This window comes from Nematostella vectensis, chromosome 6 (genome assembly GCF_932526225.1).
Source record: "Nematostella vectensis chromosome 6, jaNemVect1.1, whole genome shotgun sequence".
NCBI classification, from domain to species: Eukaryota; Metazoa; Cnidaria; class Anthozoa; order Actiniaria; family Edwardsiidae; genus Nematostella; species Nematostella vectensis.
In genome coordinates, this window is record NC_064039.1 from 7,231,943 (window position 1) to 7,514,888 (window position 282,946).

General features: G+C 41.0%; 19 protein-coding genes and 3 long non-coding RNA genes across 68 annotated transcripts in view; 11 read left to right on the forward strand and 11 right to left on the reverse strand.

Annotated features, from left to right (window-relative positions):
• Positions 1 to 462: 462 nt before the first annotated feature.
• On the reverse strand, positions 463 to 7,632 carry LOC116619644. Its single transcript, XM_032384615.2, has 9 exons — positions 7,515 to 7,632; positions 5,810 to 6,118; positions 5,371 to 5,419; positions 4,621 to 4,806; positions 4,487 to 4,538; positions 3,711 to 3,992; positions 3,374 to 3,456; positions 2,974 to 3,162; positions 463 to 2,852 (listed from the first exon to the last, which is right to left on the reverse strand). The coding sequence occupies exons 1-9, from the start codon at positions 7,530 to 7,532 to the stop codon at positions 2,656 to 2,658; spliced, it is 1,365 nt and encodes a 454-aa protein (XP_032240506.2). The 5' UTR covers positions 7,533 to 7,632; the 3' UTR covers positions 463 to 2,655.
• A 1,431-nt stretch (positions 7,633 to 9,063) lies between these two features.
• LOC5515068 lies at positions 9,064 to 12,275 on the forward strand. 2 transcript variants are annotated; one of them, XM_032384607.2, is made up of 3 exons: positions 9,064 to 9,158; positions 10,159 to 10,342; positions 11,077 to 12,275. In XM_032384607.2, the coding sequence occupies exons 1-3, from the start codon at positions 9,123 to 9,125 to the stop codon at positions 12,222 to 12,224; spliced, it is 1,368 nt and encodes a 455-aa protein (XP_032240498.2). In that variant the 5' UTR covers positions 9,064 to 9,122; the 3' UTR covers positions 12,225 to 12,275. The 2 variants fall into 2 exon arrangements, with proteins under 2 accessions (XP_032240498.2, XP_032240499.2); XM_032384608.2 differs by having other exon boundaries at positions 9,090 to 9,199.
• A 679-nt stretch (positions 12,276 to 12,954) lies between these two features.
• Positions 12,955 to 18,666, reverse strand: LOC5515012 (nucleobindin-2). Its single transcript, XM_032384609.2, has 7 exons — positions 18,075 to 18,666; positions 16,784 to 16,972; positions 16,124 to 16,214; positions 15,931 to 15,989; positions 15,235 to 15,327; positions 14,866 to 15,042; positions 12,955 to 13,340 (listed from the first exon to the last, which is right to left on the reverse strand). The coding sequence occupies exons 1-7, from the start codon at positions 18,513 to 18,515 to the stop codon at positions 13,140 to 13,142; spliced, it is 1,251 nt and encodes a 416-aa protein (XP_032240500.2). The 5' UTR covers positions 18,516 to 18,666; the 3' UTR covers positions 12,955 to 13,139.
• Positions 18,667 to 19,205: 539 nt separating this feature from the next.
• Positions 19,206 to 45,363, reverse strand: LOC5515067 (mucin-3A). 4 transcript variants are annotated; one of them, XM_048729007.1, is made up of 18 exons: positions 45,182 to 45,363; positions 29,760 to 29,851; positions 28,686 to 28,787; positions 28,153 to 28,365; positions 27,787 to 27,825; positions 27,291 to 27,329; positions 27,012 to 27,110; positions 26,430 to 26,534; positions 24,724 to 25,479; positions 24,315 to 24,356; positions 23,279 to 24,067; positions 22,750 to 22,800; positions 22,589 to 22,678; positions 22,022 to 22,177; positions 20,953 to 21,483; positions 20,299 to 20,694; positions 20,058 to 20,175; positions 19,206 to 19,847 (listed from the first exon to the last, which is right to left on the reverse strand). In XM_048729007.1, exons 2-18 carry the CDS (start codon positions 29,821 to 29,823, stop codon positions 19,553 to 19,555), a joined length of 3,885 nt encoding a protein of 1,294 aa, XP_048584964.1. In that variant the 5' UTR covers positions 29,824 to 29,851; positions 45,182 to 45,363; the 3' UTR covers positions 19,206 to 19,552. The 4 variants fall into 4 exon arrangements, with proteins under 4 accessions (XP_048584964.1, XP_048584963.1, XP_032240497.2 ...); XM_048729006.1 differs by lacking the exon at positions 45,182 to 45,363 and adding an exon at positions 30,853 to 31,215; XM_032384606.2 differs by lacking the exons at positions 27,012 to 27,110; positions 45,182 to 45,363 and adding an exon at positions 30,853 to 31,215.
• On the forward strand, positions 42,700 to 48,606 carry LOC5515011. The gene is made up of 6 exons (XM_032384610.2): positions 42,700 to 42,922; positions 45,756 to 45,923; positions 46,311 to 46,397; positions 46,769 to 46,876; positions 47,322 to 47,438; positions 48,215 to 48,606. Exons 1-6 carry the CDS (start codon positions 42,874 to 42,876, stop codon positions 48,358 to 48,360), a joined length of 675 nt encoding a protein of 224 aa, XP_032240501.2. The 5' UTR covers positions 42,700 to 42,873; the 3' UTR covers positions 48,361 to 48,606.
• A 5,403-nt stretch (positions 48,607 to 54,009) lies between these two features.
• Positions 54,010 to 67,472, reverse strand: LOC5515065 (soluble guanylate cyclase 88E). The gene is made up of 8 exons (XM_048729143.1): positions 66,190 to 67,472; positions 61,224 to 61,471; positions 57,139 to 57,268; positions 56,282 to 56,428; positions 56,059 to 56,205; positions 55,463 to 55,732; positions 54,960 to 55,049; positions 54,010 to 54,729 (listed from the first exon to the last, which is right to left on the reverse strand). Exons 1-8 carry the CDS (start codon positions 66,994 to 66,996, stop codon positions 54,280 to 54,282), a joined length of 2,289 nt encoding a protein of 762 aa, XP_048585100.1. The 5' UTR covers positions 66,997 to 67,472; the 3' UTR covers positions 54,010 to 54,279.
• Positions 67,473 to 69,673: 2,201 nt separating this feature from the next.
• On the reverse strand, positions 69,674 to 74,292 carry LOC5515010 (myotrophin). Its single transcript, XM_001635107.3, has 5 exons — positions 74,135 to 74,292; positions 72,465 to 72,581; positions 71,625 to 71,708; positions 70,748 to 70,846; positions 69,674 to 70,072 (listed from the first exon to the last, which is right to left on the reverse strand). The coding sequence occupies exons 1-5, from the start codon at positions 74,201 to 74,203 to the stop codon at positions 70,070 to 70,072; spliced, it is 372 nt and encodes a 123-aa protein (XP_001635157.1). The 5' UTR covers positions 74,204 to 74,292; the 3' UTR covers positions 69,674 to 70,069.
• Positions 74,293 to 77,948: 3,656 nt separating this feature from the next.
• LOC5515009 (gamma-aminobutyric acid receptor alpha-like) lies at positions 77,949 to 104,697 on the reverse strand. 6 transcript variants are annotated; one of them, XM_001635106.3, is made up of 8 exons: positions 104,533 to 104,697; positions 84,168 to 84,257; positions 82,329 to 82,512; positions 81,902 to 82,119; positions 81,419 to 81,501; positions 80,265 to 80,393; positions 79,551 to 79,927; positions 77,949 to 78,997 (listed from the first exon to the last, which is right to left on the reverse strand). In XM_001635106.3, exons 2-8 carry the CDS (start codon positions 84,239 to 84,241, stop codon positions 78,749 to 78,751), a joined length of 1,314 nt encoding a protein of 437 aa, XP_001635156.2. In that variant the 5' UTR covers positions 84,242 to 84,257; positions 104,533 to 104,697; the 3' UTR covers positions 77,949 to 78,748. The 6 variants fall into 6 exon arrangements, with proteins under 6 accessions (XP_001635156.2, XP_048585064.1, XP_048585062.1 ...); XM_048729107.1 differs by having other exon boundaries at positions 104,527 to 104,697; XM_048729105.1 differs by lacking the exon at positions 104,533 to 104,697 and adding an exon at positions 88,421 to 88,772.
• LOC5515006 (gamma-aminobutyric acid receptor subunit beta-2) lies at positions 95,735 to 110,999 on the forward strand. Of its 5 annotated transcripts, none has more exons than XM_032384653.2 (10): positions 95,735 to 96,260; positions 103,098 to 103,223; positions 103,739 to 103,845; positions 105,120 to 105,187; positions 105,651 to 105,868; positions 106,427 to 106,509; positions 106,780 to 106,917; positions 107,207 to 107,360; positions 109,496 to 109,733; positions 110,162 to 110,999. In XM_032384653.2, the coding sequence occupies exons 2-10, from the start codon at positions 103,126 to 103,128 to the stop codon at positions 110,414 to 110,416; spliced, it is 1,359 nt and encodes a 452-aa protein (XP_032240544.1). In that variant the 5' UTR covers positions 95,735 to 96,260; positions 103,098 to 103,125; the 3' UTR covers positions 110,417 to 110,999. The 5 variants fall into 5 exon arrangements, with proteins under 5 accessions (XP_032240544.1, XP_032240542.1, XP_001635212.2 ...); XM_032384651.2 differs by lacking the exon at positions 95,735 to 96,260 and adding an exon at positions 99,300 to 99,420; XM_001635162.3 differs by lacking the exon at positions 95,735 to 96,260 and adding an exon at positions 99,566 to 99,758.
• Positions 111,000 to 113,508: 2,509 nt separating this feature from the next.
• LOC5515005 (gamma-aminobutyric acid receptor subunit beta-like) lies at positions 113,509 to 123,397 on the forward strand. The gene is made up of 10 exons (XM_048729379.1): positions 113,509 to 113,837; positions 115,476 to 115,565; positions 116,280 to 116,386; positions 117,763 to 117,830; positions 118,003 to 118,303; positions 118,716 to 118,856; positions 119,670 to 119,884; positions 120,367 to 120,522; positions 121,546 to 121,611; positions 121,819 to 123,397. Exons 2-10 carry the CDS (start codon positions 115,480 to 115,482, stop codon positions 122,170 to 122,172), a joined length of 1,494 nt encoding a protein of 497 aa, XP_048585336.1. The 5' UTR covers positions 113,509 to 113,837; positions 115,476 to 115,479; the 3' UTR covers positions 122,173 to 123,397.
• Positions 123,398 to 123,775: 378 nt separating this feature from the next.
• Positions 123,776 to 133,498, forward strand: LOC5515063 (gamma-aminobutyric acid receptor subunit beta). 3 transcript variants are annotated; one of them, XM_032384648.2, is made up of 9 exons: positions 123,776 to 123,870; positions 125,617 to 125,913; positions 126,716 to 126,825; positions 127,369 to 127,436; positions 129,250 to 129,467; positions 129,760 to 129,842; positions 130,751 to 130,888; positions 131,542 to 131,912; positions 132,456 to 133,498. In XM_032384648.2, the coding sequence occupies exons 2-9, from the start codon at positions 125,816 to 125,818 to the stop codon at positions 132,750 to 132,752; spliced, it is 1,383 nt and encodes a 460-aa protein (XP_032240539.1). In that variant the 5' UTR covers positions 123,776 to 123,870; positions 125,617 to 125,815; the 3' UTR covers positions 132,753 to 133,498. The 3 variants fall into 3 exon arrangements, with proteins under 3 accessions (XP_032240539.1, XP_032240540.1, XP_001635210.2); XM_032384649.2 differs by having other exon boundaries at positions 123,792 to 123,870; positions 125,620 to 125,913; XM_001635160.3 differs by lacking the exon at positions 123,776 to 123,870 and having other exon boundaries at positions 125,316 to 125,913.
• Positions 133,499 to 143,971: 10,473 nt separating this feature from the next.
• LOC5515003 (gamma-aminobutyric acid receptor subunit gamma-3) lies at positions 143,972 to 165,246 on the reverse strand. 9 transcript variants are annotated; one of them, XM_048729328.1, is made up of 13 exons: positions 165,017 to 165,246; positions 163,554 to 163,724; positions 153,669 to 153,705; positions 152,225 to 152,316; positions 151,710 to 151,816; positions 151,021 to 151,088; positions 150,091 to 150,308; positions 148,921 to 149,003; positions 148,473 to 148,610; positions 148,050 to 148,264; positions 147,107 to 147,133; positions 146,074 to 146,232; positions 143,972 to 145,225 (listed from the first exon to the last, which is right to left on the reverse strand). In XM_048729328.1, exons 4-13 carry the CDS (start codon positions 152,299 to 152,301, stop codon positions 145,073 to 145,075), a joined length of 1,245 nt encoding a protein of 414 aa, XP_048585285.1. In that variant the 5' UTR covers positions 152,302 to 152,316; positions 153,669 to 153,705; positions 163,554 to 163,724; positions 165,017 to 165,246; the 3' UTR covers positions 143,972 to 145,072. The 9 variants fall into 9 exon arrangements, with proteins under 9 accessions (XP_048585285.1, XP_048585284.1, XP_048585287.1 ...); XM_048729327.1 differs by lacking the exon at positions 163,554 to 163,724; XM_048729330.1 differs by lacking the exons at positions 163,554 to 163,724; positions 165,017 to 165,246 and adding an exon at positions 159,498 to 159,546.
• A 6,144-nt stretch (positions 165,247 to 171,390) lies between these two features.
• LOC125568077 lies at positions 171,391 to 172,213 on the forward strand. The gene is made up of 2 exons (XR_007312061.1): positions 171,391 to 172,094; positions 172,173 to 172,213. It is a non-coding gene; the product is annotated as an uncharacterized LOC125568077 (long non-coding RNA).
• A 923-nt stretch (positions 172,214 to 173,136) lies between these two features.
• LOC5515002 (glycine receptor subunit beta-type 4-like) lies at positions 173,137 to 174,943 on the reverse strand. Of its 2 annotated transcripts, XM_048729271.1 has the most exons (4): positions 174,733 to 174,943; positions 174,359 to 174,440; positions 173,649 to 173,789; positions 173,137 to 173,342 (listed from the first exon to the last, which is right to left on the reverse strand). In XM_048729271.1, the coding sequence occupies exons 2-4, from the start codon at positions 174,414 to 174,416 to the stop codon at positions 173,224 to 173,226; spliced, it is 318 nt and encodes a 105-aa protein (XP_048585228.1). In that variant the 5' UTR covers positions 174,417 to 174,440; positions 174,733 to 174,943; the 3' UTR covers positions 173,137 to 173,223. The 2 variants fall into 2 exon arrangements, with proteins under 2 accessions (XP_048585228.1, XP_048585226.1); XM_048729269.1 differs by lacking the exons at positions 173,137 to 173,342; positions 173,649 to 173,789 and having other exon boundaries at positions 174,296 to 174,440.
• A 7,014-nt stretch (positions 174,944 to 181,957) lies between these two features.
• On the reverse strand, positions 181,958 to 210,380 carry LOC116619695 (NFX1-type zinc finger-containing protein 1-like). 17 transcript variants are annotated; one of them, XM_048729610.1, is made up of 27 exons: positions 207,610 to 207,753; positions 205,612 to 205,972; positions 204,750 to 205,452; positions 204,165 to 204,394; positions 203,344 to 203,562; positions 202,593 to 202,739; positions 202,061 to 202,233; positions 201,953 to 201,996; positions 201,716 to 201,882; positions 200,815 to 201,082; positions 199,198 to 199,443; positions 198,259 to 198,592; positions 197,421 to 197,725; positions 195,122 to 195,329; positions 194,275 to 194,571; positions 193,975 to 194,084; positions 190,968 to 191,185; positions 190,358 to 190,534; positions 189,888 to 190,095; positions 188,503 to 188,705; positions 188,022 to 188,140; positions 187,637 to 187,802; positions 186,876 to 187,146; positions 185,198 to 185,717; positions 184,231 to 184,772; positions 183,387 to 183,542; positions 181,958 to 183,068 (listed from the first exon to the last, which is right to left on the reverse strand). In XM_048729610.1, exons 2-27 carry the CDS (start codon positions 205,966 to 205,968, stop codon positions 182,872 to 182,874), a joined length of 6,585 nt encoding a protein of 2,194 aa, XP_048585567.1. In that variant the 5' UTR covers positions 205,969 to 205,972; positions 207,610 to 207,753; the 3' UTR covers positions 181,958 to 182,871. The 17 variants fall into 17 exon arrangements, with proteins under 17 accessions (XP_048585567.1, XP_048585559.1, XP_048585556.1 ...); XM_048729602.1 differs by lacking the exon at positions 207,610 to 207,753 and adding an exon at positions 210,242 to 210,380 and having other exon boundaries at positions 204,750 to 205,988; XM_048729599.1 differs by lacking the exon at positions 207,610 to 207,753 and adding an exon at positions 210,236 to 210,370 and having other exon boundaries at positions 204,750 to 205,988.
• LOC125568108 lies at positions 208,550 to 210,916 on the forward strand. The gene is made up of 2 exons (XR_007312102.1): positions 208,550 to 208,670; positions 210,445 to 210,916. It is a non-coding gene; the product is annotated as an uncharacterized LOC125568108 (long non-coding RNA).
• Positions 210,501 to 222,453, reverse strand: LOC5515001 (DNA cross-link repair 1A protein). The gene is made up of 10 exons (XM_001635102.3): positions 221,724 to 222,453; positions 220,516 to 221,307; positions 219,593 to 219,726; positions 217,194 to 217,312; positions 216,435 to 216,496; positions 215,879 to 215,960; positions 215,469 to 215,614; positions 213,871 to 214,025; positions 212,613 to 212,748; positions 210,501 to 210,913 (listed from the first exon to the last, which is right to left on the reverse strand). Exons 1-10 carry the CDS (start codon positions 222,118 to 222,120, stop codon positions 210,759 to 210,761), a joined length of 2,178 nt encoding a protein of 725 aa, XP_001635152.3. The 5' UTR covers positions 222,121 to 222,453; the 3' UTR covers positions 210,501 to 210,758.
• LOC5515000 (F-box/LRR-repeat protein 2) lies at positions 222,449 to 226,698 on the forward strand. The gene is made up of 3 exons (XM_032384745.2): positions 222,449 to 222,668; positions 223,601 to 223,764; positions 224,692 to 226,698. The coding sequence occupies exons 1-3, from the start codon at positions 222,548 to 222,550 to the stop codon at positions 225,859 to 225,861; spliced, it is 1,455 nt and encodes a 484-aa protein (XP_032240636.2). The 5' UTR covers positions 222,449 to 222,547; the 3' UTR covers positions 225,862 to 226,698.
• A 4,155-nt stretch (positions 226,699 to 230,853) lies between these two features.
• On the reverse strand, positions 230,854 to 263,392 carry LOC5515059 (myoferlin). 2 transcript variants are annotated; one of them, XM_048728771.1, is made up of 60 exons: positions 263,157 to 263,392; positions 261,203 to 261,258; positions 260,908 to 260,999; positions 259,563 to 259,668; positions 258,407 to 258,609; positions 257,712 to 257,772; positions 257,433 to 257,564; positions 257,127 to 257,189; positions 256,943 to 256,993; positions 256,583 to 256,613; positions 256,137 to 256,204; positions 255,900 to 255,941; positions 255,723 to 255,773; positions 255,590 to 255,639; positions 255,400 to 255,482; positions 254,749 to 254,810; positions 254,557 to 254,625; positions 254,406 to 254,474; positions 254,285 to 254,328; positions 253,990 to 254,066; positions 253,527 to 253,627; positions 253,070 to 253,186; positions 252,246 to 252,345; positions 251,687 to 251,883; positions 251,444 to 251,556; positions 250,706 to 250,802; positions 250,228 to 250,356; positions 249,768 to 249,920; positions 249,443 to 249,592; positions 248,852 to 249,012; positions 248,283 to 248,400; positions 247,956 to 248,189; positions 247,438 to 247,635; positions 246,942 to 246,993; positions 246,773 to 246,850; positions 246,038 to 246,216; positions 243,763 to 243,801; positions 241,979 to 242,128; positions 241,524 to 241,634; positions 240,391 to 240,555; positions 239,701 to 239,860; positions 239,095 to 239,285; positions 238,800 to 238,892; positions 238,448 to 238,528; positions 237,865 to 237,948; positions 237,640 to 237,780; positions 237,282 to 237,407; positions 237,108 to 237,143; positions 236,513 to 236,604; positions 236,034 to 236,204; positions 235,529 to 235,689; positions 235,196 to 235,344; positions 234,345 to 234,433; positions 234,017 to 234,112; positions 233,706 to 233,847; positions 233,525 to 233,624; positions 232,876 to 233,042; positions 232,132 to 232,241; positions 231,742 to 231,889; positions 230,854 to 231,256 (listed from the first exon to the last, which is right to left on the reverse strand). In XM_048728771.1, exons 1-60 carry the CDS (start codon positions 263,245 to 263,247, stop codon positions 231,224 to 231,226), a joined length of 6,513 nt encoding a protein of 2,170 aa, XP_048584728.1. In that variant the 5' UTR covers positions 263,248 to 263,392; the 3' UTR covers positions 230,854 to 231,223. The 2 variants fall into 2 exon arrangements, with proteins under 2 accessions (XP_048584728.1, XP_048584729.1); XM_048728772.1 differs by lacking the exon at positions 243,763 to 243,801.
• Positions 243,007 to 244,602, forward strand: LOC125567886. The gene is made up of 3 exons (XR_007311878.1): positions 243,007 to 243,318; positions 243,619 to 243,692; positions 244,557 to 244,602. It is a non-coding gene; the product is annotated as an uncharacterized LOC125567886 (long non-coding RNA).
• Positions 263,393 to 265,514: 2,122 nt separating the features above from the next.
• LOC5514999 lies at positions 265,515 to 267,911 on the forward strand. 4 transcript variants are annotated; one of them, XM_032384598.2, is made up of 4 exons: positions 265,515 to 265,825; positions 266,127 to 266,181; positions 266,287 to 266,355; positions 267,171 to 267,911. In XM_032384598.2, exons 2-4 carry the CDS (start codon positions 266,142 to 266,144, stop codon positions 267,905 to 267,907), a joined length of 846 nt encoding a protein of 281 aa, XP_032240489.2. In that variant the 5' UTR covers positions 265,515 to 265,825; positions 266,127 to 266,141; the 3' UTR covers positions 267,908 to 267,911. The 4 variants fall into 4 exon arrangements, with proteins under 4 accessions (XP_032240489.2, XP_032240492.2, XP_032240488.2 ...); XM_032384601.2 differs by having other exon boundaries at positions 265,516 to 265,825; positions 266,127 to 266,174; XM_032384597.2 differs by having other exon boundaries at positions 265,516 to 265,820.
• Positions 267,912 to 269,272: 1,361 nt separating this feature from the next.
• Positions 269,273 to 282,946, forward strand: part of LOC5514998 (ankyrin repeat and sterile alpha motif domain-containing protein 1B) — a 22,248-nt gene continuing 8,574 nt past the window's right edge. The window contains exons 1-21 of one of the 3 annotated variants that reach the window (XM_048729084.1): positions 269,273 to 269,498; positions 269,585 to 269,668; positions 270,553 to 270,611; positions 271,090 to 271,187; positions 271,545 to 271,619; positions 272,177 to 272,257; positions 272,991 to 273,131; positions 273,421 to 273,496; positions 273,697 to 273,798; positions 273,868 to 273,938; positions 275,015 to 275,108; positions 277,014 to 277,069; positions 277,395 to 277,443; positions 277,723 to 277,871; positions 278,026 to 278,074; positions 278,520 to 278,789; positions 279,245 to 281,043; positions 281,250 to 281,322; positions 281,896 to 281,993; positions 282,356 to 282,420; positions 282,491 to 282,680. In XM_048729084.1, coding sequence (XP_048585041.1) covers positions 269,398 to 269,498; positions 269,585 to 269,668; positions 270,553 to 270,611; positions 271,090 to 271,187; positions 271,545 to 271,619; positions 272,177 to 272,257; positions 272,991 to 273,131; positions 273,421 to 273,496; positions 273,697 to 273,798; positions 273,868 to 273,938; positions 275,015 to 275,108; positions 277,014 to 277,069; positions 277,395 to 277,443; positions 277,723 to 277,871; positions 278,026 to 278,074; positions 278,520 to 278,789; positions 279,245 to 281,043; positions 281,250 to 281,322; positions 281,896 to 281,993; positions 282,356 to 282,420; positions 282,491 to 282,680 — 3,780 coding nt within the window. In that variant the 5' untranslated portion in view covers positions 269,273 to 269,397. The remainder of the gene's footprint in view (positions 269,499 to 269,584; positions 269,669 to 270,552; positions 270,612 to 271,089; positions 271,188 to 271,544; positions 271,620 to 272,176; positions 272,258 to 272,990; positions 273,132 to 273,420; positions 273,497 to 273,696; positions 273,799 to 273,867; positions 273,939 to 275,014; positions 275,109 to 277,013; positions 277,070 to 277,394; positions 277,444 to 277,722; positions 277,872 to 278,025; positions 278,075 to 278,519; positions 278,790 to 279,244; positions 281,044 to 281,249; positions 281,323 to 281,895; positions 281,994 to 282,355; positions 282,421 to 282,490; positions 282,681 to 282,946) is intronic. The other 2 variants (XM_048729083.1, XM_048729085.1) reach the window with 2 other exon arrangements.

Here is a 282,946-nt window from a genome sequence, read left to right on the forward strand (position 1 = left end):
TCAGCTGAGAGGATATAAATGGAAATACACGGAGATGCCGGAGGTATTCAGGGGCTTTGTAAAAGGCACGAAATGCCCGGGAGCACATAAATAAGAATACTATTTTCATTGACAAAAACTTTTTATAACTAGATTTACTGAGCTAGTTTTACTAGCTCAGTAAATCTAGTTCAGATTACTGAACTAGATTTGCTACGTCGGTAAGCTTGTGCTGTTGATGCCTATAACAAGAACAACCTTCTATTTACCCCTAAGCTTACATACATTCTTTATTTAAGATACAGAATAAATATTTAAGGGGTACTGGCATCTGAAATAACTGAAGGGTTAACGAGGACAGATGCCAGAAAAATAGGTACAATGTGCGGTAGGTCAGGACCCCCCCCCCCCACACACACACACACACATAGAAACAAAAACATAAACATAAGAGTTGGGGGCTAGCCGATATCTTTAAGACTAAGGCGAAGACGAGTGCTTTAATTGTTCACAGTCGTAACCACACAACATACAGCACTAAGGCTCTCCATATTTATACGCTTGGACCAGACAGCAATCCATGTGGTAGTCCCACATGAAAGGAAATAAATGTAAAACAATTCAAGAGGGAACGAGGAGAATTGGATTTATTCGGCAAAACGAACCAATCAGCCAAAAAGGTGAGAGCGTGGAAAATCACAGATTTGGTCTCTTGTCCCTGCGTATTTACAAAAAAATCAATGAAGTCAAGGTAACTCTAAGATAACATAATGATTGAGCAACTTTCAGAACTTAACTGCGCATGCTCAAAGAGCGCGTGACTACAACAGTTTTCCTTTAATAAAATAACGATACAAATAAATGATTCTAAACCAAGGGGTTGAAGGCGGCGTACTATGACATTTGCAGTCTTAAAGTCACTGGAGACGACACCAGATCCGAAAGAAGCATTAAAAATAATCTCTAAAGGCTTTTATATCACTACGAATAAGTTTTAGAATGTTGACTGGTATACTCGATGGTCCAACAGCCTTACCATTTTTAAAACCGCAAATAATATTTTCAATTTCACTACTAGAGGATGGCAAGGCATAGAAGCTTTTGCATACTGACTTGCCAAGGAATTCCATTGGCTTTGAAATAGCATTGGGAATCTCACTGGAAATATTTTTCCCAACGTTAGAGAAATAATGGTTGAACTCATTTGCAATTTCTTTTGGATTAGTGATTCCATTTTCACTATTGACAATTTTTACAGTTCTTTGATTAACTGATGACTCATTTACTATTTGCTTAATACCTTTCCAAATTATCTTTCCATCACCATTACACTAAAAAATAAACCTTCTTTTTTTACTTATTTTAAAAAGATGATTTAATTTGTTTCTATATGGCTTAAATTTTGCATGGTAATATAAAGATTTACTTTTAATAAATTTATAAGATATAGCATCTCTCTCGCATCCTTAGCGTGCGTCGTACTGCTTGCAATACAGTTCAGCTGTTTTCTTCCAAACACTACGTCGTGAATACGCGTTAAGAAGATCTAGGCTTATCTTTGAGAAGCAAGTTTAGAGTTAAAAAACAGCATGAAAACTTCTTTTGGTCACGTGCTCTCTGGCAAAAAGATGCTTCAGGATTCCTGTGGATGTCCGCGCAACAGCAAAACAAGGCACAGGATGCGCATAGGAAAGCTAAGTTGGAAGTCCCTCCCAAAAAAAACCGTTGCGCGTCCCGTGCGTGAATTCATCAAGCAGAAATTTATCACAATGTATATATAATTAAGTCAATCAAATATTACAAGGTTATGAAAACTAATAATTAGATAAAAATAATAATAATGATGAGTAATTATTATTATTATTACTATAGTAATTATATTTCTGATAATGAAAACAATAAGTATCAATCATAATAGTTATAATAAAAATGAAAACAATAAGTAGTGATAATAATAGTAATAATAGTAATAATAATTAATGGAAAGTAATAATTAGATAATAATAAAAATAATAATGTTAATAATGAGTAATCATTATTATCTGATTATTATAGGGATTATATTAATAATAATGAAAACAATAAGTAACAATCATAATAGTTATAATAAAAATGAAAACAACAAGTAATAATAATAATAATAATAGTAATAATAAGTAATGCTGAAATAGGCGAGTACCAACGGTTAGCTGAGGTGGGGGGGGGGGGGGCTGCGCAGTCATCGGTATCTTATTAAAAAAAGTATAGTTTATGACGATCCTTCAATAAGAAATGACCCACTTTTTTGCGGCAGAGGGAGGAGGAAGGGGGGGGGGGGGCTACGCACCCTTCCTAGGTACGCGCGTACGCGCCTGGATAAAGATCGCTTACTTTTACATGCCCATTTATACGAAAAAGTTTGCGGGTCTGATAACACCGAAAAAAATAAACATGGTAAAAACTAGCAAGCTATGGCTAACAAAACGATAAGATAGTTTGATATTATAATGAAAAAACACAGAAACCTACCTCAACTACCAGAATGCAGCGCGCGCTTTTTCAAGCTTGCATCAAACGAAGAGCGCGCTGCAAGTCGAGGTAGGTTCCCATAGTGAGTGCGCGCGCATGCTTATAGCTGGAATGGCCTAATGAAATAACTAAGAGAGCATAACATATCTTATGCTCTCTTGAAATAACTCAGTTCTTTCGACAAATGTATCGCATTTCCAGATCACATGGTTTCATGTGCCAAAAGTATGGTAAGTGCGGCAACATGCTTGCGCAGTCCGCTTCAGGAGAATTGGTTGCGGTCTCGAGCTTGCTGTACGTCAGCGGTTTTCCATCAGCCCAGGTCACCGTGCCTTCAGTTGTTTCATCATTGAGGCCAATCCAAACTGTATCCAAAGAAAAATTGGCACACAAAAATTATCACGTATAGTTTCTTTATTGATCAGACTTATATTACGCTTGGTTTCGTTTTCCAAGAAACCCTATGCAAAATGATATATATCTTACCGCCATTGTTGTATAGTCTTTGAATCTCGTGATTCTTCAGATCGCGGCGAGTGACAACAAGATCTCTTACATATCCATTAATGAAGCCTTGGTTACTGTCTCTCTTGTAACCAATGTCATACACGGTGTGATCATTTTGTGCGAAATCCACATTATTCTCAGTAATGACCTTCGAACCGCCAAATACCCCTGGATTAAAAACATCATGGTTTTTAGTCTTACAGATAACGTCTTACAGATAATCTTACAGATAACAGTCTTACAGATAACACCATATTGTATACATTTGTAAGATAGCCTTTTTTAGATAATGATACGATGTGTACTTAATATGATGTATTGTATATTGATGTACGTTGTATTGTATACTGTAAATGATGTGTATATGTTTCTCCCTTACCGTTGACGTGGTATCTGATTGTCTTGAGAGGCCGGTCCCAGATCACCACTACATGATTCCAGGTGTTGGCCGAAACAAGACTCCTAAAGAAAGAGCACATTCTGTTAACGCACTAATAAATACCAGGCATGTTATCTTAATTCTAAGACGGGCAAGACGTGTTCCCTTTGCGAATCTCACTTTTTCATGTCTCGTGTTGTCTAGTTTTCTGTACACTCGTGTGTATTTGATAGGGTATTGATTTCACCTCTTTCGGCCCAGTTGATAAAACTGTCAAGGCGGCCATGTAAGCACACGTCACACTGTAAATATTCTACGGTAAGAAACTTATACTTACGTTGTACTTGTATAGTCTATCATGTATGCTCCATGTGAGTTTATTACATAGGTGCAGATTTTTCCGCCAGGCTCAATGAAGAAACGAAACTGCATCGGAATTGACCAATCACCAAAAAGGGTTGTAAATGCGGCGATAGGAGCAATAGGACGGACCCACATGGAGAAGGTAAAACTGGTCGTACGGAAGTGGAAAGCTGGAACCGTAGCATAGGCAGTTGCGCCGTTGAGCAACAGGGCCTTTGCTCCGTCGACGAGTTGGTACTCAGCACCACCATACAATCTGCCAACACAACAAAACAGTGGCAATTTTCCACTAACAATTAAAAAAAGTTTAATATTACAAGAAAAACAAAGGGAATCAGTACACTAAAAATACGATGACATAGATAATGACGATGACAGTTGATATTCAAAAGAAAATGATCATTATTATGATGATGATTATTATGAAGACGCTCTCGACGATGACAATGGCTAGGAGGATTGCGAGTTTGAAGTAGCCTCGTCCCCAGGCTACTCCCTTGCTTTCAGCTCCATGATGATTTGCGCGCAGACCCACACTTTCCAATATGGCGGACGTTTCATGCTGACTTCTCGGGGGCGAGAACAGAAAGGGCCTGTGACGTCATAGCCACGCATAGCGTGATAGGCCCGCCGAGAAGCCTAAGTTTGAAGATGACGATACAGACTGAATACAGACTAAAATGATATGACGATGATGATGACAGGCGAAAATGATACTGATGATGATTGCAACTACGGTGACTAACCTACCTCACGTTATCATCTGACCCATCCAATTTATAATAAGCAGCAATCAGGTCATCTTAAAGTAAAAAAAAAAAAAAACAATTAAAAATTAATGCAATTAATTGAGGTAAAATAATGCCAAATGATAGATCGATTACCTTTCGGTGGGGGAGGTGGTGGAGCCACCAAAGTGTCGTAGACAAACTTGTTTTCTAGTTCACTTGTGATGGACGCTATCTCAGCACCGAGGGATTCGCAGTGCACTTTAGCTGCGTTCCATGATTTTGGCGGGAAAATCTTAAACATAGGTCCATCATTCAACTGGTACCAGTCATCGGGTAGAGCTGAGGAGAAATCGAGAGAAAAAGAAGATTGTCAAAGTATTTGGTTTTACTAAGATGTGGATTTCTTTAACGTTTTTATAATGATAAGCGCTCAAGTTTCGCGTAAAATCAATCAATAAAATAAGCTCTTATAATCAGAATAACACCCGAGACAACGTCCCCTGGGCAAGGATCGCTAGAGATATTTGGTAGATATACGGGGAAGCGTTTATTAGATTCTGCTAACTTTACACTCCTTTGCTTCAAGGGTATACAACAAGCCCCCCCCCCCCCCCCCCCCCTCTTCCCGAAACATGTTAAAATGGCATATTTCGCCATTTGAATATGTTTTGATACCGAAAATATTCATTTTAAACGTTGTTGGGAAAACATTATCTGTTCCTTTTCCCAAGTAGAACCACTCCTTTTTTCCCAGCCAGCAGTGATTAGGCATTTTAGTACATCAGTAATTTGCCCCAGCAACCGAGGGGTCTAACATCTTCCCAGCCAGCAAAAAATCGGGCTGCGGGACAGTTCCGTTTTGTGTCCTTGTTGCTTTACACTCCATGCTACGGCGACAATTACCTTTTCTTGCAATACAGGAACCGTCACTACACTTGAGACACTTCATATCCTAAAAGAAGAATGTTTAGAGAATAATATATGAATGGAAACGCTCTCGCGCACTATTCCTTTTGAGGTAACTGTTGAAGGGTGTTATAATATGATAGTATTTTTGTTTTGCTGAAGTTGCAACTGTAGACCTTCCGTTTATATCTAAGAGGTTTGTCGTTCGCCCTCCCCGTGATCCCCCAAACTTCGATGAGTTTTCTCTAGATCGTTTACCTAACTGAACCATATTTTTAGTTACTGTTTTCACAAAACGCACGATAGCTTTTAAAATATGTTTTAATTCCGTATCCCCCAACCAACCCTGTTGTTGTCTGTTTCGCTAGGGTTTGTAAGGTTGTAACCAAGAAATGCTACAAATATCGTACATGTAGAAAATATTTTGGTTACTTACCGTGAATTCAAAATACTCGTACCCAGGCTTACTCCTTAGTGCGTTCGGCCTCTGAGTGTATGTGTTATTGTTCAACTCGCACGTGATCACGTGGTCAGAAGGATAGTGCATGTTGATTGAAAAACAACTCAACGTTGCTTGGCAATGCAATATGCAGTTCAGTTGACTTGTAGCGTTGGTTCTTTCAGTCTCGTATCCCAGTAGGGCGCGTTCATGCATTCGAATCCCATTAAAGAAAAGTCCGCTGACCAGCTGACATCCCGCGATGAATATAGGTAAAAACAAGATGCCTTGCATTGGCTTTCTATGCTGTGTGAAATAAAACGGAGAGAAAATCATTATGAGGGCAGCAACGCTAAGAACTTCATTAGCTAAAAAGGTTGGGGACATAATTTTAGAGTAACATGCTTGCTCTTCCAAATCTGTTGTCTCGTCAATTTATCTGACAGTTTATTTACTTAATTTTTTTTGGAAGCATCTATGTGAATTAAATTATTTGTCAAAACGCAAGGCTAATTCCTAGACTACTGCTTATAGAACATCGCTGTTATTGTGTCTAGAATTGTCTATATCTTGGCCTGTTTTGCGGTCTGAAAACCCTGCCTTGCCAATTGCAAGTCCAGGTCACGCCCCTGCAATCTCTTGAAGGTAGGCTGATAACACGACTTTAAATACTTCTTTAAGCGAGAACCCCTTTTATTGTGCATGTTTATCCAGGGGTTTCCTAAGTTACTAGCATACTCTAAGCGTCTCGATAAGCAACATTTGTTTCTCAATGCTCCGAAGGTTGCGGCAATAATGTTCAAGGTTGATTATGATAAAAGCAACATCGACATTGCAGTTTCCTGTTATGGACAGAGTCGGGTTATAAGGCTCAAATATCTTCCATACCCCATTTAATATTTCTTTTTGTCAGTGAGCGCTTATTGAAAACATATAGTCCGACATTGCTGGAAAATTAAAGGAACGGTCTTGGCGAAAAATAATTCGCTACATTATCTAGAAATAGTGCCTTTAAATAAAACATGCTATACACAGTATGGCATTAAAATTAAGAAGTTTAACAGATATAAACACATATATTTAACCGTTGGCAAATGCTTTTAGGGGAGTTTTTATTCCGTGCGTACATCTTCTTTTAGCACACGCCATTTCGATCATCTCTGCGCACCTTTGGAGCGAAGAACACGATTGTCGATCTTTTTATAAATTGAAAAAAAATCATAAGAAGACAGAAACGCCGTTTTAAATAATAATGTTAACTAAACTGAATTTTTTGACCATCTAAAAAGCCATTATTTTGCTCTTGTTTTCAAAAAATGTCCACCAAGTGTGATTTAGAATATTGACAAAGTTACGTGCAAAAATAGCTGCACAAGTTTTTTTTGGAGGCTCAGAAGAGCTGATAGGGAGTTTACTTTGATCGCAATATTATTAAAAAAAAACAAGACTATGAAAAATCGAATAAGTCGCAGCCATTACAGAAGGATAGGTTGTTATGTGTTCCAAGTAGTATCTCAAACGTGCGCATTGCGCGAGTTACAGCAAAAAAGGCAGCTTGGCCTAGACGCGTTCGGGCTAGCTTAGACAGGTTTAAAAAGACGTTATTGTGGAACCTTTTCATGAGAATGAAGGGAATGCGTTTCAACTCAATGAGAGTCCCCATGACTGGATGAGGTTGTACGAGTAACAAGCTCAATTTCACCTTTAAATAATCCTTCATGTGTGACCTCAGGAATTCTCTCTTGGGAAGCTCTTCCTCGGCACTCTACTGAGATAAAATGACACGATGAGTCCTTTAAGTAACGGCAATTAGTGCCTCTAGCTCATAATTAATTAACAGAAAAAAGACCTGAAAAGGGGCGTACGGTTTGGCAATATTTACCATATTCATATACCAAGCAGGTTAGTAGAAGTAGGGGAATTCTTCGAAATAAAATCTATTCTATATACCAGCGAGATTATTTTGGTGGTGAAGGTGTTCCTTCTAATATTTATACTTGGAAAGTAGTTTTACAATGTTGTTTCGCATAAAAAAGACGACACTTTGATCACATATGTTGAATACAATATTCTTTCAAAGCGTGATGGCTCGAACCCAAGTTTATAGGAATCCCCAGGGTGCCGAGAGATCGGCGTAACAAGGGGTGAGAGAGAGAGAGAGAGAGAGAGAGAGAGAGAGAGAGAGAGAGAGAGAGAGAGAGAGAGAGAGAGAGAGAGAGAGAGGGGGGGGGATGTTACCATATAGGAATAGAAGTGGTTCGTTTACCCGGTTCAGCTGCACTCCGTCAGTTAAATAAGCATTACTGGTCAGCGTTTCTAATGGCAGGCGCGTACCCAGGATTGGCTGAGGGGTATAGTATTTGAAAATTCCTTAATAAGAAATGACCCACATTTTGGCCGCCAAGGGGGGGGAGGGGAGGGGGTGCGCAGTCATAGGTATCACATGGAAAAAGCATAGTATTTTAAAATTCCTTAATAAGAAATGACCCACATTTTGGCCGCCAAAGGGGGGGGGGGGGGGGTTGCGCCCGAATTGCGTAGAGCGCATGTCTATTGAGTCATCGAGGAAGGCGAGTTGGGTTTATTTGGCTTATTCAATCTCTCAAGTCTAGCTAACGTAAGACACTCTGGAAATAAGTGAACAATTGCAAACTCTCTTTTTATTATGCCGGTACAGGCCGGTAGCCAGGATTTTGAGCGGGGTGGTTCGTTTTTCCATTTCAGCGGACCAAATTTCCGGTATACCCTTCTCCTCACCTTATTATATTAGGTAATCAATCTTGTATTTAAATTGTTATTAATAGGGTCATGCTTTTTAACATATAGCGATAATGATAAAGATAATTATTATAAAAAGGTTTTAAAGACATATTGATCTCCAGCCAAACGTTATATAGTTTTGTTTGTTCTGAGCGGACGTTCAAGGCAGTTGGGGGGGTCGTCCGAACCCCCCTGGCTACGGGCCTGAGTTAGTACCTTATTTATGAAAGGGTATGTTTTCCATCAAATACTGCATCGCAAAGTGTATGAGTTATTTTGTAAGAGCCACGTGTATCTACGCCACACGCACACACAAAACAAAAAAAGAGAGAAAGAAAAGAAAAAAAAGATGACTGGGGGTATGAGAAAATGAAGTTTTTTCTGCTTACTCGCTCATTGATTGAATGCCCAATCAGCCCGATGGCTCGAACCCAGTCTTCCCAAGTTTATACAATATACGAAGCTGCCAGGGGAGGTCGAGTATGGGAAGAAGCCCGCGAAAATATTAAACCCTTTTTGGGTTTCCTGTGGTGTATTCGACAAGTTCAATATGGCGGACGTGTTGGAGGATGATTTTAGTAGAAAGGTAAACTTGCTCACGACTGGTCCATTCGAGGAATTAACTAGGTACTGTTTCTTTGAATTTGAGTTCAGGGGTTAGCTAAAGCACTTAACAGACTCCGCTCTTAGCCGCCAGGGATGACCACCAATGTTTTTCGTGATTTCGTATTAACTTAAAAAGTTCAAGATTTAAGAATAAGTTACAATGATTACACAACTCCGCGTATTGAAGCATAGAAGCTCCCTTTGTTTGCTTATCTATGCCCATTACACTGCTTATCTATGCCCATTTACTACAGCGACCGGTTCTGACCCCGTTGGAAGAAGCCTGACTTTTATGTCATCTAATTTAGTATCTGAACTAGTATGCTCTGATTGATGGCCCTTATTGATCAGCTAAACATAGCCAGGGTAACTAGTATTTCTAAGATGGCTTTAAATAAAAGGCAAATGCTCTTCTGGCCACATGGCTTTAAATAGCTTCCAACATATCCTTTGTTTGGGATTGTGTTTGATTTTAAACACTGTAAGGCCTAGTTTAAACGCCATATTTTCCATGTGCCATATTCAATGCAATTAATGCAAATGAGCCAGATGCATTGTTTTGTCTTCATTTGCATGCATTTGCATTGAATACAGCTCATGGAAAGTACGACGTTTGTTCAAAGCCTAATGATATTCTACCTCACAAAATGAGGATATCCTATTCTCTTGATAATGGTTTTACCAGGAATCTGAATTTCCAAGCCAAATTGGGATGTTCAGAAGGGCTTGACACTCTAATGAAGGTTTATCTTCTAGTCATTATTTTGTTTAGCAAATGACAATAATGTTTTGTGCTAAGTTCTATATGCCTGTTATTTATGTAATCAGTTCTAAGGGCCAGTTATTTATGTAATCAGTTCTATGGGCCTGTTTTTTAGTGTGTAATCAGCCTGTCTGGAAAATAGAGAATACTGATCCCATTCCATTTTTGGCAATAAAGCATCACTAATCTGACTGTTTTTGTGTGTGATATTTTGAAGGTTGCAGTTGAAGAACAGCAGCTAGTAGCAGGTGAATTTGGGTCCACGACAAGGGCATTAGAACAATGTGAAACGCTGTCGTGTGACCAGAAAATTAAAGTGGAACCAGAACTTTTAAATCTACAAAATGTTGTAGAAGAGACTTCAATGGCTACCAAGACAGGAAATCGATATAAAGAATATGGCAAGTGGTTCCCTTTCCTCAAGAGCCTAGAGACCTCAAACGACACATACATTTAGGCAATTTGCTTTAAGAAATCATGTGATGTTTTGGGAAGCAAACTTATGCACACTCCAGCTTTTAGCAGCAAAATATGAACAACGAAAAGTAATTCAACGGTTACAAATCAGCCAGAAAGTTACTTTTCAGAAAGGGCTTATTTTTATTTAAAGGTTTAATTTTTTTCGTTGCTGGCGTGACGGGTGCAGGTATTTATGTTTATTCTAGTTTGCCACTGGAAAAGTTACATGACTTCTTAGTGCAAATGGCTGTTGTCACAATAAGATAAAACTGGATATATTTTTCTCAGCTGGATAGTAGACTAGGTAGTAGCGGCTGTTATATGAAAGCAATTGCTGTAAAATAAATCTGCTTTCATCACTTTGAATGAGATTATTTATCATTAGGCAAGGCCTTGACTCTACATAACCAGAGCATCAAGCCTATTAGGAGAGAAAACGTTGGGTGCATGTAAAAGGCTGGCGGTTACTCAGGAGAAAATGGAAGAAAATTAACGCTTTCCTTTTCTCATTTTCATCGTTTTCTCTTTCTGACCCCACCTCTAAGAAAGCCTTTATACGCTTGTTAACACTGAAAGCTTCTTTTTTTTTGGGGGGGGGATGGGGGGGATTGGCATGCACGATTGAGGTAGTGATCAAGAGATATTTTGCATTCATGCTGGTGTATGTTTTTGTTAGATGCCTCCCAAGAATGCAATTCCATTCGAGCTGAGATGAATTCTACTGAGGTGGCTTTTTCCGAGGGGAAATTGGAAAGCCACGTGAATGCACAAAGGCGGGCGTTCCCCACAATTGCGAAGCCACAGAGAAGGAAAAGACCAAAAGCCATCGACGACAAAAGCAAGGCAGAAACAAATTTCATTAATCCAAACAAGCGACTCAAGCCTGGTGCTTCTAGTACAGAAAATCCAGTAGACACGCTTTCTAAAGCTAATCAAACCGATATTGATCCCATAAACACACACCGATATATATCCACCATCGAAGATGCGTCTAATTTTAATAATATCGCTGATAAGGATTTACTTTCGACAGGTATAACCCATGTTTTCAATCTGTCCTCTAACTCTACAACAATGACCAACAGCTCCTTCAATATTTCTACTTCCCCAACTATTTATCCATTCAATCGATTGGATAGTTCTTCACACACTATCGGTGTAATGACTCGTGGTGGCGCTTTCTCCAGTTCCTCATCGACCCCTCTAACGTTCACACATGGGCCCGTTAAGTCACTGACTACCCAAATTCAAGAACTACAAGCCTCTATCGATTCCCACAATGTAGCCTTGTACGAAATTAGGCAAGAGTTATTCAAGACTAATCAGAACCTTCGGTTTATTCTTAATAACCAACAAAACATATTAAAGGAATTACGGCTGAGTAGTCCTAACCCTGTACAACCCAACACATCAGCTGTGCATCAGAGTAACGGAGATAGATCGCTAGAAGGAGGGACATTCTTAGGTGTTCAGGGAGTGGGCATAAGGGAACCTGAAAGAGGCGAGTGGCAAGGACGTCGGCCGCATATCAGTGACGCAGAGCTGCAAAGTCTGCGCGGTGAGAAGAGAAAAAAGCCTGAAAACCTCGCGGTGGTTCTCTTGAGAAGACTGACGACACGCCAAGAAAGAGAGGGTAGAACTGTGTGTGGGTTTGGGGGATCAGGCCTGGATAATGACGTCGTGCAAGATATAAGACGTTATTTCTACAGGGCTCTGCCTGACTTTCCCCAAGATAAGTGGGGACAGTGTATTTCCGCCATGAACTCTTATCTAAGAGGCACTCGTAGAAAGAGGCAACGAGTTCCCATCGGAAATAATTCTTAGATTATTTTATTGTATAGATTATTTAGTTTATAATATATCATTTTCTCTGGCTATCTTATTTTCTTTTTATCTTTTAGAGAAGGAGAAAAAATTATAGGCCCGTAGGTAGGAATGGAGTTCAGGAATAATGGGCACCCCCCCCCCCCCCTGGCTGTACTCCCTTATCGGCAATTCCTGGCTTATACTTGCATTACCATTGGCCGCCCAATGGAGTAGAGGCTAATCTCTATACGACAGACTTTTACGTACATCCTTTGTTATTGAACTCTCCTCCCCTTCATCATTATACAGCCTTACTGCGCGGCCAGTGTGTGGCCGGGGACGAAAAGCACCGTAACAAATTGACACGAACAAAGGACAAAGCTAGAACTGTGAAAGAAAAGAAAAGCTTTTTGAGTCCATAGGGGTGAAAGGTTGAATGAATGTTAAAAACAAACACGCATTTTTTACAAATGAACTTTTAATTCTCAATGCTTTTTACAGTAAATAATTCAACATTGTACAATTGTTTGATAACCTGTTGGGTTTAGAGAAGGTAAAAGAAGTATCTTTGTAACCAATGACACCTCACTTCCTTACAGAGTCAATAAAACAAATTCAAATTAGAAAGGGGGGAGTTTAAAATAAACTGGGTGCTACGTACAGCTTCCATTCTATTTTTTACACAGGCATAATTCATAATGGCATAATGCTGGTAAACAGAAATCTTGGACCAATGCCAAGTTTTTCATTTTACAATGTGCGATCGATGTCCTGTTTTTCATGTTGCTTGAATTCAGTCCAAAATAAAAAAAAATACTGTATATCGGATACTGTAACTACTGTATGGATAATAGTGAAGAAATGGGGGAAATAGACTTGTAAAAGAACTCAGCTAAGAGTATGTAGGAAACCTTGGCAAATGGAAAACAGTTCTTATTGCGGCTTTTGCTGCTCATGGTGTTGTTGTTGTTGATCATGGTGCTGTTGTTGTTGTTGTTGTTGTTGATCATGGTGTTGTTGCTGTTGTTGATCATGTTGTTGTTGATCATGTTGTTGTTGTTTATCATGCTGTTGTTGCTGCCCCGTGTTCTGCTGTTGCTGATCATGTTGTGCAGGTTGTTCATGGTCAGTTTCCTTTAGAAAACAAAAACAAAAAAGAGCTCTATTAGAACTACTCAACAGTACCTACTGTATTCTTCACATACTTAGGATTATAAGAAATTCTATACATAGTCATAGTTTAATTCTGTATAATTATAATCTGTGATTTACTGTATTTTTGATTTGAATCCGCATTCGAAAAGCTGGAAATACAATCTCTTTAAGACCTTTTTTATAAGAAAAAAGGGGTACAGAGCGTAAGTTCCCTGAAATAAAAAACACTAAGGGAGCGGTCATTAATTACTGGGGGGGGGGGGGGGGGGGGGGGGCAAATATGTAGGGGGGGGGGGCTACGTTTTTTGGGCGCGGATCTAAGGGGTTCATTTTTTGGGCTGTCATTAAAGGGGGGTCACATTCTTTTCGGCATCCAATTTAAGTCTAGTTTTAATATAATACTGAGCAAGAGAGTCATTGTTGAAATAATTTTTTTTAATTTTATTCAGTTCGCAATGTTTCCTACTATTGTATATCTAGTTCCATATTGTTAAGGTACCAATCATGTCTTTATATAAATAAATTTTGAGAAACCCTCTCATGGTTGACAGACAAAGCTGACTCAAATTTCTATGTTAAAATTGTCGACAATGTAGTCGTTTTCTAGCGACACCACTATTTGTTTATCTCTGTGCCACTCTTAAACTAGCAAATGTGAAGGTTCATACTTAGATTGAATAGGAAAAAATTGCCATGCTAGCTGATCTATATTTTAGAAAAGGTTATATTCAGCTACACTAAGTATGTATATCAAGTCTCTGTGGTTTTATTACAGGTCTGGATGGGAGGGTCTGCATATCGGTAGTCAGTTAAAATTTCCATAACTTGTCGGTAGTCGGTAAAAATTATCGTTCTTTGTCGGTAGTTGGTGAATCTAAGCTAGTATTTGCTTTTGTACCAGCATGTATAAACAACATTTTTTTAGGATTGATTAGTAATGAATAACTTATTGATAATAAATTAATTATGGATTAATAATTGACTGAAAAGTTGATGCAACAGGAAATAAATAGTGCCCATTCTGGAATGGCCGAATTTAAGTAGATTGACGATGAAAGTAAAGAATAAAAATGCAGAAAATAATAAAATGTCGGTAGTCTGCAAATACTTTTTTGTCGCTAGTCACTAGTTTTTTTCATGTTTTGTCGGTTGTCAGTTACTTTTTAAACTGTTTGTCGCTAGTCGGTTAACCCCATCCAGACCCTGTTTTTGGATATAAAAATGTGGAGGTGGAGATAGTGGTGGTGGTGGTGGTGGTGGGGGTTGCAAATTTTTGGCCGTCCGGTCTAGGGGGGGGGGGGGGTCACGATTTTTTGGCCTTGGATTTGAGGGGGAGGCAAACTTTTTGAGCCTAGGGTTTTGCAAAATTTCCACCCCCCCAGTAATTAATGACCGCTCCCTAAAAAGCAATCTTTGGCAAGCAAATTTCCTATAATGACAGTAAAGCTGACATTACAGTAAAACCTGAAGAAACTTTTTGTGCGTGAATTCTGCGTGAGCTCACCTGTTCTGAAGGGTGTTGGTCCTGCTCTAGACTCTTCTCAAACTCAGCTAGTTCCTCGTCTGTGTACGGCCGCTCGTCTTCCACACTCTTCCAGCCATCATCTTTATCAAACTCTTCTCCTTTGCTTGATTGGAGGAACTCATCTTGTGACACAAAGCCATCTTTATCCTTGTCAATCTGTTGCAACATTTCGAAATTATTTATTACAATAAATGTTATAATGTTCATGAGAATTTTGACACACTGATAGCCTCTTTGCCCTATGAGAAGTCTGATGTATTCTTGAGGACAAATCCTTGACAACTTTAAAAAGGCTCCATTGAAAATCAAGATTAGTAAGAGCATTTCAAAGGGTTATGGGTACTGTACCTCATTCATGACATGTTCTCTCATCCGGGAGATTTCTTCATCTCTTTCCTTGGGGTCATAGTCTTCATCTTTGGGGTTGTACAGCTTGGTCACCTGTTTATTATAAGAAAGACATCAGTGAAATAAACACTACAACAGGGCCGTAGCAGGGGATGGGGCACTGGGGCCATGTGCCCCCCCCCCAAATATTTTCAAATATTATAAGGAAATAACCAGTAGGGGCGTGGCTGTGCCCCCCATTGTTTTCTTAATGTTTCTGTATCCTGCCCCCCCCCCCCCCCCCCCCCATTATTTCGAAGTCTGCTACGGCTATGTACATAGAGCAATACATTAAAAGGACTGATAGTAAAAGCCAGATCTTTCATCTTTCATGTGGTGGTTTAGTTTAGTTTAAGGAATGTAGTGCTGCAAAACACAAAAGATAACAAGAGCAAATAGAAGAACCAACCCATATAAAATTCTAAATGAATGACAGCAAGATTATTTAAATGGGGGAGGTTTAGTTTAGTTTGAGGAATGTACAGTAGTGATGTAAAACACAAAAGATAACAAATGCAGATAGAAAAACCAACCCTTTTATAATATTTAATGAATGACAGCAAGATTATTTGAGGGGGGGGTCAGCATGTCCAACCCCTGTACATCATTGTAACATTTTGTTTACTAAAATATAAACAAATTATATACACAGTGTACCTCTTTAACAAACAATGCCTCTAGCTCTCCTGTATCCAAGAAGCCATCCCCATTAACATCTGCAACACAAGAATGGAAAAAAAATGTAGATACATTAAATAGTTAGGGCTCCTTTGACATCTTTACAAATCACATTCTCGAAGTCAACATTAAAAGTAACATATCAAAAAGATTGTATTAAGAGTCTACTTACCATGAAGCTTAAAGAATGTTTTTGGATCAAAGTCTTTGGCGTCCAAACCATCAGACTCTTCCCAGACTTGTTCCAATTGTGCTTTGCTCCCCTGGACATATCAACAAAATAAACCAATGTGTACTTCAAGTTTTTTACAGCCACCAACAAATTCAAAATCCATTTCTCATCTGAGAATAGCTAAAAATGCTAAACTATGACTGCGAGTTAAGTAGATGCACTCAACTCTGCATGTGTCGGGATAAGAAATTAATGAGTAACCACTGAAACCAAGCTCCTGTTGTAAATGACTTAAGTGCAAGGAACTTGATGCTATTTTCAACTTTCATTGTTTCAAGTTCATTGAACTATTACCACTGAAATTGGGGATCACTGTAATGGTGCAAGTGTGTCGTGGCTCCCTGGCCTGTGTTTCGTTTTTGTTTTCGGTTTTGTGTTGTTGTTTATGGCGAAGTCAAATGAATAAAAAATAAAATAATCCTTGTTTTCTAGGTATTAGTAGACTACGGTTAAGTCCTTTCCCTCTAGTGGGTTGTAACAGGCATAAAAATACTGGGGGGGGGGGGGGTGCACACATGCATGCCCCTTATAATTCTGGAAAAAAAGGGGCGGCACAAGCACTGGCTACTATAGATGATATTGCACAAAGTCTATGCTCACTGGATGGTGTAGCTGCTTGGATTGGTTGTGATGCTTCTCTTGCAGCTCCCTGAAGTGCTCTTCTGCTTCCTTCCTATGTTTCTCGTCCATGTCTTTCATTTTAATTTTCCTTTCGTGTTCTTTTTGCATTTCATGTTTTTTAAATTCCTCTCTTCTCTCACGATCTTGTTTGTCCATCTCTTCATGATGCTGAAAAATTTCAAAAGCAAACATGTAGTTCTTGATTATTGCTTTGATCAATTGCCATCTTAAGAGCAGCACAGTCATTCATTGTGGAATTGATATAAAAAAAACAGCTTTCAAATTTTCATTTTTATAACAACATTGTGATGGAAAAGAACTGGAAACAGTGATATCTGATAAGCAGCGAGCCAGCATTAAGCTGCCATTATACAAAGTCCACAAACTTCTGCTTTAAATTTGTTATTGCATTAAGACACCATGATTAGCCGCCAACCTCTTTTCCGCAGGGTGGCTTGATAGAGGTACAAAGCTTTCTATCTGTTTTTCAATCTTTTTCTAATATCTTTCAAATATAAAATTTCGATTGCAGATAAAGTGGTTAAATATAGTCTCATGAAAGCGGAGAACCCAACCTATGTATAACAACATTTTCCAAGAAAATTGTCTGCCTTTGGAAAAATGATTTGTTTAAACTAACAATTCCCTTAATTTAACAGTATCTTCACAATTTTCATGGTTGTTAAAATATCAAACTTAAGTATGTAATAAAGTGTTTGGAACACAATCTGCATTCGATTCCTAAGCATGCCGAGTTGTTTTCTTTCAAGTGAGTCAATGAAGAACTCAAATAATGAAATATTTGAGGTAAGCACAACACCAGTAAAGGTGGTCAAATTTTAAATAGTTATTTTTTATTTTAGTGAAGTGCTTGAATTTCACAACTTGAATTTTCCAGTATTATCATAACTATTGAATATTTATATTTAAATATAGATACGTGTGCAGTTCTTATAAGTAACACGTTTATATCATAGTTATCACTAGTTGTATTATAGAGCAGTTCTTGAGCGGAAGTGTGTCTTTCTTTCTGGCTGCAAAAACTTGAACATTTTATAACTTAGCATAATAATGGATCAAGCGTTTAATTCGAGGGGAAAATATTTTGCATTCAAAACAAAAGGAATTACAAATCATGGCTTGCATTTTTTACTGCTAAAAACGGCGGCATTGATTTAGGATTGAGTGGCAATTATACGAAAACCTCCCGCTGCTAACCAATAAACAACACATAACCATGGAATTCCCCAAATCGACTTTCATACTGTACCTTCCATAAAAGTTTCTTGAAATCATCCGCGCCAAAGAAATCTGGATTTTCATCGTCGAATAGAGGATTCCAGTATTCTCGTTCTTTGATACCATTAAGATGATCGTTCATTTGCCTTCGAATCATACGTTGTCTTTCTACTTCTTGTCGTTTCAACTCATCGAGTTTAGAACGCACATCATGTTTGACTAAATCAATGTCCTCTGCGATTCGGCCTGATCGAAGATCATCATCAGAAGCGTTCATAAGCTTACGAACATAGTCTTCGTCCTTTTCTAAAATCTCTATTACTTGCCTAAGATATCTAGCATATTCAGGATCGTCCTTGTTTGGTTCAGGTGCTTTTTCAGCGGGTTTTCCACGTTTGACTGGAGGCGCATAACACAATGTGACAAGCACCAATACAACTAGTAAACTAAGCAGTGATAATTTCGAGTCCATTTTGGAGCTATTAAGGGGAATCAAGTCCCTTCACGTATTCCCGAATATGTAGTCCTCTCTCTGTAAAGTTCTGAGTCGGTTTAGAGGAAGTATGACGATTGGAAACACCAAATTCTTGACTCGGCTCCAGGGACTTGGAATGAAACGTGGCACAAGCAGCGCCGGTCGTGACGTCACATGCAGCTGGACAGACCCGTATTATATCCCGCGGGGCCAGCGGGTTATTGCGGGAAATGGCGCCGTGCACGCTGCACATGAGCTGGTCGGTGATGGCGGCGAGGGGTGGTTATAACCTGAAGAAGGCAGGTATTGGCCTGCCTTGGCCGAAATATCGTTAAAAAACAACAAATCTGCGTTGTTTTCGAAAGGTCGACGCAGACCACAAGGTCCGACGTACACCAGCAGATGGAGGCTGTCGGTGGTTTTCTTTCTACATTTTTGTAAGCAGGAAAAAGTAACTAAAGCAGGGAAGGTCATTTCTCCCTTGTTTTGTCTGGACCCTCTAATCCTATTCCCTTTATAGAATCCTGGATCCGATCCTTTGTTGTAACTCGAATCTTCGACAGCTCTTCCCGATTACTTGAAGGGTTTTCTTTTTCAGTAATCTTCTAAATATTTTAAATATCCTGATTTTTCATATCATGAGCTGATATCCCCCTCAGGTGAGGAAAATAGCAATCCACATTCAAATGTTTTTTTTATCGTTTATTTACAAAATCATAAAAAAAGTATACTCTAATACAGTTTTCCCAATAAACACTTACAAAACATCGATATACAATGCACTTGCTATTATCTAAGCCGTTGAAACAGTGTTAAAATTGTAAAAAAAGAGGGATTAATGATCAGTGAGTAATCACAACAGCACAACATTTTACACACGATTTGCCGGCCAACGTTAATCAGATGGGTGAACTAGAATAAAACGGCTTTGTTTACATGACCAGCAGTTGGAAACAATCTAAGCCCCACCTAAAGGGTTACAATCCTTGAACTGAGATCAGAATACCCATGTACAATATAAGCAAGACAAGACTTTACATCTCGAGTATGTACTGCTTCCGGCCACGCGACGTTCTACTTCCGGTTATGGGCAGCCGCCGAAGCCTGGCTCTAGCCAGCACTCGTTTTACATCGTTGTCGTCCACAGTACGTGCATCCATACGGGCAGCGGTAGCTGCACCAAGACGAATCAGATCCTGTAGCGAGAGCTTGTGTCTGACGCGCGGGGATCTCTGGGTAATCCTAGGGTCCACGTCACTCGGCCTCCTTTGTGTGTCATAAGTTGGTGGTATTCTGCTTCGCCTCGCTCCTGTTTGGGTTTGACGCGAACTGAAGAAAAAGAAATAGCGCAATTTACTATTATTTTCATGATTTATATTGTGATTATATGAGAGTAGATTGTGCCATGTTGTCGTCTGTTTTAGTTAGTATAGTTAAAAATATAAAAATTATTTAGTGTTTTGCAGGCTGTGGGTGTAGAGGCGCAAACAAGCTGACGAATAAAATAGTGTTACCCCATTGAGCATTTTAGCGAGTTACCTGAAGTAGTCGAGTAATGAGAATCTCTCACAAGTGTCGCCGACAAACAGGGTGGGGCATTTACACGTGTTGGGCCCGATGCACACTCCTCCATTCTGACATTTGGGACTGCACATCTCTAGCACAACAAGAGGAAAACGATTTAAATTTGATCTGAAGGTACGGTAGGGTAAAATGGCTGCGTAACAGACATTATTTGAGGCTACAGGCATGAAATATTGATTCCATAACGAAAACGCACCTTTGCTAATAGCGGATGCAGTCTCGGGATTTCTGACAATGATATTGACGATAGGCCGAACAAACCGGCTACCCTCGGTGTCATTCTCCTCAGTAGATTCGGCAATACGGTCACTAGTGACGCGTTTTATGACGTCATTGCCACGTGACACTACCACGTTACCAGTCATGGCTTTCGTAGGTCGTGATGTAACGACGTCAGTAGGGTGAGCAATTGTGACGTCATTTGAATGGGTCATTGTGTCGTCACTAGAGTGTGTCGCCGAGGGCAGATCCTCGGCCGGTACGTCGTCCAGTAGATCGACTTGTGACGTCATATCGTCGTCATCTGACGTCACATCCGGCGTGTCTGACATTAAATCGGGCGAGTCCCCTTGGGTCGATACCTGGTCGATGCCTGTCATAAAAAGAGTACAAGATAAAGCTCAAGCAATAATGTATCGGTCGCCCATGGGCATGTGAAGCAGCCCTTTTTATGGTTTTAAAATTAACAGATATGTCCTCCGGACATGAAAAAAAAAGGGAATTCCAAAAACCCCGGATACCCATTATAACCCCGGATACCCATTATAGTATAGGATGCTTTTCTTTGTGATCAGGCAAGCTCTTCTGATAAAATTCCGTTCGAAGGCTTCTTACAAATCTTTGCCCTTACTTTTTTCAGCTTTCTTCTCAGGAGATGTCACCAATTCTGAGCGAGGGTCATTCTCGTCTCCAGGTTCACTCGGCATTCCGTCTGGAACATCAACAGCAGACTCTGCTCCAGTTACTGTGGAAGGGATTTCTGGGCCAATTGGCGGTCTACCCTGTGGTAGAGGTCCTAGTCTACCCTGTGGTAGACTAGGACCCAAGGTTTCATGTGTTAGCTGAACATGAGAAAGAGGGTCGGTCACGTGACTTGTACTTGTTGGTTTGAAGTGGCCTTCCGGTATACTTTCGCTCTGTATCGCGGGCTCGGGGTGGTGTTCTACATTGATTGCTTGATGCATGGTAACGTGATGTTGGTAAACAGGGATTGGATGATGTATGGTCACATGGTGTTGGTTAACAGGGATTGGATGATGAATGGTCACGTGGTTGTTGTTAACTGGGATTGGATGATGCATGGTCACATGCTCGTGCTGCGGCACGGGAAAGTACCCGGGCGAGTTGATGTACACTGCATTCTGGGTAATATTCCGCATCACTGGAAAGGCAAGATTGATCAAGTTTAGTAAAATCTCAAGGATAGAAGGCAGAGTCGATTTCCAGTCGATTTGGCAGAGTCGATTTCCAGTTTTTGGTGTATTGTATTCATTGTTCTGGTACGAGATCGCGACAGTTTGGGCTTTTTGATTCTATTTAAGGACAGAAGGAATATTATAAGGCCATCGTGATTTTATTTGACCTTATGTCAAGCGGGAAAGGGGACGGACTTAAACACTATTGACATTTCTAGCCTTAGGTCCTTTTTTAATTAGAATCAAGCCGACAAATTTTGTTATTATTTTCTACGTTCTGTGTTCGCTGATGTTCCGAGAGTGCTAGCTCTTTTGTAGGAGCTGGCTCTTTTAACAAAGAGATAAATCACATCATTGTAACCCCGTTTTAACTTATTTCCTAGCATAACAACTTATACTAGAGTAATTCCAACCAAAATTCCATCAGCTAGCAATTGAGGCTGTTTTATTTTCGAAAGAGTCTTGGTATTCCTGTGATACTTATATGCACCCTCTCACAAATACCTTCTGAATCGTGCTCAACTCGCTCCAGTCTACTGATTAACCCCGCGATCGCCGTTCGTAGCACAGTAACCTCGCTCTCTAGCTGAACAACCCGGCCTGGCAAGTCATTCGCGTGATGATCGCTGGTTTCAACGTCAATCACTTCCCTTGCTGGACCTGCTGAATAAACGGGTTTAAGGTTAGGGTAAGGACTAGGGCTTGTGGTTAGAGTTCTCTGGCATTATAAACCCTAGCAGAGTCTCCTATTCTCGATATTCAATCCATGATGTGGGTGTAAATACACCGTTTTCACGATGTTGCGCGCGCATCTATAATGCCACAGACTGGCGGGGCACAGCTGATCCAAAATGCGGACGTAGTGGCGTGTGCAGACGAAGATATAGAAGATTTTGATGACAGAGTGCTACGTCCGCATTTTGGATCAGCTGTGCCCCGCTAGTCTGTGGCATTTTGAATGCGCGCGCAACATCGTGAAAACAGTCTATAAAGATTAAAAACTCGAGAACCCCATTCATGTCACATGTGATGGACACGCAATTATTGAATTTTCATAACCGCCGTACCCACCCTGCACTATCTGCTCCATTTGGTTAGGGCTTTCATCGGTTGATGATGTCAGTAGTGAGGTCAGAGGAATCGGTGACGTCAGTAGGTCAGCTGAATTAGCAAATGAATCAATGTAAGTCGACTAAATGTATCTTTAAAAAATGCCAGTTTTGGTTGGTCACCTGTGCCTTCAGTATCATAGTCTTCTTGTTTAATGAAGGCGGAGTTTGTATCTGCAAATGTTGCAAATGAATTGGTCACTTAATTGGTTTTGTAATAATGGACAATAATCTAATTGGCGATTTTCAGTGGTTCAAATACATCATTTCTTCTTCGGAAAATCGCACGGGACGGGAAACTAAGTGAAAAAGGCAAAGAGAAAAGGAAGCGCAACAAGACAACCAAATAAACGACAAAGAAATTCCTGAATAATAATGATAATGATAATGATAATGAATAATGATAATGAATAATGATAATGAATAATGATAATGAATAATGATAATGAATAATGATAATGATAATGATAATGATAATGAATAATGATAATGATAATGATAATGATAATGATAATGATAATGATAATGATAATGATAATGATAATGATAATGATAATGAATAATGATAATGATAATGATAATGATAATGATAATGATAATGATAATAATAATAATATCCGCCGACAAGTGAATAAAAAATCTATCTATTTACCTTCAGCCTCCTGGCCCTTTCCGCCACTCTCAGTCCCCAACCGACCGTCTACTTCCTTGTGGCGTTTATCTGTCTTGACGGCCGTGACTGGGCCCTTCCTCCCAGTCTCATCTAGTCCTTTAATATCTTTATGTACAATAGGCTCCATTGATTTGACGGGTTCAATGAAGTCTTTAGCTGTGTTTTGAATCAGCGGAACCCCTTGTGTTTGATCCAAGGAAGAGTCGCCGCCTGTGTGGGCAACACCATCAGTAGGGTTGACAGTCGAAGCTGCTGAAGAAGGGTTTGGCTTCTTGGAGGTCCCATGTAATGTCTGAAATGAGCCGTTCTTATGCTTATCTGCTTTGCTCGTGCTTAAATCGAGTCTTGTGCCAGTGGCTTTCCGCAGGGCGCTTCCACTAGATGACACTGCAAGGTGTGCTTCAGATTCTTGACCAAGTGAATTTTCCATTTTATCAGCAGGTGAAGCAATCTGAGGAGCTTTGGGGAACCCTTTATCCAAAGCATCCTCACTTGTCTTCGTATAAATCTTTTTGCTTTTTCTCCTTTTGTCTTTGGATGACGTTATTCTAACGGGTCGGTCGTTATGCTTTGCGTCATTACTTTTACTCTTATCAACTCTTTTTATTCTCGAGTTTGTAGCTTTGCTTGAGCCATAGGATTTTCCTTTTCTTTTGCTGACGATATCATTGTGGGTTTTGATAGAGTGCCTTTTGTCTGACCTCTTGCCATGTAAAACCCTTTTCGAATGTGATTTAGTGTCTGGCTCTAACATTACGACCACATATTCTGAAGAAACAAAAAAAATCTATTTAAAGTCCATTATGCAAAGTCCAAAAATTTTCCAAAATTCCAAAGATTTTCATTAGAATCCCGTAGTAAGCGGGCAACCTCAACAACTGTGAAATCACTCTTAAAACACATTTTTCATATCTTGGTAACAAGGAAAACTATATGATGCCCCCATAAACGGTCAGCGTATCTTTTTTCTTTAATTACACAATCGTGCGAATAAATATAGCATGCTGTATATTACCTTTCCTAATTTCCGCATCTTTAAAATGGGACTTGTTATCATCTAGACCCGAAAACAAAATAATAATCATCACATTGTTATCATAGACTATAGCTAGATGAATACGTGTAATGCACCAACAGTGCAGAACACAGCACTTGGCATTGTAGGGGACTACAGAATTTTACATCAGAGGGGAGCAAGGAGAGGTCGATGTTCATAGTGAAAAATCGGACTGCAGGGAATCCTCTGCATTCTAAATGAGACTTATTTTCTCTTTCAAATAATATTTCTTTATTTTCTAGTGGGGTAAACAGTATGTGAATAGGAATGTGGGCATCCTTTTTCCGAGAATAAAAAATATCAACAGTTAAGGTAGGCTGCCTACCAGGCCGTGATTTTAGCCCCCCTCTTGAGCTCCCCTTAATACCTTTGAACTTGTATGCGCGCTTCCTTGTATGTTCTGACTTCATAGTACTTCGTTTTGTGGTTGCTTTTGTTGCAGTTGCTGTCGCGGTGGTAGAAAATGATACAGGTTTTGTCTTTTTTGACGTCTGTAAAGCGGTTGCTTCTGTATTCGTTGAAGTGGTAGCATTTCTCTGGAATGCTTTCCCAGAGTTAGTTCTTTGTGATGTGAAAGTCGAGACTATAGTTGGTCCTGTTGTTGGTGTTTTTTCAGTTGACCTTGCTGGAATAGCTGTTACTACTGGTGAAGATGCCGAAGTCTTTGCCTTTATTTCCTTTATGGTGGTGACATTGTTTGTGGTATCATTAGTAGCTGCAGTAGATAGGGATTTAAATCTCCCTGATATCAACCGAGCCGTTGGCGTTGCCATTTTCCTCATCGTCCTTTCTGGAGACAAGGTCGTAACCACTCGCAAGCCTGAAGCCCCTTCTACCATATTTGATGTCAAAGGTGTTTCATTCCTTGCTTTAAATTTGGCTGATTCCGGCAGCTTTAATTTTTCTGATGCTGATGCTACAACTTTTCCTTTCAAAGACGACATCTTTGCTTTTGAAGATGATGTTTTTGCTTCTGATTTAGAAGACCTTTTTTCATCTCTAGATGTTTTCTTACGCTCTGGTAACGTGTTTTTTCTAGTCCCTGTAGCAACTGCCGTTGAGTATTCATCAGCCCTATGTAGCCGGTTCTCGTTTGTGCGAAGACTTTGCCTTGACAGTTTTCCTAAGAAATATAAAAGGGAAATCAGCGCCAATTTACAAACTTGGGCTAACATGTTTGATTTTTTTTATGTGCGCGATTTATTATATTTTGCAAATAGAGGAGACGCAAGGGGAGAACAAAGTTCATTTTTTCCTTCCCTGCTTTGCGTCTTCCTTCCCTGATTGCATCCTTTACGTCTCCACTCCCTTTGTTGTCGAATAATCTTCTGGGGCCGGTCGCACAAAGCCTGGATAAGTTATCCGCCGGATAGGCGCTATCCGCCGGATAAAATCCCTATCCAGCGAATAGTTATCCGCCGGATAAAATAGCGTTGCACAAAGCGTGGATAGAACGCTGGATAACTATCCGCTGAATAGCCATCATTTGCCACTAAATGGCTTCCCGTTTCCATGGTAAATATGCAAAGCGCGCGCTGTGTATTTCTTTCAAACAAAATGGCGACCGTTGAAAAAGCTACTAAAAGTGCCAGAAAACAAACAATTTATCGAGGCAAAGTGCATGTAAATCATGGAATGATCACAGGGGATAGTGTTTCGCTTCTTCCTGTCTTTAGGAGTCACATTTCTCGACAGAACGGACAATATAGTTTGATTCCAGTCCTGCCAGAGCTGCATGTAAGTTCATAGTTCATTGTAAATTTACCAATAGTATAATTCGTCGTTTGCATGTGTTTCAGCTTTTACTGTGTCTAAAATTATTCTAAATTCTGACAAAAAAAATTGAAAGCAAGACGCCATTTTGTTTTTTCTTCACATTTATTCGGTGGATAAGATTTTATTCGACCTCTATCGTCCGGATAACTTTAACCGCTGGATAACTTTTATTCGGGCTTTGTGCAACCGAATCACGCCACTCGGATTACTTTTATACGCTGGATACGGATTTAACCGGTGGGTAAGACTTATCCAGACTTTGTGCAACCGACCCTGAGGGTTTTTCTCCGATCTTACCAGAGAGACGATTGTCTTTAAAGAACCCTTTCAGCTTAGGAGCAAGTGACGTCCCAGCATGCAATACTAGACGGTTCGCGATAGAGTGCATCACTCGCTTTGCGCCTGGGGATAGATAGTCGGTAAGTTAAGAATGAATTGACTAGTTCTAATGTCATTAGCAAAGCTGCCACGTAACACATACGTCTGCTGTGCTACATTTTGGTACCGACCGTCGTTTAAGATAGGATTAATTAATTAAATAGGATTAATTCCATGGCGTACGTCTCCTAGTTTACTCAAGCCCCCAAACATGAAGCGCGCAACCAATTTAAAAGACGGCGACAAGAAAATGTTTCTTAACTATTAGGGAAATATTTTTGAGGAAACATGTCGAACGCTACATGTCGCGACATGTAAGCACACTAGAATTTAATGTACTATAAGAGGTCGCTAGTCCGTCTGTCGTGTATTGTAACGCGTTTTAATAAGTTAAAAATAGAAGCCTGCATAGTTTTCCGTGCGTCTAGTCAATATCAGTTCGGTCAGGTCATCGATAACAGTTCGGTTGTTGCTCGTCAGTTATTCGGGTCCAGGACATACCTTTTGCCTTCCATACCCGCCATATTCTATGGAGGATCGATATCCAAAGCCTGCTAAGCCTCTCGAAAGTTTTGAACGACACGCCTAAGCTTTCTGGTCCTTGTTGGCGCCAAAACATAGAAAGAAAGACGACTGTTAAAGACTTTTACGCGTAAAAAAGCTATGCAGGCATTCCATTTGACCAAAGTCTCTACTACGTTTTGCGCAACTACACAGATAAAATAGGCGTGCTATCTTTATAGTTATACTACAAGTATATTTGTCGATATTACTGATTACCTGAATTGAGCGTTCTTGCAAGTTCCTCGTCTGATTTTGCTAAAATATCAAAAAATTTCTTTAATAGTATTAAGCGAATAAGCACTAAACACCAAACTACCACTCCTCTACCAGGTCACTCCCCCTATACCTGCTCCTTGAGGTCACCCCCTACCACTCCTCTACCAGGTCACTCCCCCATACCCCTGCTCCAACAGGTCACCCCCTACCACTCCTCTACCAGGTCACTCCCCCATACCCCTGCTCCAACAGGTCACCCCCTACCACTCCTCTACCAGGTCACTTCCCCATACCCCTGCTCCAACAGGTCACCCAGACTCCACTAGGTCACTCCCCTGGTCCTTCTCCAACAGGTCACCCTCTACGCCTCCCCTGCTCCGCAAGGTCACCTCTCTCTCCCTGCTCAGCGAAGTCACTCCCACATACCTTATCCAGGCCATGCCCCTACCTCTCCTCCACTAGGTCACCCAAACAACCCCTCAACCAAGATACTTACTGTTCTTCAACCTTCTCATGACATCAAGAGCCCGCTCAACTGATAATCAAAATATAATAACAACAGTTATTCCTAAATCAATCAAGGTGATCGGAAACAATTCAAGACCATATGTCATGTCGGTAGAAGAAAAGCACCTGACAAATCAAAGGAGATAATGTGCATTAAACAAGTTTAGTTGCTAATATTTCACAAATACTACAATTCAAGACGTGTTTCCTTCAGGAACAGATAAAATACGGTAAAGTAACAAGCATGGGCTTATACTTTTCATATAAGTTTTAGATAGGCTCAAATGCAACTAGAAAAAAAGCTAAAAAGCAAATAAATAAACAATAACTGTAGTATGTATCTGGCATCACTTACAGTGTGCATGTTCCGAGTGAAGCTCCTGATCACCAGAAGAACTTCCAGATCCAGATCCACCCCCAGAATAGCCATCCTTTGACTTGGAGTTCGTTGCTAAGGTAGCCTGTACCTTGGTTGCTAGGGGAGCTGATTCGGAAGAGGACTCTAGTTTTATAAAGGAAGAGTCGATGTCTCCATTCTCATCACTATCAGTCACGTGACCACTCTCACCTGAATAAAGAGGTATTGATGAGAGTTTTCAAGGGGACCTACACTTAGTGATTACCAATGACCTTTTATTGGGACAACCTGCACCTTTCCTCACCGCTGGTCCTTTGACAATTCTGTTCTGCTTTTTAATAAGAGAGAATTGTTTTAAAAGATCAGATAATTTGCGAGAATTCGCAGTACTTGAAAATTGCGAGTACAAAAATGAGTGGGTTAAGGTTTGATATTCGGGTTTGGAATAATAATAGAGCAATAACTTCCAGGTCGTTTTTAGTCTGTTATGTGCTCTATAATAATGGGGGATTTCTAGCCCGTTCTCTCACCGCTGATATCACCGTCTGCTGCATCAATGGCTCTGAGAATGTCTTCTCCACTGATGGACGAGACGTTCACATCATCATCCACACTAAGACCCTCGCTGGGTTCTAACAACAAAATCAGCACAAGGTTAGGTGTGTACGCACGACGATTCAAGTCAAAATGCGACTTATTAAATGTGTGGCCCATAATGTCGGACTTCAGGGCCATAGCGGGAGTATGATAGTATAATATCGACTATCCTTTTTGGCGGCCAAGGGAGGGGGGCGCGCGCACCCTGTGTACGCCGCTGGACTTTTTACGTTGAGCAACACCACATGACACCCCAAGTTGGGTACACCCCAGTTGCAAACAAGATAAGATGCACAGCATGCAGGGGACGGGGAATAGGAATAATAAAACTGTTTACAAAATGTAGTCTCGGTCAGTGGTAAACCTTGGCAACCATTTAAGAGAGTTGGAGTTGCCCTATTGGTCGGGGTAGAAAGCGCACTGTCTTTACAGCCAAATTCGTTGTTGCGCGACCACGACGAATCCAAAATCCTTGTCTCGTTTGGGAACAGCGCGTAGTCAGACAAAAGCTTTCGGGGCGGTTTCTCTGGTTTTGATTGTTTGGTTTCATTGACTATGCGCTATTCCCAGACGAAAAAAGAATCTGGGAGGTCGCGCAACAACGAATTTGACTATAAAACGAAGGAATAACAGCGGGTAAGTATTTTGTTGTCATTGCCTTTGCTTGTTCATTTTATTTCTAAACTTTTTTCCACTATATCTTTAATTTGCGGTTTTGTTTTTATCTGTAACAAATTGCTGGGTAGGTCGCTCATTTGGTCTTCGTTATGCCTTCTCAAGCAGCACGCAGACAAGATACGCACCAGGAAAGCAATCGGCCTACTTGAGTGTAACTGTTAACTGAAACTTCTGAGGGCTTGGCTAATTCCCTCACAAAGTGCTTAAAAAAGAGGTGGTGGTGGTGGTGGGGGTGGGGGGCTACTCTGTTATTTTCCTGTTTCTCTTTCATACGTTGGCAAAAAAATAGGGCTGGGGGATCATGTCCTTGAAATCTCCCGCTGATGTACCTGATTGTCGATAACAGGAGCCAAGAGCAAGAAATAGGACCAGGATGAACACATGAGCGTTCATTACATGTGTTCAGTGAGCTGCACACAACCTGGGACAGAATGAAAATCAATCAATCAAGATCATTGCACTTGGAGATCCTGTTAAGCTGCGAGGCTTTGCCCACAACGTGACCATGGATTTAGAATCAGCAGTCCCCACTCAACAAAATCCTACAGTCTAGTGCGTGGGTATGCGGTCGGGTAGCCGAGTAAACGAAGCGATCCCTTTGAAATGACTTAGCACCTGTGATGCTCATTCAAGAGAGAAAACTGTGGCTTTTCTAAGATGTCTTAAGGCAGCACAAAACATACTCATATTCTGCTCTTAAAAATCACATTTTAAAGGCGACTTTTCATTTTTTTTCTTCTAAGTGTTTTATCACTGGTAAGAACTGATCCAAATTGTCAAGGTGTCAATGGGCGCAATGACTTGTGCGAGTCAAACTATGACCTCTTTGACCCGAAATGAGAAATTTTTATGCGTGCAAAAAGCGCTCATTTGAAGCAAAGAGCTTAAACAACTGATTCTCTCCAGTTTTGACAAGATAGTACAAAAAGCAGTTGTAGTCTTTTTTTTAGAAAAGTTTACATTAAGTAATACACACACTAGCGTGCCACGATTTGAAGGACATCTCCTTGACTAAATCTATGTAAAATTGGACTTGGTTATACTAAGAAAGAGGATATTTTTCAACATTGGTTTTCATAAAAAGGCTCCCTGTCGTGCGCTATGCACCACATTACAAACAGTTCCGCCCGCTATGTAAATATTTGCAATTGTCTTCTTTCAGGTCAAAGTGCTACAAACAATTACTACTTTTCCCATTCGTCTGTCACATAAAGGATTTGTAAAAAACATTACATTTCAAAGCCCATGGGATATCGTAAACTATAATGAGTTTAAATTAAAAGTATGCCAAGAGAGAACCTCGTAATTGGCCAGCCCACTCCTCCAAAGAAAATGACTGATCATCGCGACTGATCGTAGCGATTTGGTAATTGTAGAAATAATAAATAATTAGGTTAAAACCGCAAGTTTGGGAAATCTCACCTTTTTTGGAGCTAAAGGCCCACTTCAGTCTTTTCGTTTTTGTAGGGGTCATTTAATTCCCCGTTATCCAAAGCAACATTTGATCAGTGTCAAGTCATTCCATTAAGCAAGAAGTACTCTCTCACGCCTCAGCAAATTTTCCCTACCATCCTAGAAAAGAACCTTCCCGTCGCGCGTGCGCAATAGGAATCACGACTATCAGTGCAGAGAAATGATCTCAAGGTCCAAAAATTCAATTATAAAATATGCAACACTTCAATGGTTTTCGAGCGCTGATTGGACAAAAACGGAGAACTGAAGTGTCAGTTGCTACCGCCCGTACGAGCGCATTACCCACGCGAAATTTGACCAAGCGTACGTATGGGGCAATTCATGGTGGATTTTAAATCGCCCGAGATTCCTGACTCTAAAAAGTCAAAATAGGAACCAGATCTTTTTTTTTTTGCATATAGAGTTTCGCATATTGAACGCCAAAAGACTTGTCATGGCATTCCCTGTTGGTCACCATGGTGTGCTATTTAAAGGCTTCGGGTTTCTTGTTAGATCATCAATCGCTGTAGTTTGCTTTCATTACCCTGAAACTGAAATAAACGTGTTCTTGTATTAAAAAGGTGGTCTGTTTTTGTGACAAATATTTGCATCTAATGAAATAAATGCAAGGTGCTTCATTCGGTGGAGCCACAAAAGAGCAGACTAGAGAAACTGAGACCTTTTATCCTGATTTCTGTACAGGCGTGTGTGGGGCGCGCGCAGCCTCAACTCAACCTCCCGATACCTCGGCCGCAAGACCTAATTGCGCGCTTGTAGTATCCATTGGTATTAAGAATAGCTTGCAGAGAAGAGTACAATTAATTTTACCACTACAGTACTACAACGCGTTCTCATTGGTTGATTAGCTACGATACTACGCGCTCTGCCGTACATCCCAGTACCCCACGCTTGGTAACAACGAAACACTTTGATAAAAAAATTATTAAACCGCTATGATAAATCTTTTATTCTCCTCGTTTGCTTGGGACGTAGGCAAGCATTAGGGAGCCTCGAATTTTACCATCGTTCGCAAGCTTTGCTCTTGGGCAACAGAACGATAAATAAATTATCGGTTCAATAAGTTCCCGTACGACCCAAACACTCCTTCAAGAAGAGCTCTATACAATATGCGTTTATAAGGTCCCCTACTAGGTTGTCAAAGTTACAGCGACCTTGGATATTTTATCCATTCTTGCGCAAAAAGGGTTTATTGCCTTCAAGTTTCAAACGGCACCCATTCGACCAAGCGAAGCGTCCGTGTAAAAATACTCTTATGAGTATATAATAACTTTACCAGATTCATCCAGAATATTCATAAAAGGAATATCCTCGTTGAAATGTTTAAATTGCCGGATTCAAATACCCCTATTCTTTGCATCGCGCTTTCGTGTCTAGCCACACGAGCCTTTTGTTTTTTTTTCTCTGTGAAGATACGCGGATATAAAGCGATTTCAAGATGTTTTGTCTAGGCGCCAGTTTCGAGAAGCAAAAATTCTTCCAATATATTTACGGGAAAAATTCAAGCTTTTACAAATCAAACTGAATACGACACCACCTACATTAAGGGCCATTGTATGTTAGTTTATAATATACGTCCTCCTAATTTAGCGTATGGTCTTCTATGATTGACATTCATAGGGAGAACATAGCTAAAGCCTTTGCGGCGACATAAACAACTTTCCCCCATTTTGAACAAACCATTTAGATAGTTCTTAATTTAACAACTAAACTAAAATAGAGAATAAAAATATATTTATTTTTCATCAAAATCGCGATATGAAAATGTCAAAAAATATTTTCGGATTCAAAATAGCACAACAATTATATAATCTAGAATAACAAAACTTTCTGAATTCAAAATGTTCCTAGACTTTATATTGAAAGCAGTTTAAACTGAACTTTAAGTATGAGTTTCAGGGTAACCACGAGTTGCATCTAAAAATGGCAATGCCAAACATTCCTTGCTTTTCCTGATAATTTCCAGTTCTGCAATGAGTTTAGCATTCTCTAGATTCAGATCATTGAATTCCGTACTTGAGTCACAGTTTTTCAAAATAGCTGACTTTTCGATTTTTACAGCGTTAAATCGATGGTTTTGCTTCTTTCGACAGACCTTGAAACGGTGAAAAAGCGCGTCATCCGTAGCACTGCTGGCCGAAATTGAATCTTGCGGGCTCGCATCACTCGAATTTCGCTGTAAACCCAGTATTAAACGTTGTTGTGTAGATTTTTCGTTTATATCTTCCACGTAATCTCCCCCGTATTCTTTAGGGATAATGTCTGATAAATCTTGGGTGCTTGATTTGGTCGTAGCTTTGATATGGTTTTCCTCGGTAAATATTTCATGTCCACTATGTATAGTTAACACCGGCGACGTTGTTTCCTTTGATACGCAAAAGCCTTCGTCTAAAGTCTCAACTCTATCCCAGTAAAATGGGGTTTCCGTATTTTCGACTTTGTCGATAGTGCCTGCACTATGCACATCTCTCTGGGAAAATTCCAGCGGTCGCATTGGCACTTCAAAATTATCATTCTCCCGCTTGATTTGCAAAGCCGCCGACACCTCATTTCCAATGTTTACAAATGTTATTTTCGAAAATGTTTCCTGAAAAGACGGCAGAGGCTGTTTAGAATTAAAAGCATAAGATATGAAGGTTATCTTTGTATCGTTTTCTTCATCCAATAATACTGTACTTTCGTCGTCAGAGCTTGAATCGCTCGCTTCCCCGTCATTATCTGGTCCTGTTTGGTTGTCGCTTTCCCGTATTTCAAGATGATCTTCCTCTTTGAGTTTTTTCAATGCTTCCGTAAAACCAAACGCGAAAACCTCCTGCTCCTTCGTAATATTATTCGTAATATTCTCGTCGTCCTTTTGTTCTTGATCAATCGTCGGTACCAAGTTCATCGGCGTCATTGATTTGTTGACATCGCTCCATTCCTTCCAGACCAAGTTTTCTAGATCGGGAGAGGATATCCCTAAGTCTGGAGAACGTAAAAAATCCCCTAAGTCACTAAACGCAAAGTCATCACGCTTGGTGCCGTCCGCGTACAAGTTCAGCCAGAGTGGATGTCCGTCGTATGACTTTACTGATTTACTATGGCTGGAAAGTAACGATGATTCCTCATAAAATGCTGTCTCCATTGGAACTAAAACTCCAAAAAAATATCACAATACTAACTACACATAAACCCTATGCAACTGAATAAAATACAAGAAAAGGCAATAAAGGCTAAAAGAAATAAACCTGTACTTGAAAGAAGCTATGCATTTTCTAATACACGTGTAAAAACATTTTTATCTAAAGGATGCGTGGCAGAAATAATTTCTGTTTGTAGCTGGTGCCGTCTTTGTTGTTGACGCACCAGGTCAAGTTACATGCAGCTATTTGATTGGTTGAGCCAGGCTACAACGGGTGAAATGGGTCGTTAAAAATTTAGTTTTTCGTTTGGTTCAGATTTTTTTCCATTTTATCTTAGATTAACGTCTTATTGACTAACTTAAAAAGGACAAGCGAAGCACAAGCGATAAAAGTCTTCTCTTTTAAGATTAACCAGAAAAATGCGACTGAAAACTTGCACACAGCAGATCTCCAAATGCTAGCTTAAAGGTAACCATGTCATTGCTTTTAAAAATTGAACGCACATAGAGACTGATATTCTCAATACTCTATATGGCTGTAGATACAGTTTTTAGAAACTAAAGGCATATAGCGCTTATCTAAGGTATCGAGACAAAAGAATCTGCAAAGTCGAGTTAACACAGGGGAAGAATTTATCGTTTGTTTTCGATTTATAGAATTTACGACTGGCTACCATCGAACCGTAAGAAATATTTTATGGATATGGTCAAGATATTCAACCAATGTCAAACTGTCTATTAGCCGCCTATTAATTTTAACAGTGAAGGTGAGAGACAGTCAAAATGAAAGCAATAAATTGCATTTTGACTAAATATTTAAAAAAATATTTAGTTCGTTTGCTCACTGTATTGTCTCTTAAGCATTTTTTTTTTGTAGAAAACACACGTTATTGCTTTATTTAGTTTAAACTACTTTGATTATAAGTTGATATACATATAAACTCCTTTTTAATTTTTTGTCTAGGAGCATTTTTAGGCTGGAATGCTCAGACAGTATCATTTGAAGATTTCTTAGATTCTAGTGCACAATGAACGCTTAGAAGAGAATTGCACAAATGATGAATAGAAATAGTATTTATGGGCTGTTATTGTCAGGACAATTTTATTCCGCATTTTAGAACACAGCACACTAAAAACAATATTTTGCTGCTATCTGAGCTTATTTTGCTGTTATTAGCATGTTTTAAGAATGTTCTTAAATCTCAGGCTGGATGTTTTCTTAACACATTGAGCCTTCAACCGGCCTGTACCGGCTTTGAGAAGTACCCAAAAACCAAAACATTCATATGCAAAATAAACGCAACAAGATGAAGATACTCAGACATCAGTCTAAGGGATAAATGGTCTTGAAGATATGCATCCAGCCAAGGTGTTGGCAACTACTCTTAAGCCAAATAATAGCACAGGTTCTTTGACAAATTTCCAATCGAACAAGGAAAGAAAAGCAGAATCACCCCTCTCAATAAAACGCTAAAAATACCACACAAGGGAGAGAGATCAGCAAACACAGCTCAAGGCACAAATAGATACCTTTATTCTGATCCTCCAGGTCCATTTCCATGGCTTCAAAATACAACTCTGAAGGCTTGTGAAACCATCTTGGATGCTATTATTGCAAAGCATTCTGGGAAATCCAGGGAAAAATTCACAAGTGGAGGGCCAGTCAACACTCCTCTCCCCAAAGTCAGACGGTTCACGAAGCCAAACAAATCAATTCCAGGTGATACAGACCCAGAATAGCAGTGTAAACAACTTTGGAATCAATTCGGTTTCAGAAAAGACAGCATTTAGGAGAGCTGTGGTGATTCATTAGAAAATTATTTTCTCATCCAGGCAAAGCCAAACAAGAAAAAATCATCATGAATCCACCTTTGCTTGCAAATATCCATAAGCAAAGCACGTAAGGTCTTGGTAAATTTGGGTAAATTTGACACCACTGTTTGTTTTTGCGGTTTTTGTAAAACCTGTATTAATATTTGTAAACTTTATTTTTGCAAAAAAAATTTTTCAAGTAAAATCGCATTCTAAGACGGCTTAAAATGGGCCTTTGCTGTTTTCCGTGACCTGTTGACCGTGAATTAACGCCAAATCTTCGACTTTTCTAGCATATTATTTTGAGGCGAGAACTCGAGCTTGTCGGGCGTAACCTCGCGACGGGTTTTAAGATATCGCCTTCAAATTTTCGAAGTGTGTGAGGAATTTTCGATTTTCGACTAAAGATCGCTTTTATAGCACTGTTTCTATTCAAATTTCGCCAGAAATGAGAGTTCCAGCTTTGATTCGTGATATTTTGTTGACATTGTCAAATAAAAAAAGTCCTCACACACTTTGGTAGATCATTTATCTGTCATTGAGATGCATTTACGTGCAAGTGCATGCGCAATAACGCGAAGGTACATAACGCTCTACAGTAATCTCCGTACTTTTGAGTTACTTTTGAATTAGCAATCGCAAAAATAAAACTTGCAGGAGATAATTCAATCTTTTATCTTTTATTTGATATATAGTTTGTACATGCAGTAAAAATTGCGCGCAAATATTTTTTGTTTCCGCGGACACGTCGTTTCCGTTACCGAGACCTTAATCTTGCCCCAATAGACTTCATGATGTCCTTTCCCGATATTCTCATTGCTGTATTTTCTTATTTGTGCTCGCATTAGCACAGCGACGAGGGATTAAAAATGGGACCGCAAAGCACTGTTGGAAAGCTAGGATACCACTCACTAGGTGCAGCTGTGCTTGACTAGGGGGGGGGGGGAGGTATCTGTTTTCGGTCTGTTTTTTTTTTGTAAATTCAGCTAAAAAAAAAAAAACAGGAGTCAATGTGTTAAAAAGCTTCCCATATAAACGAAGAGTGTAAATAGAGAAAAAAAATTGTTTTTACATCGTCCACTTAAAGATTTTGCGAAAAGGCGAAAGCATCTAAGAAACCCTGGCATCTGATAACTTACAGAATTACGAATTGGAATTGTTGAATGGGAAACCGTAAGACTTAAGTTATTAACTTTAGAAGGACATGTCGATGAAGTAGCATAGGTTAACAAATATGGACTCGCCTAAATCTGGCGTGGAGAAGTGTTTTTAAGGTAAATACAAATGTTTTATCGGCAGAAAACTTTTGCTCGTTCTGTTTGCTGTAGAGATTGTCAAAACAAACAACTCGTACGACAGAATTTGCCTGTTCTGTTTCCTATACTTCCTATTTTTTTTTTGGATTAAATCAACCTGTATCATGTGAGAAAAATGAATTAATATCACATTATCCCTTTCACTCCTGGGTACTTTTGAGCAAAATTGTAAGAAAAACAGACTGAAAACAGAAACATCCCCCCCATATTTCAAGTCCAAAACCAAACCGCTGGCCCAAGACGGTATGCCTTGAAGTTTCCAACAATGCACTGCGGTGCCTTTTCTATCAACAATGCACTGCTACAGCCTGTTGCTTACAACAGTTTTGCTTGTAATTTGCTTAAAAATTACAGCTTTTTCACATCTATGGAAATTGCCTTAGGACATCATGAAGTCTATTTGGGCATAATTAATGATGTACTTATGGATGTTTGCACGCTGAGAATTCACCTGGGATAATTCCTTTTTTGGGCTTCACGGAGTGAGAAAGGAATTTTTTAGTGGATGGCCTCATACTCTTCAATGTGGAACATCTTTGCTACCCAACCTTATTCAAAAATTGTTTTCAGGCTTATTCTGGGTTCCTTGGACCTGGAAATGTTTTGTTTGGCTTTGGGCCAAAAAGAAAATAGAAATATAAAAAACCTGTTATGATTGTGGGGGAGGAGTTTGCCCGCCTTTCTGTCAAGGTGTTTCCAAGACTCCCATCATGCAGTGCAGGCATGCAATATAGCCTAAAGATGGTGACTCGCTTCTAATGGAGGTTTTAGCATTGATTATTGTGGCTGATGGCTGTAAAATGGGACCTGACGGAGCGCAATAAAGATATCTATTTGTGACTTGATCTGTGTCTGCTTGTCTCTATTTGTAGTTCGGAATTTTTTTGGTAAGAAATGTTTCTGAGTTTAAGCATTTGTTTACGAATTGGTCAGAAATCAAGGTTAATATTTTGACAATAGAGTCAATTCTATTACATTGCTTGGATGCGCTTTTGAAGGTCGTCTATGCCTTGGATGAATCCATGAGTATCCGGGTCTGGTGATTTTTGGTCTGTATTTCTGACGTTTTGGACCTACTTGGGCCTATATATTACGGGCGTCTCAGGGCATAATAGTAATGAAAGGGTTAAATTATTTGACATTGATTTTACGGCAAACGTTTCTTTAGCCAACGCGCTCGATTTTCTAATGTCATTGATTAATTGATGTGTAAATATGTAATTGCAATTTGTTTACAAATTTTTGCATTGAATAACATCTGCACTGCACTGCTCTAAGCCAACCAGAATCGAAGAATTTGTGCATGTATATTATTAACTATTTTGTTGTTGTTAAATTTTACTCGATGTAAATTTTGCAATTTGGCATTTTCCCAAATCACAGTTGTGGTAGTTTCACAATATGTATAAATAACTGCTCTTGCTTATCTGTCAATGGCTGTACTTTATAGATACGAACAATAAGTGATATGTTGGGATCCGCTTTAGGCATTGCCTAAATATATCTAGTAGCGATTTTGTGGTTTTATCACAATAGGGCCTGGTGAACTCTGTTCCTCCAGCCCTTGCATAATCAAAAGACATCTATTGTTTTTTTATCTTAATTTTTCCTGACAGTCATGTAATCTAGTTAAGTAATATGTATTGTATATGTTAGAAGGGAGTCCTATTTTATAAGTTTATGCCTTCTCTGGACTTTTTTGCCTACTCAATTTATAAATGTAATTCTATAAAAAATATTGGCAAAATAAACTGTGTGAAACTGTGAGTCATCGTGGTAAGAGACATTAGAAACTAATGAAAATTCTTCAATTATTCTATAAATCACACTACAATATTTTTATGACACTTGCTTCCTTGATTAAACTTGCTTGACGAATTTTGAAACGAAAACTATCGTATTTTTGCATATGCCTAAGATGAATTTTTCCCCCAGGCTAATTGATCGAAAACGATCACGTGGTATATTTGGGGGACAGAGATTTGTCGATATTGTCCAGTGTCCGGAAAAAAAGATAAACCGCCCGGCGAGGGCTCAAGGACTATGGATTTCTCGTAAAGAAGAGTGTTCACCCCACGCCACCCCCCAAATACACGAACTGGTAATGAATGAGGCTTGCCCGGAAACAAAATTTTCAAATGTTTTGTTTTCCTCTGTCGAACAGACTCTTCAACCATTCCTTACCTCTGCTAGCAGGGAATGTCAGCCATGGTCATGTTAAAAAAAAAACGGCGCAGCGCATCGGGTAGAAGTTCTGGTGAATCGCCTAAAGCTACCGCATACCACACACGGTAATCTTCCTGAGTTCTGAGGTCAATAGCGCTATAACCATCATTGTAAGCGTGCCCCATTGTCTCTCCAGTAAAGACACATTCCCCATAGCCATTGACCTCTGGACTAATTCTATAAGCATATCAGACGGATTAGACAAATTATGAGGTGTGCGAATAATATATGTGATTTACCAAAATCCTACCCATAAACCTTAATGGAACAAGAAAAAAAAATCGTAAAATTCATTGTTATTTCAAAATCTTATTTTAAATCTTATTTTAAATCGTATTTTAAATCTTATCTAAAAATAAGGACAGCCTTCGTTCATTTTCTTACAAAGGAAGTTACACCGCGAGGAACCAATAAACAGAAAGATGCGGTGAAATCTGGAAGTAGGCAGGGAAATAGCTCACGGCCAGCCGACGGCAACTACCTCCCTCCCTTCCTCTCTCTATGATCGACGTCCAAGAAACGGAGGATGGATGATGAGATATGCAATGTTTAGCACTTATAATTGTTAAAATAATTTAAAATATACAGATAATAATCTCATAATCCAATAGGCCATTCCAGCTGTAAGCATGCGCGCGCACTCACCATGGTAACCTACTCAACTACCACGCTTCCTTTGGTGCTTTTATTTTTAAAAAAATGCGCTCGCTGCATTCTGGTAGTTGAGGTAGGTTTCTATGGTAATTCGGGCGCAAACTTATAGCTGGAATGGCCTATTGAAATGACAGTTGACATTTGTAAAGATTGTGAAAAGGAATATGGAAACTGCTTTCAGCTATTTTCGGTGACAGTAAAACCAGCGATAACCTTTTGGCGTGCGAAGTGCCAGTGAAGAATATTTTTCGCGTAACGGTGACGCAAAAAAGCAATCGAAAAATTCACAAAACATTTTTATGACCATACTTTCGTACGCGTCTGAAAAATAGGCGATTAGGAGAATGGGGAGAAGAAAATAATCGTCCCGAAGGCGTGAATACGCAAGAATTCACAATTTACGCTTCCTCCGGCGACTGTGGCGGGAACGGGAGATGGTTAGGATGCCAACCTTTGCTAAGGAAAAGAAAGTTATGAAAAACAGTTTGGTTAGATAACACGCCACAATCGCGCGCAAACCAGAGCAAAAATAGAACAAGAGGATATTGCGGTACGGATCGCTCATGACGTAGAACCACAAATATATTGTCTATACGTCTTATGTGGTTATACCGTTATAAAGGTCATCTCATTAAATTGTTGAGGGTCATATCGCGTGCTAAAAAAGGAGGTAAATAACTCATTCAAAATAGATCATCACAGTGTGGTTTGTAGACCTGGATGTCGATGTTGGGTGTTGGTACATCATAGAAAAGACGTATTCGTGTAAAACTCAATTAAAAGATAAGAAGGCTTGTCCGCATTGATTTTTGGTGAAAGCAGAGAAGATTGAAATTTCATCGGGAATTTAATTAATCAGTAATGATCTCTAACAGATCAACGCACGGTTTAATTACAATGGGACATTTGAATACTCGTCAACCGTTTGTGAGGGAAACACTACGTTTGCTATGGTATGGCTATTCTAGTTTTGATTTTAAAAATGTTTGCACAGATAGAGAGAACGTATCTTTAGTAAAAATAGGCAAGTATTGCCAATGCTTATGTTTCGTGTTTAGCAAAGTTTTTTTAAATAGTTAATGAATGGCCAACAGGCCTATGATCCTAAAAGCCTTCCGGGTATAAAACTTAACTCATGCAATCTACGGCTTTGTGCACTAACACACTTGAAAAAGGTCAAAGCAAGGGCAAATGCAAGCGTTATTATGGCGGTCGTGCGTAAAAGAGAAGAACACCTCTTGAATGCCGAATTGCAACATGGGAGGGTAGTAAAACAACAACAACAACAACAAAAACATCTGGACCGGGCTATTGCTATAAGGAAAATCTGGGTAACACCTTGGGGCTAAAGACTTGTTTTAGAACAATTCCACTCAAAGTAACATATCTACCCACCAATTATGCAATTAAATTAACATCGAATCGTTGGAAGTCATCGCGATCCCGCGCGTCGGTGCACAATTGTTTGGCGTGCCTGCCTGAGGCAAAAAACACTTACAGGCAGTTATAATCCTAATCCTCTTATCGTTTTTCATTCGATTCGGCGTTGAAAAACAAACAAGTACAATACTCTTAAAATTCTATTAATTCTCGGGTCGTTTCTAGGGTTAGATTGGATTGCATGTTTAAGCACTAGTTCCCCCAAGCATCGACATCACGTTTTTGTCACTAAGTTCCCCAGTTCAGTATACAGTACTGCTACCGTAACTGCCGTTGTCATCAAGAAACAAACATGTTTACATTGGTCTCTCAAGGGCCGTCCATGCATAGGTCACCAACGAACAAAAAATAAAAAATCACACCATGCTTTTGTTGCAATAAACGTCTGCTTGCCAATTTCTAAATAAAATGTTTTTCATTTTTTCCCACTAAATTTGATCTGTTATTTTATTGGAATCTGCTTATATCTTACAAATAGAGTAGATACTAAACTTGAAGAGACCCACGCAATGTCAGCAATAGTAAGACCTAGTTTAGACGCCGTTCTTTCCGTGTACCGTTCCAAATACATATGCATGCAATTTGATTGTTCTTTGCTCATTTGCATTTGGGACGGTACCTGAAAAGAGCGGCGCCCTTGGCCTCTTACACTTCGCGCAATACATGCAGTACATGGACACACGGATTTATGAAAAGTTACACAGAACGCGGAAAATTAACCCTAGGGTCAGTCTACAGTAATATAATTCAGCGCAACATGGAAACGGTGTCAAAAAGGCGAATATGCTATCTATAATTGGAGTAGCGGTCAAGATCCTACATACAGTAATAAAAGTCATGCAGAAAAACACTAGCTAGCTCATCTAGTCAGGCGGCACGGAGTAGTCATCATTAATTATAGCATGATCGTACTATATAGGATAGCATTGGAAATTAGTCATTCATAAATCATTAAAAAGTCTTTGAAACGATCAATAGACCGTTACAAGCGTTAGTCGATCCAGAAATGTAAGGAATTTGAAAGGCAAAGTGGTACCACACTAAGGAAAAATTCGTTATAGTTTGAATCACTAAATACCGTTAGTTGAGATGACTAGATATCAAACTTCTACGAGTCATGAACTTTTGACAAGCACGCGATCCTAAAATATCTGCACAATGAGTGCTGTATTTGTGGATTCGTGGGAGGAGCGTCTAGTCTGGGAGTTAGCGTCCTTCCGAGGAGTGAGCTATGAATCCCACGCGGCAATTTTGAATTTAAGAGGCATTGGAACGTATCGCGTTTCGGGGTCGGTTAAGGCGCGGTCTAAGCGGACGGTATAAATACTGTTCACACAGGAGGGGATCGCATCATATCGACTGCAGAATCCCCCGAGTCAAGTCTCAAGACAGAACAAGCCGAAGATGAAGAGTTTACTGTTTCTTCTTGGACTGTGTTTCATCCATGCCCAAGGTAATTACAATTCATTAACCTGATTGAACTTAGCACACCGAACACTTTTTACTCTTACTTATCACAGCGAGGATATGAAAGAACGCCCCTAGCATGAAAACACGTCAATATCCTGTGACCACGGGATTTAGGATGATTTGACTCCGAAATGAAGTCTAATGTCTTGTTTGTGTTGAAAAAGGCACGTATGTGCCTTTGTTTGGATGTATTTGCCTTGGTTTCGCTCCAACAGCGAGCTCTGTCCCTGTGCGCTTGCGACCTTTCAAACGACGCGCTGTATTCACCGCCGCCGCCACCTGGTAAATGAGTAACACGACCCCCACGAAATTAGACTTCACTTCGGAGTCAAATCATCCTATAGCCTGTGATTTGACCACTGACGGAATCGCTACCGGCGATGACATCATCTGGTACTTGTGACTCACGAGTAAGGCGCACTCAGGGGTGGAAATACCGCCATTACTATTCTCGGTGTGGCTTCGTGTCGAGACTGGGGAATGTCTTATTCCGTGCGAAAAATATTTCAATTGAATAATAGCAGCAGATAAAATCAATTAAGAAAACATTTATTTCTTACACGATTGGAATTCTTCATTTGTTTCCTACGCTCCTAAATCATACCGTCGTGCCTTCAGGGCTTTAGATTTTTAGAGGTCTACATGTGATCATATTTTTTGTCAAAAACGTGCTCGATACATTTTGCAGGGCTTTTAAATAGGGAAGTTATAGATCGTACCACTTTACAATCAAAGGTGAATAGATTTAACAATTTTGGTGTTTTTAGTGTGGAAAGAGTTTACTTGAATGTTTCGGGGAATGGTTAACGCAGTTGAGCCACACAGTGTGAGCGTTTGCTTTTAAGATTTGCAAGGGGATTTACAATCGAAGCACATTCTTCATCTTATTCTACTAGACACCCTTGTAACATTAAAATATTGAGAGAAAAGAAAAAAGCATAAGCAGGACATGACATGCATTGCCCCCATTATCAATAGATGAAAGATATTGTGTGCCAAAATTGTAAGGAAGATTGGGATCTTTTGGCATTTGGATAAAAGAGGGTGTGCTTTTATTGATAAGAACTGACAAAGTATCTCATTTATCGCTTTATTTTTTTTAATGTTATAGCCAAATTTGTTGTTTTGATACTGCAAGGAATTCAAAATTAATGTCTCATGGGAATTAGTCATTCATATGATTATTTTTTATTGTTTTCTTCTTCATCCAAGAATAAAAATCAGAAAGGAACATTTTTTTCTGATTTTTTTTCTATTCTTAATGCCATTTCAAGTTTCCAATTTCAAGTAAATGTGCAGCCAGCACTGAAATCTAAAATTACAATTTTCAATCCATTTCCAATTGCAAGCAAATAAATATATTTTATGTTTCTTTCTATATGTAAGATCTGAGGTATAAAAATAAAACTTGATAGCTTTGTTATTCTACATTAAACACCAAATCACTCTTCAAATGATTGTTCGAGTTGTAGTGATGTTTTCTCTTGACATAGTAAAACCTCAATATATAAAATGAGAAGGGACAGAAATATTACATCGTTGCATTAATCTTTAAATTGAGATGGGTTCCATAGTTTAATGGGGCAAGAAATCAAGACTGTTATAAAATTATCATTATTTTCAGTAGCGGATCTAGGGGGAGGGCTTAGGGGGTTTAAACCCCCCTCTTTGGCTGCCCAGGGATATTGTTATATGCCAAAAAAATGCCAAACAAATTTAAATACTGCACTTATTCAAATGTCGTTATCGATGAGAGCCTGTGGGAGCTAGAAAATCTTGTAAGGAAAATATTTTCTTTCCCCATATTGCCATTAGGTCAAACCCCCTTCTTAGCAGAAAGCTAGATCCGCCCGATATTAAACAAGGCCTTCGCAGGGGGTGGGGTAATGAGGGCATGCGCCCACCCCAATTTAAAAAAAAATATAAGAAAATTAACAGCAGGGGCGTGGCTGTGCCCCCCCCCCCCCCCACCACCAAATATTTTCTTAGATGGCCTGCTACGGCTTTGTTAAGCATCTCTAGAACCAGGCTTTGAAGTATTCCAAAATGTGAAAGGGGATTTTTTTTATAAACTTCAAATTTTGTTCAACTTGAAGGGGATAATATAAAAGTATAAAGTATAAAAGGCATCTAAGAAGAAAAACTCTCCTACATATAGCACATTTACGCAAACGGCGCGCGTGAAGCAAGAAAAAAACATGTACTAAAACACGTCATAAAATATATATAAGAACTTACTTACCAAATCCCTGCATACAGCAATGTTAAAATATGATGTTTTCAAGCTAATTTTACTTTAGAACCCATACAAACTGTTAGCTTCTCTCGCTTGTTTAACACTGATCAAGAGAGCATGCTCTCTTGCACTGTTATAAAGATCCGCCATGTTGATCGAGCGACCTGGGGACTAGCATACTTGCCTCAGGCAACCCACAAATTATTACAGTGATGGTGTTAGAAGGAACGGATAGCGAAGATAATTCGATAGTTATGGGGAAGGCAAACGGCAAGGCGTTTGGGTGGATGGTGTAAATTATGAGAGACTTAAGTCTGCTTCACGCGCCGGTTGTGTTAATGACACCCTCATGCCTACGAAACAAGCAAAAACACCGGAAAACCGCGAATGTCACAGACTTTTTTTTTAACGGAAGTACTTTAAAAAGCCAGTCGACGCGAGGGGGAGGGGGGGAGGAGGCTTCATCCCCCAACATTCTTTGAAGTTCCCCCCATTTCATCGTTTTCACATTTAATCCCCCCTCATTAAAAATACGCCGATATCAAACGATTCGTTCCTAAATCAACCTTTGCGCTTTAAGCATTTCCTCAGACCCACAGACCCAGACCCAGAGACTATTGGATAGGAGAACAGCCAGAGAATGACGACAATTTAATGGAAGAACTCATGGATGCTATGAGCCACTCGGAAACTGACGTCACGTACGATGAATCAAAACGAGGCTTACCCCCGGGAGCTATACTGCACAGTAAGTATATAACGGACGGTAACACGCACAGTCATTCTTATCGGGATTCTTTTGGATGAGAGTTGTGACGTCACGTCACACAAAAAAAGCCTCCCCAAACTCCACGATTCCTCACGGTTCATGTACAACGCAAGAGTGCCCCTTTCTAGCAAACATGAACCTTAAAACTCGAACCCTAAAACTTACATCAGCTTTTTAGCGTGCAGGGCCGTAATTTAACAAATGATTTTTTTGAGTGTCTCTTTCGTGCTCCCCCTACCCCCCCCCCCCCCACCACCACCACCACCGATATTTAGAGGCCTGCTACTGCCCTGCCTCGGTCGAATCCTAACACTAGTACTAGGGGAAGAAGGTTTGCATGGCCTTATGCTGCGTTATGATTTTCAGAGTGTAGCGACAGAAAGAGGTACCCGTTTGGCTGTTGTCCCGACATGGAGACGAAGGCGGTTAGGGAAGACAAGTTTGACTGTGGACGTAAGTCTGATTAATTAATAAAATCCCCTCCCTATACCGACTAAAGCACTGATTTTTGGTATATACTCTATTGAAGAGAACCCCATATCTTAAAAGCGTCCCTATTTGATATTTAATTCTAAACCTTAGGGAAACTGAATTCATGAGCATCCCTCTTTCTTTTTAAGATTACAGGAAGGGGGGGGGGGGGGGGGGTGTATTCGAACTTCAGTTTCGAGATCCCAAATCGGCGTCGTCCCAGTTTTATTCGAGCCACTTGTATTCTAGCACTTTTAAATGTGTATCTTACCATATAATATTTTTAACGTTTGCGTTATTTGATGGATCTTTAGTTAAATCACCCAATTTTCACAACGCGGTTTTGTTTGCAGCAAAACTCTGCATTGATATATATGTCAGCTGGTGTTCGGATAATGAGAAGATTCTCGATTGCCAGGATAAACACAAGCTAATGTGCGCCAAGACGTGCAAAAATTGTCGTGAGTATTACAATGTCATATCGTACTCTGTTTACAAAGCGAATAACAGGGACTTGGGGGAGGGGGGGGTCTGAAGACACTAGTCAGTTAAAATGTCCGTAATTTGTTAGCTTTTCCTATATTTTGTCGGTTGTCGGTAGTCGTTCAACCTTATTCAGACCATGAAATAGTGTAGTCTACGTGTAGCTGATAACTCAAGATGCAAACTATAAGAATTGCGCTATCTCGTAGTAGTGTACAAATGGAAAGATATTAAAGCACCTATCATTAAAAATGAATTATCCCTGAACCATTATTGCTTTAGAAATAACACTGCCTCGTTTCGTTCATGAAGGATGATGGATTGATTTCGCTTTGAATTCCATAAAGTCTTCGAGAAAAAAACGACATATTGTCACCAAGATGCCCAATCAAGCTAAAATCTTTAAATGCCTTTGTTATTCAGCGAACAAAGCTCCCGCTGCGCCTCTTGAGAAGTGCAGAGCAATGGCTGATAAGCTGCCGTATGGCTGCTGCTGGAATGGCGTCCCTGCTACTGGACCAAACGGGCGTGGCTGCTTGCGTGAGTAGATTTTGTTAAGGTGGACCAATCTACATTTAATAGTCATGAAAACCAGAACTAAAGTGGCCAATCAAAAAAGCAAAACACTAAAATTAACAAAACTTTTGAGCGTTTTGTCTCATGAAACATCATATATCGATAAAATCTGTAGTAAAAATATTGTTAACAAGCTCTGCTAAGTCCCAGGCGCTTTGACCAGGCTCCTTGTGCCTGGTAAGAGTTTCACGTCATAAATTGTCCCGTATCCCATGCCTCCTCGAGATTTTTATTTATAAACACGAGAAACCAGTGATAAGTACGCATGGGACTAAGAATTCGTTACAACGTTTTGCTTGCCGTCATCTTGGAAAAGAACCAGTCCCTTACGTTTTATGTTATCACAGGCTTACCGCGCTCTCGCACGGGCTCTTTTAGACCATTTAGAACACAGGCGGGCCAGGATTAGAATCAGTCCCTCGTGATCCTTCAGGAAAATAAAATATAATTTGAAAATGTGTCTTGACTGTTTTCTCAATAAAGCTAGTTACATTACTATATTAGCCTCGTGTGTTGTAATTAAGGGGAATTGTGGGGCAGAAACGGAAGCTAATATAGTAATGTAACTAGCTTTATTGAGAAAACAGTCAAGACACAACTTCAAATTATATTTTATTTTCCTGAAGGATCACGAGGGACTGATTCTAATCCTGGTCCGCCTATGTGTTTAGAATAACGACAGCCATTTATGAAAGCGGATTTACTTGTCACTAAAAAAACTTTTTTGTCTGTTTTCCCAGCTTGTGTTGACTTGAACCCTAACTCGTGCCGACAGTTCAAGGACGTGAGCGGTGGCTGTAACTCAGGCTCGTGGGGAATCCGTAGCTTCATGCAGAAGCGCTGCGCAAAAACATGCGGCATTTGCGACTATAGCTATGAGAAGTAATCCATCCTTCGAAAAGAAGTTCTTTGGCTGCAATCAGGCCCCCTCCCCCTGGCTACGGGCCTGTACAAAGTAGAAAAGAATAGATGACCTGAAAGATTGGCAATGTTGTTGTAAGACTTTAAAAACAATATATACATATAAGATATATGCTTCGGTGTTTGTATTTTTATAGTCTCTTATTAGTGGCTCAAATGTAAATAGTTTTTAACTTTGCAAAGGAACAAATAAAGCTTTCACGAAGCCTAACGCCTCTTCTGTCTCTTTTTGATTACTCTATTCATACGATGATTATAGAAAAGGTGTTATAAACCCTTTTTAGGGGCTTGGCTTTTAAGAGGTTTGTTGTCCCTTAGGGTACGGCGTTTAAACTAGGCCTTAGTGTGTCTCCAGCAGGTTGTTAACCAAAGATTCACTAAATAATCATCATTTATGTATTGAAAATATCATGAAATAAGTGTTACAAAGTATAAAGAAGTCTAGAAAAGCCCTATAATCTCTAATTAAGGGTTGAACTTTCTATTAATAGGTCTCCCGCCCTTTTTTGCTATCTTTGGGATGTTTAAAAAATTAAAAATAAACATCCCATCCCTCGGTAACTCAAACTTCCTGCATATAATCACCCTCGGTAACTCAATCTTCCTGTATACTATCACCCTCGGTAACCTAAAATTTATGTATATTATCACCCTCGGTAACTCAATCTTCCTGTATACCATCACCCTCGGTAACTCAAACTTCCTGCATATAATCACCCTCGGTAACCTAAACTTCCTGTATATCATCAACTTCGGTAACCTAAACTTCCTGTATGTCACCACCCTCGGTAACCTAATCTTCCTGTATTTCATCACCCTCGGTAACCTAAACCTAACCTAAACTTCCTGTATATCATCACCCTCGGTAACCTAAACTTCCTGTATATCATCACCCTCGGTAACCTAAACTCCCTGTATATCGCATCACCCTCGGTAACCTTATTTTCCTGTATATCATCACCCTCGGTAATGTGCTCCAATAGCGGACTTGCGCTAAAAAATCACGTGACCTTTCTTGGTTGTAAATTAAACAAAACAAAAAAAATGACTGAGCCTGTCACACCAGAGGAACGACGAAAAAATGAAATCTTCAAATAAAACTACACCCTCTCTGAAAAAAAAAAGAATTCTTGGTTTTTTCGTAAGCGCTGAATAAGTTGCTTTTCGTTGCTGGATTTTGTCGCTTAATGCCTAAGCGCGAGCTAGTTTGTCACCCAAAAAGTCACATGACCTCTTAGCGCCCTTAGTCCACTATTACAAAGTACCTGAATCGACTCACGTGACGCATGTTTTAGTTTTGCAGATAAGTTTACCATTACAGCGAAATTCAACCAATCCTTCATTAAAAACGGGTAAATTATATTTATTGAATAGGCTATTCCAGCTATAAGTTCGCACGCATGGCCTGTTTATAAATAAACGTAGTGGGATGGCCTTATTTTTTAGAGTGATGATAGTCTTAAATATTCAAACGAGATGACAACATTACAAAGTCAGACCCACGAAATTAAAGATAGAGGGTAAAAACACCAAAACAACAAGTTCTTATAATATCTATACATTCTAAACAAAAAATGGTTAAACATGAAATAACAAATGGGTAACAGAACGATAAAAAAATATCGGGTCCATAAATTCCCGTACGACCCAAACACTCCTTTAATAAGAGCTTGTTATACAATATGCTTTATTGAAAGGCCATGCTTTGGGCTGTGGTTGGTTTAGAGTATATTGAGTGACAGCGCACTACAGCAAAAGTCAAATAGTTGCGTAGAGTTTTTTTTTTTTTTACGGCCGAGGCCGCATGTAATCTGAAACCGCAACAATAAGTAATTGAAAAGTCGTTAAAGCGATCAGTAGACTGTTACAAGTATGACGCGAGCCGAAATTTCAAGGACTTTGAGATATTGCTAGAAAGTCGTGCTAAACAAAAAAAAATCGTTATAGCATTAATCACTAAATACCGTTAGTCAAGATGACTACATGAAACAATAGATATCAAACTTCTACGAGTCATGAACAAGCACGCGATCTAAAAACTTCTGCACAATGATGGCTGTATCAGTTGATTCGTGGTAGTAGTGCAAGTCTGGGAGCTAGGGTGCTTTCGCGAAGTGAGCTATGAATCAAACGCGGCAATTTTGAATGTAAAAGGCACTGGAGCCTATCGGAGTGTTTCGGAGTCGGTTAAGGCGCGGTCAAGCGGACGGTATAAATACTGTTCACGCAGAAGCGAACGTATCACATCGTCTGCAGAGGCTTCGAAATCGGGAGGCAATTTCCCACGGACGTAGATTGTGGTCGAGTCCGCGGACTCCCAGCGGTCATACCCAACCTCACAGTCGGAATTTTCCGATCACCATCTCCGAAAAGTGCGAGATTGTCGGAGAAATCCAATATGGCGATCCGACTTGTGTGTGTGATGACAGACCATATAAATATCTAGTCTTAGTCTACTCAATTTAGTTAGTATTTATTAATTTATATGTCGTCAGACAGATTAAAATGTTAAATGAGCAAGAACGGACGAGTGAGTCAGCCAATTAGTTTCCTAATCTCGACTTGGAACGCGCGGGTTCGTTGTTTTGCGTTTTATCTCTGGTAATCATAACAAGAGCCCCCTCTCTCTGGGTACACCCCTCTCTGATTATCCCCTCTCTCTGCGTACCTTTTCTCTCTGCGTATTCCCCCTCTCTGATTATCACCACTCTCTGCGTACCCCCTTCTCTGATTATCCCCTCTATCTGGGTACTCCCACTCTCTGAGTATCCCCACTCTCTACGTACCCCCTCTCTCTGCGTATCCTCTCTCTCTGAGTACCCCCTCTCTCTGCGTACCCCCTCTCTCTGGGTATCCCCTCTCTCTCTGCGCACCCCCACATATCAATATTTGGGTGACCTTCAAACCCGCTCGGTCAATCTCTGGGAGGCCTGGGTCTAAGGGCTTTTCAAGATTAGTGAGATAAAAATTTGACCAAGCTGTCAGGTTTTTTTGGACAAATTCTTGCCACGAGTCTCAAATTGACAGGAATCAGCATTTTTCACCATATTTTCTGGAGATCAGGGAGCGGGAAAACTTTAGCTCTTCTAAATATGGGCATCAATGACCATATAAGGCAATGCAAACGAAGGACACTATCCTTGGGGAATATGTTTGATATGCTCTCTGCGTACCCCCTCTTTCTTCGTACTCCCCCTCTATAAGTATCCCCTCTCTCTGCGTACTCCCTCTCTCTGGGTACACCCCTCTCTGATTATCCCCTCTCTCTGCGTATCCCATCTCTGCGTATTCCCTCTCTCTGATTATCCCCTCTTTCTGCGTATCCCCTCTCTCTGCCTACCCCGTCTCTCTGCGTACCCCCTCTCTCTGATTATCCCCACTCTCTGAGTACCCCCTATCTCTGGGTACACCCCTCTCTGATTCTCCCCTCTCTCTGCGCATCCCCTCTCTCTGCGTACTTCCTCTATTTGATTATCCCCTCTCTCTGCGTACCCCCCTCTCTGATTATCCCCTTTCTCTGCGTATCCCCTATCTCTGGTGCGTACCCCCTCTCTCTGCGTACTCCCTCTCTAAAGTATCCCCTCTCTCTGCTTACCCCCACTTTCTGCGTGCCCCCCTCTCTCTCTATCTGCGTACCCCCTCTCTGAGTATCCCCTCTCTCTGAGTATCCCCTCTTTCTACGTGCCCCCTCTCTCTGAGTATTCCCTCTCTCTGCGTGCCCCCTCTCTCTGAGTACCCCCTCTCTCTGAGTATCCCCACTCTCTGAGTACCCCTCTCTCTGCGCACCACCTCTCTTTGAGTATTCCCTCTCTCTGCGTACCCCTTTCTCTGAGAATCCCCTTTCTCTGAGTATCCCCTCTCTCTGAGTATCCTCTCTCTCTGAGAATCCCCTTTCTCTGAGTATCCCCTCTCTCTGAGTATCCTCTCTCTCTGCGTACCACCTCTCTTTGAGTATTCCCTCTCTCTGCGTACCTCCTCTCTCTACGTACCCCCTCTCTCTGCGCACCCCCCCTCCCTCTGCGTTTTCCAGGCCCACCCATCTGTTAGTCTTTTTTTATCGAAAACGAGTCATAAGAAACTGTTTAATACATTTGTTCATGTATTTACATTTTTACAGAACAATCACCCTCTCGTGCACCTAGCCTGCACAATGAGAGGCCCGTTTCTTATACGTCGCGCTCCTGCCGCGTAGAACCTAATGATGTTTGAATCGGTGCTGAGCAGCGCGAGTGACGCAGCCATGCTAAGCGCCGTACAGAACTTCCGGCGTGCAAAAGTAATAGCCCAGTTTCTAGTTTCACTATGACCGCTGGACTTCCAGACTAAGGATGCATAAATACAGTGTAAGCCTCGACTTGAGGCAAATTTCATGCGCATACCAGCGAGAATCCTCTTGAACTTGGAATAAAACAATGCAAAAACCTGTGAATACTTCATGATCCCGCTGGTATTTGCAATCGATTCAATTGAAACCGAGGCTTGCACTGTATTTATGCGTCCTCTGTACCTATGACCAGCAGGCACAACGGAACTCAAAACTGGACTATTGTTCAGACGTCGGACTGTTCATTTTACCAATCCAAATAACAAGATTCGAGAAGGCAAAAGCTTGACTTAATGAACCGGTTCTTAAGAGTATGCTGCCTCACTAGTATTTTTACACTGTACTGTCACTGCTGAGTCATCCAAGCTCGAGTTATCAGGGTCCACTGTATTATTATCATAATTATTTAATTATTGACATTGAGCGGATGAGTGTGAATGATTTCAAGGGATATGGATGAAGATTATTTTGCTCACCTTCATTGAGTTATAATTTTCTTAGAGTGGTTAAAATCTTCTTTTGCGCAGTCGTTCTGACCTGTCTCGCAATGCACTTACAATCGACCTGTCACGCAATGCACTTACAATCGACCTGTCACGCAATGCACTTACAATAGAGCTGTTATGCAATGCATTTACAATCGACCTGTCACGCAATGCACAAACAATCGACCTGTCACGCAATGCACTTAGCGGTCAGAACACTGCGAAGAAGACTATTGTTTTACGAGTTTTTATCTAAATTCTATGATTCGGAGTTTGCTGGGATTTGTTGAATTGCTAAGTTGAATATCAAATTTGTCCGTCCTTTTTCATTACCATAAGGGAGTGTTCATTAAATGCCCTGAGGTGTTTTTGACTCCTTAAAATTTCAGAGTTTATGACTCAGAGCCCCCCACCCCCTCTTCAGTGCTTATTTTTTCTGGTACTCTCCCCTTAAAAAGTCCTCAGGATTTTAGAACTCATAAAAAATTCGAAGCAAGCCCCTTAGAGGGTCAACTTCTTTTCCGGAGCCCCCCTTTGGGTGGTTAAAAAAATTCCTTTCCCCCCCCTCCCCAAGTATCTTCCCGCCTCTTGGTATATAATGAACACTACCTAACTATCACCTTCATCAACAGGGCCCCCAGAAGGTCAGTAATTTTCGGAAAATTTGGCAAAAACTGAAAATTCGGCAAAAACTGAAAGGGGAACTAGCAGGTGACTAAGACTGATGAATCTCCGGATCAGCTACGCGTCACAAGGGGGAAAGGGATTTTAGATCTCATCACGATTATTATACACATTTTCATGATTGCAGTTAAGATGTCCTTTTTTCTTGGTAAATCGCCATGTAGTTTCAAATCAACAAGCGAACCAATCAGCTCACAGGATTCGCAATAATATGCGAATGACATTTTTACTTATTATTGTTAAATAGTATCTAAGGACCCTCGGATATATATACAAAATGTACACGATCTAATTATTGTTAAATAGTATCTAAGGACCCCCGGATATATATACAAAATGTACACGATTTAATCACTACGCAACACATTTAATTAACCGTAACCGTTGCTTATCATAGAACTGTACAGTAAGACGTCATGACCAGACCACGTGACTTGGCTGGGGGTCTGATCTCTTTCTCCTCTTGTCTCGGTTTCGCAATGAAAGGTTTAACCTCCCTCACTTTTTTAACATCGTTGTTCTGACTCTCTTTTGGCGATTGTTTTACTTCCACATCATCCCAGCGAACGCGCATTCCGTCCTGCGTGCCCCGAGGGGTGTGGGGACAGTGACCGTAGTACGCCACAGGCATCCCCTCTGAATCGGGCGCGCTTATATGGTCGCCTGCAGGCAGGTCTACGGGATTCATAGAGACGCGAGAATTGAATGAGCTTCCAAGCATGAAGTCTTCCGTGCTACTTTCTCTTGATGCCATTTGTGACCGCGAATACGCGCTCCTCTCGCGGGAGAATGAGCCGTCCAAGTGTCCAAGTAACCAGTATGTCTTCATGCCTCCCTTACCCTACAAGGCGCATTAGCATTCAGATATCGCTGAAAAAGACAGGTGCCTTGGGCTATGCACGTTGGGTTTTTTTCGTCTTTTTTGTTTTTTCGCCTTCAGAGGTGGGGAGATAAGAGATGGGGGTGGGGTGGGGCAGGAGAATTTCAAATTATCACGGAAACTTATTCGCTATACAGAGAGGAAGATAAAATAATAGATAAGGGAATGGTATAATATTGAATGAGATTCACCTTGATATCCATGCTTCCTCGCTGCTTTAGCGCGTAATTTGCTTTTGCAAGAAATTTCTGAGTGTCTTCGCTAACGTGAATAGCCATTGCCTGAAGATGAACAATTAGACAACACAAGTCAGTTCGCTCTTTTCCAATCTTACACTTGCCTCCCGATCTTGTTGATTCCCTAGATACATCCAGGGGGTGTAGCACCCTTTAAGCCAGCCCAGATACTCATTTACTATCAAGATTTGGTTGGCGGGCTTGAATAAAGTAACTGCCAGGGAACGTCTATGTAGGGATTTGCATCTACATAATTCCGCTAATAATTATCCTTATGCCGTCCTCGATCTCAGAGAAACACACGAGAATCAACAAACTCGACTTGCGTCGGAAGTTGAACCAGTAATCCAGTCCCCCAATGCTTGGAAGGCACCACAGAACAACGCTCGGCCAACTGTGCTACACGTGCTCTCCACGTGCTCTCTACTCTGAGCCCTTACCCCCCCCCCTGTACTCACCAGTCCTGTAGACTCCATTCTAGACGCAGTGTTGACGGTGTCACCAAAGAGACAGTACCGCGGCATCTTTAGGCCGACCACGCCCGCCACCACCGTACCGGTGTGTATCCCTATTCGTATCCTCAAGTGTTCGTTCAGTCCCGCGGGATCCTCGATCTCGGGCATGGCCGACAGCATGTTCAGCGCCATGTCTGCCACGTGCTCGGCGTGGTATTTGGTGCGTTCGGGGATACCGCTGACCACCATGTACGCATCGCCGATGGTCTCCACCTACAGAGATTATGGAGTAAACCTCGATACCATTTCTAATCGATTTGCGGGGTTTATTGGAGTAGGTGTATTCATCTACCCTGGTTCCAGAGGCTCCAAGTTTCACTACTCACGCGCCGCGACAAGAGCCGCGAAGCGGCGACCTGTTGTCTTGTACGAGCCATTAAACAGAGAGAAGGAAAGAAGGAGCCTCTGGAACCAGGGTAGTATTCATCAGACCTCGGAACAAAAATTGGTAGCCAGGGGCAAAAACCGAAGAAGTATATTTCTGCTCCCCCAGTACTTGTTTCAATGTGTGCATCGGTGAAATGTTACAAGCCGTATACCTTATAAACATTGTGCTTCTCGCTTAGTTTGTCGAAGGTTGTGTACATGCAGTTTAACATGGTGACAACCTGCATTGGCGCGATGAGGGAGCAGATGGTGGTGAAACCAACGACGTCACTGAACAGGATCGTCACATTCGAGAACGTCTACAAGAAAAGACGTAGTGTTAAGCTTGATTAACAGACAAGCATCACAGACAGACGGACATAGAGACAGACAGACCTCGCATGTGTTGAGTGCGGGTTCGCCTTTACGCAGTCGGTCTGCCACTGTTTTGGGAATCATTTGGTAGAGAAGAGCGTCCGTACGAAGCTTCTCGTTATCCAGTTCACGCATGCTTTCTTCAAGTTTGGCGCTCTTTTGCACTTCCTATGGGATATCAATCAATCAACAACATCTTTATGAAAAGCTTCTTATCTAAATCGTTTACCTATTTCCTCATTCTTCCTCTTATTTCTCTAAACACTAAAGATCGACTAGCTAGTCCTCACAGCTAGCCGACATCCATTGCTCATTCCCCCTTGAGATCAAATGCACCAGCTATTCCCATCAGCTAGCGCCTCCCAAAGCTATGTGATATCATATTTCTCCCTTCATCTCTCTTCCCTCTACAGATTTTTGAGTCTTTGAGCAGTGCCTTCGCTTCTCACCTCCTATATTCGTCATGTCCCCGTCATGTCCTAAAGTCAACTAAAATTTACCGCACAGCATCCACGACTGAAGATCCATAAACCGCCATGATAAGTAAGTAAGTAAGTAAGTAAGTAAGTAAGTAAGTAAGTAAGTAAGTAAGTAAGTAAGTAAGTAAGTAAGTAAGTAAGTAAGTAAGTAAGTAAGTAAGTAAGTAAGTAAGTAAGTAAGTAAGTAAGTAAGTAAGTAAGTAAGTAAGTAAGTAAGTAAGTAAGTAAGTAAGTAAGTAAGTAAGTAAGTAAGTAAGTAAGTAAGTAAGTAAGTAAGTAAGTAAGTAAGTAAGTAAGTAAGTAAGTAAGTAAGTAAGTAAGTAAGTTGAGTAAATAAATAAATAAATAGTTCCGCCCCCTATCCCACCCTCCCTAAAATCCACTAGCTCTGATGGCCACCTGATCCAGGGCGAGTTTCAGTTCTGCGGACTGCTGAGTTCCGGCGAGCACCAGGTCTCTACTGGAGTCGTGCATGCTCAGATCATTTATAAACAGCCCTATGCGACACATCACGTCAAGGTTCTGAATGCTGTAAAAAAGGCAATGGATATTTAGCCCTAGGGCTTAAGGGAATACAGTGCTACTATGCTGCCATAAAAGCGGCCGTAATGGAGGTTGGCGGGCCACGCACGCTAAGGCTCTCTTCTATATGTTCTGCCTGTTTGTTTAGCCCAAAAAATGATTCTGTGGTAAAGCTATGATAAAGCTTTTGTAGCAGGACAATGGGACTTCGCCTAGTTCTTGCATGGATGATTACTTAATGGCTGGCGAACGCCCCCCCCCCCCCCCCCCCCCCCACAACGGCCTCAAACAGCACGTTCTCAATAGACGTGCTATTTGTAGTCAAATCCGACAATAAACGTCCCGTGGAGATACTGCAAGGGCATAAAAAAATCCCTTTTTGTTTTTTCGGGGTGTCAGATTTTTATCAGAGAACCCACTGCTCCCCCCCCCCTCCCCCCGCACCCAGGGAAAAATTAGGTCCACTTTTTCGGATTGCGCACCCCCCCCCCCTCCCTCCCCAAAAAAAATCCTGGGCCTGGTAGCACAAGTGCTTTAAAAAGTGGACAGTTCAAAAAACCAATTCAAAAGATTCTGGTTTTCGGATTGGCCACTAAATTGAGGTATAAAAGTGGACAGTTCAAAAAACCAATTCAAAAGATTCTGGTTTTCGGATTGGCCACTAAATTGAGGTATAAAAGTGGACAGTTCAAAAAACCAATTCAAAAGATTCTGGTTTTCGGATTGGTCACTAAATTGAGGTATAAAAGTGGACAGTTCAAAAAACCAATTCAAAAGATTCTGGTTTTCGGATTGGCCACTAAATTGAGGTATAAAAGTGGACAGTTCAAAAAACCAATTCAAAAGATTCTGGTTTTCGGATTGGCCACTAAATTGAGGTATAAAAGTGGACAGTTCAAAAAACCAATTCAAAAGATTCTGGTTTTCGGATTGGTCACTAAATTGAGGTATAAAAGTGGACAGTTCAAAAAACCAATTCAAAAGATTCTGGTTTTCGGATTGGCCACTAAATTGAGGTATAAAAGTGGACAGTTCAAAAAACCAATTCAAAAGATTCTGGTTTTCGGATTGGCCACTAAATTGAGGTATAAAAGTGGACAGTTCAAAAAACCAATTCAAAAGATTCTGGTTTTCGGATTGGCCACTAAATTGAGGTATAAAAGTGGACAGTTCAAAAAACCAATTCAAAAGATTCTGGTTTTCGGATTGGCCACTAAATTGAGGTATAAAAGTGGACAGTTCAAAAAACCAATTCAAAAGATTCTGGTTTTCGGATTGGCCACTAAATTGAGGTATAAAAGTGGACAGTTCAAAAAACCAATTCAAAAGATTCTGGTTTTCGGATTGGCCACTAAATTGAGGTATAAAAGTGGACAGTTCAAAAAACCAATTCAAAAGATTCTGGTTTTCGGATTGGCCACTAAATTGAGGTATAAAAGTGGACAGTTCAAAAAACCAATTCAAAAGATTCTGGTTTTCGGATTGGCCACTAAATTGAGGTATAAAAGTGGACAGTTCAAAAAACCAATTCAAAAGATTCTGGTTTTCGGATTGGCCACTAAATTGAGGTATAAAAGTGGACAGTTCAAAAAACCAATTCAAAAGATTCTGGTTTTCGGATTGGCCACTAAATTGAGGTATAAAAGTGGACAGTTCAAAAAACCAATTCAAAAGATTCTGGTTTTCGGATTGGCCACTAAATTGAGGTATAAAAGTGGACAGTTCAAAAAACCAATTCAAAAGATTCTGGTTTTTGGATTGGCCACTAAATTGAGGTATAAAAGTGGACAGTTCAAAAAACCAATTCAAAAGATTCTGGTTTTCGGATTGGCCACTAAATTGAGGTATAAAAATAAATGAATTAGTGCTTGAGTCACCAGCAACTTCTTAGTAAAGACAGGAGGCGTAGATGCTAACAATGTAAGTCAATCACTAAAGCAAGCGTGGATTAAGGCAAATAGCGAAACCAGCCTTCGCCCAGCGGGTACAGTCATAGTACGCCACGAGGCCAAATAAATAAGTTCCGAAGCCAATAGCGGAACTCATCGAATGGATTCAAAATATTAAAATGCTTTTTAATGGAGCTTTTGAAAAAAACGTCTTTAAGCACCTAACTATTTCCTTTCCAGTAAGTTCACAAAGAGGAGCGGATCTTTAAGGAAGCACGTATCACACCCGAGGCGACTGTGAACGTGAGCGTATGGAATAATCATTGTTCACGTGAACTCAGTAGTTAAGTGGGGTCTTGAATTTTCAAAAAAAAAAAAATATATATAGCTCAAAGGTGATAATGCCAATAAAAGGTAACTGTTTGAGAAACCATTCGTGTAACTCAAATTCAATTTAAAACTCATTATTTTGGATCGATTCGCTGTTACGACTACTGCATTTAACATCTTTTGACAATATTTTTTTCGTATTTCCTTCCTGAGAAATAAAAGTATCACGTCTACATCAAGATAAGTTTGCAGAAAGAAAGTGAAATTGATCAACATCAAGGTTTTAATTAGGTAGAAAGACTGCGTGATAGATTAGATTTTTTAAGTCAAACCACTTTCGATTTTTCAGAGTTTCGAAAACCACAAACAAATAAATAGCAGCGACAAAATATTTTTCTAAGTAGCGTAATTGCCGAGGTTCGCATAATCATACTTTGTGTTTTGTTAGAAAAAAAAACAGTAGCCTTATCCTGTGGTAAAAAAATTTGGAGTTTATCCAGAACCGACAGAAAAATCAATGTACTCGCGGTTCCAGTAAACCGAGACTAAACAGAAATTAATGCGGTGTAATCTTTGCGGTATTCCGAAGTATTTTGTTTCTCCGCTTGTGTTAAAAAAGATAGGAATTAATTGCCAATTCAAAACAACAACCACAGAAGCTAGCGTGTTGAAAGCAGAGGACTAAAAAGCCGTATTCCGGATCAACAAAATTTGTATACAGCGACTTTTTCAAGGCGATTAAACCTTGCTTTGCGAAGTCTAAACGATCGTGATGCATGTTCGGATCCAATAGGCTGTATTATTGTCGCGCTACCGTTTGGGTAATATTTCAGTTTTAGAATTTGCTAATCGAAATGTTAGCTTTACTCGTGTTTTGAACTTGCAATAAGTTAATTTTTGCATTTGTTATAATATCACTGAACGAAATCGAACTAATCTAGACGTTCGATGATTGGTTTCGAGTCTAGAAATCGTACTCAATATATATTTTTCTATCAATTGACTATGCCAGGCATAATTTACATATTACTTTCGTCGAACATATTACTATCGTCGAATAAAGAGTTAATCTCTTTGAAAACCCTAAATACCTTTACAGAGAATACCTTGCGAGGCGACAGTGATTATACTGAGCACAGGACAATAAATATTTTATCTTTTTGCTACAGTAACAACACAGACCAGATAGGGGTGGCGTCTTACTTATTAAAAGCCGAAAAAGACACGCTTTGAATAACCTCTCTCAACCTTCCATGGGACTACAAAACAATATACGTGTACATTCCAAAGAGACGGAAAAATATATGAGATGAATGTGTTGGTCTCACGTGTATGGTCACTTACATTGGCGTGACGAGGTACGCGTGCTAGTCACGTGTCTGGTCACTTACATGGGCCTGACGAGGTACACGTGCTAGTCACGTGTATGGTCACTTACATGGGCGTGAGAGGTACACGTGCTAGTCACGTGTATGGTCACTTACATGGGCGTGAGAGGTACACGTGCTCGTCACGTGTATGGTCACTTACATGGGCGTGAGAGGTACACGTGCTTGTCACGTGTATGGTCACTTACATGGGCGTGAGATGTACACGTGCTAGTCACGTGTATTGTCACTTACATGGGCGTGAGAGGTACACGTGCTTGTCACGTGTATGGTCACTTACATGGGCGTAAGAGGTATATTGTCGCTTACATGGGTGTTAGAGGTACACGTGCTTGTCACGTGTATGGTCACTTACATGGGCGTGGCTAGGTAAGCCATTGCCTTCCACTCGTCGATGTACATCATCTGACCCTTGAGGTGAATTCTGCTGTCAAACTCGGTCACGTTGTGGTTGTTGTCATGGTTACCATTGACGCCTTCACCAAGCGCGTCCATTATTGGGCAACCCATCAATAAGCCATTTTGCACCTTGCCATTCTTGCGCATGCTCAGTGCCTTGCTTCGTGACTGCAGCTCGAAAACTACATTTGTGTGAACAAATACCTATAATGTGTTTGGGATAAAATTAAAAAGTAAAATCAGCAACTACTTGGCAGGATACAAAGGATACAAGGGGGACTAATTGATATATATCCTTGTGTTGCCAAGCAATTGCTAGAAGAACAGCATAAAGCCGAAAGGGGACGATGCTAAATCAGAGAGAAACTGAATCTAGAACCTTTTCTTATTTGCTATAACACTCAAGGAACAGGTTTTTACGTCGGCAGATGTGGACATTGCCTACAACTCGGAGGGTTTACAATGATCAAATTATGATAATGGGTACAATCGCGGTCACTAAAACCTTAAGTTAAAAGCGAAGTCTATTTGATAACCTAACATAACAGCAAATGACTTTTATTCGTAAAACAATCCTACTTCGTCCCAGGGTCTCGCGTACTCGCTCTCTTAAAACTTTTGTTTATGTGCGCAAAACGCCGCTAACAGAACATGTAAGACAAACATAAGAGGTAATAGTTTGGCAATAGAACCTTACCTATATGGACCGCTAGGCGAAAATGTAAGAAGGCAAACATTAGAGGTAAACCCGCGCACAAGAACCTAACCTATAATATGGACCGCTAGGCGAACATGTTTGGAGACAAACAATAGAGGTAAACCCGCGCCAAGAATGGACCTGTTAGGCTTAAACTTCCCACATCCCAAGCACCTCCAAAAAAGAATTATCTATAGCCTAAAATACAAAGCAAGGTTTCTATCTATAAAATAAAGAATAAAATTGGCCTTCAAAATGGCGGCCTTCGAAGAAAGGGTTCGTCTTCTACACAGATCGCCGATTTGTGTTTACCACCTTTGAACCAGTATCTAAGTACTTCGCATTGTTTGGTTTAGTACCTTTTGTGTTTTACTGGGTTTTTCACTTTAAAACAAAAATAATTACTTTGTTTACAAATTATATTGGAAATAATATCAGGAGATTTTTCTTGTATTTGTTTACCATACAAGCGTCTTATATATGGCTACAAATAAGGGAATAGGAATAGTGACCGCCACTATTAACTTACCAAAAACAGAACTTAAAGCCGCATTGTCACCAGTTTCTTCCGGTCGATTACGTAACAATCTCCGATGATTTTTAACGGGAAATGCGAAAAATATTTCAAAATATATGTGAGGTTTATCATTTATACAACATAAAAAATTCAAGAGAAAGGGAAAAAATACGTTTTAAATAATGAAATACAATTTCCTGCTTCCTGCGTTAGGTCATTTTTCGGTCTGGCGGTGTGAAACACAAACGCAGTCGCTAACTTGTGCTAAGGGAACATTGTCAATACAATCGCCCTGTACTCGCGCATGCTAGACCACCATTGAAGTCAATATCCCACTTTTACTGGCTTTAAGTATAACACTCAAAATCAAGCCTCGAGGGCTATTGGAGCTAACAAATCAGCGTCGAAGTTTTCAATTGCAAAACGTTTAACTAATACACAATATTGCTTTTTGCGTGCTCCCCCAGGATGTTCATTAGGGAATGCGTTCTTAATAGCAAGAAGCAAAAAATCAATAATAAACTTGACGTAATATGATTATAAGTGAGAGAAAAGTGCCTTTAGTAACAGGAAGTTTAAATTGAGCAATTTAACAGTGCCATTTTCATCGTTTATGGTTGCCTCTACCCCACGACATAATAGCCTCTATTCCTAGGCTAGTCCCGTCTACTATCACACTTCCCATTGAACCGTGGCCAAAAATACTCATGGCGCCACCCCTTTAAACATGCCCCCACCAGGCTAACGAAGGTATTCCGCGCCCCAGATCTTCCTCCTCAAATTCACACACACAACGGTTCTCAACGGTTTGTGTCTTATCTAAATTACACCTTTTTCAAATAACATTGCACTCGTGAATCCATGAGCCGTAACACGCGGTGCATCATGGATAACATAAAAAAGATATCTGAATCCTTGACAGATTTAAAGGAATTCACAGGAACATGAATAATGGAGGAACTACACAGTTTGACCTTGATTTGTTTATTTATTTGCTTATCTTTTTTATACCTGTGGATGCAACGCGGTTTACGGTAAACATTTGGACTCCCCTGTGGTAGTTTACATAGCGTACCTATTATAAAAGGATTGGTAGTAACTAATGCTCATGCCAATGTACTGATTAACGACCAATATCTGATAATGGGCAAACTGAGAACTAAGTAAAAACTTATTTTTTATTATATTTAGAGACAAAGGTTGCTTGGGAACACTTTCTTGCGATAATAAAATGTCCATTTTTCCAAAACGGCAGAAGCTAAAAAAAGAAGGTTCCAGATTTGTTAAAATGTTACTTGTGTTGTGGTAGACATGTTTTTAAGTCTCTATCTAATAAAAAGACAAACTGATACAGGGGACATACTAAATGGGGCAATAAACTTTAGAGATCATGGCCCTATGTCGAGTGCTCAAATTAAGGAAAAAATAACATGACAAGAATTAATGCTGTTTTTGATGTCTTCACTTCTAATTACTCATTCAAAGCATACAGTGATGTAGCACGTTCTTTTAATTATGCACTTTTGCGATTATAACCTATATACAAAGCAAAAAAGGATTACGAAATACACTTAGGTTACTATGGAAACCTTGGTATTAAAATATCAGCAGTGTACTTAAATATTATGCCAAAAAGGATAAGCAAATTTACTTAACCTGAAATACTCAAATATGGCACTAGAAAATATAATGAACCAGTCGGATATAACCAATCGATATAAATTACATTAGGGACTTTAAGCAAGGACGACGACGACGACGGCTAGGACAACGCGATCGAAAAAGATGTTTTCGCGCGTGGCGATCGATAATAATTTAATTGCAATGGAATATAAGCAAAACATTATAGTCAGAGACAGATAAAAAGAAACTAAGGACATTATTTCTATAGTAGCGAACGTAGTTAGTGGAGTTTACAGTCCAAACGTCCGCGTCCTCAATTGACCGTGAAACTTGAAGCTTTCACATCGTGGTTTTACGGAAAACGGCTGAAATGTATCAGAACGAAACACATTTTCACGTGCTGCTATTGAATTCTGAATCAAATTCCATTGCAATTTTCAAATGTTCAAAGTATGAATCCTCCTCGTTTTTAGGGAGAAGTCGGGCTCTGATCAGAAATCAACTTTGCTCGCTAATATTTAAATTTCATATCTTCTAAATTTCTTTAAAATTTGGAATTAAGCTTTTGGTCAGAGGAACTACTTGTATGCGGATTTGAGCTTATATATTGAGAATTAGAAAATGTCATGCCATTTTTGCTATGTCGGTCCCTATAAAAGGGGGAGGACGGCGCATTATGTAAATTTTGTAGTTTTTGTACTATATTGGTGGGACACGGAATTCTAATTGTCATAAAGTATCGTTTATCGTTCAGCAAATTTCTCTTACCCTTATTTTCTATACACGGACTTTTTACTCCATAACAGAGTGCACAGTTAATTCAAAAGTCTGCAATCATATGAATGGTACTAGCTAACTTAGAGGACCTTAGAGGTATCAAAGTTTTAGATTTAGTTCAAGGAAATGATATCACTCAGGAGATTTGTGGATGGGCAGTTCTCAGCTTTAAACCACCCAAATCTTGGTAACATATCGATACTTGGGTGTATTTAGGATAATTTCTATTTGGTTTTATCATATTTTTAGCTTACAAGCAACTTTGTCTGCATTAGTGAATTCAGGCAGCTGGTGTAATTATCCTGGATATGTTACAAAAGTGGTCAATGCCTCATTAAATATTCACGGCCAGCCACTAAACAGATGGTACTGTTACCAGGCAACCATGTATACTTTGTTTAGCTGCTCAACTCAAGTTCTCAACACAATTCAGTAAATACATTCCAATCAACTAAAATAATATTTAGAAAATAGAAATTGACTGAAATAAATATTGGCGAATAAAATCATTAATAAAGAAAGCCAGTTTTTTTTTTAAATTAAAATAAGGGATTTTACTGGCTATTTGAATAATGTTGGTTATATTGAAGGCGCGATATTGGACTGAAAAGAAATTATGTTTTCTTTTCATTCTTTAAAAAGCAAATTTTATAATAATGTTGATTTGTGGTGCCAAAATTTAATTTGAAGTAAAACTGATAATGGCTACGTAGGTCCCAAGGGATTTCATTAACAACTGTGTTACAAAAGCTTGCTCGAGAGAGGAAACTGGCTGAAAACTCAAAACGTTCTTGCTTTCGAAAATGTAGTTGGTAAATAAAAAAGTCCAAAATCGAAAATGCTAAAAATAAAAATAAAACATGCGACTTCTTCGTGTTATTACAGCAAATAATTCCTTGTTAACTAAGACTCGTCAATTATATTTAAAAACTGAGGGGAAAATGTCATTAAAAATAATTTCTACCGTCCACCTACCTAACAGATTCATGGAAATTGAGAAAAAGGGCCCACAAATAGACAATTTTTTTTTTTGCGTCTGGCATATTTTTCTCAGCGCAAACGAAAGCGATCCGTATTATCGAGTTATTTTACGAACGTCTCAAGGAGAAATTTTCAAGGAGTAAAGGTTAAGGAGAATTTATGTCCGCGCACTTACTTAACATGACTAATTCTTATCGATAGCACATTTTTCACGGCCTTGTCAATAAACGTGCGATAACCCAAATCTTGTGGGGGAACTCTTACAAACTTAATTGGAACGTACGATAGCTATAATAGTTAAAAGAGATTTAGAAATATAATACTTACACTTTCCCAGGAGAAGTCCAGAAACGGCCTGATGAGTGAGAATTCGTCTGTGATTTTACAACCAACCAGATTTGGCAGCACAGCTTCCAAACTCGATCCGACACTCGTGATGGTCATGGATTTGTCATAGACAACATGGAAGGGGAAAACCTCGTAGAAGACATCTATGTGGATACTCAAACTATCCGTTTCGCCACCAAGAGAAATGACTGAGTGACGTTTAGGTCGCTTGCGAGCGGAGATGAAAGCTCTGTTGTCAAAATACAATTGCATGACAGCCACAAAGCCTTCCTTACTCTCGTGCTGCTCGAGAACTTCCACCTCAATTTGTTGATCATAGAACATTTTCCCGACTTCCCTAATCTGTCCTACTACATAATAAAGAAATCCCTTACGCGATGAACGATAGTGGAGTTTCATTCCGCGCTCCGTTTCTTCGCTACAATGAAATGACGGCGCTTTTAACTTGGGGTACGTAAATCGCATAAATTCATGAAGGTTATCGAGGCCATTTAAAAAATCGCGAATGTGTCGTCCGAGAATCCGTAATATTTTGTCGTATCCGAATTGTCCGATGAACGATACAAAAAGAGCGCCAGTTGACTCGAGTAGGCTGTTACGGTCCTCGCCAGTGATTTCCTCAGCTGAACTCACTAGCCGCTGAAATATCGAGTCCGAATAAATATTGTGTATAGCAAAAGTGTGTTGTTGAACGCCGGCATTCTCGCGGATTTTGTGCCAAGTATCTTCGCCATATCGGCTGGTCAATAGACTGCTGACATTTTCAAGTAAAAGACCGTACACCATGTCTAGATAAAAACAGACGGGACAGTAAAATAGTCCCTGATGATCCCGAATTTGTGTTCAAGTAGCAGGCCATATATTTACGCTTAGCGACTTATCCATTGTCACGTTACGCGGTATCTTCGAAACCACAAACACAACGGATTTACCCGGCTGTAAAAACGGCATGGGGAAGTTCTCCGCACCTGAGGCAGTTAATACTGTGGAGTTATCGTTAAAGTCTTTGCTATAATCCGGCACATATGAATAGAGCCGCGTCCATCTGTACACAACTCGTCACGCTGAGCCTTGTGTGTTGTGTAACAACACCGTATGGTAATGCAGTACGAACGAAGGTCGATGGACCGCACTCTAAACAGCCTCGAACAGTCTCTCACGCGGACTAGGTTTAATTAGTGACAACTGCAAACAAAAATTAATCAATTCCCGCAGCTATAGCATAAATTAACAGTAAGTAAATGGTCTGACTTTTCGTAAGTCAAGTGCTCTGCCGCCTGTGGGGGTCCTGTGGTGGGGAAACAACCGGAAATGGGAAAATTTGTTTACAAGCCAGACAAATGCACAGAAAATATGATTAATGCTAGCACGCAGTATGTTGTTCTGTTGCCTTTGATCCCATTCATTGGGCTAATCTGAGACCTTGGATCACTCAAAGTTGTTTGATCTTATACTTTACGCATTATTAATTGATCATTCGTTCTTTTATTGTAAACGAGAATCGATAGCCTATATGCTCCCCAAGACGGCGGTAGAAATTCTTGTTATTTGCTAACCCACTGCAGGGGAGAATCCTAGAATGCTTATCAACACCATGAAGAAAACTTCACGCATTTTCACCCGCCTACACTTGCGAAATCATATCATAATAATGGAGCTTAATTTAAAATCGTTATGGACCGACAAGGGGATTTTCGGCAAAATTTTAATCGTTCCATCAAAATAATTACAGAGTTTACTATCAAAGTTGGGATAAAAGGGGAATATAAGCAATAATTTTTTTTTTCTATTAAAAAGAAAAAGAAAAAAAATTGGGGGGAAATTAGAATTCGCCAAAAAAAAAATAATGATAAACTAGCGACACCTTATTGAGGCCGATTCTAGGCGTTGAAATCACTGTATTTTTATTATACTTTTTCAAACCTGGAAATGAAAAGGAAAGAATCCAAAGATTCAAACACGAAGCCACCACTTTTAGACTGAAAATACACAACCAACAGTAATTACATAAGGAAGCAAAGGAAAGTCTCGACAGAAAATAAACCTTATAAAATACATAGCGCCAATAATATAAGTATACTGGCCGCCTTGTCATGAAAAAATCTAACAAAAATGGAACAGGCGATAGTCACGCCAAACAATAGGAAAAAACGGAACAGGTGAATGATGTTTTGATACTGAGTTTTGATTATTTTTCACAGTACCAGTATTTGATCTCATTCCGGTTGAAATGAACCATAAACAACTTTCTGTATGGGCGGGGGGCTCTAGAATGGTGCAGAGAAAAAAAAATAATTTGAGGAGAATAGCTAAAAATAATTCCTGTTAACACGCGTTAACCGTTAACACCCTGCACATATGAAATGACTTTTTTTTAAGGATTACCTCACAAGGCGAAGTTTGATAAAAAAGTACACAATGTACACAGTATCGAAATTGATGCAATAAACGCATACACAAGCTTAGTACAATCAGCTTCGGAACGAGGTTTCTTCAATAAGGGCCTTCATATTGAAACAGGATCAACCAATAAAAAAAGCAAATATAATGAACAAAGTTTCAAAGATAACAACTAAAGACCGATACAAATGTGGATACTCAAATTTTACAAAAGCAATTAAAGCATAAAAAGTAAAAAAATAAGGATATTCTTTTCAGCATTCCTTATATCACGCCCGTTGCATTTCCACATTCTCCCTGTGATATTTACAGAACGCCGTCAATACCATACACACGCATTACCGGGGTTATGCAACACTCACATGTACAACAGACAATGGCTTACTTACCCTTTACCCAATTGCCTGTTTTTAATCTCAAGACAGAGTACATTTCAAGAGTTAATGAAATTCCAGGATAAACGTTCTTGGGGAAAAAAGATTTCTTGAAGGTGTTGAATCAATCGAATATGGGTTACTTATCAAAACTAGGAACACATCTTGTACGTGGAAGACTTATTTATAATGAGACAGATTACTAAACTAAAGGCAGAAGAGAAGTGGACTGAAAGAGCGGCGAGAAGGAAAGGTTTTTTGTGTTTTTAAAAACACGCCAGCACAAAGACAGGCCCTTAGTAACTTTCTGTGGGATAGGCCAACCACAAAACCAGCAGATCCCTCTTCCAGTGAGTCTGTAACAGGTCAATTTCCCATGTCACGTCTGTTCTTTCGCATGATAGAAACAAAAGCTGTGCTAGCAAGGCAGAAGGCTATTTCTAGAGGAAATGTCCCGTTGAATAGACAAAAAGAAAACACCTCACTCAAACTGTCGCCTGATCAACATCTTGTCTATTGGGTCTGTATATGCATCAATTATTGTAAAAGACTCAGATATATCTGTCCTTCCTTGAGACGTACATTTTCATTTTACCGGCAGAAATCCAAATATTGAACTCCAGTTATCGAGGGAGAACTGCTAATACAAAGACAAACTCCGAAAAATAACAATAAAGAAACACGCCATCTCAGAATGTTGCAATGATTTTACTTAACAGTAATAAAAATATTAATGATTGAACAGGCCAGCTACAACTTATAATTTGTGTTTCCTATATATAATCCTATACATAAATTAAGATATACTGTTGACTTTTCCTTGATCTAGGAAGAAAAGGCATAAGGCTCATCACATACAGCCGCTTCCTTGCTGGCTCTTCGCCCCTTATGTACTTTGAGACAATACTTTGATTTCTAACAAATATTATTTTTGATATTCGTGATTACTCCTATATACTCTGCTTGATTCCATCTCTGCGTGCTTTGGGGTAATAAAAACTAGGGAAGACTGATCTGCTTTTTACATCTCAGTTATCATCAATTTCCAATTTGTGAAGCTGATGGCTTAGAAGCTGCTCTGATTGTCACTGGTAGAATGAAAAATGAAGAAAAAATATGTCAAGCTAGAGACGATATAGAAAATGGAATACAGTAAAAGACAGGAAGAAAGATAGAAAGAAAATAAAAAGGGTGCATTTAGGGAGATCAAAGCCAAATAGTGGATAATTTACACCTATCAATGAAATGATTTGTTGGCAAGTGAATCTAAATGTAGAAGTCACATATTCTGAATTGCTTTCAAATTTCTAATAAAAGGGATTGATTGGTTAATTGATTGGATGGTTATAATATTTGGCTTGTTCACTAAAGTTTAGTTTTTTTGTCATGGCAAAGGCGCCATAAAACAAATAAAATTAAGTTAAGTTAAATGAAAACAAACAAAGTTAACTCCATTCTATGGAATGGTCAATTGATATGTTACCCCCAGGCTCATTAACAAATTAGACTACAGTAAATCGAATTCAATCCATAGTTGTCTTAAAGAATACAATCAAATTCACAACTCTTCAGCATTCCGTTTTTGAATAATTATGCAACAAAATAGAATTCCCTCAACATTTGAACATGTTGAGTTAAAACTTTGGTTAACCTACCTAGCCTATGGATTACTCTAAATGTGTGGACCATTTTAATTACTGAGCTTGTCTAGTTGGTCTTATACCCCAATAACAACACTATGCGCTATTAAGTACAGTGTGTACCTTAGCACCATGGGATTTGAGCAGTTCCTTTATCTCACTATTATCCGCAGAGGTGATGTAGGGGGAGCCATCGGGACCAGTACCATTGGCATTTGCTCCCTGAAAGACAAATCATCTTTCATAAACCAAAAACATGAAAACTCTGTCTATTGCAAAGAATAGTCCATTTCTAAGAAGAACACTACTGGCAGATTATGAAAAGGGAGGGAGGGGACGAATAAGGAAACAAATCAAGAAAGGACAAGACAAGATAATGGCTGGGTAGCCTTCCAATCCAATGCTGCCTCTTAACTGCCTATGTAGACAAAGCTACAATATAAATAGATTAAGGTCATTAAAAATACCACAGTTGAATAAATGATCATAATAACACAGATAAATTATCCAAAAAGGGATTTTTGATGGCATACATTAAATGGAAAATTACTATACATATGAAATAGACCATCAAATGGCCACACTTTTGACAAGGGCATTATCATAAAAAGATCATACCTATTTCAAAATAAACATTAAAATCATTATGTATCTATTCCATGGCTAAAAATGACTGTATGAGTCTGTGTTTTTACAGTTACGGTAACAATCTTCATTTTACAGCTAGACAATTATAAGTTTTGTCATATTCTTTAAAAAAATAAAACCTTTTTCCTTTTAAACACACTTTTTTCTCAAGATTCCAGCTTGATACCAGTACTCTACAAATAATGTCATAATTATTTCTTTTAAATTTAGGGTCTATTGAGCACATTTCAAAAGAGTATATATCTTCACTTGTAGAGAGCTGGAATCATTAAGCCTTTGTGTAAGTGCTTTAGTGCCTATACAGTAATTCAATGAAAATAAAACATCAAATATACAGTATCCCATATCTTACCTTCTCCAGTAAGAACTTGGCACAGGACACATGCCCTTCACATATGGTGTCAAACAAAGGCTCAATGCCATTAGTGTCCTTCACCTGGTGAATAAAGTACTCGAATAAGCCATAACAAGGCATTAAGCCAATTTTTATGTGTCGATGAAGTGTAGAGTGAGCAAATATGGCAATTTTTATGTGTCGATGAAGTGTAGATGGAGCAAATATGGCAATTTTTATGTGTCGATGAAGTGTAGAGTGAGCAAACATGGCAATTTTTATGTGTCGATGAAGTGTAGATGGAGCAAATATGGCAATTTTTATGTGTCGATGAAGTGTAGATGGAGCAAATATGGCAATTTTGATGTGGCAGTTGTAGTTATCAAAAAGATAGCAGGATTGCTTTTTCTCTGCAATTAAAAATTGTCCCACATAAAAAAACTGTTTTAGTGTAGATGGGGCATTATGTTTATCACAATTAGAAGAACCATGCCCTGTACTGGGTAGTATTAAAGACACTTGTGTGATGAATCTTTTTTTGCCTAAAATTCAAGCAAATTTAATAAATGCAAATTTCAGTAGCAAGGTTAAGCCTCTCTTGATAACTTCGAAATTTAATCCATTCCATAGTACAATAAAATGGCTCTGTTCTATTACATTGAACATGAAACGATCTACGGGTAATGATACATATTATAGCGAAAATACTGTGATAATACATTTCAATATTCAAAATAACTGTTATGCAGTATTACATATAGCTTGTTTTGAGTTTTGAGTTTTATTTTGCATTGAATCACCTAAATACATATTTAAAACTTCTGAGAACTAATGGGGTACCCTTTCAAACCCACTTACATTGACATCTGCACCACTCTCTACAAGTTTCTGAATTACGTTTAGGTGGCCATAATCAGATGCTACGTGAATAGGTCTTCTGCCATTAGAGCCAAGTGGCTTGTTAGGATCTAAACCCTAAAAGAGAATAGCTTCATTAATAAAAATTGAAAGATATGTTTGGATCTTCAGTACAATGGTGGAAAGTAGTCATGAGTTTGCTTGGTAGATAACAGAAACCTCAATAAATACTAAATTCCTTCTACTTCATGTATTGAGCTTAAAGCTAATGCCAAATTATACAATCATCAATCATGGCCATTAAGTGTAAGAAAGAACCAATTTCCCTGCTACCTGCACTGTAGGATTTTGGATTGTAGAATGCTGAATGCAGCATGAAAATATAACAACACAAAACCCACTTTCACATACAGTAGCAATAAAACCAAATCAGTAATACTTCTTTACTTCACCATTATGTGCAGAAATGCTTATCACAGCAGCTTCCCACCTCCCATAACAAGGTTGTTTTAATGCAGCAGGCACGAAAAAAAAAGTGTTTGCATCGCGAATTCCAGTACCAGGGCAGTAGAATGTGAAGCCTGCCCAAACACTATCATCACAAAAATGGTACCAGTATTGTGCCTGGAAATTTTGATTGGTTCTTTTGTTCAGACAAAAATGGATCCCAAAGCCGTATCACATTTTGATACCTGATTTTCATACAGTAACATAACAATTTATTACTTGGGGTGAAACTCAAAACAGAGTATGTGAAAACTAGAGTGATTATGAGGCAAACCGTCAATAATCTTTCTGCGCTGTCCAATCAGAAGCAAGCTCTCAAGCTATTTTTTTAGAGATGCGTGGCTTAGATTAAAAAAATTAACTTACAGTATATACGCCTCCCTCTGAACAAAATACATTGGATTGGTAATGATGGGGGTTCATATGTGTTACAAAATTCAATTTCCATCAACTGTATTCTAAGAGGTTCAGTTATATGTGTATGCTTATTGTGGGGCGGGGAAATATTGTATATGGGGTCTAAAAGGAGGGGGTAGCCCAAATAAGATGAGGAAGATAATGGTGAAAATTTAAAGAAATAAAAATGGCAAGTTCATATTGAGAGAGAAGGATCTATAAAAAATGAGAATAGAAAATATCGAGGGTAAAATTATGTTGGGAGCCTTAAATATAAGTTACTCAGTGCGTGCGTGAGATCAATACTTAAGATCAATAGAGCATAAGTGAAAATAAACAGACAATATTGAAGATAATCCAAAAACATGCAGAATATCTATTAACTTAAACAGCACAAAAGCCAGCATTATCGAGTAAAAATCTTGATAAAACTAGTCAATTATAGTTTCCACACTAGAAAACATACGAATTAGTCCTTGACTTGAACCTCAGACAGACACTAACATGAACAGGAGTGCGATTGCTCTTCAGACCACTCCATGACGAGCTTCGTAAATATAGTAATTGCATTCGCTTTGATTCAGACCTGATTCTATTGAAAAAAATATCTAGTTTTTTTTTGTCGCACATCCAATTCAAAATCTGTATGTTGGTGTTAATGTTTTGAGATGTCGCGCCAACTACGTGTTTTGATGCAGAACAGTATTTAGCACGATAGCTTAACTTCCTACGAATGTAGTTATTTTTATGTAATGACACCTACATACCTTCTTTAATAGCTCATCAATCTTATCCATATCTGCGTTTTGGAAAGCCCACCGTATTTCCTCAGCCATTTTGCAAATATTGAGAGCTAATCTCGCGGAATTCAAAGAAGAGAAATCACTTGTGTCGCCGTCTAGCACAACCCACAGCCGGACAGCGGTATCTTTAATGTGCCTAGGCCTACGCTGTAAATCATCCACAGAAAGACCAAAATGTATCGTGAGAATACACGTGGAGAGGAGAAAGGGAGGAATGACTGAATGTAAAGAAGGAATAGAGGTATATATAAGATATTGTTGCTGCTTCGGGTATTTGGCGATAGAAGCTAGAAGTTTTCCATAGCACATACATCATATCAGTTCTTTCTCTCTTTAATGGTGACCAGAATGACAAAAGGATGAAACTTGGCTAAAAAAAACCCCTTAGACCCTAACTAACAAATTGGAAGGGGTGCCCAAGATAATCTCCCCAGGGACCCACTCTAGCCGGCGACAAAGTTTGTCAAATATCACGATTTTGGGTACAAGTGCCTCAATGGTGCTAGCCTGCTTGCAGGCGGTACCATATCAAGAAAATTAAGCCCAAAATTGTCGTTTTTTGCCAAACGCGGTCATTTCCATATAAGAAAACTAATATATCCCTTATATGCAAAATCTGCTTGATTCTTGTATTTTTTAAGGTGAGCGAACCCCAGGGGCTTTGTAAACTTTATGACTTGTAACCAGAAGAGAAAAACAGTTACTGTGACCATCTTTAGTTAGTTGAGAAGGTCCCTGAAAAGAAACTTTTAAAAAGTTTCCTCGGTACCAGACCCCCAAAACGACAACGTTTTCTTCATATGTCGGTGTTTTTAACGCGGAAAACCCTCTCCGTTTCGGTGATCGGATGCCCTGACTCCGTTTTTCCGCTCACCCCTAGGAATCACGCGGCATATAATACAAGATCGCGCCCGTTCACCGAACAAAAGAGCAAAATGCACGAGCTGATAGAGGGTCCGTGACAGGAACCGAGATGGTGGCAGCTGATTTCATTGCCGTAGGGTATGGAGACAGCTTCGGGGAAGCGTCACGTGATCATGACAGGAACCTGCACCGATGTGACGAGCGAAACGTCCGGTTGAATCCGGACAAGATAAAGTTGAGAAAAAAGTGCTGTTCATAGGGCATGTCGCCTCGGACCAGGGTCTGAGAGTAGATCCCGACAAAGTCAAAGAAATCACAGAGATGCCTACCCCTACCGACAAGGCAGCAGTACAGCGACTGTTGGGTCTAGCACAATATCTAGCTAAGTTCCTCCCGCACCTGTCAGACCTGACGAAGCCCTTGAGGGACTTGACGCAGAAAGAGGCTGACTGGGTGTGGGATAGCCCTCAGCAGACCGCGATGAAGAATCTAAAGGCAGCCATCACGAGGACATCAGGTAGTATCGCAACACTGATGTCCTGGTGATGGCTGCCTTTAGATTCTCCATCAGCTTGGATGAAGAGGTTACTCTTCAATGCGATGCATCTCAGACAGGTTTAGGGGCAACGTTGATACAAAACGACCAGCCGGTCGCATATGCCTCCCGAGCCTTAACCTCAGCGGAGACCCGACGCACACAGATCGTGAAAGAGGTACTAGCAATTGACTTTGCGTGCGATCGGTTTAACGCTTACGTGTATGGGCCGCACAATGTCAACGTCGAGACAGAGCACAAGCCCCTGGAACCCATATTCGTAAAGCCTCTAGCGTCCGCTCCACAGCGACTGCAACGTATGCTTATGCGCTTGCAGAAAACAGCCTACAAGTAAGTACAAACAAGGGAAAGACACCCTAAGCCGCGCTTATCTTCCAGAGGTTTAACGCATGCGAATTTAAGTAAGCTAGAAGAGGTCGGTCAGAGAGCGGGACTTGCAGTCACAGCGGAGCGATGGCAGCAACTGAAACATGCAGCGGCTGATGATCCGGTGCAGCAGGTCATAAGAGAAGTCATCCTTCGCGGGTGGCCTGAGACGAGACGAGATGCCCCGGAATGTGATCATGCGTACTTTGATGTAAGGCATGAGCTAACCCCCCAAGATGAGCTGATTTTCAAAGGGAAACAGCTAACTAATATGCCTCGCACATTGGCATAGATGGTTGCATACGCAGGGCCAGGGACACCCTGTATTGGCCTCGGATGGCCACCGAGATCAAAGAGTACGTGGCTAAATGCGATATCTGCCTAACACATAGCAAGAGTCAAGCAAAAGATCCGATGAGGCCGCACGAGTTCGTGGCGCGGCCATGGTCTAAGGTTGCGGCTGACCTGTGTAGTTTGGACGGACGGGTGTTTAGTGGTTATTGACTACTACAGCAATTACATTGAGGTGGCTCGCATTAGCGCAGTAACTTCAAGGTCAGTAATCAAAGCGTTAAAAGCTTTCTACGCACGATTTGGAATTCCCGAATGTCTGGTCAAAGATAATGGGCCTCAGTTCAGTGCAGCTGAGTTTGCGGTATTCGCGAAGACATGGGCGTTTGAGCAAAAGACCTCATCCCCGACATATGCTCAATCCAATGGTAAGGCGGAGAATGCCGTACAGACAGTCAAGCGGCTCTTTAAGAAGTGCAAAGCACCTGGGGTATCCGAGTTCCAGGCTCTTCTTTACTGGCGAAACACTCCGACAGTAGGAATTGGAACCAGCCCGGCGCAAAGGCTAATGGGCCGTCCATGCAAGACTCTCCTTCTAGTGATTGGCGGGCTCGCTTTCTGCAGCCGCAGCATTCGACAGAAGAAGAGACTCGTCGGCTGATCGGAGCTAAGGAACGACAGCGACACTACTTTGACCAGCATGCTAGGCCTCTACCTCCAATCGGAGTTGGAGAATCGGTGCGCAAGAGACTCCCAGGGGAGAAGACCTGGAGAGCAGGCACATGTGTAGGGCAAGCTGGGCCGAGGAGCTACGAGGTGAAAGTGGGAGATGGTACCTACGAAACCGGCGGCAGGTGATACAGGTACAGGCAGGACTGAGACGCGAACCATGGAAACCATCCCAGACCAAGCACCCGTGGCAGATGACGAGGAAGAGGACCCTCTTGCTAATGGTCTAGCACCGGCACAGAATGAACCAAGGAGATCCCAGCGTGCTGTTAGAACCCCGGCTTGGATACAGGACTATACAGCAAAGTAAACCTGGTCTGCACCGGGTCCATTTTTACACTTACAGGACTTTCCTACATAAACATAAGGGAAAAGGAAAGATGTAACAATATTGTTATGTTCAGTTAGTGATTTGTTATTAGTGATTTTGTTATGCAATCAGTCACTCTCACACGTGCCCCGGATATCACAGTAATGATATATGACACCGGGGTCAGTTTGTAAATAGCCAGAACATGAATAACACACACGAATCGACCACGAATCCTGAATAAAGCCCATAGAAACTCTGACTAGCTTTTCGTTACAAAAGCCCTTGGCTAAATTACTAAATTCAGCCGAAAGTCGTTCTGCAGTGTGATGAATATCACTCCAAAATATTGTCCATACTTCTATCTATGGGAAGTCTTGCTAAATACCTTTGCATACCATCCCATAGTCCATCGCAAAAAGCCTCACCTATTATCCATCTCAAGTAGCCTCACCCATAATCCCTTTCACGCCACCCCATAATCCATCATACGCCACCCCAAAATCCTTTGCATGCCACCCCATAATCCATCGAGATCCCAATATTGTGGACATATCCTATACGAGCTTTTTGAAAAGGAAAGTGTCAGAGAAAAAAACTTAACATGTCTAAGAGAATTTTGTTCCTTGGGAAGCTTTTCAATACAAGATAGCATACAGCAGTATATTCCTCTTTGTTTATTAATGGTGACTTTAATTAAGGTGTGTTATGATAAACTTTAGATCTGCCAGTATTTAAGAAGTGCTTGCTATTTATATTTTCATTGTGAAACATTTTTATTTATTTACAGGAAGATATGAGTACAGGTGTATCTAGGAAGATAAAACTGTACTAAACATCCCACATCCCAAGCCTCCCCTTCTTACAAATGCCTAGACATGGTTTTCACACCGGCCAAACGATTAGCAGATTATTTTATGAACCATCATCTTATGGGGCACTTTTTCCCGGAAAATCCCCAAATCCCCATATGGAATTTTATCGTCAGAATTATTATACAATAGTATGCTACTACAACGGACACGGTTGAGACAAAGATCTCTTGTAGAATTTGCGCCAGTATAGGAAAAGTAAAAAGAAATATTATTAGTCTTTAAAGAATTTTGTGATTTGTTTCAGGTGAATCAATATTTAACAGTCCGCAAACAGTCAATACGAACTTTGAGTGAACAAAACTAACACTACGCTGCTAGAGCACGATAAATCGATAAAAATGGAATTTTCTGCTCATGTTTACATCATCTTATGGGAATCCTTTCTAAAGCATATCTTCCCCAGGCAGTGAATGTGATAGCTTCCTAATTTACCTGCTCTTTGGATGAAGTCCCACACCTAGAATCTTCTATCTGTAGTACTATGTTTGTACCACAGATACCATAGTGAATAGAATAATTTCTCTTTTCTAGCCGATGTGCCTTTTTGTGATACATTATGTTTAAATAGTTCAAATATTTGGATCCTCTTAACCGCTGTTGTCTCTCTTATTAACGTAATAGGCCGTGTAGCAAATGATAAATATGACATACGCACTCGGGAAAATAATTCTTGATACTCTATCAATCCAGTGATCCCTTCGTATTAGCCGATTTGAACGACACGACACCTTTGTCGCCTCTGCCTGAACCTTGATACTGCCTTTCTTGTTTCTGATGCGACAGACGCCTTCGTCCATTACTTTGACAACGATGTCTACATCAGCAGCGTATTCATCCTGAACAACACATAGGAATAAAGTAAGTACTCACTCACGTATCAGTAACACATATCAAACATATTCCCCAAGGATAGTGTCCTTCGTTTGCATTGCCTTATATGGTCATTGATGCCCATATTTAGAAGAGCTAAAGTTTTCCCGCTCCCTGATCTCCAGAAAATATGGTGAAAAATGCTGATTCCTGTCAATTTGAGACTCGTGGCAAGAATTTGTCCAAAAAAACCTGACAGCTTGGTTAAATTTTCATCTCACTAATCTTGAAAAGCCCTTAGACCCAGGCCTCCCAGAGATTGACCGAGCGGGTTTGAAGGTCACCCAAATATTAATATGGCCCCTCCCCCATCCTCCTCCAATGGCCTTCCCCTTAATAGTTGCACCCCGCCCCCTCCTTTGAGGAATAGGGGACTTGCGCTAAGAGATCACGTGACCTTTTTGGGTGGCAAATTCAAAACAAAAAAAATCAAAAACAAAAGAAACAAAAAGTCTCCGTCTGAAAAACATTAACCGCTGACCAGGCGCACGAATTGTGCCGCTGACCGTTGGTACTCACCTCCATCGCTAGATCCGCCTGCTCCTTGTGCCTTAGCATCTTACAGCGCGTGTAGCCAAGGTTAGCGTCAGTATTCAACACCATGATGTACTCAAGGAGCGCGGCAAAAATGAACCCGAATGAGGTCAACAGGAAGTAGTCGACGGCCTTCATGTAGCTGACCTTGGGCATATTGCTGTTGACGGAGCCTTGCAGCAGGATGGATGTGAGAATGGTGGTGATGCTGAGACCCACCCGAGCAGGCACAGCGTCAGGGTTGATGAAGAAACAGCACCAGGACAACACCACGAGGACCACTGATGGCACGTAGATGGACGACACGAAACTCTCCGTGCGACGCCTGAACGAGAATATCGCCATCAAGCTAGCGAACGACCCTAGAATGAACAATTGCCGGTTACATCAAAGTGTCGTTTTAATCACGTTTATTTTTATAGTTGTGTCGAAAACTTTGTTGTTGTTTTTACTCGATCGACGCTACTGCTACTGCCATTCTGGCTATTCCTATGATGCAGTCGTTATTAGTACATCTTCGATTTTGTTGTCATTATTCTTTTGTAAAATAAGTCATTCTCTGTCAGTTTTATTGTCGTTCCTGTTTGTTGATGTTGCTGTCATTGTTTTCAATAATGCCTGTTGTTATTGTCATTTTTTGTTGTTCTCGATGGTTCCGCTATTTACTTATTGTCGTTGATGTTTTGTTGTTGCGAATACCTTTGCTATTTTCTTGTTTTTTTGAAGTGGTGTGTACTTTGATGAGATCGAACTGAGCCATCTCCGACGACACGATTTCGATTCCCTGAGAGTTCCACTTGTAGTCTAGATCATTCTTAGTGTACGCGTCTGTACAACAACAAAAACATACCAGACATAAGATTACTATATTTCCCATATTACAAAGCCATTTCCTCCACAATTTTTCACTTCCCCAAATTAGATCCTAATTAGAGCCAAATACCAATATTTGGTTCAATTCTTTTTTTATCGCCCTTGAATTGTGACTATATACGCTTTTGAAGGCCCCAGACCGTAACGCTTTAGATTATCACAGGCTCCCCGCGCGCTCGGGGGAGGGGGGTTCTCTTTTAACTCACCGACCCACCCTTTGATCTGACACTATATATGCGCTCTACTGTTCAGAACTACAAAGGCGGTAAATCTGTGTTATCGGTAGCGTTTCATACTCACAGCTCTCTATAAATCTGTATTATCGTCAGCCTTTCATACTCACAGCTCTCTATATATCCTTTCATACTCACAGCTCTCTATAAATCCTTTCATACTCACAGCTCTCTATAAATCTGTGTTATCGGCAGCCTTTCATACTCACAGCTCTCTATAAATCCTTTCATACTCACAGCTCTCTATAAATCTGTGTTATTGGCAGCCTTTCATACTCACAGCTCTCTATAAATCCTTTCATACTCACATTTCTCTATAAATCTGTGTTATCGGCAGCCTTTCATACTCACAGCTCTCTATAAATCCTTTCATACTCACAGCTCTCTATAAATCTGTGTTATCGGCAGCCTTTCACACTCACAGCTCTCTATAAATCCTTTCATACTCACAGCTCTCTATAAATCTGTGTTATCGGTAGCCTTTCATACCCACAGCTCTCTATAAATCCTTTCATACTCACAGCTCTCTATAAATCCTTTCATACTCACAGCTCTCTATAAATCCTTTCATACTCACAGCTCTCTATAAATCTGTGTTATCGGCAGCCTTTCATACTCACAGCTCTCTATAAATCCTTTCATACTCACAGCTCTCTATAAATCTGTGTTATCGGTAGCCTTTCATACCCACAGCTCTCTATAAATCCTTTCATACTCACAGCTCTCTATAAATCCTTTCATACTCACAGCTCTCTATGATCAGAGGACAGTGCTGGGTGTCCATCGGGTAAAGACGAAGGTCCATATCGCACTGTGCGGTAAGCGTTATCCTGAAAATGAATACTATATCAGAGCCGTAGCAGGTTACGTAAGATGGGGGGGGGGACAATACAAAAACATTAAGAAAATATCGGGGGGGCGGAACACAGCAACGCCCCTTCTGGTCATTCCATTATATCTTTTGAATATATTGGGGGGGGGGGGCATGCCCCCGGTGCCCCACCGGTCCTGCTAAACTTAATAAAATTAAAAAAAATGATTAAATACATAAATGATGAACTGAATTAACTAATAAACTAGGTTAACTTAATTACAAGAGTCACAAGTGTTTACAAAAAAGATTTCCTCCTCCTCCTCCTTTTATTTGATTTTAGGCATTGATCTTGACGCTCCCCCCCCCCCCCCCCTCCTCTCCCCAAACACACACACACCTTGCTTGACTGCATTTACCTAGTACTGAAGTAGATCTTGCCGTCCGGCCAAATCATGACACGCATGTTCTCACGAGTCACGTGATGGTACTTGGAGCGTTTAACATTCCAGAAGTAAGTATCGGGAGTCCAGAACATCTTGGTCGGGTCAGCGGCCATGGTGAACGGCTCTGTGAAGTTGCTCTTGAATCGTGGATCGTACCACCATTGCCTCAAGAAGATGTCAAATGAGTATTCCTGAAAAGGTCAAACTTTATCATCAGTATTATCTGATAGATTATAGTGGGCGTTGGCAGGATCTGCTGAAGAAAGAGAGGGTTTCACAAGCATATAAATTAGATGTGTAAAAGAATAAACATTTGAAATAGCTAGAAAAGTAAATCACATTTGTAGACTGAAAAAGGTACTTGTGTCCGACTGCACCAACCCCTAGTAGACTTACATACCATGTTTGCCTCTTGGATCTCGCCGAATGAGATGACCTTGAACTCTATCAGGACCATCACTGGTAGACCGCCGTAATTTGGACGGACCTTCCGATCATACGATGCTAAGGCGTCATTAATGAACACGGAGAGGTTATGGGCGTTGGCGATAGGGTTACCCTCATCCTTTCTCTGGTCCTCTGGCCTGAAAGGTAGAAAAGAACTATCGTTACTATCAATATAATTCATGTTTTCTTAGAAATTGGATGAAGCAAAAATAGATATTAATCCACATAAAGAAAAATTCGCCAGCATCTGTGAATGAGGATCATTTAAAATGGGTAATGATATTTTTTATTATTATATGACTTAATTTATTAAAATACACAATTTTGGGGGTAATATGTAATAGGTTTAACACAAACATTCTCGCTAATAAAATTAAAAATTAAAATTTAACTCTCAATTTCCTATTCGCCATTAACATCCCATTTTATTCTTGGCATTTTTGGCTGATTTTAGAATAGAGGGCATTCGCACGAGCGTTTTACTGTTATAGCGACAGATTGATGTCCCAAGAGACTCTAGGCGCCCAAAAGAACTCAATATTTTTCAGTCTACGTCACAGCGAGCTGTGTGTGGCGTAACCTTATAAGACTTCGACTAGGAACCTGGTTATTGCCTCCCTATTAATGCGCGGGTGCCTCGGTACCTGTGTGTTACACAGTTCGCTAGATAGCGGTGTTGGGGCCGAAATCTCCAGCCTAGCCGTAAAGCTTTAGCTGCCATACGGTGATTCGGCGCCACGTCTGGATGTATGGTGTCCTTTTTTACATTTTCGTTTTCAATCTAGAAGGTTCGAATCATGGCCGAGACCGTTATATATTTTAAAGCCTTTTTGGCCACTCCAATCTCTTTTGCCAGTTTGATAAAGGATATCTACAACAAACGAGTGCCGGAAGTGTCGACAAGATGTCAAAATTTCCATATATGGTGTCTAAGAGTCCATATATGGTGTCTAAGTGTCCATATATGGTGTCTAGGTGTCCATATATGGTGTCTAGGTGCCAATATATGGGATCTAGATGTCCATATATGGTGTCTAGGTGTCAATATATGGTGTCTAGATGTCCATATATGGTGTCTAGATGTCCATATATGGTGTCTAGGGGTCAATATATGGTGTCTAGATGTCCACATATGGTGTCTAGATGTCCATATATGGTGTCTACGTGTCCACATATGGTGTCTAGATGTCCATATATGGTGTCTAGGTGTCCATATATGGTGTCTAGGTGTCGATATATGGTGTCTAGGTGTCCATATATGGTGTCTAGGTGTCCATATATGGTGTCTAGATGTCCATATATGGTGTCCAGGTGTCCATATATGGTGTCTAGGTGTCCATATATGGTGTCTAGGTGTCCACATATGGTGTCTAGGTGTCCATATATGGTGTCTAGGTGTCAATATATGGTGTCTAGGTGTCAATATATGGTGTCTAGGTGTCAATATATGGTGTCTAGGTGTCCACATATGGTGTCTAGGTGTCCATATATGGTGTCAAGACATGCTTACATGGTGTCTAGGTGTCCATATATGGTGTCTAGGTGTCCATATATGGTGTCAAGGTGCCAATATATTGTGTCTAGGTGTCCATATATGGTTTCTAGATGTCCATATATGGTGTCTAGGTGTCCATATATGGTGTCCAGGTGTCCATATATGGTGTCCAGGTGTCCATATATGGTGTCCAGGTGTCCATATATGGTGTCAAGACATGCTTACATGTTGTCTAGGTGTCCATATATGGTGTGTAGCTGTCCAGATATGGTGTCTGAGTAGGTATGTATTTCTTACCAACTTGAGCAGTTCGCTGATATGCAGCCCATAAGAAAGACGCAGATCGCGACGTAGACTGCTGCGATGTACATCACCAATGTCGTTAGCCTGAAAAAAATGCGGATGTTGAGTATTGAAGTGAAACATTTTCAAGGAGGCTTTTACAAAGCGGAGGTGAGGGTCAAACGAATGTGCTAAGACAGATAAAAAAAATTCAAGATATAGGGCCTGGAATTCTGAGCACTAGTAGGCCCCATTAACGCTGAGGTGATAATAATTCTACAACCACAAATTGGTAAGGTTTTTTTTCGCTGTGCACAATCATACAATAAAAAGGAATAATCTTCTAACTGTTCTACCAGAGAACGAGGAGCAGGTAATAATTACAGAGATCGACAGAGAAAAGTGATCGGATTTTAGGCCTGCCTCTTAAAGCCGCATTGTCATCAGTTTACTTCCAGAGGTCCTGTAAACCTCAACCGTTGAAAGACAAAAGAATCTATTAGAATCCGAGATATTTAACAGGCCATCCGCTCTAAATTATCGATCACATTCCCGAAGAAACTTCCAATAGACACACTGCTTTCAATATTTTGAAATAGTTTTCGCGTTTTCCGTTTAAAATCATCGGATATTGCTACGTAATCGACCGGAAGTAAACTGGTGACAATGCGGCTTTAAGTTTTCGAATCATGGCTTCCTGGGATTTTGCGAGTACATTTTCGTGCATTCGTCATTTCATTTTCTCGCCTTGTTTCGCGCTTTTATTTTCTATAGGAAGCTATAGGTTGCACTCAAAATAGCTATACTACTGAAACATGTAACCACCATGTACGCTTTTATATACGCACTTTTATTTCTGAAGGAGTATTTTATTATTATTTGTTCTTATCAAATGCAAACACAGTGCTAATGGTGCAAACATTTTCACATTAATAGAATATTTTTATGAAAGATAAATCAATAAAGAAATTTTTCTGTAATAATATTTCTAGGGAGCCCAAAAAAATAATATGCCAAGAAAAATTACGATTTTTCCAGCTTTATAAAACCTTTTTTCCCCAGCTTTATAAAAACTATTACGCAGTGATATCAATAAAGAATTTTAGTTTTGCATATTTATAACTGATATATTAGTTCATCTAATGAAAACAATACCCGACTTGATAAAATCACGATACGTCAATTTACTGATCAATAATTCGGTAAAAGCCAATACTCATGGTTAACAATAAATACAATTAAGGTTTACCTAAGCGAACCGGTAATTTCCATGGGACATATAAAGTTATAAAAAAATAATACGCCATTCTCAAATAGAATAACGGTATGTACTTAAAATAAAGACCGTGTTTACCTTGAAGCCATGTTTATAAACACACACAAGTAACTCGCCCTTGATTTAAATCGGTCCTTTAAGTGAATATGCGCCTGGATGTCGGCAAATAACAGTCGATGTATTATCCTTGCCCTAACCACTGAGTACAGGTATTGGTTAGCGTTACAATTCAAAATATCTCATGGAGAATTGCCACAAATTTCGTTACTCTGTGGCTATTATCACACGTTTCAGTTGGATGAAGGATTTCGCGCATATTCTAGCAACGGCTTAAATTTCACGAATCAAGGTGTTTGGAAAGCATAATGTTTCCCTGTCTTTATCTTATTAGCGCTTACCGAATCTTTTTGTCGCTTATGCACTGTTTTTTCTTGTACATTTTTCACACATTTATTACCACAAAAACCAACAATTCTTTGCTACCCAGAAAAATACCTAAATGAATACTTACTAAGAACCGCCTGTTTTACAAGAATGTTTTAATTTTCTACTAAGAATTAATAACGGAGTATAATGCAATAAGTTTTGGTTTTATTGTACCCATCACAACATTAATCATTTAACATTGTAATTGTACTATTTTCAGATTTCTGTCAAATGTAACTAGGTAACAAAAAGAAATAGGTTAGCTATAATCTGAGCTCAATATTTTTTTAAAAAGATGTTTACGGAAAAAAAATGTTATAAGCACTCCGGACTAGCATCTTTTTCTCGAGGAATCATGAGTGACAACTTCTTTTTCCTTCCAGCTGAGCTGTTATGCTTCAAATATTCGTGTATCATGTTCCCAGCCTGCAAAGGATCATGGTTACTAGAATACTTCAGACTTATACTGCAAACCGGCAACCAAACCCTCCTTACATAATCAGCCGTAAGAGGAGAAAGAAACAATTGAATATTTTCTAAATAAACTTTCACGTGAAGTTCCGGTATAAAAGGGATGGGACAGCCCCTTTCGTACACTTTAACATAACCGATAGGATACAGATTTCCTATCGCTATAGCGACACAGAAAGAAGTGAGACCAGGCTGTTAGGAGGGCCTTTGTCAGCTACTGTTATCGCTTTCTTTCGAATTTGGAAGACAAGTTATTTGAAGAAATTTCTAAATATCAATCTAAAAACAAAATTGTTAAAGTTATTTGCCATTTTCAATCGGAAATATTGCAATAGCTTTGCCAAATCAGCCAATGAAAATGGGTGCTTCCTCGCACTCTATATTTTGCTAGGATTACAAGATGGCGGCTGACCGAGACGGTTTTCTGGGTTGAAAGAATCATGGACTTTCACCTAGTGGCGCACGGGATACCATGCGCGAACTAGATGCGCAAAATATATGAAGGCCAGAGTTTCTTCCGGTAGGTACGTTATATATGATACGTAGGTACGAACGGACAAAAGAACGTCCAAAGAAGAATAGAATAACATTTCAGGACAGTATATAACGTACCTACCCTCCTCCCTCTATTTACCGCAAACCCACATGATGTGAAAAATAATGCTACATAAAATTCGCTTCCATAAACAAGTTAAAATTGAACACACACTATTGTCTGACGGTCAGCTATTTGTCCACGAGCACATTGCCTGATCAATATAACAGTTACATTTATATATTAACTTAATAATGATAAACGTGATAATCGTAAATAACGTATTCACTAAAGGTTCACACAGAGTATAAATGCCCCTCACAATATCAAAACGGTCACGCAGCAGCCAACATTGCTATATAACAACCAATCGTTTGTTTTTCACGGCCACATACCATATCATAAAAGTCACATAAATAAGTGCTTTAGCGAAGATTTTAAGCCTCATTATTGAATTAAATTACTTAACCAAATTTGCCAGAATTGCGTTCAAGCGCTTGGTTGGCCCAGTGTTTGTTGCCGTTGCCGTGAATGTGAATTTAAGGGGAAAAGACTGGCACACAGTGTGAACGCAAAAATACCTTCTAAAGAAATGAATTCAATCATCACAGCTCAGGGTCTCTTTTTGCGACAAGCGATATTTACCTTCACATATATGCTTCCAATTCGCTGCGCTTAGCCGTCTAAACGCTGATAAATTGTTAGGCTATTCCTGATAACCTGTTAGGCTATCCCAGAGCTGTCTTGTGGTTAACTTTCCCACTAGGACTCGATAACGCGAGAGATTATGTCCAAATTAGGGCTAAAACCTCAGGAAGCCCACAGGTACTATGATTCAACGAGGCTGTACCGTTAAAAACGTGATCTAGAAGGCAAAACTGTTCAACGGTAGCGAGCAAACGTCTACGTTAAATGTCTACAATGACCGCACGAGATTTTCCTCTTTTTGTCTTTTTTCTATGAAGTGGCCCACGCTTTTCCACAGCCGCCCGATAGCACCTCTTTATTGTTTCCTAATTACCTACACGGAATATTATGTAAACGAACTTTAAGCCTTTAGCAGGAATTCGTGATGACATTCGAACGTCACTGTAAAGGTTACAAGTATTTCCTTATACTCGCCTCAAATTTGAAGATCCTCACAAGGAAAACTCAAATGGTAGCTCACATTTTTAAATATTTTGAATAAAATCGCTGTTTTTCTTTTCTTACCGAGACTATCAAAATAACGAGCGCAACACGTTCAACACGTATTTTCAGATTAACTACAGGAATATACAGGACGTTTGTACTTTTTCCAGAAAAAAAGCGGTTACAAATGGAAATATATCCTCATTAAACAAAAATATAAATAAAAGCAATCCTGGTGATACAGTACGATCGAACGGTTTTGAGTGTTCGAATAGACTTGGGACGCAAAATAGGACCGTCAAAATATCGAAAAAACACAAACATACTAAATGTCTGCAAATACGGAGGGTTGAGTATGAGAAATAAAATTCGCAATATCTGTTACAAGGGGCATTATTGTAGATTGTAATAAATACTATGTTTACTTACCTAAACTTATTCAGAAATAACAGCTAAAAACAACGATAGGTTATAGTTCTTTTCTCCCCAATTTCTGGATGAGAAGATTTCATTTCAATTCCGATTTTCTGGTCTTAAAAAGGAGAATTACTGTAGAAGCTTTTGAGTGATTCCCTGATTCATTGTGTTCATTAGTCTGAATTCTGCACATCGTTAATAAGTAATGTAGTGAAAGGGGTTAATGTTCTTTACTGCTCTGTCTGCTGCTCCGCAAGCCTTAGCGCCCTGAGCCATAGGTGGTGGGGAATTCCACCAGTCTTGCATCTAACACACAAGGCAAAACAAACAATCCCATCAGATACAGACTATAGCTGTATCCACATAGAGTCAATAGAGTTCAATAAGCAAGCAATTTAGAAAAGGGATTCCAAATGCTATAACACAATTAAACAATGTCTTCCCATGTTTTGAAAATAATAAATATTCCGAGTTTTTTTTTTACTTGATTATCTGCGACCTATCTGACTCTCTATCTATCATTGTAATGAGGCTGTTGATCAAAGAAATGGCGTGTTTGCCCTTCATTATTAATACAACGGATGTACAGCAAGCGTGGAAATTCATTTGCGAACTAGCGGGTTCGAAACAATAGCTCGCCTATGGCTACCCGTTCGCACTCTGGGGGCTGGCCACAGGCGCTTTTAGGCGGAGTTTCCGACCATTCTTTACCACAGCAGGCGATTTAAACAACTCTGCTGAAAAACATGCCGGTCTTTTTGAAAGCATAAGACTACTTTTGTTGCAAAAGCTTAGAGCAGCGCCAATAACTTGACCTTTGATGTTTTTTTTTGTACATGAGTATCTGTACTTTACAGTTTTTGTGGTATTATAATATACTGATGTAGTATATGCCCCAGAACAGGTGAAATAGCAAATAAAGTAAACGAACGCTTAAGCGTTATGTTCTCTTTTTATTGGTTCCTTCGGTGTTAATTAACGCGGGTAAAGAATAATTTTTTTAACAGATTATCGTGTCTATTCAGTCCAATTCCAGTCAAATTTTCGTTTGCGCGCCCTGTTGTGTTTTGCGAAGCTCTGGTGTATTGCTGGTGTATATTAATACAAAGCCAATTTATGTTTAAAAATTAAACACATTTTTCTATTAGAATGGACGGCACACGAAAAAAATATCTTTAACTAGAGGACGTTCAAAACACGATTTGCGAAAGAGTTTATAAAGCGCCTTTGCATCGTGGGTGTGGAGACTGGTCTATTAAATTTTGGCACAGGCCGTAAATAAAGATTTAAGGAAAATACTATAAATGTACAAAATCAATATTCGCTTGAAAGCTATGTTTTTCGGAGAGATGATAAATTTCATTAAAATATCATAATTTTACTTATCTAGAAAGTTCTCTATAAAGGGGATTACGATAAAGTAAAATAAAAACAAAACAAAAAACGTTTAACTTAATGGATGTTTAACAATTTAAAAATATCTTGACTCATGAAAGGAAATTTCTGTGTATTTGCGTGGAGGTTATTTCTACTTCAACCAAGAGGGGAATGGGTGATGATATTATAAATGTCTTTCAACCGAATGTCAAATGCAATACGCGGCAACTAATAGAAACTACCCCTCCCCATACAATCCCACTGCCTATAAATCTGACATAGACTCGAACGCGTGCGTTCAAATCATGCTGTCAATGATATGAAGGTGGCGGTGCTGGTAGCCGGCCTTATGGACAACCGATACCCGAAAACGAACGGAGTCCAAGCTTATCATCAAACAAAACAACCTGGCGCCGAGCGGCCTAAATTTAGATGTAGGACTGTCCATGATTTGAACGCACGCTGAGACAATCTCCCATGCGCCCTTGCGAGCGCACTGGAACTTTCATTTGTTTAGTTTTTGCTCGTCACAATTTATAAGTTAAACGAGACTTACCTGTAAGTTGAAGTTTGACTTGAATTCTATACCATAAACATTAGTAACCGGAGGACTGACATGAAGAACAAACTTAAAGCCTACTGGGAGCAACGTGACGTCACTAATCATTTGTTCAAAACACTCATTGTGGAAATGCACAAAAATAGAAGTAACCGGGGACAAACATAAGCCACACTGGGAGGGTGTGGTGGGTGTCAGTCCTCCGGTTACTAATGTTTATGGTATAGAATTCAAGTCAAACTTCAACTTACAGGTAAGTCTCGTTTAACTTATAAATTCTATCCCATAAACCGTAACCTTCGTACTGACATGAAGACTTCAAAGCTTGTGTAATGACACAATGAGTTGCATAACGTGTACAGTAACAATATTTATTACTTTCAATGACACCAATAGTGAAAATGTATAGCAGTATAGTATTTCTACAGAAATATGAAAATGATCTTGTAATAAATAAACTAAGTAGTTACATGCTTGTAATGGAAACGTTTAAATGTATTAGCATTACTCCAATCTGCTTTCTTTAGAATGTCATCTAAAGGAACATTAGCATGAAAGGCTGCTGGTGATGCAGCATGCCTTGTTGAATGTGGCTTAAATAAATCAATATCGATACCAGACAACTGTAATACTGTCTTAATCCATCGAGCCAAAGTTTGGGAACCAATTGCATGATGAGGCTTTATAAAGGAGATAAGCAGTACATCATCTTGTCTCAAACTCTTTGTACATTCAATATAATCCTCCAAGCAAATATATGGACATACATCTGGATCCACAGTGTATCTAGGAATAATAACAGGAGGAGCTGGATAATTAGGTCTACTCTGTTTCACATTATTGCTAAGAATAGACATATACTCATCTTGAGATTTTTTTCATAAATCTTGTTTCGACTTGTTAATATTAAGTTGTAATAATGTTTGTTTTCTTTGAATACTAACTAGAGCTAATAGCATAGCTTAAATGAGATATCCTTAAGAGTTAAAGATGTATTAGGACTATATGTCTTCAGAAATTGAAGTACGGTTTGCACATCCCAGATACCATAATATTTTTTGGAAGGAGGTTTTCTCTCTAAAGCGCCTTTGAGAAAACGACAAACAACAGGATGCTGGCCTACAGGAATGTTATCCACTGAAATAATAGATGACAAAACTGATCTAGTGGTATTTATAGAAGAATACGATAAAATGAAGCTGTGTGTGTAAGAATTCCAACACCTGACTTAAATTGGGGGAATATGGATTAACCTTCCTTTGGCGACAGAATACATCCCACTTCTTGAGATGAACCGCATATTGCTTCTGTGTAGCAAATTGCCATGAGTCGAGGAGTACACTGGTAACATGCTCCGAAAAGCCTTGCTTTCGGTAATGTTGCCAGACAATGGACATGCCATCAGCTTTAACTTGCCCTTCATGCTGTGTACTAACTTCTTCTGTGGATAAATTAAAAGCTCCATTTCTTAAGTCCACAACAGAAGCTTGGGTTGATGAGTTAGCAAGACCTTTGTGTACCAAATCCGAGTAGGCCACACTGGGACAACCAGAACACCCTTTGCCTGTTCAGATTGTATTTTGTCCAGAACACCCTTTGCCTGTTCAGATTGTATTTTGTCCAGAACACCCTTTGCCTGTTCAGATTGTATTTTGTCCAGACATTTGGGAATCAGGCTAAATGGAGGGAAAGCATAAAAGTACTCATTTTCCCACGAAAAACTGAACGCATCAGTGACAACAGCCAGTGGGTCAGGTTTCCATGAAGCATACCTAGGTAATTGTGTGTTGATATTAGATGCAAAAAGATCAATAGACAAAGGAGAGAATACAGCACACAGTTTTTGAAAAATGTGTGGGTTGAGCTTCCACTCGTGATCAGAGTGGTGGTTCCTAGATAATTTATCTGCAATGACATTAGTGGACCGAGGTATGTGAATAGCAGATAACCACACCCTTCTGGGAATGCATCACTGCCAAATCTTTTTGGCCACTGTGTCACAGGTTACCGACCTGCTACCCCCATGTGATTAACATAGGACACTGCTGTTACATTATCCAGCTCAAAACGAAGATGGACATTAATCATTGCACTGCAAAAAATAGTTAAGCAAATGTACACCACATAAAGTTCTCTTACATTAATATGTAGAGAAGCTTGCTTTCGAGTCCAAAGACCCTGAGACTGCAATGAAGTATCTGTTGTACAATTGACGCTCCAGCCACTGTCACACGCGTCAGTCTGAAAAGTACAAGTGATTGCAGGATGTCTAATGATACGGTGAGCATCCATAACATTGTCGTACCACCATCGCAAGTCTTCCTTTGCACAGAGAGAGTCAGAGAGAGTCAAAATCCCTTCATAACCACCATGATTATTTGCTAAAGCCTGGATTTTGATACGTTCCAAGTCACGATAGTGTAACTTGCCAAACTCTATACCAGGTGGAGATGATACAATCTTGCCAATTACTTGTGCAATAAAGCGTATAGTAAAAGACTCTCCAGCAAGAGCCTGTGAACAGAGTGATTTCAATTTCTTTTTCTTCTGTTGAGAAAGAGTCACGCTCATGGTGATAGAATTAATAATGAAGCCCAAGAAGGTGATTTCCTGAGTAGGCATAAGGACACACTTGTCTGGGTGTACATGAAAACCAAGCTACAGAAGAAGCTCAATTGTTTCCTTGAGGTTATTCAAACATTCAGCTATATCATCCCCTTGTAAGTAAAAATCATCTATATACCCACTAATGACATGGTCCTTCTGTCTTATAGTGGCTAAGACTGGCTTAATCACCTTAGTAAAAATCCTAGGTGATTAACTGGTTAATCCCATTGGCAAAGCCCTGAACTCATAAAGTTGCCCATTCCATGAAATTTCAAGAATTTCCTATGTTCTGGGGCAACAGGGATTGTATAATATGCATGCTTAAGGTCAAGTGAAGCTATGTATGCTCCAGGTATGATCAAATTGAGGACTGTGTTCAAAGTGTCCATCTTAAAGTGTCTGAAAAGAACAGCCTTGTTACAATGTTTGTAATTGAAAATTAATCTATACGAGCCATCTGGTTTAGGGACAACAAAAATAGGAGAAATACATTCCCCAAACTCATGCACTGATTCTACTACACCAAGTGTAAATAAATTATTAACTTCAGAGTCAATGATTGATTCCTGCTGAAAATTGACTGCCATTGATTGATATGCATTTCAAGATGGTGGTGGATTGAAAAAGCGCCCTGGTGGGTATCGGGCAAACTCGCCACCATAGCCAACTCGCCACCAACCAACTCGCCACCACCAATGTTCATCTCGCCACAAATAAAGAATCATCTGTACCACGTGACCAGGTAGAAAGAGCCACAGCAATCCCCATAAACTGGCACATTTGTTAAAGAGTCGTAAAGGCGTCCGTTGTCGATTTATATAATAGCAAATGATCCGATTAAGGTAATTAACTCCTGAGGATGCAGAAATTGGCTTGCTTTAAATTCCCTACCAAATGCCTACATTTATTAATTTACTATAAGCTAGTTGTTTATTTGTTTGTTCAATCACTTTCACCATATATCATATAAATAAACCTAATATATGTATCGAACTATAAATTTGACTAAAGTAGTATATAAAATATAAAAAAAATATCAATAAATTTAACACCGAGAAGTATGTATGTTGGGGTCGCACAACAGAGGGAAGCTCCAACCAAGTGGGCCCTAAAAATAATGTTTAAAAAGAAAGATCGATAGTTGAATTGATAATTGAATTGCGCAAGCGCAAGAAACTCAAGCAAAATTGCGTTCTCTTGCGCTTATGTTCTAGTGAGAATCGGAAAACTACGTGCGTTCCGCTTGCGCTAACGTCCAAGTGAAAACCAACCTTAAGAATACAAAAAATTGTAAGCTACATAAAATTATCATTCTATATAAAAACATTTATACATGATATGTAACTGCCACCTACGCCATCTTACATCCATGCCAGAACGAGCAAAAATGTCCTGCATCTCAAAGATTTCAAACAAAAACGTTATGCAGCATTTCCTGTTAGGGACCAATTAGTCTAATTTGGCATTTATGGCAAAGGCCTTTATGTCGGGCGGTAGTCTAGTTCTAATACAAAGCATTGCCTTGATTATGGGGGGCGCATGCCCCTATGCCACACCCCTTAACATGCTTGCTGTTTGTTCATAAAGAGCTCCCACAGAATGGGTTGTTACTGGGGGAAAGAAATGCTCCCAGACCCCCAACCCAAACTGGGTATTTAATTTTTAAAAAACATGCTAGAATTGGAAAGTTTAAGCTTGCAATACCACCTCCCCTCCCCTCTCCGCTTGCGAGGAAGTGACTGAAATATACCCAGGATAAAATAAGAAGATTTTCTACTGAAAAAATTTGTATAGTTATGCACTTGTATAGTTATGCCAGTAGCGTACGAAACCTATAGGACTGCCACTGTCGTTCAGTGCCACGCGACGACTGAAGTCCTATTTAGATCGAGGATGACAGAGGAAGTCTGACGCACTGACGCCAATTTCAAACCCAAAAGCGGGAGCTATGAAATCTTCACGGGGATGCGGGATGAGGGGGCACATCCTCATTCAGCTTCTGAATGCTTTGACTGCAACTTGTTAAAATCCTGCGTACGCCCCTGTTTGCAACGGAGGCGAGTAAAATCAGCAATTGCTTCTACCCATTTCGATTAGTAATTTTCAGTTTCTACCCCGCACCCCCACCCTCTCTTGCTTTACCTTTTTATCCCTTCTCTCCTATCCATTTTCCACCTGTTCCGCATTCTCGTTTTCCATTTTAATCCCCCTTTTTTGTTTTCGTAAGGGGAATTTGTTGACAGTCACTCGTCACCTGTGATCATTGGTCTAGAATGACTGATTAAATGTTTTCCTTTATTATATTTTTATCATCCAATTAACCGAGGGAAGATTACTTAATTTTCAGATATTTTTCTAACTTTAAAGTCAAATATTTTTATAGGATATACGTCAATAAACAATATGGTGTACTCATTCATCTTTTGAGATTTGAACATCTTTGATCGAAGACCTATATTCTGGCAAAATAACACCGGTCTTCATTTATAACAAATTAAAAACCTAACAAACCATGTGAAAAAAGCAGGAAAACCGGGCATTTAACTTTGATGGCCATTTAATTTTCGTCCTCATGCCATGAGAAACTGGAGATCATAAGATCATATTCGTTTAAGAAAACACAGGTCTATCATATTGTATTCGAAGCTTATGCTTATGCTCTCTTGATTCGAAGTTATATTGATCCCACGAGCGACGCGTATTTCTTTGAACTAATTCCAAATAATTTTCCTCAATTTGTCAAGTAATCAGTTAGTAGGAGATTTTGCTTGTGCTATTAAGCTCAGCTCAAACTGAAATGTATCTGATGCGAAATACATCTTCCTCGGCGTAAGACTAACGTTGCGTCGAACGAAAATCATTTTCTAAATATTTTTCCTCGTTTCGCTGGAAATCTAAATCACCTGGAAGCAGCTGGTGGAGATAATGAAGTCACTACTAAAAGGAAACTAAACGGCACCAAAACATTATGGATTATTAATAATGACAGAACTAAATGACGAAGCTGATGGAAGTTCAAAGCTGTAAACTTGGCCTTTAAACACTGGGAAAATTGTCCTTGACGTGATGGCGAGGATTAAGTGTCCCTGTGAGAGATGAGGTCTGTTTTCGTTGAGTTATTGTGCTTGATAACGGGAGAATAAGGAATTAGGCTGCACCGATACGCGTGATTACGACATGCAGGGATTCTTTTCTATAAAATATCAAAGAATAGGGGTAATTTATTGGCGAATCTTCGAGTCCCATCGCATTTGACACAAGTTGGGTGAGTTGAGATCACCGGGCGGATTACCGCAAGTGGGATATTTGGTAAGTTTTTTTTCTATAGTGTTTTTTTTTAATTCAGGAAAATATAACATCGTTTGATATATACCACCAGTCCATACATTCATGCCTTTGTTCCAAATGTAGCGCTTTGTATTAGTGTCTATATGTAAAAATTTTTCACATCTGTATGATAATAAAAAAAAGGCAATTTAATTCTCGTGCGTTGGAAAGTCGCTCGTCAGTATACGTAATAAGTAAGACTTAGTTATGTTCATATTCAATGTAAAGACCAACAGTTTTACACTTGAAGAAGGCCCTTTGTGAACCTGATTGTGATCTCAACAAGGCCATTAACATATCGATGCACATGAAGTACTTTTAAGTGTATGCCTGAATAAGGCAAAGATATTTTTAAAAAATGTCCCCTTTTTTATTTTACCACAATTTTTTTACCTGTCCTCATAAACTCATTCTATCATATAAAACGCTACCAACGTCAGAGGTCAATCGACAAAGGTTGACTAAATTAGTGTTATAATAATCCCAGCGCCAGCAGCGGCCAGCATGGCACGGGGAGGGGTGGGGGGGAGTCCGATAAAAACAGACGGGGGTGATATCGTCAGCAAAATCAATTCTAGACCTAGGGATAGCACTTTGGTTTTGGTCAACAGAAATTCTTACTCCTAAGAGATGGCTAATTGGGTGTAGTGGAAGAAATTTTTAACCCTTAGGCATAGACTCGGAAAAACCGTTAAATACCCCCTAAGGACTACCGGTGGACTGGTCCCTCGCAACCTTGACTTGTATGCATCACCATCATTACCAGCTGTTTTTGTCAGCAGATGGCAGGTACTCTAATGTACGGTGCTGTAGGTCGAGTACAACATCTATACGCGTTTACCCTCTCACTGTGTCGACTACAAGTTGACAGCCTGATTTAGTTTAGTTTTTGCTTGAGTAAATTTTGGTCAAATTTCTCAAACGATAAACTGCTTGGCGTCCTGACCTACTGCACATTGTCCCTATTTTTCTGGCATCTGTCCTCGTTAACCCTTCAGTTATTTCAGATGCCAGTACCCCTTAAATATATAAATTGTATCTTAAAAAGAAAGTATGTAAGCTTAGGTGTAGGTAAAAAAAAGGTTGTTGTTGGCCGCCAAGGTGGGGAAGTTTGTTATTGAGGGTTCTTTAAAATACTTTATTTTTATTTATGACTGTACACCCCCTCTCAGCGAATCCTGGTACGTGTCTGCCTACTTGATGGTAATCACCATAGATTATCTCAGAAAGATAATTAGAGAAATCTTTTTGATCTTTTGTTCCTTTCGCGTTTGATTAAAGTACTTAACCTTTTTCAGACAAGACCTTTGAGGGTTATCTGTGACTTGGGGAGGCCTTAATCGTGTCATTACTTCTGAACTTCCGTCATCATCGATCCGCCATTTGAATCTGCATATTAAATTTCAGGGTTTATGGTTTTTCTTGATAATAAAACCATAAATTCTGATAACAAAATGACTTCAGGATGCAAGTAATACTTCTCAAAAATGTGTAATGCATAAGTATATGTGTTTAAAATGTCGCCCATTTTAATCGACGGGCTGTACAATTTCTTTGCCTGAAATCATCAGATTGAAGAGTTTGTGGTATTTTGTATAGAAAACCCCAAAACAAGTTGTGTGAAAGCACTTTGGAAAATTTGGTGCGAAATATTTAAATGAACAATTCGCCATACTATACGTACACATATTACATTTTGTTGGAAATAAAAATCTTCGATAACTCAAGTGATAAAACGTAATAAATAATCAAACTACACAAGATCCACTGACACTGCATCATTTATTCATCATTGCATTCCTTCATCTAAAATTATGGATCTAGTGTCATAACTGTGCTAGTCAACGCTGACATAGTTATAAAAACAAAGATTAAACAAATGCAGAGATCGTTAAAGATGTGACAGTTAAATATTCCGCTATATCGAGGAAATATTCCAGTTTAATTTAATAGAAGGATTCTAAACATCGTTAACGTATACTCCCACTATTCTACGATACATTCTGGTTCTTTAGGGACATGTTTTCTCAAAGATGTTTTCTTTTCTTTTTTGGGGGGATTTTGATCTTGGGTTTTGGAAATATAAAAGGTTGATGTCTCTCGTGCCCTCGTTCAATCCTAATATCCTTAATCAGGATCTATTTATAGAAAATAAGAAAAAAGGAGCGATTTCGGTTACTCTTTCATTTGGTATATGCTCCTCCCGTTAAATTAACAAGATAATATGAGGACTGCTTGGGAATGCTTAATTGTAGATGATTATGTATTTCAAAAGAACCATTCTTTTCATGGCTTTTATGTTTTCAAATTTTGTTTTTTCAACCTAATGGATCACCTTTCATAAATTGTTTAATTAATCGTTGTTTATCCTAAATATGCTTTTTTTTATGTCGAGTCTTCTCTGTGAATCAAGCCAAAAGGGTGCCTCTCGATCCACAACATTCAAAGATTTTTGTACACTTTTGTGAAACTGCGCAAGCCAAGCCAGCCGTCTACGATTATCAAACATCTTAATTCGTCCCCTCCTAGGAAATGCATATTTTATATATGTTTGTATTTGCGGTCTCAAGTTTCGAGCAAACATGATTAGCGGATTTGCTCTCCATGCGGCGTTATTCCTACGATGAACTTTTTTCGCTAATCAATTAAAATAGTACGACCCGCCAAATTTAACAGCACTTAAGTTTCCAAATTATCTTATCACTCAATTTTAGGTTAATAAATTCCTGCGACACACACGGAAAACATCACTTTAATCAGCTAATTTCAAAAAAAGATTAAAAACCTACACTATTAAGAATTAATTACGATATTACTTTACTAGGTGAAACGGCGCGTTATTTGTTTTCACTTAAACAGGGAAGTTTCGGAGATCTATTTTCTAAAGAAATATGGATATCGATTGATCCGCTTCACAACAGGCCACTTATTTCTTAAGAATTTGAAAGAATGAAAAACACAACAAGGAGGTTGTGTTTGTATCCCATAGCGTTGACCTGTTTGTGGTTATTCTGTTGGCAGCTCGAATACTAAACTGCTTTGCACTCGAGTTTTAACCGCATCACAACCAAGCAAACACAAGCAACAGATACACCCTGCCTTCTGCGACACTCTTGATCACTACATGAAATATGGTAAACTGGTACGAAATATTTATTTTTTTTATGGTTGCCTTGTTCGATCGTAATTTTATTGTACTTTTAATTATCACTAAACCAAGCCACCTTAAAGGCCCTATAGCTCACAGTTACCATAATTAAATTCCAAACGGAGGAGAATAGGTCCCGCTGGCAGTGACAACCACACAGCATAGCTGGTGGAGTCTTTTATTCGAATATTACTGGTCCTCGTGTTTTATCGAGCACATTCGGAACACTCGACATTAAACGATTATAGACTGCAGCGAATAAGTGGTGACTCGGCAGAGAGGTATCTCTACACCCTTATCGAAATCGCTCTTGAATAGAGGTGACATTCAAGGTAAGATATAGTACTCCATTCGAGAGCTCTTTGAATTCGCACGGAGCATTTCGTAAAAGTCAAAGATTGGTGACGCGTAGGTTTGAGTGTGGGGGTACCGATAATATATCGCATGGCTCAGCACAAAGGATGTTCACTGATGTATCTTGATAAAAAGTACTTCACATCTTAAGGTCTCAAAGAAACTTTAAAAGCAATGAATAAGGTCTCAATGAAAGTTTGGTTGTAGAAAAAATGGAAGTTTAAGTTGTTACAGTCTAAAAGTATTTTGCGGCGGTAGCTGTATTTCAACTAACATATTGAATCTCGTGTATCACCATAACGGTAAAATTAAAAGCAATGTACCATTTCTTCTCCGTTTAAGGGATTATTTCAGATTTTCTTTTCCTAAAGAAACGCACTAGGATACTTAATGATTATTTAAGTTATTATATTTCGGTAACGAGTTGTAGTTTTCGTTAATAAGCACCATAATCCAATTACCCATGACAAAATTCGTCGCAAATTCCAAATACGGTATAGCAACTGCCATCACACGCCTGTTACCGTCAAGGTTCCTAATTCGCGCGAACTCGATTACAGGAGAAAAAAAGATTCCCAACCCGGCAGATCAAAACTTTGTTTACACTACACTTTAAGGCTCTGCATAATTCATCATTTCACAACGCACTATTTGGGTCTTCTATTCACGAATACGCAAGGCTACCAATTTGGCGCAAATTCCGGCAATAATAGCCTGGAAGTTTTTCCTGAAATTTAATCCCTTTGGTTTATTCAATGGTCCGTCGATTTTTAAAAGTTGTGTTCTCGTGTTATTGAACTGTTACCAAGAGTGGTTAATGCTAACAATCGTTTTATTGTTGTTTGCGCTGGGCTGATGAAAGTGATAACAATGGATGAAGAGGATGCTGCTGTGCGCACGAGCTGAAGACAATATCTTTGATTAAGAATGTGGGCCTACATTCGGCCTTCGTCCCGAAGAATGTGTGGGCGGAGAGAACCTGCGTTTGCATTTGAACACGATAAGAAATATTTTATTTCAAAAATTAAGATTTTAAGTGGTTCATTATTAGCTATCTAAAATTGTCGATGTACAGCATATTTTAGGTAATAATTCAATTAGATTCCCCGGTATTTTGATTCGCAGTGCTGTATTTGAATAACTGAATATAGAAAAAGCGACTTCATCCGGTGATTGGCTAAGCGGTATTTAATAAAATTGCCTTCACAACCTTACATAGATCTCCACTCTTTTATGTACGCCTATGCTTGCCTTGCCAACCCCATGAACAGACATAGACGATACACAGTTTTCGTGAATCAGAAATATGATAGTGTGATTATGACAAACAACAGCGATAATCGCTGACCTTCTAGTTCTAGTTATAGCTCCTAGTCTTAGTTCACTTGTATTATTTGTGTGTTACTACCCAAAACTTTTGTCATAATCAAATAAACAATATTTACGAGTTCTGAACCATTCGTGACAGAGGATTCTGGTCGTTTTTTAAGATGAAAATTATATTCTTTGTTTGATATTCGTGACGAATTTTGTTGGGAAATACAAGGCAAGCCGGGGTACCTAAAACGGTCACGTCCGCTTGTGAAGTCGCTGTACACCTGTTAGTCCACCTTCGTCGGTCTATCGGCGGTATTAATAACAATTTAAGACACCTTAACCCGCAAAAACAAACTACGAACACCGAGAGCGTGAAAACTTTGATAGCTCACTTGGTCAACTTGTCAAGAACGGTAGCTCGCACCTTTTGTACTCTTTGAAGATTGCGAGTCTGAAGACTAGACATACTTCAGCTTGACGTCGCCATAATCCGTGCTCACTTTTCTATATATCTTTTATTTAAGCTTCCCAATGCGGTCATGGTTTTTAAATCTTTTATTGTGAGAAAAGTATGTAAGTATGCCGCCTACCCAGGGTGGGCTATGTTCATTCCGCATTATGTTTGTCCGTGAGACTCTAGATGGTAGGCCAAGAGACTTCGTCACCCATCCTTTGATTACATAAGAGAAGCACAACCGTTTCAGGTGATTCTATGTAAGTTGCTCGCGATCGCTTGATGGTTCTAACTTTTTCGTTTTATCGGTTGTTCGGTATAGTTCCCTTAAACTTCAAAATGTATCATCATCACAACAACAAATTTTAGTTTCCGTTGAAATTTGAAGATGGCTGTATGTAGATTTCTATGAATTGTTAGAATTGCTTTTCTTTCTTCTTTTTCAAATCATTTTGGTGGTTTAGAATGTTTGCAGACCTACGTCCTATCAGGACTTTTAATACTGGAAAATGTTTACAAAAAGGCCTCATGCAAAATGGTTGGAAATGCTTGTTTAAGATGCTTTGTTGCCTAAAGATATCTTTTGATTTCTTCATATTTTCCCTTACCATAGGGGCAGACATAGAAACGCCAACTTCATAACATACAAACATCCCGATGGCTTGTTCCAGGGTATCTTTTAAAAAGGCCTATAGGGGAGGCGTTGATATTTGGAAATCGATGTTTAATACTTAAATACTACTGTAATGAATCGTAGTATCCGGAATCTAAATAAGAACTTCTGAATAAGAACAACTTTGATAAGCCCCGTTGTCTAAGGTTAAAATAAAAGTTACCACAGAAATCACAAACAAAGCATTTCGTCCAAACGTGAATTCGGCGACAATCTAGAAAGCTCGAGATGCATTTGTCTGCCAAAACTTATCCGGATACTCAGGCCCAGCATGGTGCGTTCTGGTTTTTCTTGCCACCAATCCAAGAATCATCCTTTATTGTCGCATGGTGGTTGTTTTTAAAGTTATTGTGCCAAGCGGTGGTAAAACTGCATAAACATTTTACTAAGTTACCTGCTGTCGCGACTGTCGCTTCGTTGTTATATGGGTTAAAGCAAGCTTATCCGGCTATGTTTCAGTGCTAAATATCCTTCTTATTTCGTAAATGTGTAGGACCGTATATGGCTAAAGAGCATCTGTTAGTACAGAGGTAAAGCGCTAATTTGTTTCTTTATGCAGCCGAGGATGCGTCACACAACAATGTTTAATTTTCACAATTTTAACACTTACAGCCTATTTTTATTTTTTGAACATGTTAAATCTTTATCAATTTCACTAAATTGGAAATGTTGTACAAACGCACTTGAAGTTAGAAAAGGTCACAGAGTTGTTTCTCTTATTAGAAAATAATGCCGCTCTACATAGGGTTTTTAATTTAGTCTTAGCGTTTGGCAAATCACTTTCGTCTATTGTCACCATGTTGAAACCAGCTTTGTATGGAAACAGGCCGTTTTGATGTTTGCATTCTGCTGATCGGCGCTTTGCTTGTATAGGCTAATCGAGTGACTTCAAAGTACAAGGATGAGGGCGTTCTGGTCCGGATGTGTTTGCGTTTTGACGGCAGCGGCTACCGCGGCTCAAAGTCTTTCAAATTCCGATGAATCAAGCCGAACAGAAAGGTAAAAAGTATGACTCGATATTAGATAAGACGAATAGTATGCATAATGTAGAATGTAGAGTAGTATACAGTACTATTACAGTCATGTTTGTAGAGACAACCCTCCTTCTTGTAGTTCTTTGTTTAGACAAAATATCATTTCTATCACCAAAATTATTTATTTGTTATAAGATTTACAAAAGTTTGACAAATTGTTGCATTCCATAGTCACAAAAAAATATTAAAAGTGATACATAGATATTTCTTAAAATATTTTGAGTTTCTGCATGGTTATAAGGACTGTATCAAGACGCTACTATGTACGTATGAACTCAAAGACTGCTTAAGTTATTCCATAAGTTACTCTTTAATATTGAAAATATTAAATTAAAAAGTAGTAAAAGAAGTTAATTTACCCCAGACCCAATCTCGAATGATTTGTGCGGAGATTTTTAAACAAAACAATATGTGTATGCTTTGCATTCGCACAAGACATTACGGAGATAATACCGCTGACCATACGTACTACTTGCGCAGGTCATTTGACGAATACTACCCTGAGATGGAGGAAGCGCGTAATCTCTCGGACTTCATCAACAACGCTCTAAAAATACACGACAAGAAAGTCAGGCCGAACGCTGGAGGTAAATAGTATACGAGGACGCAGGCTTTTTCGATGTGCGCAGAAGTTAGCAATGTAACCAATGTCTCGTGGTCGCTATCTTGTGTCATGTGGCCGCGCGCGGTCTGGGGCGGCCAGACAGAGTAATATGGCGACTGCAGTGCGCAATTTTCTGCGTGAGAGACGCTAATTACCTGGTCTACGATTTAAATTATATTTTATGTTGTTGTTAAAACAGCTATATGGACATCGGTATAGATTATAAAAGAAAATTTGACGTCCTTTAGCGGACTGCTGATTATATTCAAATTCAAAACAAGTAATACAGGAAATATATTTTTCTATTCTTTCTATTTATAATCGGGCTTCCCTTGTGTGAACTTAAACAATAATTGCAGAAATCGAAGAATAAATGCTAGAAAATAAAAATAAAATGTTAGATAAAGAAACGTCGCGTTAGAAACCCGTATATGTTTGCAATATAAACAGAACATAACAAAACAAAATAGCCTAGTCTATTACTAATATTATATTTGCTATAACCATCGCGAAAAATTGTATGCAGATACAATGGAAAATAAGATATTTAGACCTATCCAAGGATCAACAGTTCTATTACCGATTAATTTTGCCGATTAATTTTGCTACATTGTACTCCAGATGAAAAAAAAAATACAGTAGGGTTATATTGGATAAGCCTTACCCTCACCTCACAAGCCAAAATACGAAGCAGTCCTTTAGTAGGTGGCTCAAATCCGTATGATAATCAAAATCATACCGGAGAGAAGTACGTTATGAGAGGTTGTCGTTAGGCAAGCCAGTGCGAAACGTTTTAAACCCAAATGAAGTATTTTTTAAGCATTGTTATTTAAATTTAAATTTCGCGAAAAGCCGATGGCAAGTGATAAATCTGTAGATGTATCCATTATTGCAAACAGGTGTCAGGAATCTCGAATTGATTGAAGAGGAGAGAAGAGCACTGATTCGCTGGATTTCACTAAAGACATAATATTACATGCATTTAAGCACCATTATTGTGGAGAGTACACATAGCGTTAGATTCTTGAAGATTAAAACAAAATGAGACGAAAAAGCTTGAAAATGGATATTAAAATAATAAAAAGTCCTCGACTCTCTATTCCAACAAAAAAAAATCATATGACCTATAACCACGAGTAAATATCATGTAGTTAGTTCCCCCCTCTGGCAACTGGTGTACACTATGTAAGACGCCATATTGTTCCTTGTCGTTATTGAAATATAGTACGTCACACCGTTATTATCTTGTTCTTGAAGGGCCTCCGGTTATGGTGCAAGTGGAATTCAAAGTAGTGTCCATAGGAGAAATAAAAGAGGCGGAAATGGTAATGTATATTGAATAAGCGAGTCAGCGGAACGTGTCGCTTCTTGATAGAGATGTTCAGTCTGCACGCAAAAGAAGAAATCGGAAGATCTTGACCTCCGACTGGCAAATATGTTTCGGTTTAATTTTAGAATTGATCGCGACGGAATAGGAGATGCAAAAGTGTTGGTTGTTAGAAAATGTCAAAGATAGCAGAGCGCTTAATCGTCGATATAAATGACATATGTCAATATCACCCTTTTTCCTAGGTAAAGCCCTGCAACGCAAAAAATATTTATTTTGTCTTAATGTTGTTGAATTTATATTTTTTATTGTATTTTTTTTTCTAAATAGACTTCACGTTGCGAGACTTTGGCTGCTAAAAAGCGCAGACTGTTGACTTTCTGAACTTGACAACAAACTGTCAATAAGACTTATCAAGACTCAATTGCGTTCTGGGCTAATCTTGCTGCTCTCCTTTTAAGGTGTACTCCATGGACATCTTTTTCCGTCAGTGGTGGTACGATCCACGATTCGCTCACAACTTCAGCAAACCCTTCACCATGGCCGCGGACGCCACGCAGCTATTTTGGACCCCGGACACTTACTTTTGGAATGTCAAGAATGCAAAGTACCACAGGGTGACCAGGGAAAACATGAGAGTCATGATCAACCCTGATGGCAAAATATACTTTAGTACAAGGTAAGGCAAAACGCAATACCCAAACAGACTTTTAACCCGTTACTCAAACAGACTTTTAAACCGTCACACAAACAGGCCTTTTAACCGTTACACAAACAGGCCTTTTAACCGTCACACAAACAGACTTTTAACCGTCACACAAACAGGCCTTTAAACCGTTACACAAACAGACTGTCAACCCGTTACACAAACTGACTGTCAATCTGTTAAATAAAAACTGAATTTTAACCTGTTGGGCAAACAGACTTTCAACCCTTTCAAATGATATGGATTAAATGTTTCTTCAAATCTGCTTAGAGGGTTTTTTATTTTATTTCTTGCTGTCAAGAAGACCAAGGGGCTAGTCTGTTGGAAAATCATTGAAAGTCTCGTTCGTGGAGACGGCCTGATTTACTTATTTGTTGGAGTACCTTTGGACTCTCGTTCGTGGAGACAGCCTGATTTACTTATTTGTTGGAGTACCCTTGGACTGTAATCTCTTCATCCAATCCATCTTATTCCACCCAATGGTGTTATCTCTATTGCGAAGAATTCAGATATTTATCACAATTCTTGCAGGATAACAATAACAGCACAATGCGATATGGACTTACGGTTATACCCCATGGATATTCAATACTGCCCCCTTATCATAGAGAGCTGTGAGTACATTTAATTTTAATTCCATAGAAAATATATTTGATTTGAAATGCTGAGACCACGGGCTTTAGGATAATAACGACACGCTGTGTAACCGCCGCCACCACCTGGTAAATGAGTAACTCGACCCCCAGCGGCGCGTTTTTTCTCTTCCCTACTATAAAATAATTATTAGTTATTTTATAAGAATCTTTTTAACGCTGTTTATATTTCCACATCTTAAGATTAAAGATATCTGTAGTTAGCTTATCGGTACACCCTTTCTCTCGTAGATGCCCATACTCGTTCTGACGTAGACTACACGTGGAAAGGAGGCGATGACCAGGGCGTGGAGATAGTGTCCAAAGAAATGGCTCAGTTTGAATTCATAGGAGCAAATACCTACACAAAGGCACAGACGAATAGCAAAGGTAGAAAGGAATGAAATACTAGCTAATGAACCTGCGGCAACGCTATGAGTTTCAAAAAGTACTCCAATTTATTCATTGGAAGTGCTATCCCTTAGGATATCTTCACCACAAAAAAATACTTGCATAATATCACTACTATATCAAAACATTTAAGCTTAACCTAAAACAATATCACATTGGGTTATGTGGAACAGAGTGTTATAGATTCCAATAGTAAAAAGCAAAGTCCAAATGGTATTAATGGTCCCTACTGTTAGAACAATCTCTATCACCTTTTTCTTGTCGACAGGGTCTTTCGCAAGTTTGCGAGCTGAATTTACATTCAAGCGACGCGTGGCGTATTTTATCACGGCCACGTATATGCCCGCAATGATCCTAGTCATCCTTTCTTGGTGCACTTTCTGGATCCACAGAAACGCGGTGCCGGCACGAGTCACCCTAAGGTAAGATACCCTTATAAGATACCCTCGTCCCGTCTCCACAACTCGACACCCCTTTAATCCTCCCATTCCTTATACCCTCATCCCGTCTTCTCAACTAGGCCTCCCTTTAACCCTCCCATCCCTTAAGATACCCTCATTCCGTCACCTCGACTTGGCCTCTCGTTAACCCTCCCATCCCTTAAGATAACCTCATCCCGTCTCCTCAACTTGGCCCCCCCTTTAACCCTCTCATTCCTTAAGATACCTTCATTCCGTCTCCTCAACTCGGTCTCCCTTTAAGATAGATAGATAGTTATTTTTTTGGGCAATATTAAAAATAGCAGCCAAAGGCTGAATTGCATAATATTTGACAATAAATAAGAGATAAAAATGAATAAATATATATGAAATGAGGACCTATTTACAAGTATTGGGGAATAATAAAACTGATCTAAAATTTAAAAATCGACTATTTACATAAGATCTGCCTTGCAGCACATTGCCGGGATGAACGAGTTCTTATACCTATTTGTACAATAGCGCGGGTGGTCGAATTGACGCTTTTTCCGGGTGTTATACAAGCCCAGGTGTTTGGGGGGCAGTAGAGATCTAAGCTTGTGATCATCGTTATTCAAACGAATAACGAGTCATTGAAAACTTTGATACAGCTTTCTGAGCGTCTCTCACTTAAGCTGTTCAGATCAAAGTTCGCCAGACACTCTTGATAGGAGAGATCAGGAGCTATAATGCAGGACACGCTCAATGTCATCAGATAGACATTTTGGAAGAGCGTTGTGGTAGACATTTGAACAGTATTCTAGTACAGGTCTAATCATGGTACAATATATATTGACAATATCGCTAGAATTCAGACCAGCCCTTTTAAGAAGGACTAAGAAATACAATCTCTTATTCGCTTTTTTAATACTCTCAGTTACGTGATTGTTCCAAGTGAGATCATCAGATAGAGTAACCCCTAAGATTTTAGCAGATTTGACTACAGGCAGTTCCTTTCCATTAACGGTGACCGGCCCGAAAACATGTTTGTTTTTCTCAAAATCAATCGTCATGACCTTACACTTGTCAGCATTCAGTTCCATATTCTGTTGGTTCGACCAATCAGCCACGACTTGAACTGCGGATTGCACGTCTCGCGGCACGACGTTGGCAACGGTTGTATCGTCGACGTACTTCCAGGTCTTAGTTCCAGGAACCCTTAGGTCATTTATCATAAGGATAAATAACAAGGGGCCTAATTTATGTCCCTTGTGGAACTCCAGCGGGGACAGGACCCCACTCAGACAGGCAGTCTGATGATATCTTGACGCGTTGTTGTCTATCCGTTAAGAAATCCACCACCCAGAGTGCAACAGCCCGTGGGATGTCCAGCTCAAAGATCTTGCGTACAAGTAGATTGTGGTCGATAAGGTCAAAGGCTTTCCGGTAGTCGAAAAGCACTACTCTTACAGCGGCACCGGTGCCGTCAGTGGCTTGGGCCCAATGGTGGATCATGGAGGTGAGAGCGTCAAGGGTTGACGACTTTGGAATGCCGCCATATTGGTCGGGGTCTATTTTAACCAAAACGGCTGTGGAGTGATGTGGCGACTGACAATGAAACCTTCAGCAAGTTTGGACAGCGTAGGCGTCAAAGAGATGGGGCGAAGATGTTCAGCGATGTTACGGGTTTCTCCTCAGGGACGGGAACTACGTCAGTTAACCCTCGCATTCCTTTAAGATACCCTCATCCCGTCTCCTCAACTCGGCCTCCCTTTAGCCCTCCCATTCCTTAAGATACCCTCATCCCGTCTCCTCAACTCGGCCCCCCTTTAACCCTCCCATTCCTTTAGATACCCTCACCCCGTCTCATCAACTTGGCCTCTCATTAACCCTCCCATTCCTCAAGAAACCCTCATCCCGTCTACTCAACTCGGCCTCATTTAAACCCTCCCATTCCTTAAGATACCCTCGTCCTGTCTCCTCAACTTGACCTCTCATTAACCCCAGCGTACCAACCTTCTCCCTCTCTGTTCTTACCTGACCTCCTTTTGCCACTGTCATCAAGTGCACATTCGCAGGAACACCTCGACAAGAGTCGCATTACTGATGTCCGTTTTTAAAGGTTCAACATTAACATATCTTCTGTCTCACCATTTCAGCATCACGACCATCTTAACGACCATCTTGTTGACGAGCAGTACGAATGGCAGCATGCCTAAGGTCAGCTACTCCAAGGCGATAGACTACTTCCTGATGACTTCTCTAGGCTTCATCTTCATGTCCCTGCTCGAGTACATCCTCGTGCTTAACACTCATCCAAACTTCTGGAAGGAAAAGGACAATGTGGATGCTGAGATTGGGCTCAACTCGGTGGGCAAGAAGCTTTCTCCAGGAAAGGTGAATGATTTAGCTTTGCAGGGATGATTTACCCAATTCAGGCGTGTACGTAGGGGTGCTCGCACTTATATTCCTCTTTGGCCGCCAAAAATTTGGTCATTTTCTACTGTAGGATCAAATCTTTTTTTCATTTGAGCCTATGAATAAACACCTCCCTTTCGCCTGGGTACGGATCCTGGGTACGCGCGTAAGGGTGTAGTCCCTTTAGGAGAGTGGATTGTACGTTTAGGTTAGATCATTCATTATATTGCTAATAGGTTGTTAACATTATAGGGTATAGATTAGGATCCGAGCTAGGGTGAGGTTTAAAAAAGGGTAGGTGAGGTCATGAATATTTCTGAGAGGTACATTAGGTTTTGGCTAAGGTAAGGCTTTGTAAGGCATACTGCTGATGGTTAGTTGATCAACGAACCCTTAATGTGTTTCAGGATGCATCACCCGAAGTAATCGTCACCATGATGGACAAGAAGGGCGAGGAGAGCTCGTGCAAGCCGTGCTCGGTACAAACATGCATCGCCCCTCCTCCACCCAAACCCAAGAAGCCTAACGACTTGCCATATTTGGACGTGCACTGGATCGACCGCACCGCGCGGGTAATTTTTCCCATCGTCTACTTCATCTTCGTTATTGCTTACTGGATCTACTACATCAACCATCCCAAGACGGACTTCGAACTCTTTTGAGCTTTTCTAGAGATTTCTAGACTCTTCAAGACTAAGGTTGCGCCCGCGACTTTTAACTACGCCCAGGACTTCAAGGCAACTGGACTTAGGACTTATTATGTAGAGCGAATGAAATTCGCTGACTTTCTGCATTTGAATAATTTATTACTTTGACAAGGATATACGCGCAAACCTTGAAATATTACTTGTAGAGCTCAGCACAGAATAACGCCTTTGACGCATTTGGAATGAGCCAAAAGAAGAAGACTGATATTTTGATTTCCATTTTGACCGCAAGGACTGGAAAGATTTGATGACAATTTATGGTGTTAAAGAAACATATTGATTAAGAGGAATGTCTTGATTTGGAAGTTGGGTAGAGCTGGTTAAGTAAACCCTTTATACTGTGTCAAAACCGCAAGTAGCTTCCTATTGGTCAAATAGCTAGACAGTTGGCTCACGCAACATTAATCACCTTATCTGGTGTTCAACGTTGCCTAGCCTAACAATATATGTATGATCTCGTATTTTATAGCTAGTATATTATTTGTATGTCTATGTGTTCAACTTAAAGGGGTATATGTATTAAGAAAACTAAACAACAGACTGTCTAATCTACTTATCACCAGGGGCGTACGCAGCCTACAGGCCTGCAGTCACTGGACTCCAAAAATATTTTGGCGATCTTATTGGCATAACGAGGGCAACAAATCAAATGTTTACTTATTCATTTTTATGTACGTAGTTTTATATATATGATGAGGATAAAAACTATAATTTTCTTAATTATGGTGGTCTACAGATGATTTCCAAACATATTGTTATGTCGTTCAGTGCCACGCGACGACTGAAGTCCTATTTCAGTTCGAGGATGACAGAGGATCGTGTAATATTCTCAAAAGTCTGATGCATTGACGCCAATTTCAAACCCAAAAGCGGGAGCTATGAAATCTTCACGGGGATGCTGGATAAGGGGCTACGCCCTCATTCAGTTTCTGAATGCTTTGACTGCAACTTGTTAAAATCCTGCGTACGCCCCTAATCACATGCTTCTGCTGTTACTGCGAACGTCAAATTAATAAACAGTGGTACACTATCTACTAACACTAATCGACACGATTGGAATTTCGATTGAATATTTCTAGTTGAGAGATCTAGCTTATTTATTATTTTTCATGGATTTTAAAGAAAACAACTTTTTTAGAATAATAGAATTTTTCTCACCTTGCTATATATTTTAATAAGTTACCAGCTAGTAATCAAACATTGAACGAACATGGGCTACGAGGGTATTGATAGCTGCGCTTAGCTAGCTCAACGCATCAAAGGGGATTATTTTTCATCCTTGGATTGGTGTTATATGAATAGTTCATCCTTTAACTGAGACAGTTATACGAAGAAAGTGTAATAAACGAGTTTGCAAAATGAAGTCTTTGTAGTGAAGTAATTATCTTAGTGTTACGGTGTGTTTGAAAGGTCGTGGCGGCAAACCAGGGGCGGAGTATTTATAGTAGCTAGGCAAGAATAGCTAGGGAAGGAACAAGCTTGATATTAAGGTTAAAGGGTAGGTGATTTCGCTGACACTAGGGTTAGTAAACAGTTTATGTAAACGCCTGGTCCAAGGCGTCCTACCGGGTTCCCTGTCCTCGGAGATGAACCGTGGGGCAGTTGGTACAAGCTCACAACTTTTACCAGCCACAGGAAGACCGCCGGTAAGTAAAATGCTTTCGACGATAAACCATTGGATCCTCTGCCTCACCGTATATTCTTATTTAGTAGCCTACTAGCCGGCTAGCATTTCTGTTTTCGAGGATTTGGGATCCCTGTGGCGCGCCACAGGAATCCAACCCCGAAAACAGGATTTTAAAACAAATATTCTATTTTTTTAGATGCATTTATGCAACTTCTAGGGATGGGGCTACGCCACTTATATTCACTGTACGGGGACGTGGCGCTACAAAGGCTTCGGTCTATCTTCTCTTTAACATGGTATATACTTTAACCCTGTCTGTCCTGAATAGGGTTCCGATCTTTCCGTTTTTCTTCCGCAACCAAGTCATTATGGCTTTTCTTCATTTTGCTCCCGAGCTACAGTAAAATATTGATGCAACAAACAGGGTATTAAAATTGGTCTTGTTGTCCTTCACATGTAATGTTTTGTCAGACGTCTAGTCCTAACAGCGTTGTTGGGATGCAATACAGGATTTTTTTTACATTGTTCCTTTTCAGACGTCATGAATAAGATAGTCTATCAGACCCTTGCATCTCCTCCCCTTCCACAGGCTGAGTTACTATTTTGCCCATTGCGGCGTCATGAAGACTTTCCAACTTGGATTATTTTTAATATGACCATTCCATGACATAATAGTCAACTAGAATACAGAAAAAAGCATTGGCTACGTATATCATATTGATTAAAATAAGCGAAATACAAGTAGTGGTTTACTTAATCGTCTGCCGTTAGTCCTTTTTTGCTCTGCCGAGATTCTTATTTTATTTTGTTTTGTTTACATTTCTTAAATCGTTTGTTTACTTACTTCGATACTTGAAATGTTCATTATGCGCAACAGTTCACCCCAGTTCACTGTTGCTTTAATATTTGTCTAACAATTCTGTGATTGGTTCTTGCCATACGGTTTAGCATTGTCTACCGCAGGGTTCCCCCCCCCCCCCCCCCCCCCCCCCTGGCGGCCAAAAGTGGGTAATTTCTTATTTAGAAATCTTCAAATACTATGCTTTTTCCATATGATACCTGTGATTGCGCACCTCCCCCCCCCCCCCCCACCCCCCCTTGGCCAATCCTGGGAGTGCGCCTGCTACAGACCATAAACTAAGTCAGTTACATTTGTATGGCTAATTGGGCAAGTTGTCAAACATACTAAATCAGGAACCCAAATGATTTAAAATAATTTGTGGGAGTGGTCACAGCTTGCATATTTCCTGCGGGGATTGCTTTTCTTGCTTTAAAAAGACTTTAGACATACAGATTCAGTGTTGAACCCGAGTAATAATGAAACTTTTATCTCCATACATATCAGCCCACCTGCTAATCTGTGTTAATTGTGCCTGATTCAATAGCAATTTAGACCAATTACCATAGCAGCAATATCGCTGGTTCGATAGTTTCATGCTATTAGAAAACTCCAGTCAGATTTAATCAATGCTTCTTCACTATTTTGCACGCCTGTGGGGGAACTTCCGACGCCAAATATATAACCTTCTAGCGAAAAGCAAGGACGTTCTGTACCGTTGCTTACATTTTTATAGCCTGTTTGTAATGACGAGCGCTTGCGGTCTGTATAAAATATTGACGACAGACAATAACTGATCGATCAGTTAGAGGAGTTTATGGATCTGATGGAAAAGCGCTCCTTTTCTGGACAATACGTAAACATGCCATCGTGTGTGCAATAGCAACGTAGCTGTAGCCCAGAAAGAACAGGTAAAACAATTTGTGCCCAGGTCGATAGGTAAAAAGCCACAAAGATCTCGGCAAATCGGGTATTTCAATCTTAGACAATGACGATGAGATGTGTATGAGCACTATAACTCTACCTATCATCAGTTCTAAATGCTAAATCTTTTCCTACTATTTTACCTAATCTCACCTATTTAAGATGGATCTATAAGGTGCCAAGTTGAAAAAACAATTTTTTTTTGTTAGCCGTGTAAATACTTTGTGCGTATTGTTTTTTCTAAAAAGCTTTTCTATCTTAATGTACTTGCCTCGGGTTCTCTTGATGTCTCAAGGAAAAAAAAGTAACAATAAATTTTGGAAAAACTGCGCATGGAAAGCATTAGGCTAGATTTCCGATAAATATACAATTCACAAAATTTCTCTAAAACCACAGATACAACATATTGTTTTCGTCCTAATTGTTGGAAATTCTCCTTTTGTCGTTTGGATACCGACAACTTGTGGTCAACCAAGCCCTCACCTACTATCTTTGTCTTTGTTCTATGCAATAACTAAATTGTCCAATAGCCCTAGCCAAACTGATCTATGGAATGAAATTGTTAGAGTTTAGATACATTAACAGACCTATGACTGGATATCCCAAACCAAATGCGACCTTAAGCGTACCGAATTTTAAGATTTTTCTAGGACAGTTCTTGGAATTTTTATCGAAATTTCTATTAGTCGAACTCGCCGTTCGATGTGTTAAAAATCAATTTGACAAATATTTCATTTGCTTTAGTATAGAGTGGGAGTCAAGACTTTACTCCCTCAAAATACCAGGTTCATTGAATTAGAATTAAATTAAAAAACGTGTTTTGTTTGGTCAAGTAAGACCACTCTTAAAACCGCTCCACTATTGATTCCAACAACTCTGACTTATTGTTAAGTGATACTGTCGCTTCTATTGGCCTAGCACTCGCATCCGCACACCCATCCATGCGAAGGCAATGCTTACAAATCTCGTAATCCACTGTAAATTATTGATTGGAGCGTCGATTGTGTCATGCGGGGGGGCTTGTCCTCCCTCATACATGCCTGGCTTGTATTTGCCCCACTGCACTGAACGACAATTGAGAGCTGGGCTATTAGAACTGTTCAGAAATAGTCATCTTTACAGCAATTTGTGGACGTTATTTGCATCACAACTTTGGCTTGCACGACATTAAGGTACATTACTCAACCAAAGTTGTCAACGGACTGTGTATTTTGCGCAAATTGCAAATGATTAGAATGATTAGATTCTGTATATCTGTTTGCTTTGTTGTTTTTTTTTTTATAGCAAATTCAAAATGCACGTAAAGAACAACCCGAAACTTAAGTTGATAAGCTTCTGTTAACATAATGTTTTTTTTTATTTGCGTTAATAATAGATAGATCGCTTCTAGTACACCACAAGTTCCACTTCAAGTACTCTCAAGCTACACCTGTTGCTTGCGATCTGACGTGCACACATTTCGGGTAGTTTTGATAAGCTGGGGACAAATTTTCATTAGGTTGACAAGTGTTAACAAGTGGCTACACCTGTTGCTGCAAATCTGAAGTGCACACATTTTGTTTATGGTAGTTTTGATACCCTGGAGAAAAATCTTCATAAGGTTAATTAGTGTTTTCTTTTCCCAGACCCATGGCGTCTCGAAAAACGCTTAAGACAGCGGTTGTCATCTTGCTGTTTTACAAGATCTTTGGTTCGTGTTCGTCGAGTGAAAATAAGTAAGTAAACACTACACTAGGGACACCTGTATTACAGACGATGTACGGCTCACCCTAACAGCCCTCCCATGGTTTGATTCCCTGAATTATTTACACTTTGATAGTCAACAACCTGCAGGAGTTCACAAACATTTTGACAAAAATAGTAGCAAAAACAGCATGACGTTTGAAGCGTAAATTAAACAGTAAACAATAGTGAGATGTCTTATCTGAGATAAAAAAAATCACAGTTACAGACACCTATACCAAATGGGTATTCCAATTGCCACGAACACTGAAGGGCAATAAGAATTTTATTTTCAAATAAACAGTTTTTACTTGATTAATGATTATGGGCTGGAGTATAAACAAGCAAATGTATTTATTTAGACGTGTCTCGTCAGCTTTCTAAGTGCAGGTCCAACCGATGCTTCTGCCCGTGGCTACTGAATGTTTTAATATGATTTTTTTTAATTACAATCTTTTTTTTTTCTCATTATTACAATGTATAGCATATTTGGGGGTCCGATTCAATCGCTTTTCGCTTTTCCCTCTCTTGTGTTATTCAATAAATTCTACGTAACTATGAATTATACTTAAAAAATAGTGTTTACTGCGATTATGCTGGACGCCATTAAAAAAAACCGACCCGCTTTTGATTAACTGTTTTAGACAATTCAGAAAAACGACAGCATTAATTGATATGCTAAAAGCATTTTCTGTCATTCTCCCCAGGATTTCCGCGGAGGAAAAGAAAAGTCGCGAAGAGGCGCATAAGCTTTCGGCATACATCAATGATATTCTTAAGACGTACGACAAGAAAGCGAGGCCGAACGCGGGGGGTGAGACATGATTATCATATCATATATCCTACCTGCACTACCAACACCATTACATCAACATCAACACCAACATCAACATCAACATCAACATCAACATCAACATCAACATCAGCAACAACAACAACAACATCAACATAACACTAACATCAACATCAACATCACACCAACATCAACATCAACATCAACACCAACATCAACACCAACATCAACATCAACATCAACATCAACATCAACATCAACATCAACATCAACATCATCATCAACATCAACATCAACATCAACATCATCATCAACATCAACAACAACAACAACATCAACATCAACATAACACTAAAATCAACATCAGCATCACACCAACATCAACATCAACATCAACACCAACATCAACACCAACATCAACATCAACATCAACATCAACATCAACATCAACATCAACATCAACATCAACATCAACAACATCATCAACATCAACAACAACAACAACAACATCAACATCAACATAAAACTAACATCAACATCAGCATCACACCAACATCAACATCAACATCAACACCAACATCAACACCAACATCAACATCAACATCAACATCAACATCAACATCAACATCAACACCAACATCAACACCAACACCAATACCAACATCAACATCAACATCAACACCAACATCAACACCAACACCAGCATCAACATCTACATCAACATCAACATCAATAACAACAACATCAACATCAAAATCAACATCAACATCAACAACAACAACAACAACAACAACAACAACAACAACAACAACAACAACATCAACATCAACATAACTTTAACATCAACATCAACATCAACATCACACCAACATCAACATCAACACCAACACCAACATCAACACCAACATCAACATCAACATCAACATCAACACCAACATCAACACCAACATCAACATCTACATCAACATCAACATCAACATCAACAACAACAACATCAACATCAAAATCAACATCAACATCAACATCAACATCAACATCAACATCAACATCAACAACAACAACAACAACAACAACAACAACACCATCAACATCAACATAACACTAACATCAACATCAACATCAACATCACACCAACATCAACATCAACACCAAAATCAACACCAACATCAACATCAACATCAACACCAACATCAACACCAACATCAACACCAACATCAACATCAACATCAACATCAACAACATCAACATCATCATCATCATCAACATCAACACCAACATTAATATCATCATTTTCATCATCAACATCATCATCAACATCAGCATCATCATAAACATCAACACAATCACCATCATCACAAATGCCACCAATTCTTATTCTAATGATTTTTTTTTACCAGGTGATGCCGTGCAAGTTATGGTCGAGGGAAAAGTTGTGGCGTTTGGAGAACTGAAGGAAGCTAGCATGGTAAGATGACACGATGACATCCATCACTGTGATACTTATGTAAGACCCTCCTTCACTGCCTAGCACTAACCCTACATGTAGTACTGACCATGGGTTCTCACGTGACCCACTGACCCATCACTGCGGGCGATGGCGAACATCACTGATTATTTAAATACTTCTCCGATGACAGGAATACTCCATGGACATCTTTTTCCGTCAGTGGTGGTACGATCCACGATTCGCTCACAACTTCAGCAAACCCTTCACCATGGCCGCGGACGCGACCAAGATTTTTTGGACACCGGACACTTACTTTGTCAATGTAAAGAACTCCAAATATCACCACGTGACGCGGGAGAACATGCGTGTGATGATAGACCCCGATGGCAGAATCTACTTCAGCACCAGGATCACCCTAACTCTACAGTGCGACATGGATTTCAGGCTTTTTCCTATGGACACGCAGCATTGCCCTGTCGTCATCGAGAGCTGTGAGTAGAATCTGATCAACATATAGCCGGCGCGTTCCCAGGATTGGCCGAGAGGGGGGGGGGGGTGCGCAGTCATAGGTATCATATGGAAAAAGCATATTATTTGAAGATTCCTTAAGAAATGGCCCCTCTTTTTGGCCGCCAAGTGGGGGTACGTGCCTGATAGCGTTGCCTACTAGCGAGACGTTTAACATAATCCAATAGTCGCAAATAGCATTGCCCTTGTGAGTGTAATTATAATATACTCAATGTACATATAGCATTCTCTTCAACGAGATGTCCGCAATGCTTGTTCAATGTACAGTGTCTTATCACTATAGAAAGCAGTATGTATTTGACAAAAATATCACTCTTTGACATTTGCTAAGACAGACGCATTTGCTAATGGTTTGTAATCATTGAATTCTTGTAGACGCATACACCGTGGCAGATGTGGACTTCAGCTGGAAAATCAAAGAGAAGACGCAAGGAATCGAGATCGTATCCCAAGAGATGGCACAGTTTGATCTTTTGGGCGTGGTGACGAGCTCTAAGGATACAGGCGACAGTAAAAGTGAGCAATAAAGTTCTCAAACGACGACGGGCTTATCTCCGAACTACCTCTTTTCCCCGAATGGGTATAAAAAGAAAACCGCGTGTAAAGATATTTTGCAATTAATGATATTTCTATTCAGCTCATGGGTTACCTGTGTTGCACTATCTGTGTCGTTTTCTAGCATTTCAGACCTGTCTTAGTACGGCGCTCGCATTGGTTTGAAGTCCATACATTATGTTAATCAGATAGCACGTTTTTAGTATTCTTACTGACTTTATTTTTCATATTTTTTTTCATAAAACCATATCAGGCAATCTTATTTTAAAAACTGTCGTTTTTCTAGCTCGCACGGCCATTTCCTTTTTAGGCATTACATAGCATATTTGGGAGTCCGCTACAATCATTTTTTTGCTTTTTTGTCGCTCTAGAACTTTGTAAGTCGAGAATTTCCACGCAAACTTGCAGGAATTCGTGTTTACAACAATTTTGCTGGTAGCCATCTTAGAAATGGAGCCTAGTCCCTAACGTTTTAGAATATCACAGGTCTTCCGCGCCTTCGCCCCAGGCTCTCTTAGACCATTTAGAAAAGCGACAGCCATTGATTGATATGTGTCAGGGTGGTCACAGTAGCACGCGTCGTACTGTAAGATAGGTACACTAAGTAGAAATATAATAATGATGATTATGGTGATGATTATGATGATGATGATGATAACAGTTATGACCACGTTTATGGTGATGATCACGTGGGTTATATTTATAATTAAGACACAGTAATGGTGGTCGTGGTGTCGGTGATGGTGACTTATCTATCCCTCTTATTTTCTGCAGCCACTTTTGCGAGCCTTAAGGCTGTGTTCTCGTTTAAGCGCCGTATTGAGTTCTTCATCTTTTCGGCGTTCACGCCCGCCATCATACTGGTCATTCTGTCGTGGTGCTGTTTCTGGATTTCCAGCCAAGCTGTACCTGCCCGAGTCTCACTAGGTATCACGACCATTCTCACCACCATTCTCCTGTCCAGCTCAGTAAACTCAAACATGCCCCGGGTAAGCTACATTTCCAGCAGAAAGTGCCCTTTAGTCACGTACGTCTGCGTGACGCTTGGTCACGCAAACCACTGTAACTCATGTTTCGTGTCACGTGGCAAGTCAGTGTCACACATCCCTTGGTCACGCTGTCACTGTGAAACTTAGCTTGGCCACGCAATCCAGTCAACGCATTTTGAGTCAGTCAATGTAAATGTCTTTGTAACGCAAGTTAACTACTACCTTGGGTACGCATATCAGTGTATCAAGTTTCATAATCACTGTAAAAATGCCAGAAGTCGGTGTCAAGCATGCGTTGATAAGTGCCAGTATGCAAAACGATGAATGTTAGTTTGTGACGCCGCAAACTAAAATGAGTGTTTATAACATAATGAAGTTCTTCTAGCGCGAATTCAAGTCACCTAAGCTAATGTGTGATGCTGTGTTATGTTACGAAGTTACTAAGCCATAAAGAGCTTTGCTCAAATTTTTGTACTCTTCAGGTGAGCTACATCAAGTCCATTGACTACTTCTTGCTTACCAACTTCGGCTTCATCTTCTTTTCGTTTCTTGAGTACGTGATCGTACTTAACACAAACCCTGAACCGAAGTGGATCAAGATCTTCAAAGAGCGCGTCAAAGCCGCCAGGGAGGCAGATGTGAGTACTTATTGAGGTCAACCACGCCAATCAAGACCCCACCCATCTGGAACCCACCCCAATCAAGACCCCACCCATCAGGACCCCACCCCACCCACCCATCAGGATCCCACTAACCAGGATCCCACCAACCAGGACCCCACCCATCAGGATCCCACTAACCAGGACCCCTCCCATCAGGACCCCACCCATCAGGATCCCACCAACCAGGACCCCCATCCATCAGGACCCCCACCCATCAGGACCCCACTAATCAGAACCCCGCCCATCAGGACCCCACTAATCAGAACCCCACCCATCAGGATCCCACCAGCCAGGACCCCACCCGTAAGGACCCCACCCATAAAGACCCTACCAATCAGGACCCCACCAATCAGGACCCCACCAATCATGGCTTCACCCATCAGGACCCCACCCATAAGGACCCCACCAATCATGCCTTCACCCATCAGGACCCCACCAATAAGAACCCCACCAATCATGCCTTCACCCATCAGGACACCATCCGTCAGGACCCCACCCATAAAGACCCCACCCATAAAGACCCCACCAATCAGGACCCAAGCAATCATGCCTTCACCCATCAGGACCCCAACCGTCAGGACCCCACCCATAAGGATCCCACCCATAAAGACCCCACCCATAAGGACCCTACTTATCAGGACCCCACCCATTAGGACCCCACCCATAAGGACCCCACCCATAAAGACCCCACCTCTTGCCCAGCCTTGGCCAACCCTCATCCTCCTCCTTACTAAAGAGTGCTCACAGTTGACCAACCGCAACAGGAGCCCACTCCTGTCTCGCCTTGTACATGGTGAGCGCTACCGTGGCGCCTCTCGCCATTCCCCTTGTCTTCCTCCTACTCACACGTGCAGCATCCCATCGGAACGTTCCCTCTCTTCCCCTGTCTAAGTCATCCCTGCCGCTGCTGCTGACGGGGAGAGTACTAACAAAGGTGTATAATCCATCGGGAACCCCATTTCCTTCAGCCTAGACCACTAAAAACGGTTTTTACAACAGGTAACGAGGGATTCTAACGGACGAGAGACCCCGATGCAAATGACACCAATTAAAAAGTGCGGACCGGTAAGGAATCAACAGGAAGCGCCACTCTTAATTCATCAGAAATAATTGTTTACGTCCTGTGGTCTCTTTGCCTAGAAGATGATACTTGAGAAGGTCGATTCGTTTTCTCCAGTGAGCCGTAAACGTTTATCACCAAGTAAAGTATAGCTAGTGAAGCTTGGGCTAGGTAGTGCTAAAGGCTGTAATCGTCCCCGCTTTGTGTTGCAGGTAGTAGGTTCAGAGAGCCACGTACACGTACAAGCCTTTGACAAATCTGGACGCGGCCGGGATGTGGCCACCGTCGTTATTCCCAAGGAACCCACGAGCCAAGACCCCTCCGTTGTCGTGGTAACCACACATGCTAATGAGCCCCCGACGGTGACGCGGCGTAGAAAGTCTGATTTCCCGCGAAACAGGGAGCCCGCCAAGAAGTCTGAGCCTGCGCCCAAGCCTAAAGTACACTGGGTGGACTATGTTTCCCGCGCGCTTTTCCCGGCAGCGTACGTCATGTTCCTAGGGTTCTATTGGATATCTAGCCTAGCTGCGTCAGAATTACAAGCCGCGAGGATGGGACAACCATGAAGGGGGAACGGGTTAATCATGTTGGCTCAGATAACGACAAACTTTTATATGGGAATGAATGTAACAAAAAAAAACTATCCTATACATCGAGGATACAAGGGTTTACTTTACTGACTGTGGTCACAAGCTGAAATTATTTCGAACGAGTTATCCAGTGAAGTTATCTTTCTTCAAAAATCAGAGGAACAGGCATAGGGCAGAGCAATACTGAGCTTTGAACCTGGACGACGACGACTAAGGGCCAATGAGCTGTTTAGCTTTTGGTATTTCTCTGCGTGCAACATAGCCTGTTTTCTGGTGCATATCCATGTTCATCTTTATGCACTGAGGAGATCTAACCATGGACGACAACCACATGGCATTTGTATCTTGACCCTTTGTGCAATGTTGCGTTCATAGTGGCCAAGTAGACTGGGCCTGCAAAAATGATTTGAGGCATGTACATCGAAGTTACAAGTGCAGGGATTCATCGCAAGTAGAAGTAAAGGATTAAAACAGCGCTTTCGCTGTAATCCAATGCAACCATCAATACGCGTGTGATTACAGACTCGCAGTTACAATACATTCAAATACACGCGGTAACACATTTAAGCTACTCTTATACGTGTAGTTCTCACGCGTGTCTCCATACACATGCGGAGTTAAAGTACACTCAAATACACGCGGTTACAATCTTAATCGAAGCTGATCACACGCCCATGCGTGTAGCTCTCGCGTGTCTCTCGCGTGTCTGTCACACGTGGAGTTACAGTACACACGCAAAATACACTACATGTCAAATCCAAACCAATCATACGCCAATAGTTCGTGTATTTCCCGCAAGTCTTCCAAAACGCGGAGTTGACAGTAGCATATTCAAAATACTGTCTGTAATACCTCTTCCTCCAAAGCAATTCGCATGCTGTCGAAGATTTTCTTACGCATGCGTAGTTGGGTTTCCTGGTCGTCTACTAGCAAAAACGTTTGATTATTACGATAACTGGGCCGGACTATTATAACAAAACTCATTTAGGTTGTCCTAGGCATAGTTTAGACGCTTTTATTCATGTACCGCTCCAAATGCCAAAGAACGAAGTCGATTGTGACATTTGCGTGCATTTGGGTTATTGGGAACATGAAAGGAACGGCGTCTAAACTAGGAATTGGATGTTTCTACTCTTTAGAAGTAGTTTATGACTTATAATGTAGGCGAGTTGAAAACCGATTAAACAGATTTTAGAATTGTTTTCCGCCTCGTTATCTCTTTTTGTGGCATTTAAGGGGCCTAAAGTGGAATTACATGGTAAAATACATGATATCGATGTTATCTTCATATATAACAATACGGGACAGAATACAGTTGATTTATTTTTTCATATTAAACGCGTGTCGAAAAATCGAACCGGGTGGGGTTGATATTTTCCCCAGCAACCGCTCCAGCGCCTCTAAAAAGTTGGTGCTTATAGTATAAATGCCGGGCTATATTTCCTGACCATCAATTTTAATTCAGATTAACATCTTGTTCATTAGGTTTTAATGAAGTACAGTCGAAATTGCTATGGCGACGTGAAATTAATCAGAAATAAGTCCAGCGCGATTGGCAAGATGCCGTAAATAAACAGCTTGAACTTTTGAATGCCTAGACGCAAAACAAGACAAATGTCTTGGGACTTGGTAATAACTTGCGGCGGCAAGTTCTATGTGAAACCTTTACAGAAGGTAGGTGATGTGGTGAGAGTAATACGGTAATGCATCAGCGTTAGTATTACTTTAGTTTAATAGATTCCTGTCCTAAACTACGATTTTAGATTATCTAATATTTTTCAATGAGTTATATAGCCAGGTGAAAGGCAAGAGAAATAACATACAAGGAATAATCTAGAGTGTGGCAAACTAATCTTGCTAAACTTCATACCTAGGAAATTATTTTCAGAATCGGTTTTCTCCTTGTTAATACAAAACAATGCAACCAGCCATTTACGAGAGCCGTACAAGTAGCATACCTTTGAAGCATCTCGCTAAAACGGGTGAAAAAAAAGCGAAAATATGATTGTTATTAGAATTTTGCGACGTGAAGTAGACCGTTGCGATCCACGATTTAAGAGCGAAACTTTATATGAGATAAACTTAATATCTATTTAATACATATCTATAATAAAAAACTATTCTGGGACTTAATTAAGAAAGTGGGACTTTTCTATGAGTCTTAGTATTTCAGAGTACTCAAGTTGTCTTATAGATGTCACAAACTTAGTATTGTCAAACTAAAGGATATAAATAGTTTATAAGTTTATTTTGTGCCTTCCATTTCTCTACTTTTTTGCTCCAACGTAAAGGCTATATGCTCGAAACTTCAGCGAAATTACTTTGTTTTAAAATATGGTTTTGATTTATTTCCTTATTCGGTAATTATCTCCATTCTAGGGAGTGACTTGCTAACAGACAAATCACTCTCCGACATTTAGACGAGTTTCTCCGACATTTTGAGTCGTTCTTGGACTGAAAATTGGCCTCGAGATGATCAAAGTTAATCTATTTAGAAAGTTTGTGGTTAGGATTGTTTTATTTGGGATCGAAAAATATTACATAAAACACTTCTTAGTTGTCAGTAGTATGTTGCTTTTGTTAGTATAGATCCCTTCCCTGTGTTTCAGATCCAAGATATAGGTCTTTATTGGTATTCTGATAAATACGATTAATATCATACGCAGGTCCTCTAACAATACATCTTTTTGTGATGGGCTTGTTTACATTTGAAGACAAAGAATTTTCTTTCATTCGCACTTGCTTTTATTTATTAAACACTGACTCTGGGGAACAATGCCAAAGGTATTAAAAGTGGTTTATTTATTTGGGTAGGAAATATTCTTTGAAAAGCATAGGAAAGCACAAAATATTTGTATTGACATTCGTAGTTTGGAAGGAAGCAAACTTGTTATTAGTACGCGAGGGGGGTTCACGGTTGGAGAGCATGGAAATGATAGTCGAGGCGTTGGTAACGTTACAATAGGAAAAAAGAAGAATTTTAAAAAGTTCAATATCCAGCTGGTCCAAGCAGGTAAATGCTTAGGATAATCACCAAACACTGTTATTGTGAAGAACAGAGTTTTCTTGGTTGGTATAGGATAAAAGGTGGGATGAAAAATCTACTACCTTTTATTAAATCTTGAATACATTTATTATTTTGTCTATTCCCACCCACTTAACACCTTTGCATCGCATTATTTCAATTTGTCTTTCGACGTTGCTTCACATGGTGGAAGAAATCCCATGGAAAATTTAAATTTTGTTAAAATTTTGAGGAATGGATAAATGATATAATTGAATGGCTGTACAATGCCATGGAAACATGTCATAAAACAATGAATTATAGTTAATAGTATTCTATGTAATCTCTATAGTAATTCGAAGAATAAGAATTTGTTGAACGAATACATTGAAAACTTTCTTTTGTTCTTTCCGGAGGAGGGGTGTTTCCATTACGTGTAAACTAGCGTGCGTCAAAGGCACCGACTCTCTCACGGTGGCAGGATTCACATCACTATCACCGCTGTATTGATTACACATTCTCAAGGCCAACACTTGTTCTCGTATCCATCCTTGTTATCCCCAACAAGATGCTAATGAGATGCCGTAAAGAGCGCGATACAGGTAGTCGTTTGTGATGCTAACGATGATGGCAAAGTTCGCGTTCTTCACCCTGATAATCGCATGGCAGCTCGTAAACATTGCTGTGGCGCAGAGCGAGGAATTCCAACCAAGGTAAGAAACAATTCATCGAACGAAAATTACCGTGATTACATTGTACGGTTTAAGTAATTTATAGATAAAGCTATATGTTGGTCGTTTTCTTTGTGTTTGCGTAACTGTCAAACACCATAAAAATTAACAAATAATGTCCTTTCTTAGCAAATAAATAAATAAATAAATAAAAAGTAAACGGTACATCGAAGCGTACTAGCTTGATCTAATCCAATCATTTCCTTCAAGTATGCACCCAAAGACACTTAAGCTTACTTAGTTCGACATTTCTAAGTAAAGAAAAAAAAATTGGAAGCGCATTTGCGAGTATGAAGTAATTTTCTTACTAATATCGAATAAAAAGAGAATGTTAAAAGCAGGTTGTTAGACGATGTAAGTAGCAATATCAACTAGAAAAATACTGAGAACGATCATTTCATGGCTGTGCTGTTTTATAACCGGAAATATATTTGTCCTGTAAATCCTCTGCTTTAATTTAAAGTGGTTGTGTTCAGCATTTCCATATTTAACTGAACTAGGATTAATAAAGTTCAGCATAGTGTTAATGTTGGCTCTTGTGTTAATTGTAGTATACATGTGGTTTAGTGGTTTACTTGAACTCGCTGGAATCACTGCGAATGGAAAGCAGATCTGGAACAATTAATATCTTGCATGATGCATTGCATTCTCCAAATCCGCGAAGGAGTTTAGTTGGAAACATCTGGAAGTATTTGGATTAAAGGGAGAGGGTGCAAAGCGCGCATGCGTTTGTCAGATGGAAAACACGGAACACGGTTATTAATCACGCTTGTTGATTTTGCAGACCTGATGTGGAGAAGATGAATATCAGGAAGAGGGAAATGCTGAATATTTCAATCCATTTGAATCAGGTTCTTAAGAAGTACGACAAGAAGCTTCGCCCAAATGCAGGAGGTATGAGTTTTCACTTTCACTGACTTTATATCGGGTTACTGCCTGCACAATGTCAAATACAACTATTTCAAGAGAATCCATGTGTCGTAGCCCGCGGTGGTTCATGGGCAGCACATAAATGGCTGACTCCTTGTATATAAAAGCTATGCGAATGTTCATAAGAATGTAATCAAGAATTCTACAGCTTTTGAAATCTTGATTTTTATGTTATTTACGCTTACTTGATTATTGACTTGATACCCATGAAGCACTGCGGGTTACGAAACGCATATTCTTCAAGTGCAACCTAATTTGAAATAGGTGAATACATTGGAGAAAAGAGAACAACTGAAAGATATAAATTTGAAAAAAAAAAAATATATATATATATATATATATATATATATATATATATATATATATATATATATATATATATATATATATATATATATATATATATTCAGTAATTACCTTCGGGAGTTTGGTAAGTGTGCCATTGTAATTTTGAATTTTAAGCAAGAAAATGCTAGAAAATTCTGGTTCCTTTTCATGTATTGATAGGGCTGCCTGTGGAAGTCCAAGTAGAGTTCAAAGTTGTTTCTCTAGGGGGAATCAACGAAGCAAGTATGGTAAGCAAATGTTAGGTTTACGGCCCTAAAAGGCCGATGGCCACTGCATTAATAAAAACAACGGGGTAGCCAGATGGATTAATCGTTTTGATTGATAGACTGGTAGTGTGTCATACTACTGCAACAGGGTCTGGATGGGTTTTACCGACTAGCGACAAACGGCTTAAAATGACTAGCGACAAAAAATATTTGCCGACTACAGACATTTTACTATTTCCGGTATTTTTACTCTTTACTTCCATCGTTAATCTACTTATTAGGCCATTTCAGAATCTGCACTATGTATTTCCTTTTGAATCAAATTTTCAGTCAATTATTAATCGATATAATTAAATTATTATCAGTAAGTTATAATCTTGTATGTACAAGAAATCTGGTAAAAGAGCGAATACAAGCTTAGATTTATCGACTACTGACAAAGACTGATAGTTCTTACCGACTACCGACAAATTATGGAAATTTTTACTACCGACTACCGTCTTGCAAGCCCCTCATCCAGACCCTGCTACAATTGTCTTGTGTGATTATTAAAGTATGGACATGAGACCTTTATTTAACAGATAGGCTTGACAGGAAGTTTGATCAGGAGACCATGATGTAAGAGAAGGAATCCCCCGTATAAGGGTATGTTCCAATGATGACATCCGTGAAAGCTATTTTTAGAACAACCAGTTATTTTTAGATATTTTTTATTGGTAAGCGCTCACGTTTCCTAGCAACATGAGTCTTACGCGCGATCACATCTTGAGCAATGTGAACCGGCAAATGCTGTTATGGAAATCTTTTTGACCGAAAATACCTTCATCTTTTTTTATGAACGCTGTGAAAATGATCTTCCATAGAGTACGCTGGATCCAGTCAACCGTTTCTCGGACATTAAAATGCATAGAGTGCGTGATTTTAGGCTCGGGGATCAACTTCCCCAGTAAAAATTTTCACTGCTGATTAGCAAATTATAAAACAACAATCAATCATAAACCTGTGTTTACAAAACACACTTCTCTTCCAATTCCCTTTTAATGAAAAAGATAAATCCAGACTTATTACCATTATATATACACCGATATTGTGGTTATTAAGACAGGTATTTCACAAATAAAAGATATCAAGTCTTTATAATAAAGTAAATCTTATTCCAGTGACAAGGGTTTCTTGAGTGACATGATTCCTAAACATTTATGTGTGAAGAATTAAAGTTCATTCATCTAAAAATATTGTAAATCAAAGAAAAATAAAGTCCTTCTTGTATAACAATACATAATATAAACTGTGAGAGTGCCTAGGTATTCTATCTCACCGAATTGCAGAGAAAAAGAACTTTTTAGGAGTCAGCCTGATGCATCTTGAATGAACTCCAAATTCGCCCTCTCCCCGACGTCTTCCCGTTCAATTATTTATATAACATTTAGATAAGTTAACATTAGATAACTTAACAGATACCAGGGCACCACCCCATGAGTAGCATTGTGATCATGAGCCTTGAAGAGAAGCTAAAAGGTTAAAAAACAGGTAGCGAACGAAGTAAAGAAGTGCAGAGGGAAAAAATTGTTGTGAAGTTGTAGTAACTCGCGGTGCCCATAACCAAATATGGCGCGACGAACCATATATGGATGCTATGATTGACAAATTCGCGCAATCTAAAAATAGCTTTCATGGAATACATCATGGTTTACAGGGATTCGTTCTCTTATATCATGGTCTCTTGGTTTGATTTGCATCCGTGTCGCACTTGATAGCAAATTTTACTCCCTAAAGAATAGGATGAGCATATGTGACTTCTACACTTTCACACCTTATTATTTTCGCGTATCAGGAATTTTCGATGGATATATTTTTCCGTCAATGGTGGCACGAGCCACGCTTCACTCACAACTACAGCGAGCCGTTTACGATGGCAGAAGACGCAGGCAAGCTGTTCTGGATTCCAGACACTTACTTCATTAATGCCAAAAAGTCGAACTTCCACAAAGTTACTAAAGAAAACGCGCGAATCATCATTTATCCTTCAGGAAATGTTTACTACAGTGTAAGGTAAAACTGATAGAACTTAAACAGAGGAAAAAAGGGTTTCACGATTTCTCTTTTCGTCATACATTTCAACTTTCTCAAGTAAGTGGCTTCCACAACACTTACAGATTGTTTAAACGAGATCAAAACATTTTCATCAAACATTTGCGTTGAACGCAATTTAACTCTACTCTTGTTTCTGCTTTGCTTTGTTCTGAAATTCCAATATCTAACCAATCTGGTTAGGACCAGGCAAAATCTGAATAGAATCCTTCAACATGGCTGAGCCCCCACAAAATACTTCTCTATATTTCAGGTTGACGCTAACGTTACAATGCAACATGAACCTTCAGTTGTTCCCGATGGACGTGCAGGCCTGCCCACTGTTTATAGAAAGCTGTACGTATTGAGTCACTCTCCTACACCATTCTGACTACCAGGCTGCATATACTTGTCTCAAAATTCATGGCCCCACCCTACTTACTTCATTTCATTAAGGAAAAAGGCGCTACCAAAATATACACATAATTAATTGCGCCCGTCCCACCAACGACAGAAAAATTAAATGTTTAAATGAAAATATACTTTAAATAAGTTGCTTTTTGTTGCTGCTATTTTGCCGCTAAAAGCCTGAGAGCGCGCCAGTTTGCCACACAAAAAGTCACGTGACCTCTTAGCGCCACTCCCCTATTCCCATCTAAACGTCTTACATTTCTTCCAAATAACATCTCATCTTTAAAACCATCTTCACTACCAAAATATAGAGCGCCTCCATCTGACCATAGTCAATTACCAAAAAGCATAAAAAATGTCGATTTAACGTAAATAAATGATATGAAATCGAAATGCTTACTCACTGATTGATTAGTCTGAAAAATCTGATTTATATTAAGGCAATAAAATATTTGCAAATTAGACATGTAAATTAGTATCGGAACCCACCCATCAATGAAAACTATATCATTACCAAACAGCAACATGCTATCAAACAGCAACATACATCAAAATAAAACCAAAACAACATTGCCTCGCAAATCAGAGTTAGTGTCAGGCAAATCAGATTCAATGTCACGTAAAAGCGATCTAGTTTCACGCCAGTAAGATCCAGAGTCACGCGTCACACCTAAAGTCTTTAGGCACACAGCGTTCATACGGCGGTTTCAATAGGCCGACCCTTTTCAATAAAAATAACACTTGTCTATAAAGCAGACAATAAAGGGGTTGGAGGGCTTTAAAAAAAAAAACAGCCACGCTGCTAATAAACTTGATGATGATGATGTATATAATTTTCTATGCTGTTTCCATAGACGCCTACACGTCAGAGGACATCAAATACAAGTGGACGCCACGAGGGACGAAAGGTATCGAGATCATAAGCAACGAGACCGCGCAGTTCGTACTGGTGGAAGCAAGAACAGAGCAGATTGCCACCGCAAAGATATCAGGTACATAGACCCACAAGATTTAATACACTAGACAAGTGATAACACTCAAGATATCAAGGGTTGAATCTTCCCTCTTTACTCCGAGGAACTCTCCAGAAAATTAAACGGGAGATAGTGATCGTCCTATCTTTTAGGGTATAAAATTTCGACCATTTGCTATCCCTTAGGGGTTGTTGAAGGGATTTTTCCGATTTTGCTATCTCTTAGGGTATAAAAATCGTCCAACTGCTATTCCTAACCCCCAAGTTGCTATCCCTTAGGGTTAAAACTGATTATACCGACGATCAACCCCGTTTGTTCTTATCGGAGTCATCCCTCCCCCCCCTTTCCCCGGGATACCCTACTCTGCTAGACTTTCATTACATGCCCCCCCCCCCCCCCCCCCACCCGGCTGAGATTATGGTATCAATCAATGATCCAAAGGGGGTCATACATTTTGGCTTTTTACGACGACACAGGAAGTCCCTAGATGAAAAGTTATAAGCGTGTGAAAAAAATTCTAATGCCCTAATAATCAATAGTTATTAATTACCCTGCAAAGCAAGGGATACCCTAATAAATATGATGAATAAGGGGTAATGAGCCCCACCAGCCCACGATGACGGGGGTGATAACCAGGTGAAGTAGCCAGAATGGTGCCATTTCTACCGTAGGCCACTTCTCACAGCTGGTGGCCACGTTCTCGTTGAAGCGTCGCTTGGAGTACTTCGCCATCACCGTGGTGACCCCTGCTATGATCCTCGTCGTCCTGTCTTGGTGCTGCTTCTGGATAGTCCCGGATGCTATCCCAGCACGCATCTCGCTCAGCGTCACCACCATCCTGTCAACTCTATTGCTATCCGGCACCGTCAACGCGCAGATGCCTAAGGTCAGCTACATGAAAGCCATCGACGTCTTTGTCCTCGGCAACTTCGCGTTCATTTTCCTTTCTCTTATCGAGTATGTTGCTGTCTTGAACACCAACCCAAGCTGCCCCTTTAAAAGCGGGATCCTCGCGAGACTGTGCCGCGCCGAGGAGACCTCGGTAAGAGTTTATGCAGTTCGTCAGCTAAACGCGGAGGAAGGAAGGGGTTACTCAGCCCTTGTTTGAGCTTGTTTTGCCATAGGGGCTCCGGTATTGCTATATGAAGTAATACATCGTGTCTAGAAAAACCATAACACTGTTTAGAAAAAAAATCATACAATGTTTAGGAAAAGAACATTAAACGATCGCAGCCGAATATTCCCTCGAAAGCCTAGTGAGGCAAAAGGCTTGAAAACATTCTACTTGGGAATTCACGTGAAAGGAAAGTAAAATCCGAACCCTGTTCAAGACGGAAAGGATGTAGGATGTAGGATGTAACTTTAGAAATATAACCTGCCCAGGACAGGGGAGGGAAAAAACTAAGGCATATACTTGTATAGTGAATATATAGAAAAGCACCCTCCTCTAGGTGACAAAAGCTCTCATAATCCTAAGCCATCATCGGGGTGACTAGGCTTGTACTTAAACCTAATCCAAAAATTTGATTAAAACTAACGACTCAATGCGTTCTTTCTTATTTATCGGAACTGTTTCAATTTCCAGTCCCGTAGAGATGACAAGGAATCCATGCCTGCCTTAAGCTCAAACGGCCATGATTGCCGACGACGTCACTCGGGCCATTCGGTGAATGATATGTACTTGTACGGGATGAATGGATTCGAGTGGGGCGCAACTAGCTACAGCTACCCTCGTGGTCACTACATCGACAAGATCTCCCGCGTCGTCTTCCCCGTCCTGTACATCGCTTTTATCAATACCTATTGGTTCTCGTACCACATACTTTCTAAGAAGATTCACGATCAGCAGGGGATCCGCATGGTTACGTCACCTGGATTCTAGCCTCTCGTATCCAGTCTCCGGGAGCGTTTTCTTTTTATCTCAACTCAAGCATGACACGAGAGGAAAGTATGAATGTGAAACACTTTGCATCAACTCCATACCGATATAGCTTTTAAGTACACCCAAGCCAACCGCATCACTTATCTTCAAGCACACCTGACTAATGGTTTGTAAACAGGGCCGGCAGACGGGGAAAAATGGGGGTAGGGTTTGTAGGGGGAGGCGCTAGCCCCCACCACTGTTTTCAGCGGATGATGTATTTGCATGTGAATTTCAGTATTCCATTTTAAGGGCGCGCTCAGATGCATTTTACAACCGATTTGGGGTCTTCGCCCTCCCAACTTTTTGGACCGCTCCCGCGCCTCCTGGTATCGATTTTATTTTCTGTAAAGATCGTCGCCCAGTCATATTTAATGATCACATGGAAACGTTTTGGGCGACGTAGACGGCCGCATATGAATGGCGAGCGTCGTTTTCAACACCAAGGAGTAATCATTTTCCAATAAAACAATAATAGTCATGAAAATAATATCGAGAGACGTAATTTTATATGTTTAGGAGCTAGGAGGAGTTACTGAGGATGCAAAATACAAGAGGGCAGTTTTGTGTGTGATCAAAATGTTCCAGCAGACGTTGACTCCCTGTTCACCCTGTAACGTGATTGTCAAATTTAGCGGGAGGGGGGTAGTTGCATATTAGCAAGCCATGACGAAAACGATTGGATAATAAAATCATGATTATTGAAATGGAGTCTGCTTGTCTTGGTACGTCTCATCAAGGGGAATGGGGTGGAATAAGGTGGTGAAGGGGAATAGGGTGTTTAACAAAAAAGCAGAAACCGACAAATTCGAAACACGACCCTCGCCTTTATTTTCCAAATACATTACGGGCTCCAACATTATTTATACCAAAATGATTCCTGAAACTATACTATTAGTTAGACTATTAGTTACTTAAAGTATTTTGTATTTATTTTTGTGCGTTTACAGTGGGGGTAGGTACGATCAGCTATAGTGTTATTCCGATTCACACTTCGGTGTTTATAAGTAAGCAGAAACTGACAAATCCAAAATACGACTTGATCGCCCCCCCCCCCCCGAAATAGCACGAACTTCGTAACTTATACCAAAATAGTCCCTGAAATATATGCGATTTCTAATGCGGGTAGGATCAGTGATAGTTTGATACCGAACTTGTTTTTTTATACTACTGTGTTATAACAACTTGCATCATCACAATATATTTTAAACTTGCCGCTAGACATTAATGTTTGACGACCTATGGGAGCTCAAATCTCAAAGCAGTCATTAAGCTTAACCAATCACATTCAAACCAGGGGCTCATAAGTAGGTGCAATCATCTGTATTATATAAGTGTCTCACGGCGTTTCCTAGGATAAGGCTATTTTTAGACGTGCGCGCACGAACGGGCCAATCAGCTACGTTGACGTTGGTTGCAGCGCGAGTGACGTGAGGCTGCATGCGCAAATTTCAGTTAGAAAGAATACTTTTTTTATCCATCCGTCGGTTTTGTTTGTTCAACAAAAGAATTGCAAGCCAGAATTAAAATTCGAAGGCAAAGGTGGGTTCATATTGAAGAAGAGAGCAACGAAAGTCAAAGAATACCGAATAAAAAAACATTGCTTTTTATCTGAGACTGCGCGTGCAGTTGAGCTCAGCCAAAACGCGTCGTCCGCGCGTCTAAAAATAGCCTGATCCTAGGAAACGCCGTGACACCTATATAGTACCAGAATATGGGGAAGTTGAATGCCCCTACTTATGAGCCCCTGTTCAAACTAAGAAATCATGAATATTTTATTAGAACTAGGCGCCATTTTTAATGATGTCCAGAAAACAATAGCCATTCTGCCCGATGTGGGGTGGAAATAGGATGGTGAATGGGGTGGAAAATAGGGTGGTGAAGGGGAATGGGATAGAAATAGGGTGGTGAAGGGGAATGGGGTGGAAATAGGGTGGTGAAGGAGAATGGGGTGGTAAGAGGATGGTAAAGGGGAATAGGGTGTAAATAGGGTGGTGAAAGGGAATGGGGTGGAAATAGTGTGGTGAAGGGTAATGGGGTGGAAAGAGGATGGTAAAGGGAAATAGGGTATAAATAGGGTGGTGAAAGGGAATGGGGTGGAAATAGGGTGGTGAAAAGGAATGGGGTGGAAAGAGGGTGGTGAAGGGGAATGAGGTGGAAAAGTCGATGTTTTTTTTGTATTTGAAAGATGGAACCTTTATAAAAACATCCACTCCCCTAGGTTTGATGGGTAGTAGACATACTGACAAACCGCTGACCTAAACTCTATGTTTAGGAGCGGATTAAGAATTTTTCGATGGGGGTACATTCCGTGTTATATTTTTTGGACGTTGGTTGGGGGACCTAGCTCCTAGGAGTGTCACTGCTACATAATGATATAAGGGACAACTAAGTGAAGCCCTAGTTTTGATGTCGGTCGACGCCGCCAGAGTCGTGTTAGATTTTAAGCAAGGATCCCAACAAATCGCCAGCTTGAAATGGTGCGATGCAGATCAACCCTTGTAGTCCCGAGGGTCTCAATAATGGCAAGTGTTGACCTTACGTTTTCGATAGTTTTCAGTCCCTTACTCCCTTCCCACCGCTCGGCATTAGTTGGTGGTGAATTTAAAAATATCTGAATAAAAACATCTGTTATCTAGAAATTTAGAAAACAGGCTGATTGAGTGGCTAAAAAAATTATGTAAATATAATGGTTTCGGCCTTGATTCGAACCTAGCAGGTTGAGAATGAAAATGACAAAAAGGAGACCATACATCCAGACGTGGCGCTGAATCACCGTATGGCAGCTAAAGCTTTACGGCTAGGCTGGAGATTTCGACACCAACACCGCTATCTAGCGAACTGTGTAACACACAGGTACCGAGGCACAAGCGCATTAATAGGGAGACAATAACCAGGTTCCTAGCCCTTAAGACCTAAGTCTTATACGGTTACGCCACACACAGCTCGCTGTGACGTAGAGTGTAAAATATTGAGGTCTATTTGGGCGCCTTAAGTCACTTGGGACATCAGTCTGTCGCTATGACAGTAAAACGCACGTGAATATGACTTTTATTCTAAATCACCCAATAATAGAATGTATTGTTAATTGTTAAACGGCGAATAGAAAATTGAGTGTTTGATATTTTTTCATTATTATTAGCGTAAACGATAATTTTTTGGGTCAGTACGCAGCTCTTACAAGCTGCAATTTGATTGGCCAAATGAACAATATCCGCACCTCGACACAAAAAACGAGAAGAATAGAGACAAAAGAACTCCTTTGTAGAGCAAAGATAATAGGAGACAAAGCAGCTGCGTACTTACTCAATTTGTTTTGTAAATGATACTATTTATTACCCCCAAATTGTATATTTCCTATGTCATATAATAATATAAAAATATTACAATATTTTATGATCCTCAATGCACGGATGCTGTTTAATTTTTGGTACATGGATTGATATTTTTTTGCTCATTTTTTTTAGAAAACATTCATGGTTGGTAGAGATAATCATGAAAGCTATTTTCTAACTTTAAAGGCTAAGGACCAGAAGAAGGATGAAGGCAACACTATCGCCAAAGTCAATAACCTATCCTTGTTAATTAATGACGCCTAAGCGTCATATTGTAAGGTCCGTCCGAATTATGGTGGTTGTCCGAGCTATTGTCCTAATTGAGAGATTATTTCGTTCGGCCAATCCCAGAGGCTTACAGTGCGACTCTACTAGGGGCGGATTCTGAGGGCGTCGCGAGGGCCGGGTGCAGTAGGTATAATTATGGTTGGATGCAGGGGCCGTAGTTATGGGTAGATGCAGGGGGCGTAGTAATAGGTTGGTGCAGGGGGTGTAGTTATGGGTGGATGCAGGGGGCGTAGTTAGGGGTGGATGCAGGGGGCGTAGTTATGGGTGGATGCAGGGGGCGTAGTTAGGGGTGGGTGCAGGGGGCGTAGTTATGGGTTGGTGCAGGGCGCGTAGTTATGGGTGGATGCAGGGGGCGTAGTTATGGGTGGATGCAGGGGGCGTAGTTAGGGGCTGGTGCAGGGGGCGTAGTTATGGGTGGATGCAGGGGGCGTAGTTATGGGTGGATGCAGGGGTCGTAGTTATGGGTTGGTGCAGGGGGCGTAGTTATGGGTGATAGTGCAGGGGGCGTAGTTATGGGTGGATGCAGGGGGCGTAGTTATGGGTTGGTGCAGGGGGCGTAGTTATGGGTGAGTGCAGGGGGCGTAGTTATGGGTTGGTGCAGGGGGCGTAGTTATGGGTGGATGCAGGGGGCGTAGTTATGGGTGGGTGCAGGGGGCGTAGTTATGGGTGGATGCAGGTGTCGTAGTTATTGGTTGGTGCAGGAGGCGTAGTTATGGGTTGGTGCAGGGGGCGTAGTTATGGGTGGATGCACGGGGCGAAGTTATGGGTTGGTGCAGGGGGCGTAGTTATAGGTGGATGCAGGAGGCGTAGTTATGGGTGGATACAGGGGGCGTAGTTATGGGTGAGTGCAGGAGGCGTAGTTATGGGTGGATACAGGGGGCGTAGTTAGGGGTTGGTGCAGGGGGCGTAGTTATGGGTGGATACAGGGGGCGTAGTTATGGGTGAGTGCAGGGGGCGTAGTTATGGGTGAGTGCAGGGGGCGTAGTTAGGGGTTGGTGCAGGGGGCGTAGTTAGGGGTTGGTGCAGGAGGCGTAGTTAGGGGTTGGTGCAGGGGGCGTAGTTATGGGTGGATGCACGGGGCGTAGTTATGGGTTGGTGCAGGGGGCGTAGTTATAGGTGGATGCAGGAGGCGTAGTTATGGGTGGATACAGGGGGCGTAGTTAGGGGTTGGTGCAGGGGGCGTAGTTATGGGTGGATACAGGGGGCGTAGTTAGGGGTTGGTGCAGGGGGCGTAGTTAGGGGTTGGTGCAGGGGGCGTAGTTATGGGTTGGTGCAGGGGGCGTAGTTATGGGTGGATGCAGGGGGCGTAGTTAGGGGTTGGTGCAGGGGGCGTAGTTATGGGTGGATACAGGGGGCGTAGTTATGGGTGAGTGCAGGGGGCGTAGTTATGGGTGGATACAGGGGGCGTAGTTAGGGGTGGATGCAGGGGGCGTAGTTAGGGGTTGGTGCAGGGGGCGTAGTTATGGGTGGATACAGGGGGCGTAGTTATGGGTGAGTGCAGGGGGCGTAGTTATGGGTGGATGCAGGGGGCGTAGTTAGGGGTTGGTGCAGGGGGCGTAGTTAGGGGTTGGTGCAGGGGGCGTAGTTATGGGTGGATGCACGGGGCGTAGTTAGGGGTTGGTGCAGGGGGCGTAGTTAAGGGTTGATGCAGGGGGCGTAGTTATGGGTGAGTGCAGGGGGTGTAGTTAGGGGTGGATGCAAGGGGCGTAGTTATGGGTTGGTGCAGGGTGCGTAGTTATAGGTGGATGCAGGAGGCGTAGTTATGGGTTGGTGCAGGAGGCGTAGTTAGGGGTTGGTGCAGGGGGCGAAGTTATGGGTGGATGCAGGAGGAGTAGTTATGGGTTGGTGCAGGAAGCGTAGTTATGGGTTGGTGCAGGAAGCGTAGTTATGGGTGGATGCAGGGGGAGTAGTTAGGGGTTGGTGCAGGGGGCGTAGTTATGGGTGGATACAGGGGGCGTAGTTATGGGTGAGTGCAGGGGGCGTAGTTATGGGTGGATACAGGGGGCGTAGTTATGGGTGGATGCAGGGGGCGTAGTTAGGGGTTGGTGCAGGGGGCGTAGTTATGGGTGGATACAGGGGGCGTAGTTATGGGTGAGTGCAGGGGGCGTAGTTATGGGTGGATGCAGGGGGCGTAGTTAGGGGTTGGTGCAGGGGGCGTAGTTAGGGGTCGGTGCAGGGGGCGTAGTTATGGGTGGATGCACGGGGCGTAGTTAGGGGTTGGTGCAGGGGGCGTAGTTAAGGGTTGATGCAGGGGGAGTAGTTATGGGTGAGTGCAGGGGGTGTAGTTAGGGGTGGATGCAAGGGGCGTAGTTATGGGTTGGTGCAGGGTGCGTAGTTATAGGTGGATGCAGGAGGCGTAGTTATGGGTTGGTGCAGGAAGCGTAGTTATGGGTTGGTGCAGGGGGCGTAGTTATGGGTTGGTGCAGGGGGCGTAGTTAGGGGTTGGTGCAGGGGGCGTAGTTATGGGTGGATGCAGGGGGCGTAGTTATGGGTTGGTGCAGGGGGCGTAGTTAGGGGTGGGTGCAGGGGGCGTAGTTATGGGTTGGTGCAGGGGGCGTAGTTATGGGTGGATGCAGGAGGCGTAGTTATGGGTTGGTGCAGGGGGCGTAGTTAGGGGTTGGTGCAGGGGGCGTAGTTATGGGTGGATGCAAGGGGCGTAGTTAGGGGTTGGTGCAGGGGGCGAAGTTATGGGTGGATGCAGGAGGAGTAGTTATGGGTTGGTGCAGGAAGCGTAGTTATGGGTTGGTGCAGGGGGCGTAGTTATGGGTTGGTGCAGGGGGCGTAGTTAGGGGTTGGTGCAGGGGGCGTAGTTATGGGTGGATGCAGGGGGCGTAGTTATGGGTTGGTGCAGGGGGCGTAGTTATGGGTTGGTGCAGGGGGCGTAGTTATGGGGGAGTGCAGGGGGCGTAGTTATGGGTTGGTGCAGGGGGCGTAGTTATGGGTGGATGCAGGGGGCGTAGTTATGGGTGGATGCAGGAGGCGTAGTTATGGGTGGATGCAGGAGGCGTAGTTATGGGTGAGTGCAGGGTGCGTAGTTATGGGTTGGTGCAGGGGGCGTAGTTAGGGGTTGGTGCAGGGGGCGTAGTTATAGGTGGATGCAAGGGGCGTAGTTAGGGGTTGGTGCAGGGGGCGAAGTTATGGGTGGATGCAGGAGGAGTAGTTATGGGTTGGTGCAGGAAGCGTAGTTATGGGTTGGTGCAGGGGGCGTAGTTATGGGTTGGTGCAGGGGGCGTAGTTAGGGGTTGGTGCAGGGGGCGTAGTTATGGGTGGATGCAGGGGGCGTAGTTATGGGTTGGTGCAGGGAACGTAGTTATTGGTGAGTGCAGGGGGCGTAGTTATGGGTGGATGCAGGAGGCGTAGTTATGGGTGAGTGCAGGGGGCGTAGTTATGGGTGGATGCAGGGGGCGTAGTTATGGGTGGGTGCAGGGGGCGTAGTTAGGGGTGGATTTAAGGGGCGTAGTTTTGGGTTGGTGCAGGGGGTGTAGTTATGGGTGGATGCAGGGGGCGTAGTTATGGGTTGGTGCAGGGGGCGTAGTTATGGGTGAGTGCAGGGGGCGTAGTTATGGGTGGATGCAGGGGGCGTAGTTATGGGTGGGTGCAGGGGGCGTAGTTAGGGGTGGATTCAAGGGGCGTAGTTTTGGGTTGGTGCAGGGGGCGTAGTTATGGGTGGATGCAGGGGGCGTAGTTATGGGTGGGTGCAGGGGGCGTAGTTAGGGGTGGATTTAAGGGGCGTAGTTTTGGGTTGGTGCAGGGGGTGTAGTTATGGGTGGATGCAGGGGGCGTAGTTATGGGTTGGTGCAGGGGGCGTAGTTATGGGTGAGTGCAGGGGGCGTAGTTATGGGTGGATGCAGGGGGCGTAGTTATGGGTGGGTGCAGGGGGCGTAGTTAGGGGTGGATTCAAGGGGCGTAGTTTTGGGTTGGTGCAGGGGGCGTAGTTATGGGTGGATGCAGGGGGCGTAGTTATGGGTTGGTGCAGGGGGCGTAGTTATGGGTGAGTGCAGGGGGCGTAGTTATGGGTGGATGCAGGGGGCGTAGTTATGGATGGGTGCAGGGGGCGTAGTTAGGGGTGGATTCAAGGGGCGTAGTTTTGGGTTGGTGCAGGGGGCGTAGTTATGGGTGGATGCAGGGGGCGTAGTTATGGGTTGGTGCAGGGGGCGTAGTTATGGGTTGGTGCAGGGGGCGTAGTTATGGGTTGGTGCAGGAGGCGTAGTTATGGGTGGATGCAGGGGGCGTAGTTATGGGTTGGTGCAGGAAGCGTAGTTATGGGTTGGTGCAGGGGGCGTAGTTATGGGTTGGTGCAGGGGGCGTAGTTAGGGGTTGGTGCAGGGGGCGTAGTTATGGGTGGATGCAAGGGGCGTAGTTAGGGGTTGGTGCAGTGGGCGAAGTTATGGGTGGATGCAGGAGGAGTAGTTATGGGTTGGTGCATGAAGCGTTGTTATGGGTTGGTGCAGGGGGCGTAGTTATGGGTTGGTGCAGGGGGCGTAGTTAGGGGTTGGTGCAGGGGGCGTAGTTATGGGTGGATGCAGGGGGCGTAGTTATGGGTTGGTGCAGGGGGCGTAGTTATGGGTGGATGCAGGGGGCGTAGTTATGGGTGGATGAAGGTGGCGTAGTTATGGGTTGGTGCAGGAGGCGTAGTTATGGGTTGGTGCAGGGGGCGTAGTTAGGGGTTGGTGCAGGGGGCGTAGTTATGGGTTGGTGCAGGGGGCGTAGTTATGGGTGGATGCAGGGGGCGTAGTTATGGGTGGATGCAGGAGGCGTAGTTATGGGTTGGTGCAGGAGGCGTAGTTATGGGTTGGTGCAGGGGGCGTAGTTATGGGTTGGTGCAGGGGGCGTAGTTATGGGTGAGTGCAGGGGGTGTAGTTAGGGGTGGATTCAAGGGGCGTAGTTATGGGTGGATGCAGGGGACGTAGTTATGGGTTGGTGCAGGAGGCGTAGTTATGGGTTGGTGCAGGGGGCGTAGTTATGGGTGGATGCAGGGGGCGTAGTTATGGGTTGGTGCAGGAGGCGTAGTTATGGGTTGGTGCAGGGGGCGTAGTTATGGGTTGGTGCAGGGGGCGTAGTTATGGGTTGGTGCAGGGGGCGTAGTTATGGGTGGATGCAGGGGGCGTAGTTATGGGTGGATGCAGGAGGCGTAGTTATGGGTTGGTGCAGGAGGCGTAGTTATTTGTTGGTGCAGGAGGCGTAGTTATGGGTTGGTGCAGGAGGCGTAGTTATGGGTTGGTGCAGGAGGCGTAGTTAGGGGTGAGTGCAGGGGGCGTAGTTATGGGTTGGTGCAGGAGGCGTAGTTATGGGTAGATGCAGGAGGCGTAGTTATGGGTTGGTGCAGGGGGCGTAGTTAGGGGTTGGTGCAGGGGGCGTAGTTATGGGTGGATGCAGGAGTCGTAGTTATGGGTGGATGCAGGGGGCGTAGTTATGGGTTGGTGCAGGGGGCGTAGTTATGGGTTGGTGCAGGGGGCGTAGTTATGGGTGAGTGCAGGGGGTGTAGTTAGGGGTGGATTCAAGGGGCGTAGTTATGGGTGGATGCAGGGGACGTAGTTATGGGTTGGTGCAGGAGGCGTAGTTATGGGTTGGTGCAGGGGGCGTAGTTATGGGTGGATGCAGGGGGCGTAGTTATGGGTTGGTGCAGGAGGCGTAGTTATGGGTTGGTGCAGGGGGCGTAGTTATGGGTTGGTGCAGGGGGCGTAGTTATGGGTTGGTGCAGGAGGCGTAGTTATGGGTTGGTGCAGGAGGCGTAGTTAGGGGTGAGTGCAGGGGGCGTAGTTATGGGTTGGTGCAGGAGGCGTAGTTATGGGTAGATGCAGGAGGCGTAGTTATGGGTTGGTGCAGGGGGCGTAGTTAGGGGTTGGTGCAGGGGGCGTAGTTATGGGTGGATGCAGGAGGCGTAGTTATGGGTGGATGCAGGGGGCGTAGTTATGGGTTGGTGCAGGAGGCGTAGTTATGGGTTGGTGCAGGGGGCGTAGTTAGGGGTTGGTGCAGGGGGCGTAGTTATGGGTTGGTGCAGGGGGCGTAGTTATGGGTGGATGCAGGGGGCGTAGTTATGGGTGGATGCAGGAGGCGTAGTTATGGGTGAGTGCAGGGGGCGTAGTTATGGGTGGATGCAGGAGGCGTAGTTATGGGTTGGTGCAGGGGGCGTAGTTATGGGTTGGTGCAGGGGGCGTAGTTATGGGTTGCTGCAGGAGGCGTAGTTAGGGGTGAGTGCAGGGGGCGTAGTTATGGGTTGGTGCAGGAGGCGTAGTTATGGGTAGATGCAGGAGGCGTAGTTATGGGTTGGTGCAGGGGGCGTAGTTAGGGGTTGGTGCAGGGGGCGTAGTTATGGGTGGATGCAGGGGGCGTAGTTATGGGTGGATGCAGGGGGCGTAGTTATGGGTGGATGCAGGAGGCGTAGTTATGGGTTGGTGCAGGGGGCGTAGTTAGGGGTTGGTGCAGGGGGCGTAGTTTTGGGTGGATGCAGGGGCCGTATATATGGTTTGGTGCGGGGGGCGTAGTTATGGGTGGATGCAGGGGGCGTAGTTATGGGTTGGTGCAGGGGCCGTAGTTATGGGTAGATGCAGGGGGCGTAGTTAGGGGCTGGTGCAGGGGGCGTAGTTAGGGGTTGGTGCAGGGGGCGTAGTTAGGGGTTGGTGCAGGGGGCGTAGTTATGTGTGGGTGCATTGAACTTAAAAGGTGTAGTTGTGTGTGGGTGCAGTGGACTTAAAGGGGCGTAGTTATGGGTTGGTGCAGGGGGCGTAGTTAGGGGTTGGTGCAGGGGGCGTAGTTATGGGTGGATGCAGGGGGCGTAGTTATGGGTGGATGCAGGGGGCGTAGTTATGGGTGGATGCAGGAGGCGTAGTTATGGGTTGGTGCAGGGGGCGTAGTTAGGGGTTGGTGCAGGGGGCGTAGTTTTGGGTGGATGCAGGGGCCGTATATATGGTTTGGTGCGGGGGGCGTAGTTATGGGTGGATGCAGGGGGCGTAGTTATGGGTTGGTGCAGGGGCCGTAGTTATGGGTAGATGCAGGGGGCGTAGTTAGGGGCTGGTGCAGGGGGCGTAGTTAGGGGTTGGTGCAGGGGGCGTAGTTAGGGGTTGGTGCAGGGGGCGTAGTTATGTGTGGGTGCAGGGAACTTAAAAGGTGTATTTTTGTGTGGGTGCAGTGGACTTAAAGGGGCGTAGTTATGGGTGGGGGCAGGGGGTGTAGTTGTGGATGGGTGCAGGGAGCGTAGTTGCGTATCTAGGGGCAGATGAAGAGGACGTCGCTAGGCTGAGGCATATGCGATGGATTGTGGGAGGTTCACTATAGATTAGGGGTAAGGCTGCATAATATTAATTATGGGGTGGCACGCGATGGATTGTGGACTCAGCTATACGAGGTTGACCAAGGGCTGTAGAATAGTCCCGTTGTTACTGAGGTGTCCCCTATTCAAGCTATCCTGCAGCCCTTGGCAAGGCCGTGCTTCATTCATTTGTTTTGCACAAGCTGGATAGCAGCAAGGAGGGATGGAAATCAAAGGTATAGAGGGGAAGGCTGATGGGGGGGATAATTAAGGGAGGAGGGGGAGAGGGGGATCAAATGGTACGAGTCAGCGGTTTTTATTTTTATTACCCCCTGCAATGTTCAGCCACACAGATTGGTTTCAGCCCTTTGCTAACTTTGATAACTTCTCATATTCTCTCGATAAATGAGCCTGATAGAAAAATTTGACAGGTTTTATGCTGTTAATAAGTTGGTTACGAGCGGCTTCGGTCTATTAGCTTGTCCTTATGGAGCCAGATATGTAAGGTATTTTTTACAAAAAAGCCTCACTCGTCACATACTTTAAATCCAGCATATACCTACAGCGCACACATAACATATTCATGTTTTTTTTTTTCATATAAAACACGTTACTTGAAGTAGCTCAATAAAATCGTTTATATTTATAAAATAATAAATTTGCATATTAAATTTTTTTGTGATTTAGGTTCGACCTAAGGTTTCACAAAGCCTCTGCACCCCAATATCGTACATTTTTTTATTCGTCATTTAATCTAGAAACTCTAAATAAAGAAAAGAAAAAAAAGAAAAAAGAAATATGAAGAAAAAAAGGAAAAAAAGAATAAAAGTATCTTTTGGCTTTCTAGTATCACCAATATTCTCACTACCAATTATAAAAATTATGTAATATGTGCACATTTTACATTTATTGTCCGGTGCGAACCTTTTTAATATTAAGAAGCAAGAAACTCTTGCCCATATTCTGCAGTAACATGCTAAAAAAATTAAAGGTTCACCTTCTACATAGCGCATACCATCCGTTGCTTGTTTTCGATAGGAAAATCATTGTTCTGCGCTGATTTCTTGTGATCTACTGTTTCCGTATTTTGTTTGCACCTATATGTGATGTATGAAAAAATCTCTTTATTCCTCTGACATATCTGGCAGTCATATTCGTCTGTGAGCCGCGCTTTCATCTTCTGTGATATGCAGTCTAGTCAGTCTTTATCATAACAAAATCTCAGCAAACCGTTATTTGGCTCTTTGGGGCTGTTTGCCCCTTCTCTGATTGCAGTTTGAGTAGGCAATGTTTATTGGCGCTAACTCAGATAGCGTTTCTATTAAGCAGGTTATTAGAGCTGGCTCTGGTATTTTTTCTTTAAGCAGGTTATTGTTTCTGGCTCTGATAGTGTTCCTAGTAAGCAAGTTTTATTGGCGCTGACTCTGATAGTGAATCCAGTACGCCAAGAAAAAAATACTGTAGGAAATGGGAAAGAAGTAGCGTGAGAAGCGATCGATCCAGTGGGTCTTGCTAGGCTCGGCGGGTTTACGATTGGCGATACTGCCGTCTGACTTGTGTAGCTGTTGAAATAAAGGAAACAGTTTTTTTAATGACAGTAACTGCTAATAGCTCAACTTCTTTTCGTGATAATTTTTTTTTTGCGCCGTCAGGGACGGCGGACAGGGAGGGGCAGGTTGGGGCGCTCGCCCCCTCCCCCCCCCACACACACACACTTCTGTGAGCGGAAGTTTGTTTTTTAATGAACGCGCGGTTTTTACCTAAATTGTGACACAAGTGTTGCATGTATATCGATTTATAAAAAAAAAAAAAACGATAATACATTTTTAACTGTTTATCATTTCTTATCTGCATTCTATGTCAAAACCAGGTACCCCCTCCCCACCCCTTCCGAATCGCAATCCCTTCAACTCCATCCTCCCCCCCCCCCCCCCCCCCCCCGGCCACTCCCCCCATTTTGCCATCCCTGAAGCTTATCGTTCACTTCGTTAAACTATCAAGGTGGCCACGAAAGCGTTTGTCGAACTGGAAAGAATCGGTTTCTCACTGGGACAGATTAATAATGTGCTAAAAAAAGGCCAATCACGCCGCCATTTTATGCTCCCGTTCAATGCCGAGTCACACAAAGCATCCATTTCCATCGGCTAATTCAAGCGAGTAACCAAGATATTTTCAATCAAATATCGTCAATAAAGTATCAGACTTCATTTGTAGATTGTTATTTTGAAGTTTCCTTGCGAATAAACCTCTGTACTTTCAATGATAAACAATAACAAAGGAGTGGTTGATCGACATTATTTAAGACCCCTGTGGCGGTGTTGTGCTCTGACGATGCCTTTGGCCTTTGTTGCCAAATTTGTCGCCCATCTAGGGGAGGGAGAGTCGGATTGTTGTTCCATGACTTACTCACCTGGGCTTCTTCGGGAATCGAGTAGGTTCTGAAGAGCATGGGAAAACACTTGGTGAATCGACTCGGGGAGTTCAAAACTATGATGTATTCGATTAAAGCAGCAAAGATGAATCCGAAGGATATCAACATAAAGTGGTCGATAGACTTCATGTAGCTCACCTGGGAATAGAAAGGGAAGACGTTATCTCACGTGCAGTTAAAGATATAAAAAAGACATGCGGTGGCTCAACACTGCAAGCAACCACCAAGGCACGTAAGGAAAACTTTGAGTAAGAAAACATGTGAAATATCAGACTAATAAAAAAGAGCTTACAAGAAAAGAACAAGGCGGTTCAGCAGGAAAGGGAGCAAAGAGATTAGGAAATCATTATCAACAGTATCATTATGCCTTGTTATATAAGACATCAAGTTGAACTGACCTCATATACGCAAAATGGAATAGTTTACAACTACAGTATTTTAGATTTCATTACAAACCCCCAAACCTGCGATTTCATTTGCTCGTGAGCCTTGCCGATAATTAATATCTTATTTTAATGTCAGTATTTGCAAATTTGAAGCATTGGTGATTATGTTCGCCAAAGATCAGATCGATCGCACGCTTTGAAGAGGATACTAAACGGGTTTCAATTTGAATGAATTTTTAAAAGCAATTACCCACAAAAGGCCTTGGACAGGCATAGGCGTCCAAGAGAATTTATCGGCACCATCCTTTTAAATAGCCAATGCTAGGAAAGGCGTGAGACTTGGAGTGAGGGGTGGGCAAGCCCCAGTCCCCCACGAGCTACCTCCCATCACAAGCCCCAGTCCCCCACGAGCTACCTCCCCGATCACAAACACTTTATCATATTCTTTTATCATATGGTGGAAGTCATAGCACAGGCCATTACTTATTTACTAAACTTTTTCCATTAATCATTAGCGTCATGCGTTTAAGGTACAAAAAGTATAAAGCGTACATTTTACTTAAAAGGCAGAAAACATGCAATTTCCTTCCACAGATGGCTTAAATATCAAAACACGTTGTACAAACCCCCTTTATTTCATTGCCTTTTTCCCTCTGCAAGAAAGAAAATGCAGAAGAGTAAATAATACATCTTGTCCTTTTGCCCATCTCCTCGCTAACGAATTTGAAGCCATTGTACGCTTATATACTCGATTTCCTTGCCAATCCCAAGCATTAGTTCAGTACTAAAAGCAGTTAGGTCCGACTACAGGAGTTAACGTTTTAGCGACATGTTAACATGTCATAAGCCAGCTTTCCATGAAATCAAGCAATTCGCGCACGGATGTGTCACGTTTATAAGATGTCGCACACCTTAGGTATTCCCGAGTCACACACATTAGTTCTATAGTGTCACGCACCTTAGTCATTCCCATGTCACGCACACTAGTTCTATAGTGTCACGCACCTTAGTCATTCCCATGTCACGCACACTAGTTCTATAGTGTCACGCACCTTAGGCATTCCCGTGTCACGCACACTAGTTCTATAGTGTCACGCACCTTAGGCATTCCCGTGTCACACACACTAGTTCTATAGTGTCACGCACCATAGGCATTCCCGTGTCACGCAAACTAGTTCTATAGTGTCACGCACCTTAGGCATTCCCGTGTCACGCACATTAGTTCTATAGTGTCACGCACCTTAGGCATTCCCGTGTCACACACATTAGTTCTATAGTGTCACGCACCTTAGGCATTCCTGTGTCACGCGCATTAGTTCTATAGTGTCACGCACCTTAGGCATTCCCGAGTCACGCACACTCCTCCTCTTGCGTCACAAACCATAGGCGTTACAGAGTCACGCACACTCGTCCTCTAGTGTCACGCACCTTAGGCATTCCCGAGTCACGCACACTCGTCCTCTTGCGTCACAGACCATAGGCGTTACAGAGTCACGCACACTCGTCCTCTAGTGTCACGCACCCTAGGCATTCCCGAGTCACGCACACTCGTCCTCTTGCCTTACGCACCTTAGGCATTCCAGAGTTGACAGAACTTGATAAAAGAATTGTCGTGAGGATAGTAGTTATAGAGAGCGCAGTGCGTGCCGGGACGGCTGTAGGTGTGATGAAAAATGTTGTCCATGATAATACAACCAGGATCACTTCCGGTACGTAGATAGAAGATAGGTAGAAGTCCATCCGCCGGCGAAAACGGAACGTGGCTTTAAGACTGGCGAAAGCTCCTACAGGGAAAATGACAAACATAGCAGCTAAGATTGATACAACACCAATAGAAAACAATGGAATAAAGAAATTTTGAATTAAGCCACCCTCTCTATTAAAAAAAAACCGCTTTAAAAGAACAGAAAAGCCCCCTGGGGCTTATTAGAGCTTTAAAGAACTGTTACTTTTCATATTCGCTCGAGCGCAATCAAGCATCCAAGCTCCTACCTTTACTATTTGTCGACTTTTTGGTATCTGTTCTGACTCCAAGTAAGTCGAACTGTGCCATTTCCTCCGACACTATCTCAACTCCTTGTGTTTCCCCGCCTTTCCACCGATAGTCCACGTCCGCTACAGTGTGTGCGTCTGAGACACAAAAGCAGACAAATAAGTTCCTATTGACCAAGTCCCTAACGACAGTGAATCAAAGCTGGACCAAGTTCCTAACGACAGTGAATCAAAGCTGGGAGCTATTGCACTCTTTCAAGTCACCGTGCACCTCGTGTTTTTCGTTCCGTCTCTTGTAAGTGCTTTTTGTTGTTGTTATTTTGCCGCCTAAAGCTGGAGCGTATGCGAATTTTTCACCAAGAGTCACGTGAGTTCTTGGTGCAAGTGCGTGGTGCGTTTGTCATTTACTTATACACCCAAATAGGTAATTTCGACATTTTCTACTCACAGCTTTCTATCCTGAGTGGACACTCTTGGGTATCTAGAGGATAGAGGTGCAGATCCATCTCACACTGGCAAGTTAACGTTATTCTGAAAAGGGCAAATGTAACAGCCATGAGACTGTGTACAGTAACTTTATTAAGCAACCGCAAGCACTTTGAAACGTGGACGTTTCATTGAAATAGCATTTCTCGTGAACGTTGCGAAGATTTGCTAAACGGGGGTTATGAGTGCGCACTCATACTCATATTAATTAAACATATTTTAATTTTAAATCACCTCGGCTGGTCAACTCTACTCGACGCAGAAATACCAATCATTCTCATAAGACAGCGTCACATATGGCTTTCTGGCAGCCCAAAGTGGGGAAGGGGGGGGGGGGGGGGTTAAACCCCCTAAACCCTCCCCCTATATCCGCTACTGCATTTAGAAAATTTAAGAGCGCTGACAATTACGAAGATTTTCTTTCTCAAGTTAAAAATGTTAATCACAGAATTGCGCTAACAAAGCAACCACATACTAGCTATCGAAACAGGGCCTCACACGAATCCGTACACTCCCCCTCAACAAAGAATGTGCCCAATATGCTTGGTCGAAGTCGAGGACGAGGAACACTTTATGATAAAATGCCCGGCATATAATGAATTGAGGTAACAAATGTAGAGGGTTTTTCAATCCGCGACAAAACAGAATATCTAAAAGCGATGTCTAATGCCAGAGTAGTTTTGAATTAGCGCAAGCTATAAAGGGTGTGACTTTAAGACTATAAGATCAGTTTGAACCAGGTGAGTGCAATCAAGAAAGAACTAGCTCAATTTGTTTAGGAAGCAACAAAAATAAGGGAAAGTGCTTTGTAATGAGACTTATAATGGCATCTCTACAAAGTAAGACGATAAAGAATATATTGCGAATAGGAAAATTGATGGAAAAACAATTGTGTTTTTTTTCAATATGAATGTATTTGGAGCAACGTCCGTGAGTCAGAGAAAAGGTGCCAAATAAAATAATTGAATTAAAAAAAAGGAATTACGTATTTTGAAAAAGTCTAAAAATTGGTGGTTCTCTCAATAAGAAAATACACCGCCTTTTGAAGGCAAAAGGGGTTACGCTCCACCCTTTAACCACTTCTAACTATGTGGCTTTTGTTCTTGATACACAACCCTCAAATTGATCATACCGTGCACTGAAATATATTTTCCCATCCGGGTTAATCATGACTCTCATGTTTTCTCTGGTCACCCTGTGGTAGTTAGCACTTTTCACGTTCCAGAAGTAAGTATCTGGCGTCCAGAATAGCTCTGTAGGGTCTGCTGCCATCGTAAACGGCATGCTATAGTTATGGGCGAAGCGGGAGTCGTACCACCATTGTCGGAAAAATATGTCCAATGAATATTCCTGAAAAATAACGAGTCAGCTTTAGCGTTTACTTCCAAATGTCCCGAAACATTGGCGAGTCAAATATTGTATGCATATACTTATATACAATAGAGAACTCCCGCGGAAGGAACGGGACCAGGTTTAGTTCATCAATTCGGGCGCGGTCGAGAATGTTGACGGAATAAGTGATCAAAATTATATAGCTTATATCTTGTTAACCGAAAACGGACCCTATTTGGGATCTAGATTATCATGTATTCTACTCTTCGGATTATTTTAGTTCATGGTTGTAAGAACTTTAAGTGACACTTGGTGCCCTTTTTTTTCCTTTGTTAGCGTCCACTAACTAGCCAGCCTTTAGGACACTTCGGAGGGTCCAGAGGTTGGCTACTTAATAAAGGAACCACTGTTAGATTTTTTACATTGCACTTTTAGTACCTAACTATACGCTAATAAGCTTACTTTTCCGATAACGGGTTTAGAAGATGTACATTGAAAGATAAAGAGCTTTTTGGCACCGACAAGTTATTAAGAGCTGTTTGAGAAGCTTTAAACCTTTTCTTAGAACAAAGTGATTATTCATGATGAGCATAATCCCTTTTTAAAATCATCTCAGTGCACTCTCTGCTATTTCTTATATGTGAAGCATTTATCATTAGGAAGGCCATTTATGCATTAAATATTTCATATCATAAATAATAAAATCATTCTGAGAGGGTGCCGAACATACCATATTGGCTTCCTTTATCTCACCAAACGAGATGACTTTGAATTCGATATCAACCATCACTTTCTCACCTCGAAAAAAAAAAGAAAAGACAATAAGCCGCCATTAACCTATTTAGAATTATGTTTTACTCAATAATCCATATGTCACAGCCCGCAGTTGTTCATGTGTAATGTTTAAATGGCTTAATCCTGGTCTCTGAAAGCCATGTTCACAGGCAGACTAACAAGAACTCTTCAGCTTTTCAAACGTTTTTATTTACTCTTATTTGCTTATCTTACTTGGTACTCACGAAGCACTGTCAGTTATGACACATGGATTCTCTGGGATGTTTGACACTAGATGCGAGAGATAACTAGCAAAAGGAAGAGGAAAGAAAGTGAATCGGGCCGGGAAAGGCAAAATTTATAGTAAAGCTGCTAAAATCCAAGGAGAGAGGAAATTGAAAGACCCGGCTTCGCTGTTGGGGAGGTGTTGGATTCTATAGAGAAAATCATTGATGCTCGTTTAATTTCACGGTAAACGCAATAATAATAATAAACTATGGGATTCACCCATAGGGCATCTCTCTGACTTGCAAACATCTGATTTAATGGCACCTCTTGGATCCATTTAGGGTATTCTTTAGGTTTTCAAAACTCCTGTTTAAAAGCAAGGGATAAGTCTTTCCCATCCAATCATATGGTGCTCACCCCCGGCGTTAGGTCTGACGTTCCTTGGGTGCCTTCTTATCACGTTATTTATAAAAAGTGAAAGGTTTCTTGCTTCCTCCATGCTCTTTCTCATCTCGTCTGTTATCCTGCAAACAATTTGATGCGAATGAATTCTAGGGACGAGTATTGTCATGAAGCAGAAATGTTGATATATCAATATCTATCAAAGTGTATTGTGGGTAAAACAACAAAAAGGCGCGAATTTAAAACTTCGGCTTTGGCGCCTTAAATCTGTGTCATTGTCACCCCTTGCTATGTCTAATGGGCTGAAAAATCGGCGTTATATTTCTCGGCAGGTGTTTATTACTATTTTCCGACAATATTTTTCTAACAATGCGGTTTTGGTTGACACGCTGTAAGTAAATGATATGCATTCCTTTCGCCAACATAATTCACACGCGCATCTAGACACCTCTGTTCAACTGTAGTCTGAATTCCATGTCATTTCTGTTCTTTGACCCATTCCAGACGAATTTTTTTTTTATTTTACTTACTCCTTTTCCTCGGCGCAGCAGAATAACAGCGACAAGCAACCAAGGAAAAGGGCCAACCAAACTCTACGCCAGCTCATCTTTCACTCTGTTCACTGCAAGTACAAGAATAAGTTCCAGGAGTCAGCTCTTTTCACGAGAAATCAGTGCCGAAGAACTTTATACACTCGCCAAGGCCATCTATAACTGCCTGTGTAAATCACGGGATAAGTAGACAGGTCGGTGCCTTTTGTCCGCCTGGCATAGACCCGAGAGTGTTAGCGACCGCACGCGGCACTTCTGTGCTACAGGTGGCTAGCGAGATGTTGTCTATAAATAATACTTAAACCGCACATTATACGCGCCAAAGAACCGTTAGGCAAGAGCAGTGCTTTATCAGATCTAAAGCACATAAAGATAATGCAATATGGGAGCGATTGGCGGTAAATTGGGAATTGAGAAGAGAAGCTTATTAGGGAGAGAAAAAACTGGAAGCCAATTTCAAAGTTACTTGCTAGTAAGAATATACTTTGCAAAACAAAATGCATGCTTTAATTTTAAACGTGACTTTCTTTGATTTTTTTAAAATAAGAATAACATGAGATACCGAAAATAGCCCCTAAATCGCTCCTATACTCAAAGCAACGTTTCTTCTAGATTTTCCCCTTTGGTTGTTCAAGTTGATATGAAATGGTCTTACTCAAAGTAACTCTGGTCCTTTATATATATATATATATATTATTCTGTTATATGAATAATATTAAATACTATATAGAATATACTGGATCAAAGACACAGCTCCCCCTTCCCCCCCACACCCCCCCCCCCCCCCCCCCTACCCTCGGGGAAGAACTACGTGTGTAAAGAGCACTATGGATCAAATCATTTGCGGGCAGAGCGTTTATGAATATAACCTCCCAATTATTTCATCTACTTTGTGTTTAGAGAGCCGAATTGCTTTTGCCGACCGTTAAAAAGATGTGAAAGCAAGCCATGATATATTATGGTAATAATTTCAATCTTCCAACATGAATTATTCAATATTGTCTGGTATCAAAGTACTCTAAGATTCGCGTGTTTATTTTAGTGCAACACTAAGAAAACAGGAAGAATGGGATAGAGTTTAACTATCACGGAAATAATAGCCTTTGTGCTTATATTTAGCTATGAAACAAAAGAAAATAAAAGAGATGTTATGTTAAAGTGTTGACAATGAGTCAGAAGATACGCTGTGATTTTCTTTATAGATATCTGCCAAGGCTGGATTATTATATTTCCGTAAATGGAGACCTGCATTGCAATTATTATTGTGGAATTTTTGCGTCCAAAATGCACTTGTTGTCGCGTTGAAGACCTTTTCGCTTACGACGTTTACCAGTAGTCAAATGCGTCGAGGTTGATACGCAGAACTGAAAGGAAAACTCAGCCAAGTTTGATACCGGATAAAAGTATATTGGTATTTACTCACCAAAGAAGAGATTATCGCCTCTCGCACTTGGCCTCACCTTCAAAAACAGATGAAAAAAATCGAAAAAAATGTTGACATCACTCAAACATTCTTGCATTAGTATAGCCTATAAACAACAGTACAACTAAAGATACAAAAGATGTATTATAAATCTGTACATCATCCTGTTTTGCGTCACATAGCGATAAAATGAGAAGAAGTTTACTGACAACGTATAAAAATAGTAGGAAATTTTCGCCTTGTTTTCACCTTCATAACAACCTTTGGATAACCTTTGTTGTAATCAAAGCTACGGCACATCGATTAGCAAAATAAGCCACAAATAATCGTTATTAATTTAGTTCCCAGCAGGGGGCTTTAGGCCAGTCTCTCTCCGAGCGGCAATGTCGTGTTTTCTGTTTCTAGAAAAGGAACTTCCCATACCCTATCCCAGCTAATTGATAAAAGGGTGTCTTAACGTGTTATTCTAACATCACGTAGCGATAACCTCTCACAGTCTAGTATCCTTTACTGTGATTATATCCAATTCTTAATGATAATTTTCCTAACCCTAACTAAAAAAACACGCTTTAACGGTCAGAGAACTGCTATTTAAATCTTGGGGTATACGGTGAAAATGTAAGCGTCGACGAGGCTAGAGCACCCCATCTGAGAAGTCACTTTAAATAGGCAAATAAGGTCATTGATATGCCATTACCCTAGGCCATTACTCATTTTGGGGCATACTGTTGTGAAGGGAAAAAAAAAAAAAAGGTAGAAACGCCTTACGTCTAAATCTTCTTTTCCTCTTTTTCCCGAAACAATGCGTTTAATATATTTGATATCATACACCTTTTATCTCTGATAGCTGATAGCAGCTTGCGTTAACCCACCCTTAATACGTTAGTCTCAGTCGCAAAAGGTTTTAATTAAATAGTAAACAGAGAAAAGCCTTATGACATCTAGGTAAAAAATGAGGAGATACTTTCGTTCACTGTGCAAAAAGAGCTTCAGATCACAGCTGCCTTCTCACAAATCAAATAGTCTTATGCCTCGGGCTCAGTACTGAATCCCGCATTATCTCTTTACTGATTTTTCTCGGATGAAAAAAAAATAATGCTATGCTATTAGAAATTAATTGTTTGCAAAAATTGGGGTTTTCAATACACCGTACTATGTTATAAAAAAATCGATATTTTGTTGAGTTGTTCCTTCTTGGATAAAATAAGACAAGACGCACTTTTAGATATAGGTCAAGATAGTGAAGCCAGTCCAAAATTATAATTTATATTCACCCTATTCCCCCACCTTGTCCCGCACCCCTCCAGAAAAAGGGCTATCTTTTTTGAACTAAGCCATCCTCGGGGACCCAGGGCGTCGCGAAGATCGGGCACACAGGGAGCGCGCGAGAAAGAAAGAGCACTTTTCTTGTGAGAGCACTTTTCCTGTGTGCCCGATCTCAGCGTAGCCCTGGGTCCCCGAAGATGGGACTAAGGTAACTACAGAGATCAGCCTTGCCTTCGCTTTTCCCAGAAATTAGCTTCGGACATTTTAATTTGCTTGTTGATCTAAAGTTCCAGGTTATCATGGCAACCAGCCTTATACACCTAGGTTTTTTCAAAACCTACAAAAAATGAGGGATTTTTCATATTTTGGTCCTGTTTTTCAATTGATCTTTTAAATTCATTGGCAAAAAATGCCACGAAGTTTACTAGATGACAAATTTTAAACACAGATTTTTGCATCACACAATTGTATGAGTAGTTTTGCATGCATTTCGATCCCTTTCACTGTTGATATACATGTCCAAGATGGCGGCCCGTAGATGAAGGAATGCAAAATAATTAAATATAATAATATATATATATATATATATATATATATATATATATATATATATATATATATATATATATATATATATATATATATATATATATATATATATATATATATATATATATAAAATGATGGTTGAAGGCCTTCATAGAAAGTGCTCAATACTCGAAAGTAGAGCGGTGTATAGTGTTGGTTTGAGAAAAATACAAACTACATAGGTTTCCCTACAGGTCTGTTTCGTGGTTGCCCACTCATCAGGGGATTAAAATTTGTCATCTAGTAAACTTCGTGGCATTTTTTGCCAATGAATCCCCTGATGAGTGGGCAACCACGAAACAGACCTGTAGGGAAACCTATGTAGTTTGTATTTTTCTCAAACCAACACTATATATATATATATATATATATATATATATATATATATATATATATATATATATATATATATATATATATATATATATATATATATATATATATATATAATAGCTTTTTGCTTTGTTTTGCAAATCCTTTATCTGAAGGATACAATATGACTTCAACCTGATATCTGTGTTTTAAGCAAGATTTGAAAGAATAGCTAAAAATCACAAATATGACATTTTAATGGACGTAATAATTTATTCTAAGACACCCAAAATAGGGTCGTAGCGATTCTTTACAACCTGGTGGTCATTGTTTGTAAGTTGCATTGTCAAAACACAGATGGTTACAGAGTCCTTCCCTCCCCCAAGTCACAAACCAAAAAAAGCCATGTCTGAATAGACTAGAAAAAAGATTGTTACCACGCAGTAGCTGTTTAACCCTAAAATTATTATCCAAACATCAAATAGCACATGCAAAGTTATGATAAATATGCAATTTTGAGATTCAAGTATGCGAGCATAAAAAACAATCGTAAGCATACGCGTAAAAATTGCTAGCAACATTTCGTGGGACCACTTGGGACTCTTATCAAGCGTTTGTCTTTTTTTCATTAAAGCATCCGTTAAGTATTTTATTTTTGTGAAATTTAAGTCTGTTTCCAGAGCTTTTGATGAATTATGCCGCGACCCTTAGGGGCTGGTAAAAAAATTAAACATGATAAAATTAAATATAATATATTTCTCATTTAATTGAACTAAAACGTACTAGAATGCAGCAGACCCGAAAATCCTGGAAACCACTAGAAAGTGAAACATTCATTTTAACCAAAGAAAACACTATTTCGTTACTCAGTTGAATTTAAGCGGGCTTCGTGTTGTGATTGCATAGCAACATAGCCCAGCGGCAATATTGTTACAATTTCCATTCAGCAATATTATCTTTTTTCCACCCCCAATGTAGCTGTGAATGCACTCGCTTCTGACTGCACGTTCGTTGATAACATTAAATAACAATCCCCGCTTTTCTTTCACTTCAAACGTTTTCCGAATTTTAAAGTAGGTGTGAATTTATAACAAGCATTTAATTTTTCTCGAGCGCAGATGTGTATTATCAGCTGTGGCATAGCGTAATATGGTTTAATTTGTCAGTAGTATGTAAACATACTGTGATTTAAGAACTTGCGCGAGTTTAGAGTGTATTTCTATTCGCAGAATAAGCTCACTGGACAATTAGGAGCGAATGAGAGAGAAAGAGTTGAAAAAATGAAACGCGAACGAAATTCATTTTTCTTAACACATTTCTTAGCAGTCTAAATGCTACCAATAATAAGCAATTCTGAAGTAAGAGTTTAGAATGATGTTTTCCTTGCTTCCATGATTATTTCCTTGCAAGTAAAGGATAGAGTTCTTTACGTTGTTTACGTGCTTTGCTGGCGGTCGCGAGGAAAAAAAACCTTTTTTTTGGGTCGAAACTGTCCTTTGCTTGCGCATGATATTTTTCTCGCGATCGCCAGCCCAGTGTCATACCAAGAAAAAAGGCCTCTGCTAGCAGGGAAAAAAGATAATCTGTTTCCCTTAACTTCCCTTCCCTAAATTTAACATACCTTGCTCTGAAGAACAGATTCGGACTTCGATTTGCATCGGCACAATTTGAACGAAGTCACAAAGCGTACAGCAGTAAAATAAAGAACTCGTTTCGAGCCACGACTCTAAATCGAATTTGAGTATCTTTTCTCAGTGGCATGGCTTTACTATTGTTCTTGTATTGCTCGTATTGTAGTACCGCTTTGTACTTTCCTAGACCTTGTAGAAAAAGGCCATAAAGCCTTTCCTTTGTAAATTAAAGCGAAATGCTGGAGGCTGAATAGATATCAAACTTGGAGTTCCGCCAATACCACTTTCATTCATCTAAAAGATTTCAATATGGTCAGGTGAGAAGTTGACTGATTAATTTCTCGGTATCTACGCGTTATGTACCCTGGTAAAATTGGAATTTATTTCCTTAATGCTTCATAAACAACATAATTCGAATTAGTTTAAAAGGAAGCACTAACTGTGATTTTCCACACAGAAGATATTATTAATTGAAACGCTGAGAGTAACTGGGAGGTGTTATAGAGCTGTTTTGATAAGCAAATGTTACTAAGTACGCATAATGTTCTAAATGTGACAGAATATCTCACTCATAGGCTGAGGACAAATAACAGCTGTAATATTATGAACTTGAGACAGCATCCGCTAAGGCATGTTATGATTCCTGAACGTGCAGAGAAAACACAAACGATATGGCTGGATAGATTCTCGCAAATACCCACAGAAAGGTGTAAGCCTACAGTGTGCGATACGTCTATCGCGATTTGTATGCTAAGATAAACACGGTTATTATCTATAGAAAAACGCTTTTAGGTGTCTCACTTCAACACTAAATTACGCATCGATCTGGGTACCATCTGGCTAACCGTGAGCTAAAGACTTAACCGTTACCTTGTTGAGCTCTACGCGACACAGTTTTCTCCTTGAGGTAGTTGCGTGTATATGTTGAATTCCTAACTGTCCATGCTTGGCTACCTACAGTTCGTCAGCATGGCAGGGGGGCTTATTCGTCATTCAGCGTTAATAAATATAAAGCTCCAAGACTTCATTTTACTGGCTGGCCTTAATAACGCCTAGAACAATCTATATATTGAGCCTCCACGATGAAGAAAAGGAAATAGAAAATGACAGACAAATAGGGCTTAAACTGTAATAACTGGTCATTCAATGTTGAAACAAAAGAACGTTATCATAGAAGCGTTTTTATATATTGATTTAAAATGGAAGGGAAAAAGAATGTTTATTTTATTAACACCGTTTAATTATCAGCCTAATAACCACGATAACGCACACTCGTGGAATTGAATTATCAAGTTTAATACGAATCAAGCCAAACTTCAAATCAAAACCGGCAACTAAGTAATTTGATGTAATATAAGAGAAAATTAAGACACAATTTTGCACTGTTTGTTTATGCCATCGAATCAAATAGCGTTAAACTAAAATCGTTCACTTTTAGCACTATTATAAAGAAGGAAAAAAATATAAAAAAATCGGCTTTGGTTTGAGATCAGCGTAAAGTCAATCTGATATCTAACAAATCAAGACCCTCAGGAAAAGTGTAAGCGATTACACATAACCATTAAGAAATAACAATAAAGTAGAAATCACGGGAATTCTCTCTAATGTTATCATTCATTTCCTGTAATCCCCTATCGATTTATTCTGAACAACTTTAGAGATTTATCGACCCTCGCTAATTATGGTTTAATGGAAGACTTTACCCCTTGGCTGCAGCTTGTATTTGATCTAATAAATGAGCTTCCGTGCATAAGCTGGCTATTACTATTGCGTGGTTTTTAGTCCGAGAAGTTGAACAAACTTCAACGCATTTTTAATCGGATCTTTAAACAAGGATTTTTATTTGACGCCTGCCTATAATTTCTTCAAGCGAGACCCGATTCTTATTTGTTTTACTTTAACTCTTGACGATAAATGTTTTAACTGATACATGATGGATACCAAAATGTAAAAATTACGTTCTTAAACAAAGTAAAAATGTTTACAGAAGTATATATAGTGTGTTCAAAGACACAAAGAGCACCATACTTACTGTGTCCAATTCAGCCGAAAAGCGTGCTTCGTATTCCAATTTAATCTCGTTATAATATTATCCCAATCTCGCATTTATAGATTTTATTTGATTAAAATTTATCATTTTTTTCGATAAGCGCTTTAAGTTAATTATGAAACTTTTCATACCTAATTATTTCAATTTATGATATTTAAATGCCTAATCGCTTATCACGTACAGGTAGCGAAATTTCATGATTTTAAAAATGGAATTGGAGATAACTAATTTGTGTGAAAGCGAAAAAATGATTATGTTAAGGGGAAAGAAAAAAAGAAAAAGAATTAACTGTTGGTAATTATAACCAATGGTGTTTTGTATTTTTTAAATGGGCTCCTCTCCTGTCTGAATGCATACCTTATCTCTTTAATAAAAAAAAATTAACAGAAAAAATAAACCTTTAGTTTGAATCATCGAAAGAGATAATATTATGAATAAAAAGCACACCATGCTCTCGGTGTATTCATTGACCTGTGTTTCGAGATTGGTTATAATATGGAATGCTAGCCTATATCAATCTTAGTCACAGCGTTAAAAATGTTGAAAAAAAATAATCTTCATCTCTCTTAAGAAACATTCAAGTAGTGATTTTTTAAACGATTAGGACTAGTCTGATGACGCACCTATTGTTGCGAAAAGTGTCTGGGACTACGCAAAAGTTAAAGTGGAATTAGACTAGAATCTTCCATACGAACTTCGCAATTTTTTAAACTTTAATGATCAGTTGTACTGTACAGCACAAAGTATTTTCATTCAGCTCCTGAACCATAATGGTTCTTTGATATTATTTTATATGTTTTTGCCGATACTCGGAATGACTGGGGGGCTATAGTGCCACCACCCACGGATGAGGGATAAACCGAACGAATAATTTGTGGGTTGTCATCTTATTTTGCGGCGCTCTTTAAATTCATAATATTTACTTTTGTTTCTTAACCCGAAATGGTTGTTTCACGTTTTGAAAAAGTTAAAATGGTCAGTTGTAGACTACCTTTTTATTACAGGGTTTAAAAACAAAGTGAAACCACTTTTTTTAAATCTGTAGAACACTTATAAATAAAGTGATTTTATATACAGCCCAGTAGCATCGAATGAAATGTCAAAAGCATTGTAGCTCTTAATATTCATTCAATGCTAGACGAACACCGTCCTTTTGAGCGAATCTCCTACACTAATTTTCTAAAAGGATTTTCGAGAAGGATATTTTTTATGTTTATTAATTTATTTTATTCATTGACTTTTCGCCAGTTATACTGGTGCGGAAGGCACAACAGAGCTAGGCTCCAAATCAAGTACCCCCTTGAGTGTATTGCTAGAAAGCATTGTAAGAATTGTAACTGGGGGTGGTCACTTCCAGAGGGTTTATTGCGTTGGTTCTTTTACGAGCCTTCGGTTCAGGTTAGTGAAGTGCAGTGCAGCTTGAGGGACGGGACCCCCGGTTAAGTGTCCTTATCCGTGAAGACTGGAAACACAGGAGATGAATAACTTCAACTCACTGACACAAATTCGAATCAAGGCAGGAACCCGGAGAAAAATCCCCAGTTTGAGCCAGGATTCGAACTTGGGTCACAGCGGTAAAGGCCGACGCGCTAACACACTAGGCCACCCGTGCTTCCAATGTCTATAGAAAAACGTCACTGAATGATAATGAAATAATTCCTTCTGTCCCTCTCCGTTGATTTTTGACCGTTTAATTGTTTTTACTCTAGAGCCGTCTTACATAGCTTTGCACTACAAATCAATCTATCTTTAACAAGTGCTCCATCAAGCAATAACTGACCTCTTAAGTAGTGTACATACAGTGGCTTCTCACATTCGGTACAATACACAACAGCTCAATTAATCAACTAACCCATAACAGGTTGAGCTGAACATCGCAGTGAGACAGAGACGCGATACAGCGGCATGTTTTAACAAACATGGCTATATAGAGGGAAGCTTGTGGTTTGCCTAAGGGACAACGCGTAGATACTAATGGGCGCAAAAGATATCCCTTATTTCAAATAAAATGACGTTTTATGCCTGGTGCACACTAGTGACATAACGACATGGGCGCGCGCGCTATGTTTAGCCCGACATAACGATATGGACATAATGACATAAAAGAAAAAACATGTTTTTTCTCTTATGTCGTTATGTCCATGTCGTTATGTCGATATGTCGCTAGTGTGCACTAGGCATTACCGGGAGTGTTATAAACAACATGGATACCGATATTTGATAGAAATGCGCTTTCTATTAAAAAGGGTATTTTGCCTGATTCTAGCTGATTTTGATTTATGTTCTTTTGTCATTCTTTTATGGAATACTCTGTTTTTTCTCTTTGTCTCTCGGCATTTATCGTCCAATGATAAAAATTATGCCAAGTCGGTCACTTCAAAGCAAAAATGGCACTTTCTTATTTATAGACCATAAGAAACCACTTGTTAAGATCTTTAATCTTCGGAATGGATTTTCACTCACAATGACACTTCTGGTCAGTAAACACACTATTTCAATTTTATCACATCTTAATACATTCCAATCTACGTGACTGTGGCAACCCCAGCCCGCCTCTCTGGAAATCCAGCCGTCCTTTCGAGTGGTCCAATCCGTCTTTTACTAGTCAACAAAGCGCAAAACAGAAAATCTTGTTATTAGCGTCGACCTCCCGCCTCGAGGTTATTGCTTTAAACCACTTATTAGAGACGTTATTGGTTATAAAATACTGTTTGAGAGAGGATCACTCAGCAAGAAAATAGCACGAAACAAGATCAGCAAAGATCTTGCTATCCTTCATGAGAAGATAAGATTTGTCTCGTCAAAAGAAATTATCAGGAGAAGATATCTCTGCTGCGATCGTAAAATGTGAACAGTAAACATAAATAGCTAACAAAAGGAGCTATAAGGGGATGGAATGAGAAAAAGCTATGCTTCATAGAATGTGACGCTCAACTTCCCACTTTTTTTAGTTGACCATTTTCCCCACCCTTTCTTCTCCTGTATATTCGCTGTGCTATGTTTTTCTTATCGGTTATCTAATTTGAGATAATCTTATTTCTTGAAAGATTCCCTACTTTCATCTAGGTCGAATTTTTTTTTTTTTATTATGATCATTTTGTGATCACCATATCGTGTTTCTTTCTACCAGTTCAGTTACTTTACAAAAATACGATTTTAAACGATCCTAGCTACCTCCACAACGGCACATGGAAAGACAACCACCAAAAACGTTAACGATTGCGTAGTTTTCTCATAGAGCTTCCCAATAAATACCGCAGAACTAAAAGCCCGAAAGATGCTTATCTTTAACCTCTTATAACCACTAATTACTGATGACAATCAACAATGGGAATTTTACATAGTTCCGTGTCTTAAGTCACATTATTTCTTTCTTATGCTTTATGATGTTATAACAAGCATTGGATAATTCTATACATAACTCAAAAAACAGAGTATATCCCACAAGACAGGCTTTCCCAACGTATACCTTATAAAATTTACTACACACATCTTTATTATGTGAAAGGACAAGAACTGGATTAAATTCCAGCCTATGTTTTGATTTAAGTGCATTTCTTTAAAGATATAATTAATAGAGCTCGACCCAAACCAATAACGTTCTCTGGTGTCCCGCAGAGAACATTATTAAGCTAGGAAGATATTCTAGCGGTGATTCTCTCAGTAGAGAATGTTTAGTAAAATGATTTAAAACTATAGCCACTTTTGATTCAAAAAAGAAAAAAAAACGTATTATCTGGGTGTTTATATTGTCAGTGTCAGCTTTTAAAAGAGTATCGCAAATTTATTATAATTAACGCACTTATTAATCTTGTGTTCGACCTCTAATTTTTTTATGTGCTGAAAATGGGTCATGACACGGTTAAGCTATAATTATATATGATCCAGAGGAGATGTTTGATTTTATTATTTTTTATCATTCATTTAGAAAAAGCTCCATCTTATTTTTTGTTTCTTAGCACAAGTCATATATCTTAATGATAAAATAAGCTCAGCTCGCAAATAATTCTTGCCTTAACATTAGTCAAAAACAGTTACCTGGTTATGTCCGTTCTGCAAGCTCAGTCGATTCGTCTCAAAGCACACAGCAACAATGAACTAAGTAGTTATCCAGTTTTATTTCCTTAGATAACGTCACAGTGTGACCTCACAAAAACGCCAGAAGATGCCAATGGTCATTCCTAATAAAATCATTTTTCTGCACCATACCTAGTTTACATAAAAGAACCAAAACAAAATGACTCATTGTGGTCTTAGTAAGTTAACAGTGGAAATGTGGAAAATGTGGAAATTTTTATAATGTCGTGACGAGGTCAGAAATCAGAATGCATAATATACCTCTGTCCCTGTTCATAATTTTTGTTTTCACGCGTTGTTTTCACATCTGCATGTACTAAAATCTTTAGTCCTGTCTACTATTACTAGGCTCACCCAATAATCAACCAGAAGTACTGCTGTTTCATACTTCATCTTGCTTATATTTTTTTACTTTATCCTAGTGTAGGGGTCGTGACTCAACAGAAAAAAAGACTAAACTTATCAGCAAATACATAGAATATCATAAATCATTAATACATGTTCGTAAGTATTACAAGCATCAGATACTCCCGTTAACACGCCTCTCCCACAGAGAGTCTTTACGTTTATGGTTTTACAAAGGGGCGTGGCGAAAACAATTATTAAACATCAACGCTAGAGGTGATAATATGGTGACCTGGGAGGAGCAAAAACCCCTCACCTCCTTTAGGCACAAATTCCAAAATACTTTACACACAGACAAAAATCTTATCCTGTTTTGTAGAGCTTTATTCGAACTACAACAGTTGATGTGTAGCTAAGAATGCTTTTACGCTAGTGTTTGTGCTAAAAACAATAACCGTTTAATCCATATGCCATTTTGGCGGGCATGGCGTTGTGGGTATAGGTTGTTATTGACATTGCGGGGGATGTACTTCCCATTCATTCCTACGCTCAGTAAGAGAAAATGCATCCCTGTAAAGCACAGCAAATAACATTATCACTAATGATTTTATCTTTTGGAAATCGAAACACTTATTATATCGTATTCCGAAATTTGTTGTGTTCGCTAAAACTATTAAAATTTGTTTTCGGGCTGCGCCTATTATTATATCTTTTGGGTTTTAAGAAATCGTTTGTAAACATACTAGTTTTCTTTTGACGAAGGTGTCGTGGGCCATTGTTCGCTGCGAAGAAGGCTTTAAAAACAGTTGTCTCGCTCGTACTACTTAGAACTAAGAGACGAAACTGTTATTTTTAGAAACATCCGCTGTTTAACAAGATTATCGCCGTAGCCGCAAAAGCAAGATATTGTCTGGAATATTCTGCCCTTCCCAGATGTTTTAGTACATAAAGACACTACTTCAATGCTCTCGACAATGAACAAGCCAAAACAAACAGGGGTTCTGTGATGTTTTGTGCCAAACACTGGGAGTATGATACTGAGTAATATAGTGAAAGGGAAAAGATAAGACATATTTTACCTCTTCAGATGATTTCCTTACATGAGTCCTTCTTCTTGCGCACGACTCGCGGTGTACCAAGTTGGACGTCTCCACACTACGTCATCAGTCAATGAATTCTCTCTCGCAGTGTCCAACAGGGAACCCGTTCTCTCACAAATATTAACGACTTATTAACAGAAATATTGAAAAAATCGGTCTATTTTTAACCTGCATGTTTACATTCTGATTTTCATTTGGCTGCGATAATAAGGCTTATTGAAATTTCAACAATACACGACGCTCGTCTTAAAATCTCTATCTTTAAATAAAGACCAGTGCAAAAAAAAAAAAAAAAAAAAAAAAAAAACGCTGGAGCAGCGGCGTCTCCATTCGCCAGCTACGCGGGCTAATTTGATGTTTTTGTTTTTCCCCACTGTAGACTAAAACCACCCAGCCAACCAGCATCTAATACCGACTAGCTATTGCTTAATTATTGATGAAGTGTGGTTTTTGAGTAGACAATGGGATTTAGCGCCGATAAATGCTCCGTTTAGAGATGAGCTTTTCAGTAGGAAACTGTTAACGACCAACAATCCTTTTGAGTATTTCTTTTTAAAAAGCCTTTAACGTTTTTTTTTAAATCTCACAAGTTAGGCCAAGCGATTTTGATTTTCGTACGTAGTTATAATATACAAAAAGTTCTTCAGGGGCTAGCTTTTGCTCTGCCAAAATGCTTTATTTAGATTTTTTGTCCAACAAAATCAAAGCTAACAGGAAACTGACGTTTTCTTCCCATGAGATATAACTCTCAAATCATTCCTGATAAAAAAATACCGAGGGTGTTTTGAGCGCGGGATAAGAAGCCTTATACAAGCCAATATTTTCCTCTCAACGATGCCCTCGCTTGTTCGGGCGCATGCATCGTAGGCTCACGCCCGGCATTGCTGTTCAAGCAATACCAGTGCTGTTAGTTGCACTATGTTAATAGATATAGTTTGATTCCGATTAACACGTTTGTGTTTACCCTGGCCCCAGAGCCTCGAGCGTCTCTCTATTCTTAGTGGCCAGCGAGGCCAGAGACGGCTCTGGAACCAGGGTAGTTTGTGTTTAGCAAAAAGCAGAAATTGACACAAATTCAAAACACGACTCTCTCGCTTATTTCCCCCAAACATCACGAACTTCGACGTAACTTTATACCAAAATTGAGATATGTGCGATTTATATAGTGCGGGTAGGATCAGTGATAGTTTGATACCGAACTGGTTTTTTTAGATACTAGTATAAAAATATTTTAAACTTACCGCTAGACACCTAGTCATTAATCGTTAATGTTTGACGACCTATGGGAGCTCAAATCTCAACATAAATGTTTAATGAGAACTAGGTGCCATTTTTATGATGTCCAGAAAACAAAAGCCATCCTTCCCGACAAAAATAAATTTAATTAAATCCATTTACCAAGCATTTACAGTAACTCCAAGCACATTTTAAGAGGGTGACAATTCCCATGATGGTGATGGGATGGAAAATGGCCACCTCCCCATTTTTCCAACCAAGCCGTTCCTATTTCGGAATAACAGATTAAAAAAATATTACTCAAATTACTCAATATTACTTATTTGGGATTGTGTGCCAACATTGTGACCAGCCGAGACTAAGTGAGGCGACATCAATAGTAATGTTTCCACTGTCTTAACAGGCCCCGTTCGGGAAAAAGAACTCATTTATTTGAAAATAAAATAGAAACACTATTGAGGGCAACTGCTAATTAAAAAAATAATAGGAGAGGATTAAATTGCAAAATGGGAATATAGAGCAGTAGAAAGGTTTGTTGACCCTGGTTCATGCGTCACTGAGTGCCCCAAGGACATGTGAATGAAGGGACTACCTCTGACCGATCCGATGGCTCAAGAAGACCGCTGACAGGTCTCCCCGGTCGGCCATCTTGGATCACGGTCATTCGTTATGCTCCGAGATACAGAGACACACTGACTCTTATTCGTAAGTTTGTTACCTTAGATGATTAGCCAATTGTTTGTATTAGGTATTCATACGTTTGTATATCGATTTGTATTGTAGAATCGTATCATCGTTTGTGATTAAAGACCATAAACAATCAACAATCGAGGAGTTTTCTTCATGATACGATCGATTCGCCGCCATGGTTGTCATCGAATGCACTGTACCCGACTGCGAGTTCAAGACCACCGACGCGTCCGAGGCTGTGGCAATTGCCCTATTGGCCAACCACAACCTGGTCCACAGAAATGAAGCTCAACCCGGGCGCCTACCAGCCAACACAGCTCCCAAAGGGCCAAAACTAGACCGGCCGAAGATTGACGTCGGCGTAACAATGGAAGAGTGGAACATCTTTACACGAAGATGGGAAGTGTTCCGAGCAGGCTCTGGGATTGACGAAAATTCAGCCCCATCACAGCTTTTCCAGTGCGCTGGCACTGAGCTGGGAGACAGCATCCTCAAGGCTAACCCCAATGCTGTAAACGAGTCACTAACCCAACTGATGGAAGCCATGCGATCCCTCGCCATTATCCCCATTGCTACCTGTGTGCTCCGCACTGAACTCCTCCAGATGCGACAAGAGCGAGACGAGTCATTCAGGTCCTTCACGGCCAAAGTAAGAGGCAAAGCCGAAACCTGCGCCTACAACGCGAAGTGCTCATGTAGTCGTCCCGTCGACTACACAGACCACGTAATCCGTGACGTCATCATTAACGGACTATACGATAACGAGATTCGGAGGGAAGTCCTGGGCATTGACGGTATCCTGGAGAAGCCGATAAATCAAGTCATCGCCGTAGTAGAGAGTAAGGAAATGGCACGCAACGCCCTGCCCCCTTCCCCCTCATTATCCGCCGTCTCATCCTTCCAGAGACAGAAAACAAACTCACCGCACCCTGCCCCAAGCCCCCCTCAAGCGGATCAGGCGAAAGAAGTAACATGCCCCGGATGTCAAAAGACATTCAAGCTGTTTACCGAAGGAGCTCGCGGATGGAACAAAAAACCGCACCAGCTGTGCATCGACTGTCATAGGGTGAACCGGCGATCAAGACGCCCACAGCGACAGCCTCAACAACGCTCGCCCCAGGCCCCGACGGTCCATGCCAACCAAGCAGAGCCGATTGCTCAGATATCATCCCTCCACGGTGAGACGAAACAAGATACCCGCCCCACCACACACGCCACCACGGCCAAGCGGCCCGTACGTCTAGACCACCACATCTTCTCCAAGGGAGAATGGAAGCGAGCCCGCTTCAGGGATCACCCCAGGGTACCAATCACAATCTCGCTCGCACGAAAGGGCAGACATCGGAAGGAAACCGCCGACACCACCCCCGACATACACGCCGACTTGTCTGCCATAGCAGACACCGGAGCACAATCCGACCTATGGTCCCTGGCGGACTTCTTAGCATGTGGCTTCTCGAGAGAAGAGCTCCAACCCATCAGACCTAGCCTAACGGCGGCTAATAACTCGCCCATATCCATAGAAGGGGCGTTCTTCGCCAAACTCAGCGCAACATCCTACAGTGGACAATCCACGACGTCATTCTCCATGGTGTACGTGAGCAGCTCGGTACGAGATATGTACCTTTCTTACGACTCGCTTCTGAACCTAGACCTCCTGCCGCACTGTTTCCCACGCCCTGATGACGTCACAGAGGCCTCTAACGAGCGACGACCCGCCTCACAAAATAAAACCCGCCCCAACTACACCTCGCCAACCACCAATGCCGCTCGCATCGTCAACGAAGGATGTACCAAACCTGCCTCTGAACATGACGTCACATGTTCGTGCCCCCAGCGTGGGACAACCCCACCACGCCCTTCAGAGCTGCCGTTCCCCTGCACACCAGCGAACAACACTAAGATGAAAGCCTGGCTCCTGAACAGATACGCCTCCTCCACGTTTAATACCTGCCCTCATCGAGCACTCCCTTGCATGGAGGGCCCGCCCGTAGAGATCCACGTGGACCCCACCGCCAAACCCACTGCCTGCCACACACCGGCCAATATACCCCTCCACTGGCAAAAACGCGTGTACGAAGACCTCCTCCGTGATGAAGCCCTTGGCGTGGTAGAGCGAGTCCCCTATGGCGAACCAGTCACGTGGTGCCACAGAATGGTAGTCACACGGAAGCACGATGGATCACCTCGCCGCACAGTGGACCTCTCACCACTCAACACGAGACGTATGCGACGGAATCACCGTTTCAACTCGCGCGGCGCATTCCCAACGACACATGGAAGACCGTGACCGACGCATGGAACGGTTACCACAGCGTACCCTTACGCTCATCAGACCGCCACCTGACCACCTTTATCACTCCATTTGGCCGCTGGCGCTACACACGGGCACCCCAAGGCTTCCTCTCCTCGGGGGATGGATACAATCGGAGGTTCGACGCCATCCTAGCTGAATTTGAGCGCAAAGAACGATGCGTTGACGACACGGTGCACTACGACCATGACCTGGAACAACACTGGTGGAGGACCATCGAATTCCTCACTCGCGTCGGACAGGCTGGGATAGTCCTCAATCCCGACAAATTTCAGTTCGCCGGGAGGAGCGTGGACTTCGCGGGATTCCACGTCTCAGACCACACCATTGAGCCACTCCCGAAATACCTCTACGCCATCAGAGAATTTCCCACCCCAACTAGCACGACAGACATCAGAAGCTGGTTTGGCCTGGTGAACCAAGTGTCCAATTACGCGCAACTCCGCGATCTGATGGCACCCTTTAAGCCATTCCTGAGTCCCCGCCACAAGTTCTTATGGTCATCCGAGCTCGAAGAAGCATTTCAAGCCTCCAAAGAAAAAATTGTCAAAGCCATCCGCGAGGGAGTGGAGATTTTTGATATACATAAGCGCACCTGCCTACGCCCCGATTGGTCCAAGCGTGGGATCGGATACTTTTTACTACAGCAGCACTGCAGTTGCTCCTCCGGCATGTCCGACTGCTGTCCCGGGGGATGGGGAATCACCCTCGCCGGCTCCCGCTTCCTGTCGCCCGCCGAACAACGCTACGCTGCCATCGAGGGAGAGGCCCTCGCCGTCGCTTGGGGCCTGGAACAGACCCGCTACTTTACACAAGGGTGCGACAACCTTGTGATTATCACCGACCACAAACCCCTGGTAAAGATCTTAGGCGATCGCACCCTGGATGAAATCTCGAACTCGCGACTCTTCCGCCTTAAGCAGCGCACCCTACCATGGCGTTTCGAGATACACCACCTGCCCGGAAAAAGCAACTACGCAGCAGATGCCACATCTAGACACCCATCCCAGTCAAACACGGAAGAGAAAGCCCCCCTATGCTCGGCGAATCCCCCTGACGCCGCAGAGATTGCGCTAATGACCGCCATACGGGACACTGCCCAAGAGCTAGGCGCCATCTCCTGGACCCTCCTTGCGCAGGAAACAGCCGCAGACGCTCGCCTGGGCAATCTTCTCCACTCTCTCGAGCAAGGAACCCAACTTAACAAAGATGACCCCACCCTGGCAAACCTTGGACCCATTTACGAATCCATTTACCAGGAGGAGGGCGTCCTCATGTACCAAGATCGAGTGGTGATCCCTCCATCCCTACGTCAGCGGGTACTCCAGAGCCTGCACGCCGCTCACCAAGGAACCTCATCGATGGAACAGCGGGCCCGGTCCATCGTATACTGGCCTGGCATGTCGAATGACATATGTGTCACCAGGGAGAAATGCCACGACTGTAACAGGAACGCGCCGTCACAGGCCAGAACCCCCCCTCTTCCCACTGCGCCACCATCAACCCCGTTCGAAGCAGTGTTCGCCGACTTCTTCGACTACAAAGGTTACCATTACCTCGTCGTAGGAGACCGCCTCTCTGGCTGGGTAGAAGTCTTAAGTTCCCCAGCCACAACCAACCTTGCAGGAAGCACAGGATTAATTCGCCACCTCCGCACCTTCTTCGCCACGTTCGGCGTACCCGAGGAGCTCTCGAGTGACGGAGGCCCAGAGTTCACCGCCAAGGCTACGGAGGACTTCCTACGCACCTGGGACGTCAAACATCGTCTGTCTTCAGTCAGCTTCCCACAGTCCAACGGCAGGGCCGAGGTGGCAGTTAAAACTGCAAAGCGTCTGCTGCTATCCAACACTGGTCCCACGGGAAGCCTTGACCAGGACCGGTTCCTGAGAGCCATCCTACAGCTGCGGAACACACCCGACCCGGACTGCAGTTTATCACCGGCCCAGATCATTTTTGGGCGCCCCCTGAGGGACACACTCGCATTTGTCAACCGCCTGGAGAAGTTCTCCAACCCCCACATACGACCCCTCTGGCGTCAGGCATGGGCGGCGAAGGAGGACGCACTCCGAACGCGGATCTCCCGCACAACAGAGTCCTTCAGAAAGCACGCGCGACCCCTTCGCCCCCTCGCCATCGGCACAAGAGTCTTCCTGCAGAACCAGCAGGGCCCTCACCCGAACAAGTGGGACAGATCAGGGGTAGTCGTCGAAGCAGCAGGACACGATCAATACCGTGTGAAGGTAGATGGCTCCGGACGCGTAACACTACGAAACCGCCGCTTCCTACGTGCGTACACACCAGCCTTACCAACCATACCACAGGCGCCGTCAGGGGCCCCAGCAAAGACGCCATCAATGGCTCCAGACGCCCCATCCCCGCCCTCTCAAACATGTCACCATACTAATAGGACGGCGACACCAGCCACCACACCAGGTGTTCCCACCCCTGACCTCGCCACAGCCGCCCTAGCACTACAAGTATCGCCTGAAGAACCTGACGCTGCTGAAGAGAAGCAAGGACCCTCAACACCTGAAGCGATGACTCTGCCATCCCCACCCAACGCAGCGGCACGCCCCCGTCGCACCATACGACGACCCAAACAGTTTGAACCTGAGACAGGGACATGGACCGAATGAGTCCTCACCCCTATGCCCCACCATCATTGTGACATTGGTCCTCGGACTGGGGGGGATGAAGGGACTACCTCTGACCGATCCGATGGCTCAAGAAGACCGCTGACAGGTCTCCCCGGTCGGCCATCTTGGATCACGGTCATTCGTTATGCTCCGAGATACAGAGACACACTGACTCTTATTCGTAAGTTTCTTACCTTAGATGATTAGCCAATTGTTTGTATTAGGTATTCATACGTTTGTATATCGATTTGTATTGTAGAATCGTATCATCGTTTGTGATTAAAGACCATAAACAATCAACAATCGAGGAGTTTTCTTCAGTGAACAGTAGAGCCAATAGCAAATAAGGAATAGCGGAGGGACTGATAGTTCCTTAGACACTCGACGAATTCCATAGACATGTGAATAGTAGAGGAACTCGGTAAATTCCATATACATGTGAATAGTAGAGAAACTCGGTGAATTCCATATACATGTGAATAGCAAAGAGACTACGGTTAATAGACACGTGACAGGCGCGTACCCAGGATTGGATGAGGGGGAGGGGGGGGGTGCTTAATTATAAATGACCCACTTTTTGGCCGCGAAGGAAGGGGGAGGGTGCGCACCTCCGGTATACGCGCCTGTGTGAATGGTAGAGCGACTAAATTCCATAGACATGAACAGTAGTAGAGCCATAATAGGTAAGCAGAAATATTAAGTAGGCAGAGGAGCTGAGGGAAAGCAATCCAGCTGAACATGTGCACGTAGCGATTTGGAAACTCTCACGCACGTGCACAAAGATAGTTATAGAGCTCCGTAGACATGGGAATAGTAGAGCCAATAGCTGAGCAGGAATATCGAGTAGCTGAGAGGAAAGGCAATCCTTGCCCACTTTTCGACGCGATGAGGACTGCCGCTGGCCTGGTAGTGGTACCTATTCTGGTTGTCTGTGATGAAGTGTTTGCTGTTCGCGGGGCGGCTTGCCTCGTATCCCGTATGGTCCATGATTGTGATTACCACGCTCATGCTGTCCCGGTCCTGGGGAGGTAAAGCAATTTTCTTGTAGAAATTACTACCCGTCTGGGTGTTTAGTACTATGTTGTATTGTTTAATGTGCCGTAGGGTGTTAAGGGGACTTAACCTTTTATTTCATGCCATGTAGGGTGCTATCCGTCTGGGTGTTTAGGATTATGAAGTAGTTGATGTGCTGTAGGGTGTTCTGGGTGACTTTACCTTTTCCTTTATGTCATCGAGTGTGCTATCCATCTGGGTGCTTAGAATTATGAAGTAAGTGTTAATGTGCCGTAGGGTGTTAGGGTGACTCTATCTTATACTTCATGCCATGCAGGGTGTTTAGGATTATGAAGTAGCGGGCAGGGACTGCGTCCGCAGAGATCCAGAACTGGCACCATGATATCATTACCAGGAATATGGTGGGCAGGAAGTTCTGGTTGAAGAAGTACGTGGTGAGACGTTTAAATGAGAACCAGGCTTTCATACTGGAAAACGAGCCTTAAAGCAATGATAATTAGGCTTTTAATGAGAACCAGGATTTAATACTGGGAAACGAGCCTGAGATTTATACATATAAGATGAATTGAAATGATCGGATGAAAACAGCCCCAAAGAGAGGGTTATGGGGCTTCAAGCGCTATAGCAAATCTTTATTACTGGAAAACGATCCCAAACGCGACACAATATTGAGCTACAAATGCTTACCTTATATATGCATATAACAGTGTAAAGAGAGTACCTTTGCTGTTGGACTGAGCACCGGTGTCTTTCTTGACAGCTCTTAATTCAAACTGCGCAATCTCCTCCGAGACAACCTCAATACCAGTCCCCTTTGTATCTGACTGCCATTTGTAGATAATATTTACCACAGTGTGTGCATCTGAAATTTGAACGGAGAAGGATTAGATGAGAAAAAAAATTAAAACATTTTAAGATATATAGGAAATAGACATTGTTGCTCGTCTATAAATACTTACAGCTTTCTAATTGATAGGATCAGAAAGAAAGCATTGTCACCCCGTCTATGAATACTCACAGCTCTCCATGGTGAGATGATCAGGAATGAGGCATTGTTGCTCGTCTATGAATACTCACAGCTCGCCATGGTGAGAAGATCAGGAATGAGGCATTGTTGCTCGTCTATGAATACTTACAGCTCGCCATGGTGAGAAGATCAGGAATGAGGCATTGTTGCTCGTCTATGAATACTTACAGCTCTCTATAGTGAGATGATCAGGAATAAGGCATTGTTGCTCGTCTATGAATACTTACAGCTCGCCATGGTGAGAAGATCAGGAATGAGGCATTGTTGCTCGTCTATGAATACTTACAGCTCGCCATGGTGAGAAGATCAGGAATGAGGCATTGTTGCTCGTCTATGAATACTTACAGCTCTCTATAGTGAGATGATCAGGAATGAGGCATTGTTGCTCGTCTATAAATACTCACAGCTCTCCATGGTGAGAGGACAGTGCTGGGTGTCCATCGGGTAAAGACGAAGGTCCATATTGCACTGTACCGTCGGGTTATTCTAAGAAAGTTATAAGGATATATTTTAATATATCCTTATTAAAATAGCTATCAAAAGAAGGAGCTAGTGTCAATCTGCCTATCTGACTACCTGTCTGTCTAAATGTCTATCTGTCTCTGATTGCCCGAGTGTATGTCAATCTGAAAGTCTGTCTGAGTACCTGTCTGTCTCTGATTGCATCAGTGTCGTCTGCAAGTCTGTCTGAGTGTCCAGAGTTGTCCGTCAGTCGTTGGTCTAATATAGAAGTCTGCATTCCGTTTTGCTTGATGACCCATTTGGGTACGCTACTGACCTTGTGCTAAAGTATATCTTTCCATTAGGCCAGATCATCACCCGCATGTTCTCCCGTGTCACATAGCGATAGCTGGATAGTTTAGCGTTCACGAAGTAAGTGCCCGGCGTCCAGAAGAACTTAGCTGCGTCTCCTGCCATCGTGAATGCTCGGTCGATGTTGTGAGCGAATCTTGGGTCCACCCACCATTGACGGAAGTAAATATCCATCGTAAACTCCTTTAAGAGAAGAGAAAATTAAGAGATAAAAGAGAGATATAAGCACCTGAACTAACATGACCTTTATATTAGTCTGTAGGTCCAACCTAAATGACGCATGGTTTCGTAGTCTATGTATCAAATGAGATGTTATTTTCGGTATCACGAAGAATTCCAATTCATGCTGCAATTAAAAAAAAGCTCAGTTCTGGTTTTGAAGTATCAAATAATGCAAGGAAAGTTCTAATCTTTAAAGTTCGAGAGTTTTGGAAAATCAAAACAAAAACAAAACGACGTCACGGAAGGACTTTTTTTAAAGATAATTGAACGATATCTAATAACCCACAGAGAACGTCGATGGAGTTGATGGCATACTCATTCATTTGGCTTCCGTACCATCTTGGCTTCCATGAATTCTCCGAACGAGACGATTTTGACTTCAGTTGTGACTTTGACAGGTTCACCTATACGATGATAGTGAAAGCGTCAAACATTATGATTGGTCGGACGTTCGGTCTTAAAAGCTCCCAAGCCCTCCCCTCTCCAGACTCATACACAAGAGTACGCGCACCCCCCTCCCCAAGCCAAAACTGGGTTCGCGCCTGCTTCTCCGAGAGGAACAACAAAACAACACGAGCAAATAAAACACACACATGAAAGTAGCATTTGTCAGCAACACATTTTTTTTTATTCGAATGGAAAAACCATATCATTTAAATAAATTTCAAAATAACGAACATAAGTATTGCTTAGAAGATAGATAGATAGAAACTTTATTAAAGTGTCATAAACAACCTCTAGCCGGGGATAAGACCCCTACTAATTGGGGGACACTTGAGTGTATTGTTAGTAAGCATTGTAAGCACTGTCACTGGGGGTGGTCACTGCCAGAGGGTTTATTGCGTCCCCAGTGGTTCTTTTACGTCCCTTCGGTTCAGGTTAATGTAGTGCAGCTTGAAGAGACGGGACCTCCGGTTTAGTGTCCTTATCCGAGAAGACTGGAAACACGGGAGAATAACTTCAACTCACTTGTGACACAAATTCGAACCAAGGCAGGAACCCGGAAAAATCCCCAGTTTGAGCCAGGATTCGAACCTTGGCCACAGCGGTGAGAGGCCGACGCGCTAACACACTCGGCCACCCGTGCTACCAAAATGTATGTAAAATGTAGGTTTTTTTCTTTTGCAAGGAAAAATGGCGACTGATATATACCATTTAAATTGCTACAAGCAAGCATTCTATTTATCAGACATACCCCCGTGGGGTTCTTCAGGGTAAAAGGGATGCTCGTTAAAAACTATCCCTTTAAAAATAGTCGGAATTCGGAAGTATTAAATAATGTAGAAAAATATTGGCTCATAGCGCCTCTTTCTGGGAACCCCGCAATAGTGAACTTAAGCAAGGACGACGACGACGGCTAGGACAACGCGATCGAAAAAGAGGTTTTTGCGCGTGGCGATCAATAATACTTTAATTGCGATGGAATAAGCGAAACATTATAGTCAGAAACAGATAAAAATAAACTAAGGACATTATTTCCACAATAGCGAACGTAGTTAACAGTGGAGTTAACTGTGCAAACGTCCGCGTCCTCAACTGAACGTGAAAGTTTTCACGTCGTGTTTTTATGGAAAACGGGTAAAATGTATCAGACAGAACGCATTTTTACGTGCTGCTATTGAATTCTGAATCAAATTCCATTGTTTTCTGCCGTCGTCGTCCACGTTGCCGTCGTCGTTGCTTCCCTATTACCATTTCTAGAAGAAAAGGCTATTTTCTCTCAGATACCCCCTAAAAAATTCCTCAGGCTTGATTTTGACCCTTAAATATACGGTGAGCATTCCCTATCAGGTAGACATGGAAAGAATCTCCCCCACCCCCCCATCCCCCCACTATGACATGATGTCATAGGCATTGTTTTGCAGGACGCCGTGGATAATACGAGAAAGGTTGGTTGCCTTCGCCCTCTCCTCAGAAAAATCTCTGACGGCAAATAAAGATTAGTCACATAAATGAAAGAACGATATGACTATATAGACAGTGCGAATAGTTGAACATAATGTCAGACTGACTGGAGAGGAAATCACGGCTACAAGAGCTTCGGTCTGTCAATTTTAGAATTTTTCTACATCCAAGAGAAGAGAATCATTTTTGTGTACTGTAAAGCCTGCTAAATACAAAAGGGCCCCTGGGGGGGGGGGGGGGGGGGGGGGGGAGGAGGAGGCAGGGGGAGGGGGAAGGGGAGGAACTTACACTTTCTGATCTGTTGGCTCGGATGCGAGGGATGCCCGGATGATGAGCGACGCATGCGTAGTGATCGACAGGAAAACAAATGCTGACCGAACTGTGATTATTATGGTGTCTATAAAGAAATTTTGCTTTTAGAACTGATGAAAGTCCTATTAATCTAATTAGAAGGGCTTTACAGAAATAAAAATCACAGACTTAGGTTTATTTATTTATTTATTTTTTTAAGTTAATAATCTGTGTTGGCATGTTTAAAAGCATAGCCATCAATAATTTTTGCCTTCAATACATTGATTAAGATTACGCATGCGCCTTTAGCTAAACAGCTGGCTTTACTTGTCCGTTGGCAATAAACAGCTGGCTTTACTTGTCCGTTGGCAATAAACAGCTGGCTTTACTTGTCATTAAGGGTCCGTTGGCAATAAACGTAACAGACTAACTCTGAAATACTAACCATAGCTAACCTTTAACTATAAAATCACTTTTGTTAAAGCTCTAACGCAAGCAGAATTGTTGAAAAGCCATTTCAGTGAAGCATGATTTTAAGTGTTTAGTGAAAATAATTGTTTATGATTAATATTTCAAATCGTACAAAGGTGACAAGTTTCTTAATGATGTGTTTAGAGTTTGGATTGAATTGTTCATCACATGTTTCGACTCTACTCATGTTCGATAAAAAAATTAGTTTATATAATATCAACTAAGTTTAACCTGCTCGATACAAAGCTCGTGCACCTCTGTTGCATTTTGTTAGGATGTTAAGCATCAATAGTTTTCACATTTTAAAAAAAATATGATATTGGTTTTAAAAAACCGTCCTGAGCCATCGTAAACGATTTCCAAAATCGTGAAGGATTTTGGAAATCCTTCACGATTTTGGAAATCCTTCACGATTTTGGAAATCCTTCACGGTTTTAAAAATCCTTCACGAATTTGGAAATCCTTCACGATTTTTAAAATCCTTCACGATTTCGAAATTGTTCACGATTTTTAAAATCCTTCACGATTTTGAAAATCCTTCACGATTGATAGCTGCTTTTCGTGCGCGTACACAACAATATATATACTAGACGCTTGCCAAGTTGCGCAGGAATCGGGCGTTTGGAAGTGTACCTTTAATTCACATATTTAGAGGAAGATGGGGGTGAAATTTGATTGCGAGATATCGGGGATTTCCCTGCTAGCAGAGGCCTCTTTTCTCTGTATTTCCTCGCGAACTCCAGCCCAGCGAAATACAGAGAAAAGAGGCCTCTGCTAGCAGGGAAATGGGGGAGATTTTTATCTAAATATAAAAATATTGCTTCCTTTTAACTTGCATGACAAAAAATAATTTGATTTCCAAGTAGAGTGAATCTAGCTGAATCTGATAAAGCATAGATGTATTAATAAAATTTGAAAAATTTACGAAAATCGCGCCGAAAATGATTCATCTGGAATTTATTCTTGTGCAACACTGGTCCTCTTGCCCCTCTCGCACAAGTTGCCTAAGGGTGTGGACTTAGCAGGGGGCGTAAATTCGGGGATGGATCTTGGTAGGCAAGAGTGCATTTATTTTTTCAAAGATTGCGAGGACAATTTTGGCGTAAAATAAAGATTCATCAATCGCGAAGTTTGACAGGTCAGTTTTAAGCCAAAAATTCGTGTGCTTCAAGCTGGAGTATTGTTAGGTGTTACTGTGAATTTAGAAAAAAAATCATCGCGCAGATTTTGAGATTTTTATTTTAAAATAAAAAAATAATTCCATTTACCTTGCATGAAAAAAAAAATAATTTGATTTCAAACAAGTGTGAATCTTGCGGGATCTGACAAAGCATAGATGTATTAATAAAATCTAAAAAATCACGAAAATCTAGCCGAAAATGAGTCTATTATAGGGAACTTAGTAAAAGCTGTTTAGCCAAAACAACCTCGGCGCGCCACTTTTAGATGCAGCAAAAAAAAGGTTGCAAATTTACAAAAACCTACATTGATCCTGATCTCGGCACCATTCTGATTTTTTTTTTTTATCTTACTTTTTGTATTACTTTAACTTAAACCAAAGAATCTCAAAAACAAAAATATAATACATGTAAAGTATTACAAAATGTTGTTTATCATTTTGAAACATCGATTACAAAATAGAGCACCGAAGTTGTAGATTAGATAATGTCTTTCAAGGGGCAAAAATTATTTTTGAACAAAGATTTTCTCGCATGCTACTTTAATTTTGCTACCTCACACATTAAGCAATAGGACAATTCAACGAAAATAGACTCGATTCGATGATAATGAAGCCGTGACACCCGTGTCAAATCCGTATCATGCTGTTCATTCTTTTTGAAGTTGACAATACTAATACACATAAAAATATAGTATTTGTAAAGTAATAGCATTTAATAACATGAAGCGAAAACTTCCTCTTCGATCCAAAAAAATGGCTTGTCATATATGAAGCATAAGGTTCCTCTTCGATCCAGAGAACACTTAGAACTAAGGGGAAGGAAGTATTTACAAGGGAAGGAATTATTTACAAATTTACAAGGAATGTAGAAACTGTATCCAGAAGGCTTCAAATACGAAGCAAGTCTACTAGAACAACGAAACAAGATAGCTGGTCTGAATTCTACTAATATAAAACACTGGTGAAGAAAAATAGAGACGATTAAAGAAAACGGTGCATCATTTCATATGAAATTTTTGGACGAGTAAATTCTGTCTGTAGAGGCCCTGGCCAAACGGTTTAACCAGTTGCTTTACCTACTGGTACCTTTAGTACCAGTAGCCTTTAACCGGTAGTCTTACTGCCAAGTCACGACGCTGGACCCCCATTGTCTGGTTTTGTATCCAAAGATAGGCTCCTGATTGACGACCGCACGGGTCATCAAGGGCTCACCCTGGTAGAGGGCAAATCACCTGGGCTCGACTTGAGATCCCTCCTGCGATTTGTGACATGTATTTGCCTTAATCCAATCTCCTATCCCTAAGTCAAACCCACCTTTTAAATGTTGTAAAGTATAACCTACGTGCCAATTCCTTAAACGTAAAGTTGGCAAGTATCATAGGATTCATCTACCATTTCCTATTTAATAAAAGTTTGCGACAGACTTTGGAGCAGCAGTTGGAGGCCCCCTAATGGAACGGGTCATGGCCTATAAGTTGGAGGCTCCCTAATGGAACGCGTCATGGCCTATAAGTTCGAGGCTCCCTAATGGAACGGGTCATGGCCTATAAGTTGGAGGCTCCCTAATGGAACGGGTCATGGCCTATAAGTTGGAGGCTCCCTAATGGAACGGGTCATGGCCTATAAGTTGGAGGCTCCATAATGGAACGGGTCATGGCCTATAAGTTGGAGGCTCCCTAATGGAACGGGTCATGGCCTATAAGTTGGAGGCTCCCTAATGGAACGGGTCATGGCCTATAAGTTGGAGGCTCCCTAATGGGACGGGTCATGGCCTATAAGTTGGAGGCTCCCTTTGGAACGGGTCATGGCCTATAAGTTGGAGGCTCCCTAATGGAACGGGTCATGGCCTATAAGTTGGAGGCTCCCTAATGGAACGGGTCATGGCCTATAAGTTGGAGGCTCCCTAATGGAACGGGTCATGGCCTATAAGTTGGAGGCTCCCTAATGGAAGGGGTCATGGCCTATAAGTTGAAGGCTCCCTAATGGAAGGGGTCATGGCCTATAAGTTGGAGGCTCCCTAATGGAACGGATCATGGCCTATAAGTTGGAGGCTCCCTAATGGAACGGGTCATGGCCTATAAGTTGGAGGCTTCCTAATGGAACGGGTCATGGCCTATAAGTTGGAGGCTCCCTAATGGAACGGGTCATGGCCTATAAATTGGAGGCTCCCTAATGGAACGGATCATGGCCTATAAGTTGGAGGCTCCCTAATGGAACGGGTCATGGCCTATAAGTTGGAGGCTCCCTAATGGAAGGGGTCATGGCCTATAAGTTGAAGGCTCCCTAATGGAACGGGTCATGGCCTATAAGTTGAAGGCTCCCTAATGGAACGGGTCATGGCCTATAAGTTGGAGGCTCCCTAATGGAACGGGTCATGGCCTATAAGTTGGAGGCTCCCTAATGGAACGGGTCATGGCCTATAAGTTGGAGGCTCCCTAATGGAACGGGTCATGGCCTATAAGTTGGAGGCTCCCTAATGGAACGGGTCATGGCCTATAAGTTGCTGGGTGTTAACTAGCCTCCTCCACAGGCATCGCTTTGCCCAGAAAGCAGCAGAAAAGAAACACAGGCGCGCGGGATTCCTGTGGTGATGCGTCGAGCGAATGAATTTGTCGACCACAGGAGTCCCGAGTCTCGGTTTCTAACGTTCAGAGACGCCTGCGGAGGAGGCTAGGTGTTTACATCTCCAGTGACATATCGTTGGACGCCCACTGTGGGTATATGGTCTCAGTATTCTTCAGAGAAGTTGCCTTCCACCGACAGATTTAATCACCATTTATTGTTTAGAACAGACATGTTCTTGAATAAACGTCCGTCAGGGCTGCCTTGCCAGAATACTTAGCGGATCTAGATGATGCAAAGAAAAAGCCCTAATCATTTGAGCCTTTTTTTTCGCCCAATTAGAAACCTTGAGAACCAGAAGGACTTATTGCTTGTAAGGGCTTTGTTAAAAATTGCAAATAGAACAACAGTCTTTAAAAAATCTTGAAGAACGTCCCACTGTAATAATCACAAATAAATCTAGGATCGGACTCCCAAACTTAGCTACCCGTCGTTTGACACCAGCAAAAGTCTTAACAAGATTTGCACTTTTCGCACTGTAAAATACCAGGTAGAACAATGATTCTTAGATGTATTTATTCATCATTATTGATGGCGGGCATGTTTATTCGTTGCTGGCAGCCCCTTAATACAGTGTAAACTACAATGGGAGTCTAAATCTTCTAGATAAAACGGTGATATATGTTTAGATTTAATAAAAGACTTTTACTTATACTTTAATATTTCATACTTCTTAACCTACAATGGCACAATTTTTCTACTTTTATTTACTCATCATGCAGTATAATTAAGTATAGCGGTTATAAGGGAAAGTTCATTTATTATCCCGAGGGGGGTGGGGGGGGGGGGGGGAGGGTGAAGATACTGTGGGGGGCCTCAAAAAATTTACGAGGTCTAAAGGGGGGCCGTCAAAAGTATATGGATTTTAAAAAGGGGTGAGGGGTCACTGGTATCTTTGGGTGTTGTTTGGTGTTGCAACTAATTTTATCCCTTATTTTTATCGAAATCCTCACGCCTCCCCCCTCGGGATGATAATGAACTTTCTCTAAAAACCTTACAATGGCAAGGCCTTTTTCAATTTGAAGAGCTCCTGGCTACATTTTGATAAACCTGGATTATTATCAGAAACCACTAAAGACCGTACGTGGGCCTATGGCCTAAACGTCAGTGAAACTACTTTTTAAACATATTAGGCGAACATGCCACTGTGAATCTATGTGTTGATTTCTTACCCCACCCTTGTCATAGTTTTTTATGTCTCATCTGACAGCCTACAGAAACGTTGTGATAACCATTAGTCTAAAGCGCCATCTTTATACTAAACGAACGCTGTGATGGTCATTTGTCTAAAGTACAACTATTATCCTAAACAAAGAGGCTGTGATTTTCATTAGTCTAAAGCACAACCAAAACAACCGAATGCCACGATGCATTCGTCTAAAACACCACTCAATGCGTGCGTATCCGTTTTCATCATTGCAGATCAGCCAGATCAAAGTTGTTCATGTTGGCCATGTCTCCGTAGGCCGCATGCTCTGCCCCGTCCATCTCTGGAGCCAGACTGTTGTCTTCAAGCAGACGGTGACGACTCCCCCCGATGGCTGCACCACACTCAGGGCAGGTAGACTCCTGCATCGCCCCGCCGCATTCACCGATACAGTAGAAATGGCCTAGTAATTAAGAAAGGTCAAAATCGTATAAAAATACAATGCGAAACTAGGTAATCCTAAATAGTTTTTAAGATGTCACTGCGAGTTTCCTCTGATCCGCTATTAGAAGAGAAGAAAGCTATCCTGAAGAGTTGTGGCCAGTCGCCTCGATGTCTTAAAACGTCTATCCCACGAACGGACAAAATGCGCAACAATTGACAAGGGTATTAAAAAACGTTAGATTAGAGACCACCGCGACATAATAACTGAAGCATGCCGTTCGGAAAATGTCTTATGTGCTTCTGGATGACAGATAGACCACTAGCTTGGTTTTCTTACCGTTCGGGCATTTGTACCAGTGTCCTTTAGTCAATCCGACCGCCTTTACGATCTCTGTCTTCTCATCTTTTGTAACGGATCCGTAGAAGACGTCTGGGAAGTACTCCTTGCGAATCTCTTCTAGATGATCCATGTGCATTTCGATATCAGATTGGTCTACAAAAAAATAAGGCTCCAGCATCAGAGGCTATTTTCACCAAGTAAGTGGAGGATGAAGATGCTTATTTTGCGTGTGAAAATTGGTAGAAGGATACGCAAGCGGAGGCGTAAATACTTATTTCGCGTGTTTGCACACATTTATAAATTAAGGAAGTGTATAATCCTGTTTTTAGTGCACTGTGTGGTATACCGTGGCCCCCACCACAAAGTATAACCCAAGAACGTTTCCCGCATCCTTATGGGCTCTAGGCCCTGTCATACGGACGTTGTTTTTTTCCCATGCAACTTGTCTCATAATTGCTATGCAATTTGTCACATAATTGCTATGCAACTTGTCTCATAATTCCTATGCAACTTGTCTCATAATTCCTATGCAACTTGTCTCATAATTCCTATGCAACTTGTCTCATAATTGCAAGTCGCACGCGCGTTTTCTTACGCGCGACACACCTCTTGCAGCACGTTTTTCTTTTCTCAAAGTCGCAAGAAAAGTAGAACTCACTTCTACTTTCCGCAACAAATTTCTTCAAGTCACGAAAAAAAGAACCTCATGTGTGAAATTGCAATTATTTTTTTCGAGACAAGTTGCAACTAAAAATGTACGTGTTACAACAGGTCCTTCACTTCAGAAAAACCATCAAAGTTAGTCACGGTCTCGCGCGTGAAATCTTGCATGATTCGTTACCTAGTCGCCCTCCAGAGTCGAGTGCATTGTCAACGATGCTGATCCAGTCGGCATGCTCATCTGACAAACTTTTCTCTCTTTTATTGAGATTGCTTCGCAGGACTAAAAGAAACCGCCATAACTCCAAGCGGTGAATTTCCTTGTCAATGTCCTCGAGTTCTTGAACATTAAAGAAAGTTCGTTTCCTGCAGATCGTGGCTTTGAGAGCGTCAATCTGTCGCATTACCTGAGGATCTGAGGAAACTTCGGCCCCCAAAGCTGATTGCAGTTCTAACATTCTCTTCAGGAAATTGGTTTGGTTATTGTACACGTTTAACTGGTTGGCAGTCATTCTAGGACTCTTTAAATCTTTAATAGACCATGGCAAAATATGAATGTCTGTTCTGGTCAGAGAGAGAGTGATTTCGATGGCCTTATCGATTGTTTCAGCATCACTAGTTAGGATCATCTTCTCTTTGATGTTCTCAAAATCTTTAAGGATTCCTTTAACGATATTGCCATAGCGACGTGTATTCCTGATTGGGGCTGTGCACTTGGGACACCTGCCAATGTGAATATACAAGTAAACAAGTCACACAACTAATCATGCTAGGTTATGTGGTGCTCGTGCCGCCTGGGTGTCTCGTGGACCGACTATGGTCAATCCAAATGATAGTGTGTCTAACCTATCGATGATTATTATGATGAATGTGATGGCAATGGTGATAACATTGATACATTCATACCTGTCAACCTCCAAAAATCTCAAGGCTTGAGAATTCTTTGGGTGGAGGGGTGGGGTATATTCTTTTTTGGGAGGGACTGGTGGGTTTAATCTTGCAGGCCTCGCAAAGCCTCGGTCGATGCGCCAAAGCCTCTGTTTGATATTTCCCGGCATGACCTCACTCTCGGTTAGTAAGTAGTTAATACAAGGTACATTGATACATGGTGGGAAAAAATTAGAATGTAGTGTAAACGCTGTTAATACCCTTTAAGCTGCACGAAAGACGCGTCTCCATCTTGGGCCTGATCCATCCACTTATCCATCCCTTTCACCTCCACGATGTGAATACAATCCTCGAGCTGAACGAACCTTGCGTCTGGCTCGTCCTCGTCGCCAAAGAGAATAGCAGTCACCTCATCTTTGTCGCAGATGCGGCACTTTTCAGGGCACTTCTCACCACACAGCCCGATACAGGGGTGCTTGCATTTCTCGATTTTATAAGGGCAAGGTTTGTCGCATCGTGGGCGGTCACATATCTCCCCGCACAGCTTACTGCATTTATAGTGTCGGCATTTCCAGGCACAAGGCTCTGCACATGGCACGCACGGCTCGCCGCACTTTTTCTTGCATTCGCTGTGCGTACATTTGTTCTGGCATCCCTCTTTGCAAGGAGGACAGTTCTTTGTACATGGTTCCTGGCAGATGTGACCGCAAAACAAGGTTCGGCCGCACTTAGACTTGCACTGCTGATGCACACGCCCTTGCATGCAGCTATGGCAGGTTCCTGTCAGAAACAAACCCGACCTAAGCACCTTCATAATGACATAATTTTTAATCCCTGTTCTGCCAGCAGTTTTAGTACTGGTCTCGCTTCGACTAAACACAATTTAGTATGCGATCTCCTTCTTCGATCACAATAGTAAAAATATGCAATTTCATAACTCATCTTTATTTTTTTCAAGTTTGATATAACAAAACTGCATCTCGAAGCTAGCAATTTTCATGGTCCACTTTTCCCACAAAATGGAAACGTTACCGCGCGACCTGTAAAACCGTGAACACCAAAAAATGAGTATTGCAGGCATATTGTCTCCTGACAAATCAATAGCAAGAATTCAGGCGGTAAGCCTTATTAATACACGTTCCTTGTTGACTATTTGCAAATTTCGCATTCGATTGGTCAAAACAAACATTTCATACATATTTCTATTGTTCTCGGTTTTACTGGTCGCGCTGTAACGGTGCACGTGCAATATAAAATTAGAGTAATGCCTGGTGCACACTAGTGGCATAACGGCATAACGACATAACGGCATAACGACAAGTCTTTATGTCACTAGTGTGCACCAGGCATAAACGCGGTCGTCCCAGTAAGCATTGTTAGCGTTCCCATCATGTATGCTTTGGCTTGAAATAGGGGACTTGTGCTAGGAGATCACGTGACCGTGACCTATATCGGTGGCAAATTCAAAATAATCAAACAAACAAAAATAAGAAAACTGCGTCCGTCACACAGGGAACGACGAAGAAATAAAATCCTTAAATGAGACTAAACTCAAATTCTAAAAAAAAATTATGTTTTTTTTTTCGCAAGCTCTTAGACCTTATTCGCAAGAACTCTAAGCGCCATATCAATATTTGGGTGACCTTAAAACCCGCTCGGTCAATCTCTTGGAGGCCTGGGTCTAAAGAGTTTATAGGATTAGTAAGAAAAAGATTTGACCAAGCGAGCAAGTTTTGCTTAATAATTTTTGCCGCGAGTCTCAAATTGACAGGAATCAGTATTTTTCACCATGTTTTCTGGAGATCGGGGAGCGGGAAAACTTAAGCTCTTCTAAATATGGGTATCTATGTCCATATAAGGCAATACATACGAAGGACACTATCCGTGGGGAATATGTTTGATATGGAGTCCCCTACTGTGTGTCAAATATTGACCCACCTTCGCACTGATGTTCACATTTGAGCAAGTCTTTGCACGGCTCTAAGCACTTGACCTCGTAAATGTCCTTGTAACACCTCACTGTTTCCTTGTGTCCACATGGAAGAGTTTTCTCGATCTTCTCAATGCATTTAGAAGTGCAAGTATCGCCGCATTTCCTTGCGCATGGGTGGCCGCACTCAAGAGTCTTGGGGCAGGGCTCACTGCACTTAAACTCCCAAGGATCAATGTGGCATGGTACTTGCTGTTCATGCTGGCATTCGGGTATGATCTATATGGAAATAATTAGAAATATAGATGCCTCTTTTCTTGTACTTGAAAACAAAATAAATAGTGCCGACATCGGCAAAAGCACAATTGTGTTCGATTTGATTATTTTGTAATAGAAAATACAATTTCAGTATATTAGTAGTCCACCAAATATACAATATAACAAAATATAATAATAATAATAATATATCAATATATCAAAATACAAATATCACCTATCTATTGGGTGCTCTCAAAAGATTTTGCAGATTGTGGAGAGGGGAGGGGGCACAGATAAAAATTTTATAATAGAAGTAATAAAAGCCATGAACAATGTAGATTTACCCATGAGTTATTCATATAAGAGATTTAGGCAGAGCTAATTAGGTACCATATTAAGACCCATAAGCCCGCGCTTTTTAACTTTTCTATGAGCTCTTACTCCCATTTTACAAAATATAAATTGCGCAATTCGGTACAAGTCTGTCTTCGAATAGTCGAAGGAAGAGCACCTTTGGTAGAAGCTCCGTACAAGGCTTGCATTCCTCGAAGCAGGGTAAAGGACAGGGATGATTGAGATCGCACAGTTGTCGTCTGCATGGCTTCCTACACTTAAACTCCGTATGATCGTTGTCAACAGGGTGGCAGGGCTTCTCACACATGTGTCCACAAGCCAACCTATACATACAAAGATATCCAGGTTCAAAATTCGATAGGAACACCGAGGGTCATGGTCAGAGATGAATTTGTGATGTAAGAAAGAAAGAGGTGGTAAAACGAGGAGCAGAATGCAGTGTCAGGGAGACACTTAGGGATTAGAGATGGGAACAGGTGGAGATATGGAATTTGTGAGCGCGAAAAGAGAAACGTGGGAGTCTGATGCAGAAAATATCTTACCTTTCAGCACACGGCAGCATGCAACCTCCTTCTGGCGCATCTTTGAAGTTATCGGCCTCAGCAGCGCGGATCACCTTGTCAGGGTGATTTTGACAAGCTAACCGTAACGATTTTCCAACCTGCGGGAGAAAAAATAACATTGGATATATGTCAATGTCTCTCTTAACAAACAAACAAATGAACCAAACAATATGTCGACGGCTAGGACGGCGTAAAATATATTCGCGCTTTGTGCTAAAATAGCAAACTGTTTGAATGAAAATATAATTTCATTATCAGAGACACGCAAAAAAAAATCCGTAAAATTTTTAAATACTTTCAAAAATTTCTAAAATAGCGATGGCAGAGGGCGATTATACGTTTTGAAGGTCATTGGCACCTGAAGATCGCCTCTCAATGCCCATCGAGTAGGCCTTATAATTCAGGCTTAGCTTGCGGTAAAGTAAGTAAACATAAATTGATTGCTTGAGTGAAGACCGACCTTCCCTTTGTCGTGGAACTCTCCAACGATATTCCTCCACAAGTCGTCCACTTCCCCCATAAGACTCAAATTGCCGATGCAATAGAAACCTTTTCTTGCACGGGACAGCGCTACGCACACTCGGTTGGAAATGTTAAGAAAGCCGATGTTACCCTCGTCGTTACTGCGTACCAGGGACAAAAGGATGATGTCGTTCTCTTCGCCTGATGGAGAAGACAATAGTAGATAGAAAGATAGATATTTTTTTCATGGCACCTCTTAAACATTTACATGGTGTAGATCTACAAATTATCAAATAAATGATATTAAATGGTGTTGATATGTTTCTCTTACTTTGCCTTTTGCATTTTTTTTATTCTTGTCGTTTAGGAGGATTAGGTGACGTCACTGTACGTTGTAATGAAGCTTCACAGTTCTCGCCTTCATACATTCAAAATGTTTTGCTAAGCGCAGATTCACGTTTCATTCCGGCTCAATCCCATAATTCTGACGAAATTATTTTCTTTGTTGGCATGGGGTCTAACATTGACACCTGCATGCGTTTTAAGGAATTCCAGTAAATCATCCCGATCATTTTTATAGGCCGGACATTCATAACAGAAAATGCTCTTTATCCTCCACTTTACCTGTCTGGCATACTAAGCATTTCCTTTCGTTAGGTTTTTTATATGGCTTTTCATACCTTCCAGTTTCAATTGCTAGCTTGTGATTGCTTGGCCTGAATTTAGTAAGGGCAATCCTATGGTCAATATTTTTTACGTCCGTTAGATAGTTTTCTAAATTGTGGGACAGTTCAAATTTTCTGAGCGTATGCAATTTTTCTTTTGGGCTTGGTCTTTTCTATTGTCATTTTGAATAGAGCTGAGACAATGTCATAAAGCAGCCTTTGTTGAAGAAAGCTGTATGTTGCATTTCGTGATTATAGATGTGCGATGTGCGATTAAAAAATTCATACCCCCCCTCCCTCCAAATGGGAGAAATTCCGGGTGAGAAGTAAAATGAACTTCAATTGGCCGGTTTCCAGGAGGCAAAAAAAAAAAGTTATCGCACTATAATTTCCAGGAAAAAATACCATTGGTAGGCTAGAAAACAGAGACTTAAAATCGAAAAAAAAGAAATATTGATAAATGTTGATTATATCGAAGAGTTTGAAATCATAATATTACCATGCATGAAAAAGGGTAATTACCAGTGCTGCACCAAATTTTTGCTGGGTTCTTCTTGTCTTGTATTCAAGCAAACGCGAGCAAAAATTGAAGAAACAATAACGTGCCCTACCAAAGTGGGAAAAAACTAGTGAACCTAAATTTGGTTATCTCTGATGAAGTGGTCATGTGTTACTTGATGTGTTTCTTGTACACCCTAAAAGAAACCTTACCGCGTACCCTGAAAGTTATCCACGGCTGACACTCGAACACCTTCAAAGAAATCTTTTGGCATCTCTTTCCTGAGCGCGAGGAGCTGCCCAGTGTACATGGTCAGCACGGTGATCTTAGAGCGTTCATATCCCTGAAGGATGAGGTAGCGACAGAGAGCAGCCACGTACTTAGCCTCATGGATGTTCGACCGGCTTCTGCCCTCCTCAATTAATTCCTTGAAATTAGAACCAGTCCATACAAAATGTTAAGCACGACCAAATAAATGTCTATCGGCAGTATGACTTAGTATGAATAAGTTTAACGTAGTAACGAAGTTCAGGCGCGGACACAGGGGATGCCCCCCCCCCACCCGTCCTTTGCCCCCCAAATGTGGGTCGTTTTTTTATCTTTGCAAACGCCATCGTTTTTCCACATGATGCCCCCCCCCCCCCCCCCCCCACTGCAGAGATTTCCTTGAAGCACTCAGGCAGACTAACCTCTTTTTCTTGATGGTCGATGAAAAAGATGTTCGTCGAGACTCCTTTGATGTTGTCGAAGTTCAGCACTGACTCGTGATCCTCTAAATCTGGGTAGATGTGGTGGAGCATCTTCGAGATCTCCGGTCGCATGCGGTGCTGCTTGCGTAGACACACAAGAGGTATCTTGTTGTTGACCTGATCAATTGGAATAGATATGGTGAAATATAAGCGCTTTTGAGAACCTGAATGTTCAGTGCTCTGTAAGGAAGCTTCACACATTAGAAAGGGAACTCGGATAGGGAGGGGATGGGGAGTAGAGGCCCCCTAGCTCTTAGTCATTTCAGGACATTTCTATAGGGATCTTGGAGTCTTTTCTCCAGTATGGAGGAGCTCACCCCCACCCCACCCCTCTACTGTGTCAACCCAAACCCTCAAGGGGGTAGCACGGAGTTCAAGTCATCCAAGTAAAACTGACGAAAAAGCACTACCTAGGCAACTCAAAGCTAGCTAGACTTAGCGGGTAGTTCGGTTTTTTAGAGTTAGCGGGGAGTTCGACTTATATATTTTTATACTAGTTTGAGTTATCGGGATAACCCCACTGTTGATTTGTCGAGGTGAAGTTGCTCACCATTCGTTCAAAAAGAGAAACGTCTAGTTTGAAGTCCCTGGCAAGTTTGAAGACGTTTGTATTAGGTCGTAACTGCTTGTGGTCTCCAATTAGAATCAAATGCTGACATGCGGGGCTCAAGGCTGTCACAATGTGAGCCTCCATCACCTCAGCGGCCTCCTCCACAATGACCACGCGCGGCTTGATCTCTTGAAGGAATTCATGGTTTTTTGCTGCCCCTAAAGGAACGCATTTCAATCGGCAAGGTAAAAAACAATCACCATCATAGACATTCTATTAGGGACCCGGGACATTTTTTATATGGTGGGAGAGCTGTTGGATTTGAGGGGTAGGGGGGAGGGTAATGGAAAATAATACGGCCTTAAAGGAGAGGGTCATCGAAAAATAACTCTCCTTCCTTCCTCTCCCCTCCCTGCCTCATAACTACCCTTCCTTCCCTCCCCTCCCTGCTTCATAACTCCCCTTCCTTCCCTTCCCTCCCTGCTTCATAACTCCCCTTCCTTTCTCACCCCTCCCTGCTTAATAACTCCCCTTTCTTTCCCTCCCCTTTCTGCCTCATAACTCTCCTTCCTTCCGTCCCCTCCCTGCTTCTTAACTCCCCTTCCTTCCCATGTTTTCCCTGCTTCATAACTACCCTTCCTTTCCCTCCCCTCCCCCTCATAACTCCCCTTCCTTTCCCTCCCCTCCCTGCTTCATAACTCTCCTTCCTTCCCCCCTCCCTGCTTCATAACTCCCCTTCCTTTCCCTCCCCTCCCTGCCTCATAACTCCCCATCTTCCTCTCCCCTCCCTGCCTCATAACGCTCCTTCCTTCCCCTCCCTCCCTGCCTCATAACTTCCCTTCTTTGCCCTCCCCTCCCTGCTTCATAACTCCCCTTCCTTCCCTCCCCTCCCTGCTTCATAACTCCCCTTCCTTTCTCCTCCCCTCCCTGCTTAATAACTCCCCTTCCTTTCCCTCCCCTCCCTGCCTCATAACTCTCCTTCCTTTCGTCCCCCCCCTGCTTCATAACTCCCCTTCCTTCCCATCCCCTCCCTGCTTCATAACTACCCTTCCTTTCCCTCCCCTCCCCCTCATAACTCCCCTTCCTTTCCCTCCCCTCCCTGCTTCATAACTCTCCTTCCTTCCCTCCCCTCCCTGCTTCATAACTCCCCTTCCTTTCCCTCCCCTCCCTGCCTCATAACTCCCCATTTTCCTCTCCCCTCCCTGCCTCATAACGCTCTTTCCTTCCCCTCCCCTCTCTGCCTCATAACTTTCCTTCTTTCCCCTCCCCTCCCTGCCTCATAACTCTCCTTCCTTCCCCTTTCTTCCTTGCCACATATTTCTCCTTCCTTCCCCTCCCCTCCCTGCCTCATAACTTCCCTTCCTTCCCCTCCCCTCCCTGCCTCATAACTTCGCTTCCTTCCCCTACCCTCCCTGCCTCATAACTACCCTTCCTTCCCCTCCCCTCCCTGCCTCATAACACTCCTTCCTTCCCCTACCCTCATCCCTGCCTCATAACACTCCTTCCTTCCCCTCCTCTCTCTGCGTCATAACTCTCCTTCCTTCTCTTCCCCTCCATGCCTCATAACTTCCCTTCTTTCCCCTACCCTCCCTGCCTCATAGCTTTACTTCCTTCTTCTCCCCTCCCTGCTTCATAACTCTCCTTCCTTCACCTACCCTCATCCCTGCCTCATAACACTCCTTCCTTCCCCTCCTCTCTCTGCGTCATAACTCTCCTTCCTTCTCTTCCCCTCCATGCCTCATAACTTCCCTTCTTTCCCCTACCCTCCCTGCCTCATAATTCTCCTTCCTTCCCCTCCCCTCCCTGCTTCATAACTCTCCTTCCTTAACTTCCCTCCCTGCCTCATAACTCTCCTTCCTTCCTCTCCCCTCCCTGCTTCATAACTCTCCTTCCTTCACCTCCCCTTATCCCTGCCAAATAACTCCCCTTCCTCCCCTCCCCTCCCTGCCTCATAACTACTCTTCTTTCCCCTCCCCTCCCTGCCTCATAACTCTCCTTTCTTCCTCTCCCCTCCCTGCCTCATAACTCCCCTTCCCTCCCCTCCCCTTCCTGCCTCATAACTCCCCTTCCTTTCCTCCCCTCCCTGCCTCATAACTCCCCTTCCTTCCTCTCCCCTCCATGCCTCATAATTCTCCTTTCTTCCCCTCCCCTCCATGCCTCATAACTTCCCTTCTTTCCCCTCCCCTCCCTGCCTCATAGTTCTCCTTCCTTCCTCACACCTCCCTGCTTCATAACTCCCCTTCCTTCCCCTCCCCTCCCTGCCTCATAATTCTCCTTTCTTCCCCTCCCCTTCCTGCTCCATAACTTCCCTTCTTTTCCCTCCCCTCCCTGCCTCATAGTTCTCCTTCCTTCCTCTCCCCTTCCTGCCTCATAACTCTACTTCCTTCCCCTCCCCTCCCTGCCTCATAACTCCCCTTCCTTCCCCTCCCCTCCCTGCCTCATAACTCTCCTTCCTCCCCCTCTCCTCCTTGCCTCATAACTCTCCTTCCTTTCCCTACCCTCCCTGCCTCATAACTATCCTTTCTTCCCTCCCCTTCCTGCTCCATAACTTCCCTTCTTTCCCCTCCCCTCCCTGCCTCATAACTCTCCTTCCTTCCTCTCCCCTCCCTGCCTCATAACTCTCCTTTCTTCCTCTCCCCTCCCTGCCTCATAACTCTCCTTCCTTTCCCTACCCTCCCTGCCTCATAACTCTCCTTCCTTCCTCTCCCCTCCCTGCCTCATACCTCTCCTTCATTTCCCTACCCTCCCTGCTTCATAACTTCCCTTCTTTCCCCTCCCCTCCCTGCCTCATAACTCTCCTTCCTTTCTCTCCCCTCCCTGCCTCATAACTCTCTTTCCTTCCCCTCACCTCCCTGCCTCATAACTTCCCTTCTTTCCCCTCCCCTCCCTGCTTCATAACTCTCCTTCCTTCCCCTGCCCTCATCCCTGCCAAATAACCTTCCTCCTTGCAACATAACCCCCTTTCTCCCCATGCTCCTCCCGCACACACAAGCGTCATCTCTCTTACCTGTAGTTGTCATACCGATAACTTCAGCTTTTCTGAGAATCGCAATGTCTTGCATTTCCTTAAGTTCATTTAATCGCTTGATTCTGTCCCGGTAAAGATCTTGTGCATTCCTGTTTGAAAACAGAAAAAGCAAACTTTGTGAGCAACAGCATCGTGATTCCGATGGATACGATGGGAGTCCAAATACGGCAGCAGAATCCCCTACAGAACAAGTTACATAAACTTGATGCCTTGCAATCATGGGAGCGTTAAGTTTGATGTGGAGCTACTCAAAGTGCGATATTTTGCTTCACTACTTACATGTCCTCGGCAACCTCTCGAAATGCAACGCGTATATTCCTGGACCAGTAGCGATACAATCGCCAGCGATCGGCCAGCGGGAGCTCCCACAAATCTCTCCCCTTTGCCGCTTCGACTTCTTGTTCAGTCATCACATCTTTTGATCTCAATTCTCTCTTCAGGGTTTCGTTCCATCTTGACTGTATACCCCTTGCTCGAGATGACTTGTCCCGAGCTTTGACCTTATGGGTTCTATTTTCTTGTGGAGGAATAATGTCAAATGGATAGACAGTCTGGATTCTTTTCTCTGACCAATGCCTTGAGAAAATAATTTTAATCACTTAATTATTGTTGTGTTTGTTTTCATTAATGTTATTAATATCATCACCATCACCATCACCATCACCATCACCATCATCATCATCATCATTATTATTTTGATTATTATTATTATCACCATCGCCATCACCATCATAATCATTATCATTGTTATTTATTACTACTATATATCTATCGAGAACCGCTTCCGCTAGCCAAAACCACATTCCAAATGGTCCTAAGACAAGGTCAATCCAATTTACTAAATAATTTACTAAAAATAATAACCTCGACGGTCTCGATAATTTCTTAGTAAGGCGCTAGTGTTAATCTAGAGTAATTGGCTTGGATGTGACTTTTGCCACGATTTCAAAGGTTTTCTTGAGACAGGCGCTAACTCATATGGCACCAGAAATAGCAACCTTCTTTAAAAAGACATTTAGGAGTCCCTTCGTACCATTAAAAAAATGATTCTGGTTGGCTTAGTCATCCACAATAAGAAATGACACGAAATTCACGAAAGTTTGATATATCTATCGAATATGAAAACCTTTGTTCCAGGATAGGATTATCATAATCGTCTCCATCATCTAACATTCTTCCCGCCATCAATGCATCCGCTTCGAATGTGAAATCACCATCTTCACTACGCAAAGCATGGGGCGCTGATCTGCACGAGGCAGGGCGCATGGGCTCCTCCAACATCCCGTCATTTTCGAGGGTGAAGTCGTCATTCTCTTCAGCTCTCGCGTCGAGAACTATCCGTAACGATTCATAATAAAAAAGAAGATATAGATATTAAGGATAATTATAGGTTATTTCACGGTTGGTGAGCGCGTACGATTTTTATTCACGAGTTGTGTAAAACAAACAAACGAGCGCAGCCATTGAGTTTGTTTTACACAACGAGTGAATAAAAATCGCAAAAGCGAACTAACAGCTAAATAGCTTATTTATTATACACATACCGAGATTTAAAAGGAGCAAAAAAACTTTCAGATATAAAACATTTCATTTTGCATGTTATTTTGTTCTTGAGCTCCATTGAGCGAAAGAATAAAAATTTTACTGTGAAAATTGAATACAAAGCGTTCAAAATGTAAGACAATAGATTTGCTACTCTCAATGACACTGTAGAGGATTATGTAGAAAGTCTTGAAAACAAGAATAGATTTGCTACTCTCAATGAGCGAACTGAGACACATCAAGGAGCGTTTCGAGCGGGTCGTCGAGCAAACGAAACAATTTTGCTAACAAGTGAAAATAATGATATAGCCAATCAGAACGCCGATACGGGGTTTTTCACTAGTGGAAAAAATCGTACGACCAATCAGCTGGCTTCTCTAGCGCGAAGAGACCAGTTTTATCGCAATGGTATTTGGCCCGTAAATCTGGGTATGTATATAACAATATTATATGTGTATTTCTTAAAGGGAGTTGCACCACATTAAGTTTTTTTTATCATTGAAAATTTAACTGGCAAGCTTCCATGGGGGCAGATCCTGTGTGATCTTTTATAGGGATCAGGAGGAGAGTAGCCTGTGTACAGCCGCTTACAAACCTGGTAACAATATTATAAGCGCCTGTGAAACCCTCGCGCTAGTCGTGTCCCATCCATTTCCCGAATTCTGGAAAATCTTCTGATTGGCTAACCGGAAAAACAAGCACGTGCAATCGACAGTGCTGAATAACGTATGCGCATGCGCGTGTTCTGGCGAAAACAAACAAAATCTCAGTGTCGAATCGATCGAGTAAAGGTAAGAATGGCTGACTTCAGTCGTTGTTTTGACAAGCTGTACAGCATTAAAACCATACTGTACAAAAGATGACAGATTAGATTGATAATGAGGGAGTCAAAGAAAATTATAGCCTTAGCTTTGCGCTAGTTCTCTTAGCATTCGCCAAAATGTGACAGTTCGCCGGTAATAAGCCGCCATTTAAAAACAATAAGGCGCGCGGTACTGGAACTAGTCTTGCGTTTTTCAGCACTGTCCGTGTAATCTTTTTTGGGGGAGATTGATGTCCACCGGCTTTTAGCCAGCAATGATAATTGATAAATATGACGATAATTTTAGAGTTTCTGAGTTAGAGTTGTAGGACTGATGTATGTTAAAAAATATGCCAGGTTGGATTGCGTTCTCTGTTAACATAAAAATCGTAAATAACAGATATCGACCCTTGGTTATCGGTAGAGGCGAATTTTCAAAGTTAAAAAACGCACTCGAGCCGTCCGCACGTAACACCAAGGAAAGGAGAGAACAGGAAACAAACAACCTAAAAGCTTCTAATGAAAACCTATAACCTAATCTTCGTTGAATATCGGAATTAGTATCAGTTCGGAAACTTCAAGTATGACTGAGTCAGTCGTAGTAATAGTAGTACTTTCCTAACAACAAAGTGCAACAACAAAAATCTCTTTGTTATTCTTCAAGTATAGCAACAACCAACTACAGTTCGAAGTTTGATATGTCATTAGAATTACAGGCTTGAAGGATATACTTAAGCGATTATTGTCCGGTATTAAAAACACTGATCGCTTAATCGAAATTTGAATTTGAACACGTCGCTGGCCTCGAGAGAGACTGACTAAATTATCGTATTTGCTATGTATTTGCAAATGTATTACTGGAACACGATTAGCGATAGTGTTTCACCAGAAGTTACTAATCCTGTTGCCAGGCTAGTTAGCGGATGTACACAGGCTAAGAGGAGAGGGGAGTACAAATGGATAAAAGATTTTGAGTTTGTTTGTGAAATAGAATCCAATACAATTCCTCTACAAGTTCAGTCCAAAAGGGAAAAGCACCCCCCCCCCCCCCCCCCAGAACCCATGCCACTGTTTACTGTACCTCCTTGCGTTATCCCACCGATTTGCCAGATCTGGTCTGTCCCAATTGCTTCTGGGAAAATATATAATTTTTTCAGTCTACCACGGACTGGGCCGACTCGTAGAGAGTATTGTGTAGCTAGAAGTCGGTGCTCTCCGATGAGTCTTTCGCTCACGAGAGTCCCATCATGCCACAGCTGTGCCAGCCCCGACTCGTAGTTGTACGAAGCTACTACGTAGTTCCACTCGTAAAGCCTTAGAACCGGGGATGACAGTGTACAATTTTGCGACGGGAAATAGTCACTACCTTCGCCTTTTGAGTCTCGGCTAAATAAAAAGATAGTGAGACACTTTGAGTTGGTAAAAGAAAAGCAAATTTGACGATGTTTTTTTTAAACAATTAAACAATTCTCCTAAGGACGAGGTCTTATATGAAAGTTTACGAATTGCTGTTCTCAGAGCTCGTTGCCATAATTCTCTGTATGTGCTGGTCTGAAAACCATTAAAAGCATTGCACGTTAAAGCAGATTCTCTCCGTAGATGAGGTATGGTTTCCCCAGTTTCCAATCCGCTGTTATTGGTATGAATGTATTGTCTGCGAACGCTCGGAAGCCGGGAGGTGAGTGCCACTCAGGCGGCCAGGTTTTTTTTTTTTTAAAGTTTTTGACAAGTTCATGATAGCAAACATTTTTTTTTCTTAGAATCACGCGACAATCCAGGAGCTGACCAGTTTTGTAATTATACTTTTTGGAGCTACCTTAAGATGACTATTAATTTGGTAACACATTGGCTTCTTGCGCGAGGATCTCGTCTTTTCATGGTGGTTATATCATTCTTACCAAGCAGACCAAGAGCCCTACCTCGGAAACGATGCGACCAGGACTCCCTTGTTCCTTTTTGTTCCATGTTGTTCCACTGCTACTCCTTTACGGTCTTTGTTGCCATACCAGACTATCTTTCCGCGATCTTCTGTTTTGGGAAACACGAATACCACAAGCGTTATGGACCTTCTTACGTCAAGGAATGCGCGTGAAGGGATTTCGACAAAGCTTTCTGCCGATCCACGGAGTTCTAACCACCCATCACCTGGTCCCTCGATTCGGGCGTGGCTAAACCTCGCCTTGTGGTCCCGACAAACAAAGTTTCGCCCTGCGGACATCCTGGAGAACGGAAAGCTGGCGACACGGTGGACAGCTGGGAAATTGAGCAAAAAGAGTTGTGATCAGCTTTCTTGGCTGTGACATATATGTCACATAATCGGTTATAATCGGTTTCTCCTACATTTTGTAAACTTAGACATGTTGATTTATCTAAGGCAATAAAGATTATTATTATTATTATTATTATTATTATATGCTAAATGAGGTATCAAAAACACAACAAACAAACAAAAAATGAACTCAAATCCTCTATTATCCACAGAATACCTAAACTTTAGATTTCTGGTCTCTTAGATTTCTCAAGATGATAGATGTCATTTATGTTTAAAACGTTTTGGGCCAAATGATTCCCAATATAAATTTAGAACATTGGCAATTGCTGAAGGTCAATCGCACCCGCACACACGTACAAAAAAGTATAACATTATGTGACAGAAATAGATATGAAACTATTTCCCGTGAAATGTATTATATGCTTGAGGTCTAGCTGCGTTATTCAATACACGAGACGTTCAGGTCGCACTATACAGTATCAATCTTACAAAATAAAGGAAAACTTATCTGGAAATCCATTTTAAAGGAAATTTTAAAAGCTGGTACATGCTTTCCGAAAATAATAAAGCTAACACAAAAACTTACGTCGATCGGAATTTGGTTGTATGAGTTCTAACCAAAAGAGCATAGCTGACACGAGTGAGTTTTCCCTTCGACGAGTGAGGCATTTCATCTGATCACGTGACATCTCTCCATGATAAACAAGTTCCTTCTCATGAATCACGTGATCCATGCATATTCGCCGATTTTCCGTTGCGCCATTCAGCTTTTGCTCCATGTCTCTTAGTTTTCCTTTGACCTTCTGCATCGCACTGACTTGAGGTATAGGTACTTTGGGAAAAGAAATAAATGTTTATTTAGAATCGGCAAACAGATCATCAATATGGAATCATACATAGGATTCACTGTAAACACGCTGATCGATATATATGCCTAGCTTTTACACGCTGATCGATATATATGCCTAGCTTTTACACGCTGATCGATATATATGCCTAGCTTTTACACGCTGATCGATATATATGCCTAGCTTTTACACGCTGATCGATATATATGCCTAGCTTTTACACGTTGATCGATATCTATGCCTAGCTTTTACACGTTGATCGATATCTATGCCTAGCTTTCACACGTTGATCGATATCTATGCCTAGCTTTTACACGCTGATCGATATCTATGCCTAGCTTTTACACGCTGATCGATATCTATGCCTAGCTTTTACACGCTGATCGATATCTATGCCTAGCTTTTACACGCTGATCGATATATATGCCTAGCTTTTACACGCTGATCGATATCTATGCCTAGCTTTTACACGTTGATCGATATCTATGCCTAGCTTTCACACGTTGATCGATATCTATGCCTAGCTTTTACACGCTGATCGATATCTATGCCTAGCTTTTACACGCTGATCGATATCTATGCCTAGCTTTTACAAGTTGATCGATATATATGCCCAGCTTTTACACGTTGATCGATATATATGCCTAGCTTTTACACGCTGATCGATATCTATGCCTAGCTTTTACACGCTGATCGATATCTATGCCTAGCTTTTACACGCTGATCGATATCTATGCCTAGCTTTCACACGTTGATCGATATCTATGCCTAGCTTTTACACGCTGATCGATATCTATGCCTAGCTTTTACACGCTGATCGATATCTATGCCTAGCTTTTACACGTTGATCGATATATATGCCCAGCTTTTACACGTTGATCGATATCTATGCCTAGCTTTTACACGCTGATCGATATCTATGCCTAGCTTTTACACGCTGATCGATATCTATGCCTAGCTTTTACACGCTGATCGATATCTATGCCTAGCTTTTACACGTTGATCGATATATATGCCCAGCTTTTACACGCTGATCGATATCTATGCCTAGCTTTTACACGCTGATCGATATCTATGCCTAGCTTTTACACGTTGATCGATATATATGCCCAGCTTTTAATGAGGTATGATAAATATTCGTTCTATCTAGCCTGAAAAATGGTGTGCTATATGGGATTCCTATTATGGCGGCAATGCTTCTTCGAGACATCGAAGACATTAGTTTTTTTCGGGACTAGGTGTGTTCTGTATGGTTGACCGCAATACAGTGACCAAGTAAGAATATTTATATTAATGGTGCTGATGGTATCATACATAAATTTCTGCAAGGTTCTAAAGAAAATAAAGTAACGAACCTGGGTTTTCTCGTCTAAGGTTCTTCAAAATACACTTCTCCAACTTCTCGCTTGCACTTCGTCCTCCAACACGGACGATGCCGTTGGGGCGAAACTCGTGTATCCCCTCCAAAAACTGGTCCAGAGCGTGGTTAGTGTAGCACACCACAAGGATTGGTCGGTGTCGGTTAATTTGGCGAAGGTTTTGTAGTTGTTCGCCTTGAACATTATCATCGCCGTCATTTCCGCTGTCCCACTTACTCTTGTTATGCAGAAGCACCTTGGCTACCTGGTGATAGCAAGCCATGAGACAAGAATGGTAAAAGGGAGCTGATAACGATGGTGTTACTGATCATATCACGTTGACGATAACACAAATAATGACGACGATAACGATGATAATGATGACGATAACAACGATAATGATGACGATGACGACAACAACAATGATGATGACGAGGACGATAACAATAAAAATTATGACGATGACGATAGCAACAACAATGATGACGATAACAACGATGATAATAATGAAGATAACATGAATAATGATAATGATGACGATACCAACAATAATGATGATGACGATAATAACAATAACGATGATGACAATAACAACAATAATGATGATGACGATAACAACAATGATGATGACGATAACAACGATTGTGACGATTTTGATGACGATGGCGGGTTGTAATTAAAAACGATTATATGTGGCTATGACAATGGCACTTAAGGAATAATGGTACTACGCAGAGACGGAGATCAGGATGTCGAGAAATATGGTACTGATGGTATTAATAATGGTTATAACAAAGATAATAAAGAAGATAATCATTGGAAGAATGCATTTTTTTCTTGAAAAAAAAAAGACTTCTTGAGATTAAATCGACCAAAACCTCCTTTCAAGGAAGCCCACCTTCAAGCCTATGTAGGTCTTGCCAGTCCCAGGAGGTCCCTGAATGACCGAAAACTCTTTCGTCAAAGCAGTTTGCACAGCACGAAGTTGAGATTCGTCCAGGTTTAGAGCCTCGGCACTTGGCCAGGAATTTAAATCAAGAATATCCACTGACTCCCCGAAAACATCTAAAAAGTTATAACAAGAATTATCTCATTAAAAAGCAAGCAGCAAGTATTACAATGATGGATCTGTTACCTTTCGTGCCTGCTGCATTGTCAAACTTCCGTTTTCGTCTTACTCTAGAGGAGAAACCATAAGAATTTAATCGTGAACTTATGGATTGTAAATAAAGAGGAAATATACCTTTCATCTTCCATAATAGGAGTGAGGTCGTAAGTGATTTTCTTGATTTCACATTCACTTTCATCTTTTATCAAACCCTCCTCCTCTTCCTCCTCCTCTTCTGCCTTCGCCCCCTTACTACTCCGTAGGTAGGCAGGAGGTTCAATTACGTTTTCGCAGTAAACAATGTACTTCTGTTAAATAAGAAAACATGTTGAAGTTAAGTCAAACGTACCTGGCTTTTAATGCTATGGCGCTTGCATCTAACACTCGACTGACAAGCGTGACCGAACATGCGAAGACACTAAGAACATCGACATGCGTGACCGATTCACCCGAAGACACGACTATCATGCTGACAAAACAACCGAAGATACGACTGACATGCGTGACCGAACACGCTGAGACACCGAAAGAAGATGCCGAGAGGCAGCACAATATAAAAGCGCTGCCTCTCGGTGAAAAAGCACTCGACTCACCATCAGAATACTAAGCAAGACATTACACGTTGTCTCTAGCAGCCCTGGACTCAACATAGGGATATTTATCTCACCTGGAATGGCATGGACTGTGGATCGATCTCTTGCAGCCTTTGGAGCACGTGACGATACGACTCAAAGTATGCCACTGTCTCTACCATTGTGTAGACGTTTGCCGAAATATCCCCAACTGCTTGGTTAAAGCGTATGTGCACTATTCCCTACAGGAAATTAACAAAATACAACCTTTTTTCCCCGAATTTTAAATACACTGGTACAGTAATCCTAACTCTTTATGACTTTGTTTAAGTGTCACCAGTGTCGCTGAATAACGTGTTTGTTCTGTAACTCTTTAGAGGCAGCTGATGAGTACGCTGAAGAACAAGATACTGCCAAAAGAAGTGGCTAGTTCGTTTTCGTGGGCCACGATTTATTGAACAGTCGGAGCCTGAAGAATCCTGCGAATCTTTATGATTCTCATAGTAATCCGCTTGATTGAAAATAATAAAAGAGCAGGCGCGTAGGCAGGATTGGCTAAGGGGAAGAGGGGGGGGGGGGGAGGGGGGTTGCGCAGTCATAAATATCATATGGAAAACAGAAATCATATGAAAAAACATAATATTTGAAAAGTCCTTAATAAGGAATTACCCACATTTTGGCTGTGTACGCGCCTGAAGAGATTCATTTTCAGCGTGGCGTCATACAAGATACTAGATGGTGACAGATACCTGAAAATTCACGCGCATCACTCTCTCTGACTTCTAGCGTGTAATCACTAGGTAATATGGGTGCAATAAAGCTCTAAAAATGCGAATGTTTTCCTACCTTCTCTAGCTCGTGCACATCTCTTTTTTCCACCGTCGCCAACATGGATGATTTGAAGTTGTCCATAGAAAGGCAGAGAAGAGACCCGTAGATGAGCCTTTTACAGTTCTTCCAGTTAACTCTCTTCAGCCTCGACATATCAAATTCCACTTTGTAGGAAATCCCTTGGTAACTAAACACAGGGTCCAGGACTCGAACATTGTGGTAGAGGCGAATGTCCTAAACATTAAAAACAAACGAAACCCCATCCATCTCGGGTCATCCTTCTCTCGATAGGGATATTGCCAAAGAACGGTAATAGCAAAAGAATGAAGATACCACCCTGACGAAACACTCAAATTAGGTTGGGAAATTCAAAAGCTTCATTTGAAAATGCAACTCAACTTTTCTCGACCAATCTGAACCCGTGTTTAACTGGCATTCCACCAGCACCAATGTGAAAAACATTCACGGTTTATCGAGAAAATTGATATATGTAATGTAAACATCAGTTTGATTTTGTCTGTTTTGGAAATATGAAAAAATTTTGCGCTTTCATTGGAACTAGTGGGAATCAATGCCAAGTAAGATCGCATTTTCTCGATCGCACTATTCTAGCCGTTACTCTGACTTTGCCGTGTTTTATTATTGCAGAATTGCTAAAGTTAATGGGAGTGGCAGGGGGGCAGCCTCTGCCTTAATGAATCATGGGGCGGTTAACCAAAATCATGACTTGTGTTATAGAAGTCTGCCAAATCTCTTTTCTATTTTCGGCAGAGCACCCTCCCCATGAAACATTTGCTGCCAAATCTGCAAGGGGCCGTTGAGGAAAAACCACCCACCTGCGTGGAATTTAGTTTGGTTGACTCATCTTGTCCCAACAGCTCCTGAATCCCCTGACGCAGAGGGCGAATAAAATCTTCACGCATCAGACGAAACTGCGCATCCAAGTAGTCGTCCGGCCCAGAATACGCACCCACTGTCTTGTTTTTCCTTAGAAAAGGCCTGCTTGTGGTACAGAAATCGTCTTGGCTTGGAATTACGCTCATTTGACGATAAGCGCTGTAGGTTTCTGATGAGATAATTGAGGTTTAATCCAGGGGCAGATCTATCTGTTCGCTAAAAGGGGGGGGGGCTGGCTCAGTAAGAAAAGGGGTGAGTGGGTGATTTCTTTTGTTGCATGTGGCTTCCTGCCAGCCCAAAGGGGGAGGGGGGTTAAACCCTCTCCCTAGATCCGCTACTGTGATCAGAAAGAAATATCATAACCCCAGGGTCGTGACAAATATTTTGTTTATGCCGTCAAACTATTGCAATCATATGACCATGATATCTTCCCAATAGTAGAACTCCCATTTAACTATTTCCATTTATTTTGACGTTGTTTGAATTATAGGTAAATAATATTTTGCAATTGTGTTCGCCCTTACCATTAGTAGGTTGCTTACTCGATTGTGCATTCTTCTTCAGGTTTTGAACTTGCTTATTCTTGAATGCCACTAACTCTTCTACAGCTGTGACAGTCTTGTGATTATTCGACAATTTTTGTTTGTCATCCAAGGAGGCGGTATATTCCTTTAGAGCTGGGATCGGAAGTTTGGCATACGAGCTAGGGAAGCGAGAAAGCAGTTCAGAGAAGAGTACAGCAATATTCTGTAGCGCTTCAAGGCCATTATCGTTGATCTCGTTCTCATCACATTGAGCATTAAGGTAGGACGATAGGTGATGACTTATGAACTTTGATTGGAGCACGAAGTTTAATAATTTTACCGTCAGACCTGAAGGTGCACTGGTTGTCTTACACAAATGGGCCAGCATCTTCAGCACAATAAAAAACATTTTTGTCTCCATGCCCTCAGAGCTAAGCAGCTCTTTAACAGCTGGAAAGCAGCGCTCGGTTGTTAAGTCGACGACAACGTCATCTGGCTCCTTGGTCAGCAAATTTGATACTGCGTTGAAACCTAGAACTACTTTTCTTCTTGTGTCCGATCTATCTGACTTTATCCGGCTCTTTTGAAAACTATTCCCAACAGAGCTGCTGTAATGTGATCCATCACGTGACCTTCTTGATTGTGTCAAGCTACGTGAGCCTCGATAAGACCTATCCCTAAAGTCATCCCTCGGTCTCTCCTCCTGACAAAACCTAGAGTCACGTGTTCCATTAGGTGATCGAACACGTGAGCTACGGGGTGACCTACTCCGTTCTCTTCCATCACGTGACCTTGTTGAGTGTGTCAAGCTACGTGAGCCTCGAAAAAACCTATTCATCGAGTCATCGCTCGGTCTCTCCACCTGCCAAAACCCTTTTGAGTCACGTGATCCACTAGGTGATCTAACACGTGATCTGTGGGGTGATCTACTCCGTTCTCTTCCATCACGTGACCTTGTTGAGTGTGTCAAGCTACGTGAGCCTCGATAAAACCTATTCATCGAGTCATCGCTCGGTCTCTCCTGCCAAAACCCTTTTGAGTCACGTGATCCACTAGGTGATCTAGCACGTGATCTGCGGGGTGATCTACTTCGTGCTATTCTATCACGTGATCTTTCTTGTACTCCACTATGTCGTCTCTGACGTGTCCTACCACTTGATCTGTCACGTGATTCCTCGTCATATGCGGATGGAGCATGGGAACCTCTCCGTCTTTTCATTTTCCTGAAAACAACAAATTCTAGAGTTTCGATACAGAAATGATAAAGGTCGCACTTTGTTGATAATAACATTAGATAGGAATTCGTATTGTTTGCATATTTTTCTCCCAACGTGACTCATCGGAATTTTCGATAATCAACCTCAATCAGACGCCGATCGTTATATTTGTTTTGATTCGGCAATGGAACATAATTGGACTCAACCAGCTTTATTTCATAAATGTTTATTAGGACTCGTCAGCATGGCATAGCCGGTTTGCCTCAGTTAAACTTCATCGACATGTGCTAGCGTCCCGTCTTGGCTCGACTGGTGCCAATGTGTGTATGCTAGTGTGCTTCTAAAGTTCACATTTATGTATACATACTCGCAAGGATAGTTTGGCTATCCGACGGAGTCTTAGACTAGCAAAGGTCGCATGCGTGATCCGCACAATTGGCATCACGCTAGCCCGGTCGCAGCTCTAGATCCCACATGGATCTGAGCTGTGGTTTAAAGCACTTCGTTCGAGTCGAAGTCGCCCTGCAGTTTTTTTGCCGATGAAGTTTAACTGAGGCAAACCGGCTATGCCATGCTGGCGAGTCCTAATAAGGACGAAACAGCTGTCCATGGTTGCCGAACTGCACGGGTAATAGACTGTGCTAGCGTCCCGTCTTGGCCCGACTGGTGCCAATGTGTGTATGCTAGTGTGCTTTTAAAGTTCAGCTTTATTTCAATTGAAAACGTCCGATTACCGAACGTTTTACTCGGGCTTTCTGTAGAAGTGTCGAAGGACGACTGCGCAGGAGACTAGTAAAACCGTGGACACCTACCTAAAATATGTGTGGAGTGTTAATTGTCTTCTGACGAATCAGACGCCAGAATTCAGCAGGGGCGTAGCCAGGGGGGTGGCCAAGGGGGCCCGGGCCCCCCTTATAGAAGCCAAAAACACAGTAAATGTATGAGACATTACTAAAACACAGGAGAATATGCCTCGAAATGGCCTTTTGGGCCCCCTCCTGTTAAAAATCCTGGCTACGCCGCTGTTCAGACACCGAAATATCTCTCGAGTGGTTGGTCGGAACATTCCCTCCATACATATTTCCGTTGTTCACTATCTTACTTTTCGCGCGTTGTAAAAGAAGACATAAATTATAATTATATTTCTTCATCAACATCGATTTTCCCCATACACTCCTTTATAAAACTACTGACAGTAGCCTTGGGCTGCCTGTGGTGAAACGCTCGACACAGCGCGACTGCTTGGAGTCTAGAGGATTGCTCAAAACTACCGTTTTGGTATTTTGAAAATCCAAGCAATTTCGTAAACACGGGTTGGGTGATGCGAGAATATTATTGTAGATAAAGATAAGAACTGAATCTACTGAAAAATACTACTGTATCTACTATGGAAACTTAAAAAAAAATGTCCAATGGTCTGAATAGTCAAGTCTGCTTTTGTTTCGAATTGAGAGTATTTATAGATAGTATAGCACACTTGGGGAAGTTTCACAAATTTTTATAGCAGCTCTTGGATACCTAACCGACTGCTTTTTAAACATTAATAATTGTGGGGCCCCGCGTAAGCAGTGCCTAAATATATATAATACCACAGTTGGTGTTACACGATCCGATTCACTGCCTAACTCCTAGCAAAACCATACCTTTCCGATACCTTGATTACTCCTGCTTGTTCATGATCTTTTCCAAGTTTTATTCTAAACCATTTCTCCGAGGAAACTGGATTCAAAGCTTGTATCAAAACAGTGATATGTGCCTTGCGAGTCGCGAACTAAAACTTTTGCAATCTACAGGAGAGTCAGTTCCGAGAAATCTAATCATAGCAAACAACTTCGCGTACGTCATATGTCACACAACAGGTAACGTCAACAATGTTCGGATACGTTTGAGTCAATCGTTCCCTGCTAGCAGGGAACACAACGATTACGTAGGGGTTCGTTTCAATACAATGTTTTATGTCGAATTGGTGTTCCGAATAACTGTGCATATGAAGTTAAAAAGACTCTATTTTTTACAGTTAGAATTTTTTATGAAACACTTATTTATATTATGAGGCTACATTTTTGTGAAAACTATGTGTGGACGAATTGACTCTATTTTTGTGGACGAGTTGACTCAATTTGTGGACGAGTTGAATGTGGACGAAGTGACTGGATACCGTATTCGATTATTTTCGATTACCAAACCAAATCAAAACAAATTGGTGAACAATAAAAATCAGTCCGATTTCGTTCGATGAGTCCAATCGGTTTCCTATGATTGCATACAATTGAAATATTTCCACAAACAATTGCACTAAATATGAATTTTTATAGTTTGACTGTAACTCTATGATTATAGATTAAAGAATATGTAAAAAAGAAGGTTGGACTACATCAATAAGTTATAAGTGGATTGAAGTTTGCTACAAACGGCTTTTCATAATCTCCTTGCGGGTTATCGTACCTTTTGGGGCCGTATCTTACTGTCTAACTCCTAGCAAAACCATACCTTACCGATACCTTGATTACTCCTGCTTGTTCATGAACTTTTCCAAGTTTTATTCTAAACCATTTCTCTGAGGAAACTGGATTCAAAGCTTGTATCAAAACAGTGATACGTGCCTTGCGAGTCGCGAACTAAAACTTTTGCAATCTACAGGAGAGTCAGTTCCGAGAAATCTAATCATAGCAAACAACTTCGCGTACGTCATGTCACACAACAGGTAACGTCAACAATGTTGTGTAATATTGCCAACAGCCACACCCGCCACAATTGTAAATAAATCTGCTTTGATACCTAGTCCTTTATGGGAGATTGTGGCTCTGACTTAAAAGTCTATAAGCGGTTTCTCCTTTCTATAAGAGACTATAGGTTCATTAAAGATTCTAGCCGTATGAGGCTGAGATCCGTGATAAGTTGCCAGTTTTTTATAAGAATCTTCAAAAGATTTTGTTTAGCCGGGTGGAACCTCATGACAAAATGTTTAGATTCGTTTATTAGATGCCATGTTTGCCTCAAAACGCATTTTGCCTGTCAGTGAATTCAACACCCGCCGTTACGTATGTTGTGAAATCGCGTAACCGTATCTAGAATAAGTTGCGGATTTCGGCTTAGAAGGTGGCAAGTGAGGAATTTGTTCTCAACGGACCTAGGCCATCTCCCTAGACACAAACCCTTCTTATAACTAAGAGGGCGGCAAGAGGAGAGAATGCGTGTACTGAAAAGTTTCAGTAAGCTATGGACATCAAAGATCTTTAAATCAATGAATCTTTCGCCCTTTTATAGACTTCTGATGAAGTAAATAAAGTGCGTAGTGTCTTTGAGATTACACTTTTGCTTGAGCGTTATATGCCGCAGAAATGGATCTACGGAGGACGATATACGCTAGACGTGGTTTATGAGGTGACAAAAACCTTAGGTGACATATTATATGTCTTTGTGGTGGAATTTGTCGTTCTTTAATGTTTCACGTCTATGGGAGCGTTGCTCGACCTGACATAAGCGCTTTCTTTGTGCATGTAAAGTTTCTTAGAGTTATTTAGGACATATCTGCAGTACAGCTCACTCCTTTTTTAATAGATTTCTTAAAATCAAACAGGAAGATTTGAGGCTGCCGAGAATCGCCACTGTAACTCGTAGAATTCAAAGTGCACTTAGGCTAAATCTGGCTTTTTCTGAGAGAGGGCTCGCTCATCTCGTCTAAGGTGCCTTCCGATGTCATCGTTTGATGAAAAATCGGCGGGCGGTTATAGCGTTTACAAGACCGGTTTCGGACTCTTAATGAAGAGACCTTCGTCAGTTGTTTTTCGCTAGGTTGCTAATGAGGACTTCGTAAAGTATGCTCGATTAGCGGATCTCTAATTTTCTATTTTCTAATTTTCTGACTCTATTTTTTGGACGAGTTGACTCAATTTGTGGACGAGTTGGTTGTGGACGAAGTGACTGGATACCGTATTTGATTATTTTCGATTACCAAACCAAATCAAAACAAATTGGTGAACAATAAAAATTAGTCCGATTTCGTTCGATGAGTCCAATCGGTTTCCTATGATTGCATACAATTGAAATATTTCCACAAACAATTGCACTAAATATGAATTTTTATAGTTTGACTGTAACTCTATGATTATAGATTAAAGAATATGTAAAAAAGAAGGTTGGACTACATCAATAAGTTATAAGTGGATTGAAGTTTGCTACAAACGGCTTTTCATAATCTCCTTGCGGGTTATCGTACCTTTTGGGGCCGTATCTTACTGTCTAACTCCTAGCAAAACCATACCTTACCGATACCTTGATTACTACTGCTTGTTCATGATCTTCTCCAAGTTTTATTCTAAATCATTTCTCTGAGGAAACTGGATCCAAAGCTTGTATCAAAACAGTGATACGTGCCTTGCGAGTCGCGAACTAAAACTTTTGCAATCTACAGGAGAGTCAGTTCCGAGAAATCTAATCATAGCAAACAACTTCGCGTACGTCATGTCACACAACAGGTAACGTAACACTGTTCGGATACGTTTGAGTCATATATTGATTCGGTCCAAACTGATTCTTACGAATTATCCTTTTAATACAGCAAGCAGTATTAAAATAGTTATACATTTAGATAAATTACTCAAACATTAGTTTTGCTCCCCGAGAATCTCGGTGCTTCCCGAAACGAAGTCAAACAAAATGTATTTCGGTTACGTTGGCAGGAAATCAGTTATAGTTTTGGCGCCGTTTTTTCTCGTGCAGTTACAACGCAACAGCACAAGAAAAGAACATCTAACCTAATCTAATTTAGGCCTTAGAGATTTCTGACGCGTCAGGTTCTCTTGAGCCAGGAGTTGAATATTTTTGTCATTTTCTCGCGACTGCTGACCGAATGTACATTGACTGTGGGCACGATCTTGGTAGGTCGGGTGAACTGGACAAAGCGCTTCATTTCCTCGTAGCTGCTGTGTTCACTGTACGGTACACCTGTAAAAAAAAAAAAAAAAAAAAAAAACAGAGAGTTTGACCACAACGTCTTTGCCCTAATATATTTACTTCCTTATATATTTACCTCTTCCCCCCTTGTGTCATAAAAGACAACTTACCAAAAACTTTCAGATGTTTAGAGGAGATCATACGTCGTTCTAGAAATCGGGCTTTTCAAAACATATTTGAAAATTACTTAAGCTGTTTTATTTCACATTATTTCTTTTATTATCCTGGAAAAAGCCTGGTTACGTATACCGATTACCATAAATAGATACATACAGTCCTTTGACAAAAGGTTGTCATCAACCGGCTTTGCGACTACGCGACAAGCCTGGGTAAAAACATGCATGGGTAAAAACCACTGAAGCGCCTAGTTGCATATATTAGCCACCGCTATACCGTCTAAGTCTTAAGTTATGCAGTGGCTAATATATGCAGCTAGGCGCTTTTGTGGTTAATGATCCAACCGTGAAGACTAGTCCGCTAGATGTGTGACACAGTTGAGGCCGGCATGAGTGCGTGAGAGTACTAACCGTTTATACACCTATTTTAAATTAGGTCGCACTCGAGAATCAACAATCTATGTGTTGTAACCCACGGTGGTTCATGGGCAGCAAAAACGGCTGAATCCTTGTATCTGAATGTTATGTTAATGTTCATAAGAATGTATAAACAAATTCTACAGCTTTTGAAACCTGGATTTGCATTTCATTTACGCTTATTTACTACATACCCATAAAGCACTTCGGGTTACGATACGCAGATTCTCCAAGTGCAACCTTATTTAAAATAGGTGTAGATATAGGACCTCTGTTGTTATCAAATATGTGGCCTCGTTCCCAGGCGTCTTATGACAGCCCTCTGTTGTGTATAAGCATGCTCGAGGATCCAGCGTACTTTGCGGGCGCTCCCAAGTGACGCATGTTGTATAAGCTGTCCCAAAACGCTTGACAAAACATATAGACTTATCTTCCCAAGAGGCGGAAAAATGGCGACTTGAACTGTTCGAATTCGAATAATACTACTAGATTGGTAGAACCAAATACTCTAAACTATTATTAGTTGGCTTGTTATACAATATAAATTAAGCTGTTGCGGTATAAAAAGAAACTTCGCAGATTAGACTTGTGTGGGTTCAGAGTGACTCTGTTGCACTTTGAGAATCTACCAAAACCAGGGTCAGTGGAAGTAAATAATCTCAGTAGTAGTGAGATATGGTTTCATTCGCACTGTATACGACAGATTTCATGTTACAACGCTCGGATAACAGTCCCTTATAAGCCATAGACAATACAACCTCGCTCCATATAATACAAGCCCATAGACACGTCGATTTGCCGATCTCGAGTGTTTTGCCAGGCATCGTGGCGAGCGTCAATTCGGAAGTGACGTCATTAACCGAAAAGCCGCTCAGCCAATAGGAGCACGGGGACAAAGCTACCATATATGGATATAGGCCCTCTTTTGAGGCCTGGTTAGTTAAGTAACATACCATAAATGGATATAGGCCCTCTTTTGAGGCCTGGTTAGTTAAGTAACATACCATAAATGGATATAGGCCCTCTTGTGAGGACTGGTTAGTTAAGTAACATACCATAAATGGATATAGGCCCTCTTTTGAGGCCTGGTTAGTTAAGTAACATACCATAAATGGATACAGGCCCTCTTTTGAGGCCTGGTTAGTTAAGTAACATACCATAAATCGATATAGGGCCTTTAGTGACAGGCCTGGTTGCACTAAGAGGTCCAGACTTGTGTTCCCATCCCGTTGGTTTGAATGCTACTACTCTTGTAAACTTCCCCTTGAACTGGTCCATGTAGGATGACAAGTGCTGAAATAAAATGTACCCACCAGTTGCAGTATAATCTCAGAAATTGAGAGGTAGATTCAGTAGCACTTGAAAAGGAGGGGGGGTCAAATTAAGGGTCCCATATATTAATTTTTAAATGTCAGTAGAGAGGGGGAGTAATCAAAACATATGAATGGTGAAAGGGGGGGGGGGGGAGGGACTGATTTGTTTTCATATTGATTCCTTTACCAGCTACTAGCACAGTAATGTGACAGCACTAACAGTACCTGATGGTCGAGTTTTCCCTTAGTTGTGTGACAGCACTAACAGTACCTGATGGTCGAGTTTTCCGATAGTTGTGTGACAGCACTAACAGTACCTGATGGTTGAGTTTTCCGATAGTTGTGTGACAGCACTAACAGTACGTGATGGTTGAGTTTTCCCTTAGTTGTGTGACAGCACTAACAGTACCTGATGGTCGAGTTTTCCGATAGTTGTGTGACAGCACTAACAGTACCTAAAGGTTGAGTTTTCCCTTAGTTGTGTTACAGCGCTAACAGTACCTGATGGTTGAGTTTTCCCTGTAGTTGTGTGACAGCACTAAAAGTACCTGATGGTTGAGTTTTCCGATAGTTGTGTGACAGCACTAACAGTACCTGATGGTTGAGTTTTCCCTTAGTTGTGTGACAGCACTAACAGTACCTGATGGTTGAGTTTTCCCTTAGTTGTGTGACAGCACTAACAGTACCTGATGGTTGAGTTTTCCCTTAGTTGTGTGACAGCACTAACAGTACCTGATGGTCGAGTTTTCCCTGTAGTTGTGTGACAGCACTAACAGTACCTGATGGTCGAGTTTTCCCTTAGTTGTGTGACAGCACTAACAGTACCTGATGGTTGAGTTTTCCCTTAGTTGTGTGACAGCACTAACAGTACCTGATGGTTGAGTTTTCCGATAGTTGTGTGACAGCACTAACAGTACCTGATGGTTGAGTTTTCCCTGTAGTTGTGTGACAGCACTAACAGTACCTGATGGTTGAGTTTTCCCTTAGTTGTGTTACAGCACTAACAGTACCTGATGGTTGAGTTTTCCCTTAGTTGTGTGACAGCACTAACAGTACCTGATGGTTGAGTTTTCCGATAGTTGTGTGACAGCACTAACAGTACCTGATGGTTGAGTTTTCCCATAGGAAGCACATGGATTCTGCCCTCAGATTTGTCGGTAGTGATCACTGACTGGATGAAATCAGACTCAAGACTATCCAGTATTCGCTTTTTGTCACTTTGAACTGTCACTTTGCAGCCCAGCTCCTTTGCTATTGCTACAGAAAGAAGTGTTTCTAATTAAATAAGTAAAGATAGCCATGTAAAAATATACATGTATGGGAGGGATAGTAAAGTACTATGTATCCCCTCAAAACCTGTGGTTATGTGAATTATGCAATTCAGATTCAATACAGTTCTTCTAACATTTCTGTCCTGACAGGGCTGGGCACTAGACCCCCTTAGGATCCGCCACTGCTGCCAACTGAACAAACAAAGGCTTGGGAACCTAGGGGGGGGGGGGGGGTGCAGTTTGAATTGCACCACTCCCAAGTGCCAATGTCTTGTACAACTGGGCCCTGGGTTTGATTCCCAGTCTTTCTAAGGTTTCCCACCATCCTACAAAAATACAAAAATTTTGACTTGAGGAGTTCTTCATTAAATGTAAATCATTAAGCGCTTGAATGAAGCATCTGTGTATGTCTTGTGTTTGTGTGTCTGCGCCTAATTCAATCACGCGCGCACGGATAGCCAATCAGGAAAGATATGATACAATAACAGCCACGTGGTCCCACAAATGTCCCACAAAAAGTCGGCAATCGACGCCAAAAAAGATTGGTTTGAAATATTTTTTGCGAATTTGGACAAGCAAATAAGCATTTTTCGGTCAGCGTAGAAAGTGCTAGTCTTGTTTTCTTTGTGTTTAGTGTCACGTTGGGACTCAAATTGCAGAAAATCACGTACAATTTCTACGAAGAAAATAATAAAAATGCAAACAAACAACATACAAGAACAGTGTAAGTCCTACCATTGAACTTGTGTTTGATATTAACCTAGGTTACTTCAATTTCATATCGGAATGAGACTGTCGTTTGTATTTTTGCTATAAATCTTACGTTTGCCGATAAAACTTGTAGTTAAAAGTCAGGCGTAAACAGCGAATTCGGCATTCCCTTCTACTTTTCCCCGCACTTAAATCACTGCAAGTTGACAAAAATAGCTTAGAAAGCACATAAACACATAGTACCTACCGAAAAGAGCACCGCTTTATCTTATCATTTCCAAGTTTTCGTATTTCGAGCTGGATTCGTGCCGTTTCCATTCAACAACCAAACTTGTAACTATCTATTTCTATGCTTCTCTACAAGATTTTCACCCAGCTTGGACAGCAAATCAAGTTTCCATCATGTTAGGTGACCGTGTTTTATTTCCCAAGTCGCAGGAAAACCCCTATAAACATCTATATTTTAGATAAACCCGAGCAGGATTCACAAACCTCATCCCACATGTTGTACAATTTGTGGGACTTTAGTGGGACATTTGGGTTGCACTTCGCTGGCTTCTATTTGCTGCTTTCTGATTGGATATTCGTGCGCGCGTCGGATCTATGAATTCAGCACTACCCCAAGCTGGAAGAAAGATGACTAGCTTCTCAAAATCAAATCGTTCCTTGACTGTACTTGCTTTAGAGTGTACTCTTTAGCATTTTAAAGTGTTTATACCCAGAAATACTTTCTCCTTGCCAATAGTGTATGTACCGCACACTATCAAAGTCTTGGGGTTTTCTGAGACAGCCTGGGCAGCTTTGGTTACAGCAAAATTGATGGTCTCTTCCTGCTTTGGAAATGTGTACTGGGGATCACAATACCTGCAATAAGAAACAGTCTTTTACTTGAGAACTGGAACTCTAAGCTTCATTGACAGTTTATATACACATTCAGAGGGTATTGCAACAAGATGAGTTCAAGTGATAAACTGCTGCAGACATCATGTAGCCCTTATAGGTAAAACAAGTGACTCCCCAATAACACATGAGATAGAACTTACAACTGAAAAAGACTGTCTGGCTAATACACACAAACATAATATTATAACACCATGACAAAATAATAACAGCAAAGTATTGAATTACGTTGTGTCCAGGTAGAGTGTGTCAATGGTCTTGTTTGCCAGTGCAGGGTAACTTTCCATTTCCCGGGATGCACGAAAATCGCCTATGTAGGTGACGGACAAAAATATATTACACAGATGGTATCATACAGAGAACTGTTAGCAGAGAATTGTAAACCACTTATCAAGAATTGTGTTCCTCTAAAAGGAAGAAGCAAATAAAGGGGGTGAGACTCTTGATTTTCATAAATTTTTCTTGCCAGATCATTCTATCGAACAAATGAGAACTAAGGCATGCAATCATTGGCAATTTCTGGGTATAAGAAAAAAAAATTATCCCCCCCCCCTCAATTATCCTGGATACATCACTTGTGTGGTTGGTGATGATGATCATGGGGTGATTATAGGGAGGGGTAGCGAGTGAAAACTGGGGCAGGATGAGCTCTGCCTTCAGTGGTATATACAATGATGCAACCCCAGTTTTGAAAAAAAAGTTCACCAAAATAATATCGTCTTGTAGTAAATGCCTTACAGTTGTGACAATTTGCAGTTTAGATGTTTCATAACAAGCGACAAACCTGTGTGCAAGATTGTTTTCCCATTTGGAAGCTCAAATAGAAGCAGCACTGCTCCTGGACAACTAGCAAAAAAAGGTTTTAGTTTCAAAACATCATGAAAACAAATTGTTGATCATCAGCAATGAGCAATAATGCATAAATCACTTTGAAAAACAAAAAGAAGAAAAATAATGCTTATTTCTGGTACAGAAAGCTTTTACAGCCATCTTCCCAAGTCATGAAACCCTCCTAGGCATAGCCATTTACTACCTTATAATTACTTTCAATTAATACTAGTAATTAACATTGATCAATGAAACACTAGTGAATAACAAAGGGGATGTGCCCAATACTTCGGCAATATGTGTAAGCAATATTTTACTTACAATCATATGTTACTAAGTGTTAGTGTAATGTTTTTATTTAGTGTAGGTGTTAGTATAATGTTATTATTTAGAGTAGGTGTTAGTATAATGTTATTATTTAGAGTAGGTGTTAGTATAATGTTATTATTTAGAGTAGGTGTTAGTATAATTTTATTATTTAGAGTAGGTGTTAGTATAATGTTATTATTTAGAGTAGGTGTTAGTATAATGTTATTATTTAGAGTAGGTGTTAGTATAATGTTATTATTTAGAGTAGGTGTTAGTATAATGTTATTATTTAGAGTAGGTGTTAGTATAATGTTATTATTTAGAGTAGGTTGGACTTAATCATCCTAAGCTTCATGTAGTAGAGGGTACGTCTGTATGGTATGGATAAATATTTTGTTTAACCTACTGGTTGGCATCCAACAAAGTGACTTGAACTTTATCCACGATTACTGGAGTGTCCATGGGGAGAGCTTTGATATATCTTTGGGAAACCTTAATCTTCGATTCCACAAGATTTGCAGTTACCTGTAGTATCAAAGATAAAAAAAGTGGATAAACACTGTTAGTACACTTTCAGGATAGGCTATTTAAAAAACTTTGAAGGTTCTAGAAAACTTGAGAGATAGCTAGGTGCTAAAATAGATTAGATTATTCCGACGTCTCAAGGTTGATGGCTCTTCATCAATGCTAGTGCCTTTGATCCTTTAATTAAGACAATTGCCTTGTAGCAGAGCTACAGTTATATCTGGCAATTGGGAGTTTAGCACTTAATTTCCAAACGCTGCTAGTATGTCAGCATTGACTGCAGGAGTGTTCCATAGAACGCTTCTGAGAAAAAGGGAGCGCTGATATACGCATAACTAAATTTGCTATCATGTCCCCTTGTGTTTGTGTAGACTCTTGTTACCTTGTTGGGGAAGTTGATGTGTGCAATACTATGGTTGATCTTATTAAACAACTCTTAAATCCCTGTGTCATGCACAATTCCATGTGTCACTTCTGGTCTTTGGAGTGGCCAGCCCACACAGTCCACACTAACACGGATTCGTTTAGGCCTTCCTTCCACAATAACACGCGCGCTGGATCCAGCGAAACCTTTTGAAAACCTTTTGAAAACGCAGTCGAAAGTGAATTAAAATAAATCCGTATACTTTGGTCCGTAGTGTGGGGACGGTTGAATCCGTATCAAAATGAAAACAATGGAATCATATCGCAGGCGCGTGCTGCTTAGAGCATGTGCATAGCGTTTTCAAGCGTTTGAATCCATGTTAGTGTGGATGGCTGGATCCAGGCAAACACAATGCGAAAACGATAGTGTGGACGCGAATCAAGTGATGCGTTTTCGGCGAAACGAATCTGGATACTTTTGAATCTGTGTCAGTGTGGACGACCCCTCAAGCATCACTATTACCAAGCTCATTCTTTCATAGTCCTCGCAGACAAACTGGGCGTCACACAGTTGCCTGGACTTGATGGTGTTGATGTCCATTTTTGTGCTAGGAGACAAGGCAATTGTTCTATACTACAGTAGAGGTTGCAGTAGGCTAACATAGGCTTGCTCTTTGACTTCACTGCAGCAGGGTAACAGTTCCTGCTGCAAGAAGCCTAAGACACGATTTGCTTTCTTCTTCACCTCGCACTGGTAAGACCAGTTTAGGGTGTAAGTGACATACACACCCAGTGCAGTGGATTTCCGGTCGCTTTTACTGATATAATACATGATGCCGACTTGAAGCCAATTTTGCCTTTTCTACAATTTTACTGCCTGTATAATACCGTAAAAAAAAATCGTTGTGTGTGTGTGTTTGATTGTTCGATTCGTGTTCGATTATACTATACGGGGCTTAGCACTACCTGGCTCTTATTGTATCATGTTATGGAGTTGAAGAGTTAATTATTAGTGTAATGGTTAATTAATATCTAAGGAATAGCAGTAGTTGTGGTGATTCTCTTCAGAGAAACAGTCATAACAATAAACTTCCTTGAGGAGAATGATACTGTACTTTCCATCTGGCGGTCTACTGTTAAAGAGACTCGAAATCTTGTTGCAAAGCTAAAGCATCTGTTGGAGATGTATTAATACTGGGGAATAGCACACAATCGCCAGCAAACACCTTGATGCCCAAGGATGTGATTAGAGGCACAGTCTTTGTTGATAAAGAGCAAGAACAAGATTGGCACAAGTAAAAGGGACGGACACAGGTCTGTTTCTCGGATCAGCACAGGCTCCTTTGTTTTGTTGATATGTTAGCATTCTTCTAAGCTGATGAGGACTGTTGGAATAACCACATGCCTTGTCCGACCTAATAGTTTCAAATTGTTTTACAATGCCGGAAACAGTGAGAAGTGAATATCTGGCATACTGCTACAGTAAATGCTAAGGCAGGCAAAGATAGAAGGTTGCTGGTGCTTCTACCATGAATACACTTTTGAATTGCTCGACTACAGCTTCATCGTTGGCAGAACAAGGTCACCCAATGATTTGGTTTGAAGTAATTTTGAATAGGACCACACCCTTTCGACACTGGATGTTGCAAGAGGAGAATCTGCCAAGAGGCCTCCTATGACCGATTTCGATGTATAGCAACGCTGCACTTTCAAAACATTAATTTGTTTTTGGATTATGGGATTTTCTGTTCCCCCAGTCAAATTATTGTAAGCCAATCAGATTCTTGCAATCTTTCGCATAGTGCAGTTGCCCATCTTTCAGTATATATATATTATATTTTAATCCATATATATATATATATGATAAATATCATTGTAAAGAAATGAAAAACAAAATGACAAAAGGACAATTTGTACCTTGCTACAATAGATGGGGTGTGAAAATCCCTTTTTCAGCCCACCATAGTGATCGTAATGAAAGTGGCTCAGAAAATAAATCTTTATCCCTGGAATAGAACCATAACGAAAAGCATCCACCACAAAGGGTGTATCTAAAAACAAACAAACAAAAAAAACAAAGGGTCATCTACCTGTCTCTGATACAGACTTTTTTCAGTTTATTATTTGAACTTTTTTACCAGTTATTCTTTAATCCATAAACACTCCACTCCACAGCTTCAGTAAATAGATTGGACACTATTTCATAGTGTTTTTACCCAAAGGTTTAAGAGGGATTTCTAGTCCCAAGATTATAAAAATTGGATTGTTGGAAATTCAAATCTTGCAATTTTGTTTTAGACTTGCCTTTTGTTGAACAAATTTTCCTCCATTTAATCATTATTACAATTTGTTCATTAAAGTAAGTACATAAGTGGCCCATGACCACCCCAGAGTGGTATTGCCATTAGCTATGTACATTAGCTTTCACAGTGAATATAACCACCATATTTACTCGAATAAGCGCCTCCTTCGAATAAGCGTCTCCTCCGAATAAGCACCCCCTTTGAACCAAAACTATTAATAAGCGCCTCCTTTGAATAAGTGCCTCACTCCCCTCTCCAGGTTTTATGTAACTAAGTAAAATGACTGTCATACAGGTGGTTCTAAGAAAGCACTGGAACTCAAAGACAAGGAAGACACAAATATTTAATGGATGACAGTTTATTGAAAAAAGGTTCTCCAAGTTGCAATATTGATAAATAGAAAAGAAACTGTCGATAAAATTGATATTAAATGAATAAAAATATTCTTTGCCCTTTTGTGCGAAATAAGTGCCTCCCCTGAATAAGCGTCCCATCTGAGAGTCAAAATTTTTTATAAGTGCCGGGGTAAGTGCATACCTGGTATCTTTTTGTAGAATGGACATCTTGGCCCAGTCCTGCTGGCTTGTCGCTCATTAAGAGTAAAGTCTGCAGTGTTGCTGTTATTTCCTTGTTTAGCCTGAGAGCCTAACTTGTTTGGACCAGTAAGCTGTTTTTTAGCATCAGTGGTTAGAGTCTTTGGTTTCAAACCAAAGAAAACACCTATGTCTTGCTGTTTCATAGACTTTGGCTGTTCAGAGCTTCGAAAAGTATGTATTCTTTGCGAGTTCAAATGCAAAGCAAACTCGGAATCTCTTTTCTGACAGGCACTGTTTGTGCCCTGCGACAAGGTATTGCAAGTAGGTTCAAGTGCGCCTAATATCTCTTCAAACTGCTCATCATCTTCAGCAAACCAGGCATCTATATCTGATGAGCCCTGACTTGTTGCTAAAATATTTATGTTACTAGAAGATTGATGAGTTACTGATTTTGGAACACATTCAACTTTATCTGTTTTCTTGAATTTTAACTTAGTCAAAGTAACTGAATCAGCTCTGAGCTGTCGTTGATCAGCAATATCAGCATTAACATTATCATCACCATTATCATCTTCATCACCTTTATCATAATCATCATCTATATCATCATTATCACCATTATCATCACCAGTGAGAGTAGACAACTGTGACGTTTGCAAGGTAGTACTGGCTTTCTTTTCTAGAGTTTTCTTTTGTGGAGATTTACTGCGCCTCACTGCCAAGAGGCTATGATTATACTGTTTGAAATGCAACAAATTTGTAGCTTTGCAATCCAAACCCTCTTGGCAGGCATCTGTTGTATAAGAAAGACAATAATAACTTATAATAATATAATTATAGGTAATAAAAGGTCAACATGATGACATTGAATTCAAGGTAGAATAAATTTTTAGCTTGTGTGCACATGTACAGTACAGTAAAGGTGGGGGCTATTATCTACAAAAGAAAACAGATACAAAGTAGGATAGCATCTAAAAATACTTGAAAAATCAAAGGGGCATAATAATGGTAAGGAAGATGTATTTGGTATGTGCTTCATGGCTGGATGCCATATAGACGACCACCCCATATAAAAAACAACCTTAAACACAAACACTAACCCTAAGCAGTTGTTTTTATGTTTTTGTAATATGGATTCATCGTCTTTGTGGAATTCAGCCATGAAGCACATACTGTTCATATACCCACAATGCATTCTGATTCAGTTACCTGATGCTGACTCCTCCTCTAAACATTGCATCACATGATCAACAATAGACTGAGTAACCAGCCCTGCCTGAGGAACCTGGCATTTTGGACAGTGTTTTAGTTCTAGAGAGCTTCCATTAAAAGTTCTACTCGTTTTCGATCCTCCATTTATGAAATTCTTTATTGAGCTTGAACTACCGGCGAGGGATGATTTCTTAGGAGTTCTTGTTTTCCCTCTTTTGGACTTATCGAGCTTTAATGGTTTGTTATTAGATTTTGTTGATGTAGTCTTTGTAGGGCCATTGTGACTGATTCCTTTGAAAGCTTTGAGGTTATTTTCCTGGGAGGTAGTAGAGCTATGCCGACGTTTAAAGGATTTTCTTTCAGATGTATCAGCATCATCGTCATCCCGATCCATTGTTTACGACTTTGTAAGATTGAAAAATCCATCCATTTAGACTTAAACAAAGGTCGAACAGGTCTCTTCGAAATCGCGCCAAAACCTACTTGATGCGAAACACCGCTGAGTAAAATCGCGGGGTAACCACAGGCTACCCATTTTACCGCCACTCAGGATTTTTACAATTGTTGAATATAAGAGGACCAACGATTGCTTTATTTGACAAAAGATAGTACAGAAGTATGGTTATTTATTTTATAATTTGACGGTTGTCATTTATGTATCTTTTTTATTGTTGTAGAGATATTTATCATGAAACACAGGTATCCCAAATCGTTGTGATTGCACCACATTAATGACAACGTACATACCGAGCGAGTAATATAAGCTTGTTTACAGTTAGCAGCTACCAAAAGCTGTTAAACCTCCCTAATTTCAAACCGCCATGGCGCAGTCTCTAGAGAACTTATGTGTTGACCGTATTGTAGCGGATTTCGACAAACTTTGCGAAGATCGCGATGATTTGCATCGGTTTCTTTACATTATCGGTCCTTTCGATGGATTAGGTAAGTTCCTATTCCTGCGTATAAAGTAAGGTACTCTAAATCTTATAGAACGGCGCATGTATTTGACGTGGTTCTTGGTTTTCGTTTTGATCAAATCACAATACGATTATCGTGTATTCTCTATATCTGAGGTGGGTACATAGACTGCATAGATTTGAGAGAAACATACCATTGTGAGTGTTATTACGAAAGAACTCATTGTCATTCTGATCCGAAGATACGCACGAATGATCTTTTTTGTTTTAGGGAAATTGATGCAATAGCTCCTAGCAAGGGTTTGATTTCTAAATGTCGCTCTGTACACTATAAACCATGGATTTGATATATATGAATAAAGAAAACCTTAGAAAGTTTGCTTTTATGCGCCCTCATTGGTCAATACAGGTCACATGCACATCTTCACATGGCAAACACATCAGCCCAAAGTGATGTCTGTCCTGTGAACATCTTTTTCTAGTCAGAACTGTCTTTTATCTGCCCAAGAATTCCCCAGACAGACACAGAGGTTTCCAAAACACAGCGAAGGCACAAAAATGTTTTTTTCAATTTATAAAATTGTTTTTATCTTACGCAAAAGACACAAAAAAAATTTTTCCCCTAAAATCTTGGTATCTATAAACAAGAAACATGAATATTGTGTTAAATGCTAAATGGTGAAAAATAAACACTGGTTGTTGAGCTAGTTGCTCTACAATACTTATTTGCCTTGCAAAGTGATGCAATTATAATATTTATTATTTATATAAACAAACCTTGTTTGCATGTTTTTGCTGTGATTGCACTTTTGATTATTTGATCTTTGCATTGTCTCCAGAGTTTGTAAAAAAATGTGTATTCAGGAGCTCTTTCTCCATATGACTGCATGCTTGTATGTCCTGTACTTGGGGTTCAAGAAAACAAGCCCATTTTTATGATGATTTTGTCATTTTCAGGCACCCATTTAATACACCAAATTATCATGAAGCTGATGAAAAAAAAGAGACTCACATTGTCTTACCTAGAGATGCTGTTGCAGCCATGTCTGACCAGACTGGACCTCAGCAAGTGCACTTTTGTCAACGATACCACAGTCAGGACCATAGCAAGAAGATGTAAAGTAAGTCTGTGCTCTGTAGTTTTCACAACAATGGCTATGCACTAGTCATTTGAAACCCCCACCCCCATGATACCAGGCCAGGGTAGGGGATTAGACTTTGACCCTGTACAAAACTGAGAAAAGCCCCCCACCCCCTCGGGACACAACTGCAGTCAAATGCCCCTACACCTCGGGGTGCAAACTATAGTCAACTACATGAAATTTTAGACAACAAGTCATCTGAAATAAGCCTTTTTCTTTCAAAGGCAGTACACTTCATCAAGTACATTTTTACCTATAAAAATAAAGGTTACTTAAAATATGAAAAATTAAATAATTTTCATTTGGTGTTAGTTATCATTCATATTAGTTTTCACACATTTCGCCATGCAGCATGGCACACGCTGATACATGGAATTGCTTGCTACAGAAGTGAAAGAGTCTTAAACCAGAAACTGACATGACTTTTGCAAAGTATATTATTGTGACGCTATTCACTTGTCCCCAAAACCCCAGGGTGGGGACAAGTCTTAAAGTCAAAAACTGTCATTTCCCCCACCCCCTCGGGGCAGATTTCCCGTTCAAAGGTGCTTTAAACCCCATGTTAACCCCACACTTCCTCGGGACCTTCGGGGTGGTGGTTTCAAATGACTAAAGTGCTTAAGCTACATACTTATGGCAAAGTACTGTAAGTATACTCCTCCAATAGAAATTCCTTTTTGATTGTTAGCTGGAAGTACTACTTGTGAGACCTCCATAAAATGGAAAGTCCAAGTATAATTATCTATTTTGCTCTAGAAGTTTGATTGATAGAATTGTTGATTAAAAAATATACCTATTAAAATGTGATTAGTAAATAAATTACAGTATGTTATTTTATACTCTTTGCTGTGTATACACTCTGTTCCAATGGTTATTGAATCACACTTGTAAATTATTGTTTTTCAGAAACTTATCCAGCTCTCACTGAAGGACAGAAAGTTTATCAGTTTCAAAGCCATACGAGAACTGATACCTGTGTTGTCCAACCTGTGCTCTCTGGATATGACCAACTGCTTTTACAGTTGTAATGACAACCTCTTGCAAGTCATAGGAGATCACTGCCACAACATACAAGTGCTGAAACTAGCTAATTGCCTCAATATTACTGATAATGGTATTAGGGCCATCTGTGGTTCTGAAGAAAAGCCCAAATGTCAGAGGATTGTAGAGCTTGACATATCGTTCACAGGTATGAGCAGTAAAGGGCTTCACCGCATCATGGATAGCAAGAGAGACTTGAGGAGCCTTACTGCACAGTGCACATGTATTGATAACACGTTTTCATTGTCAGGATACCCTTCAGATCAGATCATGTACAATCTAAAATCCCTAGACCTCTCTTACACACTAATCGGAGACCAAGGGATTGTTAGCATCTGCACTTTTTGCGTTTTCTTGGAAGCATTGTATTTGAACGATTGTCAGCAAGTTCAAGGGAACTGGTTGAAAAGCATTGCTAGTCTAGAAATGCTTAAACATCTTTATTTAGGAGTGTGCTCTGACCTTGACCATAGATCTGATATCAGACCATTTTTAGAACATCGTGGGGTACAATTGGAATCTCTACAATTATGCAACACTGGTAATATTTCAGCAAATGCCTTTGAATCATGTTGCAATTTGGTTGAGCTTCGCTTACCAGAGTGTACTTTTGTTTATGAGAGTGACATAGAATTGTACTTACTTGAGGCCTGTTACAATCTGAAAGTGCTTGATCTCCATAAATGTGAGTTATCTGCATCAGAAGAACTCTACAGTGACCTTCTTGATACAGTGTTTAGTACTGCTGATGGCAGCAGCAGCATCAAGGAGCTGAATCTGTGTGGATGTGAGTGCTTCGTTTCGTCTGACCTGGAATGTTATTTTGAGGAGGGCCTTTTCAGCAATCTTGAGAAGTTGGATATTTCATCATGTCCAGATATTTGTAAAGATCTTGCAATTGTGGCTGTAAGGCACTGTCCTAAGCTGAAGTATTTGAATCTACAACAATGCAGAAATGTGACTAATCATCATTATCACGAGCTTAAGAAGATGGCCAAGAGCTTGGGACTAAAAACAGCTATTTTTTGGAGCTGAAAATATACTGTGGATATTATTTTATCGCAGCATATTGGTTATGAATAGTTGGTATAAAACGCCAAGTTCGCCTTTCAACCTGAGGTGAAGACCTGAGGTCAAGATCGGTGGCGCCCAGCGGCGTAGCCAGGATTTTTAACAGGAGAGGGGGCCCAAAAGGCCTTGTCCCCTGTGTTTTAGATAATGTCTCATACATGTACTGTATTTTTGGCTGCTAGAAGGGGGGGGCCCGGGCCCCCTTGGCCACCCCCTGGCTACGCCCCTGGGTGGCGCCTATCAAGCCTCTGGCAGTACGGACCGATTCACTAACTTTGTAAACCTCAAATACGCCGAGTAAATTTAATTGTAAATAAGCTATAGAGTGGTTTTCATTAACCCGTGAAAAGTGTGATATTCAAAGGGTAATAGTCAGTAAAACACAAAAGAGAACAATAGAATCAGAACACAATAAAGTGTAATACGCTAAAGTGTGTTCACGGGTTAATGAAAATCACTCTAACTCATCCACAAGGCTTGTTTTATAAGCATCTACAGTTTTAAGGGATAGATGAACTCGCGTTACTTTTATTCTTATTAGTTTGACCAATAATAAATGTGACTTGTCCAATCAGTGGAACAAACCGGGAATTATGCTTTTTTGTTAAATCATTCCCAGAAATAAGGGACATTAGCCAGCGGTTTCTCTGGGCTCACATTTTGCTAGGCCCGCGAGGAATAACAGCGGTATCACAAATAAAAACGAGATTCCGGCCAGCACAGGGGCTTCCCTTTTGTTGTTACACTAGAAGTTTTTAATCAGGTTGACTAAAATTCCAAATAAAAGTAGTATTAGCGGTATTTAAACGTGCAAGGGGCATCTCTGATTTGATACGTCCAATGATAATGGAAGTGCGGCAGTCTTGCTGAGGTTGGAAAACATTAAACGCGCAAATTTAAAACAAATGTATTTTAGAAAGGCTTTATGGTTCCCCTGTGTCTATCCCAGGAAGCCGTGGGGCCGTTTAAAAACAAAATGGAGAACGGACGAACGGAGAGAAGTTGTTCTTGCGGAGCGCACTGTTTTCCTTACTTCAGTCTGTATCTTAAAGACAAAAATAATGGTTTCTGAACTAGGCATAACTAAATCAAATATTATTCCTTCGGGAACAAGATTGGAAGGCGCTACTGCCTATTTTATTGGCCAATTTGATGGAAGGATAGTCGATTTACCAATTTCGAGTCCTGCACCTGTGATGCGGCGAACAGTTCTACCTTTTAAACGACTACTTTTATGCCCGATTTCAATGAAATTACAGAGAATGTATGGAGGATTGTATGCTCTTAAGCGAACAAAAGTGCAATGTCCAAGGAACAATCATAGGGCTTTCTCTGGCATCGTTTGAACGGAAAGTGTATCACTCGAATGGCAAGGTTTTTTTTCAAGTCCTGCATCGTGAGCCCAAAATCTCTGAAACGAGAAAATTTGATAAATTGTGATGTCTCCCCACATTTCCTTATAATAAATGGCAGCCATTTTGACATTGTATGTGTACTATTACGCATGCGTGGCGGCCATGTTGTCTCTTATTTCTGGGAATGCATTCCCAGAAATAAGGGACATTAGCCAGCGGTTTCTCTGGGCTCACATTTTGCTAGGCCCGCGAGGAATAACAGCGGTATCACAAATAAAAACGAGATTCCGGCCAGCACAGGGGCTTCCCTTTTGTTGTTACACTAGAAGTGTGTAACAACAAAGTTTGAGCTTGAGAAAAAAGTTTGAGAGTTTTGAGCCAATAATGGTTCCTGAACTAGGCATAAATACATCAAATGTTATTTCTTCGGGAACAAGATTGGAAGGCGCTACTGCCTATTTTATTGGCCAATTTGATGGAAGGATAGTCGATTTACCAATTTCGAGTCCTGCACCTGTGATGCGGCGAACAGTTCTACCTTTTAAACGACTACTTTTATGCCCGATTTCAATGAAATTACAGAGAATGTATGGAGGATTGTATGCTCTCAAGCGAACAAAAGTGCAATGTCCAAGGAACAATCATAGGGCTTTCTCTGGCATCGTTTGAACGGAAAGTGTATCACTTGAATGGCAAGGGTTTTTTTTTTCAAGTCCTGCATCGTGAGCCCAAAATCTCTGAAACGAGAAAATTTGATAAATTGTGATGTCTCCCCACATTTCCTTATAATAAATGGCAGCCATTTTGACATTGTATGTGTACTATTACGCATGCGTGGCGGCCATGTTGTCTCTTATTTCTGGGAATGCATTCCCAGAAATAAGGGACATTAGCCAGCGGTTTCTCTGGGCTCACATTTTGCTAGGCCCGCGAGGAATAACAGCGGTATCACAAATAAAAACGAGATTCCGGCCAGCACAATGGCTTCCCTTTTGTTGTTACACTAGAAGTGTGTAACAACAAAGTTTGAGCTTGAAAAAAAAGTTTGAGAGTTTTGAGCCAATAATGGTTCCTAAACTAGGCATAAATACATCAAATGTTATTTCTTCGGGAACAAGATTGGAAGGCGCTACTGCCTATTTTATTGGCCAATTTCATGGAAGGATAGTCGATTTACCAATTTCGAGTCCTGCACCTGTGATGCGGCGAACAGTTCTACCTTTTAAACGACTACTTTTATGCCCGATTTCAATGAAATTACAGAGAATGTATGGAGGATTGTATGCTCTCAAGCGAACAAAAGTGCAATGTCCAAGGAACAATTATAGGGCTTTCTCTGGCATCGTTTGAACGGAAAGTGTATCACTCGAATGGCAAGGGTTTTTTTTTCGAGTCCTGCATCGTGAGCCCAAAATCTCTGAAACGAGAAAATTTGATAAATTGTGATGTCTCCCCACATTTCCTTATAATAAATGGCAGCCATTTTGACATTGTATGTGTACTATTACGCATGCGTGGCGGCCATGTTGTCTCTTATATCTGGGAATGTGATAAAAGACGGTTGTCCGAAAATGGGTCTTTCCCGTGTTTTTACTTACCAAGTAAAATAAGACACACAAAAAAGCCTACCCTTTTTTGTCATTTATCTTTTTAAAATCGTAACATGAAAAAGGGTACCTTTTTTGCAGAATAATACGGACAGGTTTGCTGTCTATTTGAAGATATAGAATAAGCTCATAAAATGTCGACAATTTCGATCATCGGTCTATTTCACGGATAAGAACGAAAACGGTGACCTTTTCTCTAAGGTTTCTAGAAACAGAAGGTCGGAAATTATGTACGTTTTCTGTTAGCAGCATATAATACGAAGTAAAACACCTAAGGGTTACCTTTTTTTCCACTTTAGACTGGATTTAGCGCTGTTGTGAAACTTGTCATCTAAACAAACTTATAATGTCAAAAGAGGTATTTAAATACGAGGAACAGGGCCAAAATAGTTTTTGGAAAACCTATGTGTAAAAAAACGGTTGCCATGGTAACACGGAGCGTCTCCTCGACATGTCAATGGCATCAAAACGTCCGCAGATAGATTTAGGAAAAGTCACCAAGTTTGAGCTTCTTGGTTGCTATGGTTCAGAAGTTATAGCAATTTTCCCGGACATATCAAGAAAATTTTGCCAAAAGTTGTCGTTTTTCCCAGACGCGGTCACTTCCATATAAGAAAAATAATATAATCCTTATTTGGAAAACCTGCACGATTCTTGTCATTTTTAGGGCTGCCGTACCGGAGGTGCTTCGCAAACTTTGTGAATTGTATTCAAAAGAGAAAAACAGTGACTGTGACCATCTTTAGTCAATGGAGAAAGCTTCTGAAAAGAAACTAAAATTCCTTGGTACCAGACCCCTAAAACGACAACGGTTTCTTCATATGGGGGGGGGGGCTTAAGGTGGCGCGCCGAGATTGTTTTGGCTAAACAGTTTATATACTATGTTCGCTACAGAAGACTCATTTTCGGCGCGATTTTTGTAAATTTTTCAGATTTTATTAATATATCTATGCTTTATTAGATTCCGCTAGATTCACTCTTCTTGGAAATCAAATTATTTTTTGTCATGCAAGTTAAAAGGAATATTTTTATATTAAAATAAAAATCTTGAAATCTGCGCGATGTAGATTTTTTTTCTAAATCTACAGTAACACCTAACAATACTCCAACTTGAAGCACACGAATTTTTGGCTTAAAACTGACCTGTCAAACTTCGCGATTGATGAATCTTTATTTCACGCCAAAATTGTCCTCGCAATGTTTGAAAAAATAAATGCACTCTTGCCTACAAAGATCCATCCCCGAATTTACGCCCCCTCCTAAGTCCAAACCCTAAGGCAACTTGTATGAGAGGGGCAAGAGGACCAGTGTTGCACAAGAATAAATTTCAGATGTCAATTCGAGAGTATTTTTGTTAAGATAATTTGAAAACTAAAGAATTTTTCCTTTTCAACATTTTAGCGCAACCCGCTCATCTTCCAAACTATTACCCGACTCTATTGGTAAAATAGGCCTTACCAAAAGTACTACTTGCTTGATGTAGTTGTATGTCGAACCTGCGTTTATGAGAAATTTGAATCAAAAGTTGAGTATCTGAACGCGCTTCAAACGAAGCCCACGCTAGTGACACACATGGTAATCGACGATAGCTGCCTTGTTTGTTTCACATGTGACAAAGTTGCACGAGCGGAACTGAGAAAATCGAGCCAAAAATGAGTCTAATATAGGGAACTTAGTAAAAGCTGTTTAGCCAAAACAACCTCGGCGCGCCACCTTAAAGAGCCACCTCCCCAGGCTGAATCGGGTTTAATGCACATAGACGGAGTACTATTAATTTCGTTTTAACTAAAACTGCGATTCTCGCATGCTGACCGGTTAACTTTCTTAAAAGTTTCTATTGGTAGCCATGAAAGCGCGCGACGCATTATAACCCTTCAAGAATAGTCCCATAGGGGTGAAAAGTAATCAAAGTTGTGTCTCCTGGGATGACTGGCTGAGGTGATGGGGGGATGGGAGAAATATAAATAGTGCCACAAATATTACATATCCAGATAGACAGATGATATCGTGTTTATTTTCTGTTTTCATTACTTTTACCAGTCACTAAACAGACTAGAAGACCATTTTTTTCATGTATGGATTTCTAATTGTTCCTAGATCTAGATGTCCTACATCCCATGTTTCTCCCTTGAGTTACCAAATGTCAAAAATACTGGCTTGATTTCAATTATTACATTCATATATTTACCTTCACATTACGAAAAAAAACAAGGACCATAATATTACCTAGCCATGATGTTAACTTATTTGCCTAGTATCCAAATAAAGCCTAACGCATTTATTTACGCACGAAATCACGGATATCTAACGCGCTAGATTTCTTGTTGAAAATGGCGCCAAAAGAGAACTACAGTACGTTTAAGCTCACACACCGAACATCTTCTTGACAGTGTATCCCTGCAACGCAAAATGAGGTATTATAATTTATCTTAGAACCTTTCAAAGAGCACCACATTGTTTACTGATTATCAGAGAAAGAACTCAACAAGCTGAAATAGAATTTTGAGTATTTTGTTCTATATAGAATGTTCCGTAGTTGAACCTCCTTCTTTCAAAGTAATCTCAGAATAATGAAAGATATTCAATAGCTCAGTTGATATGTTTGTATAGACCAAACGTTTTACATATAGAACCTGGTCACACTATACCAAAACATTCAGACGTTTCTATGATCACGAAATCATACTCGAGATTTTTTCTTGTCAAAAAGAGGAAGTACCTTTGTTATGTCATGTCGAAATACGGATTCCTGTTTAACGGTTATTTATAATAAAAAGGCGAAAATAGTAATATACATATCTGGGAGAGCATGCCCCAAGATTGAATGACTGACGTTAAACCATCTTTTAGTATGACGGCGGCACGGTGTTATTTTAACTTACCGGCATGCTGTAGACGAAGATGACGACAAGTGCAATGATGATGATAAGGATTAGAAGCCCGATGATGAGCCACTTGTAGTTACGCCAGATGATGTACTTGAGCGTCTTGAACGGTGACGTGAACCACAAGAACGAGGTGGCGGGGCGGCTGGTGACAAATAACACAAGTATACGCAGAATATAGAGGCGTACGGTACATAAGAACGTAAGTGGGAGACATATAAAAGACCGTTTTCACTTCCTTCTTCATCTCCGGTTGCATCGCTAGAGTGAATATAAAGCTTAAGAGACCGTAATCGTAATCGAAGTTTGTCTCATATACATAATATCTTGTTAAGCGGGGCAATATCTTCGATATTTTGGTAATCGTATACGCCTATCCGTACTTACTTTGGCTCATCAAGGTGAGGGTTCTGGTTCGGCTCGTCGCGTCCTTTGCCAGCGGGTTTGACAGCAGCTTCGTTTGAATTGAGAACTTCGATTGTCATCTCAATCTTACCCTGTGAAGAAAGTACGGTCTATTTAGACGAATAGATGAATTAAAACAGATTTATTTATTAAAAAAACTTTAGGAAGGCGCACCATTGCCTCCTTCGCGCTCCTCTAGAAGCATCGCTTCTCCGTCAATCACAACGACCGCTCACACAATTGAAGTTACTCCCGACAAGGTATTCAATGCTTGTTCATCCGCATTCTTTTAGTAGCAAGCTCCTCTCTTTAAGTTACCAACTTCCACCTAATGTTGACTTCCAAAGTCCGTCCTTCCAAAGACACACATCTCCACTCCAGTACCTCTTGATCCTTCACATGGGGTTCATGGAAATTCAAAGCTAGCCCGAGCGCGTCTAGGCCAAGCTGCCTTTTTTGCTGTAACTCGCGCAATGCGCACGTTTGAGATAGCTTAGAATTAGAATGATTAGCTTAGAATTTCTTTCGAGTTACCTTAACCCCTTCATATTTTTATCTTTAACGCTGGTTCCAACACTCCTTTTTGGCAAACCTTGTTCAAACCTTCCAGTCTCACGTATCATAGCAGTGTTGAGCCGTAGTTAAAAAAAACTTTGTCCGGGGGCGAAGAATTGTTCGTGTAATTTCCGTCTCTAGTTTCCCGCCCACTTAAGCCTTGTCTCTTACCGTTGGTTCCTCGATTCCCTCCTGGTAGCACGCCCACCATCCCTGGATAGAGTGTTGCTGGAACAGATCTACGTACTCGCCGTTCTTGCCGGGATCTCGACTTGTCCCGCATCGCTTGGCAGTCTGACAAGGCTTTGGAAGCTTAATAAGGTCGAGTTGACAACTACCTATCAGAAGCAGAAGCATTCAATGAGAATGTGTTGCAAACTAAAGACTACATTCGGTTGCACATAAAAACAAAGTGTTTGTCTAACTGTTCTCCTGAAGCAACCCAAAATTGCATTGCATTCATAGCTAAGAGGAAAAGCGCGTTAGTTGGATGGAGAATGATTTTAAGTATGGGTTGCCACAAGATGCAGTAATATGGAGATCGGACTGCAATGTGTGAGATTGGGATGGACTGGGGATCAGGTGCCTGATTCAAGGGGCCAGCCCCACGAGGGTAACTATTGAAAAATTTGATTTGAAAACGAGTGAGTTATGACTTATTGTATAGAAAGTGTTTCGATTTAGATAGGTCTAGTTACCTATTTTCCGTATCTCAGAAATGGCTTTAGAATATGAGATAATTGCCATGTTCAAACCTTTCCTAGGTCAAGTGAACTCCTGCGATTAGAGGAGAGAATTGAGATGGACCAGGAATAGTTACCAAGGAAGTCGTCGTAGGAGAAAGTGTCATTGTCCCAGATTTGCATGTTCAGACGAGGAGCAAGTCTTACTTCTTTGGCATCCAGGCTCCAAAAATGCTCCTGAAAAGTAGATATATTATGTAGTTACATGTAATTATTCGTAAAATCATACACGGGAAGTTACGTCCATGAGAATCTGACCTTCTCACGAATCACCATCTTCTTCTCGATGGGCAGATAAAGGAAGTTGAAGACCATACGCCAGTTGAAGTTCCCGTCGCCATCTAGAGATCTGTAGTGCACGTCTGTCTTCTCTTTATCGTCACCCATGCCTTCGAGCCAACTGGAAAATGAACAACAGTACGATTATCCAATAAAGATATCTAAGACCACTTAGATATGATTCCTTATACGCACCATTTATATTGATATCGCTTATCTACTCCCCTCCAACCCCTTCATAAGATTACCCCGCCAACTAAAAGGTATATGCCACAGGTTTCGCTACGCACCCCTTCACATAGATATCGCTCATCTGCTCGCCTGTGATGGATGTTTCATCCATGATGACGCCGGAGGTATTCCACACAATCACACGCAGCTCGTAACTAAAATATTGGAAAATAAGAAGGATTTGTTGTCACATCTTACAAATATCCAAGTATAGATACAACTGTCTTGTCTAATAATTATGAACGAAAAACTGCAACGCTAAAATTTACGTTTCAGTCCCGTCAGGTGCGCATATCAGAAAGCCGCGAGTTGCTCTTTCGTTAATAGAGGATCCGCTTAAAGTGGGACAGTATGAAATTGGAAGTAAAAGTGGATTGCATAACTTACTTGGTGGGCTCGCGTGCTGTTATATCTACGGACGGTTTTAAGACGCCTTCGTTTTTCGGAAAGATGTCCACCCACAGCTGAACCTTACCCTACACAAACAGTGGTAAAGTTCAACCACAAACAACAGCAACAACAACAATATGAAAATTGCAACAGCAAAATCAGCAGCAGCAGTAGTACAGCAACAAAACAAGAAGTAGGAGAAACAACAACATAAAATAGATACATCAACAACAACTCCAAAAAATAACAAAACAAAACAAGAACTGAAAAAACAGTAACACCAGAGGAAACAGCAACAATAACAACAGTCTACAACAAAGGCAACAGCCACGATATCAGTAACAACAACATAACACTCATTAGATCAGAATGTGTACTATCACGGTAATATTTTAATCAAAGATGAAATCATCATAATTCGAATAAATTTATCTATTGCTTTTAGACGTTATAATTTAGCATCATACACGGATTCCAAATTCATCAGTTCGTGTGTTACCTGCTCGACATTGGACTGGGAGATGAAGAAATGCAAGAAGGAACACGATAATCGGTGAAAATGAAGTATTCAAATAAAAATATGAAAGAGAGATGCATCATTAGAGTGGCACAAACCCAGGATTTGGACGTTTCATTTTTTCAGGAAAAAGTACAAAGAAAAAGAATATTGCTATTAACGCATTTCAATGAAGTGATGCGGTAAATAACGAAACGATAACGATAACAATAAGAAGAAGAAGTAGAAGAAGAAGAATCAAAAGGGGAAGTCTTGTAACATGCTAACATCCGCGTGTTTAGTGTGACGCAGGTGATATCGGGAAGACTAATCACTAGCTCGTTTAATTAACCTGCTCAATGTTGGGCTGCATTGGGCTCCTGAGGCCACGTGTTTCCACGTGTTCAGGGATGAATTCCAGTTGGTTGAGCACGTGCAGGGCAAGTCGTTGGTGCTTGGCGCCAAGGTGCTCGTTTGGCTTGTTCTCCTCGTCGAAATCCTCTGAAACCAGAATACAAAACGAATAAGATCTTCCTCAGAGAAACAAGCTGGTTTTATTTAAAAAAACGTTCTTCATCCGTCATATTGTATTTTTGTATTGAAATGACGTCATTGATTAGTGGTCCTTCCACTGAAGTTCCAACGTTCTGTAATAAAAGAGTGCTAACAACGTTTCTGAACGCACCGAACTCGTCGAGCTGATAGACTCTGTACCCGACGACAATACGGTCAGGGGTGCCGTCTTTTGTCCCTTTGTAGAACTTAAAGTTCTTCTCGGTCTCCTCGCACCACTCCCTCAGCAACTCCATCGGCCGTTTGTGGTCGCGCCACTGGTTGGGACCTGAGCTGTAAAACGAATACAGAAGTAGAAACGAAATAAAAAAATTGGCCACAAGGGTGGGGTATTGGGGAGAGGGGGTATTATGAAAAACACACTTACAGCGGCAGGGTGATTGAAAGCATAAGGTAAGGTGATTAGAATATTGCATTCAGTTTTTTTTGGCTTCAGCACACTAAGATAGGAAAGCACTGTAAGTTGGGCAGTAGGTGAGGTAGGTAAGAAAACAGTGAAGTTGTTAGGACTGAAAGGACGGTGGATTAGATAGGTTGCAGGAAAGAATGAGAAAAGGATGGAGGAAAAGGGCTAATCGAGGAGGATGAAAGGTGGTAAGATGCCGGTGGCTACTCACTCGCAGTATGTCTTTGGGATGCCGCACTTGGCCCTGTAGCGTGTGAGAAGCCGCTGCTCTAGATCAATCACGGTCTCTCCGATCATGTCATCTCGGGTAAGCAGGTCATAGTCCATCAGGGTAATCTTGAGGTCCTTGTGCACAGGGATCACCGCGTCAAGCTCAAACATCCTGAAAGCACAAGACAGTGCGATGCGGTTATTGAGCCTCGTGATACAGAGTTTATAACCCTGCTGAGCCAGCTCGAGTCCTCCGTCGCCAGGCAAACCCCTCTGGCCCATAGACCATTATAACTTAGTTACACTGTACGTATATTTATATATAACACAACGATATTCATAACTGACAAAGTGACGACTTTGATTCATTAAAAAAGTTCAAGATTAAAAACTGTTGTCACATGCTGCTTGAAAGTCGAACACTTCCAAAGTACCAAGCCGTTTAAAAGCTTTGAAGTTCAAAGGCTTGTGGACACTTACTTGCCAAAAATGGGGTTAAGGGTGTTAGGCTTGTACTGGTCTTTGTTGTCCAGTTTCTTCTTTCCGAGCTGGACCACCACGTACGGATCAGCCTATAAAAAGCCGAAATATTATCAGTATACGGGTCACGTAGAAGCTATCAAAAAATTTCACCACATTGGATTGATGCACCACAGACAAAGAACGAGAATACAATAGAACAATGAGGTAATCTAGCCAATCCGGTTAGGCCTTGCGAGCGGGCTTTTACACTTCTACAGTACACAGGTTAATCCTGTCAGTGCAAATCGATGGCCGGAAGACACTTTTGATCAACCACAACAGGCCCGAGAAAGGCTACCCAACTCTCTGCTAAAGGAGAGCCCTAATGGAGTCTTTGGTTACGGGTACTACAACAAAACCACACCTCGACGTTTTATACAAACACTGTATTTGAATGACCCTTTTCATAAATCAGCAATTCTATTAGCGAGATCCTTGTTTCAGTTCCAAAAGGTGTCCGCTAACAAAATAGTCACAGCGTGAACTTCCCGATGTCAGCCAGCAAGCATTAGGCTCTATGCTCTGATGCGGAAAGCAAAAAAGACAGACTCACCAAGCCTCCTGGGTCCTGGGGCTGAAGATCAATGGCCTGAAAATGCAACGAGATATACGATGAAAGATGGATAAAAGCGCTCAAATAATAACATCCATTGAATCTCACTACGAGAATGCTCTACATTGACATGAAATGATATAGCAATATTTGCGTGCCGCTTCATTTACTTACGCTAAGGATATAGACGCGCACTACGCAGTCAATTGGCTCATTGGGTGGTAGGTTTGTGAACACAGTCTCGGGTAGGTCGGGGTCGACTCCTTCGGCCTCGGGTAGCGGGTAGATACGGAAAGTGCCCTAGAACGCGTAAGGGAGGTAAGGCATAAGACAACCAAGCAAAATATTTCTGAATGTCTGCCCTGAGCCCCCAAAATTCTTCACTCTAGTCCCTGAAAACAATACTTGATCACTCCTCAATTATTTGTCCTTCTCCCCAAGTCCACCTTGAACTCCTAATTTCCTTCCCACACGCCCCTGATCAGTCTCACTGAACTCTCCAATATCTTTCCTCTTGCCCTTAAAAACCCACCTTGAACTCCCCGACGACCTTCTGCGTCTCCTCGTCATCGTCGTCGCGCTTTTTGGCTTTTCCACGATAGAGAGAGAACGAAGCAATCATATCTTCCAAACCTCCGAACTCCTCTATTTTCTCCAGCTCCTTCGGGTAGACCTAGATTAAAAAAAACACGGAGAAAGCTTGGTTTTGAGGTTGTTTTTAATTTACCCGCGGTATAGTGTAATATTAATCACTTACGGTCAGATGATCGTATCCCATCTCACGGTACTTCTCGACGTGCACGTTGGCATCCGGATCGTCAGATGACACTAGCTTCAACAACTAACGGGAAAGTGTCGCAAAATAAATATGAGATAACACAATCTTATCGCGTGTCGTGTCGGGTCGTGTCGTGTCGTGTCAGGATGGTGCTAATTTGAATATTTCATCACGTGCCGTTCAGTCTTTCATTTTACGTCTGTGATGTCTGGCTCGTTTTGGTTTGCGCAGCGGTATCTAATATTTCATCACGTGCCGTTCAGTCTTTCATTTTACGTCTGTGATGTCTGGCTCGTTTTGGTTTGCGTAGCGGTATCTAATATTTCATCACGTGCCGTTCAGTCTTTCATTTTACGTCTGTGATGTCTGGCTCGTTTTGGTTTGCGTAGCGGTATTTAATATTTTGTCACGTGTCGTGCGGACTTTTCACATCAAGTTAGTCATGTCTATCATGTGTCGCACCTTGGCGCTTTTTGTGAAAGTTTCGCGCGGAACATCTATTTGCGTGTCGCCTCACACCATACACAGGCGAGAGTGTTCTTCCCGTCGTGCCATCCCCTACCTTCTCACTCTTACTGTCTTCGGTCTGATTCAAGGACGCGTAATACTTGGACCACCAGTCAAACTTGTGCGATTCTGCCTCCTGAATATTAATAATGGGTTATTAGTGGAAAGACCATTTCCTCTTAGAAGACTAGAAGACCTTATCCACTGTTTATGGTTGCTTCTGTATAGAAAATTGAGTAGAGCCACGAAAAAAGCGCAAACAAATATGGAATACCCTAAAGTACATAGTTAAGATATAATCTAGGTTTTTTTTTATATTCACTAAATCGATAACATTGTTCAATTATCCTACAGCTCTCGGTTTCAAGTAATTTGTTGTAAGTGACAAAGCGACATTGCAGAAATACCTTTGCTTTCTCCTCTGGTGTTTTCTTGGGCCCCTTCTTTTTAGGCGCTGGCTTAGGTGGATCGGGCTCCGTTTCTCCCTCGAGCTTCTGATACTTCAACAATAAGATGGTTGGATTACTAGTTACTTTACTCAAAACTCGTTCAAAATTAAAATAAGAAGAAACCAAAGATTAAAACAACAAAAAGCTATATGCAAAGTTTCTAAAAAATAAGGTTAATCTTTTTGCGCTTGAATCTTTTTCTTTCGAGTATTTTGTTATGGTAAACTAGTAAATAAAGCATTTTTGCTCTAACCTTTGAAGGGTCACGCTTGCCCGCAGGGGAAGGTGAACGCTGTCCCATACCCCCATCTTCGGGGGGTCCTACTCCAGGAGCAGGGGTCCCGTCGGGGGATGTGACCGGGACTACGCCTTCCGCTGGTTGACCTGGGGCGGCAGGGCCTCCTAACGGTGGAGTCCTGGGGGCCGCTGGTCTTGGAGTCTCAACTACACCAGATAGAAAAATATATGATTTGTTAGGGGCATGGCTCAAGCGCATTTCTCAGTTTAAGTTTAATGTGATAAACATAATGACAATCAGACAATGTGCTTGGTATTTAAGCAGAGTACAAACACGTTTCCATGTTTAACGTTTTTAGAATTTGATCCAGCTGCGTGACAATCTCGAGAAATCTTGGCTGGAAATTTATCCTTTCGCGCGTAGCTAGTGCTCATATGACCGCCAAAAACCTTTGATGTCTTCTTCGATTTAAGAATCTCAAAAACCTAGCAGCCTTTTTCTAAAATGATACATATGTCAGCCGCTCTGCTCTTCACCTCCTCCCACCCACCCTTCTTCTCTCGGAAAATCATGGGCAACAAGCCTCAGCGCATCTAGAATAGCGCCGGTTTATCAAATTACCTTCAACCTGTATCTGTCCTGCAGGCGTGGGTGCGGCGCAGCGGAATCGCGTCAAAGACTTGATAGAGTGCACGGCCACGGTGGGCTTGCGGCCAAAAGTCCTGTTGTCATGGATTCGGATGTTCATTGGGGGAGTGTACATCTCTTCCACGGGAAGGTTCTACATACAGAAGAGGCGTTAGAAAGGCGCACTTTGACCTCGAGTATTTTACTTTTATTTTTTATTTGTTTACTACCTTCCAATATAAACAGTACTCCACTACAAAGAGGATCTAATAGAAGAGAGATCACGTAAAACAAATATATAAAGGCAACGGCAGTGACGGCAGGTAAAGGCCCAACAAAAGAATACAAATAACCAGCAGTTGTACATTGATGTACTTGATGTGGAGATTCTAACAGAAGAGAAATCACCTGAAAACGAACAAGTACAAGTTTCTTTATAGAAAGGTTTAACGGCACAGATGGTAAAGACTTAATGATTAATCAAAGATAAAGTCACCTGAGCAGATACGTGACACACGTGGATTATAGGTACATAATATAGTAATGAATACCCTGGGTACCAGAGGCTCCAGACGCTCAGCAAAAATGCCGCGACGAGGCTGAACGTCACTGGAAGAGAAAAGTCTGGAGGTACCCAGGGTAAGTATAGAAGCATAAATATAATAAATATTTTTTGTTACTCACGATGATTTTTCGTGGCAAGATTGGTCGGCCGAAGTTTGGGAACTTTTTCGCGTCGGTCAAGATGTCCGACTGGATGATCTCACCGCCAATCTCGAATTGCACACTGGGAGATTTGATGCTAGCAAGTTGGTACTTCTTCATGTTACGTACTCCCCAACAGAGAACCTGTACGACAAAGACATAGGATCAATAAGAAAACAGAGATAAAACCCCTTCCACGGTGGATCTATAAACGCTGACACTGTAGAACAAAAACTGGAGTCTACGGTAAAAGACCTTCCAGGGTAAATTTCTAAACGCTGACCCTGTATAACAAGTACTGGAGTTTACGGTAAAAGATCTTCCAGGGTAAATTTCTAAACGCTGACCCTGTATAACAAGTACTGGAGTTTACGGTAAAAGATCTTCCAGGGTAAATCTCTAAACGCTGACCCTGTATAACAAGTACTGGAGTTTACGGTAAAAGACCTTCCAGGGTAAATTTCTAAACGCTGACCCTGTATAACAAGTACTGGAGTATACGGTAAAAACCTTCCAGGGTAAATTTCTAAACGCTGACCCTGTATAACAAGTACTGGAGTCTACGGTAAAAGACCTTCCAGGGTAAATTTCTAAACGCTGACCCTGTATAACAAGTACTGGAGTCTACGGTAAAAGACCTTCCAGGGTAAATTTCTAAACGCTGACCCTGTATAACAAGTACTGGAGTCTATGGTAAAAGACCTTCCAGGGTAAATTTCTAAACGCTGACCCTGTATAACAAGTACTGGAGTCTATGGTAAAAGGCCCTCCAGGGTAAATTTCTAAACGCTGACCCTGTATAACAAGTACTGGAGTTTACGGTAAAAGACCTTCCAGGGTAAATTTCTAAACGCTGACCCTGTATAACAAAAACTGGAGTTTACGGTAAAAGACCTTCCAGGGTAAATTTCTAAACGCTGACACTGTATAACAAGAACTGGGTCTACGATGCAAAGACAAATCTTCAAAGGAAAGCTTCCTTGAAATCCCACTACGCTTTAACTGACGTTACAAGCACGCAAAGGCGTTGGCTCCGACCAGCTTCGAAAATCATCGACTATGAAGCTAGATGTCAGCATATCTTGGGAAAGACAAAAATGGAGAGTTCTTACCTCTACCACTGTCTTCTGCAGGACGGGGCGGATTCGGTCACGTACAGGCAGGATCTCTCCCTCGGCATCACGAGGGGTGGGTGGGTGAGGGATATTCACCACTCCATCGTCCTGCAAATGAAAATTCAATAGTTCAGTTTCGAGTTTCGTTGTGCCTGCTGGTTATAGGCACAGAGGACGCATAAATACAGTGCAAGCCTCGGTTTCAATTGAATCGATTGCAAATACCAGCGGAATCATAAAGTATTCACAGGTTTTTGCTTTGTTTTATTCCAAGTTACAGAGGATTCTCGCTGGTTTGTGCATGGAATTTGCCTCAAGCCGAGGCTTACAAGTCCAGCGGTCATAGTGGAACTAGAAATTGGGCTATTTCGATTCAGGAATTTATATACATTAGAATACACGATAATACGTGCAAACACTGAATTACACACTGGAAAAAAAATAAAACTGACCAAGAACAGTTCGCAGGCAGCAAGTATTTCACCGCCGTCCTCGTCACCGTGGGAGATTGGGTACCAGAGCAGCTTGCACGCAGGACCTTCATTTCCATGTATGCGCGGGTAAGGCTTAAACTCCGTACGACCTAGAAAGTCGTCTTTGCCCTGAGGGAAGTGAAAGGGAAATTAGGCAATGTCCTTGGGGAGGGGAGGGAGACACATGAGAAACGCAACACAAATGCATTTACTCACCATCAAACAATTAACATTGACAAACAAACATTCACAAGATAAAGGTTGTTTTAAGGTCAAATTTAGGATTTTGTGTTAGAAAGAGGTGGCCTAGGGTTTCTGTAGGGACCAAAGAGTTGGGTGGCAATTACATGCGATGTATTACGCAGAGGAAATCGGGATTGTTGAGTATTTTCAAACTGATTTTATACTGCAAAATGCAGACACAAAGGGAAACACTAAAACATGACACAATTACTGGCATTAGAATAGACAATGATGCTGAAAACAGAGGCTATCAATAGTGAAAAAAGCATTAGGAAACAATAGTGAAACGGTTCAAACAAATAAAATACATAACGGGGAAAACATAACAATATCAACGATTATAATAATAATTTTGAGCCACAAAAATTAGTAAAGTAAATAAGCAGAAAAAAATCGTTATCGTTATGTACTTGCCAATTTGTGTTTCGGAGATCACAAATTGGAATACAAGTCTAACGCACAAAGAAAGAGTTTTTGGTTGTTTGTTACGGCTACTTTTATTACAAGTGACAAAATGATAAGAATTAAAATCCCGCTAATTCGATCTCCATGCCAGCTCAAACCAACTGAATAATATCAAGTTTTTCCTAAAATTTTCCAGCTCAAGGCGCCTCTAGGAGATTATTGAATTATCGGGATTTGACAGTATCATCAAAGACAATAAGATACAAAAGATTATTGAGATAAAATCAAGAACAAACATGGCGTTAATAAGAATATCCAAATACATTGTACATAGTGTTATCTTCTATCGCTGTAGAGGTGTTAGCCTGTGTAAACACCAGTCGTATTCGCGCCCATTTCTCGCAAAACGTTCCCGCCAAATTTGATGACTAACGGTTCTCTTGACACCAGGTCTTACTCGACCATATAGGCGGCCATTTTGGAAAACACAAACGAGTGGCGTCACACAGATGTCATAACTACGAGGAAAACACTACAATGCGATTAATACAAAACAAAATCAAAAGAGAAAGTCTAAGCAAGGAAACACGAAATTAAAAAGATTGAATCTTTCAAAGATGCGACGCAGTTAGAGAGATTATACTAGGTAAAATGGCTGGTCGATACACAAGGTATGTTAAGATATCAAGCAACGTTATCAAGTGTTTAACTCATTGCTCGTGCAAACTTACCCTTTAATGGGCTTACCCAGGATTCTTTGCATAAGTGGAGTTAGTGCCAATGCCTTTTTTTTTGCATTAGTGGTGCCTTTTTATTATTGCTGTATTCTTTATTTATCTAATTAATCATTAGCTTTTAGATTGACCGTTAATCAATTGTTTAGCTAATTAATCATATAGTTATAGTGGAAATCCATCATCGGCTTGATTTACCGAGACATGGGATTCAAACTCACTAACTATCCCATTTAGTACATAACGTGCGAGAGAAATCATAGGAACGGAAATGGAAAATGCCTAGCGAAGATGAATTCCACTAAACAAAGGTAAGTCTCAGCAAATTAGCGCGTTTAAAAACAACGACCGTGAAAAAAAGTAAACTTGTTGTTTCCGCACCAGAAATTTTGAGTCGAGATTCCCCAGGTGGTGTTGCCCCTAAAGTGGAGAAATACAGCTTTTAAGTTTCAGCAATACTATGATGTAAAAACAGAGTATAATATTCAATACTATCCTGTAATCCTCTATATCCTGTGCTTTGTCGTGGCTTATAATGCACTATGTTAATCACATGCACATGCAAAGTAACAATATACATATAATAATATATCGTTCGCTGATTGAGGACTTGGAAAAGATCGTCCAATTGAAGTCTGCAGTAGTTGCAGGCCCGTACCCAGGATTTTTCTTTGGGGGAGGGGGGGCATACGAAAAAGTGGACCTATTTTTTTCATGGGGGGTCCCTGATAAAAATCTGAACAACCGCGAAAGAACAAAGAGGGATTTTTTTATGGCTCTGCAGTATCTGCACCCCCCCCCCCCCCCCTGGGTACGGGCATGAGTTGTGGTCCTGATCTCTCATTTCGTCGCACTAGGAATCCCGGATCAGTCCTCCTCCAGGCCGATCTAAGTAACAGGAAACTGATACACCCCTTTGTGGCCCTTAACCTCGAGCTCCCATTAGTTTTTGCTTTTGGTTTTTCTTATACCTTCCTGATACAAATGAACGAAGTGTATAAAATTTTCATTTGCTTGCACTGAGATAGTGAACAGTACATGGAAAGACAGCGTTTATCCTAGGCCTTACTAAACGTTGTGGGGGGGGGGGGGGGGGATCACGTCGAAGTGCGCGCTTATACTTATTTATTAATTATTATGATTATCTTTATCTGAACTTTGCTTTTGTTGCTTAGTTTGAGGCAATAGGCGACTTGCATCACGTGACTTCTGGAAAACTCGGTGTTCGGCACGTCCATTCGGGTGTTCGGGTTTTCCGTTTGGTGTTCGGCACGTCCATTCGTGTGTCTATTTCAAACCAGTAAATTTTGTTCGTGAGGTGAACAATATCGTGGTGTATTGAAGTACATACCACGTAAACTATGGGAGATTTGTTTTCTACAACACAAACACCGAAAACAGTATTTTAGAAAATCAAAACAGCGCGCGCCAGTTCGAAATGGCGTGTTTGTTCGCTTCCAGTAAACCTGCAAGGATTGTGTGAATAACGAATCCCGTGGTATGTCCTCTGATTTTCCATGGCTAAAGCCCTGTGCAAACTGCGCCAGCACCTAAAAGTCCATTTCCCATTTTGACATTTCCTTTGTCCTATAGTCAGTCGAGCGAAAATTCGCTAGCAATGTTGGCAGGTGCTGGCGCAGTTTGCACGGGGCTTAACAACCAATCAGAAAGCGATATTACGCGCAAGTGTTGTAGAAATTATAATCGACGTCTATAATTGATCAAATATAAATCGTGAATGTTAGATGTTTAAATATAATTAAAAATGATTTATCACGAAAAAATCAACATCATCGCCAAGCTAAGAATATTTAGAATTCTACACTAGTAATCATTAATATAATAATGAATTATTCCAGGACAAAATTAGATTTCTTCACTACACTCTATTGGTAATTTCTATAATCGTTAGATAATCATTCTTTAATTAACATACTGCGATCGTACCATAAAAACATTGTAAGGAGTTGTTATAAGTTCGTAACATGGACGATATGGTGGTGGGAAGAAACAATTGATTCGATAACAACAATAATTACGGCAATACTAAAATAAATTAAATAACGTCGTTTCTATATAAAAGACAGCATGTGTTTACTAGCCGCAAGATCCAACATACACCTATTTCAATAAAGCTTGTCAGTGAAAATGGCAAATAGCGATTGGCAAATGGCAGTTTTACGACCGAAAGTAACCATGCGTCTCGAGGGATATGGATAAATCAAAACAGTTATTAATTAAAGGTTACCAATGCTTGGCTCTTACATTGCCCCCCCCCCCCCCCAAAAAAAAAAAAAAAAAGAAAAAAAAAGACCCGAAAAATTAAATAAGCGCCCCGGGGGCGCTTATGCGAATCATTACGGTACGCAACGCTTATACATGAGGATTCACGAGGGACCCATAATTCACTGCACACTCAAAGAGGAAAGATAAGGTATAGTAGACGTCTAATATTTTTTCCCCCGGTCGAGAACTGTCGAGAACGTAAAACAGAAAGGAAAGTAAAAAAAAATGCCAATGCAAATAACAATCCTTTTCTACCCGCTAATGTAAAAATTCAAGTCTGGGCTCTAAAATCATCAGTGCCTCGCAAAAATCCCGCTTTAATGGTTTTGTTAACACTCAATTCATCATAGCTGGTGCCTCGTTCACTTACCACTTGATCTTTATCAAAGAGTTCCATCACGACTGTGGGCGGGTTGCGCTGAATGTTCTCAAGAGAGTCGAAAAGGTCCACGTGGAAGATCAAAGTCTGATCCCATGTGGGACACAGAGTCTTCTGCTTCACCTCCGTCATCTGACTCTGGTTCGCGAATGCCACTCGCACATACGGGTCTAAAGAAATCAGTTAGCACGTCGTATTAATTTGCGAACGCTACTCGCACATACGGGTCTCAGAACTCTCAAATCTACGATAGACGTAAATCTATTACACACCGTATTGATTCGTAGGCGCAAATCTAAAGATAGACTTAAAGCTATTGCACACCGTATTTTTTTTTTGTACTCGCAAATCTTAAGATAGACGTAAAGCTATTGCACACGGTATTAATTTGTACTCGCAAATCTAAAGATTGACGTAAAGCTATTGCACACCGTATTAATTTGTACTGACAAATCTAAAGATAGACGTAAAGCTATTTCGCAGACGGTACTCATATACTTATAGAGATGGTCGAAAGACTATTACGCACACCGCAAACCTGTGTACATACTCATCCAAAGGCGGACTATTTAACGCCCACAAAAGACTTATTAACATATGTAATACATATGTATTCTTCTGGCTCAAATGCGCTAAGCATTACAACGCCAAAGAAATAGCTACTTATTATACGCCACCAACAACGCCCTGGCTTTGGACATCTACGACATACGTGATTCACATTACCGTTCATTCCAGATTCATCTTTGGCGAGCAGGTCACGTGCTTGGTACACGTACGCCCACATCTGGAACTTGTGCGGCTCTGAAAAGAGCACGACACACGTTTAAACAGCATTAGAAACACCTCCACTCATAACATTTCACTTACTAATTTCTTCACTCATTTCACTTACTCTGGAACGCGACGAAGATACGGGGATTAATCAGCAACGCACTCTCAGCATCCTAATAAAAAGAAACATGATTAAAACCAAACAAAGAAGACAATCCTTCCTTTCTTCGTGACGATCTCGTCAGGAGGCGAATACAGCAAGTCCGGAGGGCAGACCACGAGCCGACAGTGCTGAATAACGTATGCGCATGCGTGTTGAATCGTTCGAGTAAAGGTACAAAAGGATGACTTCAGTCGCTGTTTTGACTTACTGTACAGCATTAAAAGCATACTGTACAAGATATGACAGATTTGCTTATTGATAATGATGGAGTCCTAAAGAAAGTTATACCCTTAGCTTTATTCTAGTTTTCTTAGCATTCGCCAAAATGTGATGGTTCGCTAATAAAAAGCCGCCACTAAAAAAAGGCTGGTTTAACCGCGCGGTTAAACCAGCCTTTTTCCGCACTGGCCCACCAGCCCCACTGAACTCTCTGGTCCCGCCGGACTGCACGTACCTTGCTCTTTAATTGAACCCTCAGGATCGGTGGAAGCTTGCTCTTCTTGGGGTCGATTTTGCCGCCGCCCTCCGGAATCAGCTTTCTCATCATTCTTCGGCGACGAACGAAATCCATCTTGCGTTCCTTGGCGTGGAACTTCATAGTGAAGACGGGGGCGTACTCCCAGCCCTCCAGAAGCAGTTTCTGGAAATGCTCCTGAAAGAATACGAAGCAATGAAACACCATCAGTCTTCTTGCACCCCTTACGAAATATTCAAGTAATTAAAGCTATCTACATTTCAAAGAAATATGGAAAAGCAGAAGTCTATACTGTACGCGATTTAAAATTTATTCAAAAGTTTAGCCTAAGTTTTTTTAACAAAGAAGAAAGATTTGAAAAAAAATACGCCAAGGAAATACATGACTCGTCAAAACCAAAGCGAGGTTGCATGCGAAAATTCGGTCACACTAAAAGTACTTGTTTCAGGTGCCACAAAATTAACGTCATTTTGTCCCAACTATACTACTCGCCTCACCTGTTTCTTGGTGCTTTCTGGGTGCTTGAGGTCACGTCGCCTGACCCAACGACGTCTTCGACTGAGATGGTACGCCTTCTGCACCGGGCTGTACACTCCATATGATAAGTCTACCGTGTACTCCCAGCCTTCACCATCAACAGCCCGGTTCTTGTCCACCACCCATTGCGGGCTGGCCCACACCCATCCAGGCGGGGTGGCTTTTTCCTGAGGGGAAGTGGTTTGGTCTCCTCCCTGGAAAGACGTAAGAGACATTAACTGGTTAATTCGTGAACCATGGCAGGAAAAGATTCAAAGAGTCTGAGAGGAAAACCAATTCAAGCTTACCACATCCGTCCATTGGATTTTCGCCCCACCCCATTCTCCCCCGGGGAAATTTCGTGCTCCTTGCTCGTAGAGCTCTTCCACAAAAGTCTTGCGGCCAGAATCTTTGTCATGCATCAAGCTAAAAAAAGAATGCAGTTACTCATCGTTACAAATAACACACTACGAATGAAAAAATAACATCACAATGACATCACACTGCAATATACTTTTTGGAGCAAATATTTTTTTTTTGGTGAGAAATGAATGGAAATGAAATGAAATAAGGATTTGTCGTGTGAATGTTACAGCTAATATTTTTTTGCTGCTTACGATAATAATAATTTTGATAATAATAATTTTAATGTCGGTTTTGCTGTTGTTGTTGTCATTTTTCTACTATAGTTTTTGTCGTTTTGGTGTCGTTGTTGTTCTTTTGTAGTTGTCGCTTTTGCTTTTTTGTAGTTGTCGTTGTTTTTGTTGTTGTTGTTGTTGTTTTTTGTTGCTGTTGCTGTTGTTCTTGTTGTTGCCGTTGTTGCTGTTGTTGTTATGACTGTTGTTGTTAGTGATGCTGTGGACATGCCGATGCGGACCTTAGCTCTGGTTTCTTCTCCCAGTCTCCCAGGAACTTCCACCCTGAGGGCTCGATGAACTTATCCGGAGGAAGCTCCAGCTCCCCATCAGGGCTTGAGAAACCTGGTCGCGGGCAAGCCTTCTTGGTCCATACGGGGCCTATCTTTATCTCGTTCTCATACTGCCACAATAAGGGTAAGAGTTAATGGGATATCGGAGAAAACAGAGCGTTAACGGGGTGCTTGCAAAAAAAAATGATTTTATTATGATTATTATTAAGCTCGAAAAAAGTGAAAATAAGGCGGAATAACCAAAACAACCATCTAAGCTTTACTAAATCAACTTTGATCCTAAAGGTGAATAAAATATTCTGGTTTGAACGTCTCACATCGAGCAGATAGAAATAGATTGAAAATAGTACTTTTTGTTTCGGGACAGGCTGAGTTTACCCAAAATTTTGAAGTTGCATAAAGTAACCAACTAGACCCTCCGCATATAATCCACTGCACATGGATAAAGTAAAGGAAGGTCCTGTTTGTCGTTGTTTATTTTCTTGTAACAAACATGCAAAGACCTGACAAGATGAAAATCGAGAAAAACAAACTATGTACCGTTTCCGCGTAGACGATGAAGTCTCCCTCGCTCTTCTCTCGTGCCGTCCAGTTGTCCTGGTACTTCTCGTGACCAAACCACAGCTCCACACGGACGAGAGCGGGGATCTCTGGGTGATCCTTCAAGTCTTGGCCCTTTTTGCCTGGGTACTGAAAACAAAAGGTTACTGAAGGGTGAGGGGATACCCCGTCTTTTACGGGAATGATAAGAGTAGTGATGAGTGGGGGAATGACCAATCAAGAAACTACGTACAATAACGCCAGCAGAAAAGTGCAAGATTATTTCTACGTGTACACCAAGTCATTGTACTCGTTTTTTTTTTACCTTCAGTCTGAGTTCCACTGTTTTTCCGCATATTTTGCCACAGGCGTCAGGCGTGGTTGAGAATAAGACTTCTTGTGCAGGAATACGGTAGTACGCGATGCGCTCCGACCCACTTATCATCCACACGATCACGTCTGGGATACAGTTCTGGGGCTGAAGTCACAAGAACAAAAGTGAAGAGGATAGAGGGGGGAGGGGGGTTCGAGCTACGAATGGAAATTAATATAAAAGACTGTTTTAACATCAATGAAGCCACATAAGTGCCCACGTGACAACCCTCCCCTACCACTAATACTGTGTCACGTGATCTTGGAGGAAAGACCCCACACTTTTTTCTTGTAATGATGCTAGCCGTAGTCTATCTGTTGAACAGCCCTCGCAGGTATCTATCGAACCATCGAGTAACCAGAGATGTATCGTATAATAACGTCGTATGATGACGTCAATGGAATTTGCATACCTCGATGGCAACATCCCGCAGTCTCTGCAGATATCCGTTCAGTTCTCCCACGGTCTGCTCCATGTTGATCTCGGCACCAGGGAACTCAAGCCCACTCTTCAATTCAGTGGCTTCCACCGCTACAAGTTTCTGAGAAGACAGAAATAGTCCGTCTCAAAAGTTTATTAAACAACCAGCTGAATAAATGCGCTGCACTTTCCTTTTTCTGGTCTACTACTCAGATTTAAATCATGGTCGCGGTGATTAAGTGGTAATACTTTTCGGCCGAGGATATCATAGCTGCAATGTTTACTTGACTTTGAAAGGACTCCGACATGAGGTCTTAGTGAGACCTTCATTAAGCAAAGAATAAATACATGTACACGTTCTTGGCTTAATCAATTCCTTGGGAATCACGACAGCAAATTTTGCCTGGCCTCCGTGAATGAGGCTCTTGCAAGAATAATATTACTTTACGCTTTATGAGAGGGTGTCGTACCAGTTCCTCGCTCCTCAGCTTTTCCGTCAGGATATCAAGTCGGTTGCGGTGACCTTGAAGCTTAAGGATCTCATTCTCAAAGCGGTCTTGCTCCTTCCTGTCATGCGCAATAAAGCCACAAATGAAATATACAGTGATCGGGGGCAGACGTGTTAGGAAATATAGATATAGCTATACCTATATAGCTATACCTGGAATGTAGTTATATTAAGCATGTTATATCAAGGCCCTTCAGATTATTTTGTAGAGAAAGGGGGCGAAATACGCGAAACAGTACTGTTGTATTTAGCGAAAATGATCGAACACTACCCGTGCTCTGAATTAACGCAATACGTTTTTTTTTTCATCAGCAGATGTCAATCTTCAAAATGATATCTCAGTTTATCTATTTCGTGCTCCATTAAAGAGCTTTTCTATTTCAAATTTGCTTGCAAATTTGGCTCCTTTCGGATGAAGTTTTTTAACAGTGAGCCTTTACCCTTTAAGCCTGACAAGTTTCAAGGTCAAAATGGATAGTCGGTACACATTTTCTATCTAACATACAAATACAATTATCGCGGGGAAGTATTACTTAGATCGTCAATCGTGAAATACTAACAAAGCCATGGCGCCATCACGGAACATCAGGGGATTCACGTGCTCGTCCGCCATTAAGCCGAAATTCATGGCACTGTTTTACGCAAAAAACGCTATAAGATTATTATAACTAAATCAAAACAAAAATCTGTAAAGACTTACATGCAGTCTGAGATGAGGACTTCTAGAATTGATGTCACCATTGGGACAAAGGCATCTTCCTTAGGAGGGGTGGGTGCGTCAAGTGCGCTTCTGACTCGCTTGACATTAACTTCCTACAGATATGATAATAATCGAACCGATTATCTACACAGTAATTTTAAAACTGATTGTCACAGACACGTTTACAAGTCTGTCACGCATTCAACGCTCTGTAACGCATTAAACGGTCGGTCACGCACTCACCAGTTTGTCACACAATCTGCTGATGAGGTTGAGTGGCTCTAGTCTAAAAGCGATATCCTCCCAGAAGCTCTCTACCACAACCACGGGTTTCTCGTTGCCCCAAGGGAGATAGTTGTAGTGGCAACCGTCAAACAGAGGGTTGGAGGGCGCGGTGTTTGCAGGGGCGACTGACTCGTCCATCTTGTTACCATAGTTACCTTGCAAATAAGAAAAAAAATATGGAGACCGGATCGACTTTGTTTGCCCTTAGCTTTTGTAAGTTTCTCCTGACAGTGTTTTTTGACTGCAATTAATTGCCCAGCCAAGGTACGAAAATTCATAGCCTAGAAATTGTAATAAAGCTAATTGTAATAAGTTATCATTCATTTCACTCTTGGACTATAAAGTTTTTCTAAACGACATCCCAAATGATCTTAAAAATCCAGTAGCTGGGACATCCCGATTTTCCTTAGAAACTTTTGTCAGCCGTTTTGGATTCTATTATTCCATGAGCGCGTGAGAACAGTACCTTGTACAACAGTATCTTGTGATGCATTAGACGCACCGCAGGGTGACCTACCTATGCTGACTTCAAACTCGACAGGCCCATCCACGTCCTTGATCATGGTAGCCTCGTAGAAACACGCGAAAAGCTTGTATTTCTCACGCCGCAGGAAGGGCTGGAAATACGAAACGATATTACAGCGTTGGCTTGAGTGGTTGTCCACTCAATAGAGGTTTCAACCTTTATAAAAACCTAGAATATTTCCAGTATTTGTTGGCTGATTTATTAAACGTATAGCTCTATATTAGTATTCTATAGATTAAGTTGATAGTCTTGTACACAGCATCAACGTTGGGATTATTGAAAGTGTATTTCTTGGTCGACTGCTCTTGTGAGTGTGAGTTTTTAACCAAGGTATCTTTTGGTGATTATTTGTTATACAGTTCGTATGTCCAGAGGGACGAGGAGGACGAGGGTGAGGGAGGGGTCAGGATATACTTATACACAATAAATAATCTCCCTTCCAGCAAATACAAGGACTGACATGGTCCTAGTAAGGGACGGACCATTAGAAAAGTTCAGGTTTCAGTCGTGCATGATTTTTTTTCCTTGTCTCTAAGACATGATTTTTTTTTCTGTCTGGTTTGGGCTGCATCCATTTCTTTCCAGATTTTTTATCGCGTATGAACTTTTTACGCTCCTTACCCATCCTCCAGCCCCCTTCACTTTTCTAATGGTCCGAATGACGCTTCACACGCATTCTGTTTTTTAAGCTTTTAGCATACGAACATGATTCTTCCTTAGATTACTCGCTAGGTCGTACAAAACTATGTGCTATCCGTCCCTAAGGCCACGATCTTTCAGAATATATGGCAAGGTTATGACACTTGCTTTCATACCTGAACTCGTACGATGTCCTCAGTCTCGATTTGCGAAACCTCCTGCTCTATTTCATTAGAGCCCAATGTGGTCTCGAGTTCGATGAGAACCCTTCCACGATAGGCCACGCCCTCACCCTGCCAATCAATGATTTGAATCCAAATATCACTCAACAGCATAATTGAAAAATGATTTACAGAGTTTACTTACTTGGGGAATAACCAATATAGCCATCTTAGTTTATTAAATTAGCTTTTATGATTTCAGATGAATACAATATGTGGCGGTCTGAACGTCTCACAGAAATGGATCGGAAGCAGTAAACCCTCTAGGCCCAAGTTCCTTTCTATTTGTCACATGGATAGAGTAAAGAGGAATATTTTACGTTGTGTTGTTACCCCCTTTTTCATATTCCATTAAATTATCCCCAGTCCACGTTACGTTATCAGCAGCAATATTTTTTTTCTGTGGACTTACAATTCCCTTGTTGAGTGCGTCATCTTGATCTGGGAGCTCGGAAAACTCACGTGGCGACCCGTAGAAATTTACGAAACATGGACCAAACGTCGGCGGAAAGCCTATAAATATAAGAGATGAAGTTAGCCATTACACTAGCCTTTGTAATGAGCGCCTATGATGACCTCCTTGAGAGAAACTATGATACAGTGGAACGATGTTGACCATAAAACGTTTTCGTACCTGTGGACGCCGACCTTTGTGAAAATCACTGAAGTATTCTAACGGAGCTACGGGGAAAACGCAACGACGACAACAACAGCAACGACGATAACAACAGCAACGATGACAACAACAGCAACGACGACAACAACGACATCATCAAAAGCAACAAAAATAACTACAACAGCAGTCCGACGAGAACAAGAGAAAAAACATTTTCAACAAAGTAATGACGGATGCAAAATAACTAACAACTCATTACCTTCGTCTCCTTGCCCTGAAATTGATGAGAGAGACAAGAAAGCGGTTCCTATACAGTCATCGTTTCCAACACGATCCCTGTGACGGCAAAAGGGTACATCGTTACATTAATTATCATTAACCTTCGTGATAACAATCATCACATCCTCATGCCCCAGGCTCAGGTCTGTAGAAGACCAAGGTCTGATATTTCTCCGTAAAGATCGAGCGAGAGAGGTTAATACAAGTTATATGGTATCTTTTAGAGCATTTGTTGGCTAAAATAAACATGAACTTTCGGTGAAATGACATCTTACCAGTCATATAGCTGAATCTTGATTCGTTCACACATGGACGGAAACTGAGGAGAATAGATGCTAAAATTACTACACAAGCAAAAAACACCAGTTATCTCTTGTAGATTGAAGTACTGTTTACCATGAGTGGAATTTTCACTTGTTCCTTGAACTCTGGATTGTCATCCTGATACTTGATCGACGTCTCAATCTGGACAAAATAATACATCACATTGTAAAGGTATATCCATCTTTAAGCGAAGAAAACGACATTAGGGAATGATGTTGCATACCTTTTTCCCGCAGAAGTTGACTTTAACATATGGGTCAACTAAACCTTTTGCACCTTGTTCCTCCTCTTTCTGGAAATAAAAAAAAAATACAGCTTTAAGATCATAATCGCCTCACCTCTTAAGAGCGTAGAGTGGTGACAAAAAGTGATGCGCCAACAAAAAAAGGTAATGACGTATTCGAGTTTTACCAACCTTTCCACCGCCAAAAATTCCTTTGAAAAACTTTTTGATACTTCGGCCCATCCCAGAGTCCACTATAGAAAAACAAAATGTCAGCATATATCTTATACTAGGGGGTTTGCCTTTATCCTTATGTAGGTCAGGAGTAAAGGTGATGCATAGGTATTCAAGGGCACAAAACGGATCTGTCCCGCTGCCGGTTTTTTTTTTTCTGTCTGGGAAGATGTTAGACCCAAAAAAATCGTCCCGAATGGTTCTGCTGGCAAAATTGTGGAGTCGAACTAGTTGTGCTGGGAATATTTTTGGGGGCGCTGGAGCGGATGCTTGGGGAAAAAATTGTCCCGATCGGTTATACGGGCAATTATTTATGTTCTAAAATGCCTAACCACTGCTGGCTGGGAAAAAGAAAATTCCTAACCAAGGCGTACTTCGATTGATGTCCTCGGCTTTAAGGGTAAAAGTCTTATACAGAAGCACGCGTTTGAAGAGATTCTCTCAGCCTTCAAGAGTTAGTATAAGGGTAAAAGTGGGCTAGCTAACTCAGGGTTGGGATAACAGGTGAGAAAGTAGGGTGCAAATAGTAGGATTACAGATGCACTTATTTCGATGAATTCCCGTCAGCCCTGAAGAGTATGTATTTGGGTAGGGACTCGAGGCACGTACTTTGAGGTATGTCTTCGGCTTGAAATATCCTCAGGTTAAAGAGAGCTGGTTGACGAGCCACACCCATGGGCATCAGGCAATTCCTGCAAACACGATCACACGAGGATATTAAAATTGACGAATAAAAAAGTTATTCACTTATGACTTCAGATGAAAAATTGGATCAAGCGAACACTGAGCAGGTACTCACGACTCGATATCATCTTCATCTTCTTCTTTTGGTGGGAGTTTTGCCTTGATCTGAAAAAGAAAAAAGACGTTGATCACACCTAATCCATTGATCTCTGAGACAATTACAGTTCACTTAATCACGGGAGACTCACTGGAGGTTCGTCGCCTGGTCCTAGTACCATCGCCGTCACCTTCAGGTAGCCCTGGAAGAGAAAGACGACATTTAAAAAGGCAAAGGAAGAAATAAAAGCGCATTTGGGGCGAGGTAAACCTTGAAACAATTGTTTTTTTGGTCGTATTCCCCAACGCCAATACGAATGCGCACTTACCGCTGGAGCTCCGCCCATCGCAGATTTCTTCTTCCCCTCACCCTTTAAAATAAAAATAATACGTGATAAAAAGCGATGGTAAAATCACAGATCAAAGTGAGAACCATTTAGTACACTTCGTGTCAGAGCATCATTTTCGTTACCATGACGCACCCATTTGATTATAAAAACCATGGCAGACCATGACAAACCATGGCAGATAAAAATGAAAGACCAAGAGAAGCATTTTATACACACCTCGTCTCCTTCCTCTTGCTCGCCGCCTGCCCCAGTTAACAACACCCATTTCCGGACGAATGCGTGACCTGCAATGCAAATACTGAATCATCAAAACCGGGGTGGGTAACGCAAATAGAGGAATAATCAAGATTTGGAAGGGTAACGCAAGTAAGGAATATTCAAGACTTGGGAGGTTAACGCAAGTAACAAATCAAGACTTGGAAGGGTAACGCAAGTAAGGAATCATAACTTGGAAGAGTAACGCAAATAAGAAATCGTCAAGATTCGGAAGGATAACGCAAGTAGCGGACCATTAAGATTTGGAAGGGAAATGCAAGTAACAAATCAACACCTGGAAGGGTATACCGCAAGTAACGAATCATGAAGATTTGGAAGGGTAACGCAGGTAAGAAACATTAAGACTTGGAAGGGTATAAATGTTAAAATACGGCTATATTGCTTACCTTTCATTTCATAAATGCTTCCTATGTCAGACTGAAAATATAAGGCAGAAGCAATGTCAGCGAAAAAGCACACGACAAGACACACAAGAGGAAACAACATGCACACGACAGGCACACGACAGGTACACGACAGAACACGGCAAGAGATAACAAGAACACGACAGGACACGACAGGCACACGACAGAACACGACAAGAGATAACAAGAACACGACAGCACACGACAGGCACACGGCAGAACACGACAGGTACACGACAGAACACGGCAAGAGATAACAAGAACACGACAGGCACACGGCAAAACACGGCAGGAAATAACAAGCACATGACAGGCACACATCTGCGGATTGTGCTAACTCACCTCGAAAAAACCAATAAGAGCATCTGATCGGAGTTTCTTAGAATTGAAAACCTACAAAGAAAACGAATATCTTATATGCAAGAAGCTTTTAATAATGGCAGGTAATATATGAAATTTCTATCTAACTCTATCAATACGTAGCTAGCGTGAGCATCTAAGATTAGGTACAGTTTGCATCTCTTACCTCTAGACAGAACAAGTCATCGAATAGCTCAGCCTCAGAAGTGTGGAAATTAAAGGTGAAACTCTGAAATAAGCAGCAATCAAGAACATGATTGAAAATAAGTCAATTATGAATTGAAATTTAAACAATAATAAAACAATAATTACAACAATAATAATTAAACAATAATAACATATTTATATTAATCGCATCATCTTCCGATCTGCGGAGGCATATCATATAACAACAGAACTCCAGCAATAAGTTTTCTCTTCGCACAAAAAAGCTCTCACTCACTTTCAGCCAATCACATTTCATGTTAGATACCTCGTTGTACACTGGCTTATTGGTGGAGCGCACGATCTTCGTTTCTCGCTTCTGATTGGACATTGCCACACGAACCACTGGGTGAATGTTATTTCCCGACAGCTGGCGACCTTCTAGAATTTTCACCCGAATCTGCAATAAACACAAGTCTATGCAATAAAATAAAATACACTGACTTAGGGACATTTGATGTACACTGAACTCTTGATTTTCCGTGGGCCAGATGTTGTCGGTTCACTGTAAAACAATGGCGCAGATCATTTTCAAGGCTTAACATACCTGGAAATCCTGAACTTTGTCTGACCATCTACGGCGACCACGCCTACCTCGAGCACGTTTCCTATTCAAGGTAAAGTAGGAGTATTCATTTCCAGCGAAGAACAGTTATCACAAGTCGTGGCCGCCTATGACATACTAGTTACAGTATATAGCTACAAAACAAATACATCGCCAACTCTTCAAATAAAAAGAGGAGCGGATTGTAAAAAGTCATATTATACTGGGGAAAGCTTGAGATATACAAAGTACAATGTGCAATGTCGCCACTTAATACAGAAGACCATTAACAGGGTCATTAGAATACAGGAGGTCAATATTACAGGAAAGTGGTCACTAAATATAGGTGGCCTATTACGAACGCTAGACTAACGTCCCGAGGGTGTCTCTAATAGCGAGTAACGTTAAAAAATGTAGAGTAACGTTTAAGAGTACGATTAAGAATGTAGAGTAACGTTTAAGAATGTAGAGTAACGTTTACGAATGTAGAGTAACAGAATGTAGAGTAACGTTTAAAAATGTAGAATAACGTTTAAGATATAGAGTAACGTTTACGAATGTAGAGTAACGTTTAAAAATGTAGAGTAACGTTTAAGAATGTAGAGTAACGTTTACGAATGTAGAGTAACAGAATGTAGAGTAACGTTTAAGAATGTAGAGTAACGTTTTAAAATGTAGGGTTGCGTTTAAGAATGTACCTATTCTGCGCTCTTTTCTTGGCGGCAGCTGAGCCGGGTGGCCCTCCTGCCTCCTCGCCGCCCTCTTCGCCGCCCTCTTCTCCTCCTTCATCAAACTCTTCTCCTGCCTCTGTCTCCCCGCCCTCATCAGCATCTCCGCCATCACCTGACTCATCTTTTTCCCCTGGCGGTGGCTCGTACACTATCTGTAGCTCAACGGAGGCCTGTTGAAAACAATTCATATAATGGCGACTTTGTTGTTCTCCCCTTTCCATAACATAATCCTTTAGAATCAACCCTCCTCACGACCACATCCCTTAGTCCAACCCACTTTAGCCACAACCTGCCTACCAAGCCCCCTCCTTTCCATAACATAATCCTTTAGAATCAACCCTCCTCACGACCACATCACTTAGTCCAACCCACTTTAGACACAACCTGCCTACCAAGCCCCCCCCCCTTTACATAACAATCCTTTAGAATCACCCCTACTCATGACCACATCCCTTAGTCCAACCCACTTTAGCCACAACCTGCCTACCAAGCCCCTCCCCTTTCCATACCATAATCCTTTAGAATCACCCCTCCTCACGACCACATCCCTTAGTCCAACCCACTTTAGCCACAACCTGCCTACCAAGCCCCTCCCCTTTCCATAACATAATCCTTTAAAATCAACCCTCCTCGTGACCACATCCCTTAGTCCAACCCTCTTTAGCCACAACCTCCCTACCAAGCCCCCCCCCCTTTTCCATAACATAATCCTTTAGAATCACCCCTCCTCAAGATCACATCCCTTAGTCCAACCCACTTTAGCCACAACCTGCCTTGCTAGCCCTCCCTTTTCCATAACATAATCCTTTAGAATCACCCCTACTCATGACCACATCCCTTAGTCCAACCCACTTTAGCCACAACCTGCCTACCAAGCCCCCCCCTTTCCATAACATAATCCTTTAGAATCACCCCTACTCATGACCACATCCCTTAGTCCAACCCACTTTAGCCACAAACTCCCTACCAAGCCCCCCCCCCTTTCCATAACATAACCCTTTAGAATCACCCCTCCTCACGACCACATCCCTTAGTTGCATCCTCCTTAGCCACACCCTCCCAAGCTCCCCCTCCATAACTATATCCACTAGCTATACTTCTTGTTGTTGGTCAAAGCACTCACAGCTGTGGGTCTTTTCTTTCCATCCTGAAGAGCGTAGGTCTCCTGGATCTGACGCTGCTTGCCTCGCACTAGATCGCGCAGGGGCACCTCGCATTCTCCAAGCACCCTGATAGATGCACAAACACAGTGGTGGAATGGTAAAAAAAAGTTGGCTAGGGTAACGCACAATTCTCCTCAAGAGTCTGCTATTCTACTAAAAGTCCATTTGGGTGGCGCATGGATAAGCAACACCTGGCCAAATAACACATGAAGAGTGCTTTGGGATAGTTTCTAGACCTCCAAAATCAAGAAATTGAGCACATAGAGGAAATGCAAACTCAATTACCAATTTTAAGAAAAAGAGATGAGTTGTTACAACATAGCGAGGGTTGACTGTATTACAAACACTAGACTAAGGCCCAAGGGTGTCCGTAATAGCGAGAGTTGATTTTATTACGAACATTAGACTAAGGCTACGAGGGTGTCCTTAATAGCGAGGGTTGACTGTATTACGAACACTAGACTAAGATCCCGAGAGTGTCCGTAGTAGCGAGGGTTGACTGTATTACGAACACTAGACTAAGGTCCCGAGGGTGTCCGTAATAGCGAGGGTTGACTGTATATTACGAACACTAGACTAAGATCCCGAGGGCGTCCGTAATAGCGAGGGTTATTTGTTTTACGAACACTAGACTAAGGTCCCGAGGGTGTCCGTAATAGCGAGAGTTGATTTTATTACGAACATAAGACTAAGTCTACGAGGGTGTCCTTAATAACGAGGGTTGACTGTATTACGAACAGTAGACTAGGATCCCGAGAGTGTCCGTAGTAGCGAGGGTTGACTGTATTACGAACACTAGACTAAGGTCCTGAGGGTGTCCGTAATAGTGAGGGTTGACTGTATATTACGAACACTAGACTAAGGTCCCGAGGGTGTCTGTAATAGCGAGGGTTGACTGTATATTACGAACACTAGACTAAGGTCCCGAGGGCGTCTGTAATAGTGAGGGTTATTTGTATTACGAACACTAGACTAAGGTCCCGAGGGTGTCTGTAATAGCGAAAGTTGACTGTATTACGAACACTAGACTAAGGTCCCGAGGGCGTCCGTAATGGCATGGGTTGACTGTATTACGAACACTAGACTAAGGTCCCGAGGGTGTCCGTAATAGCAAGGGTTAACTGTATTACGTACACTAGACTAAGGCCCCCAGGGTGTCCAATAGCGAGGGTTGATCATATTACGAAAATAAGACTAAGGTCCAGAGGGTGTCACTAATAATGAGCAACGTTTAAAAATGTAGAGAATTATAAAGAATGTAGTAGTGAGAGCTGCTCCCATGTAAAATCAGGGCATCTAACTCACTTGTTGAAGCCGATTTTCTCATAGTCCTTGATGACACATGTAAGCTTCTCATCTGGGTTCAGGGGTTTTCCACCAAGATCCCATGAGAATTCCTGTAAATAGGGGTCAATAAAAATGATCAAGAAATCCATAAAAAAAACTGTACATTAAATGGTTTAAAACCACCAATACATAGGCACGATGTGAATGTACTGAGGGATTTCTTTATCCTATTTTTGTGGGGGAGGGGAGGTATTCAGCTAAACGTCGGACCATTTTCTCTTATGAGTTTCTAACAAGTAAACGTAAGCTTTACTTTGTTCCAGACGGGGTTGAGCTCGTCCTTGATGTGATCTGTCTTGTGTTCAACACCTATCAGATAAGGAAGATAAGCATGATGATGATAAGCAAATGAAAATATACCTTCAACAGAGAATATAGGGCGTGCAACACCCACTTAGAGATACAACAGGAGTGGATGAGGGGGAAGGGGGCCCATCCTGAAGGGGAAGGGGGTCTAAAATGTATGAAGAGATAAATTTGTGGATCCTTTCATGCATCCCGACTTGTTTCTCGAATATTGGTGGCCACCAATCATTTTCTGTTTTTTTTTTCTGTCACGCCATCTACTTGTTGTCCAGGAAATTTGTCTCTTTTTTGCAGGGGGTGGGGCACTAAAGGCCAGTAGGGGCGTGGCTGTGCCCCCAAATATTTTCTTAATGTTTCTGTATTGTGCCCCTGCACCTTTATTATAATAATACGCTTCCCAAAGGTTTAACACACAATAATAAAGGTGGACTTTTTTTTGCCGATGAAGTTTAACTGAGGCAAACCGGCTATGCCATGCTGACGAGTCCTAATAAGGGCGAAACAGCTGTCCATGGTTGCCGAACTGCACGGGTAATAGACTGTGCTAGCGTCCCGTCTTGGCCCGACTGGTGCCAATGTGTGTATGCTAGTGTGCTTTTAAAGTCCACATTTAATAATAAAGGGGTTGTATCGGTACTTTTCGTCGGCCACGCAAGTCATTTTAAGAATAATAATAAATCACACGTTAACGCGATCCATAGACAGATATAATTATGTCATTAAGTATAATATTAGTTGAGTAAACGAAACATTGATTTGCATTTTCTTAAAATTTCAAAGAGAAATATAAAAAAAAAATTACAAAAAGCATCTCATCTTGTTTTGTATATTTCTCTATACCTGAAGATGAACATGAGACATGCAGGTTTAAATATTTATTTAAGATGAAATAAGTACTACTCTTTGCTCTTTTATTATTTTAAAAGGGTTATAACATTCCATGCGCAAATTCTAGTTTCCTTAGCATTGACAAACATAAGTCATTCATGAAGGAGAAAACCAAGAGACTTTTGGGGTTGGACGTCCATTCTTTTCCCAATTTGCGTATAAAAAGTTCCAAAATTAAAGTAATTTATATCTACATTGTTCTTCCTACTATCGCATAAATTTCATAAACTTGTCAACAAAAGTACAACAACTACACAATAAAGTACACGTTATAGCTGCATAATTCTAAATATTTAAACAAATAAATATAAAAAAAGTTGAGTCTGTTTTCAAAATTATGCTTCTATGACTATTAACTTCTTGATGATGCTTATAATATTACGCTATCTTCTCGGTCCATAGATTTCGACGCAAAACTTTGGCTAAACAACGCGTTCCAGTGCATTTTAATCAGTTTGAAAATTGATCTAAACTAGGAATTGAGAGCACAAAAGTGTATTTTTTATCTCCGAAAACCAGTAATTGTTCAACAATTTTGTGTGATAAATGCACCCGAGTAGAATTACTATATTAAGTTTCAAGACACCGTAATTCGAGCAGACAAAAAATCTACATTCATATGAAACGGTTGAGTGCGCAGGTTTGCTAGAACTTTCAAATTTGATTTTTTGCAAAGACACGAACGTTGCATCGTATAATATATCAACTTTTGAACATATGCATAGTCTTAGCTAGAATTTCAAGCAAATAAGAAAATACTTAGTAAAGTCAGATACCCAAATATGTTAGGCTTATCTACCTTCTCTGGGAAGAATATATGCGGTAAATTCATTGGAATGTTAGAACCGAATAAATGTTCTCTAAGTAAATTTGCTTCACTTCCAGTAGAAACCATACAAACTCTTTGAAACTCATCGTTTGTGTTAATATAAATAAGTAATAAATTACTAAGTTTATGAATGGAAATAAGTCCTCGAGTAGATGGAGAGTTATATTCCATATTCTAGACCCACCTTGAAAGCTAATCTTGGCATACGGATCACTCTTGCCAAATGAATCTACATCGGGTAGGTTGGTAGCCTTCTGGACGGTAACCTTTAGCATGGTTGCGTCAGTTTGACGAGTTTAGAGTTCGTCCAAGACTCAAAAGCTAAATGAAGACATAAAACTGAGCGTTGAGGGTCTTCGCTCAGCCACGCCACTCGCTCCAACCATGCAAGGCGTTCGGTTGGGTTTATAAACCGTGTAAATAAATGCAGAGGTTACTGACCCCCAAGGGATGAAAAAGCTAGTCCATGTCCCGTAACGCAATCAAAACATGACCTCTCTCTACCCACAAGACACTGCGAACGAAGTGATTGAACTACCAGTTTCATCACTAATTATTAAAAATAAATATGTAATGTAAGATACAGTCATCAAAAAAACCTACAATTGCGACTTTCCTTTGATTATCTTAGGGGTATACGTTAGTATTATACTAGGAAGTTGTAAATCCAGGCGCGTGACAGCGTCTCGTTACAGAGATAGAATGCGTGACCTTTCATGCGAAACAAACACTTGAAAAATCATGAGGAAAGTCACAAGTAATTTTTTCTATTTATCATCGATATATCATATTTTCTTTATGGCAGCACAAATCAAAGATTCGGTATATAAACATCGATATAGTCACGTTGACGAGAATTGTTATTATTCCACACCCGCATTTTTGTGTCATGACGATATTCATTGCGTTACTCCCCCGTTACAGCAAGAGATTATGATCTCTTGGATAGATTCATGTAACAACAATATATCCAAACTATAATCGCAGTTCTGTCGCAGTTGCGGATGAAAATTAACCGAAATGAGGACGTTTGTATTCGCTTTCCATGCTTTTTGCTAGTGCCCGTAATTCATATACCCTAAGACATTTCTAGTGATCTTATCCGCTTGGTTGGCTCTTTCAGATCTTGTGCATCGATCTTTTCCGGTTGCTCTTGATCGCGGCACCCTGGGAACTAGATTGGGTCAGCTTAGAAATGCTTTTGTATTGTGGAAACAAAACGACAAGCTCGGCATCGGCCTTATCTTGGGGGTGTGAAAGGAAGCCCGTACTGCAAAGGCATAAAAAAAATCCCTTTTAGTTCTTCCGGGTGTGGTCAGGTTTTTATCAGAAAAATCCCTCCCCCTCCCCCCAGAAAAATTAGGTCAACTTTTTCAGATTTCGGTACGGGCCAGGCTTCGCAGGATAAATTTCAATGTATTTGGCCACTTGCAAAATTATGTCATTCCTCTAAGTTATCACTGCAAAAACCATACTCTGAATCCAGCGCTATCTTTCCTTGGCCGCGAATAACCTTTGGACACCAATCTCCAATTGAAACCCCCACCCCCATGGTCCCGGGGAAGGTGGTGGATTAGACTTTGAACCTGTACAAAACTGAGAAAAGCCCCCAACCCTTCGCACATTTGGCCGTGCTGCTTGCCACACACTGTGCATGGAATGCCTTGCTACAGCGTCTCAAACCAGAAACTGATATGGGTGGGGACAATTCAAAACTGTCAATTCCCCCACCCCCTCGGGACAGATTCTCGTTCAAAAGTGCTCTAAACCCCCACATTAACCCCACACTTCCCGGGGACCATGGGGGTGGGGGTTTTAAATGACTAGTGCATAAATTGTTCTTTTCAGGTGATCATTTGTGGAGTGGTCCTGTTAATATAAATACCATGAGTATCTGGTGATATTTCTTTATTCTGATAACACAGACCAGATTTCCTGGATTTCCACGTAAAAATGTAGGGGGACTCCCCCGGGGACTCAACTCTTTTAGTCACTTTCTCTTTTTTTTACAGCTCTGTCAGTGTAAAATATCTATATTTTGTTTCACGAAGGTCTACACGCTAATTAATCATTTATGATTTGTGTGTGCATACACTGCTTTTCAAATGGATTGGCAAATGCAACTACAAATAGATCCTGTCTGGAGCGGATCTAGCTTTTCGCTCAGTGTCAAAGGGATGAGGGGGAATTTTTGTTTTGTTTATTTATATGGCTTTCTGGAAGACCAAAACCCCCAAAACCCTCCCCCTAGATCCGCTACTGGCTGTAACCAATACCTATACTGATAATATACCCACCAATATCGTCATCATCATCATATCATCATCATCATCATTAATCATTATTAATAATATTGTAATAATTATTTTTTGTGATCCCTTGCCGTGGGCAAATTTCCATTCAGCCGACATTCTGTTACAGTACAGGAACGTTTACATTGTGGTCAAAGTTTAAATTCGGGGAAATGGGGGATTTCTGAAAACAGTATTTAAGGGGAATTTTCTTGACACGACATACATGATTACTGCTGTATAAAGCAAAGCAGTGGCTTTATTATCTACACAATTATTTCACCATAATATTCATTTTAAAAATGCATTTTGGGGATGCTCTTGAAGGAATATAGGCGAGAGTTCGCAGCGCACTCGATAACATAATTGTTACAGTACAATTCAAACATGACAACGAGCAAAGAAGGGACATTTCCCTTTTGCATAAGGCCAAACCTGTAAATTCCGAGAATAAGCTGACAATGGGTTCTTGGAAAGCTATATAAACAAGTGTTTGCGCATTTGGATACACAGCAAGCTCAGCTTCTGGTGTAGAAGGCAGATCAAACACGAGGAAGGTAAGGTAAAACCAAATAAATGCTCTCATTTTCGTATATAGCTTTACTGCACATATGGGCATGGAAGATGCTTAGGAACTATTTGTAATAATCTTTTGATCTTGCTGCTTAAATGTTTAAAACCACGGCAAAAATGAAAGTATTGCGAGTGTTTTCTTGTAAGGTTTTCATTATTGTCTTCAGGAACTGGGAGACATCACGCTCATTAACTCAAATTTATGGTTCTGTTTGGACTTTTGTGTAATAGCAACTTGTGCGCAGCCCCATAACGAGGCTACTACTGTGTTATCTGTTTATTTTCTACAGCTGAAAACAGGAACGATGTCATTGGAAAAAGAAATCGAAGGCAGTAAGGTAGCAGGTATTGGATGACAGTAATAAATTGCTTTTCCTGATTTTCCTTTTTAAAGATATCTATCGGAATTTTTACAATTGACTAGAACCGATACTTGAAATACATTTGCAGACGTAGAAAATGATGAAGAGGTGGACCTGGTACATCCGTCAAAACAAAGCAATAGCAATGACAGTAAAGGTAAAGCTATAGAGGGAGACCATTTCGCTTTGAGGAGGGGACAGGGGAGGCGGATGGGGAGGGGCAGGGGGTGCCAGCCCCCCCTACTTTTGAAAGTGGGGGGGCAGTGCCCCCCCTCCACTTTTTTGAGCGGGTGTTTTTTTTATATGTGAAGGTTTTTTTTAATCGACTAGTTTCAAGCGGTACATATGCAACCGACAAAACATTTGTTAAACAGTTTGAAATCCCGTGCATAAAAACCTAGGTTATCCCCCGCGTTCTTATAAATAGCGCTTAAGAATTTGAAACCACCACCCACCCCTCCCCCCAAAACCACCAACCCCCCCCCCCCCCCCCCACACACACACACACACACACACATACACACACACACACACACACATAGCATAGCAATGATAGTAAAGGTGAGCTCAGGATCAGACCATTTAACTTTGAGGAGGGGGGAGGGCATAGCAATTTTAGTAAAGGTGAGCTTAGGATCAGACCATTTGACTTTGAGGAGGGGATTCCAGCCAGGTCGGCTGGAATCTTCTTTAGAGGTCTCATTAACAGGATATTTCACCATATATTTTTACCATATTTTTTTCTTCTCTTGATCAGTAGGCTTTAGTCATACTCTGCTTTTATGCATGGAAAATGGTGCAGGAACTTATATCATCTTTTGTGGCGGGCAGACGACCGCCACAAAATGAAATCTATGTTTTGATTAGGTGGTTGCTATTGTCATGATCTTCTTTTCTGTTGTTTTTGCTTGGGAGACCTCGTTCATTCAATAAAGTTAGGACTGATTTATTCCCTGTATCAATTTGTTTCAGCCACACCAAATGAAAGCAAAAGTAAGCGATGGGCCTTTCGTAACAAAATGCGGTATGACAACAAGCACGTTTTAATGAGATTCGGCGGCGGAGGGAACAAAGCCGAGCCTAAAGGAGTGTACATGACGGTGACAAGCGATGTCCCTTGCCTGAAGGTGCCCAACAAAGAAAATACTAACAAATTTGCCAAGTCCGTGAAAAAATCTTTTACCCCCAAGAATGTGAAACAGAACATAAAAGAACAGATGAATTCCAAGACCCCTAAAATGCAAGTAGCTAGTGTGAGCGTCAGCACGTCCGCGGCACTCAAAATGATTGATACATTTGATCGACCGGGGGACTCTGAGGCGAACAAGACGTTCAGTAGGTCCGACAAGTATGCCTGGTGCGAGGATAAGCATGGAAGGCGAATACCCAAGGCCGGTGCATTCGCCGAGGCTGGAGTAGGCGAGGCAAAGGCAGAGTACAGTATCTTCGAGGCAGCTGCGAGAGGTCCTAACGCTGGCGCAAGCGCGGAAGCAAGTGTCTTAGGGGTCAAAGCTATGGCGACGGCTGGTATCGGCACAGCGTCCGCTCAGGCAGGTCCTATTGGAGTAAAAGTCGGCTTGGCCCTTGATACAGGTGTTGGGTTAGGGGTCGATGGATTCGAAGCCAAGTTTCTCGGGATAGGCTTTAGTGTTGGTCCTAAAACAAGCATATCGTTGCTTGGCAACGAGGTCTCGTGCTGCATCCAGTGAGAATTAGCAGACTCGTGCGCACAGACCATAAGCGCAGTGACTCAAGGGATCATGGGAAACGAGTAAAGCAGGTGCAACGAATGTGACAATTAATGTTAAGACATTAATGTTAACTATCATAGGGAGCCTAAGGATATATGTGCATCAGTGTCAGAGGGCGGAGAGAGTGAAAAGAAGTGTGCCCCTATACCTGAGCAATAGGCTAACATGAGGGATAGGTTATAGTCGGGTCCCTTAGTGTTTCAATCTATATGGCGGATAAAAGCACCAAACTTGTCATAAAGATAGCCAAGAGGATGCCTTTAATACTGATTAATACTAATATAGAAATTGTTCCCAAATATGTGCATTTTGATCGTTTTTGTCTCATGAAAAGGTTCGAAAATCTAACCACAGGGTACCCGCAACACCAGATGTCTTAAAAAAGAATTGCTCTTTATCTATGGATCCGCTAACGGTACCAGCGGGCACCGGTCTTAATATTGATTAACATCTTCTAGGCTATATTTGGTGCATTTGTCCGCTGTGTATAGTTAAGGGGAGCACTTTGGCTCCTGATGAGGGGGGCCTACCTACCTCATACCTCATTTTTAAATAATGAAAAAAATACTATATAATAATAGAAATTTATTTTGAACATTATAAGCAGCAAACAACAAACTTGTAAAGGAAAAGTAATTATTTCTTTTAAAAATGTAAAATGCAACCCTGATAGCCCATAATTACAATTAATTACATTTAACGATTGATTGCTAAACGATTCGTTAATTAAACAGTTGTATCGTTGTATTTCCTTTTGAGTTCTTTTCATACATATCTTTTACATGATTGGGTTGCTTTAAAAGCTTGTGAGGACCAAGCAATGAAATAAAAAGATTGAAAACAGAGACCGACAATCGAAATTCGATCGAAAAAGATGAAGCTGGATAATAATAATAAAAATAATAATAATAATAATAACAACAACAACAACAACAATAATAATAATAATAATAATAATAATAATAATAATAATAATAATAATAATAATAATAATAATAATAATAATAATAATAATAATAATAATAATAATAATAATAATAATAATAATAATAATAATAATAATAATAATAATAATAATAATAATAATAATAATAATAATAATAATAATAATAATAATAATAATAATAATAATAATAATGATAATAATGATAATAATGATAATAATGATAATAATTGGAAACAGGAAATTTGGATCAGAGAACAACGATGTGTTGTTACTATAGCAGGGCTTGGCAATGATGATTGTTCGTGATCCTCATGCAGTATGGGCGCCGCAAAAAAAATTCTGATGGTTTGTGGTCGTAAGGCTCACCGCGCATGTCGGAGGACTGGGTCTGAACTTCCAAAGTATTACACAAAATGGCGATCTCTCACCTTGCTAGCACAACTTCCGTCAAGTAATAACTTCCTACACAAGCTTGCTCCAAAGCAACGTCATCTAAGCAATCATGGGGAAGGAAAACGAGCTCATCAACGCCGCTAAAAATGGCAACGTCGCCCAGATTGAGAAATTGCTGGGCCAAAGAAACAAGAAGTCAAGCCTGCACAAGTACGTCCGATCATCCCTTCTGATCAGGGTGTATTTACTAGTTGTTTTTGCGGCATTAATATGGATCTCTGTGTTTTTTTCTCTAGCATTATGGGCAGGAGTGTGAACCCTAATTACCAAGATGAGATGGGCTATTCACCTTTGCATTACGCGGCCATGAATGGACATAGGTAAGGAACCAAGCAGTGAGCTGAAATGCTGCAAGTTTTACGTTCGAGGAAGGTTGTATACGAAGTTTTAACAACATGTTTTTGGCTTTACGTCTAGGTTGTCTTGTTTCTTAGTGTTCAAGAAAATATTGATGTGCAATTTAGTAAAGCTTAGTGGGGATTTTGAGATACTGTAGGGTACCGCGCTTTGCCCTTGCAAGATTCCGTGGTTATAATTAGGTGATCCAGAGGTAAAACATATCTCGTTTCAGCAAAGCGCACGGCGGTTTTAAAAATCTATTATAAGTCATGTGTATCCCGACTGTCTAAGGCAACTAACATTTTTAAGCGCTCTTTTTAGGTATCTGTTTACTTTTGACACGAACTTGCGGTGCTAGAAAAATGTAAACATTTCCCGCACTTGCATTCAATGAACAGCGTTTTAGTCAAAGTGTGCTGTAAGTGAAGTACTTATTATTATTCACGTATGTCTGAAGGGTTTAGGAAGATGACAGCTCTATCAGACTGATAACATATCAAGTTTGCTCAGATCTTCCTGTCTGATGCATATTAGACGACATTATTCCAAGAAACTGTCATTATATCCCAAATACTTAAAATTTATTTATTCAAATACAGAGTGAAAGCACTATCCATTATATGGCATGGGCCCATCTAGGGATGGGGCAAGCCCTCCCACTTTTATTCTCATAGATTATGCTGAAAAGGAAATCAATGGTTTCCCCCCTTTTTAAATCTTTGTTTCAGCCTGTACAATTAAAAACTCCTAGACCCCTCCCCTGTTTGAGGAGGGCTGGGGGCAACTATCCCCTGCTAGCTATAACTCTGAAAATATAGATAATGAATTGTGATGTGCTAAAATAAGGGTAATTCCTCTTGCTTAGGAGTGCAGTTGAGCTGCTATTGAAATATGATGCATCAACCAATATTCCAGATCATTCAGGTATTTGTACGTCTACCGCTGTTGTTGTTGTTGTTATCACAACAGTATGTTATTAATGTATCTAGTAAAATGTCCTTGTATTTATGAATTGAAAGGAATAAGACCTCATCTAAATAGGAAAAACAAGAATAAGTGTCTCTAACCATTTTGACTTTAATGAAGACAGGGACTGTATATTATTTGGAGGGAAGTTACCAAAACAGACAGTATTACCCACCCCAATATTTGATCATTGGAAACTTGTTTGAGATTCTGAGATTTTTTTACTCCTTGCTAATTGTAAAGAGTGTTTTTGATCTAGAGGTAAAACATTTTTAAATAAGCGCCCCATTGTATAAGCCCCATGTACAAGTGCCCCATTGTATTGCCTTGGTCATGAAAAATAAAATAAGTGCAATGGCACCTATTCAAGCTATTACAGTACAATACAACTGTCCTTTTGAAACAGGTTATAACATAATTGCTTTTTGCATTAAAGGCAACTACCCTCTGCACTTGGCAGCCTTCAATGGACATGCTGAAGTGTCACGAGTGCTCATCAATACTGGCCCTTCACAAGCAAATGTCAATGAACAGGTTTGTTGTTATAAGTAATCAATAAGCTAGGATGACAACAATGTTGATGACAACTGCCAAAATCAAGATATGTGTAATTTAAATTGGTATTCAATAGCAGCACAAGAAAATGTGTTCTTTTTGATATATTTCTGCTGTTTTCAACCAAACCATAACAGGAAAACTTTGAGTTTTATAGACTTTTTCAACGTCCAGTAAACTCCTCTATGTTCACTTTTTCAATTTTTCCATTGCTTCCCTCCTAATGTTTCACTTTTTCCATTGGGATTCCCAACAACTCAAAACTCCTGATAATTTCAATTTTCCTTGGAGTTTTAGTTACCAGAAACTGCAGTATTGAGATGTTATTTGTTGCAGAATGGAACTCTGGACACCGCTCTGCACTCAGCCTCCCAGTATGGCTACAACCAAGTGGTCGCCGTCCTGCTAGAGGTACACTATATTATTAGAGAGTTTGGTATTAAGTTACTGTATCAGTTACAGACTTCTGAGCCAGTTCCAATAAGTTCTCGTACAGCTGACAAACTTCACCAATAAGAGATTTGTATTAAGTGTAGCATTGAAAAGGTACCTACTGTATGCTTTTGTGTTGTTATGAATTTATGAGGAAATTTTATGATGCAGCTATACTATCTTTCTTTGCCAATTTCATTGGACAGTTAAGAATGGAATTTTCAAATGTACTGTATTAGCCAATAAAAATCATTGTTCATTTTCTAAGCTTATAAAGTCTTGATTCACATGACGTGTCCATGTCACTGAGATTCAACCTGTTTCAAGATTTGCTTGTTTACAAGTTGTGTAAAGTATGTACTCTTTTAGCAAAATATTTTCTCACCCTGAAGCAGGGCTCAAAAAAATACAGACACTGAACTCATAAAATTATCTTGTCATATTACACTAATGTATTACACTTTGAATGTAAGATTTAGAGATCTACCCATTCTTATACATTGTACTACATATGTCCTGTAATGCATTTTGTATAGAACCATGCTGACCCCTACATAAGAAACTGTCGGAAGGAGTCAGCCCTGGACCTTGCTGCACAGTATGGGAGGATAGAGACTGTGAGTATGTTTTTATTGCAATGGAAAATAATCCTCTAAGTTTATACCAGAGGGAAATAAAATCTCCTGATACTCATCAGGCTATGAGACAAATGATTAAAAAGAAACAGATGTGTTAATGGTCCTTTGTAAACTGAAGTATTGTTGATGGTCCTAAACTTGTTATTACTGATGAAGGCAGCATTGCTAAAATGCCTTAAAAAGAACAAGAGCATTTGTTTACAGATTTAGTAACCATGGATTCTTATGCAATCACAATCCGCTTGACAAAGCAGTTTTTTGGTATTTCACTTAATTTAGACTAAATATACACTTTCTATGGATGCAAAGTTATTCCATCCATAGTATCACTTGTTTTGCAGGCGTAAGCCAGGGCCCATTCCTAGAAAGCAGGCTAATGCTAGCCCAAGATAAAATAAGGTTCTTACCCAATCAAATGTTCCAATAGCCATACTGTATACTAAAACCTGGGTTAGCGCTAACCTGCTTTCTAGGAAATAGACCAAGGGAGATTTTCAGATGAACCACTCATATCAACTGAAACATACCCTACAGTAATATGAATGAAGATTAAGAACCACTGCAAGATACATTAGGGTGAGATTCCTTGGAGAAAATGGCTCCCTCAATGGAAATCCCTACCACATGAAGTACAAAGGTTATCATGATGAGAATTAATAGAGATGACTACAGTTTATGGAAGTATTTATTAGGGTTTGTTTGCTTTGTCTAGGTTAAACTGCTGCTAAATTATCACCCAAATCTTCTACAAAATCTCGTTAAAACTCACACTCCATTACATCTGGCAGCAAGAAATGGCCATATCAGCATTGTTTCTAATCTATTGGGTTGTGGGATGGCTGTTAATACTCAGGTAAGACACCAAGGGTGAGGGGGTACTCAGCCATACAGGTGATGACGAGGGGTCAGAGAGAGCCAAAAATTTCATATCCTCATTTTTTTAACCACTTTCCCAATTTAATTGACATTCTTTTGAATTGAATTGAAATGTGTCAGTGTAACATCATCCTCTCTTAATGTTCACAGAAAAGTCTTCTTTCTAGCATGGGGTAGAATTTTAAACAACAACAAAATTGCAGGTCAAGTTTTCAACATTTAACTAATTACAGTATGTTCTGACTGCCATGTTTTGTGTTCTGTAGTGTGACTCTGGAACCGCTCTGCATGAGGCTGCCTTATTTGGCAAGCTTGATGTCTGCAACCTATTGTTACAGTGTGGTAAATATTCTTTTATGCAGTATATGCCTATTTCAGACGACAAGTTTGAGTGTAGCAACATGCAGTTCTTTCATGGGTTATAAAAGAAATGAGCACGAAACTATCCAGCATACAGTCGTTCTGGGCTACAGTATGGATTTTAATTCTCAGGAAGTTTGTCCAGATCATTTACAATTTTAATCCCTTCTATTTTTGTTCAGATGTGGACATTTCTGTGAAAGACAAAAATCAGCAAACAGTGATGGATCTCTTGATGAGTCATCCTTCAGCAAAAGCCAAAGAGATCAGCGTCCTCATCTATGGTGGGTAGCATTGAATGTATAGCTATTTACTTACTGAACCTGGTGGAGACCCTAACATTTTTTTTATAGAGCACTCCCAGAGGAAAACCAGATCTTTGTCTTCTGCATCATCAATGTCTTCAATTGAAACTAGCGAAAAGGTAAACTCACAAATTGTTACTCCAATTTTGAGTAGTTCTTACTTTCAAAGCCGATTAACTGCTTTATTATGGCTTCAATCACAACATTTAGCCAGTCAAAGGACACAAATTGTGATCCATTTGAAAATTAGAATACTAACAGGGCTTCTTGAATTACGCGGAAAAAAACTCAAAACTACGCGGGGTTCTTTGCTAAATTACGCGGAAAATCAATCATTACGCGCTAAATTACCCGGGATTTTGCAATACATTTTTCTTAAATTTTGCGGGATTCTTTACTGAATAACGTGCTAAATTACACGGAATATCAACTGTTACGCCCAAACTACATTTTGTACCGAAGGAAAGCACGAAATAACTTGAAAAGGTTCATTTTTTGCGCAAAAATATCTTAGGCGAGTTTATATTGGCTCCTGGCCACCAGCCAATTAAAAAAGGTATTTTATTATTAGTCCTAGGCCTTTGCGGTTTAGCAAAGAACACATTTTATTTGTTTTTGAAATCCAGTTCGAAATATCGCACTCTTACGAAGAATATCTGTCTTTTTTTACGAGAAATAGAGATAAGAACCCTAAAAGAACACATCGGCTGTGTACTTCAATGTTTTGTCTTTCAAAATTTAGCCAAATTACGCGGGGTTACGCAGAAATTTGTGGATTACGCGGATTTCGCAGAGAAACCTAAATTATACGCTTCCGCATAAGTGCGTAATTCCAGAAGCCCTGTACTAAAGAAATGCAGTTGAATAGTCCTTATGAACGTCTCTACACCTGCATGCACCCTACTGTATGTGGTGTCCCTATATGTGTCCCTGTATGTACCCCGTTTGTGTATCTGTATGTACCCCATGTGTGATTTTATCCATAATACTTATGTACTTTATCCATAATGCTTTACTGAAGAACTAAAACTTTGGTAAATGTCCGTTTTAAAGAGGTTATTTTCTTGTTGGGACCCATTATAATAAGGTTCCACTGTAGTTCTTTAGCCCTTGTGTGTCAAATGGCACTAAAGCTTGACCTGGCCATGCTCCAGTACATGCCAAAACTTATAGAAAACTAATAACGTTTCTGTAGGGCAACTCCCTTCCACAACGCGCTTGCACTATGCAGAGCCGAAAGTCCCAATCCTATTATGATGACATTCCAAGCAGTCAAAGGCCTATCTCTGGTAAGTATACCCAGGCTACCCAACTTGTACAACACAGACCAATATTTCCCATTCCCAATGGTTCCAGGTCTCTCTCTTGTAAGTAAGGCTACCCAGCTTGAACAATTCAGAGCAATACGTCCCAATCCCCATTAATATCTTCAGCCATCCCAGACCTCTCTATGGTAATTAAACACAGGATATAATTATGTCCCTTTTCCTGCATGGTTGGTGTGCCACACACACCCCCTTAAGGTCTCTACCAAGTTCTTCCCTGCATGAGTTGTTTTAGTGGCCGCAAAATGAAAGCTCTAGATACACAATCGTTCATTTTCTAAAATATTTCGTGATTTCGTAGATTTGCCTGGACTGTTCGTTCTCATTATTTTCAGACAAACTTCAAGGCTCCATTCTAACCAGCTTTTGCTCAACTGTACCTGCCTGTAGAAATATTGCTTATTTAAAAATGAATAAGATTTTCAGCAAATTTAACATTTAGATCAGAAACCCAGTCTTTTTAAGACACTACAGCTAACTTGTGTGGCACTGTTGTTGTGGCTTTATTTGAATATCATCTTTCAAATATTATTATTGATAGACTATTTTTTAATATAATTTCACAGTGATATACTGTGGTATAGATAGATTTGACAATGATTCAAGTTGGTTTCCTTCGAATACACTTATTTCAAATAAGGCATCACTCAGAGAATTTGTGTATCGTAATCCGCAGGGCTTCATGGGTATGAATTAAATAAGCAAATAAGGGGAAAAATACAAATCGAGGTTTCAAAAGGTTTAGAGTTTCTTATGAACATTCACACGGCTTTCAATAACAAGGATTCACCTTGTATTGATAGACTATTTTTTAATATAATTTCACAGTGGTTTACTGTGATATAGATAGATTTGACAATGATTCAAGTTGGTTTCCTTCGAATACACTTATTTCAAATAAGGCATCACTCAGAGAATTTGTGTATCGTAATCCGCAGGGCTTCATGGGTATGAATTAAATAAGCAAATAAGGGAAAAAAAAAATACAAATCAAGGTTTCAAAAGGTTTAGAGTTTCTTATGAACATTCACACGGCTTTCAATTACAAGGATTCACCCTATTATACGTTACCCGTGAACCACCGCGGGTTATGACGCATGGGTTCTCGAGTGCAACCTTATTTGAAATAGGAATAAAAGCCCAAATAGTCGTGTTAGTGAACCGGAAAAATAATTACAACACACCAAAAACTGACATTCGTCTCTGCCAAATTTTCGTCTTTTATAAGACTTCTTCGGGGCAGACTGAAGCTTGTAACGATTAACCTTCTTCAGTCTTCCCTGAAGAAGTCTTATTAAAGACGAAAATTCCAGTTTCTAGTGTGTTTTATTTGAAATAGGTGTATACATCTCCGCAGCAGCACTAACATCACACAAGTCGGCTCGAGAGTGTTTGCGTGACAGGATAAATTCTTCAATTTCCAGAAGATTGATGTTGTTGCCATTTTGTCACTTTATGGTTAAGATTCTTTAAAGACATCTTATTGGTTATACCATATTTTACAAAGGCCTCCTTTTATGAAATCTTGTTCATCAAATAACTGTTATGATCTCAGAATTATTAGCTAATTGCTATGAGCCCAGAATCTTCATGTTTTTAAATCTTTTAAAAATGTAAAAGATCGCATCAAAACTGATGATATGGGGGCGCTTGGAAGGTGGATGGCTTTTATAGTTCACCTTATCTTATCTCCTTCACATCTTGTTTGTTTGACATTTTCCATTTGTAAAGGTGACTCCATTATCTGTATAAGTAATTAAGATTTATCATCTATTGCGGTTCTATTATGTGGTACTGTTTGGTTGTTGTGTAAAGAGCAAAAAGCAGACCGTGCTCTAACCATGTTTTTGTTTCGCGTTTGCCTTGAAGGTTTCAGGCGGTGTGATACCTATGACTCTGTCCCCGGGAATAGGGCGGCTTCTTTGGTAAGGTTTCAATGCCATTCATCCAATTGAATATCACATTTATCGTCGTTTACATGCAAAAAATATTCTTTATCCGTAGTTTTATCAAGCTTGTAGAATTGTTTGTTTTTCCACAAAATATGTCGAATATAAAGTGTATGCTCACCACACGTAGTTTTTAGAATTTATATTTTCGTAATAGATTACTTTTAGCCGTCTGTATTTCTTTTAAGAAATATAACCTTTAATATTTAACAAAAAGGTGCTTTATTGGATTTTAACCAAGCGGTCGCCTTTTGACTTTTCATATTCTCTAGTGGTTACTTATTTTGCGTGTTATTTTCAGCCTCATCAGCAGTCCACGTACGACTACGTGCCGGCACATAGTCCACCGGGTAAGTGTCCTCTGATTGGCTAACCAGTTGCCTCAGTGTACTCTGATTGGCTAACTAGTTCCCCCAGTGTCCTTTGATTGTCTCTAACAATCTCCCTCGGTGTCCGCTGATTGGATAACAAGTTCCCTTAGTGTCCTCTGATGGGCTTTTGAGTTGCAGCGTCCAGATCTAAAATACGTTATCAAGTTGAGAAACTATTTTCACTGTCAAAATGCAGAAGTTACGATATAAATGCCATTGTTCTTTTTTGATAGTTTTTACTTTTATATTTACTCTCAGGATTTCGGTCCGGCTCGCAAGGCTCTCAGGCAAACACGTCTCAAGCTGTCACGCCACAGGCTATCACAAGACCTGACCAGTCACCTGCTTATGCTGCCGTGACGGAAATGACAACAGTTATACCACACGATGGAGCTGACTACCTAAAAGTAAGGCTCACATATCGAACAATCCTTGTTTTGAAGGAGTGGTTTTCAGCTCGCTGGGCCAGGATCTTACATCCCATATATTCCATAGGTGTCCGCTTCAAATATGTTTTAATTATTATCATTATTTCATTCTGTTGTTTTTTGTTTTTCGTAGACGACCCAGACAAGTTATGACGTTGTCCCAGGTACGCCACAACCTCCAGGTCAGTTAAAACATGGGAAAGTAAAAGAAATGAAGACTGATTTTAGCGCTATTGGAAGTTGAAAAAAAAAAATTGAGACATTCAGATTGATTCATTGACCTAAATAACCATCCATGTTTATTGAATGACTTGTGAAGTGATCTGTAAGATAGATATGTGCTCACAGACAGCCAGGTTTCTGTACAGGCTGTGCATTAATAACTCAAACCTTGCTGATGTATAGTGTGAGCCATTTAAATCCTCTATACATAATCTAAACCACGGAAAAGTAATCCCTCTCCGTTTATTACATTTTGTGCTGTGTTGTTACACTCTCTCATATTTTTTCATATTCCATTAGTAGCAGGTGCTACTTAAAGCTTTTCTTGAATTTCTTTGTCGCCATTTTATATATAAAAAAAGAAACCTCATGTTTGATTTGTAAAAATGTGTCTATGCGATAAAGGTGACAGTAAACCTGTTCTCAAGCCATCCACGGTGGAAGGATACGCACTGGTGATGGCCGCTGACCCGAATGCCGCAGACTCGGACGCATTCCTGAGTGCGCAGAATGTCAAAGATGGCTATACGATGCTTGGTATACCCTGTGTGTCAAAGCCTCCCCCAAAACCACAGGCATACCAACCAAAGAAGCCCCCACAATCGGCGATCCCCGAGGAGTACTCTACTGTTCGGCACGAGGCTGAAGAGGCGTCACGTGATCAATCACGACACGGTGAGCCCTCTTCTAGGAAAAGCATTCGGAATGTCTTTCTCCGCCGAGTGACCTATGAATGATTTCGGGCCACTTTCGGATAGTATCGGGTCACTTCTAAATTGTTTCGGGTCATTTCCGAATGGCACCGAGTCACTTTCGGGTAATATCGGGTCACTTCTGAATAGTATCGGGTCACTTTTGGATATTATCGAGTCAGTTTCGGATAATACCAGTATAGTATTGATCAATACCAGAGTAGTATCGAGGCCTACTCGAATAAAATCGGACCACGTAAATGGTATCGATTTTCATTCGAACATTATTACGTCGCGAACTTTTTCGGGAGTTAATCACATGGTTTGAGACAATTCGAAAGTTTAAGAATACTACACTCTACACTTATTTAGTTATACATCGTTATTGTTATTTTATTAAACTTTAGAATTAAACTTTGATTATCTCATATCCTTTAGGGCCAAGAGACGTAGAAAATAGCGCCTACTTTCAAGTGGAAACTTCACAAGCTAAACCTAACCCAAGGACGGTCTCGCACCCTCCTGTGTATGAGGTCCCTCCGCTCCCCTCGTCCACTGCAGACGGGGATTATGGCCTTGTGGGCGCAGCAGCATTTCCTGGCGCTTCAACAGCACACGCTACTTCTACTACGTCATATCTGGGTGCTTCGTCGTCACCTCCTGTTTACCAAAGTGGTACAACGTCGCCACACATCACCTCAGCGGATGTGGGTGGTGGGACGTATGACTACGTACCCCCTCCCCGCCCAACACCACCCATGAATACACCTACCTATGAGATTCCGCCTCCGTTCAAGTCGCGACCAGAGGAGGCTTCTACCGGAACGTACGGTTTCGTGGAGCGGTCGAAGGAACCCACGCCCAACAAGCCATGCCCTCTAGACATCCCCCAGTATGAGGTGGTTAGTCTACGGGGCGCGGGGCAGATGACACCGGATATGGAACCCACCGCGTCACTTCCGGGATACGAGCTGATGGGACCAGGGAGCGCCTCTTCTACCACGAAGCAGTTCGGCGATTACGAAGTGTTGGCCTTTCCCAAGGATCTTGACTATATGAACGTGAAACCTGAGAATATGCCTGTTGCAGAGCAAGCTCACCCGATTCCTACCCCTCCGAAGACTAGACCTTCTGTGTATGAGATAGCACCTCGGCCAGTTCCTTTTGAGCCATCTGCGTTTTCAGACGTCCAAAGACCTTCTGTGTATGAGATAGCTCCACCCCCTAGACCACGCCTACCTGCCAGAGAACCTGTGGCAGAAGGAGGTCAAGAGGGTAGACCCATATCTGGGGAAGGTCCTCGACACGGTTCCCTTATCAAGGAGGAGCCTCCGAGACCGCCGAAAAAAACACGCCCTATGAATGAGTACCAAGAGAGCCCCTTAAAACCACAAGGTTCTGGTAAACAGGGTCTTCCAGCTCCGTACGAACAAGTCAGAGTGGAAGCCCCACTAGGGAAAATGAACCTTGATCAGTTACATCAGGTGTCAGTTGAGACGCGTGGCGGCGAGTATTGCACGTTAGACCCGAGTGCGATCGGGATGAGCCACCCACCACCTATCCCCGCACGGGATGATATCAAAAAAGGGCCTGTCACTCGTGGGGATAGTGTCGGTCAAGTTCCTGACACTCCAGGCATTCCTCCACCCTCCCCTACCACGGCAGAGGAAGCTGTATTCGAGGCGTTCACCTCAAATGGTTCAGAGTCGTCTGCGGTCAAGGCGTCAAGTCAAATTGAGGGCGTGTCCCACAGAGCTCCACCTGTCAATCACCCAACCCCTGCCCCCCGGCGGGAGAGTCTGAACACCCGACGGGACGAGATGTCGGATCAAGAATTAAGAGTGATGGCACAAAGGACAAGTCCTGTTGAGGGGGTCCAAGATCCTTTCGAAGTTCCACCCAAGCAAATTGTTGATTCAGAAGGCAAAAGCGAAAAAAGATCAGACAAGAATGCGTTCTCTTCGCTTCACAAGCAGTGGTCACCGTTCGGCTCCAGAGAGTCGCTAAATCGTGGAGGGGGCGAGGAGTCTTCAGGCGGTGGTGGTCCGTCTGCGCTGATTTACGAGAATGTGCTTTTCAAAAGGGCGGACTCTATGTCACGTGCCGGTAAGCCGCCCCGACAAGAGCCGACACCAAGCAAACCACGGGAAGAGAAAGCCGAAAAGTCGCCGGGCGAGTATCGGTTAAGTGCACTGGATGCAAGTAGCCCTCTGGACGAGTCTGCCGAATGGGAGAAGGTAGGGTCTTCCCCGCATACCAGGGTCCGCTTCTCAACTACTTTCGCCCTGTGGCAATCCAAGGCAATCTTAGAATGTTAACAATAAAAAGCGTCATTTTACCAACATGATAATGTATTACGAGCTCTGACGGGGTTTTTTTTGTTTATTGAAATATGTGTATAATATGTTAACGAGAATTTAACAAGCGTTTTTCGTATCGACAGATCGAGGCGTTTTTGTCATCTATCGGAGACATTGAGATTCCAACCACGCTCGACGACCAAATCGCAAGCGCAGGTCAGTTCCAAATATGGTTAGAGATAGTCCAGACCTGGGACTCTCTTTGCGCTCGACATTCTGGCTCGCGTGAAAGAATTCACGCGAGCCAGAATGTCGAGCGCAAAGAGAGTCCCAGGTCTGGACTAGGTTAGAGACAGAAGTCAATAACGCCAGCGCATGCGTGCGCACATACTCATTCCGGAGTTTTTAGAGCGTTGAATATATTGAAAATTACCCAGAGGACCTTGGGAACGATGATAAAAGAATAACTTCAGTCGCTAAACTCAAGCCCGCATACCTTCAGACTAAAGTCAGGATTATCCTTGTTCACTTGCGTCCATAGAGAAGGAAAAACAAGCGTGCGTCTTTAAACAGCCAGAAAGAAGAAAGGGAGAAGAAAACAAGATTTAATTTAAGAAAACAAGATTTAATCAGTAATCTTTTTTAACTACTTCTCTGCTTGCGTCCTTTTCCCACTGATTTTCCGTGAAAGTCGTGTTGCTTTCTCCCTTAACGCCCAGCATGGCCAAGCACTCAGCCAATGATCCTTGGTCTATTGGAAACTTAGTAATATGTTGGTACTTTTTAAAGGTAAAGCGAAGACTGTTGCTGGGTGGCTTGATGCGCTTGGTCTACCCCAATACGAGTCTGATTTGGTTTCCAACGGATTTGACGATCTCAACTTCTTTGTAAGTTCGAGGGATCAGGGGGGCAGTAAGTATGTAAACGGTGTCAGGGGGTGTGTAAAAAGAAGAAAGAAAAAAAGAGCTTCTATTTTATCTCTCAAGCACACTTTGTTAATTTTTCTAACTCCTCATGATTCCGCACGCGATGTCCCCTCAGCCCTCACACGGCCTCGGCCGAGATGTCTCGCACAATAGTTTGCCAGACTTGGCTATCGGCCATGGTAGATGGCAGGTCCTCCTGCGGGATCCCTGTGTCCCTTGAAATAGTGGCAGGTTAGGTCAGACCTAACAAAAGAGGGAATAGATTCTTTCCTCGTGTGAACTTTTGATCCGTATCACTCTGTTTTGTTTTGTGCAATTTTTAGAACGGAGGTATTTTAGAAGACCAGGACTTGCTAGAAATTGGAGTGTTGGACATGTCAAACCGAAAGTAAGCTAACTGCCGGTACCGTTCATCCATTTCTGGTTATTTAGTAAACTCACCATTCTTGTTTTCCCAGAATTCTTCTCGAAGCTGTCAAGTCTTTACCAGTTCACCCTCAGTTGGTGGACTCTAGCGCCCAGTCCTTTTCATCGGCGAGTGAATGGTTGGGCTCCCTGTGCCTCGATGAGTACGTACCTCGGTTCGAGCACCAGGGCTACGCGTCCATGGAGAGAGTGATGTTGATATGGGAAGTGGAACTGACCTCGGTAAGCCTTGCAACTTCTATGCGTACGTACTTCTATACGTAGATTGACTTTGATATAGAGAGGCTTTTTTTCAAAAATTTGATACTATGTATATTTGGCCATTACAAAATTTGCAAATGATATTAACTTAGTGTATATTACGCTTCTCCTTACTCAAACAATTATATTTGGCGTCATTTTTTAATAAACAAAACAAGAAACAGTAAAACTCAAATTTTGTATTGTTATTTTGTGTGAAGGAGGGGTCTTAAAAAAGGCATTTGGCA

Excerpts from the sequence above, each read along its gene's own strand:
- LOC5515065 (XM_048729143.1), bottom strand. The coding sequence starts at position 66,996 with ATGGTGTACGGTCTTTTACTTGAAAATGTCAGCAGTCTATTGACCAGC. Across the intron at positions 56,206-56,281 it reads CCGCACTCAACACATGCGAG|ACGTTCTCGAATGTGACGAT; the intron begins GTCTGTCTGTCT and ends CTTTTCTTGTAG. Across the intron at positions 55,050-55,462 it reads GAATGGAGTCTACAGGACTG|GCAATGGCTATTCACGTTAG; the intron begins GTGAGTACAGGG and ends GTTCATCTTCAG.
- LOC5515009 (XM_048729104.1), bottom strand. Across the intron at positions 82,513-84,167 it reads TCAGCGAACTGCTCAAGTTG|GCCAGAGGACCAGAGAAAGG; the intron begins GTAAGAAATACA and ends TCTACCTTTCAG. Across the intron at positions 78,998-79,550 it reads AGGCGGATCTAGCGATGGAG|GATGAATACGCTGCTGATGT; the intron begins GTGAGTACCAAC and ends TGTGTTGTTCAG.
- LOC5515067 (XM_048729007.1), bottom strand. The coding sequence starts at position 29,823 with ATGAACGCTCATGTGTTCATCCTGGTCCTATTTCTTGCTCTTGGCTCC. Across the intron at positions 25,480-26,429 it reads TAAAGACAATCGTCTCTCTG|GAAAACTGTCAAGGCAAAGT; the intron begins GTAAGATCGGAG and ends TATATTTCTTAG. Across the intron at positions 21,484-22,021 it reads AGTTGAGCACGATTCAGAAG|TGATGCGGAATATTACCCAG; the intron begins GTATTTGTGAGA and ends TTGCCTTTCCAG.
- LOC5515068 (XM_032384607.2), top strand. The coding sequence starts at position 9,123 with ATGGCGGACGTGTTGGAGGATGATTTTAGTAGAAAG. Across the intron at positions 9,159-10,158 it reads AGGATGATTTTAGTAGAAAG|GTTGCAGTTGAAGAACAGCA; the intron begins GTAAACTTGCTC and ends GATATTTTGAAG. Across the intron at positions 10,343-11,076 it reads AAATCGATATAAAGAATATG|ATGCCTCCCAAGAATGCAAT; the intron begins GCAAGTGGTTCC and ends TGTTTTTGTTAG.
- LOC5515063 (XM_032384648.2), top strand. The coding sequence starts at position 125,816 with ATGCTAACGATGATGGCAAAGTTCGCGTTCTTCACCCTGATAATCGCA. Across the intron at positions 126,826-127,368 it reads GCTTCGCCCAAATGCAGGAG|GGCTGCCTGTGGAAGTCCAA; the intron begins GTATGAGTTTTC and ends ATGTATTGATAG. Across the intron at positions 129,843-130,750 it reads CCCACTGTTTATAGAAAGCT|ACGCCTACACGTCAGAGGAC; the intron begins GTACGTATTGAG and ends CTGTTTCCATAG.
- LOC5515002 (XM_048729269.1), bottom strand. The coding sequence starts at position 174,941 with ATGGATATTTACTTCCGTCAATGGTGGGTGGACCCAAGATTCGCTCAC. Across the intron at positions 174,441-174,732 it reads AAGATATACTTTAGCACAAG|AATAACCCGACGGTACAGTG; the intron begins GTCAGTAGCGTA and ends TAACTTTCTTAG.
- LOC5515059 (XM_048728771.1), bottom strand. The coding sequence starts at position 263,247 with ATGCTAAAGGTTACCGTCCAGAAGGCTACCAACCTACCCGATGTAGAT. Across the intron at positions 246,994-247,437 it reads GGGTTCAATTAAAGAGCAAG|GATGCTGAGAGTGCGTTGCT; the intron begins GTACGTGCAGTC and ends TCTTTTTATTAG. Across the intron at positions 246,217-246,772 it reads AGATGAATCTGGAATGAACG|ACCCGTATGTGCGAGTGGCA; the intron begins GTAATGTGAATC and ends TGATTTCTTTAG.
- LOC116619695 (XM_048729602.1), bottom strand. The coding sequence starts at position 205,968 with ATGAAAAGACGGAGAGGTTCCCATGCTCCATCCGCATATGACGAGGAA. Across the intron at positions 199,444-200,814 it reads CCTTAGACGAGAAAACCCAG|TACCTATACCTCAAGTCAGT; the intron begins GTTCGTTACTTT and ends CTTTTCCCAAAG. Across the intron at positions 190,096-190,357 it reads TCGACCATCAAGAAAAAGAG|GAATTAATTGAGGAGGGCAG; the intron begins GTTAGTCTGCCT and ends TCTAATTTCAAG.
- LOC5515005 (XM_048729379.1), top strand. The coding sequence starts at position 115,480 with ATGGCGTCTCGAAAAACGCTTAAGACAGCGGTTGTCATCTTGCTGTTT. Across the intron at positions 118,857-119,669 it reads GGATACAGGCGACAGTAAAA|CCACTTTTGCGAGCCTTAAG; the intron begins GTGAGCAATAAA and ends TATTTTCTGCAG. Across the intron at positions 120,523-121,545 it reads AAGCCGCCAGGGAGGCAGAT|GTAACGAGGGATTCTAACGG; the intron begins GTGAGTACTTAT and ends TTTTTACAACAG.
- LOC116619644 (XM_032384615.2), bottom strand. Across the intron at positions 4,807-5,370 it reads TTCCTGTATTGCAAGAAAAG|CTCTACCCGATGACTGGTAC; the intron begins GTAATTGTCGCC and ends ATTTCTCCTCAG. Across the intron at positions 3,457-3,710 it reads ATAGACTATACAAGTACAAC|GAGTCTTGTTTCGGCCAACA; the intron begins GTAAGTATAAGT and ends CTCTTTCTTTAG.
- LOC5515010 (XM_001635107.3), bottom strand. The coding sequence starts at position 74,203 with ATGGCTGAGGAAATACGGTGGGCTTTCCAAAACGCAGATATGGATAAG. Across the intron at positions 72,582-74,134 it reads TTGATGAGCTATTAAAGAAG|GGTTTAGATCCTAACAAGCC; the intron begins GTATGTAGGTGT and ends ATTCTCTTTTAG. Across the intron at positions 70,847-71,624 it reads CCAAGTTCTTACTGGAGAAG|GGAGCAAATGCCAATGGTAC; the intron begins GTAAGATATGGG and ends TTTGTCTTTCAG.
- LOC5514999 (XM_032384598.2), top strand. The coding sequence starts at position 266,142 with ATGTCATTGGAAAAAGAAATCGAAGGCAGTAAGGTAGCAG. Across the intron at positions 266,182-266,286 it reads CGAAGGCAGTAAGGTAGCAG|ACGTAGAAAATGATGAAGAG; the intron begins GTATTGGATGAC and ends ATACATTTGCAG. Across the intron at positions 266,356-267,170 it reads CAATAGCAATGACAGTAAAG|CCACACCAAATGAAAGCAAA; the intron begins GTAAAGCTATAG and ends AATTTGTTTCAG.
- LOC5515003 (XM_048729327.1), bottom strand. The coding sequence starts at position 152,301 with ATGAGCTGGCGTAGAGTTTGGTTGGCCCTTTTCCTTGGTTGCTTGTCG. Across the intron at positions 151,089-151,709 it reads CGTCAGACCTAACGCCGGGG|GTGAGAAAGTGATGGTTGAT; the intron begins GTGAGCACCATA and ends TTTTTTTTCGAG. Across the intron at positions 147,134-148,049 it reads TCAACTCTGGAATGCCTAAG|AGGGAAAAAGGCAATGAAAT; the intron begins GTGCGTAAGGCA and ends TCTTTCTTGCAG.
- LOC5515012 (XM_032384609.2), bottom strand. The coding sequence starts at position 18,515 with ATGGACTCGAAATTATCACTGCTTAGTTTACTAGTTGTATTGGTGCTT. Across the intron at positions 16,973-18,074 it reads TCAAGAAACTTTTATGGAAG|CATCATGAAGAGATGGACAA; the intron begins GTACAGTATGAA and ends GAAATTTTTCAG. Across the intron at positions 15,990-16,123 it reads AACATTCTTTAAGCTTCATG|ATGTTAATGGGGATGGCTTC; the intron begins GTAAGTAGACTC and ends CTTGTGTTGCAG.
- LOC5515006 (XM_032384653.2), top strand. The coding sequence starts at position 103,126 with ATGAGGGCGTTCTGGTCCGGATGTGTTTGCGTTTTGACGGCAGCGGCT. Across the intron at positions 106,918-107,206 it reads GGCACAGACGAATAGCAAAG|GGTCTTTCGCAAGTTTGCGA; the intron begins GTAGAAAGGAAT and ends TCTTGTCGACAG. Across the intron at positions 109,734-110,161 it reads AGAAGCTTTCTCCAGGAAAG|GATGCATCACCCGAAGTAAT; the intron begins GTGAATGATTTA and ends AATGTGTTTCAG.
- LOC5515000 (XM_032384745.2), top strand. The coding sequence starts at position 222,548 with ATGGCGCAGTCTCTAGAGAACTTATGTGTTGACCGTATTGTAGCGGAT. Across the intron at positions 222,669-223,600 it reads CGGTCCTTTCGATGGATTAG|GCACCCATTTAATACACCAA; the intron begins GTAAGTTCCTAT and ends TGTCATTTTCAG. Across the intron at positions 223,765-224,691 it reads CCATAGCAAGAAGATGTAAA|AAACTTATCCAGCTCTCACT; the intron begins GTAAGTCTGTGC and ends ATTGTTTTTCAG.
- LOC5515011 (XM_032384610.2), top strand. The coding sequence starts at position 42,874 with ATGAAGAGTTTACTGTTTCTTCTTGGACTGTGTTTCATCCATGCCCAA. Across the intron at positions 45,924-46,310 it reads CCCGGGAGCTATACTGCACA|AGTGTAGCGACAGAAAGAGG; the intron begins GTAAGTATATAA and ends TATGATTTTCAG. Across the intron at positions 47,439-48,214 it reads AAACGGGCGTGGCTGCTTGC|CTTGTGTTGACTTGAACCCT; the intron begins GTGAGTAGATTT and ends CTGTTTTCCCAG.
- LOC5515001 (XM_001635102.3), bottom strand. The coding sequence starts at position 222,120 with ATGGATCGGGATGACGATGATGCTGATACATCTGAAAGAAAATCCTTT. Across the intron at positions 215,615-215,878 it reads ACACTCTACCTGGACACAAC|GTATTGTGATCCCCAGTACA; the intron begins GTAATTCAATAC and ends TTCTTATTGCAG. Across the intron at positions 214,026-215,468 it reads CAAGGAGAAAGTATTTCTGG|CAATAGCAAAGGAGCTGGGC; the intron begins GTATAAACACTT and ends TTCTTTCTGTAG.